Genomic DNA, 286,584 nt, shown 5'->3' with positions numbered 1-286,584 from the left:
AACCCTCAGTGAGTCACTTGACCTCCCCGGCCCTGGGCAACCCTCGGGGGTCCCGCAGTGGCAGAGGGGGCTCCCACTCCACCAACATCTAAGTCCAGGAAGAAGAACCCGTGGGGAGCCGGAAAAGGCCTCCGGGCAGCCCTGCCCTCGGGGAGCTGCCGTTCCCTGGGGCCCCGCTCAAGCCGGAGTCCAGAGGCCGAGGGCCCTCTCTGGCTCCTCTGGGGCATCAGGCGCGGGCCCAGGCCGGGAACCACTGCAGGCGAGATAGCATCTGGCGCCGTTCCAGGCCCCTTCCCAGGAAGGGGCGGCCGCGCTCCCGGAGCAGCCTGTTCTCCTTTCTCAGAAACATTGGCTCGTGGGCCCCGGGCGTCCTTCCCGCCGAGAGGCGGCCCCGTTCCCGCCCCGCCCCCGGGAGCTGCCACTTGCAGGGCCGGAGGCCGGCCCGGCTTGCTTTCGTTTCCCCTCCAGAAACGCATTCCTGGAAGCCGATCCCGGTGACCTCACATCCGGAGAGTTCTGGGAACCCGGGGTCTTGCCTTTTCCTGGGAAGCCGGGCTCCGAGAGGCTGAGAAACGCGGCCACTTTGAAGGCAGCCGGGAAGGGCAGCATTTGCCAGCCTGGCAGAGGCGGCCCCCCCACCCCCCGGCAGACCCTTGCAGAGGCATCCCCCCTCCCTGCTCCCCCAGACCCTGGCAGAGGCAGCCCCCCTCCCCGCACCCCCGTACCCCCCCACCCTTGCAGAGGCAGCCCCCCTCCCTGCTCCCCCAGACCCTGGCAGAGGCAGCCCCCCTCCCTGCACCCCCAGACCCTTGCAGAGGCATCCCCCCTCCCGCTGCCCCCGGACCGTGGCAGAGGCGGCCCCCCTCCCCGCTCCTTTCCCCCCGGGCCGGGGCCGTGCTCCGGAAGGAGCCTGCCAGGGCAGCCCCGGATCGGAGCTGGGGGACACTCGGGGGCCGGGCCGGCCTGGCCCGCTGTGTGAGCGGGACAACCCTGGCCAAGGTCACCCGGCTGAGCGCCGAGCTTCGGTTTCCCAGCCGTCCGGGCCAGGACGGTGGCCCCCTCATCCCCCGGGCGCCCGGGAGAACCAGGAGCGGCGGAACCCTGGGGCCACATCCGGCCGCTCGGGCCGAGTCCGGCCGCCCTCAGTTCGCACGGACAGCACAAGAACCAGACAGGAGCGACTTTGGGTTTTAAGACCGGAGACCGAGGCGCACGCGGACGCACCCGGGCCTCCACGGTCTGGGGGGAGATCCGCCCCCAGGCAGCCTCTGCTCGGGTCTCCTTCTGGGCCTTCTTTTTTGTTGTGAATCCCCCAGGCCCCAGTTACCGCAAACCCGCCAGGGGCTCTTCATTTTAAAGGGTTTTCCCACCGGTCCCTTTCCCCCGCCTCCAACCACCGCCAAGACCCTTCCGTCCCTTCCCGCCGTCCCTCGAGTAAAAGTCCTCCTCCTGCGCCCCCCGATGTCTGCATGGGCGCGGCGGACTTGGGATCAGTGTCCTTCATTTTCCGGGGGGACCAAGGATATCGCTGGGGAGGACTTGACCTTGTGACTCACTTAAATCTAAGTACATTCACACCCTTGAACGAGCACTTGTAGCGCCACCTGCACGGCGCATGAAAGGCCTCGGGCGGAAACAGCGCGCGCCGTGTCCCTGCGCACGCACCTGCGCGCACGTGACCGTCCCAGCGACACACATCTGTGCTGTCGGAGGATGCGCGTCCGGCGCCGAACCTCGGGTCTTCCCAGGGGGCTTTGGGGCGGCGGGAGCAGCGCGGGCCCCTTGGCAAACTCGAGGTCCGAGCGCGTAAAATCAAAGGCCCCGCTCCCAAAGCGAAGAGCGCCTGCCCGTGTCCGCCCCCATGGCCTCTGTCCTCGCCTCTCTGTGTCCTGCTCTCTCGCCAGCCGGGCCTCCGTCCTCCCCCATTTCTCGTCTGCCTGAACATCTGTCTCCGTGTCTTTCTCCTCTGTCTCTCTGTCTCTGTGTGTCTCTCCCCACTTATGTCTCTCTGTCTTTCCCTCCCTCTCTGTCTCTGTCTCTCCCGTCTCTGAGCCACGCTGACAGAGGTGAAAGGTCTCTCCCAGCATCCATCTCTGGACGCTGATTGGCCAGCGCCTCGGTGTTCCTCTGAGGTCTCCCCGATGACTTCCGGCCGTTCTCACGGGGTCCCTACCCGGGGTTCTCGTTGTTCTGCTCTTTTTTCTCTGCCCCGGCGCAGCCTTTGCCTCTCTGAACCGGTCTGAGCCATCACTTCTCGCCGCGGCCCAAAAGTCCGTCTCCTCGCAGGCCCCATGTTTGCCCTCCCGGACTGCTGGGCACGGGCCTTACCGGGAGGCCATTTTTCCTTGCCCTCCTTGGGCCCAGGAGGGAGGGAGTTTGTCGCTGAGAACCCCCACTCTGATGCTTCCTACTCATGTGACCTTGAGTAAATCACCCTATTTGGGCCTCAGTTTGCTCATCTGTAAAAGGGCCCTCCAGCCCCAGATCTAGGCCTTTCTCAAGAGGCCAGTTGCTGGAGATTGTGCTGGGAAAGGGCTGGAAATTGGGACTCCCTAGGGTCCGGGGGGTGGAGGCCCGGGGCCCAGAGAGGGACAAGATCCGGGCTGCCTTCTGTCCGGGCCACCAGGTGAGTGACTCAGCCTTCCGGGAGGGCTAAAACCTTTGTGCCCTGGGGGGGGGGGGGCGCTGTGAGGGCCTCCACAGAGGCTGCAAGGAAGGCCCGGAGGCTGGGCCGGAGGCTGGGCCCGCCGTGGAAGGTCCCAGAATCAGAGCCCTGGGTGGGAATTAGCCCGTTGGCCTCCTCCCCTCCCCCAAGCCCAGCCCCCACGGCGATAAGAGCCGGAGGCCCGAGCGCTTCTGCTTCTGCATTTGCATAAAGCTTGTTTTGAGCGGGGCCGCTGCGGGCAGGTTATCTCGGGGACCCAGGAGGAGACCTTCCTGCCCGGGCTGGGGGCGGGGCCGATAAAGGCGGGGGCGGTTTTGTGTCAAAGCTGAGCAAGCAGCCCCGCGGCCGCCTCCGGGAGCGCGGCTCCGGGGGTTGGAGCCTCCGGCCCTGGCAAAGGAAGCGCAGCCCTGGCTGCGACGGGGAGAGCACCGGCGCTGGAGCCGCGGGATTCTCTCCTCTCCTGCTCAAGAGGCCTCTGTGGCTCCCTCCTTCCGCCCAGCTAAAGACAATGCTTTTCTTTTCTTTTATTAAAGCTTTTTATCTACTAAACACAGGCCTGGGTCATTTTCCAACACTGACCCTCGCAAACCTTGGGTTCCAACTCTCACCCCCTCCCCGAGCTGGCAGGCTGTCCTACTATTGCTTTCCTAGCAGTCAAGTCCTCCCTCGGCTTCAGGCTCATTGGCCCTGACTCCTCCTCGGAGGATCACTCCTCCTGCTCGAGCTGGTCTCTGCTCCCTGTGAATGGATCCCTCGCGGCCTCAGTGTCCCCGCGGCCCGGACGCCTTACCCCTGCTTCCCAGCATCCCTCGCTTCTGCCAAGGTCCCTGCTCCCAGCCCCCTCCCTGCCCGGCTCTCCCAGGGACCAGTTCGCCTCTTCCTTGGATTATGCTCATGTACTTTCTGTGCACGTGTAATTCCCTTCCCACCATCCCGACCCAGGAGACCGTAAACGCCTTGGCTGGAGATCCTGTGTGCGGAGCACTGCAAGCCTTACCAAGAGCTGAAGAAATGCCGTTATTATTATTATTATTATTATTGGAACGAGGGTCTGAGGAATAACCCCTGGTTACTTTATTATGTTTGATGGGCAGAGCTTCCCCCACAGACCCAGCAAACCTTGATCCCACGGGGCGCGGACCCGAGGCACAGGAACAGAGAGAAGCCGTCCTTGTCCTTCGGGGCTCTCTGGGCAGAGAGGATGTGTCCAGAGCCCACCCGGATGGCCGCCTTTGCCATTCCCAGCAGCTGGGAGAGGGGCCCGGAGGAGGAGCCCGCCAGGAGGAGGTTCGGGGCCGGCGCTAAAGGAAGCCCACGGAACGCTCTCGGCTGGCGTTGGGCTCGGAATCTGGAGTCTTACTGCTGTGATTTTTTATATCAAGTCCTATAAATACCCAGGGGTTTGAGTGGGATGGTTTTAATTTCGTATTTTTAGCCACTTTCATGTAAAAACAACTTTTGAGGGGGATGATTTTAGGGAATAGACACGATTGTCCACGTTCCTGAAGGAAAGGGAAAGTCTTCATCGCTGTTAGTCATAGGTCAAGTGGGAGAAGGCCTTTGGATGGGGGGGGGGGGGAGGGGCAGCTAGAGAGAAATGTAAATGAAGGCACAGAGCTTTGGCTAAATGCTCACCATTTTCCTCCCAGCAGTTGTGATTGTATCCCTGGCTTTTTTGTTGAATATGAATTTTCTCGAATAGTATTTTATTTTTCCAAATACCCGCAAAGATAAGTCTTCATCGTTACCTTTGCAAAACCTTGGCTCCCAAGTTTTTCTCCCTCTCTCCCTCCCCAGACAGCAGGCCGTCCGATAGAGATTAAACATGGGCCGTTCCTCTGAACATTAATATGAATTTTCTCAAGCGGCAAAGAAGGAACCACGCGGGCTTGCTGGGAGAGGAGAGATCACATTGTCCCGTGGCTAAAGATGAGCTTGGGGTCACAGGTGTCTTCCAGGAAAGCAGGGATGTTGGAACCTTCTCTCATACTTGCTTAGTGGCTTTGGTTTTATTCATTGGAATTCTTTATGCACAAAATTTGATTAAATTTTTGGGCAAATGACCTGTTTTGATGGAATAAAAACTGAAGAGTCAAATTATTCGAATTGAATTTATTTGATTACTTGAGATGATCAAAGTTAAGCAAATTTTCCAGGTGTATTAGATAAACAATCATTGATGGTTGGAGGGGATGTGGGAAAACCCGGACACTGATACATTGTTGGTGGAGTTGTGAACGAATCCAACCATTCCGGAGAGCGATTTGGAACCATGCTCAAAAAGTTATCCAACTGTGCTTCCCCTTTGACCCAGCAGTGTTTCTACTGGGCTTGTATCCCAAAGAGATCTTAAAGAAGGGAAAGGGACCCGTATGTGCCAAAATGTTTGTCGTGGCCAGAAACTGGAAACTGAGTGACTGCCCATCCGTTGGAGAATGGCTGAGTAAATTGCGGTATATGAATGTTATGGAATATTATTGTTCGGTAAGAAACGACCAGCAGGAGGATTTCAGAGAGGCCTGGAGAGACTGACAGGAACCGATGCTGAGGGAAATGAGCAGGACCAGGAGATCATTATACACAACAAGACTATATGAGGATCACTTCTGATGGACGCGGCCTCCTCAACAATGAATTGATTCAGACCAGTTCCCATTGTTCAGCAATGAAGAGAACCATCTACACTCAGAGAGAGGACCATGGGAAATGAGTGTGGAACACCACAGAGCATTTACACTCTCTCTGTTGTTGTTTGCTTGCATTTTTGTTTTCCTTCTCAATTTTTTTTCTTTTTAGATCTGATTTTTCTTTGCAGCAAGACAACTGTATAAATATGGATACATATATTGGCTTCAGCATATACTTTAACATATTTAACATGTATGGGACTACTTGCCATCTAGGGGAGGGGGTGAGGGGAAGGAAGGGAAAAGTTATAACAGAAGGCTTTGCAAGGGTCAATGTTGAAAAATGACCCAGCATATGTCTTATAAATAAAAAAACTATAATTAAAAAAAATTAAAAACATGGATTGATGGGGAAAGGAACCTCTGCCCTTCACAGGAACGGAAGGGATTGGATTTCACGGCCGTTTCTGTGAGACCGATTTTTCTCTTCTCCCCGGGAGACATTCTGTGAGTTGTTTTATCTGAAAATGTGGACGTGTATTCATTCTACAATGGGACTCGATGAAGAAATGGTTTAAAGGACGCCCGAGTCACTTCTGTGGCAGAGAGAGCTCCGGGGCCTGCGGAAGGAAGGAAAGTTCAAATCTTGGCCCAGACGCTTTCCACCTGGTGACCCTGTGAGCTATTATAAGGAGCTTGGGAGCTCTTTAAGTCTCCAAGTTCTTGGGGCGGCCAGAACACTGGCCCTCACGTCAGGAGTACCCGGGTCCAGCCTCAGACACTTGACATCACCAGCCGTGTGAACCTGGGCAAGTCCCTTAACCCCAATTACCTCAAAAAAAATTAATAATAAAGACTAAGTCCTAGGTATGGGCAGGGGACTTTCCATGACTGACAGCCACAAGAAGTCCTTGACACACTGCGCTAGGCCGCAGGCAAGTCCCCTCTGCTGAGCTTCAGGCGACTTTCGAGGACTTATTTTTTAAGTTGGAGGAGGTGGAGGGAGCCCCCCTGGAGGAAAATCACTGCTGGGTTCACAAGGTCACTTTCATCCCAGAATGCCCCTCCTCCGGGCGAGCTCCTGTTTGGAGCCCCCCAGTGCGGGGGTGGGGGTGGGGGGGAAGGGGAAGCGGGGTAGGGAACAGAAGCATGTCCTTTGCTTACTTGTTATTTGGGTTCCTCCCCCCCCCCTTTTTTTTTGTTGGCAAAAGTAAAATTTTTATCCTGATTTTTTAATGCTTTGACTTATTGCCAGATGGGGCCATTAAAAACAAATCCTGGAAAATTCACCCATGTGGTGTGAAGTGTGACGGGGATGGGCGGAGAAGGTCCTCAGAATAATGAGAACAGCTAACATTTATGTAGCACCTACTGTATGCCGGGCACCGTGCTAGGTACCTTACGGTATTAGTTCATTTCCATCCTTACAACAACCCTGGGAGGTAGATGCCGTTATTATCCCCATTTCACAGATGAGGAAACCGAGGCAAGCAGAAGTAAAGTTTAATAATAATTTAATAAACATTTATTAAGTCCCTACTATGTGCCAGGCCCGTGCTAGGCTTGTCACTGACAAGAGTCAGGTAAGATTTGAGCCCGGTCCTTCTGACCCCAGAGAGTTTCCAGGCCCAAGGTCCAGTGGCCTCTTTTGCAGTCAGGGTTATCTGTGAGGATCAGCGCTAGTGTTAGAGGAAGAGCCTGGGGTCTGCGTCAATGCTAACATGAAGGCTCCCGGAAGGCAAAGGCGGGAGGACTGCTGTGGGCCCCTTTGGAAAAGCCCCTTCAATTTCTCCAGACACGTAGCCCCCGTAGGGTGACTCGTGGGGGAGGGGCACCGGTAAGCCAGCTCTCCTACTGGGAATGTTGGTCGTGGGGGCATGAGACCTTGGTCCCGTGCCCGACCTTTGGGTTTCTGGGTAAATCTGGGCCTCAGTTTTCTCAGCTGTAAAGTGGGGAGAACATTTGCGCCCCAGGCCATTCGGAGAGAAGCGCTTCATGGGCGTCTCCTAAGAAGGCGTCCTGGGTCTCAGCGGATCACACGGGGAGCTTCGGTCCCACGCTGCAGGATCTGGTTTGACCTTCACGATGACCTTGTGCACTATGGGCTTCGGCCCTTGCCTCCATTGCCAGGGAAGGAGCCCTAGACTTGGGCTGGAGAGGCTGGAGCTCGAGCCCCGACCTTCCTGGAGCCGCCGGGGACTCTTCCCTGCCCCCATCCGATCCTGCCCCAGAGTCCGCCCCGGCCCGGGGACCTGCACTTTGTGGCTGGACCTGTTCCTGCCCTGCCCGGCCCGCTCCGGCCTGGGGAGCTCCAGGAGCAGGAGGGAGCGAAGGATTCTGGGCTCCTGGGGATGAGGATGGGAGAGAGGGCAGCGGGGTCAGCCGGGGCGGGGACGGCTCCGGGAACCGGGGGAACCCGTCCGGCCGGCTCGGCGGGGCCGGGGGGAGACACGCCTCTGCCAGCCAAGCCTCCCTGGCCGCGTCCCGCTCTCTAGGAAGGGGCTGCTTCTGAAATGGGTTTTCCATCCAATACCGGCTCCCTCGCAGCCCCCAGACTCTCGGCTGCCCCCCCCCCCGGGATGAGGGCGCTTTGGTCCCCAGGAAAGGCGCTTCCCGGGAGCCTGGGCCGGGGCAGCAGGTGCGGGATGTTTACAGAGGGAGCCTGGACACGGACGTGCTCCCGCTAAAGGAATGGAGCTGGAAGGGCGGAATGTTAGGCCCCAGAGCCGGGAGAGACCGAGGAGGGAGGGGCCCCCCAGCCCTTCAGTGACAGGACGCAGGGGGCCGGCTCACGTGTCGGTGCCTTCGGTCATTCCCACCCTCTGGAGGCCGGGCCGGCCCTCAGCCCTTGGCTAGGACTCTCTAATACCCCCCAGAATAAGCGGCCCCCGACGGGTGAAGGAGCCCACCCTCACCCTCTGCAGGTGGGGAAACTGAGGCTCAGGGGTTCCCCCAGAACTACCAGGCAGAAGGCGAAGGGCTCAGCCCAGGTCCTGGGCTGGCTGACAGACTCAGAGGGTTCAGAGTTCAGTTGTTTTTTCTTTTTTCTTATATGGGGAAACACTCAAGATGGGGGCAGAGAATCTGGGTGTTCACAGCAATGAGAGAGCTCACCAACACCTACCAAAAACCAAAGGCAAGCAGGGGTATGAAGTGTGTTCGTTCCAGAGCCACGGAAGCCTCCTCCCTCTCCAGCCCCCGTGCCCAGGAAGGCCTCCGCCCCTATCCCTGACAAGCATCACTCTGAACGCCTCTGCCCACCTGCCCTTGGCACTGTCCTGCCCCGGGCACCTCTGCCCTCTGTGCCCTTGGCACTGCCCACCGTGCCCTTGGACGTCTCTACCCACCCTGCCTTTGACACTGTCCTGTCCTGGGCACCTCTGCCTTCTGTGCCCTTGGCACTGCCCACCCTGCCCTTGGGCACCTCTGCCCACTCTGCCCATGGCACAGTCCTGCCCTGGGCACCTCTGTCCTCTGTGCCCTTGGCACTGCCCACCGTGCCCTTGGATGTCTCTATCCACCCTGCCTTTGACACAGTCCTGCCCTGGGCACCTCTGTCCTCTGTGCCCTTGGCACTGCCCACCGTGCCCTTGGATGTCTCTACCCACCCTGCCATTGGCACTGTCCTGCCCTGGGCACCTCTGCCCACCTTGATGGAGTTCACAGAGTGGGCAGAGGGTTGATGTACATCTTGGAAAACAAGGAGAGAGAAAACTGGAAAAAGAGGGGGAGGGGCTGGGCTGTGAAGTGGATCCAAGCCTTCCAAAATCCAAGCAGAGGATTTTGTATTTGCTCCTGGAGGTCCCTGAGAATCAAGGGAGTTTACTGAACATGTAGGTCCCATTTAACAGATGAGAAAACTGAGGCTGCTTGTTTCCCCGGTAATGATTCATCCCTCGGGAGAGCGAGAGGAGGTCTGAGGTGGACCCTGCTCCTTCCTCAGATCTGAAAAGACGAGAGAGCGATGGAGGAAGGAACATTGGGAAGGACGGCCCATAATGTTACAGGCTAGAGGGCCAGGTTGCGGGCAGGGAGAAAGGCGTGAGCAAAGTCCTGGAGGCAGGAAAATAGGCGGCTGTTGGGATGGCTTTTATTCTTCTGTGTTTATTTTTGGAGGTGATGGGGTTAGGGTCACGTGGCTAATGAGCCTCTGAGGCTGAATTTGAATTCAGGCTTTATCTACTGTGGCACGAGGTACTTTCTTTCTTTTTTTATTTTTAATAAGAGCTTTTTGTTTTCCACATACATGCAAAACCAGTTTCCCACACTCCCCCTCGCAAACCGCGTGTTCCACGTCTTTCTCCCTCCCTCCCCCCCTTCCCCCTTTCCCTGGACAGCGAGTAATCCAGTCTAGGTTAAACCCGGGCAAGTCCTCCAGACGTGTTTCCACATTCGTCGTGTTGCACGAGGAAAAAATCAGATCAAAAAGGGGGGAAATGAGAAAAAAGGAAGCGAACAACAACGAAAGTGAAAATGTTAGGTTGGGACCCGCCTCAGTCCCCGTGCTCCTTTTTCTGGGGGCAGGCGGCTCTCGGTCACAACATCATTGGGACTGGCCTGAGAAAGAGCCTCGGCGTCAGAATTGTCCATCCCTTAACCTTGCTGTTGCCGTGTGCAACGATCTCCTGGTCCTGCTCACTTCCCTCAGCATCAGTTCCTGTCAGTCTCTCCAGGCCTCTCTGAAATCCTCCTGCTGATCGTTTCTTACAGAACAATAATATTCCCTAACCTTCCTAGTCCACAATTTATTCAGCCATTCCCCACTGACGGGCTTCCACTCAATTTCCAGTTTCTGGCCACTACGAAGAGGCTGCACGGGTGGGTCCCTTTCCCTTGGTAAAAATCTCTTTGGGATACGGACAGGATGCTTTTAAAAAATCCACTCTGGCTAGATTACTAGAGTAACCAGAAATAAACTGGAACAATAGGGTTGGGCCAGAATGGGCAGTTTCTGAAATACAGAAAAGACTGAATTGTTCTCCGGGGGCAATAGGGAGCTAATGAAGACTTTTGAGCAGAGGAGAGACAGAACCGAATTTGTATGTGAGAAAGATCGTCCAGGAATGGAAAGACCAATCAGAGAGGGGAGAATGTGCGAGGGAAGAGCGTGGTCCCGAAGGTGAGTATCTAATGCATGAGGCTTCCTGCAAGTCTAAGATGAGAGAGTCTGACTGGGAGCGCCCAAGAGAAGCCCCGGGTTCTAGACATGGCAAGAGTCTGGTGCTGGGAAGGGTCAGGGCTGGAGAACCACTCTCTGCGTCCATGGCCCGTCCTGGTTCTGTGTCCCATCTACCCCTTTACCCAAAGCACAAGAAAATGTTAGACCAGATTTGGTCCGGTAGGGACCCCGTGCAGTGGGCAGGGCTCCAAACTGGGGGTCAGGGAGACCCGGATGTGAATCACCCCTCAGATATTCCCTAGTTCTGTGATCTAGGCAAGTCACCAACGTTTGCTGCTGAGGCAGAGACCTCCTCCTGCTGTTGGGACACCGGGCTGTTCCCTGGCCAGTCCGAATGCCCTGAAGTCTCCGCCCTCCGGCCATGACTCCCCGTCTTTTCTAGGAGAGTGGGATGTTTCATTTCAGTTCTAGGGAAGCCTCCTCTAAGCCTTCTGGTCGGGACCGGCAGGGCAAGGAACGCGGACAGGGAAGGCGATGAGGTCAGCCTGGCCCGGCCTGTTCTCGCTCCGTGGGGCGCCACTCCCTTCCTTGGACGGCCAAGTCCTTCCCTGGAGCTGTGACGGCCGGAGCGGGGCCGGGTGTGGAGGAAAAGCGCACACGGTGGCCTGGGCCCGTAACCGGTACCTGGAGGGCCGGAGTCTGGGAGCAGAAGAAGGGGTCTGAGCAGAAAAGTGGGGGTTTCTTTGTGAGTCTGAAGAGCTGGGTTTGCGTCCTGATTCGGCCTCTGCCCCCTTCCTGGCCACACAGTTACCTTCTCTGGGCCCGCACAGCCTATAAAAAGCAGGTGGGGCTGGACAAGGTCCCTTCCCCACTGGCTGTCTATGGTCCTGGGTGTGGGGAAGTCGGAAATCCCCCAGAGTGTGCGGACCCCAAGGATGAGATCGGTCTGGGTGACCTGGAGGGGCTCTGTGTGTGTGTGGGGAGAACCTGAAAGAAGTCTGGGGTGGACACAAAAGTCCTTGAACACCAAGGGAGAGAGGTTTGGGGGCCAGCAGTGATGGCCCCCAGCCCTTCTGGGAAGGAAAGCCTGGGTAAAAGCGGCATTTTTACAAGGAGCACCTCCCAGTGTATGATAGGAGCCTGGCTGTCTGGCTGAAAGCTCACCTTGGCCATCCTAAGGTCCGATTTACTCGGTGTCACACAGGGAGGATCAGAGGCTAAGCATAGGGACCACTTAGAATAGCCCCGTCTCCTATGTGACTTATCCAAGGTCCTCCAACTTAGAGCTGGAGCTGGAAGGGGCCTAACAACCCCTCCCCACCCCGGTGTTACAGATGAGAAAACTGATTCAAACAGAATGAGGGGACTTGCCCAGGGTCACACAGCTAGTAGGCATGTGAGGCTAAGTGGAACGCAGAAAAATGATCCTTCTTGATTCTAGGTCTAGTGTTGAGCTACAGAACCCCCAAGCTACCGAGCCACTGAGTCACAGAACCACTGATGCACAGAACCCCCAAGCTACCGAACCATCGAGCCACCAAACTACCAAGCCACAGAATCACCAAAGCACAGAACAGCTGAGCCACAGAAGCACCAATCCACAGAACTCCCAAGCTACAGAGCCACAGAACCACCAAAGCTACTGAACCATCGAGCCACCAAACTACTGAGCCACAGAACCACCAAACCACCGAACAGCTGAGCCACAGAACCACCGATCCACAGAACTCCCAAGCTACTGAACCATCGAGCCACCAAACTACCGAGCCACAGAACCACCAAACCACCGAACAGTTGAGCCACAGAACCACCAAGCCATCGAACAGTTGAGCCACAGAACCACCAAGCCACGGAGCTACCAAGTCGTGTCCCCAGAAGAGGGGAGGGGGAGAGAAATCCATATTTTAAAACATCCTCATCCTCTGCAAATTTCCTCAGCCCTCTCAACATGCCCATTTTCCTGCGTTTCCACACTACCCTCCCAGACATCAGGCTCCATCTGCAAATACCCGGCCTCTTCTAGGACGGGAGAAGCAGCCGAGACAAAACAGATGCAGTTACAGTAAGGAGTCATTCTGAGAAGAGACACAACAGGAGCCTGGAAATGAAAAGGAGAGACAGAGAGACAAGGACAGAAGGGGCCTGGAGAGACACAGAGACAGAGGGAACTTGGAGAGAGAAGAGACAGAGACAGAGGAGGCCTGGAGAGACGCAGAGACAGAAAGATAGGGACAGAGAGACAAAAATAGAGGGAGTCCTGAGAGAGACAGATACAAAGACAGAGGGGACCTGGGGAGACAGAGAGAGATAGAGGCAGAGGGGACCTAGAGAGATAAAGGTAAAAAAACAAGGGCCAGAGCCAGCCAGGGACCCCCGGGAACTTGGAGAGAGACAGAGATGAGCCTAGGAGACAGAGACAGAGACACGAAGGCGACCTGGAGACACAGTGAGATGGGGACACAGCAGCAGCTCCAGAAGCTGCACAGACACAGGACGGATGATCTGCCATTTAGCGAGGAGAGCTTCCATGTCTATAGCCTGTCTCCCCTTTTAAACCATTTGCAACAGACCCAAGAAGCAGCGGGTAGGAGAGCCCGGGTGCCTTAAGCCAGACGACCTGCAGAGAGATCTGCAAAACTGTGCATCACGACGTCCCTTTTCTCACTAATTTTTTGGGGGGTGGCTAGATTTTTCACAAAAATAGGTTACTTTTGCTAACATGGGCTAAGTTCATCGTTATCTTAAAATTTATCGAGTTTAATCGCTAACATGCTAAATAGTGATCTTTATATAACAACAGAGAACAGAAAACAGGAGCTTTTGGAGGTCCTCAAGCATTTTTAAGAATTATAAAGAGATCTTGAGAGCAAAAATGTTTGAGACTCCTGGGCCTAGGACTTAAAGGCACCCAGAGGGCAGCTTTAAGGCCTCCTGTACAGCTGGACAAAGCAGCCAAGGCCCAGGCAAGACAAACGGACGCCGTGGGCCAGGAGCTGGGCTAAGTTCTGAGGACATAAACACACCATTAGGTGGGGCCCGGGCTCGACCTCCGAGCGAATGGGAAGCCGGGAGATACAAAGGAGTTGGAAAGGGGCAGGGGAGCAGGAGTCAACAAACACTTATCAGGGCCTAGTAATAAACACCACCAGGCTTTCTTTTCTTCTTATTATAGCTATAGACTATCTATTTTATCATGGTGTGTTATATTTGTACTGTTATGTTTTATTAATAGATTACTTTTACGTGGAAGTAAAGGAAGGATCTGGCAGCATTTGAACCCAGTTCCTTCCTTCTTCCTTCCCTGCTTCCTTCTTTCCTTCCTCCCTTCCTTCCTTCTCCCTCCCACTCTCTCTTCTTCCTTTTCCTAGGTGAAATCTGAAGCCCCTTCCAATTCTAAATCCGTGATTTTATGGTTCTCAATAAGTAGCTGAATAAAACACACCATGGCCGAGTTCCTTAGTCTCCTTGAGCCTCAGTTTCTCCATCTGTAAAGGGCCAGTTGACTGAGAGCCTCTGAAGTCTCTTGGATGCTAAGATCCCACCTACGATCAGGAATGGTTTATTTTGCCTTCCTGGGGTTAGAATTTCCGCAGATCTATAGAGGAGGGATTGTTGCCTTTAAGACTGATTCCTCCCTTCTCCAAACCTTTGCTAGGGTGAAGCCCTCTTTTTCTTAAATTTAAAAAGTCCCCTCTAACCCATAAACAGATTTGCACCAGCCCCCCTCATGTTCTGTTCTGACCCTGTCTCTCGCAGTTTTACTGATCGGTCCATTCTCCACAAATGCTAGTTTTACTTCCCACCTCTTTGCTCATTTCTTATTTTTCTCTTCTCTGTCTCTTTGTCTCTGTCTCTCTCTCCGTGTCTCTCTGTTTCTCTCTCTGCATGTCTCTCTCTGTGTCTCTGTCTCTTTATCTCTGTCTCTCTCTGCGTGTCTCTGTCTCTGTCTCTCTCTGTGTCTCTGTCTCTGTGTGTCTCTGTCTCTCTCTGTGTCTCTGTCTCTGTCTCTCTCTGTGTCTCTGTCTCTGTGTCTCTCTGCGTGTCTCTGTCTCTCTCTGTGTCTCTGTCTCTGTCTCTGTATCTCTCTGTGTCTCTCTGCGTGTCTCTGTCTGTCTCTCTCTGTGTCTCTCTGTGTCTCTGGGTCTCTCTGCGTGTCTCTGTCTCTGTCTCTCTCTGTGTCTCTGTCTCTGTGTCTCTCTGCGTGTCTCTGTCTCTCTCTGTGTCTGTGTCTCTGTCTCTCTCTGTGTCTCTCTGCGTGTCTCTGTCTGTCTCTCTCTGTGTCTCTCTGTGTCTCTGGGTCTCTCTGCGTCTCTGTCTCTGTCTCTCCTCTCCACTCTTCCTTTTTCCTTTCCTGCAGTCCGACAATCTACTTTATCGCGTGGGGAGGGATGGGTGGGAGGCAGTCCCTCAGCCCGGGCTTAATTAGCATTTCGCTGATTATCCAAGAGCTCAAACCGATTTCGAAATGGCCCCAAATACTTTCCCTCTCTGCGCCGCAAGTTTGAATCCCGATTCCCTCGCTTCCCTGGGTGGCCCAGGGCCTACATTCCGCCTCTCCGGGCCTCGGGTTCCCATTCTGTACAATGGGCCAGCGGGCGCCAAGGTCCCTTGCAGCCGGGGCCCCAGCGTGCTCCGGAGCCCGCTCCCAGGACGTCCCGTCCCGTGCGGGGGATGGGCTCCGGCAGGAATGCGGGGCCGGGTGCCAAACAAGGGCTCGGCGCCCGGGCGGATGGCGGCGCGGGGACAGGACAGGCAGGACGGGACAGGACAGAACGGCGCGTCCAGGCGCCCGGGGACAGCGGAAGCGGCGGCGCGGGCGGCCTGCCAAGGGCTGGTTTCGCTGCCGGCGTCTCCTAGCAACGGGTCCCCAGCCGCCGCGCCCGACCTCCTGTATCACTGCCTGGGTGACGTCACCGTCTCCATGGCGACTATCGCGCCCGGAGCTCCCGGGGCCGGCGAGGAAGGGGGCGGAGAGGCTTCGGGGCCGGAGTCGCCCGCGGCCCGCCCCCTCACGGCGGGGGGGGGGAGGGGAGGAGAGGGGCGGGCCGGGGGAGGAGACGCTTCAGCGTCCGGGTCTCCGTGACTTGGGCTCCGGGAAGGACGGAATGTGCTGCCGACGCCGTCCTCGGGCCGCACGTTCCACTGGGGAAAGGGAGCGGAAGGCCTCGGTGTCCGATAACATCTCCTCCCAATGGAGCCCGTCACGCTCGCGAGAAGTGGAGCGGCCCCGGAGGCCGACCCGAGGCTGACGGAGAAACTGAGGCCCCGGCCTCAAATGATTGGCTCAGCTCGGAACGAAGGGTCACAGGGCGGAGCTGAAAGGCGCTCCAAAGGTCGTCCAGGGCACGCCCCCTTCTCCTCCCCCCCCCCCCCCATTTTACAGATGGGGAAACCAGAGGCGGGCTTGCGAGTGACTTGTGAGACCCCCGCTGGGATTTGAATCCAGGCCCCATGAGTAAGGATGTTGCAGCAGACTTCTGCAGACTCAGATGGTTTTCAGGGGAGAAAAATCGGGTTCAGTTTTAGCCGGGTTCGGTCTGAGACGCAGAGTGCTCTCTTCCCCAAAGCCAGACAGCCCCTTCGGGCCAGTTTCCCATTCTGCCCCGGTCCTGAGGAGGACAGGACCCCACATCTGGAACTGAAAGGGGTGTGGGAGGGGATCCGGGTGAACCCCAAGATCCAAAGAAAGAACAGGACCCCAACTTTGGAACTGAAAGGGATGTGGGAGGGGATCCGGGTGAACCCCAAGATCCAAAGAAAGAACAGGACCCCAACTTTGGAACTGAAAGGGATATGGGAGGTGATCTGGGTGAACCCCAAGATCCCGAGGAGTTCAGGACCCCAAATTTGGAACTGAAAGGGATGTGAAAGACTATCTGGGTGAACCCCAACATCCTAGGAGGACAGGACCCCAAATTTGGAACTGAAAGGGATGTGGGAGGTGATCTGGGTGAACCCCAAGATCCCGAGGAGTTCAGGACCCCAAAATTGGAACTGAAAGGGATGTGAAAGACTATCTGGGTGAACCTCAAGACTAGTGGGAGAGAGGCTAGATTGGGAATCTTAGATCTGGGTGCAAACGTGAACCTGGGGGACCTTGAACAAGACAACCTTCCTCGGAGTCTATAAAGTGGGGGGCAGGTGGGCTGGGATAGGCTACTTAACTGCTAAGATTTCTTCTGGTTCGAACTCTCGGCCTGTGAAGCCCTTCGTTTATTTACAAGTGAGGAAGCTGAGCCCCAGCAGGCTTTTTACTCCAGCAGCCTTCTGGGGCCCCATCTTGGATGGCCTCTGGGACCCGCAGGGCCAAGCCCAGGATGGAGCTATTAGTGAGAATGGGGAACGAGGGCCCTGGATTATAATCAGAACCTGTGTTTGAATACCAACTGTGTGACTTACCTTTCAGAGCCTCAGTTACCTCATCTATAAAATGGGGATAATAATGCCCTCCCTGCTTCACCCCGTGGTTAGAAGGAAGGCCCTTTTGTAGACTTGACAGCCCTCTATAAATGTGAGTCACGCTGAAGTCATTTCCCCTCTGCGGGCCTCAGTTTCCACTCGTGTAAATAAAGGCTTTGGGTTGGATGATGTCCCAGGCTTCCCCGGCTACATGTTATGATCCTCCCATGAGCTAAGTTTTCCTCTGCCTCCTCCCTTCTCACCCGTCCCGGGCCGAGAAGTGAAACCGAAACCGCAGCTGCAGGAGCTGCCTCTGAGTCATCCGGGAACTCGGAGGCCAGAAAAGCTCGTCAGGGCTGAGGCTGCGTTTGGAGAAGGCTGACGGGTCCCCACGGGGGACGGATGTGACCGGCGGCTGCCGCCGGCTTCGCTGCTTGGCCCCCGCGTGGGAGACCGGGTCATCCCGGATTCAATCCCATCTCAGGCAGAGGCTAGCACGGTGACCCTGAGCGAGTCACTTAAGCCGCCCGGGCCCGGGAACTCCCCAAAGCTAGACATTACAGAGAAGGGGCCGACAGGCAGTGGCCGATGAGTCACCTCATCCCTGTCCTTTCCAGAAGAAATCCCACTACGTCCGGCAGCTCGGGGGGTGAGCGGGTGGTCATGGGATCCGAGCTGGCGGCGAGATCACGGAGACCAGCCCACTTCTGCTGCTGGGGATGAGCTAACCGAAACCGAGAGCTGAAGTCAGCCGCGAGTCACCCAGAGAGTGCTTGAGGCAGGGCGCCCCGCATCCCAGGATTCCCGGCTCCAAAGGCGGCCGCGTCCCTCCCGAACCGCCCGCCTCACAGAGGGGCCCCGGAGGCCGGGAGCAGTTAGCCTCCCCATCAGCCCCAGCCGGAGGCCGGACGTGGACAGAGCCGGCGGCCTAGCCCGGGAAGACGGATTTGACAGCGGGGCCTGACCCCGGAGGGAACAGAGGCTCCGGGTCCCGGGGAGGCTCTTTTAGGCCGCACAGCCAGAGACAGAAGCTAATTAGGAGAGTTCCCAAGTGGCAAGGGGCCTCGGAGGGGCCTGGGGAGGCACTGCCCGTTGGGGAGGGTCCCTGCCGCGAGACCCCTGCTTCCCGCCGGTCCCTTATTCTCATCGGGCCCGGGAAGTTAATGACATCCGTGACAGGAAGGGCTGATGTTTATGTGGGACTTTGATGTCAGGGAGCGAACAGCTACAGGGTCTCAGGTGGCGGTCGGGACTAGGATACAATGAAAGAAACCCAGGCCCGCTCCCGTCCTCCAACCGCTCCCAGGCCGAGGCCGGGAAGCGCCAGCAACGGAACCAATGGGAAGGAAGCCCCGTGATCTTCAGAGAACTCGAAAGAAATCGGCTCATTTCAACCCATTTTACAGATGATGAAAAGGAAGAGAAACCAAATGATATATAGGAGGGAGTTTCCGAGATGGAGTCAAGCCAAGCTTTTCCTCACTCCAGCGTTCTCTCGGCTGGTACCAAGGCTTGGGACGTCCCCCCTCCTCCTGCCTCCCGCCTCCTTTGGATCGGAGCCTCCATAGGGGGCCATCATTTCTCCTTCCATTGGAAATGGCATCTCGTCCTGCTGGTTCATCCCACAGTCCCACCTGCCTCCATGTCTCATAGTGTGTCCCAAAGCATCACAGTCTCAACCTGTCCCCAAAGAAACTCATGATGGCGCCCCCCCCCCAGTCTGTCCCTCTTCCCAACTTCTCTGTCACCGTGAAGGGCCCCCAGGTCCCTTCTCCAGGGACTTCTCTGAGGTCCCCCAGGCTCACATACTGTTCTCCGACTCCCCCACGGCCCACGTTCTGTGGCCATCTGGTTCCTGCCCTGGCAGCGTGGCTCTTCCACACCCCCTTGTCATCCTGGTGATGGACCTTCGCCATCCCGTGCCCGGGCCATGACAACAGCCCCGGGGAGGGGGGTCTCTGTGCCTCAGACGGTTCCTGACTCTAGCCCATCCTTGCTGGGCTGCTCAAAATGATCATCCCAAAGCTGCGTCCCTTCCAACAAACTCAGTAAACCCCAATGGTTCCCAGACCTCCAGGATCACCCAGAAAACCCTGGGTTTGATCTGCAAAGCAAGTCCTTTATCATCTGCCCTCCCTCTTCCCATCCCCCATCCCTTAGGTGCGTGACCCCGGCCACAGTCGCTAGGCTGTTCCCGGAACAAGACCGCCCTCCCCCAACCCCCCCCAGTTCCAAGCATTTTCTTAGGTTGCCCCCAGGCCTGCCTGGATTCAGCTGCAGTCCGGCCTCTCTGGGAGGCCTTTCTCCGTCTGCACCGCCGGCCTCTGCCTCCTGAGATTATCTCCGTCTACACTCCCCACTTCTTGTATGTACACAATTGTTTGCACTCGATTTCCCCTAAGCTCCTTGAAGTCGGGGCTTTGCCGCGTCCTTTCTTTTGTATCCTCTGGCTCAGCTCAGTGCTCATTAGCTCCTCGTCGGCCTTTGTTGATTGACTGACTGATAAGGCAGCAGAGGATGATGGTTGGGGCTGGAAGAGACTTTAGAATTGATCTCCTCCAAGCTCCTCACTCTGAAGAAGCTCAGAGCTGAGCCTGAAGTCACACAAATAGCAAGCAGCAGAGCCGAGGCCGCAACTAGGGAGGGGAGCCAGGCCTTTTCCCCAGGCCATCAACATTGGAGTGAAGATACATCTTCCTTCTCCCCATGGGAAATCCAGGGAACCCCCTGAGCTGCCGTTCTTGTGCTGTGGGGACACAGCCGGTCCTTCCCTCGGTTTCAGGTTCTCTTCATTGTTCATGCTCCCCTCGGGGCTCCCCACATTTCCCTCTCCCCTTTGGGCCTCCTTCCTCCTCAGGATCAGGGGTTCAGGTTATCGGAAGAGCCGTAGGACAGACTCTGCATGTTGCTGATCTTGGGGACCCCTCCCACATTCTGCACGAGAGCCTGCGGGACAGTCCCGGAGGCTAAGGTGGGATCATTGCCTTCCCACACCCCTCCTCCCATCGGCCAACCAGATTTGAGGTTCTGTCTTACAGCTGAACTATCCACATCAGAGACTGATTTGAGTCTATCAACATTTATCAAGTGCCTACTGTGTGCTAAAATCGAGTGCCTACTATGTGCTAAGATCAAGTGCCTACTGTGTGCTAAAATCGAGCGCCTACTATGTGCTACCTATGTGCCTAATTCTGGGGATACAAAAATAGGCAAAAGATAGCATTTGTCCTCCAGGAAGTTAGAATCTAGGGGGAGAAGACTCAGGCAGATAATATACAAAAGCACGTGATATGCAAAATAAATGGAAAATAACCCACCCAGGAAAGACTGGGACTTGAAAGAAGACAGGGGAGCCGGTGGGGGGAGTGAGAGAGAGCTTCCAGGTCTGGGGGAGGCAGAGAAAATGTCTAGAGGCAGATGGAGGGACCTGCTTGTGCAAGAGCTAAGTCTGAGTCCCATGCTTCATCCCATGGCAGAGAACACCAACTACAGAGTCAGTGAAAGGCGGTTGTCATGCAGTCATTTCAGGCTTGCTGCACTCTCCCTGACCCCTTCTGGGGTTGTCCCGGCAAAGATAGTGGATCGGTTTGCCGTTCCTTCTCCAGCTCATTTTACAGATGAGGAAACTGAGGCAGACAGGGTGAAGCGACTAGGTCAGGGTCACACAGCTAGCGAGTGTCAGAGGCCAGATTTGCACTTAGGAAGGCGTCTCCCTGCTTCCAGATCCCAAGCTCCGTGAAAACCAGCTGCCCCACATCCCAGTTCTTATATCCGGCATTTCCCTCGCAAATCGCTTAATTTCTTGGGCTTGTTCCCTCATGCATAACATGGACTTCTGAGGTGACTTCCAGCTCTGGCCTCGGAGCCTTCCGGTTCCATCCACGTGCTGTGGCCCGGAACACCGAGGTCTCTGCGCCTCTGGAGGTCTCCCACCTTCTGCCCTGCTCTTTCTACTTCTATCTCAGGAAAGCCTAATGGGCTGGCCATGCCGGAGCTGCCAGGACAGAGCGGGACAGCCTATTCCCCAGCTGCCATGCTGCCCGTCCCAGACTCCTCCAGTGGCCCCGAGAGAGGGGAGGGGTTTTGAAGCCGGGGCTCCCTTGGTTTGGGTGTCGGGGGCCTCAGCGCGGAGCGCCCACACGTCAGGGCTCGGCCTCCCCTTCTCGTCCCCGGCTCTGGCTCTCCCGGGACCTCCTCAGAGTAGAACAGCCTTATGGGCCCCCTCCGGGAGCTCTGGGGGCCCCTTGTTCCGGGAGGCCCCAGGAGAAGTGTTGCTTTTTTGGGCTCTGACTCTGGACTCTCGAAGGCCCGGGCCAGTCTTGGGGGAGAGCGGGCTCATTAGTGGGACTTTCCCACCGTAGCCACGGCTGATGCTGTATCTCATGGCGCCCCAGAGGGGAGGTCACTGGGCCAGCTGGGGGGGAGGGGGACCCTCGCAACCTTAGGGGCACCAGATGGAAGGACCCCAAATCGCGGCCTGCTGGGGTGACTCCTGTCCGGGGAGCAGCCGGCGGAGCTCCTGGTCCCCGAGGCGCGCTCCCAGCATCCTCCCTGCCGGGGCTGCGGGGAATTCCGGGCCGGGAGAGCCAGTGGGGGGGAGGCGGCCGGACTCGATCCCTATCTCAGCCCGGCAGCAGCTCCCGGCCCGCTGCGGGGGAGGGGCAGCCGCAGCTGCTTTACTTTCACTTTAAATTTGACTCTTATTAAACTCCGGGAACCTCGACATTTCCTGCCCGGATCCATTGGGATCAGGGGCTGCGGGCTGGGGGCGGGGGGGGGGGGGGGGGGGGGGGGGGCGAGAGCCCGCATCCAAGGCAAGCAAGGCCTGCGGACTGACTGATTGACTGAGGCAAGATAATTGGAACCATTGCTGGCTGGCGTATTATTTAATATTAATACTAATAATCATCCCCGAGACGTGAGCTCCGGAAGCAGCAGGTGGGGGTGGGGGAGGCGCGCTCTCCAGCGACCCAAAGGGAAAGGCAAGTTGGCCAGTGGCCAGTGAAGGAGCAGCTGGGCTTGGAGCGCCCTCTCGCGGCTGGAAGGGAGCGTGCAGCCTAATAGAAAGCGGGGAGCCCTTCCAGCGCGGGCCGCTGGAAGTTAGTTCTCTATATTGTTATAGATGAGGAAATTAAGGCAAACCAGGTGAAGTGACTGGCCCAGAGTCATACAGCCAGTGTCTGAGGCTGGATTCGAACCCAGGAGGATGCGTCTGGCCCTCTCTCTGGCCCGAGGCCCTTATAGACCAAGAGCCATTCCCCAGGGGATAAAGGAGGGGACTAGAGTTCTCGGAGGAAGAACTGCCCAATCATTGTTGTTGTTGTTGTTGTTGAGGCAATCGGGGTTAAGCGACTTGCCCGGGGTCACCCAGGAAGTGTTAAGTGTCTGAGGTCACGTTTGAACTCGGGTCCTCCCGACTTCAGGGCTGGGGCTCCACCCACTGCGCCACCTAGTGGCCCCAGAACTGCCAACTTGAACAACCGAGTGGGGAAAAAATGTTCTAAATCACTAATAACGAGGGAGCGCAGATCAAAACGAGCCTGAGGTTTCCCTTCCAATGCGCTTTCACCCAGTTGGCAAAGGTCCCCAAAAGGAGACTGCTCCGCGAGGGGGCATTAACAGAGCCCTGGGGGCTGGTCGAGCGGCTCCACCGTGTGAAAAACCAGTTGGAATTGTGCGGAAAACAAAGCAAACCAGAACAGCCACCACTGAGAAGGGCCCGGGCCCGGACCCGACAGAAAGCAAGAGCTCCCCCACTCCGAAATGGCCACGGCGGCGCCTCTTGGGACAGGGAACCCGGAGGCCAAGGGGAGGCCGAGCGCAGGCCCCGGCGTCAGCTGGGCGGCGGCCAGGAAAGTGAGGCCATGGGCGTCTGTTTTATCTAGCGAGACTTGGGGGGTGCGGGAGACGTGTGAACAGAGGCCCAGGCGAGACAGAAGAACCAGGAAAATAACCAGGACCAGAACGGAAAGGGAAGGACCAGAACGGAAAGGGAAGGACGGGAACGGAAAGGGAAGGACGAGAACGGAAAGGGAAGGACGAGAACGGAAAGGGGAAGGACGAGAACGGAAAGGGAAAGGACCAGAACGGAAAGGGAAGGGATGAGAACGGAAAGGGAAGGACGAGAACGGAAAGGGAAGGACCAGAACGGAAAGGGAAGGACCAGAACGGAAAGGGAAAGGACGAGAAGCACCCGACCGAGGAGAGAGTGGCTCGGAGGGAGAGGAGACGAGACCGTGTGCTTGTGGGCGAAGTTTTGCTTTAAAACCCGCGGGACAAGGGGCGGATGGCTCAGTGGGAGAGAGAGCGGGACGGATCCCGGAAGAAGAATGGCGGGAAAGGAATCAATGAAATGGAGATTCCAAAGTGGAAATTTCAATGAGAAAGGGAATGTTCGGCAGGGCGCCACCTGGCGGTCAGCTCGACGTCCCGGAGGCGCGTAGAGCCCTTGGGTTTTATTTTCCCCCCAAAGGCTGATCTGCTCACCCGGGGGGAGAGCCCAAGGGCAGAGCCGAGCGCGGGTCTGAGGGAGTATTCTCTCCCCAGTCAAGCTTGGATCAGGGCCTGCTGTCCCCTCCCGTCTCCCCTCGCATCTTCCCTCAGAGATAGACCCCCTGCGAGTGTGTGTGAGACAGACAGAGGCAGAGACAGAGACAGCAAGAGAGAGACAGAGACAGAGAGAGACAGAGAGAGACGGAGAAAGAGAGGAGAAGCCAAAAGACAGAGAGAGAGAGAGACAGAGGCAGAGAGAGAGGGACAGAGACAGAGGGCAGCCCCTGCGTCCTCCCCGGAGCCCCGCATCGTAGTACGTGAGAATGCCGGACTCTGACCCCGGCAGTCACTGGCTGTTCCTGTGACTTTAGGCCAAGCTCATCACCCCTCGGGGTCTCCATTCCTCACCTACAACATGAGGGGGGCCCCTGGTCCCTTCCGGCTGAAACAGGAGACCTGGAGATCAAGGAGTCTGGGTCTTTCCCAGAAGCAAAAGGGCCTCGAACACAGAACCATGACTCACAGACTCAGACACGGGTGGGGGTGCCCGTGATACCCAGGGCGGGAGCCTGCAAGCTGCCCCCAGCCAGAGGTCAGGGGTCCCGAGGGGAAGGGGCTGCCCTGGAGCCCCGGTGCCCTCGGAGAGCCCGGCATTTGCTGACAGCCTGGCTCCCTGACAGGGAGTTGCCGTGATGGGCCTAGGGCACCTCCCGGGAAGTGTTTGGGATTTTCCAGGAGCTGGGAGCTCCAAACTGCCTCCCTTCCCCGGGAATCCCCAAAACCCGGTTTCCCCTTTGTGGGAATCCCCCCTCTCCGAAACCTGTGTGGGCCCTGCCCCAAAGCCTTTAGGAGCCTCTGCCAGCGGTTTATAATCCGGGACCGGGTTTGTGATTATTAGCGTTGGGGTCACGGCTCCGATCAAAGAGCTTATCCTGGAAAATAATCCAAGCAGCCATTAGTCAGTGTATGGGGATTTCTTTCCCCAGAGGAGGCGAGGGGGTGAGACTGGCGGGAAACTGCAGGAAAGGGAGCAGGGAAACTGATGATTGTCCAATGGAAGAGCTGCTTATCCATCCGGAGGGCCAAGGGCGGGGCGTTCAGGGTAGAAGGAGCCATTCGAGGGGGGAGAGGGACCTCGGGAGGGGGTGGGGTGGGAACATCGCATCTCATATTTAATCTGTCCTCAGTCCCAGCATTCCTTGCACCTCCACGGGGGAGAATGAGCCAGAATTGCGTATGAAGGGGACAGTGGTGGGGAGGGAGTCTGGTGTGCATCTTGGAGGCTGTGGGAGGATGGTTTTACTGGGGGAGGGGGGGGACACAAAGCAAACAACTCTACGGGGTAGAGAGGATTTTTTTTGTTGAGGCCATTGGGATTAAGTGACTTGTCCAGGTCACACAGCCAGGAAGTGTTAAGTATCTGAGGCCGGATTTGAACTCAGGTTCTCCTGACTTCCGGGCTGGCACTCTGCGCCCCCTGGCTGCCCTGGTGGAGAGGATTTCTGAGGCGCCCACATCCTTCAGAGCAGCTCAGACTTTAGGACACCATGGAACAGCAGCCCTTCCCTCATGACTGGCCCCTCAGGACAGCTGGGACTGGAAGGGAGCCTGGGGTCCTAGTAGGTAGAGGAAGGGAGGCTTAGAGGGGGGCGCAGCGACACAGAAAGCTGGCAGAGGAGGGATATGGGGGGCAGGCCCGAGAGGGGCCCCCACTGCCGGACCCCTCCGGTCTGGCCCCCTGCTGGCTCTGCCGGGAAGGGGGCCGCTGTCCAGAGGCAGGCCAGCCTCAGCGGCCGTGGGCTACCTTCTAACCCGGAGACCGAGAGCACCTCCTGTATGTGACTGAAGCTGAGGCGGACCGCTTCCTGCAGACGCTGGGCAGGGCTCAGGATGTCCTGGTAGGGGACAGGGACAGGTAACTCCCCCATTTTACAGATAAGGAAACTGAGGTTGAGCTGGCAGGATCTGACTGAAGTCTCCTTGGCCCCAAGCCCGGTGTCCCGCCCACTGCCCGAGAAAGGGCCGAGGCCTGTGGGCCCAGGTCAGGAAGAGAACAAAAGGTACTTTGGTAACTTCCTGTGGGAGCGAGCCCGGAGACGGGGGACCCTCTCCCGGGAGTGGCCGGCGTAAAGCCATGGGCCCCGGCTAAGGCAACGCCTTCGTGCTCTGGGGAAAAACTGGGCAGGTGGGGACAAGGGGTCAACGGGACGGGACCGGGATCTGAAACCATCTCCCGAGGCTGGAAGGAGACCCTGAAGCTGCCATCTAAGGGCCCAGAGAGGGGAGGGCGAGGAGGTCGGCTAGTGCACCCAGTGGGCAGAGTCGCAGCCTCTGGGGGGGCTTGGCCGTCAGACAAGGGAAGTCCCCGAGGGTTCATGGGGAGCCCAGGGGTCACGGTGCACATCAGGGGGGCTCCATGGGAAAAACTGAGGGGGGCCCTCCTGGGGACCAGACCCAGGTGATTTCTCAGGGGCCACACGGGCTGCGCCATGGCAGGGAGATCAGTTTTCTGGGAGCGCGGGGGGAGCGCTGGGCCCGGCAGCTCAGATGTGACCTCACAGGGCGAACAGCTGGCACTTAGGTGGGGCTCTAAGGGGCACACGAATGCACATCACCACACCTCGGCCCAGTTTGTGGCCGTAGGAAGCGGCCGGGCAGGGGAGCAGGGCCCAAGGCCTGTTAGCCAGGGATCAGTCGATGTCTGAGAAGGGGGACACTTGGAAGGGATAGAGCCCCACATCAGCGTGCCGTGGGCTCAAACCAGGGCCTCCTGGTGGCCCCGAGTCAGGAGGACTGAGCTTCTTGAGTTCCAGCTGGACTCTGTGACCCCAGATAAGTCATTTAACTCTGTGTGCCTCAGTTTCCTCATCTGTAAAATAAGCTGAGGAAGAACATGGCAAAGCCCTCCAGTATCTCTGCCAAGAAAACCCCCAAGGGGTCATGACGAGCCGGGCACAGCTCCCTAATGGCGGGAGCGATCCCAAAGGGGAACGGGTTCCTGGACCTCGCTCACTGGAGGTCTGAGCAGAGGCTGGAGGGCCAAGTGGGGCAAGTGGGCCTTCCACTGCAGTGGGGAGAGCCGATGGGGTCAGGCTGCTGATGCCTTGGGCAGAGAGACCGTGTCTCTGCTCGGGATCCACCTCCCCGTCCCCCCGTCCCCAATCTACTCCCAGGCTAGACTGAGGCAGACTCCCCTCCCTCTCCCATGGGCTCTGGAGAAGCGAGGAAACAAGGAGACCCAGCCCAGAAAGCAGGCGGCACATGATGTACAAAACGAGTTTATAAAGAGTAAGAAAAGGGCCGTGACAGCGTGGGGGCGGGGGAGTGGGAGGGTGGGTGTGGGAGCGGCGGGCAGAGCCAGCCTGGGGGGTGCACCCGGTCCTCTCCCCCCTTTGCCCCGGGGAGGGGGAAAACTGGAGAACCTTGGAAATAATGGGGGGAAAACAAGGGGGGCTTCCCTCAGAGAGAGGGTGTGAAGGAAAGAAAAGGGACTTGTAAGGGAGGGGAAGCCGGGGACCCCTCAGGGGGCGTGAGTGCCTAGGGCTATGTGGACATTTGGGAGAGTTCACGGGGACTCGTGTGCATCGGATCTTCATGGGCCCGGAGGAAGGCAGGGCTTGTCAGGGTGAGTTTGTGTGTATGAGTGTGAGAATGGGCCAGTGGGCGGGGTCAGCTCATATCCCAGAGGGCCTTTCTTGACCTCTCCTCTTCCACTCTGAGAAAGGTCGCCTGCCCTCTGCCCCCCTGGAGCAGAGTTAAGGAGAATTATGGAAGAAGGGGAGCCCCCGACGGCACCCCGAGCCAGCTCTGCTTTGGTCTCTGCCCCTAACGGACATCCGGCTCGGTCTCCCGGGAGGTGGGGGCCGGCGATGGAGCCGCTGCGGGCAGGCCGGTCTGCAGCGCGGACCCCTCCTCCCGAGCGCAGGGACGGAGGGGCTTCAGTTGCCGGAGGGCTGGGAGTTCCCGAAGGTCACACAGACCACGCCAGCCTCCCGCAGGGCCCCGTTGGCCCTGGAGGCGTTGTGCAGGTAGCGGCGCAGCAGAGGGGAGGCGCCCTCGTAGCCCCCTCCGGCCGGGCCGTCGGCCTGCTTGGTGACCGTGGTGGACGACGTGATGATCTTGTTCCCGAAGGGGTCCACTTCTTCGTACTGCTCGGTCACGGTGCGGGTGGCTCCGTACAGCTGGGAGCCCCGGGGGCCCGTCTGCAGCTCCAGGACGCTTTTCTGCCTCCTCGGGAACAAGGGGCTGGCCCCCGGGCTCGGCTCCGGCTCCACGTGACCCCGGTCTGCGGGCGCAGCTTCGAGGGGCTCCTGGGCCACCGCCAGGGGTCTTCGGGGTAAAGAGCGCACGGTGTCCCGGGACAGGCGGGAGATGTCGGGGCTGTCCCCGGGGCTGGGCGGCTTCCTGGCCGCCGACTGGATGGAGATGAAGGACGGGGAGGAGGGTGAGCTCCCGCGGGATGGCAGCACCCTGGGGACGCCCAGCTCCGCTCTCTGGTTCTCGGACCCTGCCGGGGGCTGGGCTCTGACCGCTGCTTGGTTCTCCATCTTCCGGAGATCCTGGGCCTTTGCCGGACCCCCGACCTCAGCTTGCTCCCCGCCCTCTGGTCCGGGCTGCTCCGATCCGGCCTTGCTGCCCGAGGGGGCGCTGACCGCCGCGCCGCTTTCCCTCGGAGCTGGACTCAAAGACCCTTCTCTCAGCGAGTCCGGGAGGAGGCCCGAGAGGGGCGGGATGTCGGCCTCCGGCTTGAGGCTGGACACAGAGCTGAGGGCCTTGCGGATGGCCTTCTCGATGTCCAGCAGCCGGGCCAGGGTCTGCTCCTTGAGGCAGGCCACCTCGGCGCTGGCCCGGGCCAGGTCCCCGAAGGCCAGCTCCACCGAGGACACCTCCTTGGGGCCCGCCGGGGAGGCCTGCCCGGGCCCGGCCTCCCGGGGCTCCGACGCCTGGGGCCTCTTCCCCACCCACTCGGGAACGGCCTCGAAGAGGCTCTGCAGGGCCTTCACGTCCACCCCGCTCACAGCCTCCTCCTCCATGGCCTTGACCCGGCTCAGGATGGCCCGGAGCTCCTGCTGCTTCCTCAGGTTTTCAAAGATGTCTCTGGCTTCCTGGACGTGGCCCTGAGGGATCTCCTCCCGGGGCTGCTGCCGCCCGGCCTCGGCCTCCGCTTGTGGCTCCAGCCCGGGCGGCCCCCTGGGCCCCTGCAGTGGGGCAGGGTCCTCCTTAGGGGATGTCGGGGTGCGGGGAGACCTCGTCACCGGGGCCTGGACTCCGCTGCCCCCAGCCGGCTTCTCTGAGGCCTGCGAGGTGGCCAGGCCGGGGCGATGGCTCCCACCGAGGAGGCCTCCGGGAGGCCCGCTTGTTTGGCGCGGAGGGCTCAGGGATGGAGCCTCCCCGAGGCTGGTGGGGAGGCCTGGATACTTAGGGGCGAGGCCGTGGGCTGGATCTGTGAGGTGTGCGGGCTTGGGGGGGAGCGCGGGCTTCTTCCTGGCGACCAGCACCGCCGTTTCTGCTCTCTCTGGGGGTCTCTGGCCGGAGGTGGGGCCGGGGAGATGAGCGCAGGGCTTCTGGGGGGCCAAATCTGCTCTCTCTGGGGGTCTCTGGCCGGGGGCGGGCCCGGGGAGATGAGCGCAGGACTTCTGGGGGGCCAAATCTGCTACTGCTCTCTCTGGGGATCTCTGGCCGGAGGTGGGCTCTGGGAGATGAGCACAGGGCTTCTGGGGGGCCATCTCCGCTCTCTCTGGGGATCTCTGGCCGGAGGTGGGCTCTGGGAGATGAGCACAGGGCTTCTGGGGGGCCATCTCCGCTCTCTCTGGGGGTCTCTGGCCGGGGGCGGGCCCGGGGAGATGAACGTGGGGCTTCTGGGGGGCCAAATCTGCTACTGCTCTGTCTGGGGGTCTCTGGCCGGGGGTGGGCCCGGGGAGATGAGCGCAGGGCTTCTGGGGGGCCATGGCACAGGAAAGAGCGTCGTCTTCAGGGCCAGCTGGAGGTGGGAGCTGGGCACCAATCACAGCAGCTGGGGGGGGAGGAAAGGCGTTAAGGGCCTGTGGGCCGGCGGCGGGGCTCAGCGTGGGGCTGCAGACCCTGCGGGCCGCGTCCTGGTAGATAAGGGCTGCTCTGATGTCGCCTTTGCTCACGTTCATACTGGCCTTGCCCAGAGACTGCAGGGCGGCCTGCACGCAGCCCCTGGGCCCTTCCCCCTCTGCTCCCGAGCCCGTGTCCGGGCCCCCGGCCCTTGGTGGGGTGGGGGCCCCTGGCAGGAAAGTCCCTGCCTGGGGCCTGGCTTCCAGCTCCCCCTTAGCAAGCGAGGGCCCAGCGGGGGGCATGAAGGTGCTCACGGCCTTGGCCGAGTAGATGCCATCCTGAATGGGCACCCTCCCCCCGAGCGACCCTTCCACTGGCGCCTCCTGACCGGCACTGACCTTGCTGCGGACCCCGGGGGTCACTAGGACGCTGGGCATCGACGCCCTGGAGATCCCGGGGGCCGGGCTGCCCGGTGGGGCTGGCTCTGGCGGCCTCCCATCGCGGAGGGGCTCCCGGGTCGGGGGCACGGCCTTCGGCTTGTGCTTGCCCTGCATTTGGTGCTGGAGGCTCTGGGCCTCGGCCGTGGCCTGCCGCAGGTTCTGCATGGCCACCTGGAGGTCGGGGCCCGGCACGGCCCCGGATGGGGCGGCCCGTGGGTCTCCGGCAGTCACGGGGGGCTTCTGCGGCCCCCCAGGCTCCCCCGGGGCCGCCCACGCCTCCTTGCTCGGAAGATGGGCCCCTGTACCCCCGTCTGGCAAGGCCACGTGGATGACCTTCTTCTCCGAAGCCGCCGTCGGGGTTTGGCATGGGGGGCTCGTGCCCTCGGCGGGACCGGGGCTCTCGGTGGGCGGCTCCCACTGCAGGCTCTTGAGGGAGCTCAGATCCCCCTTCTCGATGCAGCTGGCTAACAGCTGGACGCTGCCCCTCTCTGGGGCCCCGGGCGGGAGCCGGAGCGAGTAGACCAGCAGCTTCACCAGGCCCCCCTCGGTCTCTTGGATCACCAGCCCGGTTCTGGTTCCGGAGGGGGCCCAGCTCCAGGCCAGCAGGTCCCAGACCTCGTGCCCGCCGTCAGCCAGGGCGGAGAGCGGCAGCGGCTCGGGCTTCATGCGGCCGGCCTCGTCCTCCCGCACCAGCAGCCCCTGAGGGTCCATGTCTGGGCCCTGCGTGACCCGGCGGAGGATCCTGGGAAGCTCCCCCAGGACCAGCTCCTCCTTTTGCACCCGAGGCGGCTCCTGGCCAGGGCCGGGCAGCTGGTACTTGGCCATGCGCACCGTCCGCGCCGTGTGCGCTTCGATGAGGATGCCCGCTCCCTGCAGGACGCCGGGGCCGCTGTGCAGCTTGCGCAGGGTCTCCCCGGCCGCCGCCTCCCTCTCCTCCGGGCCTCCGGCCTTGTGGGCGTCCGCGTGGCCCAGGGGCTTGCTCTCGAACAGGCGGGTGGTGCCCTTCACGTCCGCCGCGGGCACCTGCTCCCGGGGGCGCCCCTCTTGGGGCTCAGGGTCGCGGAGCCGGTCCAGGGGCGTGCTCTCAAAGAGCCACGTGGTGCTCTTCACGTCCGCTCGGGGCAGCTCCTCGGGGGGCGCCTCCTCCGGGGCCGCGGGCTCCCGCAGCCGGTCCAGGGGCTGCGTCTCAAAGAGCCACGTGCAGCGCTTCACGTCCCCCCGGCGGCTGTCCTGCCTCTGCACGGCCGGGGCCGGCTCGGGGGCCGGCTCGGCTCCGCCCTTCAGGGAGTCCAGGGGCCGGTTCTCAAAGAGCCAGGTGGAGGTGCGGACGCTCCCCTGCTGCACGTCACTCACGCTCACGGTGCGCACGTAGCCGGCCGCCGGCCGTCCCGCGGCCTCCGGGGGGCCCGGCCTGGCGGGCTCCAGCGGCTCCGTCTCGAACTTCCAGCGGGCGGCCCTGCGCTCCCCCTGGCGGATGTCCTCCTGGGTCACGGCCCGGAGCACGAAGACCTCCTCCCCGCCTCCCGGACCGTGGGCCAGCGGCCGGGTCTCGAAGATCCAGCGGGCGCCCCGGGAGTCCGCCTGCTGCACCTCTTCCTTCCTCACGGCCGTGACCTCGTGGAGCCGGCCCTGGCGGTCCGGCAGCACGTACAGCGGCTGGCTCTCGAAGCGGAGGGTCTGGGGGGAGCCGGGGCCCCCGTCCGCGGCCTTCTTCTCGATTCTCAGCAGCTCCGACTCGTCCACGTCGTCCGGGAGCTCCCCCAGGCAGCCGGTCTCGAAGACAAACCTCTTTCCCGCGGCGGCGGCGGCCGGGGCGCCCTTCTCCGGGGGCATCTCCCGGATGCCCCCGGCCTCTGCCTGTAAGTGGTCCATGGGGCAGTTCTCAAAGAGCCACGTGAACTTGCGCACCGAGCCGCCCTGCGCAGGCACGGCCGCGGCCGCGGGCTCCTCCCTCCGGCCTCCGGCCCCGAGCGGGCCCTCGAAGGCCTCCTTCCTTCGGGAGACCTGCCCGATGGGAATCTCCACGCGGCTGCAGTAATGGACGGGGTCCTTGCCCCCGAGAGCGTGAGCGGGGAGCGGGGGCTCCGTTTCAAAGACGTGCGCCTCTATCTGTTGGTCTGTGCTGGGCAGGGAGGCCTGTCTGACCTGCAGGTGCTGCTCCCCCGGCCCCCCGGGCCCCTCCCGGGGCTGGCTCTCAAACATCCACGTGTAGGATCGGACGTCGGACTGGGGCCCGGCGCCCGGGACCTCCGACCCCGAGTCCCTGGCCAGAGCGTGGATGGGATGTGTCTCGAAAAGCCAGCGGATGGTCTGCACGCTATGCTTGGGGGGCGCCGCCGCCGGGGGCTCCTCCTCTTTGCCCTCTTTCTCCTGCTGCTGCCGGTGGATGACCTCCAGGGGCTGTGTCTCAAACAGCCAGCGGGCGCTGCTGACGTCCCCGGCCACGACCTCCTGACGGGTGACCCCCCGGATGACGTCCACCCTCTCGGGACTCTGGCCCAGCCGGTCCAGGGGCTGCGTCTCAAACATCCACCTGGAGCCCTGAACGTCGCCCCCGACCACCTGTTCCCTGCTGACCGAGGTCAGAGCGTGGAGGCCCCCGTGGCCATCCTGGATGGCGTAGAGTGGCCATTTTTCAAACAGGGCCTGGCTGGCTTGTACCTGGCCGGCTTGCACCTGGCCGGCAGCCGCGCCCTCCCTGGGCTTCCTCTCCTCCGCCGGGCCGGCCGGCTTCTCCTGCCCGATGCTGTCCAGAGGGAGAGTCTCAAACAGCTTCTTGAAAGCCTTCACGTCCCCCTTTGCCTCCCCGTCCCCGGCGGGGGGCTGGCCGGGGGCCGATTTGGAGGCGCCCTCCGCGTCCCTCCCGTCGCCCTCCGGCTGCCTGACTTGCTGCAGGCGCCCCACCTGGACCTCCCGACTGGGAGTCTCCAGGGCCCGCGTCTCAAACAGCCACAGCGTGGATCGGACGTCCCCTCCCACCACGGCCTCCTTGGCGGCCGCGTCCCCTTGGGGCGCGTCCTCGCCCTTCAATGTGTCCAGGGCCCGCGTCTCAAACAGCATTCGCTGTTGTTGGACATCAGGGCCGGGGGGGACGAGGTCCGGGGAAGGCTGGAAGTCCTTCTCGTCGATGGTCACCTCTCGGATGGCGTCGAGCGGCTGCGTCTCGAAGAGCCAGCGCGTGTTGCTGATGTCCGGCCGGGCCGCCTCCTCCAGGGAGATCCCCCTGATCACCCGCACCTGACTCGGGTCCCGATTGATGGCGTCCAGCGGCTTGGTCTCAAACAGCCAGCGGGCCGTCCTCACCGCGGTGCTCTGGATCTCTTCCCGGCAGGCCGCCCGGACCTCGTGGATGCCGCCCTCGGCGTCCCGGATGGCGCACAGGGGCTCCGTCTGGAAGAGCTTCACCGTGGTCTTCACGTCCCCCTTCAGCTCCTGGATCTCGGAGCGCAGCTGCAGGGGACTTTGCTCCTGGGCAGAGGCTGCCCGGCCCAGGCTGTCCAGCGGCCTGGTTTCGAAGAGGGTCCTGGTACCTCGCACGTCCCCGCCGGGCAGGGGCTCGCGGAGCACGGCTTTCTGGATATCCGTCTGACTGGTCAGCGCGTCCATCGGCTGGGTCTCGAACAGCCACCGGACCGTCCGGACGTCCCCATGGATGGGCTCGGGCTTGGCGGGCGCCTGGTCTGAGCCGCCGAAGGAGCCGTCCTCGAACTTCCTGGACGTGGCCCGCACATCGCCTCCGGGGACCGCCTCGCCGTCCGCCAGCCTCTGGGGGGCCTGGTGGTCCCCGATGGCGTCCAGACTCCAGTTCTCGAAGATCCAGCGCATGGACTGGACGTCCCCTTCCGTGGGCTCCTCGGCCCCCAGGACCTCGGCCAGGTCCTCGGCCACGGCTTCCTCCAGATTCTTGCGCAGCTCGGGGTGGATGTGGCGGTAGAGCCTCCGGAGCTCGTTGGCCTGCCGCTGCTGGTAGAACTTGGAGAAGGCCTCCTTGGGAGGGGGCAAGGGCAGCTCATCCTGGGCGGGGGGCAGCGGCGGGCTCAGCGCGGCTTCCCTGGCGCCTGGGAAGGTCAGTGTGGATGCCTCCTGGACCTTGCCCTCGGCCATCCTTGTGGAGAGAGAAGGGGAGAGGGTGAGGGCGCGGGCAGGGGCGCAGGGGCCGCGTTAGTGGGGACACAGCACACGGTTAAGCTTGCCCTGCTGGGGGAGCGAGACGCCACCCGCCTCGGGCCGGGCCCTGCCAGCCAGGGGATCCCTAGCCAAAGGCCCCCTCTGCTCGGAGTTCCCTGGCCTCTGCAAAGGGGTCTGTGCCCCCAGCATGCACCGCGCCACACGCGGTCAGGAAATCCTACCTGCAGGCGCTGGGGTCTGGGGCTCTCTCTCAGATGCTCTAGAAAGAAGGAAGGTAAATGGGAGTGACTCATGAGAGGAGGGAACGAGCCATCTCTGTGTCCTTTCCCCTTTCTTCCCAACTCCAGAATCTCCCACACCCCCCAGAGGCTCCCATCAGCCTCCTAGCCATCTCCCCTCCAACTCCGTGATCTCGGAGCACCCCTGACCCTCGCTCTCTTCTTATCTGCGTCTGCGGGAGCGGGTTCTGGGGGCCGCTCCCTGGCCCGAGTCTCCCCACCCGGGAAAGGACGGCTCTTAAAGTGGCTCCCAGCCCGCCATGGACTCCCGAGAGGGAGCCTCCGGACGTGAGATTCTTCAGATGCTTCTCGCCCGAGAGGGAATGGCAAGCATCCCGTCTGGCCGGGGGCTGCCCGGAAGCTCCTCAGCGGGCTCCTCGGCCTTCCCGGAGGCCTTGACCCGGGCGTCCTCCCTGGAAACCGGCCTCCGGCCCCCGCCCGCCCCATCCCTCCTCTGGGTGACAAGTGTACAAACCAGCAGCCGGAGCCGCCTGGGAAAGAATGAGAGGCACGCCGCCTCCCCTCCCCCCGAACACCAAATATAGGCTCCCGGCTCGCCCTGGCACTTGGGCGAGGAATGCTGCCCCCCCCAGACAGAGCCAGCCCCGCGGGGGCTCCTGGCACAAGCTCCCATGGGGACGAGGACCGTTGGATCCTTACATCCCCCCTAACCTGCCTCCCAGGTGTCCCAGCAGTGACGGGGGCAGAGAGCTGGACAGACACGGAACAGGGCATGGGAGGCAAAGCGAGCTCTTCCCTGAACCACCCGCCCTTCCCCCCCACCTGACCCTCCCCTTCCCCCCTGCCTCAGGCTCAGCTGACTGGTCTGGAAGTGCTGCTGATCTTGGGTCCCCGGGCTGGCATCCATTCCCCTGCCTTGGAGAGAGGAGGGCAGGGAGGCAAGAGAGCCGAGCTCAGGAGGTGGGGGTCAGGGCTGTTGCCACTCAACTCCCAGAGCTACTGCTATCGCTCTGGGGGCTCCCGAGCCCCGCCTTCTGAGGCAGCTTCAGATGCAGTGACCTCTGGTAGTGGTGGGGACACTGCCCTTTGGGGTCGGGGAGGGGGAGGCAGAGAACCCAGGCGGCTGCCAAGGTGCCACTTGGGTGGCTGTCTCTGGGGAGGGAGCGGTTGAGCACTTCTTCCTACTTTCACTGGTCTTGAAATATTGACACCCTAGAGCAAAGCCCCAACTGCCACCCCCTATTCTCTGCACTTTAACTAAGCCAGAAAATTCTCTCAGGACCCAGTGGCACAAGCCATTCCCTCGGCCTTTCGCTGGCCGCCTGGTCACGTCAGGCCGGCCTCAGATTCCTCCATGATGACGAGCCCTTCGGGAACCACTTGGAGTCAAACTTCCCTTTGGAACTAGGGCCGTGACGACTGCGGGCTCGGAGGCCTCAGGCCCCCCATAGACATTATCCTAGGTCCCTGGGGTCCCAGTTGCTCCCCACCCGCCATTCTTGGATACTTGAGCACTTAGAGCAACACTGCCTTTCGGGGGCTTGTCAGCAACAGAGAAGGAATTCAGAGTCGTGGGCTCCCCCGTGCCCAGCCCCCCAAGGGGATGCTCGGGCGCCTCCTGCCCGGACTCCCCAGCGTCCCCTCCGAACTCAGCGGCCGAGCAGCCTCTGCCCCCCTCCCGCCTCTCCCTCAGCCTACCTGGCTGCCTCCCGGTCAGATCTGGTGAGTCACTGCCATGGGTGCCCCGGGTACCGGCCCTGCCCGAAGGCTCTGTCTGGCCCGAGCCCCGCCCCCACCCCGCCGGCTTTCACACTCACTGGGCACCAATAACAGCCCGGAGAGCTTAATCGAGGCTGTGAGGGCTGAGAGCCAGGGGCTGGAGGTCAGGGGGAGGGGGCTCTGCCCTCTCAGTGATCCCAGGAACCCTGGATCCCGAGCAGAAAGGGGACTCGGGGACCACTGATGACTCCTCCACCGTGAGCAAAATGGGGGCACCCAGAGGGGGGAGTAGCCCCAAGTGGGAGTCGTGGCCCGGGATTGGCATCCGATTGTCTGACCCCAAAGGCTAGTGCTAGTACCTGGAGGGAAGGGCAAGAAGCTCCCCTCCCCCATGCAGCCCCCTTTGGGGTGGAGTAGGGGGTGCCAAAGGAGCTATTCTTGGGGCCAGAAATGTAAAGACTGTCATCCTGGACAGCTGGGAAAGTGTGAGTCAGGGGAGGGGCCTGCGTGGGGAGGGGGCTTGCTTTAGGGGGCAGCCAGCGAGCCCCTCCGGGCTTCTCGGACGAGCTGCCTCAGCAGATTCTGGGTGCCCAAAGCCTGCGCTTCCCAAGCTCCCAGCTGAACTCAGCAGGGCCGGGGATGGAGAGGGACGGGCCCTCCCGGCTAACCTCGCTCTTTCCCGGACCAACCAGCGACCGAGGGCCCCCCTTCCTCCCTGGGCATTTCTGGAATGCCTCGAGGGACCCAGCTGAGCCACTGCAGGCCTTCTGGGAGGATTCTGGGAACACGGTCTAAGTCACTGTTGGAGGGATTGCTCCGAGTCAGGCCCCAGGGCCCAAGCCTCCTTGCTTCCTCTTTACCCAGGCTGCCCCCTCTGAGTGCTCCCCCCTCCCAGCACCTCTCCAGCTCGGAGGACTATCCCCTTCAATCCTGTCTCTCCCCTGCCAGCACAGAGTCCAGCTTATGGGCTCTGGATGCGCCCACGGTGCCTCGATCCTTCCTTTCCATCTGCGCCTTCTCCAAAACTCAATAGAGGTCCATGCTGCTGGGGGGAAACCTGGGCCCCGGAGCTGCCTGGGAGACCTCCTGGCCCCCCCCACCTCTTTCCATGGTAGGGTAGATAATGGAGGCAGCCCTTACTTAATGGGAGCCAGAGAGGCTGGAATCTGTCCGTATGTCCAGTCTCCAGATCCCTAGACCGGCCTTTGACCCCCTGGGCCCCTCACCTCCAAAGCCTAAAGGTCTTGGGGTGGAACAGGAGCGGGACCGGCCTTCCCACCCCCAGCCGTCAGAGCCTGGCCTCCCGTTCCTGGCTCTGGGATCTCAGAGTCTGGGGGAGAGTGACCTCCCGGCCTCCTGGGCCCTTTTCCGCCTCCCCGAACTGGCTTGGACACAACCCGAGACCCAGGCCCGGGGGACACAGCCAGGGGCCTGGAAGACGAGGAGACGCTGATCAGATCTGCCCATGCTCACTTACTTCGGGGGCCCCGGCAGCAACGAGGGCGGGGGTTTCCGGAGATGCTGGGTCGCTCTGGGGGTCCCTGGGTCCTCAGGAAAGCCGGCTGGAGGGGCTCTGGCCCTTGTCTGCTCCCGCTCTCCGCCGTGACCAGCTCCTGGGTCTCTATGGCCTGCGGCGCCCGACAGCTGCTTTTATCTGCTCGGGCCAGGCTAAGTTGGGAGCATGAAGCTGGTGGGCTATTTTTAGGGATTGTGGAAGTCGCTCTTCCATCCGTCTGAATCAATCATGGGTCTCTGAGCTGGGCTGGGGGCCCGAGCGTCGGGTGGAGGAGGGGAGGCCAGGGAGAGGGCCTCATTCATAGAAAGCCTTGTCACTCTGCGCCCGGTCACCGGCCCTGCCCGTGGGGGACACTCAATCCGGCGGTGACTCAAGTCCAGAAAAAGGGGCCTGGTCACCTCGTGGGAGGGCCCCAGACTATTTGAGGGCGATGAATAAGAAGGGGCCTCCTTCGCCCGGCGTGACCCGTCCCCACCCCTCCCTGGGACAAATCCTAGCGGGCCTTCGGGCCCAGCCCGGACTTCTGCTGTCCAACAACAATGTGAAAAATGTATTTCATGTTCGCTATGTGTGAGGTCTGGCTGAGAAATGAGGATGGCAGGTGTGGGGGGCACGGGGAGGGCCCCCCCTTCGGCTGGCGCCCTCTGGGGAACATTCTGCCAGGAGGAAGCTAATAGTTCCACTGCCCTGGAGGGGCAGATCCTGGAGAACTGGGATCACTGGTGGGCACCGTAGTCTGGCTGTGGGCGCCGTAGCCTGCAGAAAGTCCCCAGGAAGGCACTGGAGATGGGGAGGGGTCTCGAGATGGGGCCCCGAGAAGACAGGATGTTAATGGGCTTCATGGATGTGAAAGGCTGTTGTGTGGAGGAGAGATTAGCTTGGATCTGATTGGCCCTGGGCGGAGGGGGGGGGGGGGCTCAGGTTCATAGAGTCTTCCAGGGTCAATAGCAGGAAAACAAGTGAGGTTCCCCATGGGGGCCGTGGTGGTGGGGAGTGACTTCTCCCTTCAGTGGAGATATTGGAACTTCTCAGAAGCTGGAGGGCATGTTGTAGAGGAAGTTTGTTTTTTTAATTTTTATTGAAGCTTTTTATTCTTAAAACATATGCAAGGATAATTTTTCACCATGGACCCTTGCAAAACCTTGTGTTCCAATCCCCCCTCCCTCCCTCCCTCCCCAGATGGCAAGTAGTCCAATATATGTTAAATATATATGTTAAATCCAATATATGTATACAATTATCATGCTGCAAAAGGAAAATCAGATCAAAAAGGGAAAAAAGTGAGAAAGAAAAAAAATGCAAGCAAACAACAAAAAGAGTGAAAATCTATGTTGTGATTCACACTCAGCTCCCACAGTCCTCTCTGGGTGCAGACGACTCTCCATCACAAGATGGCCTGAATCACCTCATTGTTAAAAACAGCCCCGCCCATCAGAATTCATCATCCTATACTCTTGTTGCCGTGTACGATGATCTCCCGGTCCTGCTCATCTCCCTCAGCATCAGTTCCTGTCAGTCCCCCCAGGCGCCTCTGACATCATCCTGCTGGTCGTTTCTTACCCAACAATAATACCCCATAACTCATGCAGCCACTGCCAGCTGAGGGGCAGCCACTCACTTTCCAGTTCCTCACCAGCACCCAGAGGCCGCCATAGACATTGTGCACACGGGGGTCCCTTTCTGTAGAGAGACTCTTAGGGCAGGTTCAGGTTCCCAGAGCTGGACTTAGGCCAACGCTGGGCCACTGGCATTCTGGGACTTCCCCCCCACCCCCGTGCCCAGCCTCCACCCTGATGGTGTCTGCCTGGTACCATTCTCGGTTCCACGTGTGCCATCCCAATTTGAGGACGAGGGGATCCCCCAGCGTGGAGCTGAGGCTAGAGGCCCGGTCAGCTCTGTTTGGCCGAAGGAGGGATGGCAGAGTCCGTAGAAACGATATTAGCCCATGGCTAATTGGGGACCGACCCTCTTATCTGACAGTCCAGGAAACTGAGGCCCGAGACGTCACACGGCTCTCAAGCAACAATGAATTAACAAGCATAACTTAGGTGCCCACTTACGCCCAGCACTATGCCAAAGGGGGAGCCATCATTCTACCTTGAACCATTAAATGGAGGTGCCAGCCCCCCTTTTCTACCACAGTCCACATCCACGTCCCCCCAACCTGCCATCATTCCTCCGAATCCATCTGTGGTTCTGGACTTGAGGCAGTTGCCTGTTTGGGTCCATTCGTCAGTGGGGAGGGCAGCGGGGTTAGAGAGCCTGGGGCTCCTCGTGCCTTCCTGTTCTTGGGCCTAGGTGCCCTGGGATTTGGCTGCTATTAATATCCCCGTAGTCAGATTAGACACGGCTGGCACCGACATTATTGTTCCGTGAATCCAGACTCGGCCTGATTTGCCAAGGTCACACTGTCAGGGAGCAGAGGGCAGGGGCAGGGGCAGGATCCAGGCCTGGGCCCTCCTGTCTCCAAGCCCTGACCTCCAGCAGCTTCCTGAGACTCTATGCCAGGGCGTTCCTTGTTGCCAGCCTATGAAGCTGCCCTCACAGCTAACGTTCCCAACTGCCCCCTGCTCCACTGATTTTCTCAACCTGCACTGCTGAGCTGCCCGGACCAGGCCAGTGAGTTTAGGAGGCTGTTCACACAGGAGAGAGGAGAAACTGAGCAAACTGAGGAGTGCCAAAGAAGTGGGCTAAGATGGGAAGCCTGGGGGGAAGAGAAGGTCTTGAAGTTAGAAGTCCCTTTCTGCTGGCAGACCTCGGGACCCTCTCCGAGACGCCGCTTACTCAGCTACACAAAATGAGGGGGCTCGGGTCTGCACCCAGAACGAGACTGTGGGTCTCGTGTGGGTCACAACATGCTATTTTCACTTTTTTGGTTGTTTGCTTTTTTTCTTTCTCATTTTTTTTCCTTTTTGATTTGATTTGTGAAATATGCATAGAAGAATTACACATATTTAACCTCTATTGGATTATTTCCTGTTGGGAAGGGAGGGAGGGAGAAAAATTTGGAACACAAGATTTTGCAAGGATGAATGTAGAAAACTATCTTTGCATGGATTTGGAAAATAAAAATCTATTATTTAAAAAAGAAAAAGGCAAAAATGAGGGGGCTCAGATCAGATAGTCTCAGTTTCTTTCTAGCTGTGAATGGGCAACCCTGGCCGGTCCCCAAGCTATTTCTCAGTGCGTCTTGAATCAAGTCCACAGTGGTACTGGATTTTGAGGTTCAGATGCAGCTTCTTCCTGTAGGATATTGGAGGTTACTCCATCTCTCTGGCTCAAAGTTTGCTCTTCTATAAAATGGCTCTAAATTTTCAAACTTCAATTTTCTGGCTCTAAATCTATGATTTCATTCTTTCTTGACATCAGGATCATCTGGAGAAAGATTCCTTCTTAAACTCAAGAAGATCTGGGCTGGAGTCTTCTGTGTGGCTGTGTGGACAAGTCACTTAAGTTACCTATAAAATGAGCAAGGTCTCATCTATTCCTAGAAGGTCCTTTGAGCCAGGCAACTCCCTAAGATTATAAATGACAGCATTTCCACCCTGGGAAATATATTAATAAAATTACAAGTCTGGTTAACCCCCCCCTTCGCACCCCTCAGCAACTCTAATTCTGAAGTACAAGCCCAAGTGCCTGGTTCCCGTACTCGACTTCCTCAGAATTATATCTTCCACGCTAAAACACTCCTACTCTGATTTTGGATTTGCTCTCTCCCTATCCCCCATCCTATTATAAGTATTTTGGGTAAAGTCCATTGGCTTATTCTACAATCCCAGGGTCACCCTCTGCCAATCAGGAAGTCCCTGGAATGTAGGGGGCATGCAAATTTGGGGGAATATGTTCCCATGTAAACAAAAAGCTTATTAGATAGCCATTTCATTTATCTAAAGGATTTAATTATTTGTTTGAAAAATGATAGTTTTTTTTCCAAATACATGCAAAGATAGTTTTCAATATCTACCTTTGCAACACCTTGTGTTCCAAATTCAAATCCCTCCCTCCAACATCTTCCCTCTTTCCTAAATAGCAAACAATTCCCTAAACATGTGCAATTTTTCTGAACATATTTCCGTATTTATCATGTGCACAAGAAAAAAAAATTAATCCATTTTCTTATCATCTGTAGAACAGAAGAATTCACCTCAGATTCAATTCACTCCAAAGGTCACAAAAACAATTTCTTCCTTTCCCAGAATCCCATGGGGACAGAACTATCTTCCTGCTGCTTCTTTTTGTGAACTGTTGCTCTCTACCACATATAATGTGGATTGAGGTCAGTCTGGGGCTAAGGAACAGAGACTCTCCATTTATAACAAGCAGATAAAGGGACCTGGACATTATACATGGAAGATAGAGCTTTTGGTTTCATCGGCGCCTTCTCTAACCACTTAGCACTAACCATCGTAGGCATTTGAAGATAAAATGAAAGCCAAAACAAGATATAAGACAAGAATGGAGCTTCTGCCTCCCAGATCAGTGTCCTTTCTAGCATATGACCTCAAGAATGACAGTTCCAATACAAGGGAAGCTAGGAAGTGGAGAGCTAGGGAGATGTTCAAGGTGAATGTCCACATTTGGTTATTGTTAGGAAGCTTGTTACTTTTTTCAAGTTCCTGCTCTTGTGGGTGGAAACAAGAAGTCTTTGGTCCAGCATATCTTGGAGGGAGGCAGTATGTGGGAGCAGTGACCCAGGGAGAGTTCTTCTGATTTTCTTTTCTGATTCTGGCAAAAGGGGACACAACCTTCCCTAGTGTCCAGAACTCTGGATTTGAAGCCAGCGAGACTGGGTTCAAAGATTACCTCATACATTTACTGGGTGACTCTGGGTAAATTGCTTATTTTTTAAAAATCCGATTTTTCTCACTGGCAAAATGAAGATACTATCAGCATCTACATCACATGGTGATCGTAAAGATTAATCATAATCCATTGTCAAAGGCATATCCCATTGAAGGTATCCAATAGACAGTTGGATATTTGAGACTGGACGTCCGGAGAGGTTAGGTTTGACTGAATCAATTCTGAGAATCAGGTGTATAATGATGATCAATGGATCAATCTATGGGTGCTGATGAGATCACTAAACCTGCTTTCCATGCTCAGTGCCTGCATCTCTGTTCCTTATTCTTACTGTCTTTGCTTTCCCTTATGGTCTCCTCCTTCCCTCCCTTCTCAAAGGAGGAGGTGTCCCTCCTCCTAAGCCAAAGCTAACCCCTTCACTCCTGCCTCTGATTCCATATTGCCCTGGATCCTCAGGGGTTTGGCTTCCTGGAAAAAAAAAAAAAAGGCATAGACCAGAAAACCTGTCATCCTTTAAAAAGGAAAACTGCTCTTCTCTTTTTCAGAGGAAAAAGAAAGTTGTCTCAGGCAAAGCTCTTTTTTTTTTTTTTTTTTTAAATAAAACTTCCTATTTTCAAAACACAAGGCTAGTTTTCCTTCTTTTTTTTTTTTTAATTAGAGCTTTTTACTTTCAAAGTATATACATGGATAATTTTCAACGTTCACCCTCACAAAATCTTGTGTTCTGAATTTTTTCCTTCCCTTTGTAATCCAATATATGTTAAACATGTGCAATTCTTCTATACCTATTCCCACAATCATCATGCTGCACAAGAAAAACAAGATCAAAAAGGAAACAAAATGAGAAGAAAACAAAATGCAAGCAAATAACAAAAAAGAAAATACTATGTTGCGATCCACGCTCAGTTCGGGCAAAGCTTTTGATACTGTTAATGGAATAAACAAACCACATACGGTTCACCAATGGCGATGACATGTGTTTCATGTGCCCTTTGTCACACGCTCCAGAGGCTGAGAGCTTCGTAAGTCCATCCTTAATAAATGCTTTCATTCATTCATTCATTCATTCACTATTTCCTGTCTCTTTCACATCTCCAATAGTTCCTACTTTCCTGGCTCCCTCCCTCCCTGTTTACAATCAGCCCCAGGTCTCTGGTCCCTAAAAGTCCTTGTCTCGGGAGCAGCTGGGCTCTAATCTGCACTTTCTCTTTCCCTTCTTCACTGCTGAACTTCTCTGAAGAGTAAAGCAGCCAGCCTCCTGGCGTCCTCCTCCCACCCCCTGCCGGCTCCTCGAGCCTCTTCCTCAGAGGGCACCTGTCACGACTGCGACTGCTCCCTGCCGGCTCTCCGGAACCCACACAGCCTGGCCCTTTTCCTCTTTCCTCACGTCTCGGATCTCGCAGCTCTTGGCTACGAGAATTGATCGAAGGAATCGCGTTGTTGAACCTGCAGAAGACTCGGAGGGGGGGTGGAGGCTGGAGGAGGGGCGGAGGTTGGAGGAGGGGGGCGGAGCCGAGAGGAAGAGGAGGAGGGAGGGGGGCCGTATGTCCTAGACACATAAAGGCTGTCATGCGGGACTTGGGGGGGAAGTGATTCTTTTGGTCCCAAAGACCTAAAAGAATGAATAATTATCAGCTCCTTGAGGGCAAGACCTAGTTTTCATTTTTTCTGGACTTTGTCTCCCGGCGCCCAAGTCCCTGGCACATGGTGGGTGCTAGAAAAGTGCTGTTCGAATTGATCAAACGCTCCTCGATAGTCTTTCTAGGCCACTGCTTCTATTCTTATCTGCATCTATTGCTGCATCTTTTCTTTTTATCATCTCCTCTGGTGGATCATCTACGTTTTATGACCCCTTAAATATAGGAATCCTCCCCCTTCCCTCCTTTATCCTCCTCTCTTCTCTCCCCTCCTCTCCTCTTTCCCCCCTCTCTCTTCTCCTTTCCTTTCCCCTCTCCTTTCCTTTCCTTTCCCCTTCTCTTGCCTCCTCTACTTTCCCCTCTTCTTTCTTCTCTCCTCTCTTCTCTCCCCTCCTCTCCTCTTTCCCCCCTCTCTCTTCTCCTTTCCTTTTTCCCCTCCTTTCCTTTCCTTTCTCCTTTCCTTTTTCCCCTCCTTTCCTTTCCTTTCCCCTCTCCTTTCCTTTCCTCTTTCTTTTCCTTTCCCTTGCTTTCTTCTCATCTCCCCTTCTCTTCTTCCTTTCCCACTTCTCTCTTCCTTGCCCCACTTTAGTGGCTGAATGTATTGAAGTGGGGAGAGACTTGAGGCAGGCAACCCCCTGGAAGCTATTGCAATAATCCAGGTGAGAGGTGATGAAGACCCGTATCAGGGGATGGCAGGGTCAGAAGAGAGATGTTGCAGCAGTAATAGAAATATTAGTGGTGGTAATGGTAGCAGTAGTAGTGTTAGTAGTAGTAATACTAGTAATTGTGGTGATGGTAGTAGTACAAGTATGAGTGGTGGTAGTGGTGATGGTAGGAGTAGTAATGGTGGTGGTGGTGAGAGTGAGAGTGAGAATGGGAGAAGTAATGGTGGTACTAATAGGAGTGATGATAGTAGTATTAAAGTAGTAATAATTAATCTAGTATTAAGTAGTAGTAATCATTAACATAGTATTTAGTAGTATTAAAGTAATAGTAATAATTAACATAGTATTAAGTAGCAGTATTAAAGTAGTAGTAATAACATAGTATTTAGTAGTATTAAAGTAGTATTAATTATAGTATTAGTAATGCTAGTGTAGCAGTGGTGGTGGTAGTAGGAAAACTGGGGGGAGGGGTTGCTGAACTGGTTCAAACTGTTAAATTGTCCCGTGAAGGGTAGACTTCAGAAAGCTGGAACTCCTACAGATCGGGGCTTCATTTCTATCAATTTTCTGCGCTTAAATGATGGAGAAAAAGTTGATCATGCACTTAATATAATAAAAATAACTTCCAAGTTGCCTATTTTTTCTTTCTGGAGAACCAGTACACCTTTGACTAACTCGGTTTCTGATTCCTGGGGACAATGTTGTCTCCATTACTCCAGGTAGCTCATAAAACCCCAGGATCCTCGACTGACACAGCAAAGTAAGTGGATTGAGCACTGACCCTCCTAAGTTCAAATGTAGCCTCAGACATTAGTTGTGTGATCCTGAGCATCAACTTTAGGCTCTGTGTACCTCAGTTTCCTCATCTCTAAGATGGGGATAATAGCCCTTACCTGCCGAGGCTGACGTGAGGTCTAGATGAGAGGGCGTTTGACAGGCTAGATAGAAATGTTCACTATTATTCTGAACTAGCAGGAGCCCCAGAAATCCTTCAGGCCGACTCTTTCATCCCAGCAGACAAGGAAACTGGGACTCCAGAAGGGAAAGTTACCTGCCTATGGTCGAGCAGAGAATGAGCATTAGGATTCGAATGCAGGCCTTTTGGCTCCATTCCGCCACACTGACTCCCATCCTAGAAGCGTCCATCCCAATGTGCCCTGCATGCAAGAGTAGGCAGAGCCTCCCCAGAGAGCATCAGGGATAGATGCCATTTATGGGGCACAGGCTTTTGATCCATTAGCCTTTTTGGCTGCAGGGACCAGAGAAAAGCAGGAGGAAGAGAAGCATTTATGTAGCACCTACTGTGTTCCAGGTAATGTGCTAAGCATCTCACTTGTTCACAACCACCTTTCAGGATAGGTACTTATTAGCAGTTTACAGATGAGGAAATTGAGTCATACGAGAGTTAAGTGACTAGGGTCAGACCACTGGTAAGGGTGTGAAGCTGTATTCCAATCCAAGTCTTCCGCCACCTAGCTAGTGCTCTAAGCATTGCACCACACAGGGGCCATAGGACTGTTTCATATCTAGGTGCCCGAGGTGTTGTGACTTGCCTGTAGTCACTGTCTCATAGAGCACAGAGAGGTGGTAGATGTGTTATATACCTTAATTTTACAGATGGGAAACTGAGGTCCAGAGAAATGAAATGACTTGAGCAAAGGGTAGTAAATGACAGAGGTTAAAGATCAACACTGTTGACATTGAACCATGCTACCTCTCGGTGTCCCTGCTAGTATATCTGAAGTGTTCCACGGTCTTTTGCCATGCTGAGGAGTGGGAGTGTTTTCACTGGTGGCTCATGGAGAACTCAGGCGGGGGGTCCCCTATTCCTAAAACTCATCCTTCCACCGTGGGGTTAGTCATTGGGCACCACACACACTTCCAACGAGATTGGCTGGAGAGAGGTGGGAAGCCTCAGTCCTCTAGGAAGAGAGAGCCCCTTCATATCCCTGGTGGCCTGCCTTGTCCCCCCTGGGGCTGCAGGGAGATGGGCTAACAAACCTGGGTGGATGCTTCATCTGCCAGCCCTACCCTTTGGGAGACCAGCCAAGGCTGCTTCAGGTACCCATGGGGAGGAACTGTCTGGGGATGAACAGAAAGTCATATCCTGGCTAGTTTTGAGAACTGCTTGTCTCAACCACCTGGCTGCTGTGTTTTGATGAACTGGGGAGCCTTTATTAACATCATCTCGTGACCGTCATTTTAAGGACCACTTTGTGGTATATTTGATCGATGAGTGAGATCGAGGCCGGCGTGGGCCCGGCCAAGGCTCGGTGGGTACCGATGTCGGAGCATGGATCACCTATCCTCCAGTCCCCAGAAGGTCTCATTGAGGCTCCGGAAAGCTGATGTAGACGGCTTGCTGTTCTGATCCAGTCTTTTCGGTCTGCCCACCAAGTCGAAAGTATTGTCATGATCTTCCAAGGACTCTCCTTTTGTGTGCTTGATTGCTGGGGTTTTCAGCACTCTCACAGTTCTTGCAGGTCACCTGTGGGTTGAGGCGAGGAAGACAACAGAGACAAATCTGATGAACATACAACAGATGAATTCATTGTCCCGAGCCACAATTTGGCCCGGAGTCAGGAAGAACCTAAATGTGCCCCAAGCGGCTCCTACCAAGATCACCATCTGTTTCCTAGATGAGACGAGAGAGGATGGAGAGCAACAAATGGAGATCCTCCAAGTCCTCTGGGAGAGAGAAAGCATTCTGTCATGGAAAGCTCAGTCTTTCAAGTAATCCGAATGCATTCCCTTTCTAAGAGAAGGCTAAGTCCCTCAGGTGGTATGAAGGATGGAGGCCTTGAAATTGCCTTTCTCTCTGGGATGAAAGCAGGCAGCTGGTAATGGTAAGTTTTCTTCTATGGAAGTAGAAATCGCCCCTAGGAGTCTGGGGCGAGGTGGGACTCCCCAGGGAGGGACTATTGTATCACAGCTTTATAGGACACTGTGAGAACTTTGTATTTTCTGAATTGTTTTTGGTAGAGGGAGGAGGAGTGATAGCAAGAAGTGATACCCTGTGATTGTATGGGAGCTGGAAATCATTTCACTTACATTTCTCGAGATCTAAATAGGAAGAAAATTGAAGTTAGATTCTGAGATTTCCATGGGGAATGTTTGGATGGAGGCAAAATGAGCTAAAGGGAAATGTGATTTGGGGGGTTGTCCCAAGATTAAATCCAAAGCTTGGGACCCATCGATTGCTTTGATCTTTTAAGTACTTTTCTCTCTGGGATAGAATCTTAATATTTGGAAGAGCATTTTCACTAGTCTCCTGAAAGCCCAAGTTTAAACTGATCAAAGAAGGGGCTTTCATTGGAATCTTGGGAATAGGATCACCCACAGAATCTGCACAGAGTTTTATATAAGCCATGTTTAAAAACTTATTAAACTATTATTATTAAAGATGAACAAATCTTTCCCCATCTCAAGAAAACGAGCCTATTTACAGTCCCAACCTATATGTTAAGGGTCATTTTATCCAATATGATGACTGGCTCTGGGATCTTCCTAAGTACCGTGCCGATATACCGTAACGCACTTGAGTAACCAGCCAGGCTGGTGCTAGGAATGGCAAGCTAGACCGGATCTTCATTCTCCTCCCTGTGTAGGAAGGACAGTCCTCCTTGTCCGACTCCTCCTAGCTCATTCGAGCAGCAGCTATGTCCCATATTCTAAAGGACAAAGGGCATGAACATGCAGACCACCTACTTTTTTCTTGGGGAGATTCACTCTTCTCCTCAGAAGATTTTGTTTCCCATTTTTTAGGAAGTAGTAAAGCGAGGAATCCCCCACTTATGGTCAGTGATCCACAGATCGTCATCATAAATTCTGGCTGGTCCTGCTTCACGGTCTCAATCAGTGTGATGACAACGGCTGAGAAGCTGTAGGCCATAGATAGGAAACCAAGAGCCACCTGCCTGAGGAGGAGAGTGTCAGACCAATGGCAAATCAGGCTAGTGACCAATCACAGAGATGACTGCCCCCATATGTTAACCACTACCAGGGGGATTGTAGCTGGTTATAGAAATGATGGCGGCTGTTCATCAAGTGGATAGCGCGCTGGGCCTGGAGTCAAGTAGACATCTCTTTGTAAATTTAAAGCTCAGACACTTCCTAGCTGTGTGAGCCTGGGCAAGATACACTGGGCAAATACCCTGTGTGGGCAGTTTCCTTATCTATAAGATGAGCCAGAGAATAAAATGCTAAACCACTCCATAACCCCTACTAAGAAAACCCCAAATGGAGCCGTACTCAAATGAAAACGACTCTCAGCAATGACAACTTTGACACAATTCCTAGGCCATGGCAGGTTCTTAAGGAATACTTGATAGTTGGAACTAAATTGTTATTTAGGGAATTTTCTGGGAAATTTAGGGAATACTAAGGAAATTCTGGGAATTTGGAGTCCCATGGTATCGTTGGGTCTGAATCCTAAGCGACAATGTGGAAGGAGGTCCCAGGATGGGCCATATGGCTGAAGCTAGAAGTATGAGACTGCATGTACCCCAAATGCCAATCATCCCCTCCAATACCTGAGGAAAACGGGAAAGAGTTCAATCGTGTAGATAAAGGAGATGGTTATAGCAGCAGTCAGTCCGATCTGATTCAGTAGGATCAAAATTAGATCGAGGGAGTTCGGCTCTGGAGGGAGGCAAACATGGGAACCAGGTGAGTCACCAAACATGGTACATAAGTGCTTTCTTTGCGGTAAGGGAAAGTCTTAGACTCTAGGACAAGGAAAGATGGCGCAGTAAATAAAATAGTAAAAAAAAAAATCAGCAAGAGCTGATTTCAAATCCTGATTTGGTCACTGACTTTGTGACCTTAGGCAAATCACATAACATCTGTTCCTCAGTTTACCTCTCAGCACTCATTTCTTTGTCTACCTTTCAGCATATAATAACAGTGTCAGCTACCGTGAGATATGCCCGCTTTTCCTGGCACTTGCAACAAAAGAGTGAAGAGTAAGTTACTGGACCACTCTCTCTCTGAATGAGGTGTACCTTCCTTTTCTCCCCATGCTCCAAGTCCATTTCTCAGACCCTGCATTTTAGCTCAGTGTGAGTAATCAGGGTAGGCTGGGGTGAAGTATGTCATTCAATTGCTGAAGAGGTCTGGAAAAACTTTTGGTGATTGGAAGAGATGTGTTTTCTTTTTGGACAGGACCTTGTGATTTTATGAGGTCTTGGGAAGTCCCAAGAAGGAAAGTCCCTTCCCCAATGCAGTCGATTACCTGCTTTGCAATGTCTGGTCTTGGAAAATTGTTTCAGGACATTAGAGGGTTAAGTGACATTTAATGATCGAAATGCTCTATGAGGATGTCATTTTGTTGACATTATTCAGTTGTGTCCAACTCCAATGTTTTGTGACCACATTTGGGGCTTTCTTTACAAAGACGCCGGACTGGTTTGCCGTTTTCTTCTCCAGCTCACTGGAGATGCTGACGAAACTGAGATAAATAGGCTTAAGTGACTTGCCCAGAGTCACCCAGCGAGTAAATGTCTGAGGTCAGCTTTGAACCCAGGAAAAGCGGGGGTCCTGACTGAAGGGCCCCCACTCTAGGTACTATGGCGCCACCTAGCCGTCTGGACAACCACCACCACCACATCGACTCCCCGGTTTTACTGAAGCTGAAGAGAGACAAATGTAAAGTGCATTTAATGACTTTGAAACTCAGCGTGATAATTATTATTAATTAATATAATTAATTATATTATACATAGTAACCTAATAATAAAAATAAATAAATAATTAAAATAAATTACTATTTACTATTTATTTTATCACATACAATGTATATAAAGTACCAAACATCAATCTATTGTAGAAATATAAATTATATATGACAATGTATATAATATAGAAGCATATATTATGTTAACATATAATATGAAGTCTATAAGTAATATGACATAAAGTATATGATAAGTAATATAATATATGAAATATATAATATAGAAGATAAATATTTTATATACTTTTGTCCACTTGAGTTCAAATTTGGCCTTAGATACTTACTAACTGGGTGACCCCCGGTCACGTTGCTTTACCTGTTTGTCTCAGTTTCCTCATCTATCAGATGACCCAGAGAAGGAAATGACTAACCGCTCCAGTGTCTTTGCCAAAGAAAACCCCAAATGGGGTCCCAAAGAGTTGGACACAATTGAAAGTGACTGAACAATAACAAATATATGCACGCATATAAATAATAACTTCTCCCACTATAGAGTTACTGTATCTTTAAGAGAGAATAGAATCTTGAGGGATTGGGAATTTGTCATTTTAGAGAGAATTGTGTGTTACCCCTAAAGAGAGACTGAGATATAGAGATAATAGTAACAGAGCTAGCATTTTTTCAAATTTTGCACATTGCAGAACAGTTTACACTTTCAAGATATGTAATATATAAACCTCATAACCATTTTGTGGCGTAGATGCTATGATTATTTCCATTTTACTGATGGGAAAAGTGAGGCAAACAGATTTTTTTTTAAGCGATTGCCCATGGTGACAGAGGTGGTAAGAGTCTGGGGCTGGATCTGAAGTCAAGTCTTCCTGATTCTGGACCCAAAGCTGTAAACATTGTGACAAGGTTGCGTTCCTACTTGTCCGAATACTCGAAGCTCTGGATCAGCTTTTGGATCCTGTAATGGATGAGGCCTCATGTAGGACCCCACCAGGAAAGAGAGTTTGAAGGACTGTGATTGCATCGACAGGGTGGTCGGTTTCCTTCACCTTTCTGGCCATGAACTAGCAGAGATTCGGTTATTTCTAAGAGCGAGAGGGTGGACACAGGCCGGGTGACCAGATAGATGCCTTTGCTAAATAGGCTCTGGTGTCTTGGGGATGGCACCTTTTGGGGCCATGTAAATGGCCCCCAAAACCGTAGCCACCGATCAGGATAAGCCAAACCCAGGAGAGAGCCCCAAATCTGAGCCGATTTTCTCAGGTTTGGTCTCTGGAGAGAGACACTGTTCCCGGTGGAGCTTGATAAGATAAATGGCCAAGCCCAGTGGAAGGTATCACCGCTTCTACCATCATTTCATCACAGAGCCAGAAAGAACCTTAGAGGTCAGCTAATCCGGCCTCCCATTAACCAATAAGCAGTAATTAAAGATACCTTGGAAAAAACTAGGGGTACAAAGAAAGGCAAATATAGTCCCTGCCCTTCAGGACATTATAATTCTAATAGGGAAGAGAATATATTATCTGGTATACACAAGAAAAAGGCAATGATCATGTAGAGAGAAAAGGCCTACTATGTGCCAGGTACTGATGTAACACTTCTGACAAATTTCATCTAATTTGATTCTCAATCCAGCCCGCAAAGGTAGGTGGTGTTATAATCTCCATTTTACAGATAATACAACTGAGTCTGATGGAAGTTATATGACTTACCCAGGATCACACAGCTGGTAAAGATCTGAGGCTAAATATGAATTCAGGCCTTCATGAATTCCAGCCTAATGTTTTATCTACCATATCATCAGTCACCCGAGGAACTGGAAGATGACCCAGAAAGGAAAAGGTTCCAGCAACTGGGGGAGCTTGACTTCCAGCAAGAGGTAGCCCTTGAATCTTAAAAGAAGTCAGGGATTCCGAGAGCAGGAGGAGGAGGGAGAGCATTCCCTGTAGGGGGTTCAGCCATACAAGACGGGGGAGATGGATTGTCGTGTGTGCTAGACTGAAAGGAGTAATACATTAAAAGACTGAAAAGAAACAATCCAGAAGGATGATTCTATTTGACCCCAGATGTGATAGGGGGCCAGGAAGAAAAGATGGCAAAGGTCAAATGGACATATGCTTTGGGAAAATCACTTTGGTAGCTCAGCAGAAGCCGGATTGGAGTAGGAAGAGAGAAGAGAGGGAGAGCAGTTAAAGAGGGATGAGCAGGGGCTGATCCGGGAGAGCGGTCGTGGGACTGGAGACAAGGCGACAACGGAGACAGGAATTCTAGAGCCTGGCAACATAAGATTGGGCGAGGGATCAATAAGTGCGAGGAGCTAAATTTCACGGGGAATTTTTGGCCAGGGTGACTTTGACAGTAATGGGGAAAATGCAGAAGAGAGATATGTTTGTGTAGAAATATAATGAGCAGACCGATTTCAGAAAAACCTGCAAAGACTTACATGAACTGAAGCAAAGTGAAGCAAGCGGAACCAGGAGAACGTTGTACACAGTAACGGCAATGCTCTACAAGGAACAGCTGTGAATGACTTGGCTCTTCTCAACAATACAACGATCCAAGACAATTAAATGCAATCAAAGGACTCAAAATGAAACATGCTTTCCAGCTGCAGAGGAATGCCGATTGAAGCATCCCGTTTTTTATTTTCTGTATTTTTTTCATGTTTTTTTTTCCTTTTTGAGTCTGTGTCTTCTTTTACAACATGACTAATACAGTAATGTGTTTTCATTATTGAAATGTATGACATCAAATTGCTTGCAGTCTCAGGGAAAGGGGATGAGGGATGAAGAGAGAATATTTGGAATTCAAATTTTTTTTTTAATTGTAAAAATGTTTTGACATATAGCTGGGAAAAAGGAAATATTAAATAAAAATGTCTACCGAGCTCTGTTTTGGACACACTGAGTAGGAGATGTCTACAGAACATTCAGTTTGAAATGCTCACCTGTCAACTTTGAGGTACTATTTCACACCTCTCAAATTGGCTAAGATGACAGGAAAAGATAACGAATGGAGGACAATCGGAACACTGATGCATTGTTGGTGGAGTTGTGAAATGATCCAACCATTCTAGAAGGCAATTTGGAACTAAAACTCTGCATATCCTTTGATCCATCAGTGCCCTGTACCGGCTCTGTATCCCAAAGAGATCATAGAGGGTCTCACATGGGCAAAAATTAGCAGCCCTTTTTATAGTAGCCAGGAACTGGAAACTGTATGGATGCTCGTCAATTGGGCAATGGCTGAATAAGCTATGGTATAGGATGTTATGGAATATTATTGTTCTGTAGGAAATGATGAGCAGGATGACTTCAGAAAAGCCTGGACTTACATGAACTGATGCTGAGTGAAGTGAGCAGAACCAACAGAACATTGTACCAGCAACAACAAGATTATGTGATGATCGTCAGTGATGGACGTGGCTCTTTTCAACAATGAGATGATTCAAGGCAATTCCAATAGACTTGGGATGGAAAGATCCATCTGCATCCAGACAGAGAGCTGTGGGGACTGAAAGTGGACCAAAGAATACTATTTTCATTCTTTTTTTTTGCTTGTTTGTTTTTTTCCTTTCTCGTATTTTTCCCGTTTGATCTGATTTTTCTTGTGCAGGATGACAAATATGGAAATACATTTAAAAGAACCGCACAATTAATAGACATAGGATGGTTTGCTGTCTTGGGGAGGGAGAAGCGGGGAGGAAGGGAAGAAAAATTTGAAACACAAGGTTTTGCGAAGGTGAATGTTGAAAATGAGCTTTGCATGAATTTGGAAAAATAAAATACTATTTTAAAAGTACTATTTAAAAAAAGAAACACTCACATGGCAATTTGTTGATGGGCATTAGAGTTCGTGGGTAGAGAGACAAACCTAGAAATCATTCTCGTGGAGATAATACACTGCATTGGGGACACCGCTGAGATCACCCAATGAGAGAGTATTAATGGAGAGCTTGGGAGAGAGTTTAAGGTTATTGGATGGCAAAGGAAACTGATCAGCAGTCACCAGGCAGCCAAATAAGAGAACTGAATGTTTTTGTGAAGACCCAGAGTGGCGAGAGCATTCAGACCACCATGATTGACCAGACAGGTCTTGAAGGCTGTGACCTGAGAAAGGGCCGTTCCAGCGACACTTAGATCATTGTGAGTCAAAAAACCAACAGGCATTTGTCAAACACCTACTATGTGCCAGACAGTCTGCTTAGCACTGGGCATACTAAAGGCAAAAATAGTCCCTGCCCTCAAGGAGCATCTATTCTATTGGAAACCACTACGGATAAGCCAAGACACATACAGAACAAATCAGATATCAGATTATCAGAACTAATCTCAGATCGAAGGCACTGGCATGGAGCAGGGGTCAGGAAAGGCTTTTTGTAGAATCAGGGGAAACCAGGAAATGTGGGGAAGGGGAAGGGAGGAGAGAGGGCGTTCCGGGCCTGGCAGACTTCAGAGAGGGCACTTCGGGTGGATATGAGGCCAGAAATCAGGGTCAGGGGGGTTTAGAAGTCAGAGAGAGGAGAGGTGAGGTAGGGAAAGTCTGGAGAGGACAGACAGCAGATACGTGAGGAGTGTGGGACCCCCCCCCCCGAGTACCAGCTTCCAAGAGTATTTCTGACATGATCTCACCAGCCATGTTGGGGCAGGGAATGGGGAGCACTCCCAGGAGGCAGGAGGCGCCTCTCAGGAGAGTGGGCAGGGCTGGGGATGCTCAGGCGGGAAGGCATTTGTGGAAAAAAGCAAGCTGTACCATTGGGGATGAAGACAGTGGACAGGCCCGAGAAGCCTCCTATGAAAAGGCTTAAGATCTGGCTGTTTTTTCTCCCCAGCTTCTCCGTGAGGATGATGCAGGAAAGATGGACCGGTATTTGCATAAGTCCTAACGTCAAATAGCCTCCGTACTCCTTCGTATGCTGGTGTCCTTTGGAAATCAGCCCAAAATAGCTGAGAGCCATGGAAAACCTGGAACCCACAAGAACGCTGCGTCAGAGGAGGATCCTGGGAGATGCTTTCTGGGCATCCCCTGCCAGGGGATGTGCTCCCAGGGCCTCCGGCTGAGCCTGAGACCTGAGCGGCTCCTCTGTCTGCCCTCTTAGAGGGGTTGGAAGGGCAGTCAAAGGCCTGGGCCGGACTCCCACCCCTTCGGGATGCTGGGGAAGGCATGAATGGCCTCTAAGGGGTTTCCCCACTGTAAATGGATGATGCTATGAGAGCTAGATACTTGTAGATTTTGAAATAATGAGGAAACCACTTTAACATGTATCTGTTTCTTTACCAGAAGAATGGAGCCAGTTTTGGAATGAAGAAGACCTGGTCTCAAGGCTAGCCTCTGAAACACGAGTCCGAATGACTCCGGGGTGTTTGACACAGGTTTCTTCCTCACCCTGGATCTCAGATGGGGGGGCTTGGAATAGCTAGACTCAGGGTCCCCATGATGCTCTCCTTTCATTTCTCAGTGCCTCAGTGATTCCCTAGGACTTTAAGACATAGACTAGCAGTCCACTGGGGTGTAGGGGCTTAGAAAGGGGGATTTCTAGGCCCAGTGAAACTGGGCCAACATTTTTTTTTAACTCTTGCTTTTCCTGGTCTTGTAAATCACCAATTAGATCCCAAAGATTTCTTCCTGCTCTGGAAATCTTGGACTCTGAATGAAACTGTCTGGGCCTGCCCTTTGACCCACAAGGCACAGGGGCAGGGGTCTAAGACAAAAGGCTAGGCTCTAGGCTATTGGCCTAGAAGTCCAAGGTCCTGGATACTACAAACTCGAAGTGCTCTTGGGAGAATCATTCCCTTTGGGTACACCAGCAAGGGTGTTAAATGAGAAATCAAGGGTATGAATCATGGTTACATTGCCATCTGTGTGGCTTTGGGAACTCACTTAATTTCTCTGGATTTTAGTTTCTTCATTTAAAAAATGAAGGGATTGGATCAAATGCCTCCTTCTCTTCTTACCTCTTCTTTTCGCTCTTCCTCCTTTTTTCCACCCTCATTTTCCTCTTCCTCTTATATTCCCTTCAATTCCTTTTGCCTCCTCCTTTTCTGTTTCCCAGGGCCCGGGGATTTCCTCTTTTCCCAAACTTCTCAGCCTGTTTCCAGCCCAGTTCCCCCTTCTCCTCCCTTCTCCTCAAAGAATGGCAGGAAAGGAATCTTCCTGAGTCAAGGGAGTCATTTTTCAAAGCAGCAAAAACGTACCACATATAGAACAGGATGGCGAGTATCCTCCTCAGGGGGCGCCTTTGCAGGATGTTCAGTATTGTTCCATAGTGGATCTTCTCTTTGATCAGCTATAAGAAGTGAAGGCAAATAGGGCGTTAAAGATTCTGGCTTTTCTTTCTGTGCCTTTCCTCTCTTCCCAGCTTTCCTCTGCTACTAAGGATCCATATTCATGAAGTCTCTCAACAAGCTACTAGGTGCCAGATATTATGGAAATAATCATTCCATCCATCAGCCTTTCTATCCATCCATCTATTCATGCATCTGTTTATCAGTCCATCCATCCATCCATCCGTCAGTCCATCCATCCATTTGTCCATTCATCCATCTGTCTGTTCATCCATCCATCCATCTGTATATTCATCTATCTGTCTGTCCATCTACTCATCCATCCATCCATCTGTCTGTATATTATCCATCTGTCTGTTAGTCCATCCATCCATCCATTCATTTGTCTGTCTATTCATCCATATCTCTATCAGTCCATCTGTCAGCCCATTCATTCATCTGTTCATCTATCCATCCATCCATCCATCTTTTAGTCCATCGATCCAGCATTCCATCCATCTACTTGTCCATTCATCCATCTGTCTGTTCATCCATCCATCCATCTGTATATTCATCCATCTGTCTGTCCATCTACTCATCCATCCATCCATCTGTCTGTATATTATCCATCTGTCTGTTAGTCCATCCATCCATTCATCTGTCTGTCTATTCATCCATCTCTCTCTCAGTCCATCTGTCAGCCCATTCATCCGTCTGTTTATCCATTTGTCCATTCATCCATCTGTCTGTTCTTCCATCCATCCATCCATCCGCCCACCCATCCATCCATCCATCTGTTCATCCATCAACCTACTTCCTCTAGACCCTCTGCAGTGGCTTCCAACCTCATTCAGCTGGAACTTCTGTCTCCAAAATTAGCAGTTGTCTCTTAATCTTTTTTAAAAAGGTAAAAGCTTTTATCTTCAAAATATATGCAAAAATAGTTTTCATCATTCACCCTTGCAAAATCTTATGTCCCAAATTTTTCTCCCTCCCTCTCCTGCACCCTGTCCCCTAGACAGCAAGTAATTCAATAGATAGTAAACATGTGCAATTCTTTTATACACATTTCCACAATTATGTGGCACAAGAAAAAACAGATCAAAAAAGGGGAAAATGAGAAAGAAAACAAAAAAACAAGCAAACAATAATCAAAAAATCAAAAATACTATGTTGTGCTCCACATTCAGTCCCCAAGTCCTCTCTCTGGGAACAGATGGCTCTCTTCATCTCGGACCATTGGAACTGATCTGAATCACCTCACTGTTGAAAAGAGCCCCAGCATGGATCCATCCATCAGAGTTGATCATCATATAACATTGTTGTTGCTGTGTACAATTTTCTCCTGGTTCTGCTCACTTCACTCAGCGTCAGTTCCTGTCAGTCTCTCCAGGCCTCTCTGACATCATCCTGCTGGTCGTTTCTTACAGAGCACTAATATTCCATAGCATTCATATACCAGAACTCCACCAGCCATTTTCCCACTGCATTTCCAGTTCCTTGCCACTACAAAAGAGCCGCCACAAACATTTTTGGCATACGGGTCCTTTTCCCTCTTTTATGATCTCTTTGGGATGCAGGCCCGGTGGTGAGACTGCTGGATCAAAGGGGACACCCGGTTCGATAGCCCTTTGGGCATAGTTGCAAATTGCTTTCTAGAATGGCTGGATCACTTCACAACTCCACCGACAATGCATCAGTGTCCCAGTGTTCCACATCCCCTCCATCATTTATCATCTTTTCCTGCCATCTTAGCCAATCTGAGGGGTGTATAATGGTACCTCAGAGTTGTCCTAATTTGCATTTCTCTGATCAATAATGACTTAGAGTATTTTTTATGCGACTAGAAATGGATTTAATTTCTTCATCTGAAAATTGTCAATTCACATCCTTTGACCATCTATCGTCAATTGCCACATCCGATGATTTGTTCCCGATCCTCAGCCCTCTTGACCCCTCTGCCCTTTGGCCATGTGGATCACTCCTTTTTCTTGGTTTTCTGACATCCCTCTCCTGCCTCTTCCGTTTCCTTCGGCGGATCTCCATCCATGACAATGGGCATTCTCCCAGGCGTCGCCAGCTCCCTTTTCTCCTTTCTGCCCAGACTGTCTCTTACTCGGTGAGTCTCTTTTCTGAGATCCAGGCCCACATCCTCCAATGCTCAGATGTTTTTAAACCGTTAGGTCCTATGTAAAAGTTCCGATTCCCTAAAGGAAGGAGCCCGTCTGGATGCCCTCTAAAGTCTCCTTCCGCTTCTAAGTGGATGATTCTCTATGTGTACTTAGACAAACCCAGAACCCAGTGCTGACCACATCTGAGGCTTCGCGTCTCATTCTGAACCCCGAGGCCCGCGCCTCTCTACCTAGAAGGGGGGATCTCCCCAGGAAGCTTGTCCCTGATCAATCACCGTTCACAGGACCCAGGATGCTCAACCACAACAAGTCTTTGAGGTCAGGGAGACAAAGACCTATGTCATTCTGGCATTTTTAAATGGCACACGCTCGGGACACTCCTTGAACTAAATTCGCTCTCCATTTCACGAATGAGGAAAGGGGGCTGCAAAGTGAGCTGCCCACAGTCACGTGGTGACTGGCGGCGGTCATACGGTCCGAGCCGGAACTGAGACTTAGCAGGAAGTTTTCCAGCTTCTGGTCCAGCGTGCGGCCCGCTCTGCTAGACTGCCTTGGCTCTCGGCCATCAGGCCCCCCCCTTCACCGAGCTCTGAGGGTCTGTCCCACACAAGCTAGCACTTACTTGGGCTCTAATGTGCATTTTGCAGGCCTGAAGCGGCTCCTTCTCTCGTTTCTCTTCACATTGCCCAGGACAGGGCTGAGCAGCTTGCTGACTGATTCTTCTTCCTTTTGCCGGCCCACCGTCCGGGGCGTTCCTCCAGCCGCCCTTCTCGGGGACAGCCTTTCCTCCCGTGTGAGGCAGCTGGACGTAAAGCTCAGACAGCGCTGGGTCTCGAGCCAGGAAGGCCTGAGTTCCTACCTGCTTTTACTAGCTGGACAACTCACTGATCTGCTGTTTGCCTCAGTTTCCTCACCCATAAAGTGGGCATGGATAATAGCCCCTATCTCCCAGCATGGCTTTGAAGATGAAATGAGGTATTTATAAAAAGGGCTCAGCACAGTGCCGGGCACATGGAAATGCTGCTGCTTTTCCCTTCCCTTTCCTCTCATCCCTCAAACTATCAGATCCATCTGATTTTTTCTGTGTAGCCCTCGTCACAGCAGCGATGGCCCCGGCAGCCTGCTGGGGATGACAACGGGCCGAGGGTAAAAAGCTAGATGCGACTTGTTCTCAGAGGTCACCTACCTACCTTGCCCCTCAGGGTCACAGATCGAGGCAGAAAGCATCGTAGAGGTTATGGAGTCCAACTTTCTCATTTTACAAGTGGGGAAACCAAGGCACAGAGTGAGCATGATCATAGGGTATAAAGCCACATATTGGAAGCTAAAGGGACTTCAGGAGTCACCTGGCCCACCCCACTCCCTAACCAATGAGTGGTTAATGATTTACTCAAGATGACACAACGAGTCTTATTGCCTCAGAGTCCAGAGAAAGACAGAGAGAGACACTGAGAGAGAGAGACAGAGACAGAGAGAGAGAAAGAGACAGACAGAGAGAAAGAGAGACAGAGACAGAGAGACACAGAGAGACAGAGAGAGACAGAGAGACAGAGAGATGGGGTAAAGAAACACAGACAGATGGAGAGAATAAGAGACAGAGACACACACACAGAGAGACAGAGAGAGAGAAAGACAGAGACAGAGACAGAGACAGAGAGACAGAGAGAGAGGCTATAGGATATAGTCTATAAGTAAGAAGACTGAAGTTATAAATAGCTTGCATCTCCATGAGTGGAGGGTCCTCGGAGCACCCTTGGTTCTCAGTGCTCTCGGTGGCTGTTCCCTCCAGGCCGCCGGCACTTCAGCGCACTGAGACCCAGAGCTCACGGGAGCTCGATTCGCCCCAGAGAGCAGCACGACAAGGGGCCGAAGGAGAAGGGGCCCGGTCCTTGCCGTCGGCAGCCCTTCACACGGCACCTCACGCATCTCAGCACTCTGAGCTCAAGCCCTACGTGGTATTCCAGAGGTCAGAGGCTCAGAGGGATGGAGGCAGGGAGGCTAAGGAGGCCCAGGCGGGCAGTCAGCTTACCTGCTGAAAGAGCTCAGGGGGTATGACTTTCTTGTTGACATTGGCCGCCATGCACAGGATGTCCTTTGCCTTTTCCGTTTTTCCTTTCGTCAACAGCCACATTGGGGACTCGGGAAGAATCCTGAGGGGGGGGCGTGGGGCTAAGCTTTTCCTGCCAGGGAGTCAGAGAAGACTTCCCTCCACCCAGGCCAGCTTCCTGGGCTCTCCCAGCCCGCCCAGTCCCCGAGGGACTGATCACACGGGGCGTGCGTCCTCTCGGGGGAAAGGGACCACTCTGTCAGCAAGGACACTGGTTCGGAGCTCTGGAGGGCCTGAGCCCGGGGGCCCGACTCCAGCTCGGGCAGTCTCCCAGCCTGCTCTGAGCTATCTATTACACAAACATCCGAAAAAATAGAGTCACTTGGGAGGGGGAAGGGAAGGGTGCTCGGAACGTGGCAGGGAAAAAGTGTCATCTCTGGGGCTCGAGGGCTTGGGTTCAAATCCCAAGATTGGTCTCTTTGTCTCTTACTGACTGTATGACCTTGGAAAATCCTTTAGCCCCTCTAAAATGGGTTCCTTTTCTGTAAAATGAGGGGATGGAACGAGATAGCTTCTGAGGGCCTTCTTAGACAGAGAAGGTCCAGAAAGGTGTCTGGCCCCGCCATCCTGGCCCAGGGACCCTGGTCCTAGCCGAAAGCAGACAGGGGGCTCTGCCTTCTTCCCTTCTTTAGTTGGGGTTTCCCTGAGGTTCTGGGGTTGGGGTATGCTGAGGGAGGCCTTGTGCATAGGGGGAAGAGGAGGAGGAGGGGACGAATTCAGGTGGGGGCCGAATAGGACTCCAATTTCCTTGTTTATGATGATTCTTTGACAGGTTGCCTTTTTGTCCTTCCGGTGGCTTCCCAGGGGGTGTATCCCCCCAGATGGTCTTCGGTGGATGAGTCTCTCTTCTGAATGTCTCCCCCGTCCTCACCCTCCCGCAAGAGCACGAGGGCTCAAATCCCGCCCAAGAACCACCCTATCTTTCCACCGGTCCCCCCTCCCCTCTGCGTCCCTGGGGCCCCTCACCAGATGTAGGAGATCAGGAGGAACACGGGGGACGCTCCGGCCAGCCGGAGCAGTCTCCAATGAGGGATCATAGAGGTCAGCACAGAAAACATTATGAGACCCAGGACGTAAAAGCAGTTTTCCAAAGCAATGGCTTGAGCTCTCCGGGAGACGACCAACCATTCTGAAACTGGAGGAAGAGCCCACGCGTGGGAGGCTGGCACAGGCTCTGCGGCCTGCAGGGGCTCCTTGGTTCTAGGCCCGGCTCAGCACAGAGAGCTGGGGATGGCGCTCAGAGGGCCGTGTTCTTGCAAGCTCCACACCCCGGCTGGGCCCGGGGGAACCCCACGGGAACAAGGAGCCCCCGGGACCTCCCGAGCCAGCCCAGGCTGCCCTGCGCATACCTTCCACGGGACCCCCGAGTGCCAGGACCTTAGAACCGGGCCCGAGGGCATTTGGCCGAGGCCCTCGAGCCCGGACCCTGCATCTCCCGGGCACCGTGTTCCAGATGGCCAGGGGCCCGGCCCGGCCCAGCCCCAAAGTCATCGCTGCCACTAACTAGCTGGGCCCCTTTGAGGAGGTCACTCAGCTCTCTTGGAGATCAAAGACCTGAACTAGGAGGATCTCTTAGGGTCCCTTTCAGGGTCTTTGAAGCAATGTGGGTCCTGAAGTATCAAAGCTTCCTTTCCTAGCTTTGCTTTCTAGTAATGGTGAACTGCCTTCTGGTCACGGTAACTGCTGGTGAACCGCAATAGGAAGATGGGACGGGCTGGACGGGTCTCGTGCCGTTTTTCACATGAGGTGATGGCTGTAATGGCTTCTTTGGGTGTTAATATGAGAAGCAAAAACCAAAATAAACCAAAAACAATATCCTGGGGCAGCTGGGGGCACAGGGGACAGAGCACCAGCCCTGAAGTCAGGAGGACCCGAGTTCAAATCAGATACTTAATACTTCCTGGCTGTGGGACCCTGGGCAGGTCACTTTCCAAGTGCCTCAGGAAAAACACCCAAACCACCACCACCACCAATGCCCTCCAAGTGGCTCTGGGGGTAAAAACGAGGAGGAAAGGCCAGTTGGAGGCCCTCCATGTATCCGGCGTGATTCTGGAGGCGATGATGATTCCGGGATAGAAAGGTCCAGAGTCAGGAGGCTCCTCCACGCACAGCAATAGCTTGCCGTCTCTCCATGGAGGAGCCGGCCCATTCTCGAAACCACGTGCCTCCCTTTCCACCCCTGGAAGAGCTCCCTGATTTCTCCCGGGTGGAGAAGGGGAAAGGTCAAGGCCCTCCCTCTTTCTTTCTCGGGCAGTCCCCTCCCTGCCAAGGGGTTCTCACCTAAAATGATGCTGCTGATCTGGTAGCACATGATGGTCATGCCCACGCCGAACTGGAAGACTTTGTAGACTTTGAAGTTGGGCACGAAGGCCGTCCCGAACCCGAAAAAGGCGTAGGACGCCATCATGGTCAGAATGGTTCTGTAGCATCCCAGCCTGCGTGGAAGAGGGCCAGGGGAGGACTGCGAGGCTGTCCCGGTCTTCTGCCGATCCCGCCCCAACGCCCAACCGCTCACGCTCCCCCAAGAGCGGCTCTGGGGGCTGCTGCCAGCGGCGCTTCTCCCCCTCTGTGGAGATCGCACCACGTTTGGCCACATTGATACTGAAGTGTGAATGTGAGCGATAAACACACAGTAACACAGCAGGAGCCACAAACTGGGCTTAACAAAACTCAATAAAAACAATACCCATCATTTCATATATATGTGTGTGTGTGTGTGTGTATTTATGTCTGTGTATACATACGTGTGTGTGTATAAAACTCAACGAAACAAAGCCATCCCAAAGACATTGAAGGATAAAACTTGAAGAACGATGATGGACAAAAGATGGAAAAAATCTGCAACAATTTTCATCATCAAGCGCACTGACTGCCAGGCTTGGACTCTAACGTTATTGTCTTGAACGGTCCTCTGCTCTGCTGAGGCAATTGGGGTTAAGTGACTTGTCCAGGGTCCCACAGCTGGGCTTTAAGAAAGGGGAGGGCCACCTCTGAGACCACAGGGCCAAGAGTCAGCAGGAAGTCAGTCAGCCAACTTTTATGAAGCCTCTTCTATGTGCCAGACCCTTCCCGATCAGGGCAGTCAGAGCAACCGGAAGAGGGTGCAAGGGTGGGACTGGTAGAAGTGAGAGAGCCTCAGAGTGTAACCAGGGTGGGACCACTGAGAATGACGAGGGCACGCTTCCTCCCTGAGGCTGCCTCCCTCCCCTTGGCCCAGACAGTCCTGAACAACCTTGCAGAGTTCTGGGGCACTCTCTACCCTCTACTGGCAGTCCCAGCCAAATGACCCTTCTTTCCTCTTGCGACCTCTCCCCTGTCATTTCCCCCTGGGCTCCCAATGGCCAGCTATGGCTCCAGGAAGTCTCCATTCCACTTCTTTCCGTCAGAACATTTGCCAAGGATCGTGCCAGGCTGCTCGGCCCCTCCCTCAGAGCTCCAGATCAGGGAGAGACTCCTCAGGAGCTGCCTGTGAGCTCTAGGGGCTGGTGAGAGGCCTTTTTGCTCGGCCTCAGGGACTGTCACAGAGCGTCCCGCTCGGCTGCTGTCTGAGGGGGCAGGAGGAAAGCCCTTTTGAAGACCAAGGGCCGGGGTCACCTTTGGCCCCTGTCGGACCACTTCCAAGGGCCACTCTGGGCTTACCTGTCACACAAGGTCCCGACGATTAAGGATCCACACAAAATGCCAATCACAAAAATAGCCCGGGCCTCCAAGAGCCCGGAGCTTTTGTCACAGATCAGGTTAAACTGGAAGGGATGAGAAAACAGTGGGAGGTGAGCTTTTTCCTGCAACGTTCGGCTAGCCGGGGACAAACAGGACTTTGACCGGACTTGGGAATGTGAGGGAGAAGGTGCTGGGCTCCAAGCCCAGCTCTGACCTGGAGGAACAACTCATTTAACTTTTTGGGGCCTCAGTTTCCAACTCTGTCCTCGGAAGTCCCTTCCAAGCCCGAAGTCTCTGACCCTGTGTTCCTAAGCAGTATACTCAGGGAGGTCAGACTTTGGGCCAGGGAACTTTGGGAATCTGCCTTATTGGATCTGTGGAGATCTCCCCCACCCCCAACTTGGGCCCTGGTACAAGATCCCTCAGGTAGCTCTCTTTCTGCTGCCCACCTGGCCCACCATTACCCAAGGTATTATCTTGGCATCATGGAAGGAAAGGGTAAAAGACCCAAGTTCAAAGCCTAATTTATCCATCGACTCCCTGGCAAACTTGAATTTGCTCATCTATATGATGAGGGGCTTGGGTGGGAGCAGCTCGGAGGCTGATCTCGACACTCTGTGGGGTGGGGTGGGCTATGGGGAAATGGGGAGACAGCCAACCTCTCTGGCCAAGGTCCAGTACTCGGGTTGAATGTAGATCCAGCCTTTCTGGCACTCTTCGGTTTCATTCAGGCCGTACTTGACGATGGAGTCGAAGTCCCTCTGGACTGGCGAGTACCTCTGGCACTCCTCAAAGGAGCCATCGTCCTTTTTGGGCAGGCTCAGGTTATATAACTCTTCCCTGGTCAAGTTGGGCTGGATGGTCAAAAGCCAGTCGCTGTAGCAGTGATAACGCTGGGTCCTCTGCAGCAGCCCGCCGTCAAACACAAAAAAGGCAGTCAGCAAACTGGGGATGAAGGTGAGGGCCACCAGCCTCCTCTGAAAAGTCCCAAACTCCCCTGCTGCCTGGAGAATTTCCAAGTAGGCGCCCTGGTTACTAAACTTCTCGCTCTTGAAAAGCCGCCGACCAAAAACTCGCCGGGAGAACTTCCGGATTCTTTTACTGGGACCATCTTCCAAATCCCTCTGCATGGGGAGTCCTGGGAGATGGCAGATGGGGAGAACACGAGGCTTCGCTCCTCTGGACCTCAGTTCACCCACCTGTAAAATGAGAGGGCCGGGCTAGCTGATCTCTGGGGCCCCTTCTAATTCTGATGTTCTGTGGGTCAGGACAAAGCCAGGCGGAGGGATGCTTATCTGCGGAGGGATGCTTATCTGCGGAGGGATGCTTATTTCCGGAGCACAGTCCTTTCACCATCCCCCTCCTGCTTCCCAACCGGCCGTCTCTGAACGACTCCTCCCAGACAAACGGCAGCATGGCCGAATGGAGAGACAGCCAGCTTGGCCCCGAGTTCTGTCTCATGGGCTCGGGCTCCGTCTCTGGGCCATCCTGGTTGTGTGACCCTGGGCAAGTCCCAAGCAACGCTCTGAGGCAGAGCCGCACAGGAAAATGCCAGCCTCGGTCAGTGGAGGGCCCTTCCCACGGCCAGGAACTCATGCGCCCGGTCCCTTTGTCCCATGGCAGGTGAGGTGTGGGACGCGTCTTCCAGCTGCGGTAGCTGCGAGACGCTGGGCAAGTCATCACACCTGCCATTCTCATCTGTAAAATGGGGATAATAATGCTTCCACTAGCTACTTTGCCGGGTTACTGGGACGTGACGGAACCAGGACAGGATCCTGGGTGCTTTTATCACACACCAGTGAGGTGGAGGGGACAAGTGATAGCATCTCAGTAAGGGAAGTGGGCTGGAGAGACGTGAGTCCCACTAGGACACAGATCCCCTTCATCCCTTCTTTTCACTCCACTATCCTTGCTTTTCCAGGAAGAAAGCAAAGAGGTTTTTTAGTAGAGAGAGAAAAACGGCTCCAAGTGGGTGACCACGGGGGTGGAGTACTGCAGATTCTAAAGCCGGGAAGGTTTTTTCTGCCAAGACCCACATCGTTGGCAGGCTGCCAGAATCATCAAGCCGCGGGTAGCTGTAGGGAGCCCTCGGTTTGTCACCGCTCGTGGCTCGGTAAATATACAGCCTGTGGACCCGCCACCCTGCTCTAAAGAAAGCCATTGGGATCGTAGCTGCGTCTGATTGTTTTGGTAAGTCGAGGGACTTTTCATTTTTTTCTTTAAACAAATGGTTACGGGAAGGAGGAGGGACTCATTTGAAAATGAAGATAATATTCAAAAAAGTTATAATAAAACTTTTAAAAATTATTTCTGAGCCGGAATCAACCATCCAAAGAGTATTTATGAATTCCTCTTGCCAGGTGCTATTGCTGAGGATGTTTCCCCAATGAGCACCGGGGAGGCTCTTCCCAATGAGCTTTGTGGGTCGACCCAATTCACTAAGTTTATACCTGCAGGCTCAAGGAGCACATCCTTCCCCACGCCCTTCACTAAGTTTATACCTGCAGGCTCAAGGAGCACATCCTCCCCCTCCCCCTTTGGAGAATTTCACCTAATATATGGGTTTTTTTTTTTTGACCTCTGATCTATCTCGGGCTCATCCTATTGTGGGAACTCAACCCACTTTGAGCTAACTTGGCTTTCTCTTCCCAGGGACACCATTCATTGTCAATTAATAAATACCCGTTATAAGTGAAATGCTAACAGGGCCGGTGGGCCGGTGGATGCCATATCTGAATACTTGCTCCTCCTACCGAGAGAGGGATTCTGTTGTTGGCAACGGGACTTGAGCTACTACTACCTGTTCAGAAGGAAGTGAAGGGTATTGCCGTCAACTGCACCCAAAATGTCAGTATTGGTTAGCTTCGAGACAAGGCCCCACTTGACTTCAAGTGGCTCATCAAGCTGAGAAGCAGAGACAGAATCCAGATCCACCAGATGCCACGAAGAACATTCTTTGGGCTGGGAATGGCTTCACAATGGGGTGGAAGGACAGGAAGTGGGGGAAGGGCATTCCGTCCAGGTATAGGTTACTGACCACAGTCAGCCACAACTTGGGCCTCAGAAACTGAAAGGACCAGCCACCGGCCTTTAGCCGTCAAAAAGGAAGTTCATATGGGGGAGACAGACTCCATCCAGTGGTCAGGAAGGCCATGGAGGAGAAGCAGGCTCTGACTGACTAATTCATCCTCTCTATGGAGAGAAGGGAGCAAGTTCATAGATGCCTTAAATTAGAGGGGAACTAGGAGGCTAATAGGACCCCAAAGGGCCACCCCGGACTTAATGAAGGAATTGCAAATGTTACCAGAGCCAGAAGGGACATTAGAGATTTTCTGGGTCCAGAAGGGGACAGGCTTTTTCTGTATAAGGCCAGATGGGAAATATTTTAGGCTTTGTAGGCCGAGAAACAAAATCAAGGATGGTGACTAGGTACTTATTTAACAAGAAAGAAAACAAATTTGTTATGAAATTCAAAATACAATAAGAATGGAGTGAATTTTGAGGGAGGGTTACTTCGACTATCAGAGGGAGGCAACACTTCTCTTAATCAGGATTCAAGTTAGCACTTCCTATCATCAAAATCAAACACAAATGTTCAGCTGTTAATCCTGATTTGTAATGAGATTTCACATATTTCATCTTTGCAAATATCTCTTCACACAGATCGGTACTGTCAAATTCTGATATCAGTGCATAAGCAAATGATTTTAATCGAACCAAAAAGCTAATACCTTTGAATAAGCTTATTTTCTCTGGATTCATTTCTCTGGCTACTGCATTTGACCATCATTTGATTAATTCACCATCAGGACCACCATCCTTGCTTTAATACTAAACAAGTCCCTACTCATTTACTGTGATTGTGCGCTCATTCTCCTTTTTTATTTTTGTCAGGAAATTCTGTCGGGATAAAAATATTCTCTTTGCTATTTCCTAATTTTTCTGACTTGCTACCTGTGGGTTACAAATATCGTGATGGGTGCTTAGTCTGTTAACTTTTTGCATGACTAGGACAATATTGCACAATGAATAATAATTTGATAGCGTCATACTCCATTGTACCTTAAAAGTACAACATCTGAAGTCCACCCTCATCCCCCTCATTTATGGCTGAAAAAACCGAAAAGAGTTTAAGTGACTTAGACTCAGATGTCTTGTCATTGTTAGTGAAATCAGAGAGGTTCATCACCGGCTAAAGAATTGACCCCATCTCAAGTGGTTCCCTACCCTCTTTTAAAATAAAATTTTAATTGCTTTCTTATGCTTTAAAGTTATGTTTATTTCCAAATGTATCTATCCTTCTATGCAAATTATCCCTAATCTCTTCTCTGCAGCCCAGATTGGTCATTATAATATACAGTGTTAAATTGTGTTAATTCTTGCCATTTACATTGCCGTAGTCATTGTATATATTGCATTTCTGGTTCTGTTTATTTAATTTTGCAGCAGTTCATTTAAGTTTTTTTTTTTTAACATTTCTCCATATTCGTGTTTTCTTTTGGCATATTCTTTTATAATTCTTTGTTTGGCCATTCCTCTGAGATGAGCACTCATTTTCCTATTCTTTGTCATCACCAAAGTGCTGCTCTGAATATGTGGGTACATTTGGGACCTTTTTCTCAGGCTGACCGTACCTCACAATGGGGTTGATCTGGGACTGCCCTCCTTTGATGGATATCATCATTCTTTCTCAATGGAAAAGGGTGGGTCACTTCTGGTACATGGAATGATTAGACACTGAGACCAGAGCTACTCTTTATTCAAAGGCTGGGCAATAGTGACCTTAATCTATTTCCCTAAGGTACCCACTTTTGTGGGTAATTTTATTACCCACCTTTCCGAGGTCTTTTGAAAGAGCACACAGTATTCAAAGATCTAGTTACTGGGGCTCACTATCTGAAAAACATGGTTGGGGAAAATGAAAAGAAGTCTATCAGAAAATAGAAAACATACTACGATACCACATACTACGATAAACTCTTAACGGGGACATGATTTAGATATAAAGGGCAATATCATAAACTAGTAGAGCATGGAAGTACTACAGGAGGGCATTTGGTTAGAAGTCAGAGTGAGAACACTCACACAGGATTCTCTTTAATTCAAAGCTTTATTTCACCAAAGCTTGTAGGCCAAAATAGCACTCATGCAAATAGCATGGCATCTAATTGGAAATTAGGGTCAGGGAGAAAGAAAGCTTACTACCATGATTTTGGCTCTAAGCCTAGTTAGAAATACTAAGGCTGCTAAAAACAATCTTTTTCAGACAGGAGCTTAGCCACAAGGTCTGTTAAAAACAGATTAGTTAAAATAGCAACTTGGTTACCTGGGTTCAAGGAACTGTTTATAGGGCAAGTATTCCTTCTGGGGGCCCAGCAAATCTAAACAAACTAGTGTTAAGTAATTTTAGAAAATGTTTGACTTTAGCAATTTTCATAAACTAGTCTAAGGCCCAGGATTAGAAATTACCTGTCAGATCTATGCATGGGGAAAAGCTCATGACCACAGCAGAGACTGAGAGATTTGTAAGAAGTAAAATGGATAATACTGATTACATACAATTTAAACATTTTTGCACAAAATAACCCCAATACAATTAAAATTAGAAGAAAATTAAATGGAGGTGGTAGTAGCAGTTGGAGTAGGGGTGGGGAATTTGCATTAAGTTTGCCTCATAAAGCTCTCATTTCTAAAATACATAGGGAATTAGGCCAAATTTACAATACTAACAGTCATTTTTCAACTGAAAGATGATCAAAGAATATGAACAGGTAGTTTTCAGGGGAAGAGAACCAAGCTATCAATAACCATATGAAAAAATTCTTTAAATCACCAAAAACTAGAGAAATACAAATTCAAACAACTCTGAGGTAACCCCTCACAGCTATCAAATTGGTAAAGATAACAAAAAAAGGAAAATGACAAATGATGGAGGGAATGTGGGAAATTTTATATATTGGTGATGGTATAGTTCTGGAAAAAAATTTGGAGTGCTGCCAAAAAACGATTACACTGTACATACTCTTTGACAGAACAACAGGGTTTGTAGATCTACACACTAGAGAAATCAAAGAGAAAAAGGACAGATATTTGCAGCAGCTCTTTTTCTGGTAGAAGAGAATTAGAAACTGAGGGGATGCTCATCAGCTGCTGAACAAGGTATATGATTGTGATGAAATACAGAATAATAGTATTTTGTAAGAAATGGTGAAGGGAGTGGTTTGGGAAGAATTAAATGAACTGAGACAAAGCAAAGTGAGCAGAACCAGGTTAGAACATTGTACACAGGAATAGCAACATTGTAAATATAATTAACAGGGACAGAATTAGTAACTGAGCAACACAATGACCCACCACAATTCCAAAAGACTCATGATGAAAAATACCATTCACTTTGAGAAAAAGGACTGATAGACTCAGAGTGCAGCTTGAAGAATATTTTTTCCCTTTTTCCTCATCCTCCAACAGAGCTAATGCAGAAATTTATTTTGTATGACTTCATATTTAAATTAGGTTTTTGTATTTCTTCAGGAGGGAGAGAATTTGGAACTAAAAAAAGGCTCAAGGAGAAAAAAAGACTTGTGAATTACAGAAAGTATCCTTTCTCAGAATGAGCCTGTTTTATTCACATGAAAATTTTATGACTCAATTGACCTTTAATTATTTTCTTCAAAACTACAAAGTATATAGCAGTCATATCTGCATTTGCTTTCTGGTAATTTTAAGAAGATTCAAATGGATTCATTTTTTAAAAAATTAAATGTTTCTTCCCTATCCTCTCCACTTCCATGTTCTTTCTCAGCTTTAAACAGATTTGACATTCTTTGGTCCAAATAGCTACTCTGCTAAGAAAAATGTGTTTTTTCTAGCAATTTTTCAATTCATACAGCTTAAAAGATTCTATTTCTATCATTGTAGCACTTGTACTCCTTGTAGTTATTTGCAAGAAAGAAGTTAATGCAATTTTGCCTTTTCTTTTATTTCATCTGCCTGTTTTATAATATTCTGAGCTATAGATTTAGGTATCGTGACGTCACGTCCTATTTTAGAGGTATTATGGCCACATCTGAGCTTTTCGATTACATCCAATTTTTGTTCTTTTTTGGGGCTGGCAGTGTTTCCATGTGAAGCATTCTTTCCTGTGGGATTTTCACTGGGACTTGAAGGACTCCTAAAAAAAACCCAGCTCACAGTTGTTGGAAATGTGATAGACAGCAGCTAATCGAATTCACACTTAAAGATAGGTAAGTGCAAACTAATAGCCTCTTAACACCTTCAAGTAACTCTTGAATTAAATAAAGCCTGAGATCATTTCATTATTTGCACTAAAGTGAATTTTGAATTGCTTGAACTCCCATGAGTAGGGCCTAAATATAAATGATTGTTCAGTACTGTTTACTGAACAACAGTAAGCCCACCTACTCTTTTTGTATAGGGATAGGTACAAAAGGTACACATTCTTTACAGTCTTGTGGATCAGAAATAAACCCACCCATACACACAGAGAGGCATAGACACAAATACATCCCTTCTACCTGATTCTATAGGGAGAGGGGCTTCAGAGAAAACCACTTCTTAGCCCACTTCCAACTGCCAAAACCAACTGTTTCCTCCACCATTTTGAAGGAACATAGCTTTAGTCTCTTATAGACATCAGAAGCAAGAGTGACATGAAACGATCCTGGAGGAGCCAAGTAGAGCTGGTCACCTTTGTTCTATATTCACCAACTGTCCCCCAAGCCTGGAATGTTCTCCTCTTCATGTCCATCCCCTTTTGGTTTGTCTGGTGTCCAAGTAACAGGGAAAATCTCACAGGAAGTTTTTTTCCAATCCATCTTCATCTGAGTCCCTTTCCTTCATGTTGATTATCTCCAATTTATCCTGTCATTAGCTTGTTTCTCCATCCCTAGTTGCTTATACAGAGTATCTCTTAGATTGTGAGTTCCTCCAGGGTAGACACTGGCTTTTGCCTTCCTTCATATTCCTAGAGTTCTGAATGGTACCCGACAAATAGTGGCTCTCTAATAAAAGTTTATGAATTGACTGGCTAACTACAATCTTGAAGTCACTCTCAAAGGACTACTTTACCTACACATATTCAATTCCAACGACATCTCTCTGTGATAGAAGAGACTGGATGACTTCTGTCGTCCCTTCTCACTGATGCTTTGGTTCTGTGCTACAACCCTAAACTGTTAATAAGAAAATTTGTTTTCTTCTCACTTAAGCTGTTGCCAGCTCCTGGAGGCCATGTTACTTATTTGCTCAGAAGAAATAACACTGGCCTAAGGACAGAAATGACATTCCTGCAACCACTGATCCTTGGAAACTTGGGCTTCTCTGTCTCCCCAAACAACTGCCCTCTCAGAGCTCAACAAACACTTCCTTAGCAGAAGAAATTCAATTCAACTCAATATACTTTTTATTAAGTCTGAACTATTCAATACAGGGATGCAAAGGAGAAAGAAAAATCGGTCTGTGGCTTCAAGAATCTTCCAATCCATGAAGAAAAACAGCTAAGATGGTCATTCGTTTTGATTTGAAATATGATTGGACTTCCTAGGAGAGAGCAGATCGGAGAGGCTGAAAAGCAGTCAGGATCCTGGCAACAGAAGCACTTGAAAAACATAATTTCTTGATATTTGAAAAGAAAATTAAAGTTTTACAAAAAAAAAGACAACCAAGAAACCTAAATAAAAGGTTTTTTTAAACTAATAGAGATTAAGAGAAATATGGGATGAACCACTGGAAAAAATTTACTTCCCTCTGTGCAGCATTTATGAAGCACCTCCTGTGTGGCAGAAGCTATACTAAGTGCTGGGAATACAAAGAAAACAAAACAAAACAAACCACAGTTCCCTACACCTAAGGAAGGGAAGGGAGAGGAAGAAGTATTTATTAAGTACCTACTATGTGCCAGTCATTGTGTTAACAAATATCTCATTTTACTCTCATAACAATCCTAAAAATGCCATTACTCATTTTACAACTGAGGAAATTGAATTAGGTTAAATGACTTGCCTAGGCTCTCAAAGCATGTGATCTGGGATTTGAACACAGGTCTTCCTCCCTCTTAGTTCTGCTCAAACCCATTGTGGTGCTACCTGGCTCCTATAAAAAATATATCTTGTACATCCTTTCAAGATCCCTTAGAACTATTTGATGCAAACAGTTCTCCCCCACCAAAAAAAAAATAGTTTCTCTTTTAATCTGAGGTGCATTGATTTTGTCTATACAAAAGCTTTTCAATGAAACAACATTAGAAACTACATCAGAAGCAAAAAGAATCCAAGGGAAAATCAAAGGTTTCCAAAAATCACTAGAAGAATTAAAGAATTGTTGGCTAGGAAATCTCTGATGCTCTATGGATGCCAGTGGATCTATGACTGGGATTCCCTCCAACCATGCAGATTGCACCGTGTTGGGGAAGGTGATTGGATCCTTTTGTTTCTATCTTCTTATGAGTTTGCCAGAGGGATTCCACTTTGCATCCTAAGAGCTTTTGCTTTCTCTTGGGAAGATCCTGATGGAGCACATACTTTATCCCATTGACCTTCATTCTTGTTTGTGACTGGTCCACCCTCTTTCTTAATCAGATAATTGATGAGATGTCTCTAGTACTTCACTTTTTTATCTTCTTGTAATGGTGTTGCTGCTTGCTCACATCCGCCATGTTCCTTTCCATTTTCCTTCATCCTCAACTTCAGTCCTTTGCAGATTCTAGTATTTGAAGACTTGTAGCCATACAACACCAGAAAAATATTCTTCTTAAAAAGACAAATCTCCTAATCCCCCCTCCCCCTTTTCCAAGAAGAACCTTAGAAAAGGTTCATTCAAAGAATTTCAGTTTTCCAAAAGCAATTCAATGGCTGGGCTGCTCCCGTTCAATTATAAGCCAAACTTGTTAAGTATTTTTTGGCATCTGTACAATATTTTTATACAGATTGACAAGCTTTTTATATTGTACAGCCAGTGGTACAGCATAGGTTTGAAAATGACTATGGCTCTCATTTGGGAAGCTTTGTGATATTCTGGGCCGGTACAAGTCATATGAAAATAGGAGTTTTTGGAAGACTTTACCACCAATAGGAAAGTCCTCTTCTGCACTAGATTTCCTCCATGGGGCAGTTAAGTGGTGCAGTGGATAGAGTTCCAGACCTGGAGTCAGGAGGACTTGCATTTAAATTCACCCTCAGTTGTTTTTCTTCCTGGGTTATTTATACCTTCTGAATCCAATTCTCCCTGCGCAACAACAAAACTATTCAGTTCTGCACACATATATTGTATCTAGGATATACTGTAACCTATTTAACATGTAAAGGACTGCTTGCCATCTGGGGGAGGGGGTGGAGGGAGGGAGGGGAAAAATCGGAGCAGAAGTGAGTGCAAGGGATAATGCTGTAAAAAAATTACCCTGGCATGGGCTCTGTCAATAAAAAGCTATTTTAAATAAATAAATAAATTCACCCTCAGATACTTCTTAGTAGTGTGACTGTGGGCAAGTCAGTTTGCCTCAGTTTCCTCACCTGTAATATGAGTTGGAGAAAAAAAAGGCAAACTACTGCAATATCTGTGCCAAGAAAATAAAAATGGGGTCATGAAGATTCAGATTAAAATGGTTCAACAGCCCTCTGCTGCTAAGCCATTTCTTGAAGGAGCAACTGTGGTATCCATCAATTCCAGATTCAGACTTAGATGATAACTTCAGTTTTTAAAAAGTGTCATGCTTCTTTAGGAAAAGACAGTGATATTTGTTCTAGAGTTGGTAAAACTTTTCCAATTCTGTTTTTTTTTTTTCAGGATTCTTTTCCTCTTACCTCTGAGCAACCAAAGGTGGCCATGTACCATCTGCCTGGAATCAAATAACAGAGCAGAAAAAGTCTCTCTACCCGTCTTGTTCTTCTTTAATACAGCAGGTGGCAATAGAGAGCAACTCCAGCCTTATAGTGATAGTTCTAAAATCTTTTTTTTGCCTCTACTAATTCTCTCATTCTGAGCCCTGTAACAATCACACATAAGCTTATGGTCAATAACCAAATTGTTATTGCTTACCTACAGCCGGGTAGATTACACTTGTCCCATAATCATAAGATCCTCAGTTTTTAACCTAAAAATCTTCTAATTTTTCCCAGGTAAATTCACGGAAACAGACTCTGTTTTCATTCATTCTATAATTCGATAGCTTATCATTTGCGATGAACAGCTGCTGTTTCAAAACAGAACTCCAAGGCAGACTCAAGGCAGTCAGTGCTTCTCTTGGAACCCAAAGGCAGACTTCTGTCTCAGGTAAGTGGATTGTTGGGAAACAAGCCCACAACTCAGCCCCTCCCCGCCCCCCAAATCTGAAGCAGATTTATATTTCAGACACGTGAACTTGTCACAAGTCATCCCCCTACACAGGAAAAGGTTGTTTTCATTAAATATCACATATATTTAACATGTACTTTAACATGTATTGGTCAACCTGCCATCTGGGGGAGGGAGTGGGGGGAAGGAGGGGAAAAATTGAACAAAAGGTTTGGTAATTGTCAATGCTGAAAAATTACCCATGCATATATCTTGCAAATAAAAAGCTATAAAAATAAAATAAAATATCACGTATATATGGGTTACCTTCACTTAATAATAATGTCAGAGATATCTAGCATCAAAACTCCCCCCCCCCCATTTTTTTTCATCTTCCCCTCATTCAGGGCAGTGAGGTGGAACAGTGGATAAAATACTGGCCTTGGGATCAGGAAAATCTGAGTTCAAATCTAGCCTCAGACACTTACTAGTTATATGATGCTGAACAAGTCACTTGACCCTATGTGCCTCAGTTTCCTCATCTGTAAAATGAATTAAAAAAAGAAATGGCAAACCACTGCAATATCTCTGCCAAAAAAACTCCAAATGGGGTCACAAAGAAACAACTGAGCAAGAGCAACCTGCCTCAAATACCTTGAGAAGGGATTCTTCCATGGCCTAAAATTAGATTAGGGCCAGAAGAGACCTCCTCATTTGATTTTTTTCACTTAATAGCATGTCATTTTTTCCCAATTACATGTAAAGATAATTTTCGACATTCACTTTTAAAAGACTTTTGAGTTTCAAATTTTTTCTCCCTCCTTCCCTTCCCTCCCCCTTCTGCAAGATAGCAAACAATCTGATATAGGTTATACATGTACAATCCTTTTTTTTCTTTTCTTTTTCTTTTATTATTATAGCTTTTTATTTACAAAACATATGCATGGGTAATTTTTCTAACACTCGCCCTTCCTTGCAAAAGCTTCTGTTCCAACTTTTGCCCTTCTTCCCCCCACTCCCTCCCTTTAATTACATGTACAATCCTTTTAAACGTAGTTCCACATTAGTCATTTTGTTCTCATTAGATTTTACAAATGAATGTCTCTTCAAAACTGGTGTTGTCCTGGACTCTTTGTTACGTCCATTTATTTGCATTAGTCAAACTTCTACACAGAATTATTATAATTTATATTCATGTCAGAGGAAGGTTGGTGGTATAATGAATGGAGAGTCAAGAGGACATGAGTTCAAATGCAGCCTCAGGTAGCTAGGTGATTCTGGGCAAGTCACCAGGAGGTCTTCTGCTTCTGCTTCTGTAAAATGGGGATAATATGTATCTTGTAGGGTTGTTTTGAGGACAAAATGAGATAATATTTGCAATCATTTTTACAAATCTTAAAGTATTACATAAATGATTGCTATTATTATTATTATTATTTCTGTTCCTCAGTCTCGTTAATTGGCATTAATAATTTGTCTAAATGAGTCTGTAGTACCTGACCCGGTACATGATAGAGCCCATCAGCTTGCTTGGCTGAGTTAGCTTCCCCACAAGGGGGGGCTAAGGAGCTTGTTTGTAGAAGAACATCTGTGGGCATTCTGTCCCTGATTTGGGTTGATTGTAGTGAAGAGAAGTTTATTGATTGTTGTTGATTCACTTTTCAGTAGGGTCTGATTCTTTGTGACCCCATTTGGGGCTTTTGTCTCTGTCTCTGTTTCTCTGTGTGTCTCTCCCTCTCCCCTCTTCTTTCTGTCTCCCCTCTTCCTCCTCCTTTCTCTTTCTCTCTGTCTTTCCTTACCTCTCTCTTCCCTTCTCTGTGTGTGCCTCAGTCTCTCTCTTCCCTCTTCTCCCTCTTTCTCCCTTTCCCTCCCCTCTTTTCCCCTTTCTCTCTCTGTCTCTGACTCTCCCTGTCTGTGTCTGTGTCTCTGTCTGTCTCCCCCCTCCTGACTGCAGCGCCACTTAGCCACCCCGATGGGAACAGCCTTTTCCTTCCTTAAAGGAATTTTAAATTCTATTTTCTTTCTTTCTCAGCTTTGTCCTTCTCTGTTATAGGGACCGAGAGCACATTTGCATCATAGACAGAAATCAGAAGTGTGCTTCTTTTATTTCTTTCTTTGGTGTTGGAACTAGGTATTTTTAATTAACACCCTGCGTCCCTTTTAATTTTGCTTTATCTTGTCAATGTAGAAATGACTTATCCTACCAGTTTCAGCTACTTCCTATTGGCCACATTTGGTGGTTTTCTTCTCTCATGGTGACTGATGAGATGGTGCCTTAAGGAAAGAGAATGTAGGGACTTCTCCCCTTTGGGGCCCTTTCGCTCTCATAGGTGAAGGAGCTTGGAACTCACATCTTCCTTGTTCCAAATCTGATCAACAGATCTTGATGTTCCAGAGTTAGTGCAGCCTCTCTTCCTTAAGGATCAAAGAATGACCTTCAGTCCAGCTTAGATGGCGCTGGACTTAGAAATAAGAAGCCACCCAGCAGAGATGCTCCTTTTGGATGTGGACTCTGTGGGACCAGTGCTATGTAGGAACAGGGCCAAAGTGGCTTCTTCCTCCTTTCCCAAATCTCCCCTCGGGCCAAAGGAGAAGACAATATATCCCACAGAACTCGGGGAAATGTTCGTATTTTTGCTCTTGCTGTACCTTTTCTAATAAATATCCATTTGTAAAAGTTAATCTGTGCTAAGTTTAATGAATCTCAAATGCTAGTCAGCGGCCCTACTAGCAATGGAGAAGAGGGAGCATAGTTGGGGGGACTTGAGCCAATAGCAATAAAAAGACTTATCTAGAACATTGTCTAGAACATATCCTAAAACTTTGAAGAATAAATGTAGCAAGCTAGCTCATGGGAACAGGGTCAGAGCATATTTGTTGCATGCATTTATCTTTTCTATATTTTTTCTAGCTTTGCATTCATTTTGATCTTGGTCCTAACAGATTAGCAGTCTGACTTTGCACAGATAATAACTTTGACATCAAAACCAAGTATTTCGTGCCTGTTAGAATCTAATAAATTTTTTAAAAGTTGTTTATTTCTTGCCATGCCCAAGGCCTTCTGTTTATTTTTCAAAGAAAGGTGAAGGAACAATGGAAGGAAATATTCCTGTAGAAGAAAAGATTCTTCTTAATTGCTGTCCTGAACCATTCGAAAGCCTGTGATCTGGAAGAGAGAAAGGACTTGTTCTAGCTGGCTTCAGAGGGCATTGGGTGGAAGCTCCAAAGATGCCAGGAGAGGCAAGATGCCAAGAAAAAAAAATTTATCTCGAGATCTGTCCAAATCTGGAGTGGGCTGCCCTGGGAGCAGTGGGATCTCCCATGTTGGAGGTCTTCAGGTAGAGAATGGTCAACCACTCTCCATACTCGTACCCAGATGGTTTCATTTATCAGTTGAACTAGGACGGCAGCTGAGATCCCTTCCCACTCTAGCCAATTCTCTGATTCTCTCAGGCAACAAACATTTATTAAGCACCTACTATGTGCCAGATTACTCTGCTGAGTGCTGGGGATGTAAAGAAAGGCAAAATGCAATAAAATAAGAAAACATTGTCTACTTTGTGCTAAGAGCTGGGGATATAAAGAAAGATGGGCCACAGTTCCTCTCACAAGGAGTTAACAGTCTAATTATTCAGAAGCCAATCATTTGAAAAGGGGTCCTTACATATGCATGTATGTCCCCTCCCCCCCCCCCCCCCCCCCACACACACACAGAGCTTTAGAGTCATTTCCTGCTTAGCTTGGTGACATTAAGATGAGCCAGAGATTTGGGGCAGCTATGTTCTATGGTAGGCAGAGATATCCATCAGCTCTCCCCAAAGTCCAGGAGAATCCGGGGAGGCAGATGGTGCTGATGAGGAGAGCGGGGAAATGTTGATTCATTGCTATTGGACTTTTCTCCTCGTTGGGCCCTTGCTTCTAGAATCACTGGGTCTTAGATTTGGAGTTAGAAGAGCCCTCATAGGTCATTTATCCAGCTCTCTCTTTTATAAAAGGGAAACAAACCAGGCTGAGATTCAAACCCAGGTTCTCCAATTTCAAATCCAGCAGAAGTGGAGGAAGAACAGAATGTTGCCTCTGAAATTAAATAATGATAGCACTCATTTTATGCTACTTAGAAAGTTTTCTATTTAGAAAGCACTTCCCTGATAAAAAGCCTATAAAGGAAGCAGGGCAGGAATTATTTCTCCCATTTTATAGATCAAGACACTGAGACTTAGGGAGATGAAGGCTTAAGCATCCGGGAGTTTTATCTGGTATTCATTCATTCCCTTGCCTACTCTCTCATATACCTGAGCTGGGAGCCTCATAAAGAAAGGGTCCCGCTGACAGTGATGCACTGGCCTTTGCCTTAAATCAGCTGTAGGGGGAGCGCTGGTCACTTATTCTAGCCCTCCACCCCCACCCCACCCCACCCCACCCCTCAAAGTATGGCTCCAGATGTATTCCTTGCTGCTATGGCTCAGTCCAGAGGGGAAGGTTGCCTTTTGTTTTCCTTTCTCATCTACTAACAAAAGACCCCCCCAAGGGATTGAAAAAGAAAAAAAGAAACAGAATCTTGTGACAGATTCTGGGAGCTACAGCAAGCAAAAGCTCCCTGTGCAGGAGAGGATGGAAAAGTTACAGTCGAGTGTGTTTTGACTCTATTTGAAGGAGGAATTTCTAGAGGATACATGGAGAAGGGCTTTTCTTTAGTAGTGAACCCATCTCCTGAGCTACACCCCCCCTTCCCCCCCTCCCCCGATTATTAACAATGGTACTCAAGAAAATGGACCCATGGCTTTTGTACTACAGCAGGTGCAGCAAATGCTTGGCTTGGGGGCAATGTCCTAAGGACACTGGGAGCTGATCAAAGTGGGATGGGCCGGAGTCAGCATTCAGAGAAGGGTTTGCCTGTGGGGAGTGAGTGGAGGTCAGGATACAATGGGCAATACCCTACTGGGTCTGCCATGCACTGTATCATGGGCTGGATACAATCCAGTGATGGATGGGATTGCCATCACAAGGTCTGGGTTCCCATCCTGCCTCGGACACTTCCTAGCTGGGAGCCCTGCTAATTCACTCACCCGCCACCTTGAGCCTCCGGGACTGAACCTGAGGATTTGTAGGCCCCTCAGTCAGGATCTCAGCTCTGTCACTTACTCCCTGTGTGACCTCAGAGAAGCCATTGGCTCTGGATGCGTCTGAGTGTAAGATAAAGGTGTAGGGTTTGAAAGGCTATGGATCTGTTTCTGCCATTGGCAGGGGTCAGTGAGTCTGCAGGGCAGGAGGTGGCAGCCTTTAAACCCTTCCATGGGCTTTGGGGAGGCTGCATCAGTGGCTAAGAGCCTGCGTCGCCCGGCTGGCACGGAACTTGACTCATTATCTTATGATAATGGGGATGAGGAAGAGGAAGATGGCTTCTTTCTGGTCCCGGATGGCTTTCTCTATGTGCTGTTTGTGCTTTTTACAATTTTAGGGAAAGTATATACAGCAAAGATGGAGCGATGACTGTCACCAAGTCAGTGACAAATGTCTTCTCCTTGCCAGTACCTTCTAGCCCTTCCGTATTCTCTTGGGTACGTCTGTGCCACAGGCTGCAGGACCCTTGGCAAGGAATACAGGGATGTGGACCCTTGATTCCCCTGTGCACAGGCACAAGAGTAGCGGGACCCAGGCAAGCTCAAAGTCCCTTAAAAAGCTGCCTTCTCCCATAAGCCATTCCTAATCTTTTTCACAGGGAACCACCTTCTGCCTCTGGCCTTGCACAGTCCTTTGTTTGTCCCTTTCTAATTCAATTCTCTGCATTATGTAACTCAATTCTCGTGTCTTATCTCCCTGCTATTTAAATAATCAACCCTCTTACCACTCCTGACATTGCTGCCACCACCTCCAACAGGAAGTCTTCCTGATTCCCCTAGGTTAGATTTTGTCTCTCTCCTGAAATTATTTTGTATTTCATGACTTCCGCTTGCATAGAGTAGACTATAATTACTTGAGAACCCATATTACTTCTATGTGGCCTCTGTGTAACAAGAGCGATGAGGGGAACTCCTGATTTCCTGGACTCCCATGAAAGTCCCATGTACTTGCTTGCCCTTTGTGCGTATTCAGCTACAGGGGAGCTTCCCCGATCCACCAGTTCAGGAGTTCCCCTCATACCCCTGCTCTATTTCTACTCTAGCATCCAGCAAAGTGCTTTTCACCCACTAGTTGCTTAATAATGTTTGTTGAATGAATGAATGCACGGATCTTATCTAAATTTTGCTATCTCCTCTAAGCTCAAGGGCTGGGCCCCTAGAAGGGGTTGAGTAACTGCTGTGATTGTTATTTGTTGAGTGTGACGGTAGCATGCTCTAGAAACTGTGCATTTCAGGGCCTGAATGATGAAGCATGTTGCCTGGTTCCTGACTCAAGATGCAGACCGAAATAGAGACTCTTCGACATTGCCAATGCAAGCAAGGACATGTTTTGCTGGACTACACTTATTACAATAGTTTTCATTTTTAAATTTTCTTCGATGGGGGAGGGAGACAAAATAAATATTTGTTAATTAAAAAAAAAACTAAGTTAAATTCTTTTTAAAAGTTTCTGTTGGGTAAACTTTGGTAAGCAGACGCAGCAGAAAATGGGAAGCACTGCAGTGTGAGTTGGGGGGAAGCCCAGGAAAGGGGCTGTGTAGGCTCCCCCTTCCAGGAAGGCTGGGGAAATGGTCTTACTTGTTGGCAGTTACCACCTTTTGAAGGCGTTTCCTTATTCCCAGTCACCTCACAGACTTAAACATTATCAGGTAACCAATGGAATCCTGGGGATTTGGGAATCTTGTGAGCCACATCCCTGATCCACTGAAGCGTCGGTGAGCCAAGAGAAAGATCCGTGGCTCGGAAAAAGAACAAAAGTTATTGATCTGAAGAAAAAGGAAAAACCACAGTCAGTTACTGGACGAGCATTAAGTATCAAATAAAGCTTCCAGAAACTTAAATTTTAATGGATCTGCATGTTTGCAAGCAGTGAGAAAAATGAGAATGAATGTAATAAGGAAAGAGCAGCCTTTGGTGGTTCAGGCTGTAGTGCCAGTAGACAGGTTTAAGGGACTATAGACAGCATTTAGGGTTCCAGGCGAACAATTGCCATAAGATATATGCAAGTACAAAGTAAACTTCTTGAGGGCAGGGACAGTTTAATTTTTATATTACACACTGGCTGACACATAGTAGATACTTAAGTGGTACTTGTTGAAGTGAGTTGAGAAACAAGTGAATCTAGGGGAGGAGAAAGAGAGGAAGAGTTTAGGAAATAGGTCATGTCTGCCTCCAAGGAATGGGAGTTCCAGTTATCCAGGTACCTGCTAAAGCACTTTCTCTGACCAAAGTGGCTAATTAGCTCTTCTTGACTTGCTTTGGTGATAATTTGATTCTTCAAAGGTGAGGTGTGATGACCATGTATTTTAAAATCAGCCGGAGTCAGGAATTCAGGTTAAGGGAAAATCCTCGATCTTTATTCTTTGTGGAGGTGAAGGGGGATGGCGATAGGAAGTGAGAGCAGTCGCCGCAGGAACCCGACCAGCAGTCTCTCTGCCTCTCTCTCTCCACCCACCCAAATCATCTCCACGTCATTTCCTATACAACACATCAAAACTTGCACAGAGTGGGCGGGGGCCATTCTTTCTCCAAGCATATATTAATAGAATATTGTCCAATTGGGACCTCAGTGCATCAACTCGAGCTTCAGCCCATTACAGTGAGGGACTCATAGTGTGGGGAAGGAAGGGAGAGAGTAAGGAGATTCCATTTTGAATTTGACTCTCACTAACATGAAAGAAATAGTAACTGGGGTAGAGGTGAGGAGAGACTCATACTATATGAGGTTGTGGAGAAGTTTATGAGCAAGGAGAATTTGTGCCTGAGAGGGAATGGAAAGAAGTGTGTAGTTTAACAAGCTTCCTAAAATTGGGAGAAGAGATTTTAAAGACTTCAAGAGATGGGGAGGAAGGAGATCCAGGGACTAATATTCTGAAGGGGGACAACACAAAAAGGGATGAGAAAATCTCAGAAAAGAAATTCCAAGGAGAAGAAAAATGAAAACTCTGGGAATTTTAAAAGGATCTCTGCAGAAGTTGGCAGCAAAGGCAGGTAAAAAAAGTACAAAAAAGGGATGGTTTAGTACTATCAGAAGGGAGTTAGGAATGCTAACTAATGGAGCTGGTGAGGGAAGCTAAAGAGAGCAGGAAGCAGTTTCGTTACTCTAACTCTTGGGAAGAAGATTTTTTGGTTCTGGAAAGGACAGGACGATGACCACCCACACAGAGAGAAGGTAGAACCGGTCACACTTGTTGATTTATTTTTGGTTTCTGTGCCAAGGAGGATGACCTTTGGACCTTTGGAGATGACAAAACAAAAATGTCTAAGAGGGGGTTGACACCCAAGATCAGTAAGGAAGAAAGGAAGAAAACATCCCTTGATTAATTCATCTGCCCCAACGTCATCCTGAAGGAGTCTGAATCTGCAAATCATTAATGAGTAATGTCATCGCCAAACTAACATTGGAGGGGCCATTTGAAAGATTATGAACAATAGGAGATGTGTCATAACAATGGACAAGGGGAAACGCCCCACTTGTCAAAAATAAAGGAAGAGCACAAAGTCTGCAAACCATGGGCCAGTGAACTTGACTTTGATCCTGGCAAAAGATTAGAATGGATTATTAAAGACATAGTTAGTGAACATTTAGAAAAGAAGGATGAGCACAATCAGCCACCAATGCTCCATCGAGAACTGGCTGTGATTCCTTAGAAGACAATTATTCTCTGATGGATCAGATTAATGGTATCATGTCCAGATTTTAGTGAAGCTTTTGACAAAGTAACCTGTTACTCTTGAGAGAAAGAGGAGAGTTGAGAGCTAAATCATAGTTCAGTTAGCTAGATTCAGAAAGCATTAAGAGGCTGGTCTCAGAGGAGCTGGGATTGGTTCCAGCTTAAGATGGCAGAGGGTCTTTAGTGGAGTGCCCAGAGAACTTTCTTTGACCCTGTATTATTTAACATTTTATTAACTATTTGAATAAAACCAAGCAGGAATTCACATTGCATTTAAAAAATTACACAAGATTTCAGAAAGGCCTGGAGAGACTTACATGAACTGATGCTGAGCGAAATGAGCAGGACCAGGAGATCATTATATACTTCAACAACAATACTATATGAGGATCAATTCTGATGGACATGGCCCTCTTCAACATTGAGATGAACCAAATCAGTTCCATTTGTTCAATAATGAAGAGAACCAGCTACACCCAGTGAAAGAACTCTGGGAAATGAGTGTGAACCACTACATAACATTTCCACTCCCTCTGTTTTTGTCCGCCTGTATTTTTGATTTCCTTCACAGGTTAATTGTACATTATTTCAAAGTCCGATTCTTCTTGTGCAGCAAATTAATTGTATGGATATGTATACACATATTGTATTTAACATATACTTTAACATATTTAACATGTATTGGTCTACTTGCCATCTGGGAGAGGGGTGGGGGAAAGGAAGGGGAAAATTGGAACAAAAGCTTTTGCAAGGGTCAATGCTGAAAAATTACCCAGGCACATATCTTGTAAATAAAAAAAAAAAAAAAGAAAAGAAAAATGACATAAACAGAGAGAAATAACAATAGCTAGCATGTCTCCAATGCTTTAAGATTTGCAAAGCACTTTATACATCGTCTCATTGCCTTTGAAGCCCCGTAGGAGGTCAATGTTATTATCTCTATTTGACTCATGAGGAAGAAGAGGCACAAAGAGGTCAACTGGCTTGTTTAAGGTCACACAGTTACTGATTTCAAGTCCAGCATTATATGCACTTCCCAACCCAGCTGCAAAAGAATGGTCACTACAACAGATGAGGTTATAGTCGGTTATCTACCTTTCTTGGATAAAGAGAGGGAGAAAGAGATATTAGATCCATTGGAGCAAAGCAGACATAAACCCAAGGATTTGGAGTTCTTCCTCTCTTTTTTCTAACCCTCTGCATTCTGACTTGTGATTTCATCTTTCCACTAAAATGGTTCTCTACTATGGTGGTTAGATTTGGGAGACATAGTTCCTGAATAACTCAATAATTTTATTAATAAGACCAGAAAGTTATTAATAAAAGGATGACCATTTGACCATCTCTCTTAGATCAAAGACAATTATGGTGGAGAGGCTCAGAAATCATATGGATGTTTTGTTTTAGAAGAGGAATGACAACTTTGATTAGCAGTGAAAAGTGGGCTATGTTAAAATGAGGAGCTGAGAATGGCACCATGTCACCCTTGGACAGAGGAGCTATATTGCCAGACCACCCCAGTCTTGGCTTATTCAGACAAAAGGATCTGTCTCCATTCAAGCTTGATTGAATGGAATTCACCTGAAATTAAAGATTCCTTGCACAGTGTCTAGAATCCGAGAGAGGAATAGTTTAGCTCAACCTTCTGAGATGGGGCTCTTGAAAGTAGAAAAAAAAAGAGGGAATTCGGAATTTCTGCAGATAATAGTTATTTTTTTCTTTATTAAAGCTTTTTATTTTTCAAAACATATGCGTGGACAATTCTTCAACATTGGCCCTTGCAAAACCTTGTGTTCCAATTCTACCCCCTCTTCTCCCACGCCCTTCCCTAGATGGCAAGTGGTCCGATATATGTTAAACATGGTAGAAATATATGTCAAATCCAATATATACAGACATATTTATAGAATTATTGTGCTGCACAAGAAAAATCAAGTCAAACCAGTAAAAAAAAAAAAAAAGAAACAAAATAAAATTCAAGCAAACAACAAAAAGAGTGAAAATGCTATGTTGCAAACCACATTCAGTTCCCATGGTCATCTCTCTGGATCTTACGAGCTCTCTTCGTCACTAAACAATTGGAACTGATTTGAATCATCTCATTGTTGAAGAGAGCCACGTCCATCAGAATTGATCATTGTATAATCTTGTTGTTGCCGTGAATAAAAGATCATTAATTATTAATATTCATTTCCCTCATTACAAAATTCCCAGCAAATCCAATGGCTTTTACCCAGTCCTCATCCTTCGTGACCCCTCAGCAACCTTTGACAACCCATGAATCACCCTCTTCTCCTTAATATTTTTTTCCTCTGGGTTTTCATGACACTGTCTCCTCCTACCTGACAGTAGTTGTCCCCCAAGGCTTTGTTCTGGGCCTTCTTCTTCTTTCTTTGGATGTCGTAACAGTGTCTCTTCCCTTTCTATGCTGTAACTGAACTATATCTCATTGTCACCTTGATTTTATTAGCTCTTTTTTCATCTCTATGCAGACGATTCTCAGGTCTAAATATCTCTCTCCAATCTCACATTACCAATTGCCTTTTGGATATCTTGAAGGGGATTTTCTATAGGATCTCCAACTTATCCTAAATAAAACAGAATTTATAAACTTTCCCCCAAACCTCCTCCTCTTTTCAACCTTTTAACCATGGAAAACAATCCTTCCAATCACTTGGGCTTGTAACCTTGGTGTCTTGTACAATACTTCTCTCACATTCAGCCCACGGTGTGCTGTCACATCTTGTTATTTTTACCTTCACACTATCTTTGGTATCTATCCCCTTCTCTTTGTTCTTGTAGTTGTGGTTGAACTCAAACAATGACCATTTCTTAGTTACGGAAAGGAGGGAAAAAAGGAGGGAGGGATTTTTGCTAGTCTTCAATCCCAATTTCCATCCAATCCCATTTTCTTCCATATTGCTATGGAATATAATGAAATATCCTATTTTCGGTACACCCCAAAACTACCAAAGAGAGCTCCTTATTCGGAGTCTTACCTTTGCTGGGAAAGCTGAGATCCTCTTCATTAACAAATTCATGTTTTACCAATAAGTTGATTGTGCTAGGAACTTGGTGCCTCAGTCGATCTTAATTTTTGACTGTCAGTTTGGCAACCATGAAAGGCCTGGGGGTAGGAAAGTTAATCTCTGGGGTAGCCTCATGAAGGGAGGGAAGTTGATCTCTGGGACACTCCTGGGGAACAATTCTACTTTAAGACTGCTCTCAGGTGAGACGTTCTATCAAGTGATTTTTCTGATGCGAGCTGAACTGGATCCGATTTCCACCCCTCAATTCCTTCCTTTCCAAGCTAAGGGAAGCAGCTGTGCTTCCTCTCCCCCACCCACTACTGCTGGCTAAGTCTTTGCGTGTTTGAATTGTGTCCTAATTGTGTTTAAGTGTGACTGTCAAAAGCATTTGGCAATAGTAAACCAAGGTGTTAGAATCAGGTCTTAAGACTCTTGGAGAAATTCTCTTTTCTTCTTAAAGGGCTCCCTGTTTCTTTCTGGGAGAAGTACACATTATTGAGATCCCTTAAGGGAAGCACTGCAACATCAAGATATCCCTTAGGGAACTTGTCCATTTCCATCCTAGGAAACTGAAAGAGTAATGAAGGACAAAATACTTCCCTATCTGAAGATGAACTGGGGAAGCACTTATCCCAAGTACCTCTTATTGGGGGGTGGCGTGGCCAGCAGTCACAGATAGCCAAAGCTGGGATGTGTGGCTGGCAAACCAGTGGAGGATTCTTCCCAGTTGGAAAAGGAGACTCCAAAATTATTGACAAATGATTGAGGATCTCTCCAAAGCGTTTTTGTTTACCTGGGTTATATGTATAGACATTTACCATATTGGAAATAAAAACTATTTTTGAATTTGTAGCCCCTCTAAAAGGGTTTCAGAGACTCCCAGGATTCTCTAGACAATACTTTGAGAACCACTGATCTGAGAGATATTCAAGTCCCCAAATTTGATCTAAAAGGGGGACTTTCATTGGTGGACACTGAATTTTTTTTGTGTTTATTTGTCTATTGTCTATATTTGTAAGTCAAACTTTCTCCTGGGGCTTGGTCAGCCAAACCTTTTATTTTCCCACAGAAAGAATGTTTCTCTCTCTGCCTTTTGATGAGGCAATTGGGGTTAAGTGATTTGCCCAGGGTCACACAGCTAGGAAGTATTAAGTGTCCAAGGCCAGATTTGTCCTCCAGACTTCAGGGCCAGCACTCTATCCATGGACCATCAAGGCTCCCCACTCCCATCCCATCTTTTAATCCTGGCTAAATTGTAAAAGAGGTGAGAAATGCAGAAAAGAGAGTCAGGGATCTTTTATCTGTAGAAATTTATTTTATCATAAACTAATGAAGGATTAAAATGTAAGTTCTTTACTGTGAATATCCAAATTATAATTTGAATGTGTTTATAAGTGCTGAAACATTTTAGTGAGTTGTACTTGTTTGTGGAATTTGTTTGAAGGAGGAGAAAGGAGAATTAAAAACTGTAAAAATGAAAAGGAAACTAACACTTAGATCTCTTATCACTCTTTGCCTGAAGAGTAACAGTTATTGTTTTATAGCTAAGAGAGAAAGATCATTTTGCTGATTAGAAATAATCTAGTTTGTGGAAAATACTCTCCATGTCCAGAGAAAGAACTTTGGAGTCTGGCTGCAGATTGAAGGACGCTATTTTCATTGTTGTTGTTGTTGTTGTTGTTGTTGTTGTGGCTTTTCCCTTCTGTTCTGTATCTCCTTTCATAACATGACTAATGTGGAAATAATATTTACATGATTACACATGTGTTAGAAATCAGCTACAAAGATAAAAAGGAGTCTTTGAAGTAATTAGACTTATTTGTGGTATTCTGGGTGATCCATTCAGGAGCAGTTCCTGGGCAGATATGCTTATAGACATGGGAATGAGCCTTTTATTTGCTATCCTGAAAAGGTCCCTCTCTCATTGCCCTATTAGGTGGGAATGTTGAAGTTAACAGACTTCTGGTCCTCCCATTGTATGTTTCTCCTGGATACATTCAAAAATAACAGAAAACTTCTCCTTTGAGAAGGAGAAATTGATATTAATGAACTCATTAAGCATATGCACTCAGTACTTGCCTTTTACCCATTTCTTCTTTTGGAGTGATATTTTTTCAGTTTATCAGTTCAGGGGCTCGATATCTTGTTTTGACTAACTCAGGTCAGCTGACGTGACCTTTGGCTAAGTCTTTGTCCCTCTATGGAAATACAATTCTATAGGTTGTAAGCAACCTGTATAACCTACATCAGATTTCTTGCCATCTTAGGGAAGAGTAGATAGGAGGGAGAGAAGGAGACAAAATTTGAAACTCAAAATCATATTAAAAATGAAGGTTAAAAACTAGCTGTACCAAAATAACTGTATGGATATGTATACATATGTTGTATTTAACATATACCTTAACATATTTAACATGTACTGCTCTACCTGCCATCTAGAGAAAAGGGGGTGGGGGGAAGGAGGGGAAAAGTTGAAACAGAAGGTTTTGCAAGGGTCAATGCTGAAAAATTACCCCTGCATATATCTTCTAAATAAAAAGCTATAATTAAAAAAATATATAAAACTAGGTGCACTTAACATTGGAAAAATACAATACTATATACCCCCCAATAGAAAAGAAGAAACAATCTAATTTGAAAATGTTATCAGTGAAATTCCAAAGTAAAGAAAAAATAGATCACAAGTGACAGTTTGAATAGTTGTGGCACTTAAGCACTTAATTATTAACTTTTTCCTGGTTCAAAAAAAAGAGAAAAATTTGTGTAAATAAGGAAACAATGAAAAAATATATATGCTTTGTTAGAGGAGTACATAGCATTAGATACTTGAGAGTTTTACAAATTAAAGTTAAGTACTAATCAATTTAGAAAGAAATTTTTGAATTGGTGTGTTTTGCGATGAGAAAATTTGTTATATAATATAAATCACTAAAATGACTGAACTGTCCTTCTATTCTTAGCTGGAGAAGAAACCCCTTTTATTTCTGTGAGATTTTCTTAATAAAGTTCCATGAAGCTATATTAAATTTGCTATTTTAGGTAGAACTTGTTTTTTTTCAAGTAGGTTTCCTAGCTTGTATTTAAATTTGACCAGACTACTGAATGACAGAAAACTATTTGAAATCCTTGTGGTAGAAAGACTTTAAAATTTTTTATTCACTCAGCATTAGAATTTTTTTTCCCCTGAGGCAATTGGGATTGAGTGACTTGCCCAGGGTCACACAGCTAGAAAGTTTTATGTCTGAGATCAGATTTGAACTCACGTCCTCCTGGCTTCAAGGCTGGTGTTCTTTTCAGTGCACCACCTAGCTGCCCCAAATTTTACACATCTTTGATGTTGTATTCCTATGAAGCACAAAAGCAATAAGGAATCCTGTTAAGAAATTAAAAAAATTAAAAACACTTAGTTGAAGTAGCTAAGCTAAGATCTAGAAAGATAAATCAGACAAGGTTTTAATTCCTTTAAACCAAAAGCTGCTTAAATAGGGTATCCCCCTGAGACCTGTTTCACCTTTTCACTGGTGTCAAATACATAGCAAAGCACCTTCCTCCATTGTCTACTTTCAACTAATGAACAGCTGCCCTAAACTTGTTGGATGTTACACATACTGACTATGAAGTACCCATTCACCTAGTCTAAGGAAGTTTCCTTAAGAAATGTGTGACAACTAAAAAGAAAGAAAGAAAATTTGCTCTAAATCATGACTCCCTGATTCACATAGGGATAGATTTTGAACACCTTGGTCAAGAAGAAAATGAGACTTCTACCCATTTTTATAAGAGATTACTTAGAAGCACTAGGTAGTTTTGGGGAGTAGATCCCTTCAAATCATGTGATGTAGAAATAATCAACAGTTTTTGTCTCTCAATCCCTGCCAAGATTTAAGTGGTATATTTATGTTTTTGGCCCGAGATAGTGTGAAAAAGGTGGAGATGAACTTAGGACCATCATTGTGGATGTATATGTCTTACTATGGCTTTATGATCAGTCTGTGGTTACAACAGGAAAAAGTCAGTAGAAATTGTGACAAGCCTACAGAAGACCCATAAGTTATAGGAGAAACATAACGCACTTCCTCAGGCGATCTTTGGGAGAATCCCTCATCTTGGTTCACTTGGCTATAGGGAAATGGCACTTATATGTTCCCTGCTTTGTAATTCTTTCAGACTTTGCATTAGTTGCTCTATTAAAACCTATTCTAAAGTTGCGCCAGAAAAACTGGTATCAGTATGTACTGTTATAATAACTATGTTAATATATTGGATTACTTGCCATCTAGGAGAGGGAGTGGGAAGGAGGGGAAAATCTGGAACCCAAGGCTTCGTAAGGGTCAATGTTGAAAATGTATGCTTGTTTTTTTATAAAGCTTTTAATTTTCAAAACATATACATGGATAATTTGACAACATTGACCCTTGCACAGCCTTAGGTTTTAGATTTTCTCCTCCTTCCCCCATGCCCTCCCCTAGATGGCCAGCAATCCAATATATGTTAAACATGTTAAAATATATGTTAAATCCAATATGTATAAACATATTTATACAATTCTCTTGCTGCACAAGAAAAATCAGATCAAAAAAAAGAAAGCAAATGAGTAAGAAAACAAAATGCAAGCGAACAACAACTAAAAGAGTGAGAATGCTATGTTGTAATCCACATTCATTTCCCACAGTCCTCTCTCGGGGGGCTCTCTTCATCACAAGATCATTAAAACAGGCACCAATTATCTTATTGTTAGAAAGAATCATGTTCATTATAAATGGTCATCATATCGTCTTGTGGTTGCCATGTATAATGATCTCTTGGTTCTGCTCATTTCACTCAGCATCAGTTCCTGTATATCTCTCTGCAATCATCCTGCTGGTTGTTTCTTACAGAAAAATAATATTCCATAACATTCATACACTATAACTTATTCAGCCATTCTCTAGCTGATGGGCCTCCATCAGCCATTACACTACAAAGAGGGCTGTCACAAACATTTTTGCACATGTGGGTCCCTTTCCCTTCTTTAAGATCTCTTTGGGATACAGGCCCAATAGAAACACTGAAGGGTCAAAGAGTATGCCCAGTTTGATAACTTTTTGAGCCCAGTTCCAAATTCATGATTATGTTTTGAAAATAAAAAGCTTTAATAAAAAATAATAACTATGTTAAAAAATCTTACATAGAAATTTTATGGAATGATACAAATCTTATACATAAGTGATCTGGGAGAGACACATCTATACAAATCTCATTGATCAAAAAGAGGAACTGAACTACTCAGATTGTGTCTTTTTTTTTTTTCCTTTAACTGATCCTATTTACAATTAATTGATTTTGTCTTGCAACTGCCTAAGTTTGACTCTGAACTTAATTCAGAAATTCTATCTAGCCCTAATGAGTTAAGTTTAAAAATCCAGTTCTGTTAATTATTGTTCTATCTTATGTTAAAGAAATCTCTTATCCTTAAATGATGAGGGTAGAAATTAAAATCCTGCAAAGCTGTCTAGTTTGTAGCCAAAGAAGTCTGGTTTGCTCTCTCTGTCCTTGCAGATGCAGCTGGATTTGAATAATGAATATTTCTTAGTCACTGGAGGAAGAGAAAAGGTTTTTTGTTTGTTTGTTTGTTTTTGCTAGCCCCTATCCCCAGTTTCTATCCAATCATATTTTCCTCCATCTGTGATGCTAGGCTTCCTATTTTCTGTGCTCCCCAAAACTATAAAAGAGCGTTTCCTCCCACATTTAGGGTTTTGGCTTTCCTCGGGAAGCTGAGATCCTCTTTATTGATAAATTCATGTTTTACTCATAAGTTGATTGCTCTAAGAACTTTCTATCTCAATCTCCTTTAATTTTCACTGTTATGTATGTGTTAGCCATTGGGGATACAAAAGGCCACTGTGGTTCTCTCTCTCAAAGGGCTATGGGGAAAAGCTCCAATTTTCAGTAGCTGAACATCTATCCTTCTTCAGTAGTACCTTGATGATGGTAGATGGCAATATTATAGAATTGACTGGTGATAGGTCTAGACAAGACTCCAAAGCTTAGCACGTTTCCCCAGTGCCCAATATGGAAGCAGTAATTAGTAGGTTCTGTGTTCACCATATGCCGAATTAAGAGTGCCAACGAGGGGGGCTGAGCCCCACACTGGCAGTGACCGCCAGCTGCGGACACCACTGGCTAAACTTGTCATGAACGTCTAGCCCATACTAGAGGATATGGGAGAGGTGATATGTCCAGGGGTTGCTGAAAGAGCAGAGAATAACCAAAGCAGAATTTCAGAGCAAGAAGGGATGATAGGAGTCATCTAATCACCTTATTTTTAAAGCTGAGGAAATAAAGAGGGAAGTGACTTGCTCAAGATCACACAGTCAGTTGTCATGCTTTCACAAGCTCTAAATAGTCATTTCACTTCTCCTAAAATAAATCTTTCAGGATAGGATATGTCTCTGGGAAGGGGGTTAGGATAAGGTCATAGCCACTAGACTTCTCCCCCATTTCTTCCCCTGCCATGAGAGGCTTTTAGTCCACTTCCGGGAAGAAAGAAGACATACCTGTAAGTTTCTGGGTATCATCCAAATGTGGTCTATCCTGCAAGACCCAAGAGGAGTCTCATTCCTTCATGCCTTCATTCATTCATTCACAAACAGTTACTACAGGGTAGCAGGTGCTGTAGAAGATACAATGATGATCAAGTCATGGTCCTAACTCATTAGGAGCTTAAAATCTATAATGTGAGACAAGATCTAAAGGTCAGAGTCAGCTCAAAACGCAGAGGTGACATTTTAAGAGAAAAGGGAAGGGAGAATATTTAACTACATCTCTATACATCATTCTTTACATACATGCTTTGGACTAAATAGAGCCTGTTTATCTACATTTATCTAATGTTTTCATTTTTATTTTTTGTTTAAATTGTGTTTTTGTTTGCAGTTTGCTTGTTATTTTTATTTTGTTTTGTTTATATTGTATTTTTGCTCTGATTTTTTGGAACCAGATTTTTGATTTCATAGTTCAGGGGAATTCCAGAAGAGGGAAGTCCCTCTACCCATGTCAGATGGCACTTTCTTTCTAAAATTTATTTTTAGGAAATCTACTTGTCTATATAGGCAGTTGAAAGAAGTTAATGGATTGGAGGAAATTGAAGACACCTGAGAGAGTTCTGGGCAAGTTGTAACTGCTTCACTTGCCCCTGAACTGCAACACCTCTAGATCTCAGTATTCCCATCTAGAAAGTGGGAACATCACTAAATACTTCCTACCTCTTATAGTTTGCCATTAAGGATTCAATGAAATAATGAACGGGGCAGGGATTGCCTTTGCTCTGATTATTATACGTAGTAGTCCCGGGACAGAGATTATCAGAACAAACACAAGTTGGATAAAACGGGTAAGGTTTTGCCTGTGGTTTTCAATAGATCTTAAAAAAGATATTTCTTTCAATATTAATCTCCTAATACCATATGCTGTATTTTTATTTGGGGCCATAAATGAGGCACACAACTGACGTATAATCATTCTGGATTAGCCAGCAAGCGTCTTCGTATATTAGTTCCCATATGTACACAGCACACACTCATTTTATAAATTGCTCTGATACTCTGCTTTCAAAACATCTGAGTGTCTCCATTTTAATTGGGGTAACTGATTTGGTTTTCTTTTTTTATGAACTTAACACACATCAACCAACATAAACATTTCTAAATACAAAAAAGAAAAGAAGATTTTTATATGAACCTGTGAATCTCTAGAATATATAGGCCTTTAAGTATATATTGAATTTGCCATGTTACCATGACAAATGGTTATCATACCATAATGCCTTGTTTGTCTGGGTCCCCCAGCCATGCTTCCTCTGTTCATTTCTGTATATTTTAAAATATATTTCATTGATATCTTTTTTCTTTTTTATGATGTCATTATAATCACCTTTACTCGTTTTTAACTCTTTCTTCTCTCCCACTCCCCAAAGCTCACTCTTGTTTGTAATTAATCAGCATAGTCATTCAAACAGGTGCCCACAGTGGCTATGTCTCAGTCCATCACGTTGGCCTACAGCTCTCAGCCAAGAGGTGGGCAGCATGCCTCATCTGTCTGTCTGTCTGTCTGCTGTTGTGGCGAATCACTGCTCTCAGAGCGAGGCCATAGTTTAGAATACATTCACTCAGAGGCTTCCTTGTTTCTTGACTCTCCCATATTTCAATGTCAGTCAGTCAGTATTTAAAGAGCATCTGCTTTGTGTTAAGCGTTGTGTCAAGTGCTGACACTAGAAAAAAAGGCACAGTGTCCTCAAGGAGCTCACAGTCGAATGGAAAGACATCACCCAAATAAGGCATAGATGGATAAGTTGGAAATAATGGCCAGAGGGAAAACATTAGAATTAAGAGGGATCAGGAAAGGCTTCTTGCACAGTCTGAGGTTGGGAGAAGTCAGGGAAGCTCAGAGGCAGAGATGAGAAGGGAGGGAGTTCCAACTATAGGGATGGAGGATTTAAGAGGAGAAAGACTGAGGAAAGATCGTTGGATTTGGCCATTAAAAGATCATTGTAACTAAGGAGAATGGATATTTAATCTTGTTCTGAGATTCAGAGTTATCCAGCGATGTGTTTTGATATTTCATTTCTAATTAATAAAATTATAAACTTTTTCATCAATTAGTTTCATCAAATACCCTCCCCAATTTATATATCATTCATTGAATAAACTGGAGAAAGCAACTTTCTCAGTAATAGTTATTCATATCTCTCTGTATATTGTAATTGCGAAATCTCCTATGAATAAATGGATATTAAAATAATTGAATATAACTCTCTTAAAATGAAATTTAAAATACAACAAAATATAGATTATTTATAATATCTTAGCCATAAGAAAGATCATAACTAGTATGTCAGACCCTAAATATCACCTCAGATCACTTTCTTTCTAAAAACATAATTTCATTATTTAGTTCATTCCACATGGTAGAGTTTCTCAAGAATCCTCTTCATATTTCTTCTCAAGAAAAGGCTTAAATTCAATATTTCAGAAAAAGTTATATTACCCCTTTCTCTTTGTTATTTCTTTAGCCATCATGATAAGCTATTAATTTCTCACACCCTTCTCTTTATGCTTTTTCATAACACAACAAGGGAGTTCTAACAAGGAAGGTAGGTCTCTTCACCTTCTTCCTCTCTACCTTCTTCACATCCTCCTCACAGATTTTCAGAAATCCAAGACAAACTTCATACAGACTACTTGATGTAGTAGGGAGAAGTACCTTATAACCGGACAACCGTCAGCCCAATTGTACACCCACAATGCTTTTCCCCTAATATTCCAATTGACTCTTAGAGATATAACAATAGCAAGCAGTTTTTAGTCTCTGGAAGAGCTTGGTAAACCAAAGTTTACACATCAATAAAAATTCAAAGTTGTTTTCTTTTACAGTGTGGTAGTCGTTATATAAAATGTTCCCCTGGTTCTGGTTCCTTCATTCTGTATCAGTTCATACAAATCTTCCCAGATCTTTTGGAACTTCTCCTTTTCATAATATTTTATTCCATCCCTATACCTTGATTTACTCAGCCATTCTCCAGCTGAGAAGCACATACTTTGTTTTCTGCACAAATGGGTCTTTATTGTCTAACTTTGATCTCTTTGGAATACATGCCAGATTGCTTTCCATAATGGACTGATCAATAGTTCTACCAAGAGTGTACTAATCTACTCGTCTTCCCATAGCCCCTCTGACTGCTACTATTTTCCTTTATTGCTGTCATTTTTTTTTTTTTAGTCTGACAAGTGTTCAGTGGAACCTTAGAATTATTTAAAGTTCTATTTCAACAAAAATTATTTACCACAGTTAGTGGTTTGGAGGCTTTTTACATGATTATCAAGAGCATGTATTTCTTGTTTTGAGAACCTTTGAGAACTTTATCTGTTCATATCCATTAATCATTTTTATCTATTGAGGAATGGCTCTCGTTCTTGTGTATTTTGATGTAACTGGGATATTAAATCATTATCAGAAAAATTTCCCTAGTTCACTGCTTCTCTTCTATATCCCAGTGATATTGACCTCGCAGCTGTCAAAAATCAAACCTTCCCAAATCCCAGCTATCTGCTGTTTCATTCTCATCTACCTCAACCCTAATATTCACGACAACCCTAGGAGACAGGTACAAAACCTTTTTAATTTTATGAGTAAATCAAAATTGTCCATTTTTATCTATTGTGATCATTTCTACCCTTTATTTGATCTTTATTTATTGTGCTGACATCTCATATCAGATAGCACAACAAACTCTAAATGCTATATGATCTAGATATAAAAAGTCATGTCATAAGCAAATTAGAAAAGGAAAGGAGAGATCTTTCACAACAATGAATAAGGGAAGAGTTCTTGATCAAAGTTATAGAAAAGTCAGAAAGAGATCTGGTATAAGTTTTTGTTGATGGATGAATCTTGCCCCCATGGTTTTGATTCTAGATTCATTAAATCCTAAATCGCCATAAAATTTTGCTCCTGAATTTTGTGTACCTAACCTGCTTCACTAATCGAGTTCTCTATTTACTAATCAATTCAAAATAGGTCTGATGATTTTTTAATATTATAATTTGAGATCTGATTCTGCCATATCTCTTACCTTTTTGCTTTTTTTTTTATATCGTTTTCCTGAAGATTTTTGACTGCTTTTTCTTCAGATATATCCTTTTATAATTTTTTCTAGTTCTAAAAAGTAACTCTGGCAATTTGACTGATGGGGCGATGCTACTTTAAATGGTTTCTATTATTTTCATTATATAATTGTGGCCCAACTATGAAAAATTCATTTCTTTTCTAGTATTTAAGTTGGTATTTCTATAAAGGGTGTTTTGTGATTGTTGTTAAGTCACGTCCAACTCTTTGTGACCCCATTCTTGGCAAAGATACTGGAGTGGCTTACCACTTCCTTCTCCAGTGGACTAAGGCAAGCAGAGTTTAAGTGACTTGCTGACAGTCACACAGCTAGTAAGTGTCTCAGGCCAGACTTGAATTAGCTCTTCCTGACTCCAGGACTAGTGATCTATCTGCTGAGCTACTTATCTGTCTCCTATGTTCTTCAGTTGTATTCATATAATTCTCTGTGTATTTTATTGGTGGAATTAAAGAAATTGAATGTATTCTGCAGTTATTTTGAACAGAATTTCTCTTTCTCTTTCTTCCTGATGATTTTTCATAATAAAATACAGAAAGCGTAATGATTTATGTAGTTTATTTTAAGATCTTATTTTACTGAAATTATTTTGATTAATTTTAATTGAATCTATAGGATTCTCTCTAAAAAGGTATTTTTCCCACATGTTTTATCTTCATCCACTGATATCATTGTACAATTTTAAAAATTGTTTTTGTGATTAATGTGATTAAACATTTTTCTGATACTGAACCAACTCTACATCCCTAGGTATAAATCCATTATAGGGCAAAATTTTTTTGCCTCCTTGTTAAGATTTCACTTCATCAATATTTATTTGGCAAATTGATTTGTGGATTTATTTATTTATTTTGCTTGATCTATTCCTGATTTAGGCATCAGAACCATATTTATCTATAAGAGAATATTTGGCAGGATACCATCTTTCCTTAGTTTGCAATAACTTAAGTACTATTGGAGTTAGTTGTTCCTTGAATGTCTGAGAGAATTGATTTGCAATTATCACTCATCCTGGGTTAGTATTTTTTCCCTTGAGCTTCTTTATGAAGAGTTTGATTTTTTTTTTTTTCTGTCACTGAGTTGCTTTAATTAAATTAAATGGAAGTAGGGTCAAGGTTCCTTCTGGGGGCTGGCTTCCTCTTGCTATAAATGGAGTCCCTCGCTGTTGAACCCCAACCATTCATGGCTGATATATTCAAGACCTTGGAAGTGGGAGCAGCTATAGCCCAGCATAATCCTGTCTCTCTTTCCAAGGCAAATCCTGCTCATCCCTAAAGAGGGAAGCCATCCCCTCCTAGGAATCTAGCCTGTACCCCAAATAACAAATGAGCAATTAGAGAATTTCTGTGAGAATATAAAGTGAAAACCTCCGTAATCATCGAGGACCTCCCCCAATCTCGCCCTTTCCCAGCGTTGTCCAGCCCATACTGGACACCGGAGTCCCAGTCACAGCCAGAGGAGATTATGTAATGATAGTCAGAGGAACATTAGGCTCCTCCTGACTCAGCCGGGATTCTGGGCCAGGAACTGGCTGCTGTTAGTGAGGGGACAGCTCCTGGCTGCAGAAGCGGAAGGCAATCGGACCATTGAGGATGGAGACCCACGGGCAGCATCCTTGGAAGGGCCCCTACCTCAGGATTCAGCAAAGCCCACCAAGGACCCGCCGAGAGCTGCTTCCAAATCTACATGAATAGTTGAGCTGAAACTCAGGGCTGAGTTTTGGAATCTCTCCCTTTCATATTTTCTTATGGCACAAAATTATTTTATGCCATAAGAGGGCTGAAAAGAAGCAAAATGCAGCTGTAATCGAGTCTCGGGGCGTAGATTGCTTTTGCCCCAATGGGAGAAAGCGACCCCTGGCCTTATGGACACTCGGGTTCAACATGGGCAAAGCTCTGGAAGTGGCGTCAGAAGATGGGTTATAATTACTGGACGTTATCAGACCTGATAAAGGAACTCTGATCAAGCCTTAGCTGTAACGCTGCCCTTATGGAGAAGGGTGACCTGGGAGGGACAGAGAAGAACGGAACAAAGGTGGCGGTGGGGATCACTGGAAGGGCTGGGGAGAATGGAATGGGAGGGCTTTGGGGGCACTAGGGTCAGTAAGTGACCTTTCTGTTCTGCAGACTTGCTGATTGCCAAGCATTGGTGGGCTTTCCTTCTCTAGTCCCCCTTCCCCTGCTTCTTTTTTTAAAGCCTCAAGCCTCTTCTTGTAGCCTGGAGGGGCAGGGTCCTTGCAAAGGCTGGGGGCAGGAAGTGGGGGCAGGAGGCTTGGCAGCAGCAAGATCAGTTCTAGGGCCCTGGATAGCCAGCAAAGCTGGGGGCCTGGAGAGGCCATAAATCACCCCGGTATCCAAACCGACATTTTATAAAGAAGAAACCAAAGCCGAGAGAGAGGAAGTGCTTCCTAGATTGTATATTTAGAATCAGAAGCAACCTAATCCAGTATCTTAATTTTTTTCCTGAGGCAATTAGGGTTAAGTGACTTGCCCAGGGTCACACAGCTAAGAAGTGTTACGTGTCTGAGGCCAGATTTGAACTTACATTCTCTTGATTTCAGGGCTGGTGCTCTGTCCACTGCGCCTCTTAGCTGCCACCCCAATACCTTCATTTTGACAGATGAGGAAACTGAGGTTCATAAATAGGAAGTGACCTGCCCAAGATCCCAGAGAGAGAGAGAGAGAGAGAGAGAGAGATCCCAGATTTCCTGATTCCCAGCCTAATACCAAGAGGTCTGGATTGTCCCTTGAGTGAGAGATCTCAGAGCTAGAAGAGACAGGATGCATTAGTGGTTCATGCTCCAACAAGAGCGCTCACTCTCCCTGACCCAGTCTTTGCTTAAAGGAGTTCTGGCGAGGGAGAAACCGAGGCAGTCTGCTCTCCTTTGGGCTAGCTCTAGCTGCCAGGACATTTTGCTTGGATTAAGCCTGTTGATCCAAGGGAAGCAGAGGAAACCCATTCTCTCTTTCTGTCTATAACTTGTAAACATATCTTCTTTACATGTTGTCTCCTCCATTAGACTGGGAGATGCTTGAAGAGAGGAGCTGTTTTGCTTTTCCTTGTTTTTTTAGCACTTAGTTCAGTGTCTGGCACATAGTAGGTACTTCATAAATGATTAATAATTTGACATCCACTCGACAACTTTCAAATACTGTAAAGGGCTGAAACTCTGAATATATGCACTGGAATCAGACAACCGAGCACTTAAGGCTAATTATTGCTCGGACAATACTCTGTTAGCATATGCTTGGAAAATGGCCCTTCCCACTATTCTGTGCTGGCTCGATAATTGGTGTTTACAGTATTCCTTTGTGGGAAGGATTAGAGAATAGAGCAAGACAAGCCAGAGTCACTTTGGCGGTAGAGGAGGTGAAGGAAGGTCGTGGAGAGCTTGTGTCCATTCCCTTCACTTCTACCCCTAAAGACCTAGAAGAAAGACCAAGGACTTTTGCTTATCCTGACTCCGGCTGATTCTAAGGCATTCAGGGTGCTAACGCGGTCTTCACAAAATACAGCTATCATCTAATGCTCTCCCCTCCCTTCTTCTCTTCTCCAGGTTAGTCAGTGTCTTTAACTGATCCTCATCTGATGATGATCTAGAGATCCTTCTCCATCTTGGTCACCTGCATCTGGATTCTCTTCAGCTTATCGATGTCCTTCCTAAAATGTGGCGCTCACCAAAGCTGAACACAATAGTCCAAGCGTGGTCCAACCAGGGCAGAGGGCAATGGAAAAACCACCTTTTTCTGATCCTGGACATTTTGCCTTTTACTACAGTCTATGATTCTATTAGCTTTTTTTTTTACCATCCCCCCCACCACCATCACCATCACTATCATCATCATCATCATCATCATTGTTCTTTGCAATTGAGTTTGCAAGCTACTAAAGTTCCTAAAACCTTTTTTTTTTTTTTAAATGAACTAATGTCTAATAGCGTGTTTCATATTTCAAGGTTGTGAAGTTGATTTTTTGAACCCAAGTGTCCACTTTACATTTGATCTCATTAAATTTCATTAGAACCAGAGTAGTCCAGAGTTCTAGCCTTTGTGGCCCTGACTGTTATTTAACACAATATACTTCTGGATCTCTATTTCCAACCCTTTGTCACCAAGAGGAAAACCTGTACTGAAGAAGGGGAAGTCTCCTCTGCTACTACATCCACAAGATGTGGATTCTAAAAAGCCATGATGTGATGGCTTTGGGGCAAAGATCAAGTCAGAATATCACCCTTCAGATCGAGGAGACATTATGTTCCCCACACTGATGATTATCTTGCCATTCCTGGACTGGAATATGTCAGCCATTATCTTTGCCTGGGAAAGGACTCTTTTATCTTCAAAATGCCCACACCCAGTCCAAAGACAGGGCAATTAGCACATAAAAGTAGAGAATGTGCTTATCTTATATATTTATCTACAAGGTCCTTACATTCTCTTAGGACACAGGAGCAGATAGCCCCTACCTGGATAATTAAATTCAGGTAATTTGGAGGGGGAGGGCACTAGCATCTGGAAAAAAAAAAGATCCTGTTTTGAAGGAAGCAGAATACAGTGGGGAAAGTCGGTATTAGGAATCAGAGGATCTGCACTTAATTCTTTCATTTTTTTTTATTTGTGTGAACTTGGGCAAGAGGTGGAGACGAGGAGGGAATACAAAGGCTTGGAGATGGGAGGGGGGATTGGAGTATATAGAGAACACTACAGGCTAGTTGGTGGGAATGTAGTGTGCATAAGTAGAAATGTTGTCCAAGAATCCTGGAAAAATAGACCGCAAAGCTCAGTGTAGTTATATGTTCTCTTAGGAAGAAGAAGGGACCATTCAAATTTTTTGAGCAGGGGAGTGATATGGCCCACTGGTTTCAAAAGGATTGCATGTGTAGCATCAACTCAAGACTTTTTAAGGTTTCTATCTCAAGGCCTGCCTTCCTAAGTCACTGGTCAATGGTTAAGGCCCACATGCTCCCAACTGATTTGTACCTTGGGGCCATAATCCTATCACCAACTGGACACCAGGAAATTCCCACTACTCAAAAACATTTCCCTTCCCCAAGGCATAAAATTTCATCATTTATGTTTTATCCCTCTCCAGCCTACTCTTAAAAACATGTTTATTCATTTATTAATTTGGTTCTTAAGGTTATTTATTTATTCTACACTTACTATACCCTTTAACTCAAAGTCTACTTGCACTGGATTCTCCTTATTGGTGGAGACCGATTACTCAATGCTTCTCACCTGTATGAGAGAAGAGTTGACAAGAGTTTGGGGAGAGATCCTGGTCTTCTGGCATCCAGCTTTGCGTTCCAGATTCTCTTTATGTTCCTGAAGAGAGAGGAAGACTCTGGGGGAAGATGACACAGAAAATCTGCAACTTGATCATGTTTCTAGCCCAGCTTGCTGCCTTAGGGACTAGGGGGAAGGCACTTAAATATTTGCTGATATTACCCAAATAAAATTCTGGTGTGGACCTCAAGTAGGACAGAAAAGACATAATAGAATTAGATCTCGGGAGGAAGAGGGAAGGAAAATGGGAAGGGGTTTTATGACGTCTATGTCTATTGTGTCTACTCTTTCCTACTGGAGGTCCACAGCAGAGTTTTGTTTGGGCAATGTCAACAAACACTTACGTACCTTCCATGACTCAGATCTTTTCCTAGGCACTGATGATACAGAGATGCAAAGAAGTAGACCCTACATTCTACCCATGATGACATCTCACATAAGTACATGACAATGACCAGATCAGGATCTGATGGAGGGTCCTGGAATATATGTCTAATCTGCCTCCTTGCTTGCAAGCTGTTTCTCTCACTCTGAATTAAACTTCTGTTTGATCCTGACAATCCTGTCCCTGGCCTGCTCTGTTAGAGGCTGGTTTGGTCTGGTTGACAATACTTCCTAGCTATGTGGTCCTGGGCAAGTCATTTAACCCTGTTTATTTCAGTTTCCTCATCTGTAATCACTTTGAAAGAACTAAAAACTTACAGACTCCTAGAACTAGCTCTGAAAATAGCTTTACCAAAGCCTCAAAAACAAAACTCTGACGATTAGGACAGTGGTCCTTCACCCCAAGAGCAGAACCCAATTTTGACATAGAATTAAAAGTCAAGAAAAAATGAGCAAAAACAAAACAAAACAAAACAAAAACAAAGTTACTATGGTAACAGGGAAGTATCTTTCTAAGAACTCCACAGACTCATTGATGAATGCAGGAAAGATTTATTTTACATTCTTGTAAGAATGGGTGCCTGGGTTAGTAGACACCTTTGAAACTCTAAAGGGCAAGATTACATTTCCTGTCCTGAAGCACAAGTCCCTTCCCCGATTCCCCATTAATTGGGGATTACAGAGGTTATGAGACTTGAATCTCTGCCCCTCATTAAATACCCAGTCTCTGCCCCCAAGGAGCTTACATTCTATAAGAGGGGAAAATAACTAGAGTATTAGGGGTAAAGAACAAGATTCTTTTCAAATCTCAGGCCCCTGATTATAAAACCCAGTCCCGGCCTTCAAGGAGCATAAATTCTTACTTTCTTTTGGGGGAACATAACTTTCACCCTCGATTATTCTTTGATGTCCTTGTGGGTTTCAATTTTTTAATTTAAGTTTCATTTCTCCAATTTAATTTTCACAGCAGTGGAAACCAAATAAATGTCCATCCATTTGTCACACTGAATATGCCAAAATCCCTAACAAGAAGATCCTAAAGTAAAACACTGCCATGTTAGGCATTTTGAAGAAGAAAGCTAGAATAAAAAGAAAAAAAAAAGAAATTGAAAAATAGCATGCTCCAATCTGTATCCTAAAAATCCTGTGAATCTTAAAAAGCAGCTAGCCCCGTGTCCTAGCCTCCCCTCTGGTTAGTGCATCGAATCAGTTCGGAGGACTCAGTTCCTGTCCTGGGAATGGGGTGGGAAATAAGACAAATTTCTGCTTCAACAAACTTTAATCAAGGAGCACCGGTGTGTCAGGCATCGTGTGGAGTAATAGTGACAGAAAAGAGTACAAATAAGTTCCTGCCTTCAAGGAGTTTCCATTATTGGAAGGTTCTAAGAGTAAGAGAAAGAATGGATCTCCGGGGGCAGCTTGGTGGCGCAGTGGATACAGTACAAGCCTTGAAGTCAGGAGGACTTAAGTTCAAATCTGGACTCTTAATACTTTATATGTGACCCTGGACAAGTCACTTAACCCCAATTGCCTCAGGAAAAAAAAAAAAAAAGGATCTCCCCAGGCTATCTAAATAAATATTCCCCAGCACACAGCTCTAGTCTCCATCAGTTCCTTTGACATGACTTTTCAGATCAAGGATGCTTTTGAATACAAAGATGATGTAGACCCGATCCGGTGACCCTAATATTGTTGGGCTATCTTCTGCCTTGAGCAGAGGGCTTGGGTTCAAATCCTCCATCTTTTCTTACTACATGACCTTAAGCAGCTCCTCTCTTTGGTCTGCAGTTTTCTCTTCGCTAAAATTAGCGGCTTAGATCGGGTGATATCGAAGGTCCCTTTTGACTTGTACGCTCTGTGCTTGATGAGTCTATGATGGGAATTCTTGATGGTATTTTTTAAAACATTTTTATTTAAAGGAAGTCCCTGCCTCCCCAGCCACATCCTGCAGACAGTAAGCACGGTAGGTGTAGATATAGGGTATCCACGTGTAATTATGTAAAACAGCCGTGTTAGGCATTTTAAAGAAGGAAGCCAGAATAGAAGAAAAGAAAAAGAAAAAAAAAAAAAAAGAAATAGAAAAATAGCCCGCTCCAGTCTGCATTAGTCAGCATCAGTTCTTTCTCTGGAGGCGGATGACCTGCTTCCTCATCGGTCCTTTGGGATCGTCCGGGATCATCGTCCCGCCAGTCTCAGGCAGAGTCAAGGCTTCGGGAAATCTTTGCCCTGCTATTAAATAGCTCCTAGTAATAGTAAATTAAATTCAAGCACTTACTATATTCAAGGTGCGGTGCTGGACCCTAACGGTACAAACCTCCAGAAGGTCCTGTTTTTATCAGGGGGAAGAGCCTAACACGGAAGCAGGATCCAAAGTTCTGGGGAGATCAGAAAAGGCTAATAGAAAGCTTCCTGCATTGGAACTGAGCCGTGCCTGGAAGGAAGCGGGGGGCTCTGAGCAAAGGGGAGGAGCGAGTGCATCCCAGGCACCGAGGAAGGCCGAGGGAGGGGAGGTGGGCGTGAAGGGTCCGGGGAAGGAGTAGCCAGGAGGAATTCCTAAGGATGCATGGGATTTCTGCTCCTGGATCTGAGGGAAGAGAAGGCTGGGAGCCCTTGGCTGTAGATGCTGCAGAAGCAGGGCTGGGAAGGGCAGCTCTTTCACCGAGAAAGTGGTAGCCGCTTCCCGTTTGGAGCAAGAGAAGCCCAAACGTCCCTACAGAGGGAAGAGAGGGGCACGTCGGCCTGCCAGTGGAACCCCACAGCTCCTCAGAAGCGGGTGATGTTGGGAGGGCCCACGGCGCCGTTCTCCTGGGCCGCCACTTCTTTCTCAGAGGAATCAGGCTCTGGATTCTGAGGCCTGGGGAAAGTCAAGCCAACAAGTGGGTTAAGTACTTACCATGTGCCAGGCACTGGGCACCCAGGCAGACAAAATAGTCTCTGCCCTCCCAGACTTGCCAGTCAAATACAGAAGGCAGCAAGCAGATGTGGAGATCCCAGGGCCATGAGGAGGATCTCGGACAGGGTGAGACAATCATGGGAAAGGAAGTCATCTTCTGGACAGAGACGCTTCCCCTCATCCTCTCCTCCAGACCACACACACACACACACACACACACACACACACACACACACAATTTCTTCATTTTGTTACTTCCTCCTCACTCCCTTCCAGGGGCTTCTTCACCCAGGTAGGACAATGGCTCCCTGGGTCCCCTGCCATCTCTCAACATCTCTTCTCCAAGTCAAAAATATCCTGGTGAGCTCATGCGCACTGAGGTACTGATAACTAAAAGGGCTCCCTTTGGAACTTGATCCCCAAGGATGCATTTTAATTATTGTGGTGTTCCAGGCCCTGCAACAGGCCACAGAGACTTTCTCAGCCATCTAGGACTCACCCTTGGGGTGTTGGGGGACATGTTGGCTGCAGGACTTGCTCTTTGGGGATACTGACTTGGGATAGGGCACTCAGATGGAGCTGTGGCTCCAGGATCCAGGGGAGGGCTCACTCACTCTAGATGGGGCCATGGCTCCAGGATCCAGGGGAGGACTCACCCTTTTGGCGGTGCTGACTCCATGTCATTTATATTATCCTTTAGGGTCTTTCCTTTAGTTTCAGGAAGCATGACAGAGAGGATCCCAACCAGGACTGGTAGAGAGCCATAGATGGCCATGGGGATGGAGGGATGGTAGACCCCCAGGAGGCTCACCAGGGGCGTGAGGATGCCCGCGATCCGAGAGAAGATGGCCACCAGCCCCATTCCTGTCTGCCTGAAGAGGAAGGCACAGAGCATTAGCTGCCATGGGAAGCAGAGGGGGAGAGCAACCTCAGCCTGGCTGGGCTCCGGGGCAGCCGGGGACACCGCATTTGCAAGTGTCCCTCACCTTTAGGGAGACATGGTTCAAATCCCTTTTTGGACGTTTAATGGCTGTGACCCATCTCTGAGCCTCAGTTTTACCACCTGCCCCGTAGGGATGCTAACAACCCCTACCCCGTGGGGCTGCCATTGGGGCTCCCGGGTTCGGGTATTACCTGATGATGGTGGGGAAGAGCTCTGCAGAGTACACGTAGGAGATGGTGAAGCCCGCAGACGTGGCAAACTTCCCCACCACGGCCAGCACCGTGGTCACAGTGGGATAATCTGGGATACGGGAGAAGAGCCGGTCAGTGATGATGAAGGGCTGGGATCAGGGAGGGGGCAGGGATGGCCTTGGCCCATTCCCCAGGAGGAAAGAGGACAAAGGCTGTCCCTCAAAGACTCTGGGCTTTTCCCTCCCCATCTCCATCCACGGCTCTCTCTCCATTGGGCAAGTATCCTACAACCATTCACTCCCAAACTTAGCAGCTGTTCTGGGATCCGAGTCCCATCCGAGAATCTGGGGCTAAAGGGTGTCTCTCTCTGCAGCATAGCTGCTTTCGAAGCCGGATCCCAAGAGAATGACCCGTTAATGGTGGAATTTTAGGCACCAAGATGGGCTGGAGGAGGCTTGGCTTCCAGGGAACAAACTCCTACTCTGGGGAGCGAGGGTTTTCTCTGAGTGTCGCCTGGAGTCGGCTTTTTCTTATCTCAGCCACGGCTACTCTGGGGACAATGGGTCTTTTCCCCAGAGGTTCTGCAGGTCAACCTCATAAAAGCCAGCCCCCCCAAAGGCTTCCGACCGCTACATACTTGAGGGAATGAAGATGATGATGAGGCACATGAGACCCCCCGTGATCAGGGTCCCCATCAGGCTAATCCTCCTGCCAAACTTTTGCATCATGAAGGTGCTGGACATGCGCGCGGGCACCTCCACGACCCCGAAGATCAGCTGGGTCAGGTAGATGTCCAGGCCGAAGCCTCCCACGTTGAGGCTCAGGCCGTAGTAGCCGAGGCTGTCCACAAACCTGTCAGCAAGAGAGTCTCAGTTATGGCGGGGCCAGGGACCTTTCCCTTTCCACCATAGAGCAGGTGGCCTCTGGCCTCCTGAGGGCAGGAGTCCAACACGCTACTCCCCCCAACACAGGCATCCTCCCTCTGATTCTAGAGACCCCAATGTCATCATTCCAGGCTAGGCGTGCTGCACACCTGGGCTCTCCCCCTTCTCCTTTCTTGGACCAACCACTCCTAGGGTGAGTTCCCAGATCCTGGCCCAACGTCTGGCCTCCCTCGTCTGGCCTCCAGGGACAGGCTGATTGCTTGACAGTGGCTAAGAGGCATTCCATTACCCAAACATTTGCCAGACACCTGCTTTCTGCAGGCCCTGAGCTTAACAGTGAGACAGTCCCAGCTCTCCCCATCTCATACTCCTTTGATACAAAGTGATACATTGTATCTATGTCGTATACAGTAATTAACATGGTTTTCCTCTCATTAACAGTGGGACAATCCCAGGTCTCTGTGCATTTCACACACAGAGATTCTTGGATACAAACTGATACATTGTATCTATTTTATATACAGTAATTAACATGGTTTTCTTCTCATGAACAATGGGACAATCCCAGCTCTCAGGTGCATTTCACACAGAGATCCTTTGCAAAATGATACATTGTATCTACTCTGTATACAGTAATTAACATGTCTTTTCCTTCTTAACTCTCACTGCATTTCAGCACAGAGATCCAGCAATACAAACTGATACATTGTATCTATTCTGTATACAGTGATTAACATGCTTTCTCTTTCTTTAGACTGGGAGTTCCTTGAGGTCAGGAACTTTGTTTGCCAGGAGTGCCTGGCACATGATAGGTACTCGATGAGCCACTACGGAGTGCCCCAGTTCAGAGAGCTCTGGGTCTGGAAGCCCTTAGACACTTATGAGTAACTAGTAAGTGACTTAACTTCTGCCTGCCTCAGTTTCCTCAACTGTAAAAAAGAGTTAATAATAGCACTTCAGTAGCAGGGTTGTTGGGAAGATCAAATGAGATCATGTTTGTAAAAAGCACTTAGCAGGTGCCTGGCATACAGGAGGTACTTAATAAATGCTTCTCCCTCTTCCCTTTCCCTTCCTTAATAAATGCTTCTTGTCTGGCACGAAAGGCAGCACATTGTGGTGCATAGGGGACGGGATCCGGGATCAGATATTAAATCCTACCTCAGACAGGTACTGCTAGGACCAGTTGTATGGAATCTGAATAAGCTGTTTATCCTTCCTGGGCCTTAGTTTACTCATTTGTCAAATGGGCACAATAATAGCAGCTACCTCAATAAGATAATACAGAATAATTTTAGAATAGTCTAAAGTTTTAATAACTTTCAAAGTCTAAATGCTACAAACTTAGCAAAATATCATTTGAGGTTATAATTATTGAAATGTTTTATCTTATTTCAAATTATAAAATTTTAATTCTAACAAGACGGGCCCCCCCTGTTAATGCACTGTGTGTGTGGCAGTTTGGAGATGTTGTGTTCTGCGACCTTCAGACAGGCAGAGAAAGGCCTCTTGTTTGGTCCCCTGACCCATATTCATTAGACTTTTTTTGGGGGGGAGAGCACGAGGTTAGTGTCAAAACCGCCATCTACCCAGTGAAAACTCGTTCTTCAGATGATGTTAGGATAGGCTAGGATTACTAACTGTCCTTCCTGGGCTGGAAAATGCCATTTACACCCAAGAGAGAAAACTAGAGAAACTGACTGTGGATCGAAACCCAGTGTTTTCACCTTTTTTCGTTTGTTTGCTTTTTTTTCTCGTGTTTTTCCCCCCCTTTGGTCTGATTTTTCTTGCACAACATAAATTTGGAAACAGTTTAAAAGGATTCCACATGTTTAACTTGTATCAGATTGCCTTCTCTCTTGGGGAGAAGGTAAGTAAAGGAGGATGGAGGAAAACTTGGGACCCAAAGTCTTTCAAAAATGAATATTGAAAACTATCTTTATGTGTATCTGGAAAAATACTACTGAAAAAAAAGCCAGCCCCCTGCCCTCCAAAACAAACAAACAAAAGCCCAAATGCTGTCCTTGCAGAAACAGCAACAGCTCAAGAAAGTGTTTCACAAAGTTCTAAAATTGCCTGGACTGTGGAATGGGGCAAGGTAGGGGTGAGGCTGGCTTTTAATAAGAACATATCAATATTTTTAAAATGTCATTCATTTCCCTTTCAAATATTGGTTTCTGAAGTTTGTAGCATTTGTATTTCTGAAGGGGTCAAAGCTTCAGACTGCATTCAGGTTTTGGGGACGGCGCCCGTAGTCCAGAAGAGCACTGGACTGATATTAAGACCGGGGGGCCGCCCGTTCCCATGTTTTCTTGTGATGGGGAGAGCCGTCTGTACCCAGAAAGAGACCGTGGGCACTGAGGATCGCAACCTCGTATTTCCCCCTCTTGTTGTTTTTTGTTTTCTCTCTCGTTCCCCCCACCCCCTTTTGATCTGATTTGCCTTGTTCAGCGTGATAAATGTAGAAATATATCTAGAAGAATTGCACAAGTTTAACCTCTATTGGATTGCTTGCTGTCTTGGGGAGGGAGTGAGGGAAAGGAGGGAGAAAACATTTTGGAACACAAGGTTCTGCCAGGGTGAATGCGGAAAATGCTCACTGCATGTAATTTGAAAATAAAAAGCTTAAAAAGAACAGGGGGCCATTCACAGTGAGGAGGTCCCCAAGCCCAGGCCCGTGAAGGGGCGGAGGTGGAAGGGAGGCATTCCAGCATCCCCGGACCTGGCTCCTGGCCCTCCGGCCTTCACTCGGGGTTTCTTCTTCCTTACCCAGAGGCTTCACTGCAATGCTAGAATTCACCCAGTATGAGTACTCTCTGCCCCGGCCTCTGATGGCAAACTCCCTTTGCTAAGGATGCTCGGGCTGCCTCACTGCTCTCCAGGCCACCCTCGGAACTTCTAGGGTGGCCCCAGCTAGGGACCTTTGTATCCCTCACCCCTTCCAGCTTCTTCTTCCCCAACTTTATTTGTCTTTTTACTTGTAGCTGTATTCCCAGAACTTGGCAGTGATTGGCACATAGCAAGTACTTCATAAATGCCAGCTGACTGACTGAGGTAACAGACTGTGCAGAAGCCCAGGGATGGTAGAAGGGCACAGAAGGGCACACCGGTCTGACTGGGATGTAGACTGAGCCCAGGGACAAGGCTGGGGGGTTAGGGAGGGTCCAAGGCATTTCCTGTGGCTGCTGTCCTCTCAGGAGCTAGCCCCCGAGGAGCAGTAGTGAGCCACTGAAGATGATCGAGTAGGGGAGTGACATGGATGATTCTGTATTTTAGGAATATTATTTTGGCAGCTTGTGGAGGATGGTCGGAAGCAGGGAGGCCACAGGGCGTCCTCCACTGGGGTGACCCAAGACACCCCTCCTCCTCTGCAAAGGGAGGAAGCCTCGATGAGAATCAGCCTAAGAGAGGACAGGCAGACAACTGTCCACTCGAGCCAGTCCCTTCAGTGGGAAAATCCACCGGGATAAACGCACCCATCGACTCACCAGACACAGAAGAGGATGAGCGTCACTTTCCGGAGCTGAGGGTGCCGGAACAAGTCCAGAGCGTTTCCCTTGGGTGCCGTCTTCTCCGGAGTTAGCTGCAGGAAAGACGGAGTCAGTCAGCCCCGGCCTGCCACGGGCACGGAAGCGCTAAGCCCACAGCCCCTAACGGCAGCCCGGCAACCTCTGCTCCGCAATAACCTGGCCGAGGGTCTCGGGAGACACGCTGCGCTTATTTATCGAGGCTGCTTTCTGGACCAGCTCCTTGGCTTCCTCCACTCTCCCCTGAGTCAGGAGCCACCTGGCAGATTCTGGAAGCACCCTGCAGAAGAGAAGGAAGAGCGGGGTTCTCAGGGACTGTCCCATTGCCCTCCCCCTATAGTCCCATCACTGGTGGACATCACTGTCCCATCACTGGTGGACAAGGCCAGTAGAGTGGGCACTCTGTGGGGCGGGTCTGCCACAGCACATGGCTCCCTCTTGCTTTCCAGCCACCAGCTGCTCCTGGCTGGGCCACGGGGTGAGGAGTGAGGTAAGGGAAGGGGAACGAGTGTCATGGCAGGGAGAGGGGCTTGGAGAAGTAACATGGGAGGAGAATGGTAGTCAGGGCCAAGCTGCTGCAGACCCCGGCTGTGGCCTTGGGCTTCCCAAGAAGGGGATGCATCAAAAGCTCTTCGGAGCTCGAGGAGCCAGTGACAAGCTCAGCATGAGTGTAAGCTCCTTGAGGGCAGCCATGGGTTCACTTCTGTCTCCTGGGACACCAAAAGTGCTTAATAAATGCTTGTTGAATGACTACTGATTTCCCTGGCCAGTGATTGTGAGACAGCCCCAGACAGAAGTCGCCTCTGATTCTTCCTGACCCCCATTAGGGGCTTTCTTAGTAAGATCCTGGAAGGAAACTGAGGCACACAGGGGGAAGTGATCTAGCTAGTGAGTGTTTGAGGCTGGATCAGAACTCAGGACCTTCTGACTCCAAATCTGGCATCATCCAGCAGCTATTCTCTATTAACTTCACTGTGAGGATGATGTTTCCCCGATGGAATGAAAGGGTTTTGTTTGTTTGTTTGTTTGTTTGAGAAGAGAGAGATATCCTCAGGACCCAGCACTGGGCTTGGGACTTAAGTAATAGGTATTTAATAAATTTGTGCCATTGATTTGCAAACCTGAAACTACTAGATAATAGGAAGCTGTCTTTGTTTCAAGGCTTCCTCATCTTCCTTCTCCTTCTCTGCCTCCTTCCTGTTCTTCCCTCTTCCCCTCCTCTGCTCCCCCCTTCTCATCTTCCCCTTCTCCTATTACCTTCTCTTCCCCCTCTTTCTTCCCCTCCTCCTCTCCCACTTCTTTTCCCTTTTCTCCTCCTCCCCTTTCCCTACTCCACCTCTTTCTCCTTCACATTATTCTTCTTTCTAGAGACAAGAACTCCTGGGTCTCTTGCTCTCACCTCTTGGAGACCCTCTCTTCTATCCATGTCCTAGAAATAGGTCTCCAGACCTTGAACTAAGGTAACACTGCAGGCTGCCACCTCCTCTGGCCCATGCTCCAGGATAGCAGCGCCTCAGACTTGCCTCCCGTAGCCGGGGAGTCTAAAGGTCTGAGCCCCTGCTCCCGCCCTGGACCACACACTCTCCTGAACTGGCCCAAACTCGCTCTTCATGCTCATCTTGCCTCTCCCTGTCCTGCGAGCCCCCGGCGGCAGGGACCATGAGTTCTTCCCACGAGCACCTTCCTCAGTCACCGAGGTCTGGGCACATCAAAGAACACCTGAAGAATCAGTGACCACAGATCGGGCTCCCAGTGGCAGCTGGCAAGGGGGCGGTGGCCTGAATATTCAGTTCAGATTTCCCTTCCGTCTTTTCCGATAGGTCACATAGACCCTTTGGGAGCCCCTTGGGGTTTTCTGGGCAGAGAGCCTGGAGTGGGTCCAGTTCCTTCTCCAGCTTATTTTTACAGATGAGGAAACTGAGGCACACAAGTTCAATGACTTGCTCAGGGTCGCACAGCAAGTGTCCAAGGTCAGATTTAAACTCAGAAAGATGAGCCCCTATCCTCTGTGGCGCCATCTAGCTGCTCCTGACTGCATATACCTGAGTCTAAAGGTGTGATTGAAGGTTATAGGAAGAGGAAGAAAAGGGGGGAGGGGAGGATCCCGGGGGCAGGGGAGGGAGAGAGGAGCTGATATAGGGTCTGGAACTGAGACGGCCCCCCTCCAGTGGGGGTAGGGGAGTCCTGGGATCACTTGCCCCGCCCATACTCACCACCAATAGAAGAACAGCAATAAGATGGGGGAGGTGCCCACAATCTGGAACAGCCTCCAGTTGCGGATTCCATAGGCCAGGCCGGCCAAGGCTATCTGGCCCAATGAGAAGCAACACTGGGAGAGGACCACGGCCAGGGTCCGCTTGGAAGCACTGACCCACTCTGTGGCTGGGGAGGAGAGAGAGAGAGGGGTGAATGTGCAGGTGGAAATGAGTGGGAGAGACCCAGGACAGCCTCCTGCTCGGGGGCAACACTGGGGGGACACAAAGGGCTCCCTTTCACCCTTTCACTTATGGTCTTTAAAGATTCGGCCTTGGACAGACCCTGCTTGTCCACTGCCGGCTGCCTCAGACCTCCCTCTCAGGGTAGGGACTCTTGTCTGTATTGTTGATGCTCAGCACAGGGCCAGGAGCATGATAAGCACTTATGGGCCCACTTAGAACAGAGTCAGCACAAGAATGAAGGTTTCCTGAGTCCTGTTCCCGCGTGCTTGACCTACCAGGTCACTTGCCTATGTCAGAGGTTATAACAGAAAAAACCCGACAGACCAGAGGGCTTCCTGAAGAAAGTAGCTATCAGAGGGTACGTATGTCTGAGGGCGCTTCCCCGGCTTCATTGCTGGGCAAAAGATGATGGGATTAAGCTAATCTCTGCTGTTACCACTAGGGTAACTTATTGAAGCTTTTGGTTTCTTTGCTGATCACTAGGGTTTTCTATGTTAGACATCACATGGAGCATGTTTTTCCCTCTGCTTCTGCTGACCTTTGAATTTCCTACTGCTAATCACTAGTATCCTAGATCTATAGCAAATAAAAGATGGAGAAGCCATAGCTGACTATCTCCAGGTTAAATACTGCTTGAATACCCTCCCTCCTTAAATGCTTATAACAGCTTTGGAGATTTGAATGTTCAGGGCGGAGCCGCAGTTCATCCACAGGGATCCCCAGGCGTGGGGAGGTCAGTTCTCGGAGGTGTCGGGGACCCGTGCAGGACACTCACTCAAGGTGACGTTGCTGATGGCGTAGCCGGCCACCGCGGAGGCCACGGCGAACCGGAGAGCCATGTAGAAGTAGAAGTCAGGGACGAAGGCCGTCCCGATGCCGAACACAGCATGGAGGAGCAACAAGATGAGGATGGTGGGCCTGCGGCCAATCCTGAGGAGACAACAGAAATGGGGGCGGGGGCAGCTGTGAGCCTCGGGGAGACTCACAGTCTGAGAGAGTCTGAGAGAGGATCTGGCTCCAACCCTCCTAAGGGAGACACAGGGGAGAGAGCAAGGGGGATTCTTACCTGTCACAGAGAGGGCCGAAGATCATTGCCCCAACCAGAAGTCCAGCCATGTACACGGACTGGGAGGTCTCCTTTTCATACTCGCGGTCACAGACCAGGTCAAACTGAAGGGAGCAATGGAGATTGCTGTGAGAACTTGCCAGCTCCTGGGGTGGCAGATGAGGTAAGGAGCCCGCAGAGGTGCTCACCTCGCACTTTGTGCTGCCTTTCCCCTGACCTAATGGCTAAACTCTCCTTACCATCTGCAAGTGGTGTGAAGGGAACGAAGGAGGGAGAGCCCCTGGGGCTACATCTTGGCGCGCCATCTTATAAAAATCAGATGGCTTTTGTCTTTCTATCAAATCTTCTCATTCGCCTGCCCAGCAAAGATGTCCCTCATACTAAAGAATAAAAAAGAAAGTGTGTATGTATGTGTGTGTATGTATGTGTGTGTGTGTGTGTGTGTGTGTGTGTGTGTGTGGATATCTGGCAAAACTAACTACGGGGCAATATTTACAGTGTCTCTCAACTCTACAAAAAAAAAAAAAAAGCCAAGGGGTGAATGTTGTCATCCCTTCTTAAATACCAAGCTCGGAGATAATGATCACAGAACGTTCGGTTTTGGCTTGTTTCATTGTTTTTTCAATTGACATCATCTTAGCCATTGTCTGTATAATTCTCTTGGCTCTGTGGAATTCATTTTGCAACAATTCATAGACTCAGTAAGAAGCATTTGTTAACTATCTACTAGGTGCTAGGCACTGCACTCCATATTTAGCAAATATTATTTTATTCGCGCTTCACAACCACCCTGAGACGTACGGACGTACCCTCTGATGGCCACTTTCTCCAGGAGGCCAGTCTGTAGAGTTTTTTCCTGTTATCTCAAACATGATTTATTTCTATGACATAGGCAAGTGACCTGGTAGGATTAAAAATGTCAAGCGTACAAGAACAGGGCTCAGCAAGCATTGTCATTTTACAACAGAGGAAACTGAGGCACAGAAGTAAAGTGACTTAATGGGGTCACACTAGTAAGTGTCTGAAGCTAGATTCCGGACCCAGTGCTCTATCCACTGGGCTACTTGGCTGCCTTAGCGTTAAAAGGGACCTCAATCACCGGTGTAACCCTTAGCTGTTACAGATGAGGAAATGCAGTTCTATTAAGATTAGAAATCCTGCTTTCAGCTTCAAAACATGGTTGTGGACTCCCTTCAGGTCCCCCAAAGGAAACAGACAACTCGAGGAAGAAGCCAACACGAGAGAAGCTGCCGCCTGGACCGTGTCCGTATCCCCAGCTCGTTACACTAACCACTTTTGAGAAACTTCCCCTTTGGGTGAGATTTGGGACTCTTTGTCTTTGTTGAAGTGTAACCTCATTCCCAATGGGAGAGTTCACTCACTCACTATTGTCTGGGATGTATTCTTCTAGTCGATTTCTTCTGATTTTACTTTTGCTGTCAACTTGGATAAATGAGTTTATTTACTATGTGTTTATTGTGGAACTGGCATTTGGTGGGAAGGAAACCTAGTTTGGGGCATCTAGCTTGGGAGAGTGATCAGGAATACAGGTTGAATTTCAAAATGATTTCCCTGGGGCAGCTAGGGGATACAGTGGATAGAGCACTGGCCCTGAAGTCAGGAGGACCTGAATTCAAATCTGGTCTCAGACACTTGACACTTTCTGGCTGCGTGATCCTGGGCAAATCACTTAACCCCAATTGCCTCAGCAAAAAAAAAAAAAAAAAAAAAAAAAAAAAAATATATATATATATATATATATATATATATATATATATATAATATATATATATATATATATATACACACACACACATACACACACACACACACACACACACACACACACACACATATTTCCCTTAGACTAATAATACTTAAAGGTGCAGACAGCTAGAATTCTAGCTCAGAACCTCCTCTCTCTGAGGAGAGCAGAGTGACCAGCTTCGGTTCTCCACCCCCTGGCAGGAATGAAAGACTCCCTTGAAGAAGGGTGGGAGAGGAGACTCTAGAGCTGTTTATTCTTGCCTCTGTGAGCTATATCTAGACAGCTCCATGTTATGTCCACATAACCTACACGAGCAACACCAGACAGTCCAATCTCTCTCTTCCCCGTTTACATTTAGTTTTAGGAATCATCCACATCAAGCCATGGAGATATCTTTTTTCAGAATGTAAAAAAAGCTGGGTTCATTCATCCTCCTTGGGTCTCATCTTCTCCTCTATAAAATCAATGACCTCTAAGTATTCTTCTGGCTCTTGATTTACAATCCTAAGACAATGTCTATGGAACCTTGGGAAATCATTTAATCTCTCTGTGCCTCAGTTTCCTCCTCTGTAAAATGAGGATCCAGGATTTTTTCTTCTTTTTTTGTTATTCTTTTATTTGTTTATTTATTTTTTTAAATACACATTGCTTTATGAGTCACATTGGGAGAGAAAAATCAGAGCAAAAGGGAAAACCATGGGAGAGAAAAAAGAAGTGAGCACAGGATATATTGATTTACATTCAGTCTCCTTAGTAAATTTATGGTTTTCTAAAGATACTAGACTGGGAAGGCCTGGAAGCAGGAATAATCTGGACTTTGGGACCTGGCAGAGACGGAGTTGTCTCACTGTGTCACTCCTTGGCCCCGTGGCTACCAACTCTGTGGCTGTTTTCTCCAACAGTATCTGCTTTCCTCCCGATCAGATTATCAGCTCCTTCCTGCCCTTGTTAAGATAAGCAATGAGCATCTTATCTCTCCTGCTGAAAGTAAATGTCAAGGTGCAGAGAGAAAACATCTCCTCAAAGCTATATTTAGCTTTAGAGCTCATCTGGTAGTCAACAAACATTTATTAAGTGCCTACTGTGTGCCAAGTACTGTGCTAAACAATGGGGGATACAAAGAAAAGCAAAAGATATTTCCTGTCCTGAAGGAGCTCCCATTTAATGGGACGACAAGGTGAAAAGAACTATTAAAAAAAACAAGAGATAGACAGGACAGATTGGAAAAAATCGACAGAGATGAGGGGGCCAGAAAGGTATCTTGTAGAACAAAGATCCCTGGGCCATACGTAGCCACAACGTTCCTGGGAGCAGTTCCAACCAGATTAAAATTGACAGGGAGATAAATAAGTACAAAAGCAATAAAACACAAGAACATGTGATGTTCAAGTCAACACGTGGCCCTCAGGTTTCCTTCCAGTTGCTAAGGCAGAATTGGAACTTAAGATCTTCCGATACCAAACGGGGAGTTCTCTCTATGGCAATGGTCCTGACATCGGCTAAGTGGTCCCTAAACAAGACCCTCAGAATGAGTGTTTACAGCTCCAGATCAGAGAACTGTTTAAGGTAGAAAAATCAGTTGCAACAGTGAGAAACAACCAGCGGCAAGTTTTATGGACAAGTGAGCAGAAACTGAGGCGAGGCAGAGGGATGTAGTCCACTGGAAAGAGGAAGGAAGGAAAGAAACTTAAGCACCTACTATGTGCTGTACAAAGATTGTCTCACCCGAGCTTCCCGACAGCCCCCCGAGATGTGTGTTTTCATGATCTGACGCACATTAAAAGCTGAGTTAACGGAGGCGGGCAGTGTTACCTGCCCGGGTGTGAGTATCCAAGGCGGGATTTTCAGGCAGGTCTTCCTGCTTCCAGAGCCAGTGCTCTCTTCACTGTAGCATCTAGCTGCATGGGACTGGGAGTCAGAGCACCTGGCTTCAGATGTTGTCACTTAGGAGGGGGTTGGATCAGAGTCCCGTGAAAGGACTTTCAGGCAACCAGTAGGTCGCAAACCGGGCATAGACCTACATCTTACACCCTATTCCGGAAGGTCAAAATGGGGACATGATTTCAGCCTAAAGAGCGATATATGTAATCAAATCAGGACAGCAAGGGATAACCTAGCTCTCAGATCTTTGGAGAAGGGAGAAATTTATGGCCAAAGAAGAACATTTTGAAGTGCAAAACGGACAACTTCAATTACACTAAATTTAAAGTTTTCACACAAACAAAAGCAACACAGCCAAGATTAGAAGGGAAGCAGAAAGCTGGAAAAGTTTTTTTTAATACAGCCAGTGTTTCTGCTAGAGGTCTCTTTTCTAAAATATAGGAAGAACTGAGTCCAATTTATACAAATACAAGTCAGGGAATTCAATCTCGTTCGGCCCCGGTTTTCCCATCTGCAAAATGAGGGGGCTGGACCAGCTGATCTCTGCAGCTCCTTCCAGGCCTAAATAGATCTTATTCATTTCTAATTCCAATTTATTTTCAAGCAGCTTTTCTGACACTCAACTTTGCCTGGCACAGCAAATAAGAATCACTTAGACATCCTGGGGATCCGTGGCCCCCTAGCTTAGCTCCCCTGTTCAGCCAACTCTCGGACTAGAACTCTGGGGTTCTAGCTCTGCTTGATTTCTCCTTTTCCTACTGGGCTAAAGTGAGCTTTTCTGGCACAACTTCTGTCTTTAGAATAAGCCCTCCCCCGGTCACTCCCTGGCCCACTTTGGGTGGCTCATCAGCCGCAGCCTCCGTCTTCTCGTCTCTCCTGGTTCTGGACTCTCACTGATCTCTTCTCCATTTCTATTGGAGGACACTCATCTCTCCTTCCCCGGGATCTCACCCTGGGCTCTTTCTTTCTTTTGATCTCTTCTGGTCTCATCCAGGCTCCCTAGGCCTCGTGGTCACCTGTTCACACATCAGTACACAGGGGCCCCGTCACTAACAGGGAGCATGAGGCCCAATAAGTCATCTAGTCCCAGTGGCTTTGCCGCAGAGCTTCTGGAAGGAGATCAAAGCCACAGAGAGTTAATGGAAAATATATCTTAGAGACATGAAAAAACTAGACCGAAGAGAACCTCTCATCTTAACCCTTGGCCAAAAAGCCTAATCAGTCGGATGTGTCTGAGAGGCCCCTGACCTCGCCAAGAAACCGCTCTGCCTTGTTTACCCACGCTGGAGGGAGGGGGGAGTGCAACCGGGACAACCCAAGCTTTATCCCCCGGGGGAAGGAATCAGCACCGAATCTGGAGGAACTGGGAAAGGAATCAGGGGGAGGATGAGCTGGTCAACAGTGCCGCAGGTTGTAGTCCGGAAGGAAGAGGACTGAGAAAAGAGACCCCCGGATCTGTTAAGAAATCCCCGGTGACTTTTCAGAGAAGAGTTTCAGTTGAGTGAGGAGCTCTAAGCCTAGACGGGCCGGGGTTTGAAAAGCGAATGTGAAATGAGGAAAAGATGGCAATGGGGAACCTTTTTTGATGAGTTTGAGAAAGGGAGGGAAAGATAAAGGATGATCAAGGTTGAGGGGATAGTTGGATCGAGTGGAAGCTCCTGAGGATGATGGGAAAGCAATTATAGGCAACAGGGAACAAGGGGAAAAACAGGGGAGACTGAAGAGGAAAAATGGCGAGATCATTGGGGAGACAAGTTGGCTCAAGACTGTTATCGGTACCAATGGGCGACCCCCTATTGGGGAGTTATAATGAGGATCCCTTTCATGGCTCCTTTGTAGCCCTCGGCTGCTGCTGCGATTCTGGGGCGGGGGGGGGGGGGGAGAGATGCGGGGGAAAGGCAGCTTCCCCTACAGCTGAAGCGGAGGAAAGGATGCGTCTTCCATCTCTTACCCAACACACCCCAGAGAGCAGGAGGCTAAGAAGAGAAAATGGAGTCCACGAGGGGGGCACCAAATATGGTTCCTCCCTCTCTGTGATGTCTTCCCTGCTATCTGTACACCCTTTTTACAGAGCAGGAAACTGAGGCCCAGGGAGGAGGACTGGTCCAAGGACACACGCAAAGTAAGTGGCGGAACTGGAACGGGAGCTCATTTCCTGATTTGTCAGGCTGTCCAGCCTTTCTGGACCTCGGTCTCTCCCCAACCGTGTCCCCAAAGCCTCTGTCCTTGGTCCTTCTCTCTGTGCTCCTGATGCGAGTGGGCCACAGCGGCTCTTCTCTCTACACCGTCGCGCCCCGCTCACGTGCCTGACCCGTCTCTGATCACCGCTGACCGCCTCCCCGACATTCTGAATCCGTAGATGTCGGAGACCCGCCCTTCCTAAACAGAACACGCTCTCCCCCAGCGCCTCCCAGCTACCCTCCTCGGTATCCGGGATGCCGTCGGCCATCATTAAGTGACTGGAACACGAGCAAGGGCAAAAGCCAGGTCTTCTGGGGCCAAGCAGGGCCACACTGGGGTCCCTGGTGGGCAGATCTGAGTTAAATCACTTCCAAGGACCGTTCTCGTCCCCAAAGTGGGCGGCTGTGGCCGGCGGGCTCTCAGAGCTGTCTAGTTAAGCCTTCAATTTCCAGATTAGGAAGAGGCCCCAGAAAATAGTGTGACCAACCTGAGGTCACACGGGCGGCCAGTGGCAGGGCTGGGATTGGGCCCCGGGCCCTCTGAGCGTGCTCCAAGGGCGGCTCCCTGCTTGGGCTGGGGCTCCTCGGCCTCAGGAACGTTCTCCACTACTCAGTGGCAATGACTGCCAAGGGCTTCTCCTTTACAAACAGGACCTCACTGACCCCCACAGCAACCCCGCGGGCACATGCTGCCCTGCTCCCCACTTCACAGCCAAGGAAACTGAGAGCAGCGGAGGGTCACCCACTTTCCGTGTGCAGGCTTTCCCTGCTGGCCGGGCCCCGAGCCAGCCGGCCGCCGCAGGACACGGGGAAGGGAGCCGGGGCCCGGAGGGCCAGGAGCCGCAGCCAGCCTTCCAGCAGCTGCTGCCCCTGAGCTCGGGGAAGGGACACAGTCACAATCCTCGAGCCCGGTCCCTCTCCTCCGGGACAGGGGGCTTGGGAGTCAGGGAGGTGGCTGGGAACGGGAGTCAGGGAGGCGGCCGGGAACGGCGCCCCCGTGACCCGTCAGTGCCGGCTCCTCCCGCGTGGCCCTGCTCTCCTGGACGGGATGGATGCGGTCCCTCCTGTCCTAGATCCAGGCTGAGGAGCTGTCGGGCTCCCGGGAGGATCCCAGGGACACCCCCTGGCTTGGCTGCCTTCCTGGCTTGACCACTGGCCACGACCACGGAACTCAGGCCACTCAAAGGGAAAATCCTGAGTGCCCTAACCTCAGCGTGTCCCGGGGGAGAGAGAAAGGGCTCCCAGGCACCCCCCCAGACCCCCAGCCACACACAGTCAAGGCTGGGGACAGACAGAAAGCACCAGCGTCGGACGGACCTATGGACCCTGGTGAATGGTTAATCTGGGAATGCACCCCCCGCCCCAGGACCCCTCCTCTGCAGCGTCCGAGGCACGGAGCCGGGGCACAGGGAGGGGTACACGCGCAGAGGGCAGCATCCCGCCTGGGCGGGGGCGATTAAAGAGGCTCTGTTCTAAAGCACCTCTCAAGTGGGGTCTCGGGTTCTAAGCCTCTGGGCGCACAGAGAACGGTTCTCATTCTAAGAGGGACCCACAGTCACAGGAGAACAGAGGCCCCTGCCTCTGGGGGGGGGAAACCAGGACAGTGGGAGCCAAGTACAGAAATGGGGGGACGGGGAGGCAGTGCTCCCACGAGGGCTGATCAGTGAACAGGGAAGGGCCAGGGGGAGAGGGAAGATCCGGGACCTGCCCCCCAAACTGACCGGAGCCCACCCAAGGCTCTGGGTCACCGGACCCACGGCCACTCCCCCCAGGAAGGGCCCGAGGGGTCAGCGCAGATGCCCCTGTAGGGCGAGCCTCGGTGAGCCCTCCGACCCAAACTATCCCACGTGAAGGGGCTTCCACGCCTGCTGAAAGCGACCCCCGGAGGCACAGAATCCAGAGCCCCTCGGTGACCCCCCCCAGAGGAAAGCCCGGGCGGTGAGGGGGGGGGCAGACGCACGGACGCACGGACGCGGGGCCCCTACCTCGTTCTCCAGCGACAGTGGGCGCTTCTCCGGGTACTCCCAGCCCCCCTGGCAGGGCTGGGTGTCGTTGAGGCCGTAGCGGTAGATGTCCTCGAGGCTCCAGCCTTCGGGGGGCGGCGCGTACGTGAGGCAGGACTCCCAGTCCCCGGCCTCGGTGCGGGGCAGGCTGAGGTTCCGCGTCTCCTCGGCGGTCAGGTTGGGCCCCAAGTTCTGCACCCAGCGAGGAGGGGCGCAGTGGTGGGGCTCGTCCAGCACCATGAAGACCTGCGCGAACATGTAGTAGGCCGACAGGAAGTTGGGGATGGAGAGCAGCACGAGCAGCCGGACCTGGAAGGGCCCGAAGCCCCCGATCTCCGCCAGCACCTGGGCAAAGTCGGCAGCCATGGTCTCTGTGCTCCGGGCCCCGCGGCAGCAGACGCTCTGGGGCCCGGCCCGGGGACTCACGCTGGCAGCCGCGGCTGCATTTAATGTTTAATCTGCCCTGCGTGGAGCCTTATCAGCGCCCACTCGTAAAACCGGTGGCCTCAGTGGACCTCGGCCAGGGAAGGGGACCCGAGCGAGGGGGTCGAGCCGGGAGGGGAGAAGCGACTCGGGGCCCCACGAGGGCCAGCCTGGGAGGGAGGGAGGGACGCAGACCCTTCGGTCCCCAACGCAGCACCCAGCCGTCCCGGGGGGCCCGAGGGGAGCTCGCTGCCCGAAGCTCCCGGAGAGCCCGGGGGCAGGCTGAGGGCTCCCGACGCGGCTGCTGCCCAGAGCCGGCGAGCCTCGGAGCTGTGACTTTAGACTCTGGCCTTCGGCTCACCAGGAAGTCGGTCCCTGTGTGTGATCTCACCCACCTCCCCAACACAAGTGGCTGTTTATAATCTCATTATCTGGAAAGCAAACTCGGCTCACTGTCCAGGTCACGGAGCCCTTGGGCCTAATCCCGGGCCGGCGCTCCTGGGCGCTGATGCTTCTCGGCCTTCTCCGTGCCTGAAGCACGAGCGCCTCCCCGGGCCAAAGGGACGGAGGCCAAAGTCCCCTTTCAGAGGCCGCCCGGCCCGGGAGAGGGCTCCGAGGCATCCCGAGGTGCGCGGGCTGGGCGCAGGGGGGCCCTCGGAGGACAGGGAGCCGCCCCAGCTGAGGGAGCCGCCGGCCGGGCCGTCCAAAGCCTTCCCCCACGGCCAGAGGGGGGACCCAGGTCTGAGCTTTGTTTCCTCAGGCCCGAGACGCTCCGGACTCCCGCCCGCCTTACGGCCATCGGTGCTGGGATCCTGGCCCGAGAGCGGGAAGGAAACCAGGCCCAGACGGGGGCGGCCCCCGGCCAGAGCCCCCCAGGGAGCCAGAGGACGCGAGTCCTGAGCCTCCCGATGCAGCCGCCTCATGTGAGTGAGAGAATTCCGGCCAAACCACGCAGCCGGGCGCGCGGTGGACGGTCAGGAGGGCCTCAGACACCAACACTTCCGGGCCCTGAGACCCTGGGAAAGTCACTTAACCCCCCTTTGGGCGGACAGGAGCAGTCCCCCCCATCCCCCCGGGGGCGACCACGAGCCGGACCCTTCAGCCCAGTAGGGAGCCCGCCGAGACGGACACAGGCCAGAGAAGAGGCACGCTGCCATAATAAGGGACGCCAGCCACGGCCACGGACAATTTGTTCTTTATTGATTAAAAATAAGGGGAACGTGCAGTAAAATACAAAGTCAAAAAAAGGGGGAACGGCTGAATATTTTACATCTTTTGTCATTGACCGTACACGACTGTGTCGAGGAGCCTCCGTGGATTGTTCCTATAGCATCGTTCTAGTTCTCAGAGTAGTAACTAAGTTAATAGTAGCTGGCTCTAGGTTTGGTTCAGAAGTTAACGACGAAACCCCAAACGGATCCGCTGGCCACGTTGGGACACCCTCCATTCCTCTGACTAGCCTTGGCACTTATCCCGGGGCTCCCAGAAGCAAACGCCGCCCCCCGGCCCGCAGCCCCGGCCTCCATCCTCCACCGGGCGGGGTCCGTCCTAAGCCCCCAAACACATCCAGGAGGCACGTGTGCACGCCCGAAGGAAAACCAGAGTAATACTGTCCGGGGCTGGCTCGCCGTCTCCCTGGGAGACCTCGGCCGGGCAAAAGCGGTTTTAAAGACACAAAGAGCCCGCTTCCTACCTTCTCCGCTCACCAGGTGGAGTCTCTGCGGCCCGGGGGCGGCCCGGGACATGGCGAGCGGGGGCCGCCTGGCCTCCCGCTGTCCCCGGGCACACTTCTGAACAGAGCACTCACTAAGGGGGAGCCGGCTTTGCAAGGAAGGAGGTTACTACAGGGCTGCTGGAAGCCAAACCACACGCCCGCCGTCCCCCCTCGCCCGGTCTGGCGAGCCCCCCCGTCCCGGCCCCCACTGGGAGGTCTCTGGCTCCCGTCACAGCTGCCCCTTCCCCACCCGGCTCAGCAGAGGGGAGCGAGGACCTCCTGGTGAGCCCCCCCCCCCGACCCCCGCTGGGAGGTCTCTGGCTCCCGTCACAGCTGCCCCTTCCCCACCCGGCTCAGCAGAGGGGAGCGAGGACCTCCTGGGGAGGCCGCCGCCGCCTGGGACGAGGCTGGGCCGGGTGCCAACCGCAGGATATGAAGGCCAGTTGTGAAAGTGTAGAAAACGCCCCCCGCCCCCCGACGGCTCCCACGTTGTGCTGCACGCGGCTCCCTGGGTCCTTTCTGCACAAGTCCCGGGCACGTCCCGGAGCGGGCTGAGGCAGGGCGGGAGCGGACTCGCCTTTATTGCTGTGAAAGCCTCAGCCTCGTTCCCTCGCCGCCGAGAGGGTCGGTCTCGGGGGAGGAAAGACGTGGGGACCAAGGGGAAGTTTCTTTTCATTTTATTTAAGTGGCGAAACCCACCACTTTCCCAATGATATAAGTAACAATTTGCTCATAGTCCCTCTGGGGAAAAGTAACTTGTGTGACCCGGACCCGAGGGTCTCTGGGCCCCAGGCGCCCTCGGGAAGAGTCACCGGGAAGCGGCCGCCCGAGAGGCCGCGGCAGAGGAGCCCCGGAAAAATTCTCAAGAACGTGATCAATAAAACTGGAAAATTTCAAGCCAATTACCCTGGAGACTGTGCTTATGGTGTCCTTGTGTTGATTGCTAGGACGTAGCCAGGACCAAAGGGAGTGATCCACAAGCAGACTCTGCGGTCTCCAGCCGACCACCTTTCTTTCATGGCTATAGTGCGGCGGCGAGAGCGCGCGGGCCCGGCCTCGGGGGTGGCCGTGCCCCAGGCCGGGGGACGCCGGCGGAGACCGCGCCAGCTGGGCATCCCGTGGTGCTGGGAGGGAGAGGGCCTCGGGCTCCGTGGCGGTTGTCAAGTAAGGCAATAAGGGACTGACGGGCCCTGGCGGCCGCGGGCTTCCGGTCCACGTGTCCGGGAGGAAGGGAAAGATGCGGCTTGTGCAGGTCATCGGCTTGCAGACGGAGCACGTGGCGGCGACTCTGGTGAGGCGGCGCCAGACAGTGGTGATCCAACGGGGGAGGGGGAGGGCGGACCTGGGTTCTTTGGCAGTAGTGGATTTTAGGCCAACAGAGCGATAGAATACGACGGGTGGGTTCTCCGTGGGGAAGCTTCCTCTGCGGCCGTGGCTTAGCTGATGCTGAGCTGTGCAAATCCTATCAGTTTGCCATCGTCGGGAATATCCGAGCCTTCGACGCCGGACGCCTGAGGACCAAAGAGAAGGAGAGCCCGGATGTCGGGGGGCACCGGCCGGAGAGCAGCTCACTTAAGGCGTGGCCTGCTGAGGGACTGGAAGGGAATCTAAGGCAACTGCGGCCTCCTCGAGGACAGGTGGGAGCCGCCCCCAAGTTACGTGATCAGGAAAAGGGGGAGACTGACGGGGAGTGGAGCAGCCGGGGTTCTGAGGGGACCCGGGCTAGGATCACTCAGTCTTCTTCCCTGAGCACAGCAGGGAGGCGGGGGATGGGGAGGAGGCACTCTGGGGAGGAGCAGGCAAGGTCTGCTGGGGGCAAGTGCTCAGGATTGCCACAGCCCCGCTAGGGAGCACGGCCGCAGGACTACAGGGCCTACGTATGTAAAGCGAGAGGGAGGAGGAAGGGAGGAGGAGGAGGGCGGAGGGAGAAGGGGGGAAGAGGGGAATGAGAAAACAGAAGGAAGGGAAGAGAGAAGAGAAAGGAGGGAGGGGGGAAGGGGGGGCAGGAAGTACTCAGGATTACCACAGCCCCACTAGGGAGCACGGCTGCAGGACTATAGGGCCTACATGTATAAAGCGAGATGGAGGAGGGAGGGGGGAGGAGGGAGGAAGGAATACCAGTTTGAAAGTGACAGAGCGATTTGACTGAGGTTCTTCCACAATTTTCTGCAAATTAGCTGCCACTGCAATCACACAAAGAAAAAACATTAGGGAAACCAGTTCTGTGCTCAACACAGAACCAGAACCAGACTGGGTCCCGCGGCCCAGTTCACTCTCCTCAATCCCCTCTGAGCGGCAGCGCCCAACGCAGAAACACCCCCAAACCGCGCTGCGCCACCTGGACGCGGTTCATCTGGCCTCAGAAAAGCCGGCTCGTGCCTGCCTGGGGGGAGGGAGAAGCCTCCAGTCCAAAGTAAAGCTGCCCAGGCGGACACATTCCCCACAACCCCCCTCTTCTGCTTCCTGGACCGCGGCGCTGCCAGTTCTGAGCCACCTGCAGAACCGGGAGGCTGATGGCACCTGGGGCCCCCAGGGTTCCCAAACTTGCTTCTCTCCATGACTTTGCTAGGGTTTGCCGAGGGTCTCCCTCAGGCCTCCCGGGACCTTGCTCATTTAATGGCACGGCAGCTCAGCATCCCGGAGTCTGTCTGTGACCGTCCCCAAGCCCCGGCGTGCCGATGCCCTCCCCCAGACGTGCAGGGGCAGAGGGGAGGGAGCAGAGCGTGACCGTTACCTATGACCAGGTCTCTGCCATCCACGAGGCCGGCCGAGATGAGTTCCTGGGACACGCCATCAGCCGTATCTGTGAAGACAAGAGACAGACACGGTGCCCTGAGGACCGGCCGGAGCACTCCACGGGCTCTCCAGAGGCATAAGGAGGTCTCAGCTCCTTACAAAGGAAAAAAGGTCACTCGTGCAGGAGCATGGGGACCCAGGAACCTTCAGCCAATCCCCCCAGACCCCATCCTCCAACCAGGAGCTTCTGCCGAGAGGCAGCATGGAGGCCAGCGTCAGCAGCCGGGCACTCGGGCCTGGCTCTGCCACCCCCAAGCTGGGCCTGCCCCTGCTCTCTGCTGTCTCTTCCCTCCTTGTAAAGCAGAGGACCCTCCGCCTTCTTGCCTGAACAGCAGAGGCTAAAGCATAAAATACGCTGCATCTCTTGGGATGGGAGACCAACACCTTGGTCACCCGGAGACACCAGTTTTAGCTGAGTGATGGAACTGAAAGCTACAAAGCAACTGAACCCAGTTGGGGGGTGAGAAGTGAAGGGGGATGAAGCCTCCCAGAGCCCCCACTGTGGCCGCCCTCAGAGAGCGGGCCACGCTCGGCCCTTGGAGCCCTTCTGCTTCTCCACTCAGTTTTGATCGTTTTCTCTTTTCGAGGAGATTGCTCTTTGAACTGACAAGGACAGAACAAAGAATGTTTGTCTGGGATGGAAAACACCAGATAAGCGCGAAGATACTTGGGCAGCCTCGAGGGATTGTCTGGGAGTGCAAGTCTCCAGGCCAAGCTGAACTGCAGCCTCAAGTACATAAAGAAGTGGCAGATGGTCAAGGGAAGTCAACAAGCTTTTATTAAACATCTACCAGGCCCCGGGCCTCTGTGTTGGGCTGATGTGACTGCAGGTAATCTTTGGAACATCCTGGAGGATGGGAACAGATTCTGCCCAGGTAACAAGACAAGTGGGCCCGGCCACCAGCATGCTAGCAAGGGGAGGATGACCGAAGGCAAGCACGGATCTCATCCAACAAAAAGCCTACTTTCTGACCCAGGCGAGCGCTTGCAGGCTGAGGACACTGAGATTTCAGCAAAGCTTGCGGGCGAGACTCGCATAAGCTTAGAAATGGTGAGCTTTTAGGACAGAATATTGCATTGCGGTCAGTTCTGCTATCAGGCAGTTTTGTTTAACTGTATAGTTTTTTTTTCTTTTAAAAGATATGTGAGAGAGGTTGTTTAGAGGCAACTGATTATGTCAAAACAGAACATACCAATAAAATACAATGCATCAAAAATCAACAATTCCCATAAGCTTGGAGGAAAGCAGGAAGATGCCCTGATTGAGAGCAAAAGGGCCCCAGGGTCTGGTCTTGGCCCTCAGTTGTTACTTTTTTTTTCTTTTGCTGAGGCAATTGGGGTTAAGTGACTTATCCGGCATCACCCAGTCCCTCATTACTTTTAAAAAATGTTTTATTGATGTATCTTTGTTTTCATGTATTACCTCAATCCCCCTTCCCCCAACCCTGATCTTTCTTTCTGTTTAGCAAAGAATCCGGTAGAAAGGATGGGAAGCCTGTGCTTTGCCATTATTAATGGAGAAGACAAAAAGTGATTTTAAGTATCGGGCATTTGGAAAAGAAAGATCCCGTTATTCGAATTCATCTGCATTCTGTTTTTTCAGTATTGTTTTCATGTACCTTGCAGTCACTGGGCCTGGTTCTGGCCTGGTTCTGCTCCTGGAGCTCCGGACCTGTGCTTTCCTACTTTTCTAAGTCCTCGTATCTGTCATTCTTTAGAGCCTGCCAAATATTCCATTCCTCTAGCACAATTTGTTCAGGCACACCAATTTATGACTAACTTTCTTTCCAGCTTTTTGCTACTATAAAAAGCGTCCCTATGAATATTTCCACATATTTAGAGCTTTTCTTTCTGTCCATTTTTGGGATGACAAAGTCAAAGTAATTGAACACTTGGTTCTGTGACCAGAATGGCTGATCCCATCCATGGAGCCAAACGAGGCACTCGGTCCACCTGTCAGATTCTACATCACTTATTTCCCCAACTTTCCATCTTTGCCATCGGATGAGGGGATGGGTCCACCCCCCCCTTGTTTGTCTAATGGCTCCTGACTGAGGGTATCTAGAAGCCCAGATGCACCATCCTCAGAAACAGTTAAAGGAAACAGGTCTGTTTCAAAGCAAAGTTCTGTCTTCAAGCCATGGAACATGACCAAGGCCGTGGACAAGGGATCCCACTTTTCTGCTTGGTCACAGAGGGAAGGATTGGGAGAAAAGGGGAGGCTGCTGCCGAGAAGCAGATTTTACTCAAGGCCAGACACTGTCTCCTAATAATCAGAGCGCTCCAAGAAGGAATGCACTTCTCCTGCAGGAAAATCTTCAAATGGAGGCTTCGGGAGGCTCGGGAGAAGGTGTCACGGGGACGCTTTCTGCTCTAGTTCAGGTGAGATGAGATTGTCAGTGAGATGCCTTAGGCCTACATATGTGTGTAGTGTGTGTCCTGCTATCCTATCTCAAGGGTCCTTTAGAACTCGGGGATTTTGAAATCCGTACACTTCTGCCCAACCAGGCTGGCCCTTACAAACCTCAAACAAGACACGAACCTATTTCCTCCCTGGCAGTGGGTGATGGTTTGAGAGAAACCGGGGAACAAATAAAGGCACGTAGGCTGGCCAGGACAAATAGCCGTTCTCCCAGAAGCCAGCTCAGCGTTACCTTGCTCACTGCCACCTTTTGCCCTGTCTGTAATCCTCATCTAGTCTCATCACACATCTTATAGGTGGGAGAAAAAAAGATCCCCACCAGCAAGGTTCAGTCCTGGGTCCTTCACACAAAAACTCACCTTCAGATAAAATGTTTGCCAAGTTTCCTAACAATCCTGTAAAGCAGGTGACGGCCCTTTCATTTGCCCCATTTTCAGATGGATCACGCAGTCAGTGTTTGGGCTGGGATCCAAAGCCGGGTCTCTCAAAACTCTACTCTACTTACTATCTGACACTTGATTATCCAACTTGTATTTGCTATTAGTCAAAAGGAACTATGAACCTAGACAATTTCTCCTACCTCCCAAAGCAATGCTTGTTTAAGCTTAAAACATCAAACATTGTTTCAAGATTTGAGCACATAATCCCCTAAAGGATTATGCCTTTCTACTTCTTAGGCAAGCAATGACAGGACACACTGGAAATCATTTTCCTTCATCATACTGTGTTACCTCACCTCTCCCTGGGGTAAATTCGAATCGGATATCGTTAAGTTCTTTCTTTGAATTCCTGTGAAAGAGAAGAGAAAACATGTCAAACCAGAAGTCTGATGATGCAGCCGGAGGCCGGCGCCAGCTTTGCCCGGAAAAGCTTCTCTCCCCTCCGAGATCCGCTTTCTCTGCTGCTGGGGGAGACTGGACTCCTTTTGGACTTCCCTTCTATCTGGTTGGGGGCAGGCTGGGGCGGAGCATCATTTTTATGAACGAAGGGAGGGTTGGGGGGGGAATGGGACGACACACGCATGCTGGGGGAGTCAGCAACCTCTGCGTGTGACTTTCCAGATGATCTCTATTCAATTAAGCTTAACCTGGATGTCACAGAAATACTGGTGTGGCCCATGCCTAATTACCTGGATGAGCTCAGTAACATTAGCACAAGGAAGCCCTCAGCCTTTAGAGAGAAGGACAGACTGAGAAGCCCACTCCCTATTGCAGACAGTGGGCCCGGGGAGAGCGGAAAGACCACGTGGGTGGCTCAAGTAGCCCCGGGTTTGCTTTCTTGAGTAGACATCAGGTTTCCTATGGGGGTACAATCTGATGCCAAATTTGCAGCTGATGGGATTAGGGGAAAATAACAGAGAAGAAATTCTGGTTCCTCAGCAAGATCGCGAAAGGGAAGGGACCAGTTCCACTGCGTGTGAGCAAAACCCACCAGGTTCCTGGCCAGAGCCTGGCCAGAATGGAGAGTGTGTCCTAGAAAATGGGCCCTCCCAGCCATATGACCAAGCTGCATGTGTTCCTGCTCCTCACTAGAGAGAAGGGCTCCTTTTAATCTCTTTTTCCATGGAATAGCCACGGAGTCAGAATTTTGACTCTGAATGCAGGTTCCAGCTGTGCTATTTATTAACTAGCTGTGCAACTTTGGGCAAAACCCAGAACTTCTCTGAAACATGTTTTTTCTGTAAAACAGGGATATTTTAACTCCCTTCATAGGGCTCTTTGTGAACAGTTATAAATCAAAATAAGCACCAAAGGGCAACTCGTTCGATTTCAAGAAATAGCTGATGGCTCCTGGCCAAGGAGAATTCCCAACAGAAGTCCACATTGTTAGGACCCTGGTCCCTTCTCCCTAAACCATTGGGGGGTCGAGGCAGGCATATCAAATTGCACACTTGACAATCATCGTTCCTAAAATGCGAGCAAAGACAGGCTAACTGGCTCAAGACGTGATACACACATTTCTTGTCCAACGCCCCTCCATAAAGACTTTTCCCCTTCTGCACTGGAACGCACAGTTTGTGCTCCACTCTTTTGGTCCTGCACTGACTCCATGGAACGTCCGTGGAAGAAGGCCTTGCTTTCTCATCTAAGACCCCGGGAGGTTAAGACCCATTTGCCGGTTTCATTTTCTTCACATCCACACAGTGGAAAATTAGTCAGAATGTCACATGTATAAACATTATTAGAAGATGTTAGCCTGGGATAGCAGGGCCTCCCCCGCCTGCTACTGGCCACCAGACGCTGCTCTAGAACCTAGCTCTCCTCAGCACCCAACGTGTCAAAAAGCCAAATCACATCCTTTACAATGTCTTCTCCCCACAAATATCAACTGCAATCCTCATGAATGCTTATTATCCACCATGTAACTCCAGCACACAAGTGGACAAAACAGCAGCGATCACTCAGATACTGGAACAGGGGTTCAGTTCTCCAGAGGATCTCCAAGGCTTGAGCCAGTGAAAGGGCACTGTTGTTCAATGTGTGTTAAAATGTCACCATCAGGTAGGACTCTCTCTGTCCATCTTTGGGAGTCTCTTGAATAACTTTTTCTGTGGCAACCAGAGAAGGTGACATAACTAAAACTGACTCAAGAAACTCTAGAAAGCGGCTTTTTTCATGGGGGGCGGGAAGGCAGGGTGAGGCAGTGAATGTGGCATCTGAGGATCCGAATGCAGTTTCTCAGGCTGATTCACCAAGATCTTTTGACCCCGAGTAAACTGCTTTTCTTCTGGGCAAGGAGAGGGGGGGGCTGGATCTCCCTGACTCGCCCTGAGGCTTCACCTCTATTCCAGGTGAGGCTCGTGGCCCTGCAGACTTGCCAAGGGCCAGTCAATGAAATTTCAATGTAGGCACCATTGGTTAAGCATCTGCTAGGCTCAAGAGCAGAAGCCCCCCTCTCTGCTCTCCAGGGGCTTCCGATCTAAAACAACGAGTTCCTGGAGACAGACCCAATGTACCAAGGGGCCGCTGGGGGGCTTGGGGTAGGAGAGCAGCCCTGCTAGGAAACAGCAGGCCCAAGCCCAACAGCAAGAATGAAGCCGGCAGTCTTTGGGATCTTGTGTCGGCTTCACTCGGGGAAAAGGCCTCAAGTCACATTTGGCCAAGTTCGGTTTTTAAGTCAGCTAAGAACGGACATGCTAAGGCGTTACAATATACCTTTCATTCTATGAGGATAAACAAAGAGCAGAGTGATCCCCGGCCACCAGCTGGCTGAGCCACGCCAGCGCCCTCGTCCACATGGGCTTCGTGGCCACCCAAGAGGCCCTTCCAAACTAATGAGTTATTTGTAGACAAAAGGGCCAAAGGCACACATACATGCCTGGTAATCTCTAGCCAATGGGGTGTCCCTTTTCCGTATCATCCCCTCGTGGGGCTCACTCGGTGCCAGTGAAGCCAAAGTTGTTCACGTTTGCCCCAGAGAGCTCTTCTGCAGATAACTGGCACTGATGGTCCTGGGAAACAGAAGGATGCCCACGGAGGAGCCACTCCTCCAAGCACATCCTGCTGATCCTGGGTCAGGCCTGGGTCGGGCAGCCTGCTGTGATGACCTTTACTTCTGGGGTGTAAATAAGACTTCCAACCAACAGGCCCGCTTGCTTCTGCTAGCCTTGGGGGAAATGTGAGCCTCTAGGACACAATAGGCAGGTCAGTGTCTTCAAAGCAGGGACTGACTTACCTTAACCTTAGCACTAGACTGATGGGGACCTTGGTCTCTTGGGAGTCTGGCCCTTCTGATGGTGGAGCCTAGGAAATCAGAAGGAGAGCGTCATTTCCCAGCAAGACTCAGGCTGTGAAGGATCAAATACTCAGACAAACCCAGGCAGCGGGGAACTCTTGGGCTAACACTCGACAAAGCAGGCCTTGGTTTCAGGCTCTCTGCTCACTTCTGGGCCCTTCTGGGCGTCTTCCTATGGCTTTCAAGGGGCTATCGGTGGGAACCTAAGGGAATCTAAGGTACCCCAAACATAATCAGGGAAAGAAAAAAAAACCAAGCCATGGAGCCAGAGGCAAAAGTTCCAAAGGGACACAGTGATGGGGTTGGGGAAGGGAGAAAGGTGAAGAGGATGCCGTGGCGGCCTCCTGCCAATAAACCATGTATGCAAGTAATCCCAACCCAAGGCTGAATACGATCGGGACTGTAACAAGGGGACTTGAAGGGCAAGCAAGGGGAGAGATCACTGGAGGGAGACCGAGAGCAAGGTGGAGAGCAGAAGCCATCAGGGAGCCTCAATCATTGGAGTGAAGGGAGGAAGAGGCGGATTACAACATATGGCCAGAGACATGGGGGGATTGAGAGAGAAGAGAAGAAACGGTCCAAGGGAGAGGAAAGGGAAGTAAGAGACAGAAAAATGAAGTGATGTTTGGGAAATGACCGAATACTGGCCACCATGTTGGGCAGAGGGTATGTTTCCTTCACATAACAGACAACTCTCACCAAGTCATCTGTAGGACAGAGGAAAATGGCAAGATTAGTTGCTAGATTTATATGTGACTTGAACTACATACGGGAAAAATAAATAAGTCATAAAGATCCCTCTAGATACTCTCATTTTGTGGGTGGGTGTGTATGTGTGTTTGTAACAAGTGTGTATATGTGTATTTCAGGAAAATCAGCTACAAGCCTAAAATTGTCTTTTCAATGATTCACTAAAAAGACTAAAGGGGGAAAAATCTTCAAATGCTTTTGATGACGAGGAGGTTACTATGTACTATGAGCCTCTGCCACCGTAGGGAAGCGCCCTCAGAACTTTACTCCCCACATCATCCTTGTGGTCTCCATCATCAGCCCAGATGTTCCTCACACCGCCCCTGTGCCCAGGGAGATTGTTTTCCCTTTGGAATATTTCTCCCTAATGGAATCAAGTGGCTAACATCACAGCCCAGCTAATAAGTGCTCATTACATGATCTACTTTATATATCTATAAATTCAAAACTTGCAACTCAGCTTACTTGAAATAAGGCATAAATAAGGATGTGAAGGTTAATTTCTAGTAAGCAAAAAGTATCACAGGCAAATAATATTGTTATTATTTATAACAATAAATAAACACTTAAAAAATCAAACTTATAGATGAATTGTTCTGGGCTGATGGACCCTGCTGAGATGGGCAAAACAGGGGGTGCTTTTCAGCCCGGGGCTCAACCAATCAAAAAGCCTTTACAAGGACCTCGTCTGTGCCAGAATCTCTGCTGGGCGCAGAGGTTTCTCTGGGCATAACCTAAGTGCAAAGTACTTGACTGATGGGAAGAGGGCCCCTGACCAGCACCGGGAAGTAGGAAAGCCTCCTTCAGGAAGCAGCAATGTCCACTATGTGATGAACTCAGGGGCAGTTCAGCAAACATGCAACACACTGAACTTCCAAGTGCAAGAAGTAAGACACAGGATACACAAGATCACCAGGTAATGGGGCCTCCACAGTTAGCCTGAAGCCCTAGAGCCTCTGCTGCTTAAAGAAACATGAACTAGACTTTTTAACTTCTTAAAAATAAGCTTACAATGGAGAACATATATCAGTCAATTGCTACATCTTAGGACGGGGGAAGAAATACCACTATCAGATTAAGTTACAACTGGGGAAAATCTACAAACTGGTAAAGTAAGTCTCCATTCTGGAGAACAATTAGAAATCAAGGCCAGAGGGCTAGAAAGCAGACCCAGCAATATCTCTACTAAGTCTAAAACCTAAGGAGATCAAAGAACCTATAAGTACAAAAATATGGATAGCAGCTCTTTTTGGGGGCGGCTAAGAATTGGAAATCAAGACGATATCTAATGACTGGGAATGTGTGAAAAGGCTATGATCTGAATGCTGTCCACAGAAAGAGCAACACTCTACAATGAACAGCTGGGAAGGACTTAGCTCTTCTCAGCAACACAATGATCCAAGACAATCCCAAAGGACTCGTGATGAGAAATGCTCTCCACCTCCAGAGAGAGAACTGATTGATACAGTCTGACTACAGACCACAATGTACAATTTTTTCCACTTTCTTTACTGTTTTGAGTTTTCTTCCACAAAATGACTAATATGGAAATGTTTTACATAATTGCACATGTATAAACTGTATTAGATTGTTTATTACCTCAAAAAGTAGTGAGGGAAAGAAGGGAAGAATTTAGAACTCAAAATTTTAAAAAAACAAAGGTTAAAAATTGTTTTTAGATATAATTGGGGAAAAAACAAGGTATTATCTTTTAAAAAGTTTAAAAAGAAAAAAAAATCCAGGGTGGCAATTCTGTCGCTAGGGTCCAGTTGAAAGATTGTGAAAGTGCACCCCTAAGTCCTGGCTGAGGCAAGTATGCTGAGCCTGAGTCTGGTTCACACTGACTGGATGTTTATACTGAGTCTGCTGAATGCCACAGGCTGCCACGTTAAAAAATGAAGCAGAAGTGAAATGAGCAGAATCAGGAGATCATTAGATACCTCAACAACGATACTGTTTGAGGATGTATTCTGACAGAAGTGGATCTCTTCGATAAAGAGAGCCTTAATTGATCAAAGATGGACAGAAGCAGCTACACCCAGAGAAAGAACACTGGGAAATGAATGTAAACTATTTGCATTTTTGTTTTTCTTCCCAGGTTATTTCTACCTTCTGAATCCAATTCTCCCTGTGCAACAAGAAAACTGTTCGGTCTGCACACATATATTGTATCTAGGATATACTGTAACCTATTTAACATGTATAGGACTGCTTGCCATCTGAGGGAGGGGGGGTAGAGAGAGGGAGGGGAAAAGTCGGAACAGAAGTTGAGTGCAAGGGATAATGTCGTAAAAAATTACCCTGGCATGGGTTCTGTCAATAAAAAGTTATTAAAAAAAACTTTTTTAAAAAATAAATAAAAATGAAGCAGGTTTAGGTTTTCATGGAGCCTGTGAGAGGCCATGGCAAATTCAGGCTGCATGAGCTAGGGCTGGCTGGTCTCAAAAAATAAAAAGGCTGCATGGCACTTTAGAAAGAGCACCGGGGTTTGGCAGCTGTGACCCGGGGTTCAAATCTGGTTCTATTTGCTACCTGAAAGATCCCTTGTTATCTCTGGGCTTCAGGATTCACATCTGCAAAAGGAGGCAGACCAGGTAACCTCTAAAGCTCCTTCCAAGTCTGCATCTAGGCTGCTGGGGATATTATTAATATTGCTTCTACTCTATCAATTCCATCCGAGTCTCAGTCACCAAAAATAACGTGCTGATGCGGGTGGGACACGGAAGCAGAATTTCTTCAGATTAGAGACAAAAAGCCTCACTTCTCAGGTCAGGGAAAATCTCCCTTAGGCCATCTTATTTCTCCAAGAGCTTCTATCCCTGCACTGCTCTAACATTAACATAAGAAATTATTATTGATGAGCACTGCATTGGCACATTGTGTTAAGTAAGCTGCAGAGATGATCTCATATATTATCTATTTTGGTTCTTGTTCTTGACACAGAGTGAAAGGCCCAGAACATCTGTGTGTGCGGACGGAGTCTTGGAAAGCCTCCTCCTTGTTGGCAAGGCCTTTCGGCGCTCTGCAAGACTCCCTTCCTCTCTGAGGACTGCAGAAATCATTGTTCTGCCCTTGACTGTTCCAGCGCCATCGGGTCCTAAGCTCCATTCCCAATTCCCCCATTCAGGAGCATCCTGCTTCCTAAGAAAAGCTGTTAGAAGGGAACAAGTCAAAGGAAATGAGACCCGGTCTCCTTCTGAGGGGCGTGGGGATCATTCTGGCCAATATCAGTTTCAAAAAGTGAAAATTCAGCTTTACTCCCCTGACCCGGGCTCTTGAAGCCCAGCACTGAAGCTACTCTCTCCCAGCTTCCCAAATAGGGCAGTTTAAAGAAAGCATCAGGGAGCAGGGAAGCTCAGAAACAGGACTCAGAATCAATCCTTTCCTAATTCAGGAACCACGGAGAGTCCTTTCACAGGGTCACGGACTTAGGGCTAAGTTAGGCAGAGCATTTCACGAGATGGAGGCTCAGAGCGTGAGCCCGGCCCCCAGCCACACAAGCAGTGAGGAGCACAGTGGGATTCCCATGTCCCCCGGACTCCAAATTCCATGTGATTGGCAGAGAAGCATCCTCCTGTACCACTATCAGTTTCACAACAGGTACACTCCTCCCAAACCCCTTCAGAGACTCCTTTTATTTTGGGAAAACATCTAAAGAGAAATGCAGAACCCGAGGGTGGAAAGGGCCCCCTGTGTGACCTTGCATCAGAACAAGAATCCCTCAGACCGGTGTGAACCCGGAGGGAGGTTCCCAACCTCAGTGGAGGCTGACAGCTGGGGCTGTTACAAGTCTGGCCCAAACCTGCCTCCAAGGTAGCTTCCTCCCATCACCATCTGGAGCAAGATGAAAACACGTCCTCAAGGCACGGACAGTCACTTTGCAAATCCCACCAAGCCTGCGGTCCCCTTCTCCCCTCCCCCATTCTGCCGGGGCTGCTCCGGCTGCCCCCCATCTTTACCTGCCCTGCTCCTCCTGGAGCTGCAGGTGCCTGGACAGTTGGAGGGACAGTGATGTGAGTTGACTGGGCAGGAGTCTGTCCAGCTGGTTGAGGTAGTTGAGCAGGAGGCGGTCCTGGAATTTGGAGTAAAGTACCCATGGGATCGGATGGAGGAAAGAGCTGTAACAGAAATGCAGACAAAGGCTTCAGCGAAGGGTCTGAACAAGTCTGTGAGCTTCAGAATGGGGAGCAGCTGCGGGGCATCTCCCAGCCTGTCTCAGTATGGAAACCCCAAGGGAGGCTAAGGTACTTCTCGGGCCCAAAAGTCTCTAAAACAGGAGGTCAAAAATGGCGCATGAGCAAACATGGCTTCTCCGTGCAGCGCCGTCTCTGCCCGAGAAGCTTCATTCTCTGTACTACAGGCTGTCCACCCAAGCTTTCCTCTGTAACTGAGGCTGCCTGGGCTCTCCTCAGCCTGGCACGGGGATGGGGGGCCAAACAGGGGACCAGGGCACATCAAAGGCGAGAGGGAGGGGACTTAGGAGGATGTGGGAACCACCTAACTAGATGCACCTTTGTCACTGAGACAGAGATCTCTTTCCAGCAGTATTAGCTCTAATTACACAGATTCATCGCAATGAAATAAAGCAATCTAAAAAGAGAGATAATTGAGTTTTTAAAGGGAAAAAAGCCAAATGGACAGAAGTAGGGGTCTGAAAGCCAAATTTTTGTGCTATGAAACAACATGCGAGATCTGGAGACAGGATGGTTGGTGCAACGTGGCCTCCATCTCCAAGTGAATCATGGAGGCGCAGAATCACTGAGCACAACAAAGCAGTAATTGGGAGACTGAAGACATCCAGGCAAGAATCAAATTAGAGCGACCCCTTAGGCTGATTAAAGCTGGCAAAATACTCCCCACCAGTGGCAGCCCAAGGATTGGGATTCTGTCCCTTCATCAGCAAGGGCCGCCCAGGGACACTTTCAAATAAGCAGTACAATGGCTCTGATCCACAGCGAGCTTTGTCTGGGCGCGACTGAAATCTCAAGGGTCCCCATTATAGTACAAAATAGGCATCTATGACAGCTCTCCACCAGTGCCCTCTTTAAAGCACAAAACCAGTTCGGAAAACATGGCAAACACATGCTTGGAACCTGATGCTTTTGGTTTAGTTTGACCAAGCCAACTCACCTCAGAATTCGTTAACGGTTCCTTTACTCGGGGAGACTACAAAGAGATGAAAATAAAATAAACAAATAAATAAATGAACCTTCTCTCAGAAGTTAAAACAAGGCAGGTCATTCACCTTCAGCCCCAAATTACCACCTTAAAAGTACCTGAACCAGCTCCATCACTAAGTCATCAATACTGTAGGGAAGGACTCTGAAATACCAAGTTAGATATCAAACATCTAGCTTTGGCCCATATTAAGCAATCCAGTTTTCCTCCCATTTGAGGAAGATCTGTGCTGGCTGACGGGACTCTTCTAGCACAGACTTAGGCACCATTTGCTCAACAACAGCCTAAGTGAGAAACATTGTGCTTAAATAGATGAGCTAACCCCCTTTTAAATAGTATGAACTAAAAATCTGATTCTAGAAAAACTGACTGAGAAATGATTTCCTCAAGAATACTTATATCCCACAGTAGCAGCAATACTGTACGATGAACTCTGAATGACTTGGTTCTTCTTAGCAATACAATGATCCAAGACATATGAAAAACATTCTTCACATCCAGAGAAAGAACTATGAGGAGTCTGAATGCAGGCTGAAAATACCATTTTCACTTTCCTCCTTTCTTGTGTTTTTTTTTTCCTTTTAGTCTATGTCTCCTTCCATAAAATAACTAATAGAGAAATAAGTTTAGCATGAATGCACGTCTACCTGTACACCTACACCAAATTGCTACCATCTCAAAGAAGGGGAAGGAGTTAAGGAAGGGAAAAAATTTGGAACTCAAAATTGTATAAAAAAAGAAAGTTAAAAATTGTCTTGACATGTAATTGGAGGGGAGGAATAAAATATTATTAAAAATAGAAAAAAGATTTCTGTCCCATTTTAAACTGTGAAGCTGAATAAGGAAGCAAAACTCCTGATCTTATTCTCACAATTGTATTTTGGAGCTAAGAAGTCTACTCACCCTGAGCTGTGAGATGGCCGCTTTGCCTTCCTCGCTTTCTTCGTCAAACTCATCATCGCTCCACTCCCAGCCCCCGTCCTCTGTTTTATGAAGCCGGCCGCTGGAGCCTGGCACTCTCCGAACCTGCTCAGCAGAAAAACAAGACACGGTCTGGAGTGGCTGACCATTTACTTGAGGCTCTTCCAACTCCAATTCCACGGACTCCTCCTCTGAACTCCACTAGGTTCTTTAGGCGGCTATTTCCCTGCTTCCACCAAAATCTCCTGGCGTGGCCTTCTCACGCTTCGGCAGCACGCTCAAGTGGGAAGGGAGGGGAGCCTCCGGAGGGACCGTCCAGCAAACCGGCATTTTTCACCCCTGGGGGTTTGTGTCCACCATGGGGAGAGAAGGACCTGGGAGTCTCCAGAGAGCATGGGAAGGGGGTATAAAGAAACGGCCCCCAATTATGAGGCGTGTCCAACTACAACTCCTGCGTAAATACAGCCACTCATCTAAAAACGAGAGAAGGAGCACGGGGTGAAGTCTACCAAAGCAAAACGGCCACATTCAATTTGTTTCACCAAGGTCATCACTCTTGAATGACTGTGTGTGTACAAACAAGGGCAGAAGGAAGCTAGCGCCCAGAGAGCCTGCCGACCCTGACGGCTCAGGAGCAGATGAGCTCTGTCACTGAACTACTGGCTACATATGAAGTGTTTAAACAATTTTTATGTCCGAGTTAAAAGTACTATAGTATGCCATACTTCTCGTTAATTTTGGAAAGGATGGCATAACAAACTCATTTCCAAGACTACTATAATTTTATTTAAAAATGGAATAACATAATTGTTTGAAATCTTCAATAATTAAACATATTTATTTTAAATTTTTAATTGACTGGACTTCTACAATAGTACAGCCTACCTCAAGTCTCTCTCCACTCCAATCTCTCCCACTCCTCCATCACTTAGTAAAATGATCTTACTTAGTAAGGTGATCAAAATGCAAGTCCGAGGGTGTCACACTCAATGGCTTCCTATTCCCTTGAGATCAAATATAAAATGCTCCCTTTGGCATTAAAAGCCCTTTGTAACGCAGCCCTCTCCTACCCTTCCATCTTCTTATATCTGACTCCCCAATATACAGTCTTCAATTCAGGGACACCGGCCTCATGATTTTCCTATTAAAGAAACCTTCCCTCTGTTGGCTGCCCTCGGAGGCCTAGAAGGCCCTTCCACCTCATCTCTACCCAATGACTTCCTTTAAGTCCCAGACAAAATCTCATCTCATACAAGAAGTCTTTCCCATTAACCTCCCTCTTAATTCTACTCCCTTTTTTCTGTTAATCATTTCTTATTTATCCTGTAGATAATTTGTTTGTATATATATGTTCGCATGTTGTCTCCCCTATTATACTATAAACTCCTTGAGGGTAAAATATATAGAAATGCTGATGATTTATGTGGGTTTATTTTATATCCTGCTACTATGCTAAAATTATTGTTTCTGCTAACTTTTTAACTGGATCTTTAGGTTTTTCCAAGTTATATCATTTACAAAAAGAAATAATTTTATTACCTCATTACTCATCCTGATTCCTTCAATTTTTTTCTTCTGCTTATTGCTACTGCTAGCATTTCTAAAACAATACTGAATTAATATTAGTGACAATGGGCATCCATTTCCCACTTGTGATCTTACTAGGAAGGCTTCCAGCTTATACTCATCACAATTAATACTTGCTGATAGTCTTAGATATAAATTAAGGAAAAATCCACTTATACTTATGTTTTCAAATTTTTTTTGTATTTTGTCAAATGTATTTTGTCAAAAAGCCTTTTCTGCATCTACTGATATAATCATGATTTCTGTTGCTTTTGTAACTGATATAGTCAATTATATTAATAGTTCTCCTTATGTTAAACAATCCCTGCATTATTTCTGGTATAAATCACATTTGGTCATAATGAATGATCTTTGTAATATATTACAGTCTCCTAGCTAGTACTTTATTTAGGCTTTTTGCTTCCATATTCATCAATGGAACTGGTTTATAATTTTCTTTCTCTGTTTTTGCTTTTCCTGGTTTAGGCATCACTGTCACATTTCTTTTATAAAAGGAGTTTAATAGAACTCCTTTGCCTATATTCAAAATAACTTATTTAATATTGGAATTACTTAAATCTTCAAACGTTTAATAGAATTCACTTGTAAAACCATCTGGTCCTGATGCTTTTTTGTTAGGAAATCCATTTATGGTCTGTTTAATTTCTTTGTCTAAAATAGGTTATTTAAATATTCTATTTCCTCTTCTGTTAATCAGAACAGCTTATATTTTTGTAAACATTCTTCCATTTCATTTAAATTGTTAATTTTATTGACATACAATTTAGGCAAAATAATTTTTTATAAACTGCTTTCATTTTATCTTCATTAACGGTATATTCACTCACCATTTTTAATACTAGTGATTTTTTCTTCTCTTTTTAAAAAATCATTTTAACCAATGGTTTATCTATGGCATTAGAGTTTTTTCATAAAGCCAATTCCTATTTTTATTTATTAATTCAATGATTTTCTTACATTCACTTTCATTAATTTCATTTTAAATTTTAAGATTTCCAATTTAGTGTTTAATACAGGATTTTCAATTTGTTCATTTTCTAGAAAGTTTTTTTAACCGCATAATCAATTCATTGGTCTGCTCTTTTTCTATTTTATTGATATAAGCATTTAGACATATAAAATTTCCTCTGATTAGTGCTTTTGCTATATTCCATAGGTTTTGCTATAACTCATCTTGTTAAAAATGTCCATCTTTTACTGTGTTTCTTCATTTCTTATCCGCAAGTCATCAGCTACAACAAACAGCAGCTTGCTTACTCAGATTCTACAGCTCTTCATTATTGGTTGAATGGTTGTAATTTTATTTCTTCTGTAATCCTTAAGACTAATGTAGCATAATGGAAAGGACACTGGACTTGGAGACAGGAAAGACCTGGGGCTGAATCCTGCCATTAATCTTTATGGACTGAAACCAGAGGTAAGCAGTGAATTTCTCTGAGCCTCGGCTGCCTCATCTCTAACTTTGTATTAATAATAACCCCTGTGGTACCCAATTATACCTCGTGACGTTGTTGTGTAGATGAAATGAGCAAATATATAAAAAATCCTTGAGAAAAACGTAAAGTATTACATGAACAACAGCTGGAATCCATCCACACTTTGCATTCAAGAAAAAGGCTGTGTGAGACTGAAATACCACAATCTTTCCAAAATGCCTCCTGGTTCAGCCAGGGAACTCAAGTAAGGACTTCCTTTTTTTCAGAAGCTGGTTGTCCTGGGCACTTTGTCTCCCGACGCTGACTGTGTCCCCTCCAAGCAGACAGTCTTCAGGAGTTGCTATATTTGAATAAAATCAATCACCCTGATACTAAATCTCTCAACTCTAACAGATACACTGCAATCCATCATCCTGTTGGCCTGGAACATCCCAAGCTTTCCTAAGCTTTACTGCCCTTGATGAACAGCAGGACCACAGCCAAATCCCAACCAAGTCTTTGAACCAAAGAGCTCTGATTCGGAGAAGAGGGATGAGAGAACATCTCTGACACTTATGTACCATGACAGACTCATCAGGAGGATTAGATTAAGACTGGGGACCTTCAAAGACCTTTGAGTAATGTAGAAGGAGCAACTGTAACTGCTACGCTTTGGGCCCAGGTGAATTCTATCTTTGGAAACAGTACACAAGTCTATTGGGGGAATGGGAGAGTTTCTGAAAAAGGGCTCCAGAAAAGCCAGCACTACCCTGACTTTTAAGAAATGAAGCACATTGTGGTCTGCAAGGTACAGGCCAGGGAATTTAACTCTGATTCTTGGCAAAATTTTTAAACATCCTATTAAGGGGATAATCTAAGTAAACAACAAGAAAAGGATGCAGGGGCCACCAAAAGCTAACCTGGTTGCCTCAGAGAGAGACTGGGCCATAATAGCCTCAGCTCTCTCTCTCTCTTTTTTTTTTTTGGGGGGGGGGGGGGGGAATAAGGGTACCCAACAAGTAGATCAGAAAAATGCAAGAGTTTATTTCAATCTTAGCAATGCATTTAACAAGAGTTTCTCACCCTATCTTTAATTTTTGGGAAAAAAATAGAGACATGTGGGCAGTCTGGAAATCAATGGTTATACCCAAGAACAGTGGAGTGCTCCTGTGATCTGGACTAATCCCAGAGTTAATACATTCATCAATTACTTGAATAAAAGTTAGAAAGAGTGAATATCCCTCAGAGAAATGAGGGAAGTCTCACATTGTAAAGGGCTGAAACTCTGAGTTGATGCACTGGGATCGGACAACCGAGCACTCAAGCCTAATTACCGATTGGACAATACTCTATTAGCATATGCTTGGAAAATGGCCCTTCTCACTATTCTGTGCTAGTTCAATCTTTTGGTGTATACAGAGAATTGTGGGAAGGATTAGGGGGTGGAGTAAGACAAGCCAGAGTCACTTTGGCAGTAGAGGAGGAGAAGGAAGGTCGTGGAGATCCTGGTGTCCATTCCCTTCACTTCTACCCCTAAAGACCAATAATAAAGACCAAGGACTTTTGCTTATTCTGACTCTGGCTGATTCTAAGGTATCCAGGCTGCTAACTCGGTCTTCACATCACGTAGTCAGGACTAAAAAAGATTTTGACAGGCTGCGATATGGGGTCAATTATAAAATATGAGATCAATTAATAGACATTAAGTGCCTACAATGCAGTGGTGCAGTCAGGAAGATTCATCTTCCTGAGGTCAAATCTGGCAGCACTTATCTGTATGACCCTGGACAAGTCTGACTCCACCCTGTCTGCCTGAGTTTCCTCATCTGTATAATAAGCTGTGAAAAACGGCAAATACTCCAGCATCCTTGGGGGGGGGGGGGGGGAAGGGGAAAAGGAGTCAAGATGGCGGAGAAAAGTTGGGAAGTTGCCAGAGCTCTCTCCAGTTTTCCTCTGAAATAACATTAAATCAAACCTCTAAAGAATTCTGGAGTGAAAGAAAGAACCCGCAAAAAGACAGAGTGAAGCTTAAGCTAACTCAAAAGGATTTCAGTAAAAGTCTGTCTCATTTGGATAAAAGGGGAGCGCAGCCCAGTAAAGACTGTGTCCAGACAAGCCAGAGGGATGTTTCAGCCACAGTAAAGATCAATAATCAAGGCCTGGGAAAGCTAGGTGGCACAGTGGGTGGAGCACCAGCCCTGAAGTCAGGAGGACCTGAGTTCAAATCTGGCCTACTTCCTAGGTATGTGACCCTGGGTTAAGTGACCTTGAAGTCACTTAACCCCAATTACCTCAGAAAAAAAAAAATAAATAATAATCAAGACCCTGGTCAATAGCACAACAAAACAGCTGGGAGGCCCCTAGCCCTGGCACAAAAGGTAAAATGCCAGTCCCAGAACCCCAGCACAATGAGCACTAAGCCAGGCCACCCCAGCACCGTGGGCAAGCTGCAAGCACCTGAGGCTCCAGCAATCAAAGCAAGTGACCAGGCCCCTGGCCATGAGCACAAGAAGCTTAGGACAATGCCCACCATGCTCAGCTTTAAAGAATGAATAAAAAACCTAAGAACCCCGACCACAAAAAATCAAAAATCAAAACATAAACACAAAGGGGGAATATGTATTGATCTCAAACCCAAAAAGTCCCCTTGAAAGTGCTTAAAAAGGATTTTTAAAATTAATAGGGAGAAGAAAAATTGGAAGAAAAAAACAGAGTTATGCAGGAGAATTATGAAAAAAGAGTCAATAATTTAGAAAAGGAAACACAAAAATTGACTATGGAAAACAACTCCTTTAAAAGTAGAACTGGCCAAATGGAAAAGGAGGTACAAAAACTAACTGAAGAAACTAATTTCTCGCCAAGTGGAAGCTAATGACTCTATGAGACATCAAAATTAGTCAAACAAAATTTAAAAAATGAAAAAAACAGGAGAAAATATACCTCACTGGAAAAACAACCAACCTGGAAAATGAGTCCAAGAGAGATTGCCAACTTCCCTCACCCCCTTTCCAAAAAAAGATCCCAGACAGCATCTTTCAGGAAATTATCAAGGAAAATTGTCCTGAAAGAATCCACCAATCACCTCCTGAAAAAGATCCCCAAATGAAAACTCCAAGGAACATTATAGTCAAATTCCAGAATTATCAGGTCAAGGAGAAAATATTGTAAGCAGTCAGAATTAAACAATTCAAATACCAAGGAACCACAGTCAGGATTACATAGGACTTAGCAGCTTCTATATTAAAGAATTGGAGGGTTTGGATTTGGAGGAGCTTGAATTATAACCAAGAATCAACTTCCTAATCAAATCAAACAATCAGGAGAAAAAATTGGCATTCAATGAAATAGGAGATTTTCAAATTTGAGTTGAACAGAAAATTCAATCTTCAAATACAAGACTCAAGAAAAGCAGAAAAAAGTAAAACAGGAAAGAAAAAAACTCAAAACATGTTATTCTGTAAGATTAGATGGTAATGTTTCAGAACTGTATCTTTAGGGCAGTTAGAAAGTGGATATGACTGTAAGTGGATTTTAATGTGATATTTAAAAAAAATTAAGGAATAAAAAAACAGGATTGTACTAGGAGAAGAGGAAAGGGGAGGCAGAATAGATTAAATTATATCACAGGAAGAGGCACAAAAGATCTACTTCAGTAGAGGGCAAGAAGGGAGGGTTTGAGCATTGCTTGAATCTTACACTCATTAGATTTGGTTCAAAGAGGGAATAACACACTCAGTTGGCTGATAGAAAAGCAGATTGAGGGAGGTGAGACTCAGAAGCAAAACATAGGAGGGACAGGGTGAAAGGAGAGAGAAAAGTACAAATGGGGAGAAAATAAGATGGGGGAAATACACAGTAATAATAACTGTAAATGTGAATGAGACAAACTCTCCCATAAAACAGAAACAGACAGCAGAGTGGATTAAAAACCAGAATCCTACTATATGTTGTTTACAAGACACATATTTGAAGCAGAGACACACACAGATTAAAGATAATGGAAAAGAATGTATTATGCTTCAGCTGAAATAAAAAAAAAAAAGTGAGGAAGAGTGATCCTGATGTCAAATCAAACAAAATCAAAAACAGATTAAATTAAAAGAGATAAGGAAGGAAAATGTAGCTTGCTAAAGAGTATCACGGACAATGAAGTAATTTCAATACTAAACATATATGCACCGAGTGGTATAGCATCTAAATGTTTAGAAGAGATGTTAAGTTAGTTACAGGAAGAAACAGCAAAACTATATAGTAGAAGACCTCAACCTCCCTCTGTCAGGAGTAGATAAATAAGCAGAACTTTAGAAAAGTTAGATATGATAGCATGATAGAATGGGGATACAAAGGAATATACCTTTTCCTAAGCAGTACTTAGCACCTACACAAAAAAAAAAAAAAACGATCACGTATTAGGGCAAAAAAATTTCACAACCAAATGCAGGAAGGCAGAAGTATTAAATGCATCCTTTTCAGATCATGATGCAATAAAAATTACATGTAATAAAGAGACTTGAAAAGATAGACTAAAAATTAATTGGAAACTAATCTGATTCTAAAGAACTGAGAAAAAAAACAAAGAAAACAAACAACAAATCACAGAAACAATCAATAATTTCATCAAAAAGAATGACAATAATGAGACAATATTCTGAAATTTATGAGATACAGCCAAAACAGTTCTTAGAGGAAATTTTGCTTACATGAATAAAATAAAGGAAGAGCAGACCAATGAATTGGCATACAACTAAAAAAAAGGTAGAAAGAGAACAAATTAAAATTCCCAATTAAATACCAAATAGAAATTTTGAAACTCAAAGGAGAGATTAATAAAACTCAAAGTAAGAACTTATTGAACTAATAAATAAAACTGAGAGTTGATTTTATAAAACACACACAACACACCACACATAAAAAACCAGAAACCTTTGGTAAATTTGATTTAAAAGGTGAAAGAAACTCAAATTACTAGTATTAAAAAATAAAAAGGGCAAAATCACCACTAATGAAGAGGAGATTAAAGCAATAATTTAAAGCTATTTTGTCCACTTGTACGCCAATAAGTCTGACAATCTAAGTGAAATGGATGGGTGTTTATAGAAATGTAAGTTGCCCAGATTAACAGAAAAGGAAATAAAATACTTAAATAATTTTAATTCAAAATTATTTTATTTTTCCAATTACATTTAAAACGAGTTTTCAGCATTCACTTTTATAAGAATCTGAGTTCCAATTTCTTTCTCCCTACCTCTCTTACTTCTCCACTCCCCCAAACAGCAAACAATCTGATATAGAACAACCCCATTTTAGAAACAGAAATGGAAGAAGTCTCAATAAACTCCCTTAAAAAATGTCCAGGACTAGATGGATTTACAAGTGAATTCCACCAAACATTTAAAGAACTCCACTAATTGTGAATTCTAATACTATATTAACTACTGGAAAAATAGAAGGATTTCTGCTAAATTCCTTTTATGATAGGTGCTGATATCTATCTAAACTAGAAAGAGCCAAAACACAGAAAGAAAATTAGAGAAAGAAACATTTCCCTAATGAATACTGAAGCAAAAATTTTAGATAGAACATTAGGAAAGAGATTACAATTTATCGCAAGGATAATACCCTATGGTCAGGTGAGATTTATATTAGGAATGCAGGACTGGTTCAATATTAGGAAAACTATTAGCATAATTGGCCATAGCAATAACAAAACTAATGGAAATCATGATTATCTCGACACAGAAAAAGCTTTTTGACAAAATACAGCACCCATGCCTATTAAAAACATTAGAAAGCACAGGAATAAATGGAGTTTTTCTTAAAATGATAAGCAGCATCTATCTAAAACCATCAACAAGCATTAAATGTAATGGGAATAAACTAAAACCATTCCCCTCCAAAATTGAGGTGAAACAAGAGTGTCCATTATCATCACTACTCTTCAATACTGTACTAGAATTGTTAGCTTTAGTACTTAGAAAGAGAAATTGAAGAAATTAGAATAGGCAATGAGAAACAATATCACTTTTTGCAGATGTTATACTTAGAGACCATTATACACAGTAACAGCAATAGTATGTAAGAACAGCTAAGAAAGACTTAGATTTTTTCAGTAATAGTGATCCAAGACAATTTCAAAAGACTTGAGATGGAAAATGCTTCCACATTCAAAGAAAGAACTATGAAGTCTGAAAGCTGATAGAAGCATACTATTTTCGCTTTTTCCTTTCTCATGATTTTTCCCTTTTGTTCTGATTTTACTTTCACAAAATGACTAAGGCAGGCATATGTTTAACATGATTGTGCATGTATAACCCATATTTCTTGCTGTCTTGGAGAAGGGGGAAAAGGAGAGAAGGAGGGAGGCAGAAAAATTTAGAGCTCAAAATTTTACAAAAATGAATGCTGAAAATTACCTTTATATGAAATTGAAAACGAACAAACAGGGTCACAAAGTATTGGACATAATTGAAAAAACAACTGAAAAAGTGGGACTAGTTTCACATTCTGAGATTTTATAAAAAGCAGTTTACTCTATTCCATGATAAAGCATCAACATAAAGAATAGGTGGTCCCGCCTCCACTAAAATCACTTATAGCTATCTCTACTTATTGGAATGCCGCTGGATAATCACTTGGGTTCCTGTAAAGAAACAACCAGTTTTCTGGAGCACTTGGATCCTAAAGGAACTACCAGGTTCCTGGAGCATTTGGATCCTTTTTTCTGGCCTCCACAGCACAGGTTAAACATATGAGTAACATGCCATTCTGCCAGAGCCTGGGCTCTGAGGAACTATCTCTGCAGGGCTGGCTTATTGTTGATGGACCATCAGAGTTTGAGAACGATCAGCCTGCCCCACCAACCGAAGAATGAATCCATGGGAACACCGTTGAGATCCTCAGTGTACCAACCCTCTAACCCTTATTCCATTCTGGTCACTTCCTGCCTCGATTGCTGTGACGGCCTCCTCCCATCTCCACTCTGCTCCAGCCCTGCGCCTCTTGGACCTGACTACCTGACTCGCTTTACATCCCATCACATTCCTGAAGGTTCCTGGGTTCCATTTTCTGGGCCACTGCTGAGGTTGCAACTGAGCAATCTTTCTCCTTGTGGGAAAAAAATCCCATTACCTTCTGTAGTAGGAGGGCCTTTCAATTTGCTAAAGACTTTCTTTCCAGCCATAGTCCCAGGAAGGAAGCTGTGCCAGTTATTTTACAGCTGAGAAGACTGAGGCTTGGAGAATGATCTCACAAAGCTATTCGGAATTGCTCTGACTTTAAATCCCTACTTTATCCTTGTACAGCATTGCCTCATTTGCACAGAGAAATCGGAATTCTGAAACAGAGAGGATTTTCTGTTCCTTGCTTCTCACAGAGTTCTGGAAATATGCTCAGAAGGGGGCGTGATGTACATGAAAGCCCTGCTCCATCAGATCTTTAATCTATATCCTAATCCTGAGCTGCGGCTCACGTACTTTCTGCCGAGTCCCAGGTCCTGTGATCACAAGAAGCCTCACGGAGCAGCTCAAGAGATGCCCAAGCTCACAGGCTTCAGACTAAAGCTGTGAACTACTCTTTGGATATCAACCAATGTTTTGGGTTGAGATTAGAAGACTGTTTCTAATATGACTTTTCATTGTGCTGTGGAAAGGTTTCAGTTCACAAGGAGGAAACCAATTCAACCCACAGACTGCTAGAAATCAATGTGCAAAGTGACTCGCCACTGCAACAGAGTTGCACAGGCTCATCGTCCCAAAGTGATAAAGAATACGTGGAGCAAGTAAAGGGAGCCGTTACCTTTTTAGCTCTTTCAGTAATGGTTGGTGCTCTCTGAAGCATTTTTTCTTGGAGAAATTCTTTATTCTAAAAGGGGAAAAGAAAGGATTTTTATAATTCTTATTTAAAAAAATAAAACAACCCTTGTAACTGAATCAGGAAGTTATTAAAGCATTTTGCATTATTAGAGCATGATGTGTTCATCTATCTATCAAACTATGAGAGAACTTTCAAGTTTTCCTCTCCTACTAATTACTAAAGATTGACTGGCTCAACTCGGGTTCTACACATACGTAAGTCTGCCACGGTGAGTTTATTATGGGATACTCCAATACCCAAGAAAAGTTCAAGGAATCACAAACTCATTTTTCAGACCAACACCATTTATCAGGCAGCCACATTAGAGTGGACTACATGCAAGGCTCTTCATCAATGCTTGGGGTAACAAGACAATCAGTTCCCTGCCCGCAAGGAACATTGTCCTGGGGGACCTGGAGCAAGGAAAGGGAAAGAGGTCCTGAAAACAGGAAAGTACTAAGTATACGCCAATAATCCACAGGATTGGCCATCTTATTGGAGCAGCCATTGCTACCAATGAGAAAAATCAAAACCCAGCCTAATTTGGGAGAGATATTTCCTGGGAAGCAAGTCGGTCCAGCAGAAAGAGTCCCACCTCCAACATTTCCTACCTGTGACCATAACTTCCCAACTATAAAAGTGAGGGAGATGTACTAGGTTTGAAGTTTCCTCCAGCTCTGAGACAGGATTCTAACTCTCGCCATCACTCTGACAGCATCCTATTCCTTCCCTCTTTTCCTCAGCCTCCCATTCATTATCCTCACTGACGCTTTTGGGCACGCCGCCCCCAGATGTTCTCTCAGTCTGTGACCACTGCTCCATACTCACTTTCCTTCCGTTTCAACCTTTAGTCAACTAGATCTACTTTCCACTCTTTAGCCTGTCAGCTCCATGCCCCTCATCCTGTTCCTCTTAATAACCCTTAACTTCACAGCAAAATTCCTGCCACCCATTTTCTTGGCTGCCACTCACACACAGGCTGGAAGGAGTCACACATCCATGCAAGTGGGGCCACAAGGCATTTCCGATAACTAGTCTTAATGCTGATGAGGATGATGATGGGGATGGGAATGAGGAGAATGCCAGCCAGCTTCTACATAGCACTTGGAGGTTTGCAAAGCGTCTAGCACTGTTCTCTCATTTGATTGCTGTTAGGTGAGCACCATTATCCTCCCCCCATTTTACAGAAGAGTACTAATGAGGCCCTCATGACTGCATTCCTACTCTTTTGCTCTTTCCTTGCCTCTAAAGCTGGGTCTGTCCCAATAGGCACCATTAGAATGCAATTTTCCCAAAGGCAGGACAGTCTCACTTTGGGCTCTGCATCCCCAGCAGAGTGCCTAGCATAGAGCAGGCACTAAAAAGGCTTGATGACTGATTCAACATAAAAATAAAACTCAATATTTTATAAATATCGAGTTTACCGCCAGGGAAGAAAAAACGAGACAACGTCCTCTGAGGGCGTAGGTGTGGGGTGTTGCCCACGCTGCTGCTTAATGTTCTGCTTCTTTTGGCTGGAGAGTGTTCCCTCATTTCTAAATTTGTTGCTCCAGGGGCTGGCTTGCTGGGGAAAGCAGGGGATACGGATCACTCTCAATGTAAAAACAAAAAACGTCCGCAAAAATCTAAAAAAGCCTAAAACCCACCCGATTAAATGAGGGCTAACCACACACTCACGATCAAGAGCGAGTTTTTCCTACCTTTGCTTTCTGGAAAAATTTGTGTCTTAACAGTTCAGCTGCCGTTGGTCTAAAAACAAGACGAAAGGTTAAATTTTTTAAGTAAATTCCCATTCTGCAGCCAAAAGGAAAGGGTCACTTGTGTCCCAGCAAAGCTCGGCCCAGGGCCCTTCTGCTCCCCCACCCAGCCCAGGAGGAAAGCAGAATGAAGGAGGGCCCCGGAGAGCAGAGCAGAAGGCTTTTCTCTGGACCACGCTGCAGCCCTCTCCCAGCCCCCAGGATCCAGGAGCTGCCCAGTCTAAACCAGCCCCTCTCTCGGAATCGAGCTCTTCTTAAGGAAACCTGAGGTTGGGCCCCTGTGGGGAAAGGGGGGAGGGGACTGCTCCCCCAGGACCCTGGCACATGGCAGGGACAAATGGGCCTTTTCTGACTCAGCCAAATTCTACTTTCCTCTCCGATTCATGTGACCGTACCCCCTTTTCTCGGGGCATCGAGGGTCCAGCCAACAACTGCCTTCTGCCCTTTGCCCTAAAGCCATTCTTGACCTTTCAGGCACCTGAACACTAAATATCTCACTCCACTAAGAAGCAGGTAAACACACTGGAACAACACTTAATAGGATAAATAATACAAGAGAACCTCAGTATTACTGATGAGTATAAGGAGAAAATCTTGGCCAAACAATGGTAAATATTTGTTGTTCGGAGAGGGCTGAACTACAAGTCACAAAGACCTGAGTTCAAATTTAACCTGAGACACTTACTTCCTAGCTCTGTGACTTTGGGCAAGTCATGGAACCTGTGCCTGCCTCAGTTTCCTCATCTGTAAAATGAGGAGGATAATAATAGCCCCTGTCCCAGGGCTGTTGAGAGGATCAAATGAGTTCACGTTTGGAAAGCGCCTTGCAAACCCTGAAGTGCTACGGAAGTGAGCTTCCATCACTGCCATTGTTATCATGACTATTTTTATGAGTGAGGGCCAAGTTAAGTGCTGGGCAACCAACAGTCACTTAGTTGAGAGGGTCCACAAAGCAAATGCACATCGTGGTTTAAACAGAACCCCCCCTCTGAGTTCTGACTAGAAGAACGACACGGGCAGCTCCGAGGGCTCGCTGTGGTCGATCTGCACCCAAGTGAGGCAGAACCGAGGGCGGAGGACACAGCGGCACCGTTGGGGTTGGTCCAATCACAAGGGCTGGAGAAAAGGAGACTGAACGTGTGCACTTAGTCCGGCCTCATCCAGGACTTCTCGTGATTCTATCTGTTAAAATGCTAGCCAGTCCCCAGTGGTGCTACGGAGCCCTCTGGAGCAGGCAATCCTTTTCACAAGATTTAAAACGTCCACAGGGTCACTCTAGAACTGCCAACCGTCAAGATGCATGCCCAGAACCGGGTCTCAAGTCCCGCCCACCCCGCTGCTGACCGTCTCCTCCGTGCCTGCCACACAATAGTCAAACCGAGCCCCAGAGTGACCAGAGACAAAGGGTAGAGGACTTGACACGGATATTCTCATTTTACAGAATTCATCACACTCAATGTTTCTGATAATCACACCCAAAACCAAGCTCTGCTTCCACAGGTACTGAATGCTAACTTTCTCTCTAGAGAAGCTCGAGGAAGCCTTCTCCTCCTCCTCACTTAATGAAATGGTCAGTCTCGGGCCCCCCACAGCATTTCCACCCTTCCAACAGCTCTGGGGCCCGCACTCCCCCCTTAACACAGATCACAGTCACCCCAAGAATTGCTGGGGCCAAAAAGGTTCACACCTTGGAGCCGATTGACCTAGCTATCCCGCTGGTTCTTGGACGAAAGACTCAGCCCATCCATCACTCAGCCCTGGCTTAGCGCTCCTCCGGCAGCAGAAACTACCCTCCTGCATTGTCTGGGAGCACTCAGGCTCCCTGAGACACCGAGGGAAGGACTTTGGTGTAAGGCAGCTAGGTAATATGCACAAAGAATCTGCCCAAACGAGCGTGTGCTCTAACTTCATGTACCACCCTCAGAAGTTTGTCTTCCATAAGGAGAAAGCTTTAAAGTTCTCATTTTACCTTTTTTCAGGATCTTTCTGAAGGCACAATGAGATCATTTTCCGAAATGATTTTCCATATTTCTTCAGCATCTCTTTGTCTTGAACACCAGTTTCCAAAGAAGGCGGATCATTCTGTAACGTCAGCATTAATACCTGAAAAAATTTAACCCCTGGTCAATTTCTGGAGGATCAACCCTCTCCAAGATTTGGGAAACAACCCTTTCCATACAAGAAGTCACCAACCTGGAAACAGACCGGTTCCCCAGAGTTCTTTTGGATGCTATGTTTGTGGAATTCTGAATCAATCCTGCCACACGAATGACGTTAGCATTTCCTGCCAGTCCATCAATCCCACCCCTTTCCCCAATCCTGCAAACCTAAAGTTTCCAAAGTGGAAAAGGGAAGACTGGGATAGGATAGGAAGGGTTTGCATATGGAGTAGGCATTCCAGAGGCCCCAGTGAAAGGGCTGGGAGGTGTTCAGTTGATCTCTGGCGTGGAAGGGCTGGGAGGTGCAAAGAAGAACCGGGGAGGGATGATGGAGTTGGGATCTGGAGGGTCTCAGAATCCCTGGAGTGTGAAGGGTATGACTAGACGTGAGAATGGTCATCGAGTAGAAGGGGCCACTCCTTTGGAGATGGGGCTGGAGACAAGTGGAGCACAAAGTGGAAGGCAGATGGGAGGCTTGCCTTCTCTACTCCTCATCCCTCTGAAGGCTGGAGATTAAGCTGGGAAGGTGCAGCAGGAGATGGATGGAGGACCAACACAGCATGAGAAGGAAATCCCTCTTCCCACTGACTTTCCCTGGCCTCTTCCCTCAAGAGAAGGACACAACCGGAGATGGAAGGCTTAAGGTCAGAGGGAAAGTTGCTCCTCCTTACACCAGAACTTCTCCAAGTCTCAGTGGATGGCAATAGGAGGTGGGAGGTACCCAGTGCTTGCCCAGGGGAAAGTCACCATCCATAGGCCTCTAGCAGCCTTCATTCAAGGGTCATGAGTAACAGGGAGTCAGAGAAGGATCTGGCTGGTTCCTCTTCTGGCCTGAGGCTCTAAATTAGACTGGCAAAGCCAGGTGAAAAGTGAACCTGCTGCCTCCTGTTTCTGCCTCAATGAGTCTTGCTTCTAAGGCCTCAAACAGGAAAGAGTCTGCATGGACCTAGCTACTTCTCAATGAAATCACAGATCTAGGATTGCCCCGTCCCCCCCTTCTCCCAAAAGCCCCAAACCAACCCTAAGTTTTTAATGTCTTTTAAAATGACGCTATCCTCCCGACCTTTCTGAGCTTTCAAACCTACATCTCCTGGCTGTTTCCCCTGGTGCAGCTTTTGAGTCGGTATCCTCTCAGCTTATACAGTTAGGAGGGAGGTGAACCTCACTATTGTATCAGCCTAATGAGAAGGTCTGAGAGCAGAGGATGGCCACCAGAGCTTTGGCTTCAATGGCGTGAAAGCAGTTTTTAAGGAGCAAAATATGGAAAGAGAATTCTTTATTTTGTTGTCTGATATTCTATCAAGACAGTGAGCGTGCTCTTCAGTTTCACGTCCTTGTTTATATAAAGCAGATTTCTCGAGGAAAGGATTGTTACATCCCCAGAAAAACCGGACAACAACGAAGTAAAGGGAGAGGTCTGTTATGACTGCCCGCCACTACAAACGTTCAAGAACTGCTTGCGGCAAAAATGTCCTCAGCCACATGGATCAAAACTCTCTCAGAGCAAGGATTCGTTCTGCTTGGCCTTCTAAAAGTTTGCAGGCCAGACTTTGGATACGATGGGTTGGGAACAAAATGGTCACTCTTTGTAGATGATATGGGGATGCTTAGAAAATCAACTAACAAACTACGAGAAACATTTAACTTTAGCAAAGTTGCAGGATGTAAAAAAAAAATCTACAAAAATCACCGGCATTTCTATGTTATAAACAAAGTACAGCAGCAGGAGACAGAATGAGAAATACCATTTGGATATGCTGGGTTAACTATAATCCTGTTTTATACATGATAAAGACCCCAGGCGCACCCCACTCCAGCCACTGAGGCAGCCACGGGATGATGGCATTTCTCAGGGGCCCAGCCACACCCCGTTACGCCCCTGTAAGAGATGGGCTCCTGTTCTGTTGTTTGCTCATTCTCAGCTACAAGCAATGGAGAGGCTCTCGATGCTTCTATCCATGTGGATTGTCGAACACTCAACTGAACTAGGAGCACAGTTGAATGGCCTTTTGGGTAGAGTTCCAAGTGACTGTGGAACAGTCGGACTCATTCACAGCTGCAATAACAATGTATTCGGTGCCTATTCTCCCACAGACCCTCCAGTAAATGTCATTTTCCTGGTTATCTTTACCAAGGAACAATTCCATTGCTTGTTTGCACCTATAAGTTTACGCACTGGTTCAGTAGCCTTAAAACTATCCCACTGTGGCTGCTTCTTTATAAGGTCCTCAAGGGCAGGGACTGTTCCACTAAGTGAAGTCAAAATGACATCACTGTGGGGGGGGGGGGACGGGAAGGGGGTTGGGAGTTAGCCCGATCTTGTGGCAAGCAACCATCCCTCACAAGGCCACTCAAGAGAAACCAGGCAGAGGGCAGGAGCCTCTAGTCCCAATGCCCAAAGCCTACTCCCCCCACGCGCAACGGGCCGGCCTCCGTACTGGAATCCATCCTCCCGACCAAGCCCGTGGACCTTCACCGGGGAGGATCCAGGAGCTCCACGTGCTGGGAGCACAAGGGACTGGCGGGCTTCTGACACGGAGCTGACTCAGACCCTGCCCCTGCCTCCCGAGGCGGCTCCCTGCCAGGTGGAGGTGAGCTCCGGGGCCAGGCTTCTCCGTTTCTGTGTTTCTTAAGAATAACTATGACTCCAAGGAAAGGGCCTCACCTTCATGGGTGGATACTTGTGATAGGGAGCGGCCCCTGTGGCAAGCTCAATGGCAGTGATTCCAAAACTCCAGATGTCAGCCTTGAAGTCATAACCACGGACCTAAAAATAAAGAGGAACGTCACTGGAAAAAGATCGTGATGGAACCAGATGAAACCAGATGAAACAAGTTAAGGGGATTTCAAAGGCCTTCCTTCTGTCTTTCAGGATTGAATAAGGGCAGAAATGAACTGGAAACAATGTAAGCTTCCTTTCTGGAATGTTGTCTACATCCTCTTCTACCTTAAAAGAGGCAAGAACTGGGAGCAAAAATCTCCTCCTTAAAAATAAGTTGGAGGTAGGAGGTAGAGAGAAGAAGGGCAACAGAGGAAAGAGAAGAAACAGGGAAGGGAAATGGGGAGGGGAAAGGGAGGAAGAAGGGAAGGAGGGAGGAAAGAAGAAAAGGGAGAGAGAACTCTTTCTTCCAAACCTTGATTGAGAGAGTGCACTGTTAGGATTCCCTCCTCACACGGGGACCTTAGAGGTGTGGTGTTAAAGCAGAGGAAAGGCAAATCAGCTGGGCCATTTTGTCTTAAACTCTTAATTTATGTCAATAATAGGGAAGGGTCAGCTATTATAATGAAATGAGTCCAAATGTATTTTCTACTTCAAACATGATCAGTTACTACCAAAAAAAGGTTTCTTGCTTATGCACTCAAACTGTGGCTAACACAGTTAACTTCGCAGTAATATCCACTGAAAAAGAACCAGGAAAACCACCTTTTGAGTTTCAGAGTGATACGTCAATAGGTGCTCAATCCCATAGTCCTCATGAAAGAAAAAATGTAAGCAATCATTTTCCAATCAGTATTCATTATTTGGTGCTCCCAGGAGATACTGCAGTAATCGGCTACAGAAACATCCTCTAAGTAATTCTTCCTCATTCTACTTGTCCCCCAAATTTTGTTATCAAATAGACATTCCACTATAACCATGACCAGCGTTTTTTGGCAAACAGATCTGTCTTGTTTATTTAAAATCAAAACCTTTTGGAGCTGGAAGGAACATCAGAAACCATAAATCCCTCTGTCTTCCACACTTCCCTATTTCTCCTTCTGGGCCCCCAGGCTTCTACATCATCTCTGATTCATCCCTCTCCCCTGTCCCATCTCTCATAAAGGGGCCCTTATCATCTCTCCCCTCAGCCACTGCACGTCTTCCTTCGTCTTCTGCTTCGAGCCTCTCTCCAGCCCAGCCCAGCCCATCACAGACATGTACTCCCTTTAGCTTCTGAGATCAAACCCATTCCTCGGTTTTGTGGAAACTGGGTGAATCGCACTGACTCCATCTTGTGATCCAATTCCCTTTCTATTCAAATATAGGTCTAGTCCACTTCTCAAGCAACCCATTGGTCTTGTCTGAAAACTGGCTCCACATTGGTCAGTCAGATACTGTTTCCTTGTTCCTCTGAGGAGGAGGACACCTCTTTCTGCGATTTTAAGGAATTGCATCTACTGTTCTCTTCCTCCCGACTTGGAAAGTCCCTCTTTTTTCTCCAATTAGAAATTAGGTGACTAATCTTGTATCCTGGTCTATATCCTGTTTTTTTTCTTTCGATGCATAAACATTGGTCTCCCTCTGTATTCAGGATTCAGTGCCAAGCCAAGGAGGCCTGGTCGCAATCTGTTACGCAACTGGCAAGCACAGCTTAATAAATCAAGATGCTCGGAAGCTCGGGCCCTTTGATTCCTCAGTTCTTTCCGCTTTCCTATATCACAGTATGAGTCTGAAAGCCCTTCAGATGCTTCTTTCGAGTCCCTCTGGCTACCACTCCTGCACTCTGTGTCCTGGCCATAATGGTCTTTTACCTTTGTCGCACAAACACCACGCCTTGGCCCGGCCATCCCTTGTACTGGAATGCACAGCCCCTCACCCCGCCTCATTCACCGTCCCAAGCGCAGCCAAGGCCTGGCAATTCTGCCAGCAGCCGGGCTGGAGGTGGGGGGTGGGCACACCCAAAGTCTCTCCCCACTCGCTCTCCCATCCACCCACTACAGTACAGGTCTGATCCCCTCACTCCCCTATTCAATAAACTCCAGTGGCTTCCTTTCGCCTCCAGAAACAAGACCAAAATTCTCTGTCTGGCATCCAAGCCCATCATAACGCACCCTCCCCCGACCTTCCACCTCACTCCACAATGACCCAGGGCCACGGGCTTCTCGTCTTTTCCTAGGACAAGATCGTCCTCTCTCGGCTCTGGACATTTCCCACGCCTGGGATGTTCTCCTTCCTCCACTCTGACTGCTGGCTTTCTTTAAGTCGTCTATGGAACCCCTCTTAATTCTAGTTCCTTTCCTCTATTAATTATTTTGTATTTAGTCTGTAAAGAACCTGTATATATTCTGTCTTTATCTGAATGTTAACTCCCCCCACTGAGACAAAATGAGTGGCACATATAAGCACTTAATAAATACTGATTAAATGGTTGGTTCATCTAAGTCCCCTCAGGGTTTTTCTGAGAAAGAAATACCAGAATGTACTCTCCCTTCCTTGTTTGCAAAGATGAGGACCAATGGAAGTAGAATAATGAACATAACGTTAGACTTCATTTAGATATTGGTTAATTTTGCTGAAACGTTTTTCTTTCTTTGCTTATTACAAGGGATGGCTCAGTGGAGAGAAGTGAAAGTGACATAGAAATCAAAATATCAATATAGATTCTGTCAAAGAAAATCAAGTACCAAATTTACTAAAAGGATAATAAAGGGCAGAGTGAGGAACTCTGTGTTTGGAATCTAGTGCAAACCTGAGCTGGATCTCCCAATCTGGTCCTCCCCAACCCCACCACGGCACCTCTTGGACTACTGGCCGCTCGCTGAGCTGGGCCCTCCTGAAGGTCTCTGCTCCTCTCTGGCTACCATTTTGGAAAGGCCACTAAAGAACTGGAGGGTCTCTGCAGGACGGTGGATCATGTGAGATCACTTGAAAAAGCTGGAAATGTTTAGCCCGAGGAAGGCTCAGGGGAGCTGAGAGCTGTGGCTACGTATTTGGAAGGCTCTTCAAACGAAGAAGGGCTGCATTTGTTAGACCCAGACCCAGAGGAAATAGCAGCACTGCCCCACAGCTGCAGACTGAGGCTGGGGGTCAAGAAGAGCTGCTCCAACATGGACTGAGCAGCTCTGAGGGATGGGGGTTCCCTTCTCCACTGAGACCTTTAAGCAAAGGCTAGGACACATCTTGGGGATGTTACACCCCCAAGATCCCGCTTGAGGATCCCGCTCAGGTTTGCACTAGATTCCAAACACGTCCAAGAGGGCGTGATGTGCTTGTCTCCTGACTGTGCTTCCTCTTTCCTCAGTTCTCCTCATAGATTTACCTCTGGGCATGTCTCCAGCGTTCCTAGTACGGGACCTTGGGCATGGCATTAAGAGAGGCTCACTGCGGCTGCATCTGGAAAAATGTGGCCAAAGTCCCACCACTGAAGTCCCTTAAGCCATCTCAGGACACCAACCGGTTGAAAATAAGTGTTATGTACATGTTGACTTAGCTATGTAAAGAAACTGTAGCTTGCTTTTTTGAAAGTACAAAACATGTTTTTACCTGTTCCATGACTTCTGGTGCCATCCAGCAAGGAGTGCCCACAAAGGTCTTTCTCACTTTATTTCGGGTAATGTCACCACCAGTTGCTAAAAAAGCACTAACCCCGAAATCTGAAACGAAAGAAAAAACCCAGCATATCAAAAAAGATCACTGAACAATCCAAGCATGGAGAGAAAACCCAAACCACAAAGTCAAGTGCCACACTTTCTAAATGTGTGACTCAGAGAGAATTTTTAATGCATCTCTGCTGGATTTCTTAGTTTTAAAAATAGCCAGAAATGAATTCTGCAGCACTTCAGAGTTCACTCAGCCACTGAGTCGCCTTCTAATTTCTGCTCCGTTTCTCTGACTTGTGGGCTGCCCCCTTTCACATTGTCCTGACTACTACTGCCAGCATGAGCTTCAAAAATCTCACCCACCCACTACCTTTCTAACTTGGCCTCTACTATTCCCCTCAATGGTAATCCTGCTCTCATCACCATTTAGTTCTACCTTTTATTTCAAGCTTTGCTTCTTTTTACCCAACCAAATTCTAATCATCCTTAAAAGCCCAGCTCAGGCCCATTTCCTTGAAGAAACCCTTTCTGAATCCCTTGGGTCCCATTGACTATCCCTCGCTGAGCTCCCAACACACTCGCTTGTTGGGACTACTCAAGTTGGGAATTTCATATTGTGTCGTGATTCCAATATTTCCCCCTCCTCCACTATTCTGCAAATTCCAGGGGAACAGAGCCAGTGTCTCATGATCTGTGTTCTCCCACAGCACTGAGCCACGGCAAGCACCCAGCAGGGAGTCAAGTATTTTCTTTAAAAATGAACAAACCAAAAAGACTTTTCAGTTAGTCTTAAAAAAATGAAAAAAAAAAAAAACCTTCAGCAACTTAAAGAGAAAAAAAGAATAATTTTGCTCCCAAAGAAAATACCAATGTAATCAAAGTATGACCAAAAATATGCTTCTAATACAGCAAAGTATTTATAGAGCTGTGAGAGCAGCAGCAGCCCACCCCCAGCTCACTGCACTAATACGCTCTCTTGCTTCTTCTCAGACATTCCCCAAACATTCTGCTCGTGTGAAACACATGGAGAAAATATTCCACCTGGCTTTAAAAATGAAAGCAACAAGTTTACTTGAGGAGATCAGATCACCTTTCATCTGACTTAATCAAAATGATGCAGAATGCCCACCATGGCCATACAACGATTAACTACAAGGTAGACGAAACAAAGGGATGAAGTAGATCGCTTTCTCCCCAGTCACATTTTACATTTTAGGGCAAGGTTCAAAAGAAGTTTCACCCTAATCAAAAGAAGGCAATTCTTTTTTTTTTTTTAAATTTGCTGAGGCAATTGGGGTTAAGTGACCTGCCCAGGGTCACACAGCTAGGAAGTGTTAAGTGTCTGAGACTAGATTTGAACTCAGGTCCTCCTGACTTCAAGGCTAGTGCTCTATCCACTGTACTATCTAGCTGCCCCTGAAAGAAGGCAATTCTAAACAAAGTTAAAATTGGCAAAAGCTCCTGACTCTGTGTCTTATCCTGAGCTTGCCCATAAAGTGTGTGCTGGTCTAAGGAGTGCCAAGTGGCCCAGGTCAGAAATAGAGCCAACACTTCCATGCCAATGGGCAACAGGGGGCCAGAGAATGGTTTCTCGATGCAAGTATCAACTGGAAGGGGGTTTCTTATACCAATCAAGCACACAACCTTTTTTTTTTTTTTAAGTCCCTACTTCTCACAGAATGAAAGGCTTAAAGACATCGAAAAATTCCAAGTACAGCTCTACTTGAAATCTCCTTTTGATTCTATTATGTATCTATAGAATAATACTTTCAAAAATAATCATAGTCTAAATCTCAAAAAATGGGTATATGGACCCATCCATCAGAAATCATTTAAGCGCCTACTATGTGTGAGGCCTGTGCTAAGCATTATCTAGCCATATTGCTGCTCAACTGGGAAACAGCATTAACCACAATGACATTGTCTAGTTTCATAGGAATAGTTTTAATAATTAAAACAAAATGCAATTATGTATAAAATTAGAATTTAGAAAATTTTTAAAAATTGGGAATATTGGAAAGAGCATAATCTCATAGGCAAGTGTAATAACATCCTGGTAGCCAGCTCTGCTTTAATGTTTATAGAATACTCTCATCACAATTCCACAATATGTAACAGTATTACTCTCATTTTACTAGTAAGGAAACTAAGCTATAGAGTTGTTATGTGATTTGCCAGGGTTACATAGTGTCAACTTGGACATTAAACAGATCGTCTGATTCTAATGTGCTCTCAACTTATTCTACACTGAAAGTTCAGAGAAAAAATGAGACATTAACATTTTTTATTATTATATAGTTTTTTAGTTACTTTGAATAAGACTTTTTACATCAATACTCTTACCCTTAATTCCACGAAGAAAAATACAGAGTACCTTTTTGTTCCATTCTTTCAAAGACAAAAATACAGACTCAAACTTAACATACAGCTTCATATCTATTTTTTAAAGTTTGGAGAGTCTTCAAATAATGTCAGTATAGAATTGATTAGCACCAAGTCCAAGGAAAAACAGCTTCAAATTACTTCCATCTCTAACAAATCTCACCATCATGACCGTAATTTAACTGTTAATTAAATTACTTAAGTCTTCCAATTTAACTAATTTAACTGAAACTAAATAACCCTCTGAGGACAAAGAGTCCTCAACGGAAGAACTGTCAACTATTAGCAATTATCAGCCATATCAAAGATGAATCCAATTCATTAATAAGAGAAATGCAAGGGCAAAGAGGAAGAGAAATAAGTGGCAACTATAAGCCTATTCACACTAGGAAGTCTCTGAGCACAGTCTGTGCTTGCTGAGAAGCTTTCGGCAGCAGGCCACCTTTGCAGTCACACAGCAGAGTGAGAAAGAGAGAATGCTAGATCCTGCTGTCTTAACAAGTAACCACACAAAAAAGGAGGACCCGATAGAGCAAAACACGGCTTTGAAATTCGTCTTCCAAGATACACTGCCAGTCTGTTGGATGATCTGAGTGGGAAAATCAAAGCCGGCTGAAACTGAAAGGCAGGTCCTCAAAGGCATTTCTCAGGTCAAGAACAATATATGTACAGAGAGGATTCTCTGTGGCGGGCAAGGCTCCCCATCTAAGTGTGCGGGGCTTCAAGTTAGGAAGTTCAAAGCTTATATGTGAGAGAAGAAGGGTATAAAAGAAAATTTCAATTATTAGAATTTGACTCAATTGTAGTTTCTGGGAGGGAGAGAGAGAGAGAGAGAGAGAGAGAGGAGGAGAGAAAAAGGAAGAGGGAAAGGGAAGAGAGATAGAAAGAGAATGAAATTCATAGCCTTGTGATGATTTCAACCTCATCAGAAACATTTGGCAGCAGCAAATCCACCAGTTCTCCCACAAATTCTGACAAACTGAATTATTTTAAGTCCCCATAACAGTTTGGATAAATCAAAGCAGAAAAAAACCACTCATAAAATTAGTGCAACAAAGGAAAATATTCAGCCCCAACTCGTGTCCAAATGTTTTGTGACTGAATCCCCCAAAAATGTAACATGTTTCTGCACAAAAATGACAAAGTGAGAAGTTTAATAGTATCATGATGTTTTAACACATGACTGTCAAACTAGGCTTAGGGCTGGAATCTATTCCTGACACTTTTTACTCAGGGTCGCTATTTTTAGCTGTACAATGAACCTAGAAAGCTAAATGGTAAGCTTTCAAAAGGTACAAAATGGTAGTGATGACTTGCCAAAAAAATTACTTAAAAGATGCTAAGGCGGCCAATGAAAATAAAGATGTGTCATTTCAACTGAGACATAAGTGCTGTCTTGAGGGTGGGTGGAGACTGGAAAAAGAGAACAAGAATTTATAAAGCACTTACTACATGTTAGGCATTTTCTAAGTGCCTTATAATTATGACCTCTTTTTGATCCTTAAAAGAATCTTGGAGGTAGGTGCTGTTTTTATCCTCATTTTGCAGTTGAGGAAACTGAGGTGGTCAGTAAGGCAATGGCTTGCTCAGAGTCATATATTTATTAAGTGCCTAAAGCCAGATTTGAATCAGGTTTGGCGACTCCAGGCTCAACTCTCTGACACTGCGCCACCAGCTACCTCTAAACCGAAGGACAAATGTCAGAAGAACTCGGGTAATGGAAGGTATGAAATGAATGATGTGGCCTCTATGATTAAAGGCCCTGGGCCGGTCTTTAAAGCTCATCCCTAGTACAGGAAACAGGGCCCACTGTGCTACAAAACTGCAAATTTAATTAATGAAGTCACAGAAAGAACGTAGCCAGGAGAACACCAATAAAACGAAGCAACAGGGGAAAGGCCCATCAGAGAGACTTCTGGGAAGCTTTCTCTCACATATGGAAGAATAGTTCCCACCTTACTAACCACATGTCTAGCTAGAGCTTTGTCTAGATGAACATATGGTGACATATTAAGCACCGTATTTATAAGGCAGGAGCAGCTTCCAGCTGCACGACTTTGGGGAGCCCCTCTATGGCTCCATCACCTCTCAGTGGCCCCGATTACCAAGGAGTCACCTCCCTGCAATGCTGGAAGGAGCTTCCAATCAGTCCAAAAGCATTATCATGCATCTCCATGCCAAGCTCCGTGCTAGCTTCAGGGAGACAAGCCCAATTCTGGAGGAGCTTCTGTCCTCGAGGGGAGCCAACATGTGCATAAACATGTGCACAAAAGGAGGGAGGGCACTAGAAGCTGGGAAAAGCAGCAAAAGGCACGTGCAGAAGGAGCCCAGTGAATGGAGACTGAGGAAGGGACTGTGCCATCTACAAGGGATACAGGGACGTGTCCAATCGTGGGATGGAGCAAAGGCACAGTGGCAGGGTCCAAGGGGGCTACAGAGGGGTGAAGGGCCATACAGCTACAAAAGCTTCTAAAAACCTACATAGGTTTATATAGGGCCTAGAAGCCATAGGGACAGAGAGTCTTCTGAGAAGGAATGATGGGGTCAGGGCTGCTCTACAGGTAAACCATGTTGGCCACCGTGCGGAAGTAGCAGCAGGCAGAGATTTAAGGAAGAGACCAAGTAGGAGGCCGCGAAAGGCAATGTGAGACTGAGCTAAGGAGGTGAAGGAAGCATCATGGAGCTGCTGGAGGTCTGGTCACTAGAGAAAGGCAGAGAGCTGGCTAGTCACATGCACACATGTATGCATGTACATGTGTGTTGCATACATGTACATACACACGTACACACATCTTGATTTAGACCTATGATTTCATGATTGGTGAACTCCCAATATGGAAATGTCTTCCATCATTACAGAGAAATTGTTCATCCATACCTTAGTCTTAAAATGTTCTGGGAAAACTGCAAAGTTAAGAAAAGGATCAGAGATAAAGGGAGGATGGGTAACCCAGCCAGTCTGTGTCTGAGAAAAGACATAAACCAAAGCCTTTCCAACTCCTCCTCAGCTTCATTTCTTGAGTCCCTAGCCTTAAATCACTGAATGGATGTTGCCTATCTGAGACCTATCAGCCTTCCACTGGCTGCAAGTCCCAATCTGTATCTGGCCACTGGACCCAGAGGGCTCTGGAGGGGAAAGTGAGGGGAAAGACCTCACACAGCCTCCCTGGCAGGAGTCCAATTCACTTGCCTATCATAGCGTCACCTCCTGGAAATCAGGGTGGTCTTAGAGAACAAAAGACAGACCACAACATCCAGTAGGCCTAGTGGTCTCTTGCTATTTGAGTACAAATTATAATAGTATTTTTATTTGTTCGGGTTGGGGAGGAGAGTGGTAATCTAGGGAGAGGAGAGGAGACTATTAATTATTAAAACAATTAGGCCAGATTAATTCCCTCACTACTCCCATTTCCGTATCCCAACGAAGCAAGTGAAAACTAAATACAGACTTGAACATGATCAAAGCTCAAACACTAGCAAATGAAGCTGTGGCCCATGTGGCACATTGATGATCTGGAGTGGACAGTTTTCTTCAACATGACTAAACTAATTTTAAGAAAAATTATCAAATGACATAAATGATCATGATGGCCAGAACAGGAATATAGAGAGTGAAAACGGTCTTACTGAATAATACATGGGTATATATCATACCATAAAACTTTTTAAAGAAAAAAAAATTACTGCACAAAAAACAAAAAAAGCAACAAATATTTTAAAGTCTATCAATTAATTTTTTGAAAAAACCTCTATCTATATACTGGTTTATCAATAATGAATAATAACATGATTGTTTCTATTTTCAAGCCTTAACTTCCACAAATGTATCAATTATCTCGTGAAAATTAATTTTCATATTTTTGTTGGACAGTACGGCAAGAGCTTTCTATCTCTGCTTGTATCTGATCAAAGAACATTTTATTAATTTTAACTTTGAAAAGTTTCTTTCACATGAAGAAACAAAATACATATTTTTATTTTGTTAATAAGTTTTTGTTGATATTTTCTGTTTCTTACATTAACACAGTATCCTATATATTTTTCTTTCCTTTCTTCTCTTTCCCGGAGAGCCATCCTACATGATAAATAGTATTTGGGGGGGCAAGGAAAAAATTCAGCACAACTAATGAACACATTGAAAAAGTCCAAAAACATGCACAATATATTAACATCTTTGGAGCTCCCACCTCCAAGAAAGGATGGGTTGAAGGAACCATCTCCTCTCTAATCATTTGAGTCCCACTTGATCCTTTAAATTTTTTACATTTCCTTTTGATTTTGGGGGGTATGTGGCTGTTCAATTTACATTGTAGTTAACTATGAACATCGCTTTCTTGGCTTTGCTTACTTCACTCTACATTAATTCTTAGAAATCTTTCCAGGCTTCCCTGTACTCATCACACAGAAAAATTTTTATAGCACAGTAATATTCCATTAGATATCACAATCTATGTAGCCATTTCCATATTGATGGGCTTCTTCTTTGTTTCCAACCCTCCAAAAAAGAGTTACCATTAAATATTATGGAATATATGTGAACTTTTTTTCCTATCAATGGCTTCTTTGGCTTATAAGCTCAGTAGTGGAGTATGTGGTTCAAAGAGTATGGATATTTTATTCACATAATTTCAAATTTCTTTCCATAAAGGTTATACCATTTCACAGCTCCACCAACAATGTATTAGTGTATCTGTTTTTCTACTGTTGTCATTTCTGAATAATTTGCAGCATATGCAGTGAAACTTCCATGTTGCGTTTCTCAAATAAATAATATGGAATATTTTTTTCATGTGGTTGTGAATATTCTGCAGTACTCCTTTTGAGAACTGTTTGTTCATATCCTTTGACCATTTAGACACACACATATACATGTGTATGTATGTTACCTACGCATTAATTGTTTATATATCTGGAATATCAAACCCTTACCAGAGAAATTAGATAACAAAGACATTTTCCCCTAATTCAATCACTTCCCTTCTTTTTCTATTTTTTTTAATTAAAAATTTTTAATCATACATTGCTTCATGAATCATGTTGGGAGAGAAAAATCAGAGCAAAAGGGAAAAACCATGAGAGAGATAAAAAAACAGAAAGAAGAAGTAAACATAGCATGTGTATTCCCTTCTTATTCTAGAAGCATTAATATTATCTGTGCAGAAGCTTTTTAGTTTTAAGTTCCCTTTTCTGTTATGAACACAGTATTATGTTCTACAGTTACTTTCATATTTTTTTTAAGGTGGCCCTGTTTCCACTGACTCTTCCCTTCATTCCTGATCCCCCCTTCTCATTCAATAATTGCTCCTCCTCTCTTACCTTTCAGCTAGTCCTGGTCATTGGTTTTTTAAATTTTATGGGTTTGTTTGTTCCTTTTCAAAAAGAACTTCTCTCATCCTCTTTATATCCATCTTTTCTTTCTGTTAACTCTAGACACTCATTGGTCTCTTTTTGGTTTTCATCTTGTAATCAAAGCTTCCAAGGGATCCATTCTAGACTCCCCCCACCCCACCCTCACAATTTCTGCACTTGTAGGGCTTGTCCCCTTTTCATTGTCCCTCACTTACAGAATGCCAGTGACTTCAGATGACAGAGAGGACGCTGCCCCACAGTAGGACCCCTCCTCCCTTAGGTTATTCTGTAACTCATCATTAATCTATGCCCTCTTTTGTGTTTTCCTACATTTGCTTGGAAATCTTCCTGTGTCCATGCTCTCCCAGGTCTCCTGTTGCCCCCAGGGGTTCCCATTCTCCTTGCAGGACAAGCAGACTTTATAAGCCCTAAATCCACTAGACCTATTCCAGTGTTAAGATCCTCCTCTCTCTTCACCCATAAAAGCATTTATCAGTGGAACCTCCTCCTACCTCTAGAATAAGGATTCCTTTCCTTCTTCCTCACCAACTCCCCTGCACATTCTTTTCTTCCTGTGACCAGAGGACACCTTTTCCTCGGGGCTAGCCCTTGATTTGACCTGGCTGCATCACTCACTGCTCTCTGTCACCCAATCTCTTCCTTCCGCTTCATGTCAAATTGTCCCACTAAAGAAATTTGGATTCATCGGCAGGCAGAGTGTGTCTCCAGGTTGCGTCCATATGCCCCAGGCCCAGATTTCTGCCTTCAGAACTCTGTCTCCTCATGAACATTTAGAAAGAAGTCTCTTCCTGATCTCCCTGTTACTATTACTGTCTTGTCTGCTGCATTTATTCACTCCTCCCCCCCCCCCGTTTGGAGGTGTTGTTTTGTGTGCTTGAGGGGCAAATACTCTCTTTAGTTCATGTTTTCTTTCTAAAAATGTTTCAGACTTTTTATTAGTGGTCACCCTGGACTGCATTCTGAGCTCTTGTACTCTTCAAAACACATTATTCCATTCCCTTCTACGTGGGTGTGGAATGGTCTTGCATTATTCTAGTGTCCTTTCCTTGGTATTTAAAGGTCTTTTGCCTGATGGCTTGCAGAACTTGTTATTTCTGAATTGAATTTTTAAAATTTAATCACTATGTCTTGTAGTTTTCAGTCTCGGGTTTTTTTCTAGAGGTGATTGTGGATTCTTTCCATTAGAATTCCATTTTCTTTGGCCAGAGGTTCTGAGTGTTCTCTTCTATTATTTCCTTCATTATGAGGTTAATTATGGTTTTTTGAGGGGGCTTGTTAGGCTCTTCTGGAAGTCCTATGATCATTAGCTTATCTCTGCTTCAAGATTCCATTGTCAAGATCTCTAAGTTTTGCTGCATCATGAGCAGATTTTTTTTTTAAATGTTTGTACCTTTTGCTTTTCTTCTACTAGATTAACCTTCATTTCTGTGTATTTCCATTTCTAATCTACTGCTCTTTTTTTGTTTCTTCTGGCAAAGTTTTTTCTTTTCTGACCCCCCCCCCCATCCCCTTTTTTTTTTTTCTGCTCAGTCCATAAATTCTGTTCTCATAATTCTCATTCCTCTCTTAAATCGCACAACAGCATGTTGTAGTTCCATGTTCTGCTCACATTCTACGGGATCCTCTATTTCATCAGGTAATTAGATCATTCCTTTATTCTGCAGTATTTATTTACAGGTGCTGGAGCTCTTTTATTAGATCTGGAAACTACTTCCTTCTGTTTTTCCTCTTGATGTGTCTGTTTCTGTTCAAGATCTTTGCAGTTTTCTTCTTTTTGAAGTCTTTGGGACTTCAATCTTATTGCTTCATCTTTACAGCCACCATTTCCAATCTACTTTTTAAATGCAGGAATGTTGTACCACAACAGTTGGAAACCTGAAGTACGGCTTGGACAAGGCCAAACTGGTACAAACTCACGCTCGGAATGAAGCTGTGGGGCCCTGGGAATTGGGAGTCACCTGCATAACTTAGAGTTCTCTGAATTAGAATATATTACTAATTTTAACTCCCAGTCAACAGCACACCTTCACAATGCCTGCACTGGACAGCAACTCCTCCCATGGTCATCTCAAGTTAGACTAGCTAACTCATGGGTCTGTCCTAACACTGATGCATTCCAACAGTGACAAAATCCAAGAAAAACGGATCCCTTGAACCAAATCAGTTCCAATAGAGCAGTAATGAATTGAACTAGCTACACCCAGCGAAAGAACTCTGGGAGAAGACTATGAACCATTACATAGAATTCCCAATCCCTCTATTTTTGTCTGCCTGCATTTTTGATTTCCTTCACAGGCTAATTGTACACTATTTCAAAGTCCGATTCTTTTCGTACAGCAAAGTAACTGTTTGGACATGTATGCTTATATCATATTTAATTTATACTTTAACATATTTAACGTGTATTGAACTGTAACCTATTCAACATGTAAAGGACTGCTTACCATCTAGGGGAGGGGGTGGAGGGAGGGAGGGGAAAAATCAGAACAGAAGTGAATGCAAGGGATAATGCTGTAAAAAATTACCCTGGCATGGGTTCTATCAATAAAAAATTATTAAAAAAAAAATAACATGTATTGATCCACCTGCCATCTGGGAGAGGGAATGGGGGGAAGGAGGGGAAAAATTGGAACAAAAGGTGTGGCAATTGTCAATGCTGAAAAATTACCCATGCATATAACTTGTAAATAAAAAGCTATAATAATAATTTAAAAAAAAAAAAAAAGAAAGAAAAATGGATCCCTGTGGGCTCCATAAGGACTCCAAAAACCACCATTCACTTTATCTGTGGTCTCTTGTTGTTTATTTGGTTAAGCCTTTTCCCAGCTGGATCTGGCAGTTCTCTGGACACCTTCAAAGCAGACCCCAATCCATTCATACTTTCTCTCCCTGCATTGTTTTCCTCCCCGTTCTTCTACAGATCTCTCATAGATCCTCCCTGGAGATCTGGCTACACTGGCATGGCACAATGGAGCACTCAAACTGTCCTGAATCCCACACGAGCAACACCACCTTCTTTTAAAGTTATACATGTCTTCACCAGTCCCCCTGACAGGGAAAACAGCCTTATGGAAAAAGGGCTGTGTTTACAGTCAGGAAGGCTGAGGTTCAGATGTCTCTCCAGACACCAATCAGCTACATGACCTTGGGAAAAGCATTTAGCTTCAATAAGCCTCAGGAGGTACTTCCCAAGCTGCTAAGTTTGCCAAGGATTCAATGGGTTTGCATGTTTCTAGCCCCTCCCCTGTCTCAAAAGAATATAATAAGCTCCTCGAAGGCAGGAACTTTTTATTTTTTTTTAATTTCATCTTTTTCTACCTAGGCTTGAATACAATGTCTGGTACCTAACAGGTGCTTAAAAATCCTTGTGGAATAAACACAGTCAACCAACAAGCGCTGAGTAATAACAGCCTTTGAGGTTGCAGGCTCTGAAGACTACAAAACAACAAGCCCTGTAAACACCACCCGTTTATTTCTTGAATTTACACTGTCAGATGGCAGATGACTGAGTGGGCACAGAGGACATCCCTAACAAAATCCCAACAAAAACACCCAGGGTGATCCCACAACGATCTGTTTTAGGCCTCATGTGACACCCATGACCAGAGTGTTGGATAAATTACTTATTTTTATAAAACTAAAAATTTGTGCTGTACCTAGTTATAGTTTTTTCCTCCAAGGTAGGCGGTGGAGGTGGGAACTTCTTATAGCTTTCTCCATATCTCCATTTATCAAAAGATTCTAATCTAATTCACCATCGTTCCAGGGTCATGGCTTAAATAAACTTAATGGAGTGATAAAGTAACAGCAGCAGCAGCCCCTCATATTTAGCTAGTGCCTTCAGGGCTGGAGGGTACTGGCTACCAAACAGTCTTGGAAGAGAGCCAGCATAGGATTGCTACTCCTATCTCAGGCAAAAGGAAGCACAGTCAGTCAGGGAAGGAGGCAGGCTACGGTAACCGCAGTCAGGAGTCAGACCCAGGAGCTGAGGTCCAGGATGCTGGCTCTAACCACTGAACCAAGCTGCTGTAAAAGTGCAGGATATCCATCCACTCTCCTCAAACTTCTGTGGGATACAGGTAAGAGGATGTGAAAACACAAAAGGGTCCAAAGCCACAAAATGAATCCCCCACAAACATGGAAACACCTGAACCAAGTGGTAAATAGCATCAACTTTCTTGGTACACTCCAATCCCAAGAGTGATGGCACCATAATGAAAAACACAAATACTGGGCGATAGCTTCAGCTCCTTTCCAAGAGGGAGAAATGATGCGTTACCTGCAATTTGCACCGAGCCATCTTCACCCAGAAGAATATTTCCAGCTTTGACATCCCTAGATGAATAAAGAACAGAAAGAAATGCTGCATGCTCCCTTCAAAAAAAAAAAAAAAAAAAAAACCCACCAATAATCCATCCCTGAATTTTGGATTATTCCACATTTTAAATGACTCAAGTGATTTCTGCCCTTAAGAGCTCATGAAGTTGCCTTTGGGGATTATTTTGCACAAAGACAGAAGGGCTAAAAACATGGAAAACTTTGTTTTCAGTCCCATTTGCCAGGACAAGGTACAAAAAGGCCTTGTGTGTGGCTGGATCCCAGAGTGTGCAGCAAATAGGAAAGGTAGGAGAGGGTCAGGTTGGCAAAGGCTTCCGGTGCCAAGCAGAGGGACTTGGATTGGACTCTGCAGGTGACAGAGGGCCAGCAGAGCTTATGGAGGGGGCTGGGAGTGAGAGAGGTGGGAGTCACAGGAGGTGAGCTGTGGGGAATCACGGGCAGCTAACAGAGAGAGTGGGGAGAGTGGGGAAGCAGGGAACCAAGGAGAAGGCCATTGCAACTGCCCAATGGAGAAGGCCCGAGACCTGTCCAGGCTGGTGCCCCTGCAAGGGAAGCAGAGTGAGCGAAACCCAACCAGATGGGATGACGAGCTGGATTTGCAGGCTGAGTGGAGTTCAGTCAAGCACTTACTGACCAGCTCCTCTGTGCCAGGCACTGGCACCTCAGGGGATGGAACGCAGGGCTGGAGGCAGGAAGACCTGGGTCAAACACTAACTAGCTGTTTGACCCTGGGCAGACACTTAACCTTCTCTTTGCCCCAGGTCCTTCAACTGTCAAGTAGGGACAGTAACAGCACCTACTTCTCAGGGTCAGGTGAGGATCAAATGCGATAATATTTGTAAAGTGCTTGGCGCATAGAAAGCATCTAATAAATGCTTGCTTCCTTCTTTGCCAAGCACGGGGGATACAAAGTAAGGTTAATAAACCCCAAAGCCCCAGTCCCTGATCTCAAGGAGAAGACAGCATGTTAATTCAAGATACTCCCTGGGTCAGTCTGACATACTCAAGGCAGAGAAGGCACCAGCATCAAGGCTGGGTTTCTTGCATTAGTTAGAGTCTGAGCTGGGACTGCTGAGCTCGCCATCTGAGGAGAGTCCAGCCCATAAGATGCTTCAAGACTGTCTGTGTCCACGAAGGTCCACAGTAGGTTCCGTGGTGCAGGGACAAAGCAAACAGGCCCGGCCCGGCTTCCCCAGAACTTCTTTAAATTAATGCACATGCAGACAGCTTCCCATCCTAAATCAGGGGCCCGAGCTGACTGAGTGACAAGCGTGACAGCTTTGTGACTAATTAGGGGATAGAACACTGCAGCCCAGGAAGAACTAGCTCTAACCCATGAGCGTGGGCTGGAAATCTCCTTCCGGTTTCCCTGTTTCCTGGGCTTTGATTACAGATAGATCACAACTACAGAAACTACAACTAAGCAAAACCTCACCCCAGAAAGCAATGATGTCTATAGAAATAATTTAACAAATAATTTAACTTAAGGAAGCCCAGATCAGGCTTTAAAGTTTAAAGTTTAAAATAGAAGGAGAAGCCTGAGAAAAAGGAAGGTAGTGAGAAAGGAGGAAAAGAGTTGGGGGAGAAGGAGGTCGGCAAAGAACAGAAAAAGAAAGGGAAGAGGGGACTCTCCCTCCCACTTCCACCCATGCGTTCAGCCCAGCACCGCATTTCTGTCTGGTGTCCGCTGCCCACCAGAGGGCAGGGGGATGGCCCCTGAAGAAAAGGCCCATCCCTGGCAGTGGGGTGACACAGCAAGTCTGGCCCTAAGAGGCACAGGTTTGGCATTAAGACCTAACTGCGGAAATGTGTAGGCTGGGACATTGTTGGGGTCACAGGATCAGGGTGAGAAGCCGGCCTCCTTTTTTACTTTACCGGTGGATTTGTCCATTTTTATGCAGATATTCCAGGCCCTCCAGCACCTCTTTGAGAATTGTGGCAATGCAAGCCTCATCCAGGACTCCACTTTTGTGTTCCCCCTTGGCAACAATGTGCTTAATAATATCCAGAACAGACCCTAAAGACAGAAGACATTTCACCATTAGCTTTCAACACAGTTACCCTGCATAAATGAGAGCTTGCTGCAGTCAAGACACGCTCAAATAATTTTGATTTGATTTTTTAAAATTCAATTTCTTGATCGAACCATTGTGTTTCCACTAAGTCTCTATCCCACTGAGATCATAAAAGAGGGAGAAGGACCCACATGTGCACAAATGTTTGTGGCAACCCATTTTGTAGTGTGAAAATTAAGTGGATGCCCATCGACTGGGGAATGGCCGAATAAGTTATATTATATGAAGATAATGGAATAAGATTGTTCTATAAGAAATGATGAGTTGGCTGATTTCAAAAAAGCCTGAAAAGACTTACACGAACCGATGCTGAGTAAAGTGAGCAGAACCAAGACAACATTGTATATGGTAACTACAAGATTTTGTCATGATCAACAATCAATTGCGATGGACTTGGCTCTTCTCGACAATGCTGTGATTCAAAGCAATCCTAACAGACCTGGGATGGAAAATGCCATCCACATCCAGAGAGAGAACTATGGAGACTGAATGTGGATCAAAGCATTGTATTTTTACCTTTTTTTTTGATTTGTTTTTTCTTTCTCATGTTTTTTTTTGCCTTTGTTCTGATTTTTCTTGCACAATATGACAAATATAGAGATATATTTAAAAGAACTACATTTAACCAGTACCAGATTGCTGGCTCTTTTAGGGAGGGGGAAGTAAAAGAAGGAGGGAGAAAAAATTGGAACACAAAGTCTTACAAAAATGAATGTTGAAAATGATCTTTATATGTATTTGGAAAAATAAAATACTATTGACAAAAATAAGTAAATTCAATTTTTGAAGAGATAGGAGACTATGACAGGATTACAGACACTCTGAATCAATAACATGTTTTCAAATGAAATCTACAGCAGAAGGCAAATATGAAAATGGCTGCTCTAGGAAAAGGGAGGGGAAGAGTCTGGAGGAAAAATAATGAAAATAAATTTTGTTTGGAATCTGGAGTCCACAGAACACCCAGTCTGAGCAATCCCAAAGCCAGCAGGTGGGAAGATACCCCCTCCTCCCACCCCACTAACGATGTTAAAGGAAGTTTTATAGTATGTTCTGTGGTGTAAATACAGGAGATCCATTATAAAGCAATCCCTGACACATGGATCAAATCTCTCAGAGATGTATTTGTACTTGGTGCCCACAGACAAGAATCTCAGAAAGACTTAACCATAAGCACTCCCTCCAACTTTCTAAGAACACCCCAAATTGTTCCTAGGAGTTCACTGTCCTAGGAGCAGCATCAAAGTGTCCAGAGTGCCAGGTTTGGAGGCAGGAAGCCTCATCTTCCTGAATTCAAATCTGGCCTCAGACATTCAGAAATTGTATGATTCTGGACAAATCACTTAATCTTGTTTGCCTCAATTTCCCCATCTGTAAAATGAGTTGGAAAAGAAAATGGTGAACTACCTCAGGATCTCTAACCAAAAAAATTCCAAATGGCAGAAATGAAGAATCAGACATGACTGAAAAATGACCATAACTCTGTTGTAAAAAAAGGAACTCAGAGGAGGTCAAAGTAAAGAAACACATCAAATAAAAGTCACATTTGCAAAAAGGCTCCAAAAAGCATCTCTAAACTCTGCAAAGTTCCCAGAAGAGGCAGGGATGGGGTAGGGAAAGAGGAGTAAGGAATAAGCCTAAAAAGCAAGCAGCTGTTTTAATTCCCAGGCCCTACATGTGGAGCTGGAAAGGCCACATCAAAGACGCTAAGTGGGAATCCCAAACAAAGACAAAGCCTTTGGCATCATGTGTCCCAACTGCCAGAGAAAGCAGGCCTTCTCGCAGGTCAAGGAGGGATGCCCACTGTTATTTTTAAAGCAATAGTGCTTGCTGAGGCAGCTAGATGGGGCAGGGGGCAGAGCACAGGCCTGGAGTCAGGAGGCTTAGGTTCAAATCTAGCCTCAGACTTTTGACATTTCCTAGCTGTGTGACCCCGGGCAAGTCACTTAACTCCAATTGCCTTGCCAAAAAAACAAAAAAGGAGACATTTGCTTAAGAGTCACCATCGCAAACCACACCAGACAAAGGATGGTCGATGTTCCGTTTGTAAGCCCAACATTGGCTAACCCAAGTGACCGGGTCTAAACATCAAACCACGTCTCTGCACAAAGCTACTGCTAAAGTAGAAGAGAATGAAAGTGAGTTAGCAAGGAGAGATGCGACAGGTGGATGAAGAGCCCCAAGGACGCCACTGCCACATATTCCTTAAGGACTAAACATCGACAAGCAACTCGGGATAACTTTATTCTCTCACCCTTCCTAATGTGCCTCCTGTGCGGGGAACAGGAGAGAACTTCTGGCTAAGAGCGGGCCTGGCTCCAGATGAGCCCCACCGCCAGCTTTTCGCTCTCTTCCTCCCCTGACTGGAACCTCATTTCAGGAAAAAGGACCAACCTCCCAGTTAGAGATGAGAAAGTGAAAGAAGTGAAAGAAACCCCCAAGGTGATTTCACTCTTCCCCAAAGAAGTCATAGACCTTTGAGAGGCTGCCAAAGAAGCGATATAAAGACAAACAGTTTTTATCTAATCGTTTAAGGGTTCCAGATGAGATTTTCCAACACCAAAAACTCGAGGCAGCAGGGAGTAGGTGAAGGAACACAAGGAACAGCACACGCTCTGCCAGTTTAGAAAGGAAAAGGGCACACCAGACACATTCCCCTGGGGGCACACACACTGTCGCACACTCCTCACACTCGCTCACTCACCACGAAGAGCCTCTTGCTAGGAGCCCTGGCTCCTGGCCCCAAGTGTGACACTCATGAGCTGTGTAACCTAAGTTCACAGACAAGAAGAAATATCTCATTTCCAGAGTAGGAAACTGAGGCAATCAGAAGGCAGTCACCCAAGGCCAGCCCCCTTTCACCAGATGCTGCTGCCACCTCCTTGAGTCTTAGTTTCAACATCTACAAGCCCGCTTACTTTATTGTCTGCCTCACTAATGTTATTCTGAAGATTAAATGGACTAAGGGAGGAGGATGCACCTTGAAGAAGTAACCAATTGCTCAATGTAAACAGCTATATAACACTCTCCCTTTCAAAACTTTCCCTCATCTTTAAGATTCTTCCCTGTATCCATGACAAGATATTCAGCATTTCATGGCTTCCTGCCTCTCTTCTCTTCAACACTTCCCTCCATCCCTGCTGCCAATGCATCTTCCAAAAAGACCACCTCCCTCTCTTACTCAGACCCTGTTGGAGAGCCCTCACTACCTGCAGAATCAGTGCAAGCTTCCCATGGCTCTATGGGTGTGGCCTTGCAGAGGGCAGCCCCTGCTCTGGGTTAGTCTAACTGATCTTGGAGATCTCCTCAGCCCTAAATCCAGGAACCATCCCTGGCGTTTGAGAACCTGGATCCCAAAGTCTGGATCCAAACTCATTTTGTGCATTTTGTTTCAGACTCTCCACTGTGTGAAGTTGTCCTGACTTCCCCTGGGACAGACCTGAGCGGATTCTCACTGCATTTCTACCTGCTGAAATCTCTTACTTCCAAGACTTCCTTCCTCTTCTCCTCTCCCACAAGACAGGGGGGGATGATCCTGTCACTCTCTTCAGATCACTTTGGTTTCTATCTCCCAAGCACTGCCCTTCATGACCCAAAGATCCCTAAAACTTCTAAAACCTTTAGCCTTAGAACCTGGTCACTGAGGGCGTGTATTATTATATCATCATTATTTTTAAACTTCTAACAGAGTTTAATGTTTTTTCAGAGGAGGTAAAAATTAAAAACATCTATGTGCATAGCTATACCCAAAGAATACACACACACATACATATATAGGTAGCTATATAAGGTATTTTTGTGTGGGGCTGATTGGATCAGAAAATGCTTCGTGTAGAAGATAATGCTTGAGCTTAGCTTTATTTTATTGTTTTTAATTTTTAACAATGGCCTTCTTTTCAAAATCCATGTAAATGTTGGTAGTTATTGAGGTGTCTTAGTTACCATTTTGGGGTTAATATTTGATTTTTCTCTGCAAATTTGCTATCTTCCCTTCCTTCAACTATATTGTGAAACAGTTAATTCAATACTCACAGAATTGACCACAGCTTTGTTTTTACCTCAAGAACAGATCTCATTACTACACAATTGGCCTAATTTAGATATTTCCTTCATTTTTAACCCAATTAAGGATCATTCTACATCAACAATAAATATATGTAAATCTGTGGGGGAAAAAAATACATGCAAAAACAGCCCTCACTACTCACTCCTGCAAAATCTTGTGCTCTAAACCTTGCTCCATACTTCTCCCCCCTTTCTTTCTCCCCAAGCAAGCAATCCAATTTAGGCTAAACATGTGCAACCCCCTCCAAACATATCTCCACACCCACCCAGCATGTATTATTATTTAGATATGTATTTTATCTCCTACTAAATAAATGACTATTTATTCATGAAGGCAGACCCTCTCATTTTTTCCAGTGTTAATAAACCTTGCCCAGAGCACAGGTTTAGTTGAGATTCCTTGAAATGTTAAGCAGAAAGTGCACCTGGAAGAACTGCTTTAATAAAGCATGTTTGACAAAAGAAATCCCAAAGGACAGCAGGTCTAGAACTGGAAGGGCCCTTGATAGCCATCTAGTCCAACCCCCTCATTTCACAGGTGAGGAAACAGGCCCAGAAATGCCAGCTAACTCGCCTGGGGTCAGGCAGATAGTAAGCCGGTGGATTCACACCCAACCATCCCACTCTAAAGTCCTTTGTACTGTTCTACAAGATCTGGAGAGTTTAGACGTGACAGGCACCCCGGTGTTCCTTCAGGGGTCAAGCATCCCCAAGGCCCTTGAGGGCTGCAGATACAGATTAAAATGGAATTGGAAAGGTTTCACCAAATAAGGAAGACTGCAGCATGGTAGAGATAATATTAAGTTGTGGTTTTCTAGGTCAACGTGCACTGGAGGGATCTGTTTCTCTTTGAGTTGACAGTAATGCTCTATCCTAGTTTCTATCATACTGTTGATAAGCACTTATAAAGGGGGTGGAGTTAAGATGCCAGAGCTGCAGCTGAGCTCCCACCCACGAGGCCCCCAAACAAATCTGGAAAAAGTACCAGACCGAGCTCTGATGCAGAAATCCAGGAAAAATCACAGCAAGTTCCGTGTCCAAGCCCGATCAGCCTCAGGAGACAGGCAGAGGTCTGTAGACACGGAGGTTAGTGTCTGGGCAGGAACATGTCAAGCATGAGTCCTTTTGTGCCCAGGAAGAGCTGGTGTGCCAGCATAAAAGCCCCCCAACAGAATGCCCTCAAACCCAAACCAGGGCACTACTACGGTCCCGGGGGGCACAACCAGGGCAGGGAGGACGGGATGGCCACCATTCAGAGAGGTACTGGGCAGGGTACCAAAAAAGAGGAAGTTCAGACGGCAGCTTCCTGCAGCAGCAACAACACCGTGGCTTAGCCTCAGGCTCAAAGCAGGGTCTCCTTTCCAGCATTTCTCCCAGCTTACAGAGCCAAACAAGTGAGGCAGGACACCCAGGCCAAAGGGGAGCCCACAAATGGACCACTGTGAACCAAGAGTTTCCAGCTGGCTGATGGGAACAAGAGACTAGCAGCAGCCACTTCAGACTCAAACTCAGGTCAAGGACTTTAAGACTTTGCTCTAGATTGGACGGCTCTAGGAGCACTGAAAGCTTGCAGGTCCCAGCTGGTTCTTGATACATTTGAATATATAATAGCTCAAGCTTCCCCCCGCCCCCCCCAAAAAAGCAGCCACAGGACCAGTGCAGAGCTTCCCGCCACAAGCGTGGCAGAGCCCAGCCCAAATATCAAGCCCAAAGTTGGATACAGGCTAGAGAATGGGTGAACAAAAACCAAACTGTACCACAGTGACCTATTATGGTGGTGGGGGCACTCAAGAAACAAATGCAGGAGAACATGACTCTCAAACACCTACAAGCAAAGCTAACAGAAAAATACAGCTTAGGCACAAACTCAAGTAGACTGAAAAAGATGAAAAAAATGTTTAAGCTGTTTTTTCAAATGGAATATGGATACTTGAGGGAAAAACTAGAAAGGAAATGAGAACTATGAAATAAGATTTAGACAGGGAATTACCAACTTGACACAAGAGATACAAAAAAGCAAGAAACTCCCTGAAAATTAGAATGGACCGAAAAGAAGTCAATGACCTCATAAAGGAACAAAAAACATTAAAACAAATTCGAAAGGCTAAAAAGAAAAAAGAAAAAGAAAAAGAAAATGCAAATTATCTTATAGCAAAAGCAACTGACCTATAAAATAGACCAAGGAGAAAAAAATGTAAAACTCACTGGACTAGCTGAACACCATAACCAAAAGAGCTTAGATAAAAGAGAAATCTTAAAAGATAACTACCCAGACCTCTTAGATCCAGGGGGTCAAAAGGAAAGAGGATCTACTCGCCAGCTACCAAAAGAAAACTCCCAGGAACAGCACCCTCATACTTCAGAGCTTTCCCAACAAAGAACAAAATTCTGTAACAAGTCAGAAAGAAAAAATTCAAATGATGGCCTTTAATGACAAAGAGAACTTCAAAAGTCCAGAACCGTGGAGAGGGAAAGGGTTAAGTCTGCTGATTAGGAGACTGCAGCTGGAGTTTACAAATGCTGGAAGGAGCCTTGTCTCCTGTCCAATTTTATGAGGGGCCCTTGCAATCCAGGAGTTACCCAAGCTCCTTCTCCAGTTAATGCTCCTTCCAATGGAATTAGATTTTATCACTATCTGGGGAAAGCACTGATATTAAGAGGGGAAAAGTCATCATCAAGTTGTATTCATGATCCGAATTTCTAGCACACAGGAACAAAAATATAAAACTCACCTGCTACCTGTGCTGGCAAGCTTTCTGGGCTCTCGGATTTAAAGTGTAGGGAAAAAGGAACCACAAGCTTAGAGCCCCTTTCACTCTACAAGGACATTCTCCTCTCTAGAGGATTCTGAGGGAGCAACTCTGGCAGGGCAGGGCAGTGCTTTCTCCATAAGAGTCTTAGAGAATTATCTGGTGCACAAGCGGTTAACTGACCTGCCCAGAATCACAGAGCCTGAGTCACAGACACCTGGAAACATTACAATCGTAATGGCCATTTCCAACCAGCTTTAAGTAAGTCTTCTCAGAGGCAAATGCGTGTGCCCTTATGTAATTCTATCATCTAAGTTTCCCATCACTGGGACATTATCCGCTATTATCCTCATTTGGGAGATGAGGAAACTGAGTCTGAAGTTAAGTAGCTCAGCTGTGCTCACACAGTGACCAGCTCTTCCTTTTTGCCCATCCAGCATGCCAGGCTTAGTGCCTCCAGAAGGAGGCTGCTGGGCTCAAGGAAGATCTACCTTCCTACAACTTCCACAAATGGATCCTACTTTCATAATCAGGAGCAAAGCAAAACAAGCTGCCAGCCCCCATGAAAACCTCTTACATATTTCAGCACAACGATCATGTGCCTTCATAGCCCAAGCCTTTTCTAGCCTAAATATTTAGACAGGGAATTACCAACTTGACACAAGAGATACAAAAAAGTAAGAAACTCCCTGAAAATTAGAATGGATCGAAAACAAGTCAATGACCTCATAAAGGAACAAAAAACATTAATGTTGCCTAAGCATCCTTAGCTTCCTTGTCCTAATCTGGCAGCAAAAGGCTCACCTGACTTTAACCCAGTGGTCACTTCCTGGGATGGAGAACTTCCTCCACTGGCAGAGGTTACGACTGTTCTGTACCTTAGGAGATGGTTTTGGACAAGCTTTGGCCAAAAAGCCATCTGCCTGTAACCAAAGCAGCCAAGAATCTTTCTGAACACAACGGCGCTGGCCCCCATCCATCCCCAGGCCTGCAGTCATACCCTCTCCGGCTTGGCTGGTGCTGCTAGAGTTCTCAAGAGCACACTGGGTGAAGGCAACAAGTCACAACATATTGGGAGATTTCCATTAAGATCCATCAATCAACAGGCAATTACTGAGTTCTTATTACGGGCAGTGCTGAATCAAAGATAAAAGGCAGAAGCAGGTCCTGCCCTCCAGGAGTTTCCATACAACATGTGACTAGATACCTACAAGTAATGTATGCAGAAGGAACGTAACCTTAGGCTCAGATGAACAGAGGGACCCAAGAAAGGCCTTTTGCAGAAGCTGGTGTGTGAGATGAGTCTTGAAGGAAACCAGAGCTAAGGAGAAAGGCCAGTCAGGAAGCACCTGCCAATATCCAGGAAAGAAAGGAAGTCGGGGACTAGAGCAGTCACTACATGAGTGGAGAGAAGGGACGCAGGTGTAAAAAGCTGACTAGCTATGTAGGGGAAGGAAGACTGGGGGCTCCAGGATGATGCTGTGGCCTGGACCGTGACAGGGAAGTTGGGGTGAGGGAGGCCGAGTGCGAGACATCTTAGATTTCCAGTCTGAAAAGTCCAAAAAGCAGCTGACGATGTGACAAGCTCAGTGGGGAGACCAGAGCTAGAAATATAGATCTAGGAATCACCCTAAGACGATGAATTCCCTCCCCCAGGGTTCAGTCTGCCTTAATTTGGAGCGACGTGGATAAGATAGAAACAGCAAATTGTGTTCAGAAGAATTTCAGAGTTCCAAATGATAGGAGTGATCCAGTTTGGGGCAATGGCGAGGCCCTAAGAGTGAACATACTCCAACAAACAACTGCAGGGAAGGGAGGTATAAAAACAAGAAGGCTGCTGCAGCAATCAAATAATGAATCCTCTGAGCTGGTGTGGAGACAGGAACTAGACTTAAAAAAAATTATTGATAAATTTGGTTTCTGCACATCATACAAGACCTCAGCACTCCCAAATACATGCCCGTCTGGAGAACAACTGGGAGTACATGCGCACCATCTTGCAATTTAGGCGTTTTCCATTCTAGATAAAGAGTGTTTTGTGTTCCCAGTCAGTACTAACATAAGCTAAGTTTTAAAAAGCTGTATTGATATGTTTGTTTTTTCTCTACAAACATCTAGGCAGTGTCCCAACTTTGTGAGAAGTCACTCATAACAAGGTAATACAATTAAGCAAAACTAACGTTAGAGCGACTACCTCTAAAATCTGTTATGTTCCCATCTGTCACTCCCCACACAAACCTTTTTTATTTGAGTTTTTCTTAATTAACAGAAATCTATTTTCTAGACCTTCCGCCTCCCCCTAGAAAAGAAGAGAAACTAAAAATGAATTCCTTCCACCAAATATAGTCAAGTAAAACAAATTTCTCCATTGGTTCCTCCTAACACCTCTCTGTAATGATTCATTAACAGTCATCCGGAATTAAGGACAGTCATGGTATTCACTGTAATTCTTACAGGTTTCAAGGCTCTTTCTTTATGGCATTTCTGTATAAAAACTGTTCTCATTTCATTCTCAAAGAGTTGGCGAAATTTCATTTTTATAATGTTGAGGAGAAGTATAAATTGCCCTTTCTGACTCTGGACTTTGCTCCACAAATGGGATCTAAGCTTTGTCACTGTAAATTTGCCTTCTCTGTCCCAGCTGTAACAACCAATCAGTTCATAAAGGAACCAATATACATTTTATGAAATGTCTACCACATACTGGGCACTAGGCCAAGCCCATCAGGGAAGGAGGGGAGGACGGGGATACAAGTCACCTATATTTTTCTGAAATACTCAGGTTTCTTAAGAAGTGATATGTCAGTATATTGTATCTAGGATATACTATAACATATTTAACATGTATAAGACTGCCTGCCATTTAGGGGAGGAGGTGGAGGAAGGGAAGGGAAAAGTCGGAACAGAAGTGAGTGCAAGGGATAATGTTGTCAAAAATTACCCAGGCATGGGCTCTGTCAATAAAAAATTATTAAAGAAAAAAAAAGTGAGATGTTGGGGCAGCTAGGTGGTACAGTGGATAGAGTACCAGGGCTGAAGTCAGGAAGATCTGAGTTCAAATCAGGCCTCAGATACTTAATACTTCCTATCTGTGTGACTCTGGGCAAGTCACTTAACCCTAGTTGCCTCTGGAAAAAAAAAAGTAGTAGTACTTTTTTCCATACAACATGTGACTAGATACCTACAAGTAATGTATGCAGTAATGCTACTATAAATGTTTTCAGAAGTGAGCCTTTTCCTATGGGTCAATGATCCCGCCTTCTGCCTCCCCTTGCAACCACTTCCTCCAAATAGATTTAGTAACTGGATAAACAGAGAGGAACAATTTCAAAACTTTAATTATATAATTTATATCACTTTCACATAAAACAGGAATTTTAAGAAAATTGCAGAATCATTTTCTATCAGGATAAAATTAGAAATCAGTGATTTAGATTTGGCAAAGGGACCTTTTAGGGAAAGGTGATCTTAGTCCATTCGCCACTAATCCATAAGGAAGGATCCCTAAAAACTGCATGTGGACTTAGCTTTACTATTTACAACTTCCACTTCTGACTTCAAGCACTCCCACAGGGAGACTAGGCGACATCCCGAGCCAGTCCACTTCTACTCAAGTCCTAGCAAATTTAATAATAACTCACCACTTTCTCTGGGGCTTCGAGAAGGCCTTCCACAACAGCCTCCTCTAGCTCTCTCCTTACATCTTCCTACACTCTAGTTTCCCACTTCTCCAAAGTCACAATGAAATCGTCTCAATGCTCATTCTGTAGCCTCTGCCCCTGCCAATCACTCTCTGAGTATCTATGATGATACCCACAATCCCGTTTTTCTCTGTCCTATTGGACTGCTTCTTTCTGTCTTCTCTGGGGGACCCTCATCTAGGTCACATCCACTAACAGTGACACCCCAGAAGCTATCCTAAGCCCTCTTCTCCTACAGCAAGACTTCTTAAATTTTTTCTTTTCTTAACCCCTAGGCCTAAGAAATTTTTACACTGTCCCCAGGATATAGGTATATACAATTGGTATACAAATCAAACATTTACTGATAGGAAATCATAATTCTGCAACCCCAATATTATTATGAGGCCCCATGTAGGGTCAGGAACCACAGTTTAGAAAGCTGCGCTCTACAGATAGCGTCACTTGCTGATTGCACGGGCTCCCATGGATTTAATGACCATCTCTATGCTATGATTCTCCAATCTACTTTTCTTGCCCCCAAACTACTGGGGCAGTGACTAAATGGACTAAAATCTCACATCACTAACTACCTTTCAGAAATCACCAACAGGATGTGCAGAAGACACCTTAAACTCAAGGGCACCATCTAATGCAGTTGGTAGAATTGTGACTGATCCAACCATTCTAAAGAGAAGTTTGAAACTAGGCCCAAAGAGCTATAAAACTGCATACTCTTTGATCCAGCAATACTGGGTCTATAAACCCAAAGAGATTTAAAAAATATAGGGGAAAGGACTTATTTATACAAAATATTGTAGTAGCTCTTTATGTGGTGGCAGAGAACTGGAAATTAAGGGGATACTCATGAACTAGGGGATGATTGAACAAGTTGTGGTATATGATGATAATGAAACATTACTGTGCTATAGAAATGAGGAGGCTGATTTAAGAAAAACCTGGAAAGATATATGAACTGATGCAAAGTGAAGTAAACAGAACTAGGAAAACACAGTACACAGTAACAACCATACTGTACAATGATCAACTATGAATGACTGAGCTCTTCTCAGCAACACGATGATCCAAGACAATTCCAAAGCTGCAAGATGAAAACTGCTCTTCACCTCCAGAGAAAGAACTGATAAGAGTCTAAATACAGACCGGCACATACTAGTTTTCATTCTGCATTTTCTTTTGAGGTTTTATTTTTCCTTTGAGTTTTATATCTTTTTCCACAGCATGACTAATATGATAATATGTTTTGCATTACTGACCATGTATGACCAATATCAAATTGCTTACTGTCTCAGGGAGGGAAAAGATGACAGAGGAAAAGAGAAAATATGGAACTCAAATTTAAATGTTTAAAACTGTCTTTACATAGAAGTGGGGTAATTTTTTTTTCTAATGCCACCTGTCCAAAACTGAACTCATTGTTTTCTCCCCTAAACCCTCCTCACTTTCAAACTTCCTATTGCTGTTGAGAGCAACACTGTCTTTCCAGTCCTTTAGCCTCCCAATCCAGACATCATCTTGGAACCCCCCTCCACCCATCTCTCTGGTCTGGTGCAGACCCTCAATTCGTGCCTGTATTACTGCAATGACTGCTGGGAGGTTTCTCCACTTCATCTTCCATTCAGCCATTAAGGTGATTTTCCTAAAGCACAAGTCTGATCCCGACACTTCCCCTACTCAGTAACTTCTAAGTGGCTCCCTGTGCCTCTGGAATCAAACAGGCAATCCTCTGTCTGGCATTCAAAGCCTAATCTAGACTCCCTCTCCAGTCTTCTCTCCTCTCCCTGTCACTGGTCTCCCAGGCCTAGAACACTCTCCCACCTCCTCTCCCCCTGCTGATTTTCCTGACACATCAACTAAAATCTCCTCTCCACAGGAACCCTTTCCTGATACCCTTAAGTACCATGGCTTCCCTTTTAAATATCTCCTCCGTAGCCTGTATTAACACATCTGCATTTGCCTGCTGTCTCCCGGTCAGACTGTCACCTCCCTGCCTTTTGCCCCTCTCTGAACCCCCAGAACTTCTTAGACAACGCCTGGCACACGGGCTCCGAACAATGCTGACTGACTGCCTGCCCGTACAAAATGGCAATCCTCCTAAACAGCTTCAGATCCCAAGAAATGCTTGGAGCTGCTCGGAGCAAACTTGGCTTGGAATTCCACAGGCTTCACTTGTTTCAAACAGGATTCCACAGATGCTTGTTGCTCCCCCTCCAGCCTCGGAGCCATTTCCTGGGCTGCAATGTCCTTCCTCAGTCTCAACTTAAACCCCAATTCCTGCAAGAAGCCTTTCCCGATCCCCTTTAACTGTGTGTGTGTGTGTGTGTGACCGCCTTCCCTCTGCCGATTATGTCCACCCTGTCCTGTCTGGAGCTTGTTTGCACAAAGTGGTTTCCACATGGTCTCCCCCATTAGACTGGGAGCTCCCTGAGGTAGGGACTGCCTTTGGGGGCCTCTTTGACACAGCTCCCGGCACACATATAGGCCCGTGGATTTCTCCAGTTTCCTTCTAAGCCATTATATTCAGATTCTAAGTTCCTTTAATTTATAAAAAAGCACATTTTGTAAAATATGTTGCACTGTAAAGAGGTGCTAATCTGCCATTTATTCTCTCAGAACATTTCTAGTGCCCCCTTCCATTGGGGTCTCTCCCTCTAACCACTGCCCCTTCTGCTTTCCCTCAGCTATAAAATGTAACAGTGCTGCCAGGTGCTCAATACTCCAACTCACTCCAGTCCTCAGATAGGAAAAGGCCTTGGCTCCCGAGCCCCAAGCGGAACCCAGCCGGGTAGTCTTGGGGAAGTCACAAAGTCCCATCCCAGTGTCCTCAGTGGCACAGGAAGGGAAGTGAGCTGGAGGGGGCGTCACACAGGGGCGCTCCCTCTAAGGTACAAATCCCCCAATCTGGCCGCAGCTGAACTGGCCAGGCTTAGTAGCTGTTCCTTCCCTGCCCTTCTCTGGCCCTAAGCTCCAGCCAAACGGGACTCTTCACAGCTTCTCGAGGCCGTTCCTCTCCAATTTCTGCGCCTGTGACAGGCCGTACCCAGCCTGGAACACATCCCTCCTTCCCCTCCATCAGGTTTCCTTAAACCCCTTTCAAATGCTGTCTCCTCCAGGAAGTCTCTCCAGATCCCAGCTCTTCCTCCCCAGCCTCATAAATTACCTCGTTTTTACTTTGGGTAGATTTTCTATCTATTTAAATGTGTATGTCCACTGCTGTTTCTCCCAACAGAATGAAGGCTCCCTGAGGCAGGGACTATTTAATTTTTAACGGGGCAGGCCCAGTAGCTGGCAGTGCCCGGCACGTGGCACTGGGAGCATGCTGATGGCCTGATAAGGTCTCAGCAGCTTCAATATTTGTTGGTCAGTTAAGCATCAGGAGAAAGTTGAGGCCTGAAAACCAAGGAAACCAGAGCTCCTCGGTGTTACTAGTCAGATAACCCCTACCTGGTCTGCAGTACAGCCATGCCTTCAACCTGGCAAATGGGGAAGGAGTGGGGGGGAGGGAGGCTGCAGTCTGAGAGAATACTGAGCCACAGGACTCAGCTCCAAGAGCAAAGGGCTTCCGAGTCTGGGGTCCAGCCAAGGCCTGGAGGGAACCAGCAAGACAAGCAGAGTGCACCTTCCGGGCAAGGCCTTCCCCCACGCCCTCAGACACTAAGCCTTAGCTTGCCTGTGTCCTCCATCACACTGTGGGTCGAGGCAAGCAAAGGCCAGTGGGCTTCGAGCTAAAGACCACTCCTCTTTTCCCCTAAGGCCTTCAGATGAGCCGGAGCTGGGGGCAGCTACCAGAATAAGGGGTCAGCCACAGCTGCATACGGCAGCTGAGGGGCGACTACAAGAAGAGCTGGAACCCAGGAGGGAGAACCATGGCAGAGGAGAGCAGGGGGCTGCCCCTCCACAAGGTGCCAGTTACCTCTGGGTGTCCTCCCTGGGCCTTATTTACCTAGCTCTCAGTAGCAATGGCTCCCTCCGGCTGCTCCCAGAACCTTCTGCTTGCCCCTCTGGTATCTCATTTGACCTCCACAACCCGCCCTCCCAGCGGCTGATTCTGAACCCCCCGGCGGTTATGCTTCAAACCCCATTCTCCATCCCCTACACCCCACTCTGGAATGCCTGTTCCAGGGGAAGCAAGACAGCTCTCATAAATCCTTTCCTTCCTTTTCTGGACTGCCTGAAGCCTGGCTTCCTGAGGACACAGCCTCCTGGGCACCCTTGCAATCCTAACCCCGAGACAAGGCCAGGAGGGGCAGTGTCCCCTCTCCTTGCTCCCCCGGCCCCTGTGGGGCTGGTCCTTGGCCACCAGAAATCACCTCCTCATTTCCAATTTATCCGATCCGTAATTACCACCCAGTCAAATTCTGGTAGCTGCCATCTACAGATCTTCCCTCCACAATGAGATCAGGGCCCTCTCCCAATCCTCCTCTCCGCCCTACCCCAGACCTCTCAGGAACCCCGAAAGCCGCGGATTCTGGGCTGACACAGATGCGTTTGTTGTTAATACTCCGAGAATACAGTTAACATGAACCAAAGGCCTTTAATGAAAGGATTGGGTTAGGAAAAGAGCAACGGGGTGTTCCCTCCAGGCTTTAGGGGACATGGAATCAGAGAGTGCTCTGTGCCTGGGGTAGCCACTTCTGGGGGCAGGGGAGGGGGTGCCCCTGGGCACCAGATCTAAAACGCTCCATATTTTACTAATCTCTGTGTACGACATACATAATTGTTATGTCTTTCACACAATGATCTCTATGTAATACGTGCTTAAAAGTTAGTGAATAAAGAAGTGCCTGTGTAGACACAAACTTCTTAATTGTGACTGTCAATAACCAAGAGGAACCAAAGCCAAACATGGGAGCAGACTAAAAATAGACTAAGGTTTATTAAATTAAAACAGGCTCCAATGCCTCCTAATCCAACACTGAATCACACCCCGAACTCCAAGATGGAGACGAGGCTGCAAACAAAGCTTACTCCATTGAAAGGGAAAGCCAGATTAATTATCTAAAACAAACCCCTCAAATCCTTAGGTCGTAAGACCACCAAAGAGATTTTGGGGACAGTTGGACGCATCCCCCTCCCCTCAAAGAAGCACCCAGGGCAGATTAGCCTACAGGCCACCAAGAAAATGTCCAACTGCCCAAGACGTGGTTCAAAGGAAAATATAAGGCCTGTTCTTAACTATGGCCAGGGTCAGCCATCTTTTAAGGCAGAAGAATCATTTGGAAAAATTCTTAGAATATAACATTAAGAAGAGCTGCCTTGAGTTTCATTTGACAAAGATTTCACACCATTCTTTTCAAAAATAATTTACATATTTTTATTTTCTCATATTCTTCCCAGCAGTTAACATGGCCCATAAAGACCGGCTAATAACCAATGTGTCTAGCAGGTCTTCCACAGGTTGCCTATTTCCTATTTTCTCTAGGAAAGAGTTGTCGTCTTGATAAATCTGGTCTTTTTTTTTTTTTTTTAATTTTTATTTAATAATTACTTTATATTGACAGAATCCATGCCAGGGTAATTTTTTTTTTTTTTTACAACATTATCCCTTGCACTCGTTTCTGTTCCAATTTTTTTCCCCTCCCTCCCTCCACCCCCTCCCCTAGATGGCAAGCAGTCCTTTATATGTTGGATATGTTGCAGTATATCCTAGATACAATATATGTCTGCAGAACCGAACAGTTCTCTTGTTGCGTAGGGAGAATTGGATTCAGAAGGTATAAATAACCCGGGAAGAAAAACAAAAATGCAGATAGTTCACATTCGTTTCCCAGTGTTCTTTCTTTGGGTGTAGCTGCTTTTGTCCGTCATTTATCAATTGAAACTTAGTTAGGTCTCTTTGTCAAAGAAATCCACTTCCATCAAAATATGTCCTCATACAATATCGTTGTCGAAGTGTATAATGATCTCCTGGTTCTACTCATTTCACTTAGCATCAGTTCATGTAAGTCTCGCCAGTCCTCTCTGTATTCATCCTGCTGGTCAGATAAATCTGGTCTTGAAAGGACGAGTTACAGGCCAGAAAGGATCAGGCAGATGAGGAGGGAGGCTTGGGGGGGGACAAGACGGAGAAAAGAGGCAAAGATGGAAGAGACTCAAAGGGTCCCTGCCAGCCTCCGGGCTTGTCAAGTTTTCAAGCAGAGGGAGCAAAAGAAGACGACAGCTGAGTAAAGAGGGAGCTCTGTTTTTTCTAAGAGTAGCAATTCATTGTCATACTCAACTTTGGGGGTTGAAAGATAGGAATAAACATTCAAGTTCAGACTCATCAGCTTATTTAAAAGTACATTTTGGGACAGCTAGATAGCATAGGAGATTGAGCAGACCCTGGAACCCCGTGTTCAAATCTAGCCTCCAACACTTAATATTTCCTACCCAGGTAACCCAGGGCAAGTCACTAAACCCCAACTGCCTTACAAAAAAAAAGAAAGAAAGAAGGAAGGAAGGAAGGAAGGAAGGAAGGAAGGAAGGAAGGAAGGAAGGAAGGAAGGAAGGAGATAAAAGTACATTTGGTGACGCCCCTCCCCGCTTCAATCTGGCAATTTTCTTTTAACTACTCCAGGAGGCAGAGCTAGGCCAGCCTGTCACCACTCTGGCAGAAGCCCTGCTGCACCTCCTTTCTTGGTAAAGGAGATTGAGGATCCCGAAGTGCACCCCAGAAATAGCACAGGGCAGGAACCCAAAACAAAACAGACCCTCAAATAAAGTTTCTGGGATCCTGTGACCTTAGAAAATTCTTACAATCTCCCAAGGATGGCGTGTGAGATTATGTGGCAAAGACTCGTCTTTCAACACCCACCAGCTATTTCTCTCTTTCAACAGAACAAGATTTTTAAAACTACTATTAAGAATGTCCTTAATCATAGTTGGGAGCTAATAAAACTTGCAAATGATCATTTGTCTTTCAGTTCAGAGTGCTTAAGTATAAATTATGCTTCCAAGTGTCCAGGTTTTGACCTGTGTCCTTTACATACAAAGCACCTGGTCTAGAACCAAAGAGATTGGAAATCAAATCCAGCCTCAGGCACTTGCTGGCTGGGTGACCCTGGACAAGTCACTGAACTCTGTGTGCCTGTTTCCTCATATGTAAAATGGAAAGAAGAAGGGCACCTGCTTCCCAGAACTATTATGAGGAGCAAATGATATTTCTGTGTTTTGCAAATCTTAAAGCACTACACAAATGTTAGCTATATTTATAATATGTTATTACAGCTTAACTGAAATGGTATAAAATTATTAGATTAATGAATTTAATCAAAATTATTTCATCTATCTGATCCAAAAGATTATTGAAGATTTAATCCCTACCAGAACTTTCCCCAATGATGAGGATATTACTTTTTTTGAATTTATTTTGCCGATTAAATTGTTTCAAAGTAATAGTACTAAATTAGAAGTCAGATTTGCGTATGGGAAAAGGACTATCATGACACATTAATACATGTTTAAATCACAAGGTATACACACACACACAGACGTATGTATATATCAAATTAAATTCCATTTTCTGAAAACTTTCATTCATTCTAAAATGAAACAGAAAATTAAGAAGTAATCTGGTTTTTTGGTTTGGTTTTTTTAAATTGTCACTGTTTAGGCCCATAAGGACAAAGACAAAGTAGCTACATTCAGATTTGGGTTTAATTCCAAGTCTTGCTTTATGTGACAGGTTCTGAAAGTTGGACAACACACATTTAGATCTGGGGAAATGGGCCACTCTCTAATCAAAGAATCCCCTAGGATGTGGCTTTCTCCAGCTGGCTGTAACTTTCAGCAACACAAACGCAAAACAGCTTTGAACCTCCATCTTCATCTTAATTATTTATACCTATTCCATCAGGTGCAAAACTCTGGTGTCCCCTTTGCTGCCTCCTTTTCTCTGGCCTGGCAGATGCCAGAGGTCGCTTTTGGAGGCTGCTGCCACACCGCTCTCTCGGCCTGTTGCCCGCCTGGACTCCCGGAGGAAGCACAGGCTGAGCAGGTCTCTCCTGCTCTTACTAGGTGCCCACAAACTTCGGAGCACAGTCTGGCTGCTGTTCACCTATGGCTCAGGTCACCAAACTCTGCCAAGGATCCTCTGAGCTGCCACACTGTCCATAAAGTCACCTTCCAGACCCCCTGCTCGGCCTCCACTCTCACCCGCAGGCTCCCTGGCTGACCGCGCATCTAGCCTCTTGCTCTTGTCTTTGCCAACAACGTAGTCATCTACCTCAGCTTCCACAGTGACTTAAAGCCCCCTCAGAACCACAGAACCGCCAGGGCTATGGTGTCCAACTCACATGGGCCCGATGTCCTTCTCACTGTGCTCCACAAGCTGCATCTGAAGCTCTCGATGATGAGGAAGCCAAAGGTTTCCATCGGATCAAGCGGAAATCTGCCTCTCTCAGCTCCCACCCGGCAGCCTCTTGGGCCACTGCCTAAATCCTCCAGACGATGTGGACAGCTCCCACTCCCACTCCGTCTCCCCAGGGCTGAGTCTGCGCTCTCCCGCTGAGACACAGCAACATCCAGCCTTTCTCCCTGCATCCTGTGCCTGTGAAGCTGACTTCTGTAGCCCGAGTGTAGATTTTATATTCGCACTGGCATTTCACAAGAATCATTCTGGAGAGGACTCGAGGGAGAAAAGCTGGCCCAGCTGCACGATGCCTGGGATGGGTCAGACAATCTCTGGTCTGTTACATGAGGCCCTTTTGTGTGTCATGGGTCCCCCAACAGTTGAAGTCTAAGCACCCCGTCTTGCTTTGCTACATAAAATATGTAGGATTGCAGAGGAAATGAAATATATTTTTAATAAAACAACTCTGTTATGAAACTTTTAAAACCAAGTTCAAGGGTCCCAAGTTAAGAATCCATTTGCTGGATTGTCCCCTTCTTTTTGCTGAACAAATGTCGACTTCGATAACTGGGCCATCCCCTGTTCTAAGGCTGGCAAAATGCCCACTTTAGGTCCCCTAAAAGCTTTGTAAAGCAAGGTCCTACAGACATAGCATTGCAATCTGTGCTGCTCCTTCTTTCTGGAGATCCTGCTCTAGCCTCCTGCTCTCTCCAACACTGGGAACCACGCACACATCTTCAATCTATATCCTTCTTGTTTCACTCCATCTTCCCCAACTGTGGACAATGCCCTTGGCCACCCTTGGCCAGCCCCATGTAATTCTCCTCTCAAACCCCCCAGAGTAGCCCAGGGTCACACGGCCAGGAAATGTGTGAACTCAGGTCTTCCTGACTCTTACTAGGTTCAACTTGACGTGTCCATCTGCTCCATCTCCTGCCTGACCCTGCTGTGTCCTCATCTACACTGTGCTCCCCTGCCTACCATGCTGCTCCGGCGGCTGATTCCTGCTCTGGAAGCCTTTGCCACCCTGGTTCTGAGTAGGTATTTCCAACACCAACATGCCAGTCGCCAGCCAACTTGGATGAATCAGGCTTCACTATGTGCCTGCTGTGTGCCAGGCTGGGGATACAAAGACAAAAAAACAAGCCTCTTCCTATACTCGTGAAGCTTCCTATCTAATGCAGGAGAGGGGACACCGAGGAAGGGGGAAGCCCTGGAAAGAAAAACCAGTCAGTGGAAGCTGAACCTCAAACATTCACTGGCTGTGGGACTCCCAAGCAAGTCGTTTTGCTGCTGTGTGCCTCAGTCTCCCCCACTGTAAAAGGGGATGATGCTAACATTACTTCCCCTTCCCAGGGGTGATAAGAGAACCACATGAGGTTATACTTGTAGAGGGCTTAGCAACAATTAGAGCATGCAGGTCTAAAGGCACGCAGCCTCAGCTGCTCTAGTGGTGAGCAAATCAAGGTCCTGGAGTAGGAGGCGAGTGCAAAGGTCTCCTCGCCCTCTGCAGAGGAGCCACGCCAGATGAAGGACTTTCCCACAGGTCTTGGTGCTCTCTATCACTTCTGGTCTTGACAAGGGGACAGGACCCCACCTTTCAGAGGGAGGCTTCCTGACTCTGAGCTCAGTTCTCTACCACTCCACAACCTGCTTCTGCAGCGCTAACGCTGATGCTACAAAGATGAGTTTCTCTTGGATGGCTTATGCAAATTCCAGAAACTGCTTTTAACCGAAGCTGGAGGCTTGGGAAATAGGAATCAATGGCCACCTCTCCATCAGACCCAAAAATAAATAGAATCACGTTCTGGAGACTAAGCCTAAGATCTGACAGTGAAAGCTCTCAGTAACCCGAAATGCTGGAGTCTCCTCAGTTACCGGTCCTGAAAAGAATAAAGCAAAAGGCTGACCAAATGGCTGACCTCAGCAAACTGCGGCCACCTGGGGTGCTCCACGTTCTGTAAGCAGGATGAGCCTACGCCGCGGTAGCACCTGCAAGCCAGGAAGATGATCAAGGCTGACACAGTCATTGCCACCAAGTCCCTGTGATTAATGCTCATTCCTAAAGCTCACTGGCACACACATTTTTTTTTTATTCTTCTCCTCTGAAAGCCCTGGGCATTCTGCTTAAGTCCACAGTCAGCCGTAGCCTGCCAAGCTATCCGAGCGTGAGTCGGCTTCGGTGCTCCTGAAATGGCCTTTGCCAAAACCCCTAGCAGGACATCTAGGCAGAGCGGGCGAGTGTCCTTGGACTCCCCATGAGACTGCTCCAAGGTGTGGACCATCCACTCTCCCTTAAAAAGCGGGAATTACAGTAAAAAACACACCAGGCAGACATCTGTGGCAAGTCAGCAACTAGTACCTGAGGCTTTTCTTGTGGCCTTTATTATAAAGTCAGCTGAGAAGCCAGAGCACATGAAGACTTGCCACTGCAAAGTACCCAGGGAGGAGTCACTGGATGCTCTCAAAAGCGACAGAACAGCTCTCCTGGGGAAGATTCTCCCCGATGCTACTCCTCCTGATTCTCATCGTTCTCTTTAGCATCTGAAAGACACTTTCTGTACACCCTTTCACTCATCCTCTCTACAACTTGTGAGGGAGAAGGAAGTGGAATTATTATTCCCAATATAAAGATAGGGAAGCAGGGTCAGAGAAAGGAAACATGACTGAACTCAGCTCAAAGCCAGAAGGGATGGAAACCTCAGGCTCCCAACTTCTAGTCCAGCCCCGAGTCCACCACACTGATGTTGCTGTCTTTATCGACTCCTTTAACTAGTTCAAACAAAGCCCATCTGCCAAGTACTCAGAGGCGCTGAGCTGCTGCTGCTTTGGTTTGCTCTCTGTTCTTCAAGAGACCCAAGCCATCAGGGAAGTGACGTCTGTACCCCTCCACCAGGCAGGGAGGCAGGGCTGTGCAAGGTCCCCAGCCTGCTTTCTTCTCCAGAACCACCTGGGTCCAGTGGCCAGATAAAGCAATCCTCCAGCATAACTGGAGGGGCCCTGGATGCAATGGAAGGCCTTGTCTTTAAATGAGGGGACAGTTAATCAGTGAGTAAGGTTAGGTAAGAAATTAGGCAGACAACTCCTCTTTTACCTAATCAAAAACAAACAAACAAACAAAAATCAAAACAAAACAAACTGCCAATATGGGAGGAGACTCTCAGGGTTTCTGGCCCAAATAAAAACAAGAGCTATTAACATTCACTTTCAGCCAATCAGGGCCAAAGCCTAATTCTTTCCTAATACCTTTCCAATGAAAGAGAACACTTCTCTAGCCTTGGCCCACGGCCCTCCCTAAAACTCTAATACTAACCTAAATACTCAGCCGAATAAAAGTTAAATCGCCAATATCCTTGTTCTTTTTCTAATATATGAAAAAGGGAGCAAATAAAATCACAAGACAATTAGTACATCACAGAAGAAAAACAAGTTGGCAGAAAATTTTAAATATATTACTGGGGTACACCCAGAGAAAGAACACAGGGAAATGAATGTGGACTGCTGGCATTTTTGTTTTTCTTCCCAGGTAATTTTCATCTTTCTAGATCCGATTTTTCTTGTGCAACAAGAGAACTGTATAAATATGTACACATATATTGTATTTAAGAAATACTTTAATAACATGTTAAACATGTATGAGACTGCCTGTCACCTGGGGAGGGGGTGGAGGGAAGGAAGGGAAAAATCGGAACAGAAGGCCTTGCGAGAGTCAATGTTGAAAAATTACCCATGCATATGCTCTGTCAATAAAAAACTATTTAAAAAATATGTATATGTATATATACAATCAATCTCCCCCAGTAATATATATATATATATATTACTGGGGGAGATTGATTGAGACAATATTAGGCTCCAAAAAGGAAAGGGAAGTCATCTTTCTATTCAGGAGCGGATGCTAAACTTTAATAAAGAAAGAAAAAAAGCTGCCAACTGTACCAGCTCTCAAACTAAGGTTTTTAAGGACAGAGGAGAATTTGGGCATGTTTTCAGGAGTCAGGGAAGTAACTAGGAAAACACTGTACATAGTAACAGCAAGATCATGTGATGATCAACTATGATTGATAGACTTGGGTCTTCTCAGCCATTCTGTGATCCAAGACAATTCCAGTAGTCACGGGATGAAAAATGGCATCCACATCCAGAGAGTGAGCTATGGAGACTGAATGTGGATTAAGAACAGTATTTTCACCTTTTTTTGGTGTGCCTGCTTTTCTTTCACAAAATGACGAATATGGAAATATGTTTAAAATGATCATACACATATAACCTGTATCAGTTGGCAAGGTGTCTTTAGGAAGAGGGAGATAAAAGAGAGAGGGGAAAAAAAATTGGAAACCAAAATCTTACAAAAATAAATGTTGAAAACTATTTTTACATGTAATTGGAAATCTAAAATATTATTGAATTTTTAAAAAAATGATTACTTGTAACAAAGGAATGTCAGATAGAGGGGGAAAATCTGCTGCAGCAGATGGGAGCATAGGGATGTGTATAAAGGTCTTGTCCCTGATAAGAAGAGTCACCTCTTGAATAAAAACTAGAGCAAGAGAAAAGAGTGATTGGAGGGTGATGTCAAGGGTTGTGAAACTGAAGGCCAGGGGAGCAAGGGGCACTTAATAGAGGGTTGAAAAGAGTATAATCTGAAAGGGAAGGAAATGTTTTTTTCATTCTATGTTCTCTAAGACCAAGACTGGGTCATGAATTTCATGCATTTATTTCATCAGCTTTGAAGCTCTATTTTGCACAACTCTGTCAAAACTTAAAAAAAATAAAATAAAACAAGCAAAACAAACTTGAGCCTGTGTTCCTATACCTTAAGTGAAATCTGCAACTGCAAAGACATCTGTTACCAATGATCATTTGGGAAAGGCCATTCCCTTCTAATATTTTCATAAAGTATGTCCTCAAAGTGTATGGATCATTCTTTAAAAAGCTAAGATGAGGATGGAGAGAACATATAAAAGGCAGATAGGCAAGCGTAAGCCCCCCAAATATCTGATCAGAGCTGCACTTTAGGAAGATTACTCAACCCACAGTATGAAAAAAGCAGCCGGACACAGAGATTGCTTACAAAGCTACTGCTGAATTGTGTTTTTTCCAGCAACAGACCCCACTACAGTTCCGAGGCTTCTATGCTTTCTTATATGGCCTTCCTTGGATGCTTCCCCAAAATGGGCTGGACTAGAATCAGGGGTACAAGGTATAGCTTTCTGGGTAAAGCTAATTGGCCTGACCAGCTTACCAACACAAGTCAAACGAGCTGCCCTGACACCCTTAAAGAACAGATGAATAGCTACCTCTAGCCTACAGGCCCATCTCTCACTCCACAGTAAAAAGGTTTGAACCTCCCAAAGAAGTGATCCTGTCTTCGCTTGTCACGTGAAGGACCGAGGACCATCTTTTCACATTTTTATCTGTTCCGTGGGTTGCCGGAAACCAAGAATTCATCTCTCAGTGGTCAGAGCATGCTGGTGAGGAGGCTCTGTTACCACCCCAAGCTGGCAGCGGGCCCACCCTCCCAAGGCTTCCAGCTTGGAAGAAGCTGACAAAGCTCGCATTCCCTTGGCACAGCCTTTGAGAACTCCGATTACCACCGTGTCACAAGGAGGCAAGTGACACATTCGGAAAACCTCTCGGGCAACTCACTGACCATGTTTACAGAACTGAATTCCACCAACTAAAATAACCTAAGCAGCGCACACAAGAGATGTACGTACGAATCCAGAAGGGCACAACTACAGACCAGAGTCCACTTAACTCTTTGCTGCCATGCTGCCCACACGTGCTCCTCCTGCCTTCCACTGCACTACCTAAAATGGCCTTAGCTCCACACCTCCTGCTTGCGCAACACGAGACACATTAGCATCACGGGGATGCAGGATCTCTGCGACGCCAATCGCTTCCATTGCCATGACTGAGCAATTCTCAAGCCTGAGAAAGGCTCTTAATTAGAGGCTCTGACCAAACATTTCACAAGTCAGTGGCAGCCTGATGTGGAAGCCTTCAGGACTTAGTAAGACAGAGCAGAAAATACTTTTTCTAGAGTCTAATAAAGAAAAATTTTTAATAGCTCTTTACCTAAAGCCATTAAAATTGGAAGTGAACTCAGCAAGGCCGATTTTGTCCTTAGCAACGGACAAGGAGGGATTCAGAACATTGGGACAAGGGATTCTCTGGGCCTATTCTAATTCTGTCTATCTCTTTCCCATCATTATCATTTTTCTCTTTTGACGCATTACCTTATCTAACTCTTTTCAATACAGAAATAGATTTGAAAAAACTATTTCTCACATTTTTATAGCACTTGCAAAATGCAAAAAAGTAACATTTCCCCTCTTAAGTATTTAAACCAAAACAATTCTCTACAGCCTTTTCCTATTTCAGTGTTCATCTGCCTAAAGGCAGATAGAAGGCCATGTCAGCCTCCAGAGGGTAATTTAACTGCCGACTGGTGAGTCAGCTCTCCTTAATATGCAAGATCTGTCCAGCTGGGACTTTCCGCTTCTCCCCATGCTTTTCTCTAACTCATTTTCTTTGAGGTGAGAAGTCTAGAGAACCATAGCCTTGAGTTGAATCATCTGATTCAATACACTCATAAGCAGGAATCCTCTCCAAAAAGACCCATGACAAGAGGCCATTCCACCTTGGACTGAAGACTTTTGCCTTCAATGAGGTACTTGAAGAGCAATAATCTTGGCTTTGAGATAAGACAAAGCCTTAGAAAGGCTGTTTCCATATTGGAATCTACCTTGCTGCCATCCCCCTGGGGTTCCCAGGTCTGTCCCCTTAGGCCACACAGAACAAGGATACTGCCTTTTCTACACACTGCCTTTCCAGGCATGGCCTCCTGAAGTCTTAACTCCCATCAGGCTAAAAATCCAAATTCCCTTGGAACTGGTCCCCTTATTACATAGTTTGGAGGATTCTTGCCCTAACACCCACCCTTGCTGCTCTATGGCACCAGAAGCACTCTAACTTCCCAATAGCCTTCCTGAAACACAATGCTCTAACAGTATTTTGACCAGGGAAAGGGAAACAACAGAACTGCTGGCATCCCCCTTGGTCCATGTGCTGGGTCTGAGTTTCTGTCCTGCTGTAGTTTATATTGCATTTGCGATCCACTGTCATACTTCCCTCATCCTATATTTCATTTTGGGAAGCAGGTATAACACTTTTCATTCATCCTTCATAACTTGTTAATGCTTTTACAGCCCTAATTGTGTGGCCCACCCTGTGGATCATGCTACCGCCTGCAGATCACTTGTGGACTGGCTAAGTGGGCAAACCAATGCCTCCTCCATAACGGCAAACCAGGAGGCACTTAACAGATATTTGCTAACATGAACCTTTGTTTTCATTCCAAGTTATCAACAAAGATGGTAGAATGGTTCCGTGGAACAGGCCCCTATGGCAGGCCAGTAATTTGTCCATCCCAGCTGACCCAAGACCTTGGGGCTGTTAACAATCACATCCACCCAACTGTTCTGTCATCTCCCCTTTCTTCTCAATCTCCACAAAATTAAAGTGGAGGCACATGGGAGTGTTGCCTTAAAATTGAAGCTGGTAGGGAAGAACAATGTCACCTGTATGCATTGTACAGTAATTCCTTGCCAATCCAATAATCAAAAAAGAAGTATGCGTGGTATAAAAGAAGAGTTCCTCCCTAGAAAAAAGAGAGCCTTGGATTTTCTAAGCCATTCATCTCTTTAGCAAACGTAACACGGTAACATTTAAAAAACCATTTAAGTCACAAGCCTTACCTCCACTCAGAAGTCTCATCACTAGCCAAAGCTCATCTTTCACCACAAAGGACGTGTAGTAAGATACAATGTTGGGGTGATGGCATTGGCTCATGGCTTGGATCTCTTTCTGCAAACAGAAAAACAAAGCAATAGTGAGGCTCAGATAGCTAAGATCACGACCCAGACACCCCTCGGCTTCTCTGCAGCCAGGCTGGTGAGCTCTCTCCCGGAGCAGGACGGGTGCGCCCTGCTGGTAACGCTCTCCCTCTGAAGTCTGCTGCCCCCCAAAGGTGAGCTCTTCCACTTAGACTGAGCTCTTGCTCCCCCTATTTCTTACAGAACTTTGTCTAAGGCTTATATAACGTTAAAGCTGGAAGGGGCTTCAGCAAACCTTCCAGCTTCATATGTAAAAGGAAGCTGGACAAGCCGTGGAAAGAGCCAGGCTGGCTTCTCCTGCCTTCCCAACCTTACTCGTCCCTGAGCCTACAGATGGGAGACCAGACCACTTCGGCAGTGCCCGCCCCTTTCTTAATCACAGGGTGAAAAACAACAGAATCTCCATCATGATCAAGACTCAATGAGGTGATATTTTAAGATTCCACCTGAAATGAAAAGTTTTCTCTCCAAAAAGCAAAACAAAAAGAAAAAACCTACAAGATTTTAACAAGCCCTTCTCTAGGATGAAAATGTCATCCTTTCTCCTGATTATGAAATGTTAACAAAATATAATGAAAGGCCATATTATTTAAGGGATAAGTATAATTACATAACCAGATAATTCTTTCAGATCAAACTGTTGGCTTCGGAAACCTAAACAATTCTGGGTCTTGGGATCGTGGGATGATGAAGAAGAGAAATGTCTAGAGACACTGCATGAGAAACAAGAGGATTAACAAGGTCCCCCAACTGCTATTTCAAGTCCCGAGAGATCCTCAGAGCACCTCTGGCTCCCCATCAACAATCTGCTAATGAAGCCACCCCCTCTTCTAGCAACAAGGGACAGCGCTGCTCCAGAACAAATCCCTTCTATTACTGAAGAAGCCCTGGCACAGCCAAGACATGCGGCAAAGACACCATTTGTCAGGAAAAAAGAACAACTGAGGCCAGAGGATCTCAAAGACAAAGCGCAAAGGGCAGGGCCCAGGGTTTGCGCTTCCTCCAGCACCAGGGAGCACCGTTTTGTGCACAAAGGGCATGGCTCGGTGTCCTCCCGGAGAAAGGTGAAAAGGCTGGAAAAACCAGCTCAACTTCTGAGGTCATTAAGGAAATTAAAGAGTTTCTTTCAAAAAATGAAAAAAAAAATCAAAAAGAAACAAAAAAAGAAATGTTTTATGTGTCTATATTTGCATATATCTGTAAAGGGCTTAGCTCAGTTCCTGGAACATAGTAGGTGCTATATAAATGCTTTTTTTCTTTTCCCCCTTCCTATAGGAATACAACTCTTTCACTGTTTTTTTCTTACCAGTGCTTGACTCAAGAATGGTTGCTGAGCAGAAACCCAGTTGAGATTTGGGGAGTATAAATTTCAGTGGGTTTAGAGAAAGGATCAAGAATTTAATATTCTGTTGGAGGAGATTAAAACCAGAGAGATATTGAAAATTTAAGAATGAAATCTGAAGACAAAAGCAGATACTAAAAAGGAGGAAAAAGTGAAATATCAGAGACATCAATATGTCTCTAATGTACAGAACTCATCAACAAATTCAGACTTTAAAGGAGGAAGCAAGAGAAGGGAACTAACAATGACTAAACCAGAGCAGCAAGATTCTCTGAAAACGTCAGGATCTTTCACAACCACCACCAGCGGAGATTACTTAATTGGAAAAGGGCAAGAGAAAAACTGCCCCCAAAATGAGACCTTCTTGACTACATAAAATTAAAAAAGCTTTTGACATTAAAAATCCGTAAGAAAATTATCAAGTAGGGGAGTAGATGGATCAAAATCAAATACTAAAGGGAAAAAAAATTTAATCTCAATATATGCCATGAGAAGAAATGAACAGTTCACAAAAAAGAAGAAATGCAAACCATCAATGCCCACGTGGGGGAGAAAATACATTCAATGTCATAAATAAATATGTCCACTGAAACACCAGTAAATGTAAAGACGACACCAAATGGACATGGCACTGGGCACAAGGGCTCTGAATCGACCCAGCCAATCTAGAAAACCATTCAAGATTATTCCAGAAAAGTAAAAAAAAAAGTTTCTACCCTTTGACTCCGTAAGTGATCCTCTCATATTTTTTTTTTACCAAAATCCTCCTAACAGGCTTGGAATTAGAAAGGAGTTGGAGTTTAGTTATTGGGAAAGACAAATAAACTGTGGTATGTGGTCATAATACACTGTTTTTGTATGGAAAGAAATGGTAATTTTGCTAATTCTCTATTTCAATGTTAAGTCCTCTGTTTTAAAGTCTCCCCTTCCCCTCCCCCAACACTTCCGCTCCATCTAGTTATTCTGGCTTCCTTGCAGCTCCTCCATCTTCCAACTCCTGGAATTTTTGCCGGTAGGGCCCCAAGGCTGAAATGTTCTCCTTATCTCTCTCTCCTACCTTTCCTACTGCCTTCAAGTCTCAGTTAAAATCCAGTTTCCTGCCAGAGTCTGCTCTCTAATATTGGGGCCTTCCCTCTGAGATCCTGCTTACCCACAGTTCTCTGCATGCTGCCTTCCCCCAACTAGAGCTCCTTAAGGGGCAAGGACTGGGCTGCTGACTTTCTCATATCCCTAGCACTTAGCCCAGTGCTTAGCACATGGTAGGCATTTCACAAATGGTTGCTGACTGCAGAATTCAGAGAAACAGGAGAAGAATTATTTTTAAAAAACACCAAATGCTAAATGATTGTAATGGCCAATCCTCCTCCTCTAAGCAGAGCAGCAAAACACTTCAGGGACAGAACTCTGGTCAAACTACTTATTTAATTGATTTTCCTTAAAGGGGAGGAGATGGGGAAGGGAGGGGCAAAGGTATAAGATGTGGAGAAATGGCAAAATGCATACAGGATGACAGGACTCTTAGAGCCCTAAAAAAAAGCTTTGGGCGGAAACAAATCCTAGGGATAACAAAAGGGTTTGGAGTTTTGTTTGGAAGATAAAATTTCACTGTTATCTTTGTTTCTACATCACCTGTATCTCCTAATGTCTTCTCCTCTCCTCCTCCCCTTCCAGAAGGCATTCTCTGGAATTATTGTTTTAGAATTATAGAATTACGCTGTTTCTCCTGAGCTATTTGGGGGACAAAAAGGGTCTGAAGCCAGGAACAGGACTGAGAGCAGAAGGTCAAATCACTCGACTCTCACTGGGGTTCTGTGCCCTGCTCTGGTCAGTCAGGTCCCTGCACCACATTTCTGAACGCCAGCACCAGCTGGGTGGGGGCAGCTCCAGGACTGGAGACCCTATCACACAAGGAGGGTGTGTGTAACTATTCCATACTGACTAGTCCTAATTATGTGCCCGGCCCTGCTAAAGGGGTCAGAGCTCCCTGCTTACTCCGAGGGTGACAAAAGAAGGGGCTGATGGATCCTGAAGATTAGGGGAAGCTCCCGAGCAAGGTGGCAGACTTCCCCTTGTCAGCAGGGCATGGCCGGCCCCTCGTCTGCAAGATGGCGCGGAGCATTCTGGGCCACGAGCAGACCGGCATGGATGGCTGCAAAAGCTCCGCGAGCCCTGCCTGCCGCAGCGCTTCCCACCTCATGAACCTTCCCTGCCTCCTGCTGCCCTACTTTCCCCCTGCCAGCCATGGGGCTGCCGTGTCTGAAGAGATGAGCCTCTTCTCCTCGTCAGTCCACAGCTGTGCCCGGCTTAACAGAAGGAACACAAATATAGTGGCACCTGTTGGGTTCTCAACTTTCCTTCTCTTCAATCTATTAAAAATGAATGTATTCATGAGCATCTGAAGCAGATTGAAGACCTGAGTTCAAATGTGGACAGCTACTAACTGTGGGACCGTGGGCAAAGTCACTTACCCCGTTTGCCTCAGTTTTCTCAATTATAAAATGGGAATAATAACAGTACCTACCTCATAGAGTAGTTGTGAGGATCAAATAAGATATTTGGAAAGTGTTTAGCATAGTGTCTGGCACTTTGTAGACACTATATAAATGCTAGCTCATAATAATAATAATGACAATAACTGTCATAATTATAGAAAATTTTAGCTGCTGCTCTTTGGAAGTGGGGGTGGAGGTGGAGAACATAACTAAATAAAGCATCAATGTCAATGCTATGAATTTAGGGCATTTAAAGCAATAGTTAGGAGAATCATACCCACAAACATTTTTTTGCATGATAAAATGGGATGGAATGAAATATTTAAAATTAATAGAAACTTCAGAGACTTGTATAGCGGGAAGTTATATGGCAAAGCTGCCCAGAATGTACTGATGGGTCGCATTTGTTCCCAGGCTTTTTTGAGAATGTCTCCACCGTGTCCTCAGTTTTGAGGGGAGAGAAGGGAGATGGGGAGATCACTCACATGCTGTTTGCCACCTTTCAAACGGAAAGAAAAGCCTGGCGGCGGCAGCCTTGCTAAACACAGAGAAAGTGAGCATGGCATCGACGCGCAATTGGCACACCAAGGAAAGCGGCCAATGGGCTGCGGCCTGCTGATACGTGAGAGATGCTAATCACAGAACCAAGAGTTAAAGCCTCTATCAGTGAGAAATAAACCAAGTCTGCAATTCCTTTCCAGCCCAGTTTTAGTGCACTTGGCTAGGTCCCCACTAGCAAATGCAGTCCGTGTATACCAGGAGTTCATCCATGCTGGTCTGACATTTTTCAAGGTTTATCCGTTTGATCGCCACTTTTTCCTTCTTGGGGGAACAGTAGGCTGCTTGGACCACCGCAGTTGCTCCACTTCCTAAGGGGAAAAAAAAAAGCCAATGAAAAGGGGGTGGCTAAAAGAAAGGAGGAGGATTCTGGAAGCCAATATTCAGTACTCTCAGTGAGAATTTGGGCAAATGGAGAGTAAATAACTTAATTCCACCTAAGTTTTACATGAAGCCACAGACAAAAAAAAGAGATGCACAAAGGAAACGGAACATTAGTGAACATGTCCTAGACATAGCACAGACTCTTAGGGCAGAAACACAAAGATCACTTAGTCCAGTGTTTCTCAAACTGGGTAACTGTGGAGTCATAAGGGACTCCACAAAGAAACATCTAACAGCGGAGCGGAACCTCCAACAAACCGATCTATGTACTCTGGGATCTGTGTCAGTCACGCAATTGGATATTAATCAAAACTGATCACGTGACTGACACGTTAAGACTCTCCCTGATCTAGATTCAATCACTAAATGCCACCAATGACAGGACACATAAACTGAGGGCTGTTGGTCTGTCTCAGGAGAACAAATATAAAACCAACCCCTCAGCCATTTATAGTTTGAGTCTGGGAATGTTTTGTTATTTTTATTTACCACAAGATTTTTTGCAGTAGATAAATACTCCCGGATAATTGGGCTAAACTGGAAGTTGGGAGAGCAGGAAATGAAAAACATTAAAAACCAAGACCTTAATGATGAAGCAAAGCAGCATCAACTAACTTTATTCAAATACCAAACCTAGCCGAGGACGATTTACAATTTGGATTTCAGACTCCCTTTCCTTGTGGCAGGGATGTCTTCTCTATCACTCTATAGCTCCCAAAGGCTCCAAAAGGACAGCCCCAAATTCATTGTTAAGACACTTCCGGGCCTAGGCCGTGTGGACTCCGTTTCCCTCTAACCCTGCAGCCCTTCACGATTCAGTTTCTCCTCAGTAAGCAAGCAGGCACCTAATGCCCAAGAATGCTCCTCCCCAGCTAGGCTGCCTTCTTGGAAAACATCCCCAGCACCTCGTTCCTCAGAGTATTGTGGATACACTTGTAGGTCAATCTTCAATTCAACTCCACCAAAGTTTCCCAAGCCTCCATCGTGGGAGTTCCCTGGGACACGCTGAGGAAGAACTCAAGTTTGTGGGGTGCACTTTCCACCAAACAACCTCTTAGGTAAGGGGAGAAAATCAGCTGAGAAGTGAGGTTGCTTGCCCTTTGTTCTTGAAGAGGACCACAACGTCAGGGAGGAGATGCCAAGACAGGCACGTGAGTTGGATTTAAGTGAGGGAGGCTGTGCAAGGTCACCGGCCTCACTGCCCCTGCCCAGAACCATGTGGATCCAGGGGCCGGAGAGAGATCAGGATGACAGAGATCAGAGATGGCCGCTTTCCATAAAAAACCCCTTGGATAGGGAAGGAAATCAGGATTCCAGAGGTGAGATTAGCACCCCCACAGCGCCAAAGGCTTCAGACTTTCTACGGTGCCATCAGGGTCACCCCCACAGAAAGCAGCCAGCTGAGGGCATGGCCACAAATCGGACCATTTCTCTCAAATGCTCCATTACATGGTAGGTAGCTCACTCCCCTCCTGTCCCAATGTCTCTGCATTCCCTCCTCACCTCTGCAAATTTGGGGCTGCCAGCAAGACTCGCTGCCTTTCCCCAGGAGACTCCCCGGATTCTCCCAGGCCTAGAGCCGCCCACCTGTCTGTCCCACAGGTTCCTGACCAGAGGTCACCCTCCCCGTGCAATCAGCTGCCAAGCCCCACTGAGCCTCCCTTCCCAACGCGTCTCATGGCCCACCCAAGCTTCCATCACCTCGCAGGGACGGCTGCTGTCACCAGCTTACCAAAAGCCTCTCCCCATTCCAGTCCATCCTCCCCTCAGCTGACAAGCTGATCTTCCTGTCTGCCCATGGTTTCCTCGCTCCCCTTCAATAAACTCCGGAAGCTGCTATTACAACCAAGCTCAAATTTCAAAGCCCGGGTTTGACTTTAAAGGCCCTTCACCACCTGCCCTACTCCCGGTCTGCTCTTCTTATGCCTTCTTCCTTTCTCAGTGCTGGGGTGCCGACACCTTTCTTCCTCCTCCTGGCTTCCTTTGAGTCCCAGCTAAAATTTCCAGCTTCCACCTTCCCAACTTCCCTTCGTGCCAACACTTTCCCTCTGAGGTTACTGTCTAGGGCTTGTGTGGATGTAGATCCTGGTTGTTAGGTGGGCTCCCCTATTAGCTCCTGGGGAGCCGGGCCTATCTGGGGCCTTTCTGTGCCTCTCAGCATTCAGCAGAGGCACCGCAGACATGCTTGCTCTAATGCCAACCTGGCTCCAAACCCACCCTTCTAGGCCCATCTTCCACCAGACCCCATTCAAAAGATACACAAGTTGTTAGTTATCACATGAAGTGATCCAAGTGCTCAGAGAAATGTAAATTAAAACCACTCTGAGGTGACACTTTATACTCATCAAATTGGACAAAATACTTCAGAATTCCACTGTGATGTCTGCGGAAGAATCAGCACCTTAGTTTTCTGAGGGAATTGTAAACTGGTGTAAATGGAGCGAAAGGGATTTGCTACCAAATTAGTCCCCGGCAGTCATACTACTCTTCATCACACCGAGCCATCAAGATGCAACCAGTAGGATATTCTTGACATGGAAAAAGGTCAACTTATGGGGAAAAAAAAAAATTTAAGATTCTTCTCAGTGCAACTATCCATGACAGCAAAGTACCGGGTCACAATCTATAGGATTGGATGTTGGAAAAAGAGCAGAGCAAAATAGGGTATATTAATGTAACAGACTGTTTCTATTTCATTAAAAAATGACAAATACAAAGAACACAAATAAATATGAGCTAATGAAGAACTAAATGAAAAAACAAAGACACATGACACTGAACATCATAAAAACAACAGCAAAATAACCCAAACAGATAATGACACAGAGGTTAAGTCTGAAGAAGGCATAGAAAAGATCAATATAATTATTTTAATTACATTTAATTACTTTAATACCAAGGACTTCTGAAATCCTATACTAGCATTTATGGTTTTATGTACATTTCCTTTTCTTCTCCTTTATGCATTCATATGTATTTTTGCCAACGCATATATTAAGAGCATTCAAAAGTTCACCTGTCTTTGTCAACTGTATTTTTATCGTGAATCTTAAAAAAACCAACAACTAAGTTCTTATCCACAAATTCCATTCATTTGAAACAGTATCCAGAAGCACTTTCCCAACTTGGAATGGTATAATAAAATAATTTTCTCCCCAAAGCAAAGCACTTTTACTCAATAAAATAGACAACAGTGGCTTGCCACTTTGCACAGACTCCTCCAAGTGCCTGATGGCCTTTCTTCAGCCACCACTATGTAAGTAGCAGTGCTTGACAGGCATCTCCTAAAATCCCCAAGAACCTGAAGGGTGGAGCCCTGACATTTGGTTCATTTTTAAAGGACAAAAAACTCTTGCTTATCTATTTTGTGAATTATTCATAATAAAAATGTTTTAAGCCTCGCTCGGGCTTTTCTCTGACACTCAGCTGGCTTGCAGTTACACAAAATAACCATTTGTCACTCGTAAAATGCAAAATGATTTTAATAACAGCCTAGCCCAAACATAATTATGAAGAGTGGAAATATCATTATGTACTCCAAGGCCAAAGAGAAATGATTCAAGGATTAACCATGCACCCCCTCCCTGCTCCATCACAAAGCTGTCTAGGGTAGTAGTGACTACACAAATGGGCAGGCTTTTGGTTGGTTTTACCTTGAAAGAGATGATTGATTTTCTCCTTATTACTTGCCATTCACTGTTAAGACAGAGGCTACCATTTCTGTAAGTAACGACACTGAGTGGGATGCATCCTAACTCAGCCTCACTTAGGTACACCATTCCCTCAGACTAATGCATTAAGCAAATATCCCTAGAGACAAAAGACTGGTCCAAGAGCGAATCCCCAAATTAGAAGGGAAACTCAAAAGCCAAGGACTGGTGGAGGAAAAGGCTGGAACACTCCCCAATGGGTTACTCGCGCCCTGGAGGATAAGACTAACTGTAAAAAGTTCTAATCAACGAGTGGAAATATTCCTCCCTCTACCTTATCATACCACTGCTCCTCAATCATCACTCTGGGAGCGAGGAGAAAGACTCAGAGCAAGGGCTGTCGGTCTGTTTGCTCACAGGGGAGTTCCTAACAGTGGTTCCAAAGTCGGGATTGTGGGGTACAAGCTTCTGTTCTATCAAGTCCAACCGGGAACCCCAGAGTGGGGCCAGTGGAAGCCCCGCAAAGTGAGGAGGGAGCCCCTAAATGCTCTAAAACCCCTTCAAGGAGAAAGTTTCCTTGAATTCGGCCTCTGTAGGGGACTCCGCCCTAGGGAAACATCCTAACAGCTCCATTCAGTTTTCCCCGAGAGGCCGGGCTCCACCCTCATTGATAACACTCACTCCGGATTAAGCTTCCCACTGAATTAAAGATCAGCCTAGAAAGACTCATTCAATTCTATTCAAATTCCAGCTCAAGTTGACCTGTCCCTTGGGGAGCAGGCCTGGCTTGTAGCTAAGGGCCAATTTTAAGCACTCCTTGCAGAGGAGCTAATGTGCCGTCCCTGGCCCGGCAGCAGCCCTCTGCCCACTGGGTCACCCTCTCTTGATCCTCACTATTTCCCTAACGAGACTTTATACCTCTCTATAGGGATCTCTCTACTAGAAATGACTTCTCTGTCAGACCTTGCCACAAATCATGCTTGGCCAAGGCTGACTTCCCAATGCCAAAAATAAGCCTCTTTTACCAATCTAGGTTTTTGGGTTCTTAAATTTCTTTGCAGAGAATCTCTGCGCCGGCAGGAGGGGGTTCCCCAAACTCCCTACCTTATGCCGAATCCAAAAGGGATTCAGGGGAGCCAAACCTCTTCATTTGCTTCCCCGAACCCCGAACCTGCCATTAACCTCATCATTTAACTCCCTGACTACCAGGAACCCTAATCTCATCATTTTGGTTCCCTGAATCTAATCTCATCAAAAGGGCCTCTGCAGCCAGGGCAGGCCACACCTCCCAAGGGGCCCCAGCTTCTGGCTCCAGGCAAGCTTTTGGGGCTTCACTTTTCTGGTTCCATCAAACCGGATTCTAAGCCTCCAATTTCCTGAGTCAAGGGCATCATTCTCAGCTCCCCCCCTCACCCTCCAACTTAACCCATCAGTGGCCATATTTTGTCCCTTCTATCTCCATGTCCACTCACTTCTCAATGAACCTTCTCCTGATCTCTCCCACTACTGGGACCTTTCCTCCCCAACTACGCAGGGGCTTTTTTAATGTATAGCTCGGATACTTACATGTATGCCAGCTGTCTCTCTCCCCCTCCTCCCCCCCCCCTCCCCAAATCAGTGACAGCACTTGAAAACAGGACCAGTTTCTCTCGGTCTTTGTTTTGCTGACATTTAGCACCGAGCCTGGCACACGACAGGTACTAAATAAAAAGGTCCATTGCTAAATTACGTGGACTTTTTGTTCTTCCCAAAAGAACTGTCTCCCTCCTGCTGCCCCAATCTTAGACTCAAAGGACCCACTTTTAAACACAAATGCAGACTTCTCCACCTATTCCTGCTGTATTTTCTTTTATTTGATTCTCAGGTCAAGATCTTTCTGAATCCTAAAGCATCACCTGGTGCGCTAGTTTCCCCTCCCAATTTTCTGTCATCTGCAAACTTGGCAAGTACACCTGGGATGCTTTTATCTGAGAGGCCGAGGGAAAAGGGTGAGATACACAAGGCTGACTCCAGATTCCCGGGGACACTGCAACTAGAGACTGCGCTCTGAGATGACAGCCAGCCATCCCGTCCACACTCGCAGGTAACACCCAGAGCCGCCCCACTGCCTGCGGGGCCACAAGTTCTTAGCTCAATCTACCAGGCAGTCAGCAGTGGGACCCGTCCACCCAGACTGCCTCCCTATAGAGACCGCCGGGCAACCTGCCAACTTGGCCAAGGACTGCCCAGCCAACATGCCGTTCTGGTTGCCTGCCCAGCAGCGGAAGGCAAAGGGGGGCCCTGGGCACAAGGCGCACAGGCAGGTAGAGGGCCCACCTTCTAGGCCACCTCTGTGTCTGATGAGGCTCCCCCCAATCTCCTCTCTCCAAGTTGGGGGAAGACTTCGGGATCTTCCAGCCTCGAGTGTAGAGAAGGGTGGCCTGGGCGGGCTGGGGGGCCTCCCTGAGCCCAGTTCTCGTCCTTAATGACAGCCTGTAGACTATTCTGAGATCCCTCCCCTCTAGCCTGATGATCCTTGGGTCCTCGCCGTGCCTGCCCTTCCTCTGAATGTCAGCACTTTGCCAATATCCCCCAAACTGGTGCTTCCCAGGAGGCCCGGCTCCAAGACCGGCCCCCCCACTCAGGCTCCCCCGTTTCAAATACCAAAAGAGGTTCCTCCTACTGAATGAAGAATTTGCAGAGCACTAGTTTAAATGACTATTAGCATTGATATAGTGTTTTCTTGGTTTGCAAAGGGCTTTATAAATAGTCTCTCATCTGATCCCCAGCACTGGTACCCTGGGAAGTAGCTGCTATTATTATCATCACTTTAAAACTAAGGAAACTGAAAGAAACAGTTTAAGTGACTTGCCCAAGACCACAGAGCGGTAAGTCTCTGAAGCTGGATTTGAACTCTGTTCTTCCTGACTGACCCTTCCTTGCTGTGCATCAAAGTGGGGGCCAGAGGAGCAGCTTCTGCCTCCACCCGCTCACGGATGGGATGAGCACGCCAGACCGAGGCCAGGATGACTCAGAGGAGGCCTTGTGGCTTCCCAGGCCCCGGCTCCTGTGAGCTTCCAGCCAGTCCCATGGCTCAAAGAGGACAGGTCACAGAAACCGGGCGGTCCATCTAAGCGGGACAGCCACAGAGAAACCGGCCAGACAACTGGACAGTTTCCTCCCTGTGGAGCGAGGGCTGTTACCCCTGGAGGATCCGACCTTCTTTGTTTGGACAAAGGAGCCACAATAAGCCGGACAGTGGAAGAAACTAGAGCCATTGAGTCCAACCACTTTATTTTTAAATAAGGAAACTGAAGCCCAGAGAGGGGACTTGGCAAAGGTCACACAGCTAGTTAGTATCTGATCCAGGATTTGAACTCAGGTCTTCCTATCTCCAAGTCCCAACCCAAGTGTCCCAACCATCACATTATGTGCCTCAATTTCAGAAATTTGACTTCCTGTAAGGGAAAATGACTTAACCACTAAAGCTATCCCAAACTGGTCTGAGTTACCTCAAAATATGGCCCATTCTCCATCCGCAGAGGGAGGCTACCAAAGGCTGGATGATCCACCCCCAAGGATGCTGGGCAAGTGACTCATTGCATATTTGTAAGACACCAAAGGTTTCCTTAAGATCTACCAGTGGCTCGATCTCCCATTTAACCACCTCACTTATGACAGTCTTGGTCTCTAAATCAGGAATTCAGCAGCCCTTTCCTTCAGCTGCTTCAGTGATCCACATTATAAGCTCCCCCCCCCAAAAAAAAAACCTCTCTTTTTGTCTTTTACCAAATGGGTTCCCCTGGGCTTCTTTCCCTAAGGGTAAGGCTTCAGCCTCAGGAGAGATCTTAGGAGCAGATAAATCTCTTTGATTTAATATACTATGAGCCAGGATAGACCTTCCTTGCTTGTGCTACAGTCAGCAACAGCTACATGGTGAGGAGACTTCACACCCTGACTTACCACACTTGGTGACATGTAAAGATCCATTCAAAACTGCTCACAGTCCTCAGGAAATAGTGACTCTCAGACCAGCTTCTACCCTCTCCCCAGTTTTCTCTGGTAAACTACTCATGACTGTGCTTTACATAGCATATGTGCTGCTCTCTTTAATGTCTGGTTGAAAAGTTATCTGAACATTTTCCTCTTCACTTTCTTGTTTTTCACTATTACCATTGAAAAATGTCCAAAAGAATATAAATGTAAAGCCGACTCAAGGGCAGAGACTAATGAGAAAACCCAGGGCTATCAAGAGGCTGCTTGGGATGCTAAATAATGCCAACACTTTGCTTTAAAAGTAAATGTCACTTAACATTTCCTAGTTATGTGACCGTGGGCAAGTCACTTAAACCCCAATTGCCTCAGCAAAAAAAAAAAAAAAAAAAAAGTAAATGTTAGATGAATATGGAAATATGTTTAATATCACTGTACATATACAACACTATCAGATTGCATGTCATCTTGTGGAAGAAAAAAATTGGAAATGAAACACTTATAAAAGCAAATATTAAAAACTACTTTTACATGTAGTTGGAAAAAATAAAATATCATTAAGCAGAAAAAATAAACTATATGCTCTTCATGAAAAAAAAATCATATTTTCAGCTTCTAAAGGGGAAAATTATATCCTATTTTTAAAAACTTTGTAAACATTCAGAATTTTAAATTAGTGCACAGCTGTTTACTCGTTCAATAAATGCAATGGAAGATGTAAATAATGGTGTCGGGGGAAATGTTTGAAAATATTTCATTCTCAAGAATTTTGACACATCTACAATTCTAGAAACATTAATTATAATTCACTTTTATTCTATTCTCTAAAGCAAGGCCTCCTAATCACTAAGCAGCAACCCAGTCTGTCAGTCCACCTTGAGTTACATCGGCATTTGCTTTGATAGAAACAATATCCAGAAATGCAGGGAGAGGGTGGTTAATATAAGAACATGGAGAATTTTGCTGCATGCAAGGATCCTGACGAGTTGGAAGACATCCAAAGAAGGAAAACCAGGATATCAAGGAGGCTCTTCACTGTCCTACCTAAGGACCTAGGAATGCTGCGCTTCATCAAGAGTGAAGGGAGAGAGGCAGGATGGCTGGCCAGATGTTTTAATGAGTCGTGCACAAGGTGGCTCAGACTTAATTCGCTCATAGCCAGAGACCAGAATCAAAGTCATGGCAAAGTAAATTTTGACTCAACATATGGACAGACATGGGAACAGTCAGAGTTATTCTAGGCTGGCTGCCTGGTTCTAGCAGGGCCGGAGAATCCATCACCGGCAGGGCCACAGACAGGGCCCCTTCCCCCAGGGTCTCTTGCATTCTGACCTGTGACTGACTCCCTGGGGGATCTTGGAAAATCATTTCCTCTTTCTGAACCTGTTTTCTTATGTGCAACATTTAGACTCAAAAGATTTCTAAGTCAGGCGTCTTGTTGGAAATTCTAAATCTTGAAGAGTTCTCAGAAAATGCTCCAATCCACCAGACACTCTACTCCTTTAGGATCAGCTCTGTTCTGTGTGAATTTTACTTGGCAAGTTTTATTTGATCCAGAAGAAACTTCCAGAAGATGTCAGACAGACAGCACACCATTAAATCAAGTCCTAAACTAAATCAATCTTTTTTTTAATTGCGTTTTATTTTCAAAATACTTGCAAAGATAGATTTCAATATTCACCATTGCAAAATGGGCAGCAAAAAGCCAGAGGCCAGACAGACCCAGAAACCGGCAAGATTTCTTCTACAGCAATGAAATCAAAGCAATCAGCCACTAAGCTTGGGGAACAGTTTTGGGAAAGAGATATCAGGGGAAAAAATTATTTTTAGATTAAAAACAAGTCAACATGTTACTAAAGGAAAATAATTTTAATGTCATGGATTTGTACCCCAATAAGAGTAATTTTTCTTTTTTTTTTTTAATGTCACTGGCCTGATGGGATTCCTACAATCCTTTTCCATGTTCCAAACTTTTAGGAAGGTCAACCAGAGGCAGTCAGGTTCTTCCTGTGCCAGACTCAAGATTCTTGGATCCCGGGACGACTTCTCTTGAAACTCCATTAGTAATTAACTTAAATACATTTGTAATTTGGCTTGTAAGACACCAAAGGAAAAGGTGGCACTTGAGTTTCCAAAGGAACAAAACTCCCAACTTGGACCCAATTCCAAGTCCAATAAAGACGCGCCCCTCCCCCAAGAAAGCCCACAATTTCCACATGGATTGTTTTTACATTTGCAACAAGGTTTTGCATTTCAATTAGGAAAAAAGGTAGACTATTCACAAAGGCATCTGGGGTATTCCCTGAAGAATGGAAGGAAGGAAAGAAGCACTTACTATGTGCTCGAACATACTCTACTGGGCTAAGTGTTTTACAAGCCTTGTTTCATCTGAAACCAGCACTGAGAAGTAGTCAAACGGGACGAATGGTCCCACTTTGCAGCTGAGGAAATGGAGGCAGCCAGAGGTTCCGTGACTCGCCCGTGCTGCTAGGTGCTATGTCGGGTAGCATTTAACTCGGGCCCTCCTGACTGCAGGCCTTGTACTCTACCCACTGGACAACCAGCTGCCTCTGCTGGACCTGACAAAGTCAAATAATTAGTGTTTACTTTGAAAGGGTTTGGAACAAGGCAGCCTTTAGTACTTATGCTGAGCGGTATAACCTCGTCAGAAGGTGAACAAAAGGGGAAAGCACCGAAATCCTGGGGGCTCTGCACGCGCAGCTGGGGCCCACGGGGCCCTCCCCGGCCTTCAGACGCCGGACCGAGCCCCGTCACACAACAAGCCCCGGGGTCCCTCGGGCAGCCCCCACGCTCTCACCGGCTAGCCAAAGGGAGAGAAGGGAAGGAGGAGGGGCTGCTTCCCAAGAGGCTGAGGGGCCCCGAGCCCTGGGGAGAAGGGCGGCCCCACCCAAGGGGCCCCCCAAGGAGCGGGAGGGAGGGGAAGAAGCTTCCCCCAATCTGAGCAGGGCTCTCTGCCTCAGAACCAGGGGCTCCAGCTTCCCTTCCCAAGAAGAGTCATCCCCAGAACAAGCGGAGGCTCCCTCACCCGGGGGTCCCCCAGGGCTTCTCCCAAGCAGCACCAGCGGGGTACAGGCAGGGAACCCCCCCAGGACGCGGGGGCTGGATGGTGAGGCTTCCCGGGAGGACTCGGCTTCCGCCTCGGAGAAAGAAGCCACTCCGGATGGCTCCGGGGCTCCAGACCCGGTTCCCAGGGATCCCCTAGAAAGAGCCCTTCAAAGATCAAAAAGGACTTTAGGGCAGGAGGGCCCCGGGCGCACCCCATTTCTCGGCCCTCCACCTGGGCAGCAGACCCTCTGGGGAGCACTCCCCACTCAGTGTAATCTCTGGGGAAAGCGGCCGCGGCTCACCCACCAGCTCTAAGCTTCCCGGCCCCACGGGGCAGTGGCCCTGGAGGGACCCCCGGGAGGGGAGAGCCGGCGGCCGGCTCTTTCTGCCCAGGAGAAGCCCCCACGTGGAAAGCGCAGAAGCCCGTGGCAAGGATTTCCCAGGAGTTCGGAGGCTTCCTCCCCCCAAGAGGGCGCACACAGAAAAGCTGGGGGGACTCCCATTACCCTGCAGCCTTCATGGGGGATCGGGGGTCGCGGGGCTGCACGTGCCTCGGCTCCCTCCCTATCCCTCCTCTCCGCGCTGCCCCTCCTCCAGGACCGGTAGCCATTCCTTCCCCTCCCCGGGCAGGGCGGTACGGAGCAGCCGGCGCTTACTTAGTGCCGGCTGTGTGCTGCCTGCCGGGCTGAGGACACAAAGGAAGGGCGGCCCGGCTCGCGGTGCCCCAACTGGGTCCCGGGAGAGGACTCCCCCCCCCCCCAGACTGGAAGCTCCCGGAGGGGCTGGCTTTGTCCTTTCTTTGTATCCCGGCGCTTAGCATATGCCGGAGAACCATAGGCGCTCAATAAATGCTTAGACCAAGTGACTAGTCTGTTGGGGGCCGCCCCAAACCCAAACTCTCGGGAGCACCCCAGGCTCGGGTACTCTGCAAGTGCCTAATAGATGCAGGCGCCTGCCTCCACGCCCCCTGGGCCGGTGCCCCGCTAGCTCACGCCCCGCCCCCCCGACGTCAGATTCAATTCCGGCTAATTAGCCCAGCCCCAGCTTTTATTAAGCGCCTCCTAGGTGCCTCGAAAGGGGAGGGGAGGGGGAGAGACGGAGAGGCGGAGAAGCACCTGGGGCGCGCGCGCCCTCGAGCCCCCGGCGCGCGCCCGCTCCCGCGCACGCGCACTCACCGATCACCTCCTGCAGCTCATAGTCGTCCCTGTTGATGGACCAGGGCAGCGCGCCCGCATCCTCGGCCATGGCGGCTGCGCCCAGACCTCCTCGACCTCCTCCCGCCCCCGCCCCCAGGCACGCCGGGGATACAAAGTCTAGCGGGGCCGCAGCCGGAGCTCGAGCCGGAGCCGGAGCAGGAGTGACAGTAGCGGCCAGCGGGCGCCTCACTCCGCGCCTCGCCCGGCCCCGCCCCGCCTCGCGGCCCCGCCCAACTGCCAGGGCCGCCGCCGCGCCGAAGCGAAGCGCAGCGTGCTGGCGTCACCACCACGCCCACGCCGCCACGTTGAGTGTGTCCTATTCGCGGTCTTTGGCCCGATGGGTGGGCCGAGGAGAATTCGTTCACCTCACGGGGGTGTAGCCCAATGTACGATTGACGAGATAAAGGAGTGACTGGGGACAGGACGAGACCAGCCCTTCCATTATAGCCTGGAAGTGCACCGTAAGGCCACACTCGACATGGCGCCCGGCGCAAAGTCGTCAGCGTAGCTCCGCCCCCCGCCGTGAGCTCCTAGCCGAAAGAGATGAGGGCGTGACTACGACCACGCTCGCCGTCCGTCACGCGGAGCTCCGCCTCCGAGGCGGGCGCGCGTCGTGGAACATTAAGAACTCCTCCTTCAAAACCCAGAGCCCCGCCCGCGCCCCCCTCCGGACGACTTCCGGCGTGACGTCAGGGTTCCGCGGCCCCTCCCTAAGGCTGGCTGTGCGGAGGAGGCGGAAAGTCTGATGGGCGGAATGGGAAAAGGACGGGGAAAATGACTGCAGGACCGGAAGTGGCGGCCTGCAGGTCCCATAACGTCACTTCTGGGCCGGTCAGCTTTTTGCGAACCCTGCAACTCAGAGGCGCTAGTAATACAGAGTAGAAAGGAGGAACCTATGGAAAGACATAATTAATGTGGATTAAAAGTTAATAAATTATGTTAATCGTGCACAAGAGAGTGTTAGGTCGAGGAAGCAGTGTCGGGGCTGAGGGCGATGCTTGGAGGTTTCAGGAGAGGCCTTTGGAGAGGGCGTGGCCCTAAAGGGCACGTGGAAGGTCAGGCGCTGTTAAGGGACGCTGAGGCGGAGGAGAGGCTGAGAAGGCCGGGCCGGGGTCTTCGAGGGGGGACTCGGCTTAAGGAGTGCCTTGGAGAAAGAGAAGTGGCCCCTGAAGATCGGGAGGTTCCAGAAGAATAGCGGCTCCCGAGCCTGGAAGAAATGGCCGAGCACAGGCCCGAGTCCCGGGGAAGAGGGCAGCATCAGTGGCGGGAGGCCGCGGAGGCCCAGGGGACGCTCACAGGCCTGACCACGTGGGCCCAACCACGGGAATGGTCCTCCCCGCCCCCCAAGGAGGACGAGATACGGGCGAAAGCTATTATGTAATAATTTATGCAGAAATTCAGGTTCCTCATATGGCATTGAGGCTGGTTGTGGAGAATACATTTTTACCACCTAAGACCCTCTCCAGAAAAAGTGCGTCTTGAGTCCATTAACCCTTGGTCAGGAGACAGGAAGCACTCTTGATCAGTGCTTTCGGTTTTTTGTACAGCCCTCTCCTGTACCACAATGTATTTGAAAATGTTCGTTTTACTTGTTTATTCTGAACAGAAGTGAAGTGGAAAAAACGAATCTGTTGTAATATTATGGGCAGATATCAGTGATGAGGGTAAGGGGCATTGAAAAAAGCGGCTGTGAGCTTTGCCTGGGGCCAGGGGACTTTGAAATGAATGAAATGAGAAGGACAAAGAAAAGTCCAATACTGAGGTTTTGAATATGGAAACTGATGATGTCACTGACAAGTTACAGCTCTCAGAGAGAACATTCAGTCCAATGGCTGTCTGAACAAGCATTTGCCTCCCTGCTCGTTGGTGCCAAGCAGAAGCAGCCTCATCACGGTCCTAAGGAAGCCTTGGAAATGGCCGCCCTGCCCCCCATTCCCTTCTCCGAGTGAAAGTTCCCCGATTCCTTCAGGTGATTCTCAGGGGGCAGCGTCTAGGGGCTTCCCCCATGCTTAGTCCCTTTTTTAAAACCCTCCTTAAGATACAATACAATTCTTTAAACAGTCTGACCAATGACCTCTTTGGGCTCGTCGCAGCCGCTCTGCTGAGGGGCTGCTTTTCATAGGCTTCAGGCTCATTTTGAACTGGCACTCCACTAACGTCTCCCAGTCTTGGTCAAACCACTGGCTGACTCACCGTTCCACCAGCTTATATTAATAAAGTCAGTTTATTGACTTCTATGTCATTCTATGTCACTCCATTATTCTGATTAAATTTCATCTTTTTTAGATTTGGGTTATGTCCTAGCCTATGGAATCCTGACATGAAGCTGCTTCTCTTTGAATTAGCCAAGCATACAAATTACTCTTCCATCTAAGTCACTGAGGAAAATGTTAACGGTACAGATTCCCCCTACTCCCACCTCCCACTTTGGTCATTTCCCCGAAATCAGAAGGAGGAAGAACAATAACTGGCATGGATGTAGTGCCTTAAGGTTGGCAAAGGCTTCACAAATATGTCCTGTGAGGTATTTTTTTCCATTTTGCAAGGAAGGAATTAAGTGACTTGCCCAAGGTCACATAATTCATTTTTCTGATCATCCACTGCACTGTTAAATTTTAGATTAAAGTGGCAAATTCCAAGTGGAGATGATCCTGTAAGAAGGTAGAATTTTAAATGTGGAGCTTAGAAGAGAACTTTAGGCTCAGACTGTAGAGTTGGGAGTTTATCTATGTGGAGATAGTAACTGGAGACAAGAAAGAAAGGATAACCAAAGAAAAAAGGGCCAAGGAGAGACCAGTGGGGAACAGCCAACTGAGAGCCAAACCTGACAGTGAGCTGCCTATAAAGGCCCGTTAGATAGAAGAGCCAGCTGCTGGTTTCTGCTATCTCCCTTTTCCCAGGTATTCCCCTTCCTCAGGCCTTTGTCATCTGCCTCATACTAGCCCTCTCACTGGTTTCAAATCCACCCTCTTTCTATCCCACTATGGAGATAAATCGACTTTGGTTCCTCTGAGGACATTGCCTGGAATGAAGACATTACTCTCAGAGTTTGACTGGGCTCTTACCCACTTCCCCTCTCCCTTTGCCTTCTGTCCTTCCCTCTTTCTTCCCTTTAAAACCAGAGAAGACCTTGGGAGAATCTTAAACTGCCTTCAATCTTGCCTGCTCAGCCTGCCTGTTCTATCCAGGTGCACATGACTTCATTCTCAGCCACAATCTTCTCCGAACCCCGTAGTCTTCACTGAGCCCTGATTTCTTATTTGACCAAATCGAGTTTATGTCAGCTCAACATAAACAGCCAACAGCCTCGCCCCCTAAGTGTCTCTGTCTGTAATACCTGCTGCCCAGCTCAGCCCGAGTTAATGGAGCCCTAGTGCAGCAGAGTACCCACAACTGAAGGCCTCCCTTGAGGTCCTCACTACCCTATTTTTCTCCAGTACTAAGGGGGCAATTGCCCAGATCTTTGATATCTAGTACAAACTGCCTTGCACAGTTTTTAAACACACACACATCAATACGTGTTTTATCTCCTATCTCCCCAACTAGGTGGGGAATTCCTTGAGGGCCAGGACTTTATCTGTGTTGATTGATAGTGATGCTACAAATACCAGCTGTTTTTCTAAACTTTCTCTTGCCAAATCACTTGCAAGCCTCACCCACTTTGCCTGGATTATAGTTACATAAGTATACCTAGAAAAATATAAGTGGGGTGATCCCATTCTATCCTGTCTTCTACAGTTTGCCCCTTCTGTTTTTCCTCCTTTATCACTAATCTCTGCTATTTGCTTCCTTACTACCAACAAATCTGTGCTCAAAAACTCACTTGTTCTATCCATCCAATATCTCCTTTTCTTTTGTGCCTAGCATCCCTGAGAGAAGACCGTCGATAGGAGGAATTTTCCTTTTTTTCCTCATACTCTTTTAATTCTCTGCTGTGTGGCTTCTGACCTCCTTCCACTGAAACTTAACAATGACCCCTTAGCTTGATGATCTCATTAGATCCCATGGATTCAATTATCATTTCTTTGCAGATGATTCTCAATCCTAATTTCTCACATGATCTTCATCTCTAATTTGCCTCTTGGACATTGCAAATTGTATATCTCAAATGTCTTAAACTCAAACAATCCAAAACAACTCCTTGTCTTCCCTCTCCCCAAACTCTCCTCTCTTCCTAACTTCTCTATTATTCTCTCTCTCTCTCTCTCTCTCTCTCTCTCTCTCTCTCTCTCTCTCTCTCTCTCTCTCTCTCTCTCTGTCTCTCTCTCTCTCTGTCTGTCTGTCTCTCTCTCTGTCTCTCTCTCGGTATTTGGGATTAAGTGACTTGCTCTGGATCACACTTGCTAGGAAGTGTCAGGTGTTTAAGGCTGGATTTGAATTCAGGTCCTACTGACTCTAAGGCCGGTATTTTAGAGTACGGTCATTCTTGCTAACAACCTAAATATCATCCTTAACTCTTCACAGTCAATCCACCCTGGTACTCCAAATCCAATCTGTTGCCAACTCCTGCCAAGCCTACCTTCATAGTATCTCTTGTATGTACCCCTAGCTTCTAACCGTCTCCTCAGTGTGGCAAGTTCCTCATCACCTTGAACCTAGACTGATGCAGTAGAACTTCCCTGCCTCAAATCTTTCCACAATCCACTTCATCCATCAAACTGATCTTCCTAAAGCTCGAGTCTGACTATATACCATGACCATCCTCTCTCCTCATTCAGTAAACTTCAGGGACTCTAATACCACCAGGATCAACTTTAAAATCTTCTGCTTGGTTTTTAAAGCCCCCCACAAGCTGATCTCTTTCCACCTTTCTAGTCCTCAGACACCTCTACTATGTGATGGCTTCCTTGATGTTCCTAGAACAAGATGCTCTATCTCCTATGGACATTTATGGAGCAACTAGTTGTTGCTCATACCTGAATGCCCTTCTCATTTCCCCCTTCCCCACTCCTCCTCCCTTGACTTCCTTCAAGTCCCAGATAAAATCTTACTTTCTGTAAACTTTCTGTAAACAGCCTTTTCTAAGTCCTCTTAATTCTAATCTTCCTTCTATTGATTATCTCCAATTTTAATCTATATCTTCCTTGTCCAGAGTTGTTTGCATGTGGTCTTCCATTAGACTGTGTGCTCTGAGAAGAGATTGTTTTTGCCTTCATAGGTGTCTCCAGAGCTTTAGTACAATGCCTGGATCATAGTAGGTGCTTAATAAATGCTTGTTAACTGTCAGTCATTCAATTAACTTCATATGAATCCTTGCAGATAACAGACACTGAGGAAAGAATTAGCTCCAAATTAGTGGGACCTCCAGCACAGGAAAAGTTAGCGCCTATACTGAGATGAGAAGTCAGTGTTAGTGACAGGACATAGCTGATCCTAAATTCCTTGTATTGGTCATTTCCATATGCCCCTAACACTGGACTCGGTTTCTCCCCGTAAGAGGAGCACCAGAGTTGAGACTCCTGGTAGAGCCGGCCCATGTATCTTTGGAGCCTCATGGCAGAGGGAGCATGATGGCCTAAGTCTTCTGTCTGGAGTTTTCCTCCCCCTGCCCTGAGCAAGCACAGGCTGCTCTGTGGGTGCTGCTGATTGATGGGCAGTGACTGAAAAAAACAACTAAACAACAAAAGACAACCCAAAGATTCCAGATTTAGAGCTGGAAGGAGTGATTATAGCCAAGTCCCTCACCTCTCAGAGACAGAGAAAGGTCCCACAGGGAGTGAGAGGGGGAGGGGCGCTCAGAGCTGCTGCTTTTTCCACAGTCTTCCCAGAAGAGTGAGTCCACAGTGGGACCCAGACAATGTGTCTCTGCTTCTCTGAAGATGTTTGTTACAAGAGAGAAGTGGAGTGAAAGAGAAGGTGGTGGGAGGGGGATGTCTGAAAATTATCAAAACAGAAGTCGTCCATAAACTCTAAAAGCACACGCTGGAATCGTTGGAAAAGCTGTTCAAAGTGGCCCTCGTTAGCCACCATGGTGGCTCAAATTCCAACATCGAAATTCAGTCCTTTGTGTCTGAACTTTGCGAGAACTCGGTAGCTCCTTTCACACACACACACACACACACACACACACACACTCACACACTCCCTCTGTCCTGTTCTTTTCAAGGTCGCCAATAACTTCCGGCTTGGTTTTTTAGCACCTCATTTCTCCCCTCTCCAATCTACCCTCCACACAGCAATCAAGATGACATTACTAATCCACAGAGCCGGCCGGCCCATTCCCCTGCTCAAGGATTTTCAAGGCCTCCTGCCGTCTCTAGGACAAAGGACAAACTAAAGATTGGCATTTAAAGCCATTTACAGTCTGGAGCCACGAACCTTTCCCAGCATAGATCACTTCAGGCCCTGTTCCAACAACATTGGACTATATGTTCCTCCTTGTCTCCAGCGTGGTACCCTTCTCTGTTCCTCCCGCCTTCAGGATGGACTAGCAGGGCTTTGGGCTGGAGGCTGGGGGTGGAGAAGGAGGATGCCCCAGGAAATGATGGAGATGCCAGGGCTGGCCTTTAAGTCCATTCCCTCTACCCCATGAGGGAAGAATTCGCTGTGACAAGAAGGCCTTGTCAGAAATGCACAGGAGGAGAGGAGGCTCCAGCAGCTGAAGTAATGAGCTCCAAGCCACAAGTTCAGAGACCAGCCCTCCCTGAAGTGAGTCAGACATCAAGTGAGAACTGAGTTTGGTGTCTTCTGTGCTCAGGCACTGCGGGAGTACCAGGGGAAATTCTACTGCCTGACAAAGGTGGACGGACGCTCCCCGCCAGTATCTTTGCCAAGAAAGCCCCAAAGGGGTCACGAAGAGTTGGACTGTAAGTGCTCACCCTGAAAATTTAACTCGCTCTTGCTAGTAGATCTGAGCTGGCTCACACACAGTTCGGTGTCAAGGCAGTGTTTTATTCACTTGCTTATGGTTTTTCTTGATTTTTCTCCAAGAGCAGAGCATTGTATGTATATTTGCTTCTTTAGGAAGTAACCCAGTTATGTCAAATGTCACCTAACTAGGGATCCCTGCAATGGAGCAAGTCCAGAGAAGAAGCAGAATTCACCAGCTGATTCTACTCACTTCAACCCCAATAACCCACAGCCCAAGGGAGAGGAAACTTAACCCTTGGAACTCCTGTCCAATGAGACAAAGGAGCATAAGTGACCGGGTCCCTCCTATTAACAGGACTGGGATAGCTAAAATAGCCTTTGCACTAGCTTCCCTTCCTTCTTACTCCAAGCTCCTGGCATCTTTAGCTTGCGTCAAGGCAAGGTCAGGGGCTCGCTCCCCTTCCAAGCCTTCTCCAATTCTGGTTCTTGGGGTTCTCCTCTCCTTTCTTCTCTTTTTTCCCCCTCTCACCCTTCCTGTTTTCCTTCTTCCCTCCCTTCTCTCCTTTCCCTTATCCATTTCTTCTTTCCATCATTTCTTCTTTTCTTCTTTCCCTTCTTCTTCAGATTTATACACCTGAGTACATTCTGTATCTCCCCTCCCTCACTTTTACACACAATGTAAGATTCTTGAGGTCTATCTTGTTTGCCTTGTTCTTATTTCTTCAGGGCCTATAGTATAGTGCCTGGTACTTAAAAGTCTCTGAATCTCTTGGGAGATCATTTGACCTCTGAAGGGATGAACTTTGAACCTGGAGATACAGGAAATTGCAGGAAGTCACATGACCTATGGGAGGCAGCCAGCATTGGTGCCCATTGGTCAAGGATGGTTACGTCCCTTTGGTCTATTCAATGAGAAGGCTCCAGTCTTTTGTTAAACTCTGGACAAACTGGAAGGTGGCCAGATTCCAGGAGAGTTAACATGGTAGAGTTGGGATGGCTCCCAGGTGTGGGCCTGGGCCTCTCCCTGCAGGGATTAAATAAATGCTTTCTCTCTGATTAGTTCATTGGGATGGGGGTCTTGCCCCCGACCTGTCCCACACATCTTCTATCCATGAGCTGAAATCCGTCATCCTTCAAACCTCACCCTAAGCCTGGGGGCCCCTGGATAGAGTTCTGCTCCTAGAGTCAAGAAGGCCTGAACTCACATCTGGCCTCAGACACGTACTAGTTGTGTGACCCTAAGCAGTCACTTCACCCTGTTTCCTCATCTGTACAACGAGCTGGAGAAGGAAATGGCCAATCACTCCAGTGGGTCAACAAAACCCCAGATGGGGTCATGAAGAATAAGACTCAACTGCTCCCTGAAACCTTTGACCATTTCCCCTTCTAAAATCCCTTATTGTCCACACTGCTCATTTGTTACTTAATCTACTTTGTCCATCCTTGTATCAAAAGGTATCTGAAGAACCTTCAAGCCTGAATTGGAGAACTTAATGGTCCTTAAAAATTCCAAAACAATGGGTGTTTGAGAAAGAGCAAAAGAAAACCCTAATAATATTCAAAGAAGGGTAGATAACACCTTAATTTGTAATTTGTGCCATGGAGAGTCCATGTAATTACTTTATCAGTTGCTGACTTCTTTGGTGAACAGCTCTGGGAATCAGCCTCAGGAGGATGAGTACAGATTTTTGTAAAAGATGGGGGTTTATCCTTCAAGGACAGACTGGACCACAAGGATTTTGCTGGGTATGGGTGAACACCTCGATGGCGCCGTCCGCTTTGTTTCCTTCTCTGTTTCCCCACTTAGTTGGGCAAGATGTTTACATGTTTAGAGAGATGGTTCCTCTTCCTCCGACCTCTTTTCTTTGGTTTATGGCTACCTCGAATCCGTTAGTGCAGTGATAGTAAAAAAAGTATCTCAGGCTTTAGCTTTGCCGCAAACCCACACCTGGAAGAACCTTGAGTCACTGCTTTTTCCTGAGAAAAACAAGTTTGGGCCTCGATTTTCTGACTTCTGTCACGTACCTCAGGCTGGATTCCCTTCTACGGTAGTATTTTAGCCCGTGATATTGCATGATTTCTGATTAAGAAAGGAATGTGCAAACTCCCAGGAACAAAGGTGCAGCATCTGATACTTCACAAATTAGGCCCTGGAGCTAGCTGTAGAATTCCGCATGGCCCATAACCAGGAGTTGGGAGCCAACTCCCAGGAAAGAGTTAAATTTTCAGAGGAGTGAGTATTTCCACATCAGAAATCAGCAAATGCTTCAAATCAGGGCTGGATTTTGTTGATTGTTAAGAAAGCGATGGAGAAATATTAAACTTAATATCTTTTCTCAGGACATGGGGTGTTAAGCGCACTTCTGACTGGTATATCTGAGTTGTCCTATCGCAGATTCTCCCTTTGGGGAACGAATCCCTTCTAGGGTGGTTAGAAAGTATCTACAATACATAAGACAGCTGGGAGCGGGGAGTCAGATGCACCACAATCCACCTCTTCTCCCTCCTTGCCCATGACTGCCTTGCCAACAAAGCACGTGGAAATGCCCACATAAGAAACGAGTGCCCTCGATTCTCACAGAGAGCTGCTTGCTCCCTCACTGGATCTCCAAGTCTTGGGTGGATTATTCTGTCTTTAAAAACCAAATCTGCTCCAAGGCAATAGCTGAGCAATTAGTCAAACATATAAATCACCACCCTTCATGTTAGATTCCCAACCTAAAGGCTGCCTGGGATACTCCATGAAGGTGAGACACTGGGGTCATTGCTGATTTTTATTCTGTAGAGTTTCCCCGATCCCCTTGCTAAGAGACCTAAGCATTTTAACACTGTTTCCCAATAAAGTCTGAGGTTTGCACCCACTTTGGAAAATTGCCTTTGGGCTCTATCGTTCCCCTGGTTTGTTTACCGTGGATGTCTTAGAGAAATCCTAAAGAACACCTCTAATATGAACTAGCTTCCATGTTAGGAAGCTCTTTTTATAATTGGCTCCTTTTTCCATTGATATACTTTATGCAAATAGTCTTTGCAGTGACAGATGGTATGGTGTGGTGGTTAAAGGGTTGGACCTGAAGCTAAAAACGAGGGGATTCAAATCTGCGTTTGGATACTTATTGTTTGGTCACGACCAGTCCTTTGTGACCCCATTTGGGTGTTCCAGGCAAAGACACTGGAGTGTTTTGCTATTCCTTCTTCAGTTCATTTTACAGGTGAGAAAACCGAGGCAAACAAGGGGAAGTGGCTTGCCCAGGGTCACACAGACAGGAGGTGTCTAATGCTTGATTTGAATTTAGGAAGAGGAATCTTCCCGACTCCAGGGCCAGCTCTCTGTGCACTGAGCCTCCTCGCTGTCCCGATACTTCATGTTCATGCTATAGGGACTTGTACTAAGGGCTGTTCCTTCCTGCAGAACGTGTCCCAGATGGCATTCCCCCAGGTTAGTGAGCTTGCTTCTGGGAGACTTGTAATCGCATGGGCTGGAAGTACGCTGGAGTCAAAGGAAGTCAACAAGCCTTTACTCAGCTCTGGCCTACTGTGTGCCCGGCTCTGAGCTAAACTTCCTCCAGCCCACTAACGGCTGCTCTAGTGCTTTCCTTCTTAGGTGACCCCATCACTCACAATCTGGGGAGAGCTTGTCGGCGCTCTGAGGCCGTCTGGCCCCTGAAAGGGCCTTGGTCCTTGACGTTGGTGTTTGGTTTTTTCCCTTGTGAGTTTAAAAGGTCCAGAGACATCCCAGAACTTGGGCTCTGGAGCTCATGTAGCTTCTAGGCCCTGAGGAACAGGGAGTGGCCTTCTGGACCCCGGCCCAGTGGCAAGGCCCTTTCAGACATGAACTTAGTAATAGGGATGGGATCAGAGTAGCAATTTCTAGTTCGAAAAACAAGGTGCAAGAGAACTGAACTAGTTAGGCAGCTGCCCCCTCATCCCTGAGATGGCGTCAGGAGGGGAAAGCGAGCTCCAGCTTATAAAGTCTCTGCATCCTAACAAAAGGCCATGCGGGGAGGTGGGGCTTGTGCAGATGCCAGCAGAGAAGAGAAGACCCTTCCCCAGTCCCAGGGTATTGAGGCCCCTGGATGGTAAATGTGGACTCTTCTGCTCTCCAACCTTTCGTTAGGCCCTGGATTGGTCACTGATGGTCCTTTGCTCCCTGGAAGTGACAGTCAGTCTGGGCCTTGAGCTAATGGCCGCTGCAAAAGCCTGGGAGCCCAGATCTCTTGATTTCTCATTCTGCCTCTGCTGCCATTTCCTTCGGTGGCAGCAAACTGGGGCTGTGACTTCCTTGTTCTGTTTCCTCTGTTGTGCAAGAGGCTGCCTTCAAGCCACTTAGCACAAGTCTCAGGGGTCCTTCTTCTGGAGTCATAATTCAGGACAGGGAATAAGTTTGTTTTGCTTGGACCCAGGGGAAAGTACCAGTAGGTGGACCTGGGGACTCACAGATTTCCTCTATCTAAGGAGAAGAGACAGGGACTAAGCCTGGAATTTCCCTTCCATGGGGAATCTCCCTCATCTGATGCAGTTTGGCACCTTCTGTGGAAAAAGCAATGAACTGAGAATCACAGAAACCTAGGTTCAAGTCCAGCCTCAGACACTTACTAGCTGTGTGACACTGCACAAGTCACCTCACCTCTCTGTGTCTCAATCTTCTCATCTGTAAAATGGGTATAACAGTAGCACAAATAGTAGAACACACATACAGGACTATCTAAAGTCTAACGCTTATTAGAGTCTAGGAGACGTATCTAGACCCACATTGCCCAATATGTGCCAGAGTCAGGAAGTGAACCCAGATCACACTGGCACCATTGAGCGCGGAGCCATTTTATTAGGAAAAATTCCCTAATTGGATTAAAACATTACCTAATTCCTCATTTGCAATGCATCGTGGTCTTCTTGGGCCCTCCAGGCCACCTCTTTTTTGCTCTCCCAAAAAGTTTCCATGTCCTTTAGTCCTTCGGAGCGTTCCATGTCTCACAGCTGCGCAATGTGACTAGGAGAGAAGCAGTTTTATACGGTTGGGCTTCTGCTGCAGGGAAAAGCATGGGCTTGTCCAAAGATCCCTGCGCTTTCCCTCAGCACATCCAGCCTGTCCCCTCTCCCTGTCTATTCTTGGCCTAAACCATTCCTTGTACCCGTATGGGTTGATGTGTAACCGGATCTGCTCCTTGGATGACTGGCCCTCCAAATGGGTTCCACTGGGTGGACTCAAGGCATTCTTCACTTACTGGATTTTGTTTGTTAGTTATTATTTTCTTTCCCCTGTGGGAACTCGATCTGTAATTCATTGCCACGGGGAACTCCTGGGTGAGGCAGCTTCCTTCACCCTGGAGGCGCTGAGAGATGAAGCGCCTTGCCCAGGGTCACCCAGCCATTGCATGTCAGAGGCATTCAGAAGCGATCTGGAACCTGATGCCAGTCACTCACGCCCGCAGAGACATTTAGCCTCATTTGGACAAGCAGGGGCGTTCAGCCACAGGCCTGGGGAGCACCCAGGACTCCCGTGAAATGGGCTGCGGTGGAGCCACCCCCCCCCCCCACCTGCCTGCTCCGCCAGAGCCTTCAAGAGATGGAGATTTACTGCCAAGGTCACTTGGAAGTCAAGCAGTCACCCAGTGGTTTGGTCAACTTGTTGACCAGTTCCTGATTCCACTCTGAAGGCTCATTCAGGGGACAACAGAACAGCCACTTTTCCCTTTTCTTTGCTCTTTTTCCCAGTGAGCAAAGAAGAAAATGGCTTTCATTGCCTTCCAGAGTCTATAGGAAGCTGCTTTCCTTCTTTTTTTCTTTCTAATTAGCAATCAAAGCTTCAAGTATGAAAAACTGAAGCACCTTAACCATTCCCTGGGTGAGCAAGTTTGGTTCACTACCCAAAAGTCTTGCTCAACAGTAAATTCGAACGAGTTCGATTTTCTCTACGAATGGGGACAAACTTGATCGTGCTCTTCATATACAGCCCTGGTTTTAGATGTGATTGCTGAATTAAAGGAAATAGTGATAATTATCATTTCCCAGAACTCAGATTTCCTGGTGCTTTGTTGTTGTCGTCTTCCCTACAAAATGATTTTGTCATTCGGTCATGTTGGACTCTTCCTGATCTCATTGGAGGTTTTCTTAGCAGAATTACGAGAGTGATTTGCTATTCCCTTTCCCATCTCATGTTACACATGAGGAAACTGAGGAAAACAGGGCTACAATGACTTGCCTACAGTCACACAGCTAAGTAAGGGTCTGAAGTCAGATTTGAACTCAGATGAATTTTCCTGATTCCAAGCCCAATGCTCGATCCACTCTGTGCCACCTAACTGCCTCATAAAAGGATTCTTCATTTCTGCAATGAATGCTATTTTCTACTTTAGAATTAATAATAACGATAATAACCTCATTTGTATAGAATACTGAGATTTGCAAAGTGTTTTCCTCAACAAATTAGATTGTGCAAGTGTCCTCATTTTACAGATGAAGAAACTGATCTTGAAAACAGAGGTCTTGTGAGGTTAAATGATTTCGCCAAGAAAGATCCAAAATGCAGCAAGATATCTTTGCCATCAGCCTGAATGGGATAGGGACTCCTTAGCTTTTTTAACCTCCCTAAATTTCCTGCCTCTTTTCCTACTTAGATTTCTAGGCAAATGAATTCCTGAATCAAGGAGGGTCCTGAAAGTGAGCACTAGAATGGGAAGAAGATATTTAACTTCCCTAAATTTCCTGCATCTTTTCCTACTTAGATTTCTAGGCAAATGAATTCCTGACTCAAGGAGAGTCCTGAAGGTGAGCACTAAGATGGGAAGAAGATATTTGATCTTATTTCAGGGCACTGATTTTTTGTGGAAAAAACAAAGAAGTTTCTGAATTTGGATTCAGCCCATTGTCCTTGCAGTATAAAACTGTTAGGGTAATCAGATCTGCCACTGTGATACTTATATTAGCTTCTAAGAAGGGACTTAGGAAGAGGAGCTGATGAGGGTCCACCATGAAATGCCATCACCTCCAGCTGAGCACTGAGTCATTTTCCTGACTGCTGCTTCTGAGCAAATGGAGACTTTCCCTGCCAAATTCTGGCTTTGATCTTTGGACCCTTCTATGTCTGGCTCACCGAGGCTGTCTCCTCCAGGCTGGTTGCCTCCCTCACATCCTGGGCTCAGATTCCCACCTAGTAACTGCCAACTAATTATAGACACCCTTTGACCCTGAGACAGGAGAGAACACTTAGGAGTTTGCATTCCTGTGGCTCTGAAGATAAAACCTTTTCTTGAAAACTCCCATGCAAGAGGGAGACCGTTTCCAAATTAAAACAAAAAACGAAGCAAGAGAAATACCCACTAAGGTCAGGAACCAAACCAGAAGATGAATCACCAATAACAAGAGATCACAGGAGCCGAGATCTGGGACTGGAAGGAACCTGGGAAGCCATGTGGGCCATTTTACAGCTCAGGAAACTGAGGCACAGAGAAGTTGAGCCTGAGTCTCAGGGGCATTTTGTATTTAGTGGAACAGGAATCCATTCAAGTTCCTCCTCCAGGGAATAATGACTTCCTTCACATCCTTCTTTGAGCTTCTACTACAAAAATTAACATTTGTATCCTAAACCTGAGTTCCACACCTTTTTGATCAAACACCATATACTCAAACATTTTTCAACATACAACCCACACCATATGTACATTTTAAAAATCTCTAAATTGTATAATGTTCTGCTGTACATTTTGAAACATTACATAAAAATAGAAATTAAAATAACTGAGATGAAGATAGAAGAAATAGAATTTTAAAGCAATTAACATTTTTATTGAGGTCTCATTATTGTTGTCTTTCATATAGTTATTAACAGCTTCTCTGATTTATTCTCTCACCTTCATTCACTATTTTTGGTTTCATTTTTAAATCATTTAAATTGGGCTCCCTGGATTGGCTAGTTTTTTTTCCCTTATTTTGTATTTTATTATGATCTATAAAGGATGTGTCTGCGTCTGACATTTTACATTTGCTTGCAATTTCTCTGATGCTCCACTCTATGATCTATTTTTGTCAAAGTATTATATGTACTAAGAAATAAATAAAAAAAACAGATTAGTGAAAACAATGTGATTTAATGTACTTCATTATTTTGAATGAATGAATAAAAAAAGCTTTTCTTGAATGCTTACCATGTGCCAAGCACTATACTAAAAGAGGGGAGGGAATAGTATAAATGGAAAAGCAAGGCATTCCCTGCTTTCAGGAAACTTATGTTCTAATGGTAAAGAGAGAATACATATGAGAGATATCAGCTAGAACTCAGAAGGAAAGATCCATGGACACATGAACCAAGGACACTCCAAGGAGGAGAGTCTTTTCAAATGGCAGGTATGCATGGAAAGCTGCTCCCGTCACCTCTCTGAACTTGCTTGAAATTCCAGAGACAGCAATTCTTTCTCTCCTGGCTTGAACTGAGATTCATCTTGCTCCAAAATGAAGAGCTCATTCATTCTGGTGTATTCTTTGGCACATTCTAATCTGTATAATTACTCTAATTCCTGTAGTCTATTCATTTGGATAAACTTGTTCGCTATTGATGGTGATCTTTTGTGTAACTATCATGTGGTGGGAAAGAACTAAGGTAATGAGTGTAAGTAAGCTAAGGGCTTTGTTGTTGTTCAGTCATTTCAGTTGCACCCAACTCTTCATGACCCCATTTGGGGTTTTCTTGGCAAAGTTACTGGAATGATTTTGTACTTATTAGCTATGTGGATCTGGGCATATCACTTAACAATGTTTGCCTCAGTTCCCCGTCTGTAAAATGAGCCGGAGAAGGAAACGGCAAACCACTCCATTATCTTCGCCAAGAAATCCCCCAAAGGGGGACACCATTGAACAACTTCCTAACTCCAGATCCAGAGCTCTATCCAATAAGCTTTGTTAATAGCAGCTATTAATTTGCTCCTCCTAGACCCAAAGGGAGAAGACAGGAAAGGGATAGTGGGTGAGTTGTAAAGATTGCTCTTTCTGTCTGTGGCTCCCTCGTGTTTTTGGAGCATGGGAAAAAAGAAGGTGTGGCAGGGAACCCAAAGAGGCTGATCTCCTGAATCCCATTCCCCTGGACTTTGTTTTGAAAGGATGTGACAATTCTGAGCTCATCTCTGCACTCTGTGCTCAGTTGTTGGTTGGTTGTTTTTTTTTTTAATTGATCTCATTTTTGTCATAAACATGGACGTTCATTGTCCCTTCGTTCAGGGTCTGAGTGTGCAGTGAGGACAGTAGTTTTAGCCCCACAGAAGAACATTGACTGGGAAGTTTTCCTTCTTGCTCTAGTAGGGCTGGGAAACTCATCTTACATGATCCTTCTCTAATTGAAGACCAACGCCATCAGCCCTTTATCCACAATTAAACCAGTGCCTGATCCATTGAGCTAATTCTTTAGTTGATCAAACTAAAATCAACCAATTGAGCATTTGTTAAGTACCTACTATGTATCAAGCATTGGGGTGGGCACAAGGAACAAACAACCCTTCCTGTCAAGGAACTTACACTCTAGTTAGAGAGAAAACAAGGACGTGTAAAAATAAATATGACATAATAGATGGCTATATGTCTATGTGTGTGTGTATATATATATATATATATAAGTATATACATTTATATACACATATAGATATATATATATAAGTATATACACTTATATACATACGAATATATACAAGACCATGTAGGGGACACCCTGGTTAAAAGCAGGGCTAGAGGAGCTTGGGAGAAGTACCCAAGCCCATCTGGATCAGAATCAGCCATTCTCTCCTTGACCTCTTAGATCATCCTGCAAACGCAGCCACCAGACTCGTCCACTCAGGCTTAGCCAAGGTCCTGTCCTTCAAGAAAGAATCTGTCTTAGAAAGATCTCTTTGTGTTTGGGGTCTCCTGAAAATAGTCTCAGGGGATCAGAAGAGAGAACATGACAGCTGTGGGCTCGTTAGTGCATGAGTGTTGGTGCTTACCGATTTTCCTGATGTTGCATGTATATAATATGGGGTGAAATGGTGAAATGCTTTAGATTTGTAGTCAGAGGATCTGGGTTCAAATCTCTGCCCTGTTACTAGCTCTGTTATCTTGAATAACTAATATTTATTATAAATAAATATAAATAAAACTTTTGAGAGACCATAGAGGCAAGTGATTTGATTTCAGTTCTGAAAGCAACAGGCAGAGATGCCCCTGTGGTCTTTGAGGAATCCAGGAATTCCATTCTCACAGACTTGCTGAGTTGTGTAACTCTCCTATCTAATATCAGGGCCCCACCCAGCAGGTGAATTGGTCCAAGACATCTGCCAGTATTGGCCATTCGCCAAGGGAAAGAAGTACCCCTTCAAGAAGGAAGAGATGCGATTGCTGGGCCACATGAAAAGTTGGCCAGGAGGACATAAGAGTGTGGAGGAGGACCCAAGGGGGACACCAGTTCACCATGGGCCAAATCCCACTCTGCAGCAGAGTGGGCTGGGATTTATCCCTGCTTTGTTTCCAGCTCACTATTGCCTTTGGGAGACACGCCAAAGCATCCCGAGCCATCTACAGGCTGCTGGAGGTGGACGGGACACTCAGGAGTGCAAAGCATGCTTTATGCTGACTCCCCTCTTCAGCCGCCCAGACCTTCACAAAGAGCAAGCTCATCATAGAGATCAAAGCAATCAATGTCACAATGGAGCCCATTGTCTCATGAGTCACAACATCCTGTGCTGCGCCACAGACTGGTGTGTGTTTTGCTGGTCAGCGGATCTCAGCAAAGCTCTGCATGGAGCTAGTGGGGTCCAAAGAGCCTTGGATTTAGAATGGGAAGAACCTGGGTTCAAATCTCAGCTCTCCCACTTAAAAGCTGTGTGATCCTGGGCCAATCACAACTTTTCTGATTTGGACCAGAAGAGATCCCAAGGCCCCTTTCTGCTCTAAATCTATGATTCTATCACCCTTCAGAAAAGGCTTAGTCTAAGGCAAAGAGACATTATTAGGAAAGAGGTCAGCAACTTATCTCACCTGTGCCCAACCAGAGAACTTCAGACATCCACCAGCTCATGGAGTCACAGAACAGACCTAGAAGAAACCTTGGAATCAGCTATCAGGGGCAACTCCTTCAATGATAATGAGGAAATGCAGGTCAGAAGTCAGAAATTTGCCCCCAGTCAAAAGCCAAGATTCGCACCCTGTGCCTCTGGCTCCAGATCCGGTCTGTTTTCCATAACAGATCCACTGGGTGATATTCTCTCACAAGTATGATAGTGTTCACTTGACAAAGTGCTGTTCTCCTGCAATCTGTGAGCTGGGCAGGGCCAGTACCAGCATCTCCCCTCAACAGAGAGGGCATGGCTCCCAAGATGCCCCAAGAGCAGAGTGACAGACCCAGCGGGGCTGGAACCGGAGGACCCCAGGAAAGGGTCTGGTTCTGCCCCCTCTCACTGTGCCTTTTTATCAATCAGCCACATGGAAATGATGTAACTGCCTCTAGGGATTGAGGATTATTATCTGTGATAATGAGCAAAACAACAGCTGGGTTTTTTATCTCCACACCAATTCCAAAGTCGTTTTGACTCCATCTTGCCTCACATCTTGCATTTTATTATCACTATAATTTTTAATGATTATTACTTTATAAAAAATTGATTTTGACAGACACCAGCTCAAAAGAGTATTTCCAGAGACAAAGAAAAGGCAACGAGGTTGATACACAGAACCTCAAAAAGCCATCATTTAGAGCTTAGCCTTTAGTTTTTAAAGTACATAATACATGCTTTACTCCTATCTACTTGACTTCATCTGTAAAATAAGTGTAATAATGTCTTCCCTGCATACCTCCTGCTGCTGTTTACAGATTAATCAATAAGCCTTAATTCAGTGCCTTGTGCATGTTAAGGGCTATAGTAGGCACTTGGGAATAGAAAAACAGAGTTGAGCAGCCCCCTGTCCAATGAGAAATGGAACATGAAAGTGATTTGAGAAGTAGACAATGCAATTTATCTACACGGGGAATTATTAATCACATCAACTGTCTGGGTCTCAGATTTTCTTCAACCTTCAGACAGACCACCACTAGAATCTTCTCTTTATCTACCTGCCTACTCCTCCTAAAATTCACCCATAGCTGTGGATTTCTTACTGTGGAATATCCTTCTCCCAGTCGAGTTCTCCTTTTCTCATTGGTGAGTTCCTTTTGGGGGTCTCTATTTTGGGGTCAAAGGCCTGGGCAGCTCTACATCCTACTCTTAAGGATTTTACCACTGTGCCTCAGTTTCTGCCTTCCCTAGAACTTTTCTTCTCGCTCTGCAATGTTCCTTTATCATCAAAACTCCCTTTCTACATTGGTGAGTTTCTGCATTTTGGTGGTGAGCCCAAGATGGTCATGATTCATCCCCTTCTTGCTGTGATGCTTTTGTCCCTATACTCCTATGTGGGCAGCCATTATTCTCCCTCCCTTCCCTTTCCTAGTTCCCTTTTATGAGCTGGCTTTCTCCTTTAGGACTTAAGGGAATGGGTTTTCTGTTTGCTTGTACTCACTTGCCCAGGGCTTAGCACAGTACCTGGATCATAGTCGGTAAACAAGAAATAATAAATGTTCATTGCCTAGGAAGTCAGGCTAGGTCACTGGGTACCTGACTCCTGGGCTGGGGATCTTACCATTCTCCTTTAAATGTGTAATCCACTTGTGTTGCAGAGTCCTAATCAGAAAAACCAGTAGAGCCAGCCTTTTGAGCTGCCCAGCTAGGGTGGAGCCAGAACTCCCATTTCTTACTTGGTGAGCCATGAGGGAGCTCATCAAATCTTAAATGCAGAGAATGCCTTAGAGCAAGTGCTGCTGATGACAAGACCTCCTCCTGAGAGTTTTCTGATGTTCTCAATGTAGTCCTCAATCATCCCCAACAGACCTTCCACCAAAGCCACAACTAAGAGAGGGCAAGGAGAACTTTCTACGAGGGTAATGAAATTTGAACATTTTCAGTTCTTCAGTAGTACAGAAAATAACTGAGATTAGCTAGTAAGAATAATTAATTTAAAAAGAAGTTTCCTTTCTTCCAGCAGCCACCATGCTCTGGCTCTACCCAATGTCCCAACTGATCCTCTTCCTTTTTCTTTGGCTTTCCTAGAAGCTTTTGAAGACATATTTTGGGCCTCCTACTCTGGGTCCATTCTCTGTTACTTGTCTTGCTCAAGAAAAGTTAGCATTCTAATTCTCATCTCTTAATGGAATAGCCAAAGAAAAGAGCTTGATTGACCCTAGTGTGGAGTCCTGCCTTATGCTAGCAACAGGGAATATATTCCCTGAGTTGGATCAACTATTGGATGCCACTTACTCAGGGAGTAGAGAAAAAAGTAAGCATTTCCCTGCTGGAACAGGACGGTTGGTAGCAACCTTTCAGCAGTGAAATATTTACGTGAGGGGTTGCTGAGAGACCGCCACGTCTCGGACATTGAAATGCACGGCCTATAGAGTCGTCAAATTATTTTGAAATTAGGAATATGTTTCCTAGAGCAAAGGCTGAGCAAGCAGATTGTATCCTAGCTTTGGCATACCAATAATCCTTTGCCCTCAGGATGATATCACCCTCTGGCAAAGCGTACCTCTCAGCTCAGCACCAGATGTTCACTGAGAAATTTAGTTCTTCTTATTTCCCAGTGCCTTCCATCATATTTCATAATCCTTGTCCCTCCCCGTTGACAGATACTGCATTCTGTTCCTGTCATAGAGTCACTATTCTGTGCTCCGCAGGGGGGCCACAACCCCACAAAACTTGAGACAATGATTGTTCCCATGAGACCAAAGAACACCTGTTTTGTTCCAAGAAATGCTAAGCATGAGAACTATCTCAAGATCTGAGAATGATTGTTTCGACCAACCACTTTAATGTATATAAATGGCCACAGTATTAGCAGTGGTAAGGTCTCCTCTTAGGAGAGGGGCTTCCACCTTCCTTTTCCTCATTCTGAAATTAATTAAACTTGTTTCTGTCTTGACTGTCCTGTCCCTGATCTGCTTTATATGACTCTGACCACCTACAGCAGTGGTTCTCAAACTTTTGTTTTCAGTATCTTTATCCTATTAAAAATTGTTGAGGATCTCTCCAAAGCGTTTTTGTTTATCTGGATTATATTATAGACATTTACCACATTGGGAATAAAAACTATTTTTGAATTTGTAGACCTTCTAAAAGGGTTTCAGAGATTCCCAGGATTCTCTAGACCATACTTTGAGAACCACTGACCTACAGGTTAGAGGCCACTTACTTAGTGTCAGAAGTGGGATTTGACATGGAACCTGCCCAAGTGGACCTTAATGTACCAACATTCCTGGAGATTTGTTTGTTTAAAGTCTGACATTTCTCCCATTCCCCAATCTAGCGAAGCGACTGCCCTTTCCTGCTCAAGTCTTCTGGCTCATCCTTGATGAAGATTGTCTCTGTGAGAAATGTTCCAGGGTTCCTTTTATTGACCCAGATCACTTCGCTAAGCCCTGTTTTTGTACATGGATTGGAATTTGCTTGTGTCTTTTCTTTTATAAATGCATGTCTGAATATGGACTTCAGTTTTTATTTCCTGCATGCATAAATTGCATTGGCATAAGAATTGCTTAGACATTTGATTTTGTGTGTCTATGCTTTCCTGTTTGTATTTGTCTTGTCATTTTGTCTGTCTGTGTCTGCAGAATATCTGTCATGCTTGTACTGTGAGCTAGATTCACTTACCTTGAAAGATTTCAAATGCAGTTAATAAAAAAAAAAAAACAAAAAAAAATTTTTAAGGGCTGTTAGAGAGAACACTGGGAAAGATGTATTAACTTTATTAACTCCCACCTTAAACTTTCTGCAGATTATAAGAAAAGAGCAAAATCCTGTAAGATTTTTTTCTTTGTGATCCTGACATTGGCCAAATTGGGGTTACAGAAATAAAGTTATATGATTAAAGTTGTAGAATTGCTTTAAAAAATCTTAGTGGATTCTGGAGGATTTGAAATTAGTCATTAAGGAATTTGGCAACTAGTCACTCTAAGATTGCATAAAAGAACTCCCGAAACTTTGGGGATAATTACTGAACTTACCCATTTCTGAAACATCTTAGTAATTTTTGAGATACCACTCTGTAAAATTTAAGGAAAAATAAAAATTAAATCTTATTTTTAAAAAATTTAAGTTTTAAAAGTAAATGACAAGATTAATAGCTTTATTGTTTTAGGGCAGTGAAGAAAAATTAGTTGGCAGAAAGCCCAGAAATAAACAAGAAATAGAAGAAACATTTAGGTAAATAGCAATCTCTTGTTAACTTTTCATTGACTTTCTATTTTGTCTCCAAGTCCCCTTCTACACCATTATGAAAAGAAAATATGTCCCCTTTAAATAAAGGCCAAAGAGGTTGTTGAAAAAGGGAAAGTACCCCAGAAAGCATTGAGGGACCCTTCCCACAGATCCAATCACTCAACCAACATGCCCCACTTTCCTTCCCTGGACTCATAGGTGTATCTTAGTTGTGGGAACTAACAAAACCATTACAATCCCTGTCACTCTCATCTCACATCAATTAACAAAAGAGAATGCTGGAGAATTGTAGGAAAATACAAATTCTGCCCTACCTGAGAGAAAGGGGGACAGCAACTACAGTGGACCCCAAATACTCTGCTCCACCAATTCCCCAATCCTACCAATAGGAGGGTCCCAGTACCAGCCACCACAGCCCCTAGTCAGTGCATTCTACTGCATCCCCCCCAAAACTCAGACAGTCAGTGGGAGAATCCAGATGCCCCTGCAATATCTAGTGTACAAGTTCAAGGTAGGGGAGCCAGCCAGCCTTTCCTCATTCTTCTCTGTTCCAAACGAGCCATGCAATTTATGGCAAGTTATTTTGTCTGTGTTTGTCCTAGTTTTCTAATTTGTAAAGAGAGAAATAATAATGATTGTTGTTGTGAGATCAAAATGATATAATTGTAAAGTACTTAACACTGTGACTGGAATATACTGTTACATTATTATTTCTCTAATCGAATATAATTGTTCCATATTTAATAACTTTAAAGTGGTTTTAAAATGCTAAAGATAATAGATCAATGATTTCTACTTGTGATGATTTAGAAATGCAATTAATGTCATCTCCAATTTATTGTTTGTGTTATTCTTATATTTCTAAATTGTATTTTATTTTAAAATTTGTATTGTAAAATTTAAGAGACCATTGTGAGACAGAAATGCTGTTAGACAAAGCAATTTCTTAATCTGGATATCATCACACAAAGGTTTGGATGAAAAATGGATATTTGAAAATTCTTTAATATTTTAATAAGGTATATTTAGTTATAAAGAGGTAAAATAATATTAGCTCTAATAATATTTACTATGATAGCAGATTTTCATTTGAATATCTTGGCTATTATGAAAAGTGTATAAGGTGGTTTAAAGATGTAGCTTTAGCATACTAATGATGAGTCAAAATCAAATATTTCCTATATGTTTGAAATTCCAGAATAGGAGTAGTTTTAACTTATAAGTAAAGAATTAATAAAATATTAACTATTAGGGAAACATCAGGAAAGATTTTCAAGCTCTAAGTTGTGGTTAGTAAAATTTTGTTATTTGAGGTAAAAATTCCTGGGACTATAAATTTACTTTTGTTTTGAACTTTGATTGAATTATTATAAAGCCAATAGTAGAAAATGGCACATGCAGCAATCTGGGGACTACTAAGGACACAGCCTAGATGACATTCTGACTCCATTTTCCCATTGTGCTATTTTCTTGCTGAAAAAGTTAATCTTAAATCATTAAACAATCTCTGACTATAGGACTGGCTATCAGATATGACTCATGCCTGGAATCTAGAGCTAGAGTTTTCCCCCTCATATAACAAAATTCTAAAATCAAGAAATTTTGTAAGTATAAACTAAATCTGTTAAATAATAGATCGATACGGGGACATCTCCAAGTTATTATAATAGGATGCAAGTATGAACATCTTACAATTTTAACTTATATTTGTGGTCAGATTATAAAATATTCTCCAAAGAGGGAAATTAGACAAGATAATAAGACAAAGATGTAATATAAAAGTTTTTTAATTAAATGGAATAGTAAATTTTGAAAAAAAAAAAGATTAGACTGTTTCCTCTAGGAACTATATACAGATCTGTATGATTGGCTTCTAAATTTACCAATCATAGAAATTTATATTTTGGTAGTAAGTTTTAATGTTTTATTAATGAAGGATTAATTTGATTTTACACATAAATTGTATTGATAATAGTACAGAAAGTGAAAATATCTTTCCATCTTTAAAGTATCTGTTTGATAATTTTAAAAGGCAGAAAAACATGCCATAAATGAGCTTCCTAAAAAAAAAAATAGCACTAGAATCAGATAAATTTACAAATGAATTTTATCAAACATGATCTCAGGTCCAGGATTTAGGTAAAGCTAGAATCAGCAAATGATGTATAAACTGAAATTCTCTCAAGTTTCATAACTGGAGAACCAAATTTAAGTGATTGCATTAAATTTGGTCATATTCTGTGGACTTGGAATCAGAGAAGCAAAGCTTCCTTTAGAGTCATCCTGAGAAAAAAGCTTATTGTCCAAGAAAAGATAGCTATGAACCAGATAACTATATGAAACATCTGGGACTAGCCCATCTCTCCTTTCTGTTCCCCTAAGCCACTGCTTCTGCCTTCTCTGTTTTGACTCCCCATAGACCAAGAGATAGTTTGGTTTGCTCTGTTATGTGGGACTTGATGCTAACGTTTACATTTTCTTGGTTACTTTGGTGACATGTAAATCTCCCTTCTCAAAATTAGTTCATTTGTGAGCCCTCTAAATAATTCGATATGTATCTGATAATGTAATTATGCAATTTTGGGAATTATGAGGAAAAACTTTATTGCACCTGGATCATCTTACTTCAGTAAGTCCCTATTCCTGAGTAGATGGATCCAGAAGCAGCTGACATCCAGAGGAGACAGCTATCCCAAGATTTTGGACAAATAATGGCTGAATCTACTGTTCTAATTTTTTTTCTCTCTTTGTCCCTTTTTGGTATGTACCCAAACACGAAGGCCCTGATTTAAGTGTATTTTGGCGTTTTTTTCACTCTGATGTTCTTGGCGCCCCCTCTTTTCAAACAATGGTTAGCAATGATATCTGGGACATACTTCTCCGGTATATCTCCTGAAGTAATTAACCCCATAGGCAATAATATCCCATGGCATGTACCTGTATCTCCTTTATTAGCCATAAGAGGAGGGGGTTTTTCAGACCCTTTGCCTTTTGACCCAAAAAGGGAAATGTCAAATATTTTGGAGATATTCTACTTTGCAGAGCTAAGACTGGGAAAGCAAGCAAACCGTGTCCTTAATCTGACATAACAGCAATCCTTTATATTCAGGTGATATCACCCTTTGCTTAGACCAACATTCATTTAGTTCCCCTTATTTCCCAGGGCCATCATCCATCGCATGGTTACAGTCCCTCTTCCTTGTCATTGACTGATACTACACTCTTATTCCCATCTCAGAATTCTGGTTCTGTGCCCACATCATGGCCACGACTCCAAAAACTTGAGACAATGACTGTTCCCATCGGACCCAAGAACCACCTGTACCGTCCCAAGAAATGCTAAGCGTGAGAACTATCTCAAGATCTAAGAATGACTGGGATGTGGGCCAATCCCTTTCATGTATATAAGTGTATACAAGTGGCCTCAGCATCAGCAGCTTTAAGCCCTTCTCCTCCTCCTTTTTAAAAAAATAATCTTTATTTTCAAAATACACGAAAAGATAGTTTTCAACATTCACCCTTGTAAAACCTTGTATTCCAAATTTTTCTCCCTCCTCTCCTCCTATCTCCTCCCCTAAAGGAGATATATATGTTAATATGTTAAACTTGTACAATATGTGTTGAACGGACAATTCTTCTATACAAATTTTCACATTTATCATTAAGCCCTCCTTCTTAGAAGGTGAATTTCTGCCTGCAGATGTCCTTTTCCTCACTCTGAAATTAGTTAAATTTCTATTTGTATCCTGACTCTCCTGTCTCTAGCCTGCTTTGTTTTGGCTCTGGCTGCCCACAGATTAGGGTTGGTTACAGTCAAGCTGAGAGAGTATAACTAAGGTAGGATTCTCAGGGCTTTGTCCCAGAATGCTGAATTTAAGGAGTGCCTGATCAACGGTCCTTTTGAGGTTGTAAACAACAGAACTTAGGACCTATTCAGGAAGAATTTCTTACATAGGAATATACCCAGAAAGAAATACTTCCCTTGACCATCCTGCCACTCCAACCCCTCAGCAACCTAACAAAATATATATATATACTGTGGAGTCTGTCTCTCCATTTCCCTGGGACCATATCCAGATTCCCTCCAACTATGGGGCCTTTCCTATTTCTTGCTCTGGGTGTGGTTCCTAGTGGGTCCTCCAGGGGCAAAAATTCCTGGTTGGGGCTCCATAAGAAGGGTTATTCCTTAAGTCTGTGGCGATTCTGTTCTTTCTGCAGGTGGCTGTCCCTTGAGCTTGGCTCCAAGAATTTTGGTTCTATCTCCTTCCACACCAGCCTTCTCTGGAGTGAGAAATGGGATCCTTGAGGTCATGTGGTGTACCAAAGGGAGATGGTGGTCGAGGAAATGACAATATCTTGGCCACGTATTTCTGGTTTTTCCACCAGAGAGAATGATCTCTCCATGAGGAAAGAAAGAAGAAAAAGGGTTCCTCAAAAGCCAAGGAGCACAAAGATGTAATAAAGGAGCTTGCAGCTGCCCACATGAACTGCAGCTAAAGACAACGAGTTAACTTGTGGATGTGATTACAAAAACTTAAGGAATCATGGGAAATAAGAGGCAATACCCGCCTGGAGGTTTTCATAAAAGGGGGGAAAAGGAAAAGCTTTAAATTCTGAATCCCAAGGCTCTGTAAAGTTCTTCAAGGGATTATTAATGGGGTGGTCATTTGCAGGCACTTAGAGAATAAAACAGTCATCATGATTTCCCCATGGAAGGGAGCTACAGGATTCGTTCCTTTGAAACAGTCATATTGAACTTTTCTCCTTAGAGCCACTCAACCAATAGGCATCATGGCATAGTGAAGAGAGTGTAGCGCAAATCCAGGACCGGGTTCGAAACCTACCTCCAATACTTATGTACTGTGTGACTCCCTAGGGCTTAGTCCCACCGACCTCAACTGACCTACTGGTCAGATGGATCTGCAATATTACAGGTGTGAAGCCCCACAGAAGCGCACACAGGAGATGCACACTACAGACTCCAGATGGATCCGTAGGGGCTAGTTTGGGCTTAAGAAAGAAGCCAAACCAGCCCACCCTTCTCCCCCAGGAGTCAAGCAGTCTTTGGAGGCTCTGAGGGAGGGCACCTCAGGGCTGGGAGAGAGCTCTGGCGAGACGTGGCCAAAACCAGCTCCTGGTGCAGGGATTGGTGTAGTCACAGAGCGTGATGAAGCGCAGGATGCTGGGGAATTCCTTCTTCATGGGCTTGTACTTGACAGGAATCAGGCGCTTCTGTCGAGCCCCTGCAAATGAAACAGGATCAGCAAACTCGGTTACTTCTGCTGCTGCTGCTGCTATTGTTGCTATTACTACTGACTTACTGCTATTGTTGTTGCTGCTGCTACTATTACTATTGACACTGCTACTGTTGCTGCTATTATACTGCTGCTGCTACTTCTACTACTACTATTGGCTGCTGCTTCTGCTACTGTTACTATTGACTGTTACTGCGACTGTTGCTACTACTATTACACTGCTGCTGCTACTTCTACTACTATTGGCTGCTGCTTCTGCTACTGTTATTATTGACTTACTGCTACTGTTGCTACTACTATTATACTGCTGCTGCTACTTCTACTACTACTATTGACTGCTGCTTCTGCTACTGTTACTATTGACTGTTACTGCGACTGTTGCTACTACTATTACACTGCTGCTGCTACTTCTACTACTATTGGCTGCTGCTTCTGCTACTGTTATTATTGACTTACTGCTACTGTTGCTACTACTATTATACTGCTGCTGCTACTTCTACTACTACTATTGGCTGCTGCTTCTGCTACTGTTACTATTGACTGTTACTGATACTGTTGCTACTATTATTACACTGCTGCTGCTACTTCTACTACTACTATTGGCTGCTGCTGCTGCTATTATTTCTAGCTGTTACTGTTACTGTTGCTACTACTATTACTGCTGACTTTCAGCTGCTACTATTACTGCTGCTGCTGCTGCTGCTGCTATTGCTACTTCTACTATTGTTGCTGCTAGAATTATTATGGTTGACTCACTGTTGCTACAATTACTACGATTACTGAATTTACTTCTTTGGGGCTGGATGTAATCCATTCCACTCCCACAGGGTCCCTCTGGCCAGGGCAGCTCAAGGCCTCATAGGGTAGGATTTGGAGGAGAAGAATGTGGACACTCCAGCAAATAAAGCAAAGTCCTTTTCTTCCACAGAAGCTAACTCCCGTGGTCTCCAGTCAGCCTGTCCCCCAGGTCAGGATCATGTTTGCCACAGATGCTTGATGTCTTACGTTAAATCATTTATTAAGCCCTGTGTTAAACGCTGAGGGCTTAACATGACCTAGCAAAAGAGTCCCATAGATGCCCTGTCAGTGCTTACATCCTAATGGAAGAAGACAACATGAAAAGGGGAATTGTAGAGTCGAGTCCTGGGAGGCCACCTGATTGAATGAATGAATGTCTGAAGGCTCTCTAAGGACATTTTTAAATGAAGGGGAACAGATAACGTCTCTTTTTTCTTTTTCCCTCATTCTCTCCCTAGCTTGGTTTCCCATTGTCCCTCTTCCTTTCCCTATCTGTCTCCCTTTGCTCCTTCCTATGTGTGTCTCTTTTCTGTCTCTCCATCCTTTCCTCCCTCATTCTCTTCTCCTTTTTCTCTTTCTGTCTCTGTCTCTCTCTCTTTGTCTTTTTATCCCTTCCTCCCACATTCTCTTCTCTCTCTTCTCTCTGTTCTCCCTGTTTCTCTCTGTGTCTCTGTTTTTCTCTGTCTCGTCTCTGTCTCTCTTTTTGTCTCTTTGTCTTTGTCTCTCTGCATCTGTCTCTCTGTCTTGTCTTTCTGTCTCTCTCTTCCCCTCCTCCCCAATATTGGTGTGGCACCCCTACCCAGTCCCAGGCTCTCAGAATCCAGAAAGCTCCCCCCACCCCTTTCAGGTTGATCATGGGAATGCTCACCTGGACATAGGCTAAGAGCAAACTTGGTCTGGAAGTCACATTCATTGCTCTGCAGATACTCATCAGAAATGACAACAACCATCCTTCGACACCTAGAGAAGCAAAAGCAGTTTGGAAACACTTATTGCAGCTGGGTGGTAAGGCAGAAAGACCCCACTTTGAATCTAGCTTCAGATACTAACTAGCTCTGCTATCCTGGGCAAGTCATAGGGATCTTTGTTTGCCTCGGTTTTCTCAACTATAAAATGGGGATAATAATAGCACCTATCTAACAAGGTTGTTGGAAGGGTCAAATGAGATAATAATTATAAAATGCTTAGCACACATAATAGGAGCTTAATAGATGCTCATTTCCTTTCTTCTTTCACTGCTTTTCAGTAATGTGAGGAACTCTCAGGGAAGAAATCTCCCTTTATTGGTGAAAACCAATTGACCTGCAACTTTTGAGTCTTAAAGAGCCCAGCCCTGAGAGGTTCAGGGACTCATCCCAGTTTTACATAACTCAGGATGTATCAGAATTGAGACTCAAACCCAGGTTTTCCTGACTCCATTGAGCAATACTGCCCCTCTTTAGAATCACCTTTGCTCTGTCTTCTACACTTCTCTGCTCGTTGACCTCACAATCAGGAGCAATCAGATTGTAAAATGGGAGATTTAGAACTGGCCAAAATGGCCCCCTTGGGAGAGAGTGGATTCCTTTTCACTCTGTCTAAAGTCTGACTGTCTGAAGTAGAGCATGGATGACTATCCTCATTTGACAGATAGAGAAACTGAGGCTCTAAGAGGATGTGATGATATTCAAGGTCACCCAGTGAGTTCCCAGCAGAACAGAGACCAAATGTTTGAATTCAAAAGTAGGGCTCTTTTCCCTCTCTCAGATCTGCCCCTCTTCCCACTGACCTCTTCTCAATCAGCTCGCTGGTGATGGACCAGACACAGGTGCCGGGCAGGACGTCCCGATCCGACACACACAGCTTCAGGCGGCAGTCGGTTTGCTCTAAGCGCTGGATCATCTCATGAACAAACTGGATGTCACTGGGACAGTAGCAGATGAAAGCATCAAATAATTCTGGTGCTAGTAGGGAGTGGGGGTGGGAGGGAGAGGAGATCGGAGGAGATGATGAACAGGAAAAGGTTGAAGTCAAACCCAGATCTTCCCATCAGCCCTGCTTTTGAGGTCACAAGGACAGGTTTAGGCAGATTAACATCTCTTTTGACCTTAAGCAAATCATCTCAATTTTTGCTGCTATCATAAAACTAGACAAAGTTATCTTTAAAAACAAACCACCAACCAAGTTCTCCATTACATGTAAATGGTGGCACCGGTCAATTAAAAACTTCAGCTGATAAAGACAATGATCCAAGACAGCTCGGAAGGACTTAGGATGAAATATGCTTGTTCAGCCATTGAACATGCTGTTGTATGTGATTGTGGTGGATGATTATTGTGCTATAAGAAACGATGAGCTCAGTGATTTTAGAAAAACATGGAAAGACTTCCACCAAATAAAAAGAAGTAAAACGAGCAGAAAAGAGAACATTGTATACAGTAACAACAATATTGTTTTGGGAATGACTTTGAGTGAATAGGTTATTTTGTTGATTATAAATACCCAAATTAATTATAAAGGACATATGAAAGAAGATGCTATCTGTCTGCAGAGAAAGAACTGATAAGCAGAAGTGTGTATGTATAGAATAATATATATGTATGTGTGTATGTATGATTGCATTTATGTATCGAATGGTAGCCATTTGGAGAGGGGAAGAAAAAAGAGAAATTTATAATTTTCTTTTATATGTAAATGGCTAGCACATTGTGCATAGTAGATTTGCAGTTTCATGGGCAATCATCTTTTTTATTGTACTCTATGTGATGGAAATACTTATTTTATTCTGTAAATTAAAACAAATTTTTAAAAAATGTTATCCATCCCCAAAGAAAGAACTGATGGAGTCTAAATAGAGATTGAAGCATACTTTTTAAAATTTTTCTTTAAGCTATGTTTTCTTTCATTACATGACAAATATGGAAATGTTTTCCATGATTACACACGTATAACCTATATCAAATTGCTTGCCTTCTCAAAGATGGGGTGTGGAAGAAGGGAATTTGGAACTGAAAATTTTTTTTAAAATTCAAAAACTCAATTTTAAAATTTTTATTTTATTATTATATTTTTTTTCCTGAGGCAAGTGGGATTAAGTGACTTGCCCAGGGTCACACAGCTAGGAAGTGTTAAGTGCCCGAGACCACATTTGAACTCAAGTCCTCCTGTTAAATAATGTTAAAAAAATTTTTTTAAAACATGTAATTGAGGGGGGGGGGAATGAAACAGTAAATGGAAAAAAGAATTCAGAACTTCAGCTAATCCAGAAATCACATTGGTTTTGGAATCCTTTTTCTGATTCACCTATTCATTCCAGCCCATTCAGGTCATTGTTATGAGAAGCCTATATTGAGGATGCACTGTGGCTACAGGAGGGTCAGGGGTTTTGTCAGGGGTTATTAGCCAAGACAGCAGACTCCATGTGGGGGAATTGATGGAAGTGTCCAGTCCCAATCCCAACTGTAAAAGCCTAAGCCCTCGACATCCTCCAAGGTAAGTTGGGGAAAGGCTCGCTTCCCTGTCTCCCCCGCCCCAATTTCCCTGTTCCCCTTTACCCTGTGGATCATCCTGAATGGTGATGCCCATAAACTCCAGCGTTTGAGGGTTGCTGCTATCCACAGCAGGCACTTGGAGAGGCTTTTCTGCTTCCTCCTGCTGCTTCTTCAGATATTTCTTGCAATCCTCATCTGTGAGGAGAGAGACAATGGGCTCGTTGCAGTTTCCTAGCTTTTCCATCTCTGTGTCCCCCCTTCCTCCATCCCAGGCCCCTTCCTTCAGACTTCAGACCCATTGCGAGTCTTAGCCCCTTCTCTGGGGATTGCCTCCAGAACTCAGTCTGTATCTGGCTTGCTCAGAGCTGTTTGCGGGCGATCTCCCCTAACTCTAGGTAAGCTTCCCGAGGGCAGCAGCTGGCTTTGTTCCTTTGGGTTTGCTTTCTGGGCATCCTCAGCAGCGTACTAAATTGCTCATGCTAAAAGCCTTCAAGCTTCAGTTCTAATACCGACTTCTGCACTAAACTTTCCCCATCTCTCCTCCTCCCCCAAGGTAGCCTTCCTCTGGGATCTCCTCCCCTTAACCCTGTACACACCTTGTCTGTTCCCACTTGCTGACAGGCTGCCCGCCCCCATTCAGTTCCTTGAAGTCAGGGTCTATTTTTGCTTTTCTTTGTATTCCCAGCAAGTCATCCCTGGCACATAGTTAGGACTGAACACACGACTGACTTCTCTCCTGTGTCATTAGCAAGGTAGTTAAGAAGAAGTTCGTAGGCTTCCGGAAACTTTTATAATCAATTCAATGAATCTGTCTAATTGCAATTTCAGCATTGGGGAGTTTCTTGACAAAACATTTCTTCATTGTGAACTTCCTCAAGAAGTAGAGGGTTCTTGCTACTTGGTCTTCAAGCAGAAGTACATTTACTTTTAAATGATATTATAATAGGGATTTTTTTTTTTTTAATAACAGACTGAGCTAATAGCCAACTGGGTAGCTTTCCAATTTTTAAATGCTATGATTCTTTATAAATTATTCTATTTCTTAAATAAACAAGATCCATTGCATCACACACACACACACACACACACACACACACACACACACACACAACGTTTCATCATTTTACAAAGCAGGAAACGGAGGCTCAAGAAGTACAGTGTCCAAGGTTATAGAAGCAGAAAGTGGCAGGGCTGAGATACAAACCTACAGCCTCCAATTCCAAAGGCAGTGAGCATTGCCCCCTTCTTTCTTAAACTGAGACTAGGGGAAGGTCCGGGACTCATCCATAACGGTCATACAGTGTCAGGGACAGTATTGGAATTCAGATCTTTCTGGCACTCCCTACTACTCCACCCCACCTCTCATTTCTATAATCCTCAAGACAAACACACTGACATAGCACAGCTGACCAAGATTTGCTTTTTCTATTGGGAGACTATGGGATATCAAGAGAAGAGCTAGCTAGCCATGTGACCTTAGGGAAGCTAAGACCCTGTCTGGGTCTCATCTGTAAAACGAGATGGCCAAATTCAGTGATCTCTAAGCGTCTTTCCACTTCTAACATTCTGAGACCCAGGAGGAGCCTTTCACTAGGAGCTCTGATGAAAAGCTTGGGTTATATTCTCCAGGCTGAAGTACGTCTTCTGCCATTGGCCAGATACTGTAAACTCAGGAAGGACCCATGAATATTGGCCGGGGAAACTGACTCCAGAAGAGAGGATGGGGGAACCAAGGGAAGCACCAGGCTAAATGGGTAGCCAAAGCAGGTGGAGGCCATGGCCCAGCCTGTTCCCTGGGCCAGCTCCTCCCTTAGCTCAAGAATTTCCTTCTTCCCCTTTGCTGTCCATCCTGCCTCACCTGCTGCTGTGTACCCTCCTGAAATCACCTCATCTGGAGTTTGCATGAACTTGCATATACATACATGAGATCACAGAATAGAAGCTCTATGGAGGCAGGATGGTTTGGCCTTTGAAGATAAGGGTCAGGGCATCTAGGTGGTGCAATGGATAGAGCACCAGTCCTGAAGTCAGGAGGATCTGAGTTCAAATCTGGTATCAGACACTTAACACTTCCTAGCTGTGTGACCCTAGGCGAGTCACTGAACCCTAATTGTCTCAGCAAAAAAGAAAAAAGAAAGAAAAAGAAAAGAAAACCAAGGGCCTGTGCACAATTTAGCAGGAAGGAGGACTTTGATAAGTGCAGGCTGAATGAGCGAGTGAAGCAAGTATAAATGCCTTTCGAATGTCAGGGGAACAGAAGGGAGTCTGAGGTCTAGACATTTGTGGAGAAATGGATGAATGGGTGAAGGGAAGACTGAGTGACAGAAGAATTAAGGAACTGAGGAATGGATGAATCCATATCCCCTTCAGTTAAGGAGGATAATCAGAGAGCAGCTTTTTGATTGAGCTTTCATTTTTCAGAAGTTTTTCAATTACTTCAATTATCATTTCTTTTTGCTCTGGATAATTAATTAATTTAACACACTTAATTCATCTCATTAATTAGTTAATTATACATAGAATAAAAATCTGAGGCAGCTAGGTAGGTACCCCCTACCCCAAGGGTTAAGACTCCTACCTAGACCTCCCCAACACACACACACACACACACACACACACACACACTCTTCCTCTGCATGGAAACATTCACTCTTCTCCTTCACTCTTCTCCATGGACAGTCTGTCCCTTTGTCTCATTCATGTGAGCTGCCTTGGCAACCATTATGTGTGTGACCAGGTGCTAGTTTGTGTCGCTTTGGGGCTCTGGCCCTGATGGGGCCCCTGAGGGTGGGTGGGCAGGTTGGCTTGATTGCCCTAAGCCCAGGGCAGCAGTTGGTGTAGGCACCTGCTGGCAATGATAAAGAACACTGAGCTCTGGGCCCCACACCTCTCCCGGCTGCTCCTTGGGATCCTTACTTCTGCTGAAAAACCGGCGGCCTGCCTCCCAGTTGCCCCACTCAGAACACCTGACACAATTTTGACTCCAGCATCTTCTTCACCCCAGACCAGGCAACTAGTAACTAAGTCCTTCTGTTTCTGCCTCAGCAAGATCTCTCAGAGCTAGCGTTTCCTTCTCTGTCAACATACAGTTGAGCTATTAATGGGCTTGGGCTGAGAGGGACTTTGCTTCCGGCCCTTCGGGTGGGCCAGTCTGTCTCCCGCCTCTCCCAGAAGCAGCAGTCCTTCTTTGGTTTATCTAGCTAACACCTCCTCTCTTGCCAAGGCTTCTCCGGCTGGGCAGAATGAACACTGGGCCCAGATCCTGTATACTGAGGTAAGTGACCCTCAAGGGCTTGGCCAACAGCAGGAAGTTATCAACCCCACGTCATTGATGCAAGATCCAGGAACTTGTGGTTTGTTTTTTAAAACTACTCTGACAACCAAATGCCAATCTAATCATTTCCCTTGGTAATCCTAAGTGTTTTATGCAGACAGGATTCTGAGAAGGGGGCCACGGTCTTCACTAGACTGTTGCCCCAGAGGCACAAGTGAAGGAGAAGATCCCTTGGGTACCGTTCTGTCTCCCATTTGCATTGTTTTTCATCACTTCTTACTCAAGGTCTTAATTGCTACTTGCTTATTGTCTTAATTACTTCATGGGAAGCTAGATGATGCTGCAGGGGGTAGAGCTCCACGCCTGGAGCTCTTGAGTTCCTGATTTTTCCCAGGTTCAAATCTGGCCTCAGATGCTTATTAGCTGTGTAAGTCACTTAATTCTGTTTATCTCAGTTTCCTCATCTGTAAGTGGAGAAGGAAATGACAAACCGCTCTAGTCTCTTTGCCAAGAAAACCCCCAAGGGAATCACAAAGAGTCAGATACAACTGAAATGATCAAATGGCAACATCCTACTGGATTTTAAATGATGATCACATCAAAAAGGTCATCTGAAGGCTGGCCCTGGTTGGCTCTGCTCACACCTTAGCTGCCCCAAACTCTAGTTACAGACAGCATCGCCAACCCAGCTTTCCGGCTGATTCTTGCCACCACTTATCGTATAGGCTACTGTGATGGTACCTTCAACGGTCTTGCTGCCTCTCATTTTTCTCCCCAGTCTCAACTTCGTTGGGACTTGTCTGTGGAGTCTGTGACCTCCATGGTCACTCTCAGCTCTACCTTCATGAGCCTGTCAGTCAGTTATCCTTAATCAATGGCAGACTGATCTGCCTCAAATGTTCCTCTGATCAATAATATTCAATGGCTCCCCATTCCTGAGCAAACTCCCAGCCCCTGCAGGCCGTCATCATCATCAAGAACAACAATAACAATATTAGCAGCAGCAGCAAACGTGATCATCAGCGATATCATCAGTATTTTTTAACTAGACCCTGGATCCACTGATGTGGGCAACTCTCCACGAGGAAGTGAACATCTAGCAACTGTTTGGGACTTTTTAGTCTTAAAGTTGCCAGGGGCACTGAGAAGCTATGACCTGTCCAGTGTCACCCACCCAGCCTGTATGCTTGAGATAGGAATTGTCAGGGTCGCATGGACGTATAACTTTATAGACGTGACTTCATTGGAGACATCTCATCCTTGGACATTTTCTCTAGCTGTCCATCCTCCATGTCTGGCAGGATTTCCTTCCTTATTGCTACCTCTTTGGCTTCCCTGACTTCCTTCAAATCCCAACTACAATCCCATTTTCTAGGATGCCTTCATGAATTCCTCCAAATTCACTAGAATTTCCTTCCCTTTTTCCTATTTATCTTGTCTATAGCTTGTTTGTACATATTTGTCTGCTAGTTTTCTCTATTAGACTGAAAGCTCCCTGAGAACATGAACTGTTTTCTGCCTTTCTTTGTATTGTACAGTCCCTGGCACATAATAGATGTCTAATAAATACATCTATGTGTTTCTCCTACAAGTGATAAATAGCACCTATTTATCACCCCCATTTTACAGAGAGGGGAGTTGAGGCCCAGAAAAGTGAACTGACTTGCCCAGCTTCACACAACCAGTTTATACCAGGGTTTCAAATTCAAATGTCTCCTGATTCCAAGGTCAATACAATATCCACTGTACCAAACTGTCTTTCAATTTCAATACATTGTTGATGTACTTCTGCCATAAAACTCTATTATCCATAGCATATCTACTAAATGAACAAATGAATGAATGGGACAATAGTCTACACTCAAGGAACAAATGAATGGGACGATAGTATATACTCGCCACACTCTCGAATGCAATGAAAAGATGGTTTCTAAGCACAGGGAAGGAAAAGCAGTGATCTCTCTGAGTCAGCATGGCTTCTTTCTAAAACAAGCCTTACCAGTCCCTCTAATCCAACTTCCTCCTTTGACAAGGTTACTCACTGGGTAGCTCCGAGGGATTCTAGGTTTCAGAATGGCATCTGAAAGTCTCTTCTAATATTTTTGTGAATAATATGGGGAGATGTGGACTGGGCGATAGCATCGTTAGGCGGCCTGGGAATTAATGCCATCCAGAGAGGGTTGATTGATCAATAGAGAGGGATGTCCCTAATGTAATTCCATAGGGAATCTGTCCTTGGATTTTACTTTTATCCTGATAGTTAATAAAATACTTGGAAAGCTCCCTGATCAATTTGCATATGAATAGTTAGAAAGAATAGCTATCATTGGATAATAGAATCAGGATCTCAAAGGAGCTACAGAGGCCAGGACTACAAAGGCAGCTAATTGTGCAGTGGATAAAGTCAGGAGGACCCGAGTCCCAAATCCGACCTCAGACACTTAATACTTTCGAGCTCTGTGACACTGGGCAAGTCACTTAACCCCCAGTTGCCTCAGCAAGAGAGAGAGAGAGAGAGAGAGAGAGAGAGAGAGAGAGAGAGAGAGAGAGAGAGAGAGAAAGAGAAAGAGAGAGAGAGAGAGAAAGGAAAGGAGAGAGGGAGGGGGAGAAAGAGAAAGAGAAAGGGAGGGAGGGAGGGAGGGGGAGAAAGAAAGAGAGAGAGAGATTCTGTGTAAGTGAGATTAGACCAGCTTTTCTTGGTCCTGATAATGGGAGGACTGAGTGAAAATTAAAGGTGCAGATTTATGCTGGATAGCATTTAGTCATTGGAGCTATCCAAAAGTGGAGAAGGGCTGCTTCAATAATGAACTCCCCATCATCAGAGCGCTCCAAGCAGAATCGTAAGGTCAGGGAGGTGGCAGTGGGGATTTCTGCTCAGGTGTGTGTCAGAAGCTTTTGTAGGAACTATTTTGGTTTAGGTTTTGGTTTTAGTTTTTAGTCATCGTGTCCATTTAGCATAATGGTTTTCACACATCAGGTGCTGAATAAATACTTTCTTGACTGAATTGAAGAAGTTATAAAGACCTTTCCGATTCTGATCTTGCCCATATGGATGCTGTGTAACCATGGGACATTTTGCCTCTCTGAGTTTGGGTTTCCTCATCTGTAAAACGGAGGTAAAATCTACCACCCAAGGTAACTGCGAAGATCAAATGAGATAGTGTCTATGAAGCACTTTAAAAGTATAAAAAGTGGGATAGAAATGACAGTCAAATCAACGAGTATTTATGAAGAAGCTACTATGTGGAAGACACTGTACTCACCACTGGGAATACAGAGAAAGGTAAAACGCAATCCCTCCCTCTAGAAGTTCTAATAAAAGAGGAGACAATATGCTAGCAAGTATGGACAAACCTGAGAGCCAACGTGGTACAACCTAGAGCTATCTATCACTTCTCTTGACGTGTTCATTAATTCTGCTCCTTGTTAACTTCTAAGTGAACCAAACTTAAATACTGCCCCACTGTTCCCACTGGTTCTGTTTGTGTCATCGAGACAATTAACTCGGAGACTGTTCCCGCAGTTTCCAGGAACACCTGCATTGTCCATTTGTGAACCTGCTCTGGGAATGGCTAAGAATGATGATGTTATGGTCCAGTCTATTTATGTATATAAAACGCTTCCTTTGCCCAATACATTAACCCCCCCCCCCCTCAAGAAGACTTCAGCTTTGCAAACATTCTTTATTCTCAAATTAATTAAACTTCTGTTTGATCCCTGACTTTTCTGTCTTTTGCCTGCTCTGTTCAGCTCCAGCCACCCACAAGTTAGAGGCTGGTTCTGGGCCAATTGACAAGGTGATGGAGCGGGAAAAACACTAGGTTTACAGCATCAGAACCTGAGTTCAAATCCTGCCCCTGTGGTTTGTGACAGTGGTGAATTAGGGCAAGGCACTTTCTTTCCCTCTTGAGCGTTCTGTATTTTCATCTATAAAATGAAGGGGTTGGCTTAGACTCATTCTTGGGTCCCATCCAGTTTTAAGATGCTTTCCAAAGGCTACCCATTTGCTAGGGTTCCATCCCAGTCAGAGCAGGTTTCTTAGAAGGTTCTATTAGCATTCAGGGACTCTTTTCAGAATCACACTCTTAGAAATGGAAGGAAATCCTAAATTTCAACTAAAGGTTTGTGAAAATTAAGTTATAATTTTTCCCACATATTCAGAGACTCCTTGAAATTTATCCATAGATCCCTTGAGAGTCCATGGAAGCCCATTGTGATCTCCTGTGTCAGAAGGTCCCTGTTTTAAAGCAGTCCATGGAAAATAAAGTCAGATCAATAAGGGTTTACTAAGTGCCTACTTCACGTGCCAGGCGCTGGAGGGGAAGTCTACTCCCTACCCTACTTCCTGTCTCGGCTCAATCAGGGCCACATAAATCTCTAACTCCTGTCCTTGAGGCCATTCACCAAGAGCTCAATCTTCTCCCCTCTTCTCCCTCTCACATCACTCTGATGCTTCCTGCTGCCACCCCCTCCTTCACCCCCGTCTCCCAAGAAGATGGCGCCCTTCTCCTTGCTAAGAAAAATGCCTCTACAGGCACAAGCGAGCCATCCCATTCCATCTTCCCACTAGTCTCCAGTCCTTCCCTACCAGCTATGTCCCTACTGTCTATATAAACATGTTGTCTACATCTGTTCCATCCTCAAAAACACTCACTTGATCCAGCCGTACTTGCTCACTGTAGCCTGCTGCGGTCCCTTATGTGGCCAAACTCCCCGAGAAGGCCTTCTGTGAGAGAAGCTTCCACTGTCCTCTCACTCCTATCTTTTTGCAGACTGCTTTCCACCACTGGGTTCTTAATTGCTTAAATCCAGTGGCCTTTTCTCAGCCCTCATTCTCTTTGACTTTCTGCAGCCTTGGACACTGTCAGTTTCTCTCTTCTTGATACTCTTGGATCTCTGCTGCTTCTCCAACCTGCCTAAATGTTCCTTTTCTTTTCCTTGCTGGATCCTTATTCAGATCAAGCCCATAAGCTTTGTCATGGGACCTCTTCTCTTCTCCCTCTAGACTATTTCACATGGTGATATCCTTAAAAACCGGCCTTTTTTTGTATCCCAAGTGCCTGGCATAGAAGGAGCTTAATAAATGCCAACTGATTGGCTGTCCAGAGGCCCAAAGCTACTATCTCGGGAGGCCCCTGAAGCCCCTCGGTGTGTCTCCTCTGTTCCTGGGTGTGGGGGTATATTAGAACATAAGCCTCCAGAAAGGAGAAGATTGCTCAGATTTGTGAAGGGAGTGCGGACGAGGAAGGATCGGAGGGAGCCCTCCTGAGCAGTAAGATGGTCCATGAAAGGAGGGTCAGTGGAGAGGCAGAGGGGGAGGAGGTGAAGAAAGCAAATTACATGGAACTGGAAGTAACGGGGATCATTTGTTTTATATTTGGGGAAACTGAGGTCAAAGAAGGAAATAACTCACAAGGTTTTTGGGCATCGGTGACCTGGCCTGGACTAACAATTCTATCTTATGCTCCAAGTTGTTGTCTCTTTACTACAACATTAGGTGGGGCAGGAAGTGGATAGGGCATGGTAGGGAGCAGTGAGATAGGAAGCAAGGGGATGGGACAGAGACAGCTAAGAGCAGTGGATGGGTACCGAGCAAAGGGACCCACTAAGTCAGGAAGGATCAGCAGAGAAATGGGGGCAAGGAGACAGCAGGAGCGGGGAGAGTGATAACGGGACAGGGCAGAGGACAGGGGACACGTGGAGACAGGGAGAGGCAGAACACAGGAGGACAGGAGGACAGCGAGGAGCAGCAATGGAGCGGGGGTCAGGCAGACAGGGGGGCAAGGGTGACAACGGGACAGCGGGGTGCCTAAGAGGGGCATGGGCCAGGAAAACAACAGCACAGGGCAGGGGACAGGGGGACACGTGGAGACAGAGGAGAGGCAGGAGACAGGGGGACAGCAGAGGAGCAGGGGCCAGGGGCACAGTGTGACAGGTCAAGAGCAAAGAGAAACAGTGGAGAGGGAGCAAGCAGGGGGAAGGAGGGGCCCCTGGGGAACAGCGTAAAGATGGGGGACTGGGAACAGATAAGGAGAAAAAGCAGAAGCTGGGTAGGGACCTGGAGGAAGAGGCCAGGGCCAGTGGGGAAGAGAGGAAGGGATGGGGAGGGGACTGGGCACAGGTAGGGGTCCGGGAGCCCATTCTGCCTCCCCCTCCCCCACCGCTCCCCCGGGCGCTTGGGGGCCGCCTGCCGCCCAGGAGTCCCCAGCCCTTACCGATGCTGGGCCGCAGGTCTTCCAGCACGTCGAGCCGCTCCAGTTTGTGGAGCAGCTCCAGCAGGCGGCCCACGGTGGCCCGCTCGCGCGTCTGCCAGGCGTCCAGGAGGCGGCGCGTGGGGTCGGGCTGCGTCTGCAGGTTCACGATCTCCAAGTACTGGAAGCCCAGCTCCTCGGCCAGCGTGGGCCAGTAGGCTGACACCTGGGTGGGAGGGTTCAGGTACAAGGACAGCCGGCTCCTCACCCTGAAGTTGAGAGCCACCAGGGGCACGTCGTGAATGTCCGGGGCCGGGCTCGCGGCCTCGGCCGTGACCGCTTGGCTGGGGCCGGGGCTGGGGCAGGCCATGGCGGGCTCCGGCCGGGGTTCCAACCACTTCCCCAGCTCCGCCGCCTCCTCCCTCCGCTCCTTCTCTTCCTTCTCCTCCTCGGCCCGGTCCGGTTTCACTTTCTCGGCACGCCCCGCCCCGCCGCTGTTCCGGTCCGGTCCTCCTCCCCCGTCCCGCCCCCGGGCGCAGCTGGAAGCCAGCTGTGCCGCCCCAGAACTCGCTGAGAGTGGGAAAGTACAGCCCTGACGTTCTCTCCCCCAGGTCTCTGGGGGTCCTGGGGCAGAAGGGATTCTGGAAGGTGGGGACAGGAGCAGCCCCCGAGCTAACCTGGGAGCCCGGCAGCACTCGGGGGCGGAGCCGGGGAGCTGGCACGCGGAAGGGCCGGTGTCCGGGGCCATCCCCCCAAACGTCTGCGGGGAGGGGGGATGCGAAAGCCTTGGGGCGCCTTAGGGGAGGGAGGAGAAAGGACGCATCTGGCTGCCCTGGCTGCGCAGGAGGGGGCGGGTGGCCCCGGGGAGGAGGGTAACCTGTGGGGTGGGGGCAGAAGCGGGAGAGACATGGCCAGATGTGCTCGCTACCTATTAGCTGCTTCCCCGGAGAAATGGCCCATCTGTCTGCTCCGCATTTCTGGAGGACAGCAGAGTAGGTCCAGGGCGGTTGGCGCCGCAGGGAGCACCCCTGGAAGATGGGGCAAGTGGGAAGAAGGCACTTTACGGAATTAAGACCACTTCGCAGATCTATCCCAACCCTGTGACTTGGAATGCTTGAGCTGGGTCCTAAAGGACTAAGGAGACTATGAGAAAAGGAGCATTTTTTTTTTTAAAGAACCTACTATGTGCCGAGCACTTTACAAATATTACGAGCCTACTATGTGCCGAGCACTTTACAAATAATATTTCATTTGATTTGATCCTCACAATAGCTGTGAAGTATGTGCTATTATGATCCCCATTTTACAGTTGAGGAAATTGAGGCATGACTTAAGTGATTTGCCAGGGTCACACAGCTAGTAAAATGTTTGGGATCAGATCTGAACTCCAGCCTTCCTGACTGTCACCCAACTGCTCTGGAGGAAGTCCACACCTGTATTCCAGACGTAGGGGGAGGGAGGAGCAGCTGTCAAAGGCACTGAGTTGAAAGATGGATGAACACAGGCCAAATCAAAAAGTGGGCAGAAGGTGGAATGAAGAGAAAGGTCCGTTGAGATGGGAAAGACAGGTTAGGGATAAGTTATAAAGGCCTTCAAAACAAAACAGAGGCACTTCTTGATGCTAGAGGCAACAGAAAAAAACACTGGACTTGATTTCATGAAACAGTTACACGAGCTGCTCTCTTCTCCCAGAAAATTGCTTTAGTAGCCAGTCAAATTCACAAGGATTTATTAAGCACCTACTATGTGCCAGGCATCGTGCTAAGCCTTTACAAAATCATCTCATTTGGTATTCACAACTCTGTGATGTACTGTTAATTTTACAGCAGAGGAAACTGAGGCAGACAAGTTAAAGTGACATGCCTAGCCTCACATAGTTAGTAGATGTCTGACTTTGGATTTGAACTCAAGTTTTCTTCCTATAGCTACTTGGAGGAGGATGAAACTTCCATTTAAGGGATCTTTTGAAGGTCCTAAGTATGACCATGTCATTTCTTTAAATGCTTAGGAAGTCTTTTTGTACCATATCTGTACCATGATGTCAACAACAGAAAGATAGAAAGAGCAAAAGCATAAGACATAAACTAAAAGCCTCCCCCCCACATAGATGAAGGAAAACTTTTAATGAAATTTGACCATTTATTTTTTAAAATGTTTATTTTAGTCTAAATCACTATTGATTAGAGAAATGCAAATTAAGACAACTCTGAGGTACCACTTCACACTTATGAGTTTGACTAAGATGACAGGAAAGGATAAGGATGAAAGCTGGAGGGGATGTGGGAAAACTAGAACACTAATGCATTGTTGGTGGAGTTGTGAACTGATCCAACCATTCTGCAGAGCAATTTGGAACAATGCCCAAAGGACTATCAAACTGTGTATACCCTTTGATCCAACAGTGTGTCTACTAGGCCTGTATCCCAAAGAGATCATAAACGAAGGGAAAGGACTCACATGTGCAAAAAATATTTCTAGCAGACCTTCTTGTGGCAAGAAACTGGAAACTGAGTGGAGGCCCAGCAGTTGGAGAATGACTGAACAAGTTATGGTATATCAATGTTATAGAATATTATTGTTCTCTAAGAAAAGATTAGCAGAGGGACTTGAGAAAGGCCTGGAGTGATGCTAAGCCAAGTGAGTAGAACCAAGAGAATGTTGTACAGCAACAAGAAGATTATGTGATGATCAACTTTGATGGATGTGACTCTTTTCAACAATGAGATGATTCAGGCCAGTTTCAATAGACTTGTGACGGACAGAGCCATCTGCGTCAGAGAGGAGTATAGACAATGAATGTGGATCACAACGTAGTATTTGTACCTTTTTGTTGTTGTTGTTTGCTTGATTTTTTTTTTATTTTCCCTTTTGATCTGATTTTTCTTACACAGCATGATAAATATGGAAATATGTTTAGAAGAATTGCACATGTGTAATCAATATTGGATTATTTGTTGTCTAGGAGAAGGGGAAGAAAGGGAGGGAGGAAAATATGGAGCACAAGGTTTTGCAAGGATGAATGTTGAAAACTATCTTTTTATGTGTATTTTGAAAACTAAAAAGCTATTATTAAAAAAGAAGTTTTATTTTTTCAATTATCAAGCACTTTTGAAAACGAATCTTACTCCCTCAATTCTTTCCCATTGAGTAAATTTTATTCATCCGCAAAAAGCCCTCAATTTATATATCCCCAAAGCTCTCAATACATAGCTTCATAGTCCAGCAAAACAAATCTTCACAGTGTCCATGTCTGTCTCTCTCTTCATTATTCAATCCAATACCTCTTCATTAAGAGATCAGTGGTGGGCTTCATTTTCATTTGTTTGGATTCTCAGGATATCATTTCATTGACTCGATTCTCAATTTTTTTGAAGTTGTTTTTCTCTATAATATAATTGTATGAATTATTCTCTTATTCATTTTGTATAAACTCATGTTTTCTCGGTTTCCTCTGAAACTGTCTATATCATAATTTCTCACAGCATAGCAATATTCCATTCCCTTGACATACTACAATTTGTTTAGCATCCTCCAGTAGGAGATATACCCTTAGTTTCCAGTTGTCGGCTACCAGGAAAGAGCTGTCACGAAATGTAAGTGTGCATATAAATCCTTTTCCTCTTTTTAAAAAATTCTCTGGGATATAAACTTAGTAGCAGTATTTCTGCATCAAATAGTATAGACAGTTTAGTAACTTTGGGTGCATAGTTCCAAATTGCTTCCCATAATGGAAATAGTTTATGTAGTATTAGAGTTCATTATTCTTTGAATTTTTGATGGAATTCACTTGTAAATCCATTTGTTCCTAGAGTTTTTTGGTTCATTTTTGGCTTGTGTATTTTCTTTTTCTAACATTAGCTTATTTAAATAGTCCTTTCTTGTTATTATGGCTATTTTTAATTTTTTTCTAAGTATTTCTCTATTTCTTTTAAGTTATCAGTTTTGCTATATAATTTGGCAAATAGTGTCTGATAATTTCTTTTATTTCCTCTTTGATTTTTGTAAGTTCCTCTTTTTCATTTTTCATATGAACAACTTGGTTTTCCTCTCTTCTAAGAAATCAGGTTAGCTGGCTACTTATTTTACAAGTTGAAAACCAAAAAAACGAGAGGTCTTGTAACTATTCTGATCAATTCAACAATCCAGCACAACTTCACAGGATTAACGAAGAAAAATACTATCCACCTCTGAAGAAAGAACTGATAAACTCTGAATGAAGATTGAAACATATTGTTTTTAACTTTTTTTTTTCTTTGCGATGTGGCTAGTATGGACGTATGTTTTACATGACTTCACATTATAATGGGCATCACCTTGCTTCCCCTTCTCAATGAGCAGGGAAGGGGAGAGGAAGAAAGAATGGAAGTCAGAAATTTTTAAAAAATGAATGTTAAAGATAAATAAATGTAATTGATGGAGGGAATATATATATAACCAGGACCTGCCTTTCCTCTATCAATATATATATATATATATATATACACACACTCGCATATATATATATTTCTTAGAATTTATATATAGATGTATATATATAAATTCTAAGGCCTTTTTGCTTTCAATTTTATTAATATCTTCTTAAATTTTCATGTCTACTGTGTTATTTAGTTAAGCTGTTTTGATTTGTTGTTCAAGTTTTTTAATCCCATGCCCAATTCATTGATTTATTCTTTCTCTTTTTTGTTTGTATGAGCAGTTAGAGATTAGCATTTCCTTTTTAGTTGCATCCCAAAATATTTGGTAATTTATCTCATTATTATTTCTTTCAAGAAATTTTTCTCTTGTTTTCATAATTTACTCTATAACTGATTAGTTCTTTAACATGTTGTTTATTCTCCAGTTACTTTTATAATCATTCTTTAAGAGCTCTTTATATTTTATTGCATTATGTTCAGTAAATTATATGCTTAGTACTTGTGCTTTTCTCCATTTTGGAGGGAGGGTGAATTCTTTATGCCCTCGTACATAGTCAGTTTTTGTAAAAGTGCCATATGTAGCTGAATGTTTACAAATTCCTTTCTTTTCCCATTCAGTAATCATCAGAGAGCTATCTCCTCTAACTTTTTTTTCAGCTACTATTCATATCCTTAATTTCTTTTTTTTTTTGTATGTCTTTTGGTTAGATTTTCTGTGTCTAAAAAGGATTACTATTATGATTATACTATTTCTCCCAACAATTTGATTAATTATTGCTTTAATTATTTAGATGTGTTATTAAATTATATTAATAGTTGCCCCCTTTAATCTATATTTTAATTATATAATTAATATGTAATATTCAATAGTAATATGACTGAACCTTCATAATATTCCCCCTTACACACACACATACACACAGAGGATCCCTGTTCTGTCTGTGATGCCACGGGAATGAATGAATAATGAGTAAGAGTCAATGACTAGAAAGGCATTTATTTATTTATTTATTTGTTTGTTTTTGTTGAGGCACTTGGGGATAAGTGACTTGTCCAGGGTCACACATGGCAGAAAGGTACTTATTAAGTACTAACGATATACCTGTGCCAAGTGCTAGGGCTAAGAGTTCAAAAGCGAAACAGGATCCTGCCCTCAAAAAGTTTCCATTTCAATAAATGGGTTACTCAGATCTGACAGAAATTGGTCTCTTTATATTTTCCAGCGAGTTCTTCTTCTTGTATTCTCTGGAGCAGGACAGAGGTAGTGAACCTCTCCCTATCAATGTCCTTTCCAATGTCCAATGTCAGGTCCAGCCAACCCTTAGGAAATGTGTGTATACATATACACAAGTATATATGTGAGCACACATCTACATCTTTATGTGTGTATATATTTACATGTGTATATGTGCATATGTATATGTGTGTATTTACATGATTATTTTTACTGTGTATGTGGATATATGTGTGTGTGCATTTGATTCGTGGTTGAGTTTGGGGTGGGCTAAGGGGGAGAGAGATAGAAGGATGGGGGATTCAATTTTGATTTGAATCCATGGTGGGAGGGAGAAACACACACACACACACACACACACACACACACACACACACACACACAATTCCATTCTCTGTTAATAGCAGTATTTTACTATTACACCTGAAGCCATTATCTATCTCTGGAGAGTTTAATCAGCTAATCTCTCTGACATTAAGACCTGTTACATACTGTCCTTCATTCACTGTATTATCTCAGTTACACCTTCATAAGAACTGTTTACAACATGGTTAAAATATAACCTCTTACAGGGACTGGAGGTATAAAAACACACAGTGCTAACTGCAGGGACAGCCGAGCTCTCTGCAGCTCGATATTTGGAAACCGTGTTTTAAGCATTTTTCTCACAGAAGGTAGAAATTTTTTTTTCAATGAGTGTCCATTGCCTTTAAATGAATAATAATAAAAGTCCCCGGTTTTGTTTTCTGGAATGGAAGCAAATGGCCCAATAATGAGCTGTGGTCTCTAGGGGGAAGATGGGTATTGATCACTGTCCAGAAGGGTCTTTGGAGTAGCCAATTCTAGTCAGAAGGTGGCAGAGTAAACATCCAAAGAGCTACTTGTAAAGTTAGAATGGTTTCATAAAATCAGTTATCAAGCATGTATTTATTACTCACCAAGAAAAAGAGGAAGCAAGGGAGAACACGGTTCATACAAGCAGGGACCTACTGATAAGTATTTAACAACCAACTTTAAAAATGATTATTTGTACAACACATTTTAAAGTTGAATTTATCTGAACATTTTCTGTATTACTTTCTCAGCTCTAGACAATCAACAAAACAACAAATCAATCCCTAACTAATAGGGGTTTCTGATTTTCAAGGTATAAATGCTCACACTGCAAACATATTTTGTATTCTGTTTTGGTTTTATTTATTTTGTTAAATATTTCCTGATTACATTTTTATTAATCGTATTTTTTTCAATTCCATGGAAATCGCGTTCACTTTTATTAGATTTTGAGTTCCATTTTTCCCTTCTCCTTCCTTCCTCTCCCTCCTGCCAAAGTCGGCAAGCAATCTCATATAGGCTATATATGCACAATTTTTTTTGCATCTTTTAATAAAGCTTTTTGAGGGTTTAAAAATGTAAAAACCATTCTTAGCTCACGATTTGTATAAAAACAAATTCTGAACTGTCTTCCATTCTTTTTTTTAAATAACTTTTTATTGACAGAACCTATGCCAAGGTAATTTTTTACAACATTATCCCTTGCACTCACTTCTGTTTCCTCCACCCCCTCCCCCAGATGGCAAACAGTCCTATACATGTTAAAAAGGTTACAGTATAACCTAGATACAATATATGTGTGCAGAATCAAACAGTTCTCTTGTTGCACAAGGAGAATTGGATTCAGAAGATATAAATAAACCGGGAAGAAAAACAAAAATGCAAAAGTTTACATTCATTTCCCAGTGTTCTTTCTTTGGGTGTAACTGCTTCTGTCCATCACTGATCAGTTGAAACTGAGTTAGATCTTCTTTTTGTCAAAGAAATCCACTTCCATCAGAATACATCCTCATACAGTATCATTGTTGAGGTATATAATGATCTCCTGGTTCTGCTCATTTCACTTAGCATCAGTTAACGTAAGTCTCTCCAGTCCTCTGTATTCATCCTTCTGGTCATTTCTTACAGAACAATAATATTCCATAACATTCATATACCACAATTTACCCAACCATTCTCCAATGGATGGACATCCATTCATTTTCCAGCTTCTAGCCACTACAAACAGGGCTGCCACAAACATTTTGGCCCATACAGGTCCCTTTCCATTCTTTAGTATCTCTTTGGGGTATAAGCCCAGAAGTAACACTGCTGGATCAAAGGGTATGCACAGTTTGATAACTTTTGGGGCATAGTTCCAGATATGCACAATCTTTTAAAACATATTTCCACATTAGTTATTTTGTGAATGAAAAATCTGAACAGAAGGGAAAAATAACAGGGACAAAAAGTGAGTACAGGATGCTTTGATCCACAATCCGTCTCCATAATTCTTTGTCTGGATGTGGATAGCATTTTCCATCATGAGTCTTTTGAATCTGTCTAGGATAGTTGATTGCTGGAAAGAGCTGTCAGTCAGAGTTGGTCATCACACAATGTTGCTATTACTGTGTCCAATGTTCTCCAGGTTCTGCTCACTTCAGTCAGCATCAGTTTATGTAAATCTTTCCAGGTTTTTCTGAAAGCCACCTGCTTATCATTTCTTAGAGTATCTAGGTCAGGGGTCCTCAAACTTTTTAAATAGGAGGCCAGTTCACTGTCCCTCAGACTGTTAGAGGGCCGGACTATAGTAAAAACAAAAGTTTTGTTTTGTGGGCCTTTAAATAAAGAAACTTCATAGCCCTGGGGGAGGGGGATAAACGTCCTCAGTTGTTGCATCTGGCCCACGGGTCATAGTTTGAGGACCCCTGAGCTAGGACATCATTTCTTATGTAAAGAATTCTGAAAGAAATACACATTCCCAAGCCTACCTTTGTTAACTTTGCTGTATCATATTGTGCTCTCTCTGTGTCCATTCCTGCCCCTCAGTTCAACATTCCATAGCCTCCTATCCCTTCACAAACTTCCAAGTGAAAGTAGAATAGACACAGGAAAGGACCCCCATCATCACTGCTGCCATTAGATTAGGAGTTTGGCTTGAGACCTTTAGTGCCAAGAAAGGAGAGACTTTGCAAACTTCCACCTGCCTACTTTTGTGTTCAGCCCCTGTCTGTCTTCCATCCATCTGTGCTCAAGTACCATGAGTCTGTTGGAATCCTTACTAACTGCTAAGTAATTAGAGTTGATCTAATCTTACAAGAAGATGTTTTGGGCAGAACCTGAAACAAGGTACTAAGTAGAACTACCCATAATCCCTCTCTCTGGAAGGAGCATAAATAGGCCAATGGGCCAGTCGGAGAGTTCTTCGGAGAGTGAAGACGCTACAAGTCGAGATTTCAGCCGAATGACATGAAGAGTTGGAGCTGGCTGGAGGCTGAAGAAAGCAGAGGAAGAGGCTGAAGGACCAGACCTTTGGATTTGGTGACATTCGGAGAGAGCTCTTGGAACCAAGCAGAGAGATTGGCCTCTAAGCTAACCGGGCTATATTGGGATAATAAAAGATCTGAACTTTTATCACCTGGCTGTGTTTTGAGAAGAAAAAGCTCACCACATGAGTCTATCTCAGTCTACATGTCACCTGTTCTCTCCTGTCTGTGTCTATCTGACCCCTGTGTCTGCCCTCTATGTGTTCTTTCTCTTGGATACGACCAGTCTTCTGGGAGGCTAGCATTGGCCTCCGTATGTTCCTCCTCCTGTTCTTTTTTCTTTGTTCTCAAGCCCCACATGTTCTTGAACTATATGTTGGTGCCTTCCCTCCAAAGGCATATGGCCCCTTCCTGTCTCCCTACTTTCCTCTCTTCCCCATGACTATGAGCAAATTCACATTATGCAAAAATCATTTTATGTCACGTTCTGCAGAATAGTCCACTCTTGTAAAGCAAAAACCGTCACAAAGATGCAGAAAAGCGTAAATGTTAAATTCATCTTTCACTAATCATAATGCAGTAAAAATAACATTCAATAAAGAGTTTCTAAAGCAGAGATTAAAAAGTAATTGGAAACTAAAAACCTTAATCTTAAAGATTGGGTGGATTGATGAACAAATAGAAGTAATGGACACAATGAGACGATATACCAAAATGTGGTAGATGCATCAAAACCAATATTTAGGGGAAATTTTTATATTTCTAAATGAATTGATCAACAAAAGAGAGAAAATCAATGAGTTGGGCTTGCAACTAAAAAGCAAGCAAGCAAACAAACAAGAAAACCCACAAAGTTTAAAATCCCAATTAAATGCCAAAATAAAAATCCTGAAAATCAAAGAAACCACTTAGCTAATAAAACTAGTAGCTCATTTTTTTGAAAACAACAACAATAACAATACATATAGATAATCCATTAGCTAATTTATTCAGAAAAGAAAGAAGAAAAAAATTACCAATATCAAAACTGAAAAACAGTGAATCCATAGCCAGTGAAAAGGAAATAAAAAGGAACTTCAATTCTAGTAGGGAAAATAACATGTGATGGAGCTAGAGAGCAGTATGGGCAACTGTGGCTCAAAGATGGTCAGAGAACATTAATGTAAGGGAGTTGGCTACCTAGCGTAGGTGACCCATGAGATAGGTAAACTCCAGAATACAACAGCACAGCTATGAAAACGACTTTTCCTCTTCTAAATTGCCAATAATGGTAGAAACACTGGCTCCTCAGAACTTTCATCCCTTGTCTTCCTTCTATTGGCTGCCAGACAGAACTCTGATTTCATCAAAGAGGCTTCCTCTAGTCACTCTTAGCTCACGTTTATTAAGCCTTTGTTCTTTTGGTGCCTGTCAGGTCTCCTTCTGCTTCCCCCAAACAATATGATTTTTTTTTCCCCCTGAGACAATTGAAGTTAAGTGACTTGCCCAGGGTCACCCAGCTAGGAAATGTTAAGTATCTAAGGTTGGATTTGAACTCAAGTCCTCCTGATTTCAGGGCCAGTGCTCTATCCCCTATGTCATCTAGTTGCCCCGATATATAATTTTTTCTTAACATTTAAAAATGTATTTATGAGCCAAGCACCAAGTGCAAAGACCTATCTTTGATCGTGAGTCATAAAGACCTATCTCTAAGTCCTTACACTTCCTGACTGTGACCCTGAGTAGCTCAATTACCCTCTCAGGGTCTGAGGCAATTCTTTAAAAGTCCCTAAATTGAAGTGCAGAAGCTGAGTTGCCATGGTGGTAAGAGTTTCCACAAAGGAAATGCGCTAATGAAATCACAGGTTCAGTTTTTTTTTTTAAAGTAAATCTGAAGCACCCTGGGAAGGAAAAGGGAACTTGTCAGCTCAGTGCCTGCCTTTGGGAAGTGGTCAGAGGTTGGAAAGCTGGGGCAGAAAGTGTGGAAGAACCTAGAAGAGGTGGGTGGGGAGTTTGATGGAAAGGGTTTTTTCTTTAAGTCAACAAGCATTTATTAGTTCCTACTGTTGTGTTTGAGATTTAGCAAAAGGGTAAACTGAGGCAGATTTCCAAGCAAGAAAACATTTATTAGCAGAGCATGCTACTTGTCAATAAATGGGTCAATGGCTTGCTTTCATTTATGTCAAAGCCCCCAAGCAGATGGACAACTTTCTTTCATAGGTTTTGGGGAGAACCGAAGAAAGAACAGGTAAATGACATCATGGAATTAAGAGCAACATGATTACAGAGCTGAGATTCAGGGAATAACATGATTGGTTGGAAATTTGGTAAAGCCCTGAGCCCAAATCTGGCTTCAGGAACGTCCCGCTGTGTGGTCCTGGGCAAGTCACTTAATCCTGTTTGCCTCCACTTCCTCATCTGTAAAATGAGCTGGAGCAAGAAATGGCAAACCATTCCAGTATCTCTGTCAAGAAAACCCCAAATGGGGTTATGAAGAATCAGACCACTGAATGATAATAACTATGATTTCTATTTCACATCAGTGAGAGTCAATTTGTATTAAGTATGTAAAGATCTTTGCAAACTTTAAAATATTCTATAAATATCTCTTCCAATAGCACCAGCAGCTTATTGCATTTTTGAAAAGTAGACTTATTTCCCAATTTCTCATGTTCATTATCATCAGTTCTCCTCCCTGTCCCTCGCCATATAGCGAGGTAGCTTTGGACTCAGGAAGACTTTGATTCAGTTCTAACTTCTGAGCATCCACCTGTGTCACTCCTAGGCAATTCACTTAATCTCTTGAGGCTCTTAGTAGGCCCAGAAATTATTGATTAGTTCTAACATGACATAGCTTGAAGGAAAAAGCTCCATATTGGGAGTTCCTCATGCTCACACTAGTGGAACTGCCAAAATAGGAAGTCGTGTCATCTTCCATGTTTGTAGAGACCAAAATTTCTAGTTGAGTTTTGGAGATGTTGATTAACATGTCCATGAGACATCCAGGTCGAACTGCCCAATAGGCAGTTAGAGAGGCAAGACTGGAGGTCACGAAAGAGATGAGTGGGGACAAATATATCCGCAATCATCTACACAGAGTGGCTGGTTGGATCCATGAAAGTTAAGGAGATCACCGAGTGACATTATAAAGAGAGAGAAGAGGACACAAAACTGATCTGAGTGAGTCATCCACGGGTGATGGGCATGACCTGGATGAAGATCCAGAAAAGAAGACAGAGAAATGATCAGATAGAAAATGATCAGAACCAGGAGACGGAGAAAGAGGGTAATCAGTCTCAAAGAGTGTAGAGAGGTTAAAAGAAAAGAATGAAGAGTGGGGAAATGACATTAAATTAGACCCTTAATAATTGTTGGTTAGTAAGTGCTTTTAATTTGTTGCTAACAGATACTTATTGAATTAATCACAAATAAACCACATGCCCTGATCATTTTCAATAATATTGTCATATTAATGAAAAAAAGACACCAAATAATTGCAATAAACTTGGTCCCAGAAATCAGATAATGGAACATATTCTTGTCTTTTTGAGAAAAAATGGAGGACTACAAGACTACAAAGAAGATCAGACTCAGACACTATGTTTTTTGTTTTTTTTTTTCCCTCCTCTGAATTCTTTTTCTTTGTTATAAGGGAGAATTCAATAGGAAGGGTGCAGTTGAGGGTAAGAGTGTAGACAAAAATTACTATGATAAAAAGGGCACCAATAAAATTAATTTTTCATCAGTAAATAAAATAGTAGTCTTGCCATTTCACACCATTTATTCTCTCACTCTTGTTTCAGGTGTGATTTAGCCATATAGAAGCACAAACTTCCTGGAGTCTGGAACTTTGGTGTCAGTTGGGAGCTGCATCCCTGTTTAAGAATGGGAAGGAGGCTGCCCTTTTAGGTCATTACATGATATAGAGATATTTAATCCGTGAATACAGGATTCATATTTCTTGAGCCCAGAGGAATCAAGCAATTTCCAAGGGCTCTACATCCCATTTTATCAGGATACCCTCTTAATCTATTTTATCGGGACTCTTTCTCCCACTGCCACTAGGTGGCAGCATTCCCAAAGCTTTTTAATCATATCTTTCTTGACAACCATATTTGGTACATTTTAGCAGAGCCCAGTAGTGTCTGAGTGTTAATACTGCTAAATGTTACCATAATTTCATTGACATTGTATCCAGGAGTCTTAGAGGACTACAGGCTCAATACAAATCAACTGTGACATGGCAAAGGGCTTAGTCTGCCCTGAATTGTGTAGCAGACAGTAATAAGAGGCCATGGTCCTTCTGTTGCAGCCCTGTCAGACCTTATCTGGTGTACCGTGGTCAGCTTTAGGGACCATGGATATGGAATGGGTGTGTCCAGTGACTGAGTCAGGTGGAAAGGATGACATCCAAGTTATATGTCTGGTTGATTGGAAGGCTGTACCCCATGCCCTGAATGCCTAATTATGCTTACTTCTCCTTAGAATTCTAACTTTTTTTCAAAGCTCACTATGTTCTTCTTTTTGCACAATCCCCTTCTAATTCCTTCATGAGCTAATGTTTTTCTCCAAAATTTTTTCTTTGTATTCTTTTGTATGTGTGAGACAAATTTCCCCTTTAACATATTGTTGCTTTCATCTGGAGCAGTTTGATGACCCTGGATGAGTCACTTAACCCTGACTGCCCCCCCCCAATATATATATATATATATATATATAATAGGGGGCAGAGAAAAAGATTGATTGAAGAACTTGGCAAAAGACCAAATAGAAGCCAATTCAGTTTTGCAGGGAAAAAATAATGCAGAAAATAGTATCTGCATCTAGAGAGAGAACGTGGAGACTGAATGGAAATAAGCACATGCTATATTCATTTTTTTCTTTTAGCTTCTTTTTCTTGTGTTTTTTCCTTTTGTTTTGATTTTTTGAAACTGTGTGAAGAAATTAATAACAGAAGCAGTCAGACAACAGGAAGGGAAATTGTTGTTGTTGTTGTTTAGTTAATTTTTTTAGTCTTGTTTGGAGTTTCTTGCGAAGATACTGAAGTGCTTTGCCATTTCCCTCTCCAGCTCTTTTTATAGATGAAGATGCTGGGGTAATCAGGGTTAAGAGACTTGCTCCAGGTTACACAGCTAATTAGTAGGCTGGATTTGAATTCAGGAAGAGGAGTCTTCTTTTTTTTTTTCTTAATAGTAATTTATTTTTAGTATATGCCCATCAACTTGGGAATGGCTGAATAGGTTATGGTATATTAAGATAATGGAATATTATTGTTTTATAAAAAAATTATTTTAGATCAATGATTTTAGAAAGGCTTGGAAAGATTTGTATGAACTGATGCTGAATGAAACAAGCAGAAGCAGGAAAATATTGTACCCAGCAACAACAAGACTGTAGGATGATCATCTATGATAGACTTGGTTCTTCTCAGCAGTTCAGTGATTCAAGACAATCCCAATAAACTTTGGATGGAAAATAGTATCTGCCTCTAAAGGGAGAACTGGGAGACTGAATGTAAATAAACACATACTATATTCATTTTTTTCTTTTAGTTTTTTTTTTTTCTCTTGGTTTTTCCCTTTTGTTTTGATTTTTCTCCTGGATAATTTTGTTTTGATTCATATGGAAATATGTTTTTAAAAAAGGAATGTACGGATATCAAAAAATGTTGTTTTACATGAATCTGGGGGAAACAAAAATTAAAAAAACAAAAATAGTGTTTTATTTTTCTAAACACATAGAAAGATAGCTTCCAACATTTATTTTTACAAAATTTTATATTCCCAATGTTTTCTCCTTCCCTCACCTCCTCCCCCAAGACAGAAGCAAATTGATATAGATTAAATCTGTGCAATCCTTTTAAACATATTTTCATATTTACCATTTTTATAAGAAAAATCAGACCAAAAGGGGAAAAAAAGCACAAGAAAGAAAAGGCAATAAACAACAATTTTTTTTTTAAAGGTGAAAATACTATGCTTAGATCCACATGTAGTCCACAATGCTCCATAGTTCTCTCTCTGGATGGAGATGACATATTCCATTCCAATTCTATTGGAATTGTCTTGGATCATTGTGTGGCTGAGAAGACTTAAATTTATCATAGTTGATTATCCCATAATCTTGCTGTTATTTCGTACAATGCCTTCCTGCTTCTGTTTACTTCATTCAGCATCACATAAGTCTTTCCAAGTTTTCTGAAATCAGCCTGCTCCTCATTTCTTATAGAACAATAATATTCCATAACATTCATATATCATAACTTACTCAGCCGTTCTCCAGCTGATGGGCATCCACTTGTTTTCTAATTTTTTTGTCACCATAAAAAGAGCTGCCACATTTGTGCGCTAAATATTGGGGATAAAAATAAGAAAAAGAAAGACACTTCCTTACAATCTAAAGGAATAAAACAACATGCATAAGAAAGGTGAAAAGGGATCAGGGAAGAAGGTACCATGGAGTTGAAATCCAGTAGAGTTATAGATGGAAAGGATAGTAAACAGTCCAGTTCCTGCTCTCTGCAAGGAAAGGTTTTGAGGAGGAGTGTGGCTAGCCCTCTAATCAAAAGCAAGAAGTCGCAGGTAGGAGGGAGAAGAAGGGGGGCATAGTTATGATCTACTTGATCCTGTCTACACTGTTGTAAATGGGTTGAAATTATAGAAAAACGAATAGATTAAATGTGAAGACAAATTTCCAGAGCATCAGAACAGTCCACAAGTGTAAGAAACCACCTCAGAGGTAAGGGGAAATGAACTGATGCTCTCCAGAGGGGTTCAAGGAAAGAATGATTGACCACTGGTCCGATAAGGTATAGACAGAATTCTTGTTTAGTTATAGCCCCTAAGATCCCTTCGAATTCTGAAATTTTCATCCGTTTTTTCTCCAAAGTTTTATTTTTGAATTTAGTCATCTTTTAAAATTTAAAATGTGGTAAAATGGCTAGCCAGCTCAGAGATAAGAAATCCTGAATTCAAGATTTGCCTCCAGCGAATTCTGGATATATGACCATGACAATATCTTAAAGATAAAATGCAGTTAAGATTCATATATAGATGCAGAGAGTTTCTTACTCTGGAAATTCCCTCTATCAATGAAATTATAGCTCCAGTCTCTGTTTAAATAAGTCAGTCAGAAAGTCAATAAACGTTTATTAAATGCCTCCTCTGTGCCAGGTACTGGGCTAGGTGCTGGGTCTCTTTTGAGAGCCATCTGTGTGCATAATTTGGATTAATGAGTAAGACAATAAAATGGTTTTCCCATTAAGCAGTACAGACCCAGAATCCCCACAGAACCTTAACTGCCCCACACAGTCAATCATCTAGGATTCACTTGGTCATAAATCTACCACATGGAGCTAAGAACAGCCAAGGACATCCCAGGAGCTTGAAACATACACGCATCTTTCTTGCTGTTGGAGGTTGGGGAGAGGGAAAAGACAGAGGAAATTAAAGTTGAGCTTATTAGACTTTGTTCAGGCCCACTGCCCGATGTGTCTCAGCCTTGGGGTATCCTAATTGTATGGCTGATTCACGGAAACCTCCTGCCAATATCCTGAGTGAACCTGCTTAGGCTAATTCCAAGGGTTTTATTGGAAGCAAACCACGATTGCAGAAAATCCTGACAAAATCTTGTAAGATCTACACATTAGTGAAATGAAAAATGGCAGTTTTTACAATGTTCAATTCAGCCTTCTTTGGGTCTTTCTGGAGAATATATCGTTTCATCGTAGCTGGTAAATAGGAAGTTGGTGCCCAAGGTAAGGATGGAGATAATAAGAGAGTATGTATCTCTGTTGGTAAGCTAGTAGCTCAATTCTATAAGTAGTCATGCTTGGCCATTCTTGGTTGGTGGAGTGATTTGTTTGGTTAATTGCAGTAATAAATGTGGGAACCAGTGGAAAATGAGGGATTTGCCAAGAATAATAAATCCAGAGATTGGGCTTTACACCCTCCCACCACTCCCTCCCCGTCCTCCACCTCCTGCTCAATTGCTACTTTAAGAGTTACAGGTCTCTATGTTCCTGCTCTTGGTTTCTCACTCCTTTTTAGTGTTGTGGGAAGTAGCCAGGCTGTCCGGTTGTAAGTAAATAGAGAAGCGGGCTTAGGATCAGGAAGACTCATCTCCCTGGATTCATATCTGGCTTTAGACATTTACCAGCTTTGTGACTTTGGGAAAGTCACCTAATTCTGTCTCAGTTTTCTCATCTGTAAAATGAGCTGGAGAAGGAAATGGCAAACCACTCCAGTATCTCTGCCAAAAAACAAACCCTAAAATGAGTCACAAAGAATCAGACACAACCAAACAACAAGAGAAAAATCCTGTCATGTCATTGCTCCTGATTCCACTCTTAACCTCAACTCTGGATAAATGGATGACAGGACAGAATCATCTTAGTGTCAGCCGGCTCTTTGTCTTCTTTGTTTCCCTGAGAAGTTCTGGCCTTCATTGGGATAGAAGGGGGAAGTTCACATCTAGAAACCTCCCCTCCCCACTACTATGAGTTGCCCCAGGTTGAAAACAATGGGAGCAGAACACAGAGTGTTCACTTTTAGCATCTGTTTTCCTTCTCTCTTAGTAAGCAGGAATAAAGTTTTATTAACTGTCATCTCTATGTCACTCTGCTGCTTTTTAGCCAAACTCTCTTGTACTACAAAAAAAGAGATGCTGGTATGCTAATTAGTTACATGATGCCCAAACAGACTGATGTTAGAGAGAGCTAATTATTAACTTTTCAATGTGAGCATTTAAACCCAAGAAATCAACAAATGCTACAAACTACGTCTTAATTTGTTGTTTTGTTGATTTACAGATTTAAGTTAATGGAATGTTAATAATGTCCATTAAACTTAAAAGTGTGTTGGGCATGCATTTTTTTTGGAAAGCCGGTTGTTAAACACCCATCCAACAAACTATTAGTCACAAGGGAATGGAATAGAATATTATTAATAATGAGAGGGATAGATTCAAAAATAGCTCAGAAGACTTGCAAGAATTGATGCAGATATTTTTACTTTATTTTTATTTATGGGTGGGATAAACTGAGTGGAGACCTCTCATGGAGATATAGCCTTGAGACTTTACAATAACAAGTTGAGCAATAGCTAAAAAAAGCTGCAGGTATTCAATAGTCTTGGATGAACATTTCCCCTCCTGTTTCCCACCACTTCTTAATTAGGATGTAAGTACTTTTTTTTTTAAAGGCCATGATGGCTTTGAGAATTCAGGTAGCAGAATTCTCTCATCCAAATCTGCTTGTATAGCAGTTCTCTGGGGAAATTTGAATTTAGAGTTTGTTATTTACTATTATTCTTCTGTTTCTGGGATAGACTTCCGTATTTGGAAAGTAAGCCTGAACTCCCCCAGACAATGGGAGACAAGGGGGGTGGCTTCTGGCCTATTTAATCTTGTGTTTTGCAGTTTGTGCTTTGCATTCCTCTGACACCTTGTGTGTTAGGAGTTGCCCTTTCTCGTGAGATTGTAATAAATCCCTTTTTGCCCTTCTTTACCTTGAGAGTCTCCGATTTGTCTTTTGTTGCTACTGTCCCACACAATTTTCATCTGTTTTCTTTTACAACATAATTAACCTGGAAATGTTTTGCATGACTACACATTGTATAACCTAGATCAAATTGCTTGCCTTCTCAAAAATACTAAACAATTTTAAATGCCAAGAATGAACAAAGGAAGAGTTATCCAAATAGGTTTCACAGGATGGAGATAATAAAAACTGTTCATTTAAAAAAAAGAAAAACAAAAAAAATAAAATAAAAACAAACAAAAAAACAAACAAACAAAAAAGAAAAACAAAAAAAAAACTGATGCAGAGTGAGGAGAAAATACATACAGGACAGCAATATTGTAATAAAAAGCAACTTTTAAAGACTTTAGAATTCTTATCAACAAACTCTAGCCAATCATGACTCTAGAGAACTGATTAGGAAGCATTCTGCCAACCTCTTGGCAGAAAGGTGGGAAACTACAGGGGCAGAATGACACATGCATTTTTTTAAAGTAACTTATTATTTATAAAACATATGTATGGGTAATTTTTCAACATTAACCCTTGCAAAACCTTCTGTTCCAACTTTTCTCCTCCTTCTCCCCACCCCCTCTCCTAAAGGGCAGGTAGTCCCATACATGTTAAATATGAGACATGCACTTTCAAACAAATCCCTTGTATGCCTTTGATTAACTTGATGATACTTAAGTGTTGCAAGAGAAGAAGGATCTTAAGTCAAGGAGGAAGAAGTGAGGAGGAAAGGAGGGGAGATCACTCTTACGAGTGATACCCCCCAAAAAAGCATTTCAAGAAACATTTTTTTAAAGCAGAAAATGGAAGTTCAGATAGGGACAAAGATAAGTAGAACAGCTTTGGAACTAAGGCATCAAAATTATACTTTTTTTAAAAAAAAACACAAGCTCTATGGGATAGGAACTCATGGCTTCACATACAATGCTCTTTTTCAAGCATATCTGGAAATGTTTGTGTATATATATCTTTATCAAGTTCAAATAAATAAAAAATTAAAATTCTAAAAGAAAGAGAGTGGAAAAGGAAGAGAAGGAGTAGGAGGAACAGAGAGAGGAAAAAAAGAAGGAGAGACAAAGAGAGAGAGACAGACAGATAAAAAAGAGACAGAGACAGAGACACACACAGAGAGACAGAGAAAAAGAGAGAGAGAGAAAGAGAACCTAAATGCCTTCCATGTCTCCAAGCCCAGATGAATTATATTTTTAGATACTAAAAGAGTTGGTAAGGGTGAAACCTGAGTCCCTCACTGTCAATAATCTCTGAAAGTTTAAAGAAGAGGTATTGCAATATTGGAAAAGGGCAAATTTTTTTTCAATGTTTGCTCATCAGGTCTTCTTTCCTTCTTTTTTCCTTCTTTCCTTCCTTTTTTACCAATGGTCATAGAATGATACCATTTTTACAAAAATAAAAGCAACAAAAAAGCAAAAAATAATAATAGATAATAACAACGGACACAATAACAATAACAAATAGATAAAATAATAAAACACAAAACCTGAACAAACAGGATCTGAAAATCATAGACTATTAAATTTCAGCTTGGTTCCTGGCAAAATTCTAGTAGTCATTATTAAAAGGATGATACATGACCATGCAGAAAAGGAGGTACCAAGAACAAAGAACTCATGTGATTGCATCTTGGACAGAAAATCAGGCTAATTTTGTTTTCTTCTTTGACCAGCTAAGTACAATGATGGATTAGGAAAATGTGGTAGATATTATTTGCCTAGATTTTAGCAATGCATTTAATAGAATCACAGAATTTTTGAGGCAGACTTATTAGCAATCATCTAGTCTGACTTGTGCCAGGAAAAATATCTCTTCTACAACACAGCTAACAAGGGTCATCAAGGTTCTGCTTGAAGACCTCCAGTAAAAGAAATCCATTATCTACAGAAGATGTCTCTTCTACTTTTGGAAAACTCTAATTTTTAGGAAGTTTTCCCTGACATCAAAGCCTAAATTTGTTTCTTTGCAACTTTTACCCATTACTCCAAGATTTGTCTTTTGGGACTAAACAGAACAAATCTAGTTCTTCCCCCTAACATCTGGGGCTTCCAGATTCTGAAGCAATTTTATATTTATTCCCATTCAAGGGCAGATTATTAATTCCAGCCCAAGATTTGAGCCTTTCAAGAACTCTCTCAATTCTCACTCCTGCCCAATATGTTAACAAAGGCCTGATGCTCTTTGGGAAAGACCAGATATAGATGAGATGTACAACAAAAGTAAGTGGAATCACTTCTTTTCCAATATGACTAATATGGTATATGTTTTAACATGTTTATATATATAGCCTGTATCGGATTGCTTGCTGTCTTAGGAATGGGGAAGGGAAGGGAAGGAAGGAGAAAAATTTGAAACTCAAATCTTTTTTTGGTTTGTTTTCACTTAATAGTATTTTTTTTCTAATTTCATGTAAAGATAGTTTTCAACATTCATTTATATGAGATTTTGAGTTCCAAATATTTTTCTCCTCCCCTCCCTTATACTCCTCCCCAAGACAAATAGCAATCTGATATAGGTTATACTGTACAATCATGGTAAACATATTTCTATATTAATCATGTTAAATAAAAAATCAGAACAAAAGGGGAAAATCATGGGAATGAAAAAAAGCATTTACATTCGGTCTCTGTAGTTCATTCTCTGGATGTGGATGGCATTTTCCATCACAGTCTACTGGAATTGTCTTGGATCACAGAATGACTGAGAAGAGCTAAGTTTATCATACTTGATTATCACATAATCTTGCTGTTACTGCGTACAATGTTCTCCCGGTTCTGCTCCCTTCTCTTAGCATCAGTTCATGTAAGTCTTGCCCAGTTTTTCTGAAATCCGCCAGCTCATCATTTCTTAGAGCACAATAGTATTCCATTACATCCATGTAGCACAATTTGTTCAGCCATTCCTCAGGATATCTACTCACTTTCCAATTCCTTGCCACTACAAAAAGAGCTGCTATAAACATTTTGGCACATGTGGGTCCTTTTCTCTTTTTTATGATCTCTTTGAGATATAGACTCAGTAGTGGTACTACTAGATCAAAAGATATGCCTAGTTTTATAGCTCTTTACACATTTGAAACTCAACATTTTTCAAAAGTGAATATGGAAAATTATCTTTACGTATAATTGGAAAAATATTAAGTGAAAAAAATTAAAATTGAGTGAAATCAGAACTGGGTAAATGTTTGAATCCAAAGAGTCATCATGATTGCTTAATGTTATCTTGGAAGGATGACTCCACTGCACTGTCCCAGGGACCTGTGCTTGGCCTGTGTTTAACATTTTTGTCAATCACTGACCTAAAGGCATGGACAGCATGCTAATGAAATCTCCAATTAAGACAAGGCTATGAGAAATGCTTAACTCACTAAATGACAGGGTTCAGAAAGATCATTACAGTCTAGACCAAGGTTTTCCTCTAGAGTTCATGAATAGATTTCAAGGGATCCATGAACTTAGATGGGAAAAAATTATATCTTTCTTTTCTTTTTTTTAATTATATATTTTATTTTATTTTATAATAACTTTATATTGACAGAATCCATGCCAGGGTAATTTTTTTTACAACATTATCCCTTGCACTCGCTTCTGTTCCAATTTTTCCCCTCCCTCCCTCCACCCCCTCCCCTAGATGGCAAGCAGTCCTATATATGTTAGATATGTTGCAGTTATATCTTTATTTTCACCAACCTCCAAGTAAAATTTAACTTTTATGTCCATTATTAATTTTAAAAAATTGAGAAAGGTTCATCAGACTGTCAAAAGGGTTCACAACACAAAAATTTTAGGAACCCCTGGTCTAGAAAAAAGGGGTCCAACATGCATTCTAGGGGCCATGAATTTGTCCAGTAGTGGAGCAAGCTATTTATCAGTCAACTGATTAATCAATAACATTTATTAAGTGCCTACTATGTTCCAGGCACCATGCTAAGCACTAAGGTGAAGTAGTGAGTCCCTCTTTCTTTGGAGTCTTCTAGGAGAGGTTGGTTGATAGTTCTAAAGAGGATTCTCATTTGGGTAGGAGAGAGATTAAGGTCCCTCTAAACTTCCTTCTGCTTCTAGAAATCTACAGCCTCTTGATTGGGGAAATGAGAGCATGTACTAGAATGAGCCTATAGGGATAAATATATTTGCTCCAATCTCCACTTCACTCTGATGACTGTTGATTGTAAAGTAACTCTCATAAACTGCTGTGACTTATTTTGGGGGGAAGGGGTGGAGTTAGAACCTACCTCTGGGACCCACTGGCTGTGTGAACTTGAACTGATCATTTTTGCCCCCCTTGAGCTAGGTTGTAAAATAGAGCTTCTAATCCCTACAGCTCTTTCCCCTTTGGGATTTAAGAAGCTCAAATGAGATAATGTAGAGAAATCACTTTGCAAACATTAGAAAACCACATAAATGCCAATTGTTGCTATTATCATCCAGAGCCAGTGGAACTCTAGTCTCTAAAGGTGAGTATTGGACCAAAACTAATCTTTTAATATGCAGGTGGGAAAGAATAGTCGTCTCTTTCTACATGCAAATTGTATTTCATAATTTCCTAATAAGTATGAAAATCTGTTGAACCGACTGTTTAATAAGATGCTGCTGAATCATAAAAGCTCAGATCCAGAATAATTTTAGTAAAGCTCCACTTATATTTCACTAGTTCCAAAAAATACACGAGGGAGAATGAAGTCGATCCCCAGAGATGATTTCAGCCCTTCCAGAACACCTCTATGATCCTCAGGAATGGTTGTGAATAAAAGAAAATTTTCACTTAGTGGACAGGCTCCTGGAAATGGGTATCTCTGGACTTAGCTGGACTGGTTCTTGGACCAAAAAAACATGTGGCCTGTCTCTAGGCTCTCCCTCAAAATCATCCCCATTTGGCAGGACCTCCCAATGTGGGGGCTCCTCTGGTATAGCCTTTGAGCATCCTCCAGGCTCAGAGGGGTTTATTTGATGAGGGCCTGGGTTCAGATCCCATCTCTAATGTATATTAATCTTTCTGGGCTTCAATTTCCTCATCTGCCTGTTAACAGTTGCCAGGGGTTGTGCTCTCCCAGAGTAGCCTTCAAAAGTTACTACTATTCATGAGTCATGGAGAAAAAGAAGTTTTGTGGAAATATTCTAATGGTTATAACTAATAATAATAATAATATGTTAATAGTGACTAATTGTGATTTTACTGTAAAGAATCTGGAGTAAGTATCCACACTGGAAACTAGGCGGGTAAAGAAAGCTTCTTGTCCAGTCCTGGAGTATATATAAATGCCTCCATCCTGGGGCCAATTTGATGCTTGATTAGTCCTTATCCAGAATTATTAAATTAAAAAAACCCCAATTATTAGACATCTACTATGTATCAGATACTGTGTTAGATACTGAGAAGATAAAAACCAAAATGAAACCCTTCCTGCCCTCAAGCATCTCCCTTCCTATTGGAGTATCAAGAGAAAAGGACCATTCTAGGCAAGGCTGTGGTATAATAAATCTCCATTATAAACTCCATGCTACCCATCCTGTAGCTGGTGGTCATTCTCCCTTTCCCCATGGCATTCCACCTCTCCTAAAACCTCCTGAAGACCCGGATCCTTCTCAAAGCTTTCCTAGACTAAGGAAAACGTGGTGTTCTTGCAGCCCTTGCAACCCATTGACGTGTCTCTTTCATAAACACAAAGTGGACTAGACACAAACCCTCTATGTTCCATAAATGTGTGTTATTCTTCCTGTGTGCTTTCCTATCTGGCTCGTGGACCCACATCCTCTTCTGTTTCTGTTTCTTTTTGTTTTAGAAGTGTTTCTTTGTCTCTCAACAGAAAATCCACAGTTTAGTTGAGATCCAGGTGGAGGGATTGCAAAAATGCCTTCTAGAGATGGGAAGGGAAGAAATGAGAGAAGATGAAATGGTTTTTCAATATGTCAGACTTGTTAGCTGTGTCTGCACCTTTACCCTTCCTTCTAGGAAGGACAGTAGTTTTGAATTTGGAGTCCACGAGCTCTTTGGTTTTAAAAAAATATATTTTGGTAAGTGTATTTCCACTGAATTGGTTTCCTCTGTCGTCCCATGGAATTGATTTTGTGCATTTAACAATACGATTCTGAGGAAGGGCTGCTAGAGGTGTCCAAAACATGGAAAAGGTGAAGAATTCCTCTTTAGGAAAAAGGAGTGGAGTGTCCAAACTAAGTGACTTTTCAACTAAGTAAGAGTCTCTCTGGTTCTCTCTCAGGTATAGAAAAACAAACAAACAAAAATCCCCCATTAGCCATTTAATCACTAATCCTCTCCAGTTCTTTTAAGTCATTTACAGAAGTATTCTTACAAAATGGAGTTGGGATAGATTGCTTTTAAGGTCTCATTGGACCATCCCTAAAAATTTGAATTTCGGGGGGATCATGCAATGACTCGCAAATCTACATCATTTCTACAGAGAAAGTGTCCAACATCGGTGAAGTGGGGAGAAGGGAGAGAGAAAGGGAAAGGAGAGAGAGAGACAGACAGACAGACAGAGACAGAGACAGACAGAGACACAGAGACAGAGACACAGAGACAGAGAGAGGGAAGGAGGGAGAAGAGTGAAAAACATACAGAGACAGAAAGAACATAGAGAAGAGGAGAGAAAAGGGGGACAGAAAGGAAACAAAGGGAGTTGCTTTTTACAAATATTTACATTCACCTGGGGGAGGGGAACCCCTAATGCCTGAAAACTCAGTGGGGTGTATAAAGGGGGAAAAAAAGGAGAAAAGTTCTTTTTACTTGAGTAACAAAGCCAAAACACAGTAGAATGAGTTCTAAATATTCAAGCGGAGGTCTCGGGTTCAAATCTAAGCCTGCTCTTGCTGTTTGTCACGTGGGGGCCCTCAGTTTCCCTTTCTGGCAAGTGAAGGGGTTGAACCAAGGATTCACGGTCCCTAGCATTTAAAGTCAGGGGGTGGAAAGCCCAGCAAAGTCTCCGATTCTTTCCCGCCAG

General features: G+C 46.4%; 5 protein-coding genes across 7 annotated transcripts; all 5 read right to left on the bottom strand.

The window, feature by feature from the left end:
• Positions 1-29,216: 29,216 nt before the first annotated feature.
• Positions 29,217-37,488, bottom strand: XIRP1 (xin actin binding repeat containing 1). Its single transcript, XM_051979275.1, has 4 exons — positions 37,327-37,488; positions 34,113-34,150; positions 29,722-33,868; positions 29,217-29,315 (listed from the first exon to the last, which is right to left on the bottom strand). The coding sequence occupies exons 3-4, from the start codon at positions 33,865-33,867 to the stop codon at positions 29,307-29,309; spliced, it is 4,155 nt and encodes a 1,384-aa protein (XP_051835235.1). The 5' UTR covers position 33,868; positions 34,113-34,150; positions 37,327-37,488; the 3' UTR covers positions 29,217-29,306.
• Positions 37,489-46,606: 9,118 nt separating this feature from the next.
• Positions 46,607-67,240, bottom strand: LOC127550372 (solute carrier family 22 member 14-like). Of its 2 annotated transcripts, none has more exons than XM_051979249.1 (11): positions 67,119-67,240; positions 64,978-65,517; positions 64,298-64,401; positions 62,939-63,093; positions 61,625-61,793; positions 60,581-60,701; positions 56,351-56,442; positions 54,909-55,120; positions 49,003-49,111; positions 48,175-48,387; positions 46,607-46,946 (listed from the first exon to the last, which is right to left on the bottom strand). In XM_051979249.1, exons 2-11 carry the CDS (start codon positions 65,446-65,448, stop codon positions 46,769-46,771), a joined length of 1,824 nt encoding a protein of 607 aa, XP_051835209.1. In that variant the 5' UTR covers positions 65,449-65,517; positions 67,119-67,240; the 3' UTR covers positions 46,607-46,768. The 2 variants fall into 2 exon arrangements, with proteins under 2 accessions (XP_051835209.1, XP_051835200.1); XM_051979240.1 differs by having other exon boundaries at positions 46,607-46,958; positions 48,179-48,387.
• Positions 67,241-104,292: 37,052 nt separating this feature from the next.
• LOC127550359 (solute carrier family 22 member 13-like) lies at positions 104,293-124,448 on the bottom strand. Its single transcript, XM_051979200.1, has 10 exons — positions 123,510-124,448; positions 115,696-115,799; positions 115,405-115,559; positions 114,405-114,573; positions 112,351-112,471; positions 112,153-112,247; positions 108,421-108,635; positions 107,784-107,892; positions 107,306-107,521; positions 104,293-106,610 (listed from the first exon to the last, which is right to left on the bottom strand). Exons 1-10 carry the CDS (start codon positions 123,891-123,893, stop codon positions 106,520-106,522), a joined length of 1,659 nt encoding a protein of 552 aa, XP_051835160.1. The 5' UTR covers positions 123,894-124,448; the 3' UTR covers positions 104,293-106,519.
• Positions 124,449-125,129: 681 nt separating this feature from the next.
• Positions 125,130-220,326, bottom strand: OXSR1 (oxidative stress responsive kinase 1). Of its 2 annotated transcripts, XM_051979224.1 has the most exons (18): positions 220,086-220,326; positions 208,037-208,149; positions 203,309-203,417; positions 176,501-176,642; positions 174,567-174,622; positions 162,480-162,589; positions 158,901-159,002; positions 156,046-156,179; positions 154,020-154,068; positions 152,263-152,328; positions 141,449-141,571; positions 140,498-140,533; positions 139,327-139,485; positions 134,558-134,625; positions 131,619-131,671; positions 128,399-128,467; positions 127,783-127,847; positions 125,130-127,175 (listed from the first exon to the last, which is right to left on the bottom strand). In XM_051979224.1, the coding sequence occupies exons 1-18, from the start codon at positions 220,153-220,155 to the stop codon at positions 127,101-127,103; spliced, it is 1,599 nt and encodes a 532-aa protein (XP_051835184.1). In that variant the 5' UTR covers positions 220,156-220,326; the 3' UTR covers positions 125,130-127,100. The 2 variants fall into 2 exon arrangements, with proteins under 2 accessions (XP_051835184.1, XP_051835175.1); XM_051979215.1 differs by lacking the exon at positions 125,130-127,175 and having other exon boundaries at positions 127,182-127,847.
• Positions 220,327-242,060: 21,734 nt separating this feature from the next.
• Positions 242,061-261,609, bottom strand: MYD88 (MYD88 innate immune signal transduction adaptor). Its single transcript, XM_051979187.1, has 5 exons — positions 261,186-261,609; positions 251,760-251,891; positions 249,995-250,169; positions 249,095-249,186; positions 242,061-247,416 (listed from the first exon to the last, which is right to left on the bottom strand). The coding sequence occupies exons 1-5, from the start codon at positions 261,529-261,531 to the stop codon at positions 247,262-247,264; spliced, it is 900 nt and encodes a 299-aa protein (XP_051835147.1). The 5' UTR covers positions 261,532-261,609; the 3' UTR covers positions 242,061-247,261.
• Positions 261,610-286,584: the final 24,975 nt, after the last annotated feature.

Source organism: Antechinus flavipes, chromosome 1, assembly GCF_016432865.1.
Source record: "Antechinus flavipes isolate AdamAnt ecotype Samford, QLD, Australia chromosome 1, AdamAnt_v2, whole genome shotgun sequence".
NCBI lineage: Eukaryota > Metazoa > Chordata > Mammalia > Dasyuromorphia > Dasyuridae > Antechinus > Antechinus flavipes.
This window is presented reverse-complemented; position numbering and strand designations above follow the sequence as displayed.

What these genes read in the sequence shown, in the direction of transcription:
- XIRP1 (XM_051979275.1), bottom strand. Translation starts at nt 33,867, where the DNA reads ATGGCCGAGGGCAAGGTCCAGGAGGCATCCACACTGACCTTCCCAGGC.
- LOC127550372 (XM_051979249.1), bottom strand. Translation starts at nt 65,448, where the DNA reads ATGCAGAGGGATTTGGAAGATGGTCCCAGTAAAAGAATCCGGAAGTTC. An exon ending in CCCCTGAGCTCTTTCAGCAG is followed by an intron (nt 56,443 to 60,580) that starts GTAAGCTGACTG and finishes CACTTCTTATAG; the next exon opens with CTGATCAAAGAGAAGATCCA. An exon ending in CACTGTCTTCATCCCCAATG is followed by an intron (nt 49,112 to 54,908) that starts GTACAGCTTGCT and finishes GCCTCCCTCCAG; the next exon opens with AGCCGAACTCCCTCGATCTA.
- LOC127550359 (XM_051979200.1), bottom strand. Translation starts at nt 123,893, where the DNA reads ATGGCTGCCGACTTTGCCCAGGTGCTGGCGGAGATCGGGGGCTTCGGG. An exon ending in CATCAGCAACGTCACCTTGA is followed by an intron (nt 114,574 to 115,404) that starts GTGAGTGTCCTG and finishes TCTCCTCCCCAG; the next exon opens with CCACAGAGTGGGTCAGTGCT. An exon ending in CTCTTCCCCACCATCATCAG is followed by an intron (nt 107,522 to 107,783) that starts GTAATACCCGAA and finishes CTTCCTCTTCAG; the next exon opens with GCAGACAGGAATGGGGCTGG.
- OXSR1 (XM_051979215.1), bottom strand. Translation starts at nt 220,155, where the DNA reads ATGGCCGAGGATGCGGGCGCGCTGCCCTGGTCCATCAACAGGGACGAC. An exon ending in TGAGCTGCAGGAGGTGATCG is followed by an intron (nt 208,150 to 220,085) that starts GTGAGTGCGCGT and finishes TTTTCCCCTTAG; the next exon opens with GAAGTGGAGCAACTGCGGTG. An exon ending in AACCGTTAACGAATTCTGAG is followed by an intron (nt 139,486 to 140,497) that starts GTGAGTTGGCTT and finishes TTTCTGTTACAG; the next exon opens with CTCTTTCCTCCATCCGATCC.
- MYD88 (XM_051979187.1), bottom strand. Translation starts at nt 261,531, where the DNA reads ATGGCCTGCCCCAGCCCCGGCCCCAGCCAAGCGGTCACGGCCGAGGCC. An exon ending in AGCGAGCTGATTGAGAAGAG is followed by an intron (nt 249,187 to 249,994) that starts GTCAGTGGGAAG and finishes TTGCTTCTCTAG; the next exon opens with GTGTCGAAGGATGGTTGTTG. An exon ending in TGCTCTTAGCCTATGTCCAG is followed by an intron (nt 247,417 to 249,094) that starts GTGAGCATTCCC and finishes TTTCATTTGCAG; the next exon opens with GGGCTCGACAGAAGCGCCTG.